Source organism: Sus scrofa, chromosome 18, assembly GCF_054392235.1.
Source record: "Sus scrofa isolate SSC_HxYL_T2T_F1_AM1 chromosome 18, Sscrofa_HxYL_maternal_Yorkshire_Landrace_v2.0, whole genome shotgun sequence".
In the NCBI taxonomy this organism is placed as follows: Eukaryota; Metazoa; Chordata; class Mammalia; order Artiodactyla; family Suidae; genus Sus; species Sus scrofa.
The window spans coordinates 27,843,537-28,086,027 of record NC_139400.1 but is presented as its reverse complement, the minus strand read 5'-3'; the positions used below and the strand labels follow the sequence as shown (position 1 = coordinate 28,086,027).

Sequence of the window (242,491 nt, the reverse complement as noted above, 5' to 3'; positions counted from 1 at the left end):
ATTCTGTGTGTGTGTGTGTCGGTCTGTCTGTCTGTCTGTCTGTCTGTCTTTTTAGCGCCACATCTGCAATACTGGAAGTTCCCAGGCTAGGGGTCAAATCGGAGCCACAGCTGCCAGCCTACACCATAGCCACAGCAATGCCAGATCCAAGTCACATCTGCTCGCAGCAACACTGGATCCTTAACCTACCCGAGTGAGGCCAGGGATCAAACCCGAATCCTCGTGGATACTAGTCAGGTTCTTAACCCACTGAGCCACAATGAGAACTCCTTGAAATTCTTAACTTATTTTAGAATTTATGTTTTGTAGATGAAGCCTGATCAAACAATGGATCTTGTGGGACAGAAGGGCTTGGAGTCTCAAGTCTGATGAATCTCATTTCCTGTCACCCTCACACCACCCAACTCTCACTCTCACCCATTCCGCCCCCACCTCAGAGTCAGACTGGCACCCAGATGTCTCAGGGCACACCTCAGCACATTCAGAGAGAGTGAGCATCTCACCTATCAGGATCCAGGTTACCAAGCACATCCCAGCAAAGGGGCTATATTTCCTTCGAGGTCACCCATGTGAGGTGGCACCTTTGGGAAGGGAAGATACCTGGGAAGTGGAGTGTCCCTATTCCCTGGGGAAACACAATATTCAAAAGCAAACTAAAACAGCAATCACAGAAAAAAAAGGGAAAAGTTTCATAATTTAATACCTTTGGTGGCATTTTCCCCTGTTTCCCCATGTTTTCATTTTGCACTGAGCCATGCAAATTATGTAGCCAGTCCTGCACTGGTGTTACCACCACCACAGCAGGATGCAGAGAACATTTTTATCACTCCCAAATTATTCTCTTAAGCCTTTGCGGAGTCAATCTCATACATACACACACTCCATGTCACCCCCAGGCACAGATCTACTTTTAAGACAGCTAAATTAGGGCCAGGGATCAAAACCACACCACAGCAGCAGCCCAAGCCACAGCAGTGACAATGCTGGATCCTTAACCTGATGAGTCATCAGGGAACTCCAGGACAGCTCAATTTTAAAACACAGCAGTAAGGTTCTGAACCTCCAATTTGAAACTCAGGAAAAGCAGGGCTGGAACAGGTTTGGGAGTGAGCCTAATAGGGGTTAACCTGAGAGAATTGTGAAGATCCAAAGAGGTGTATACAGGGAGTGTGAGCCACCCCCACCCAGGGATTAAGAGAGGGGCCAACAGAGGAGAGAGCACAGGAAGAGGGCAGGGGACTTTGCCGCAAGTGTGGTTCTAATAAATAAAAAAATAAGCCAGCAGCCCTCACATCAATTTAATACATCCAATGTATTACATCCTGTTAACATCTATCATTTTAAATGTACACCATGTCCCCCATTCTACAACCCTCTCCCCCCAAAAAAGAACTTTGCTGAATTTCCAGGGCCTAGAACTAACAGACACAAGATAGATGCCTAATAACTTGAATAAAAAGGGAAGAGCCAGGAGTTCCCGTCGTGGCCCAGTGGTTAACGAATCTGAATAGGAACCATGAGGTTGCAGGTTCAATCCCTGGCCTTGCTCAGTGGGTTAAGGATCTGGCATTGCCATGAGCTGTGGTGTAGGTCACAGACGCGGCTCGGATCTGGCATTGCTGTGGCTCTGGCATAGTCCAGCGGCTACAGCTCCGATTGGACCCCTAGCCTGGGAACCTCTATATGCCGCAGGAGCGACCCTAGAAAAGGCAAAAAGACAAAAAAAAAAAAAAAGTCGTAAAAACGAATGAGAGTCCTTGCTCCCAAACTGTATTCTTCTTCATTCTTGAGTCAGGATGAACTCAGGGTTGGAAGCAGAATTGCATCTACCATGTCCTTTCTTGCCTAATCTCACTCTAGGTTTTGTTTTTCAGGCCCTTTTTACGAATGTTTGTATCATTACAGGCTCATTTATTTATTTATTTGTCTTTTTGCTATTTCTTGGGCCGCTCCTGCGGCATATGGAGATTCCCAGGCTAGGGGTCTATTCAGAGCCGTAGCCACCAGCCTACACCAGAGCCACAGCAACGCGGGATCCGAGCCGCGTCTGCAACCTGCACCACAGCTCACGGCAACGCCGAATCGTTAACCCACTGAGCAAGGGCAGGGACCGAACCCGCAACCTCATGGTTCCTAGTCGGATTCGTTAACCACTGCGCCACGATGGGAACTCCTTTTATTTTTATTTTTATTTATTTATTTATTTTTTTTTTTTACAGGCTCTTTTACAAACATTTCCCCATGTTATTTTCACTTCGACTCTCAGAGGTTTTATCTCCTTTTCCAAAAAGGTCATGGAGTCTTCCGTAACTTTTCCAAGGCCAGCCAGTGAGGGGCCGAGCTCATACTCTGAGCCGAATCCTCCTATTCTAAGGCCAGCCTCATTCACCCGGGGCACCATCCGGACCTCGCCTTCGCCCACTTGTTCGCCCAAAGCCAGCGGGGTTCTGGGCACTAGCAGCCTGGGTCGCCGTCGCGCGAGGTGAAATGACCCAGCCAGCGCGGCGCGACCAGAAGGGAACTGAGCCCGCTCTCAGGAAGGCGGGCGCAGGCTCGCGGGGCAGGCTGGGAGCCAGGCCCCGGTGTCCTGGCAACACGTAAACACCGCGCGGCCCCGCCCCCGCGGCGCGCACCGCCCAGAGCTTGTGAGCCCGCCCTCCCGCGACCGCCCGCCGGGAGCCCCAGGCCCCGAGGCGACGAAGCACTGAGTCGCGCAGCCCGCTGCCTCTCTGTGGCGGGGGTCCCAGCCCCGCGTGGCGGCCGCTGGGTGGCTGGCTGCCCCCTCACCGCGTTGGGCTCCCGCGAGCGCCTAGACCTCCTCGGGCGGAAGGGTGAGAGCGGACTCGAGAAACGTGGCGAAGCCCCGGGCCCACGGCGGTTCGCTGGAGAGCGCGGTGGTGGCAGCCCGGTGAGCGGCAGGAATGGGCGCGGGGGTACAGCCCCCAGGCCTTGCGGAGAACTGGGGTCTCTCTCTCTATTTCAGGATTGGGAACCCATGCCACACTCACCTGCTCAACTGAGAAAGCATTACCATGGTAATTAATACACGTCTTATTTAAGCATCAGAGGTTCTGAGGCTCTTGTTAAATTAGTTTAATACCGTCTGTCTGGTAGAGGCACGCTTTACTAAGACTTGTTGCCCGTGCCACGAGATCAGCGCCTTCATCTCCTTGTGTTGAGTGGTGCCCAACCCGTGAAATGAACACTTTGGATAAAAATGAGGGGGAGAGGGTTTTCCTGGGTGGTCTGCGCCCGCCGCGGAAGAGCTCAGCAACCGCTGAATCAGGCTGAAAGGTTTTTTTGTGAGTTGGTTGGTTGAAGTCCCTCGGTTCTCTTGAGCAACTTTCACACCCAGAAAATGCCGGAACACCAGTTAACGCCAACAGCAGCTGGCCAGGAACTTAGCTTCTGCTGCCGCCAGCCTTCTGTCACTTGTGGGATTCTTCTCTGTGGATTAAGGAAATAGACAATGAGCCCTGGTGCTGCGGGGAGTGCCCGCTCTAGACAATGATTATCCTTTCCAACCCCAGTTTGAGGAAGGGCTTTGGAGGAGAGCTTTTGTGCAGGGAGTTCTTGCACTTTATGTCCAGGAAAGCCTGCAACATTCTTACTTCTGTCTAAGCTCTAAGTCGTTGGCTCACAGACCCCCATCTTAAACCAAACCACACTGAAACGCCAAACCTCCGTTTCCAAATTCCCTCTGGATCTTTTTACCAGAGAGCCTTTTCAAACTGTGTTCAAATCCAGCTCATTCATTCTGCTGGCGGCAAATGCGAAAGCATTCCTGTGCCCCAGTCCTTGCGACCTGCCTCTCTCACTGCCACTGTTGGTCATGGCCTCCTTACTACCACTTGCCTGGATTCTGGCAGTAGCCTGCTATCGCTAGCCAAGGCCTGTCCATCTCTTTCGTCCTCCTTCTCTGCCAATTCTGTTATCCCAGAATGGCTGTGACCTTGTAGCGCGCCCACCTTAGGGCCTTGTGGAACTAGACCCTGCTCTGCTTGAGCATAGTTCTGGGAGCCTCTGGTAAAAGGGCCTCAACCTCTTGGAGCTTTATCTGCCATATTATCATCTCTGTTTAAAAAACAAACAAACGCAACCAAAACCAAAACTACATCCCACATTCTTCTGGAAGCCTTCTGCCCCTGTCTCATCTCGAGGTATCCATCTGCTTAAAGACTGACCCATCTTTGATGCAACTTCTGTTCCCCTGTTGCTCCCTAAGTGCCCATAGCCCTCTGCACCTCACTTATGGTGCTTTGCCTGTTTGGCCATGGAAAGCCTTACTCGTCACCTCCTTAGACCATAATATAGAAATGTAAGCCCATGTTCCTTCCAGTTAATCACCATGTAAGAGCACTAAATATCTCTCGATTAAATTGAGAGTTATTCTCAGTCCCTTCACATGGTTGACACTACCGTTACCTTTCAGAGACCAGAAAACTGAAGCAGAATGATTTAATAAGTAAAGCCAGGAGTTCCCATTGTGGCTCAGTGGTTAACAAATCTGACTAGGAACCATGAGGTTGCAGGTTTGATCCCTGGCCTTGCTCAGTGGGTTAAGGATCCAGTGTTGCCTTGAGCTGTGGTGTAGGTCGCAGAGGCGGCTCGGATCCTGCATTGCTGTGGCTCTGGTATAGGCCAGTGGCTACAGCTCTGATTCGACCCCTAGCCTGGGAACCTTCATATGCTGTGGGAGCGGCCCTAGAAAAGGCAAAAAGACAAATAAATAAATAAATAAGTAAAGCCATTTGAGCCGATGTGTTCTCATGGCTCCTTGGATAAAGGTCATCCACCTTAGATTACTAGGCCTGCAGGCCAGAGCTGCATCCTGCCTACCTTTCCAGCCTCAACTCCTCTCAATGGGCAGCCACGTTGATTTTGTTGTTAACTTGACTGGCTATTTACTTCGCCTATGGAGTTCCTGTTGCGGCTCAGCAGAAACGAATCTGACTAGCATCCGTGAGGACACAGTTTCGATCCCTGGCCTTGCTCATTGGGTTAAGGATCTGGCGTTGCTATGAGCTCTGGTGTAGGTCGGAGGCGTGGCTCGGATCCCTCATTTCTGTGGCTGTGGTGTAGGCCAGCAGCTACAGCTCCAATTGACCCCTAGCCTGGGAACTTCCACACGCCACAGATGCAGCCCTAAAAAGACAAAAAATAAAAATAATTTAAAAATACTCTGTCTAGGAATTCCCTACCCCTCAGCCCACAGGCCATTCTTAAGGAACCCTTCTTCCATTATGTCTCAGACTCGGTCACTCCCCACCCATCCCATGTCATCATAATGCCACCTACCCTGGGCTCTCCTTCACAGCATAGTTGGTGAGTCAGGGTATTTGTGGCTTTCCCCCTCACTGGACTGTAAGTCACTTGAGGACAAGACCCCAGACCTGCTTTGCTCTCCATCTAATGGGGCATCATGCACAGGAAATATTTGTTAAATATTTGTTGAATGAATGAAGGAGGCATCTTAAAATCCAGAAAAGGAGAAATCTACATTTGTTTTCCAAATCCTGTGTCTGCATTGCATCTGAGTCGCATTTTATTCACTCAGCATATTTTATTCATCCCTACAATGTGTCAGACATAGTTCTAGGTCATAGGAATTCAGGGAACACGGAGACGAAACTGATTTGTTTTCTGGTTAGGGAAACATACAAAAAATACTTAAATAACAACCAAAAAAATACTGTTAAATAGTGAAGAATGTTTGGGTGAGGACACAGAAAGTGACACTGCGGGGGAGGGTTGTCGGGAAACCATCTGCGCCTCCTCCCCCTTTCCTGGGACCGTCCCAGTTAATGTCTGTTGAAGTGTCTTGGTTTGGCCATAAATTACATGCTCACCCTAGTTATAGACCATACGCACGGTGTCTGGGAGGTTTTTCTGAAATGGTGTTTGAGCAGAGGCCAGCACAAAGATAAGAACAGATTACGCCCCCCTTGAAGGTCTGTAGGAAGAGAGGGGAGCAGGCTTGGCAAGTTTGGGAGCTAGATGAAGGCCAGTGCGGCTGGAGCCAAATTCGTTTTCATTAAAGAGTTTGGAGAGTTTTTTTGTTTTTTGTTTTCTTTTTCAGCAGCACCCTTGGCATATGGAAGTTCCCAGGCCAGGGCTTGAGTCTAAGCCACAGCTCTGACCTTCACCACCACTACAACAATGCTGGATTCTCAACTCACTGCACTGGGCCTGGCCCAGAATCTAACCGGTGCTGCCACAGAGAGAAACAGGATCATTATTAACCCACTGCACCATGGCAGGAACTCCAGGAGTTTGGAGGGTTTTAAGTCAGGAATTCTGTGTTCTAAGATCAGGAACAAGAGTTCCCATTGTGGCTCAGTGGAAACAAATCCGACTAGGAACCATGAGGTTGCAGGTTTGATCCCTGGCCTCGCTCAGTAGGTTAGGGATTTGGCATTGCCGTGAGCTGTGGTGTACGTTGCAGGTGTGGCTTGGATGCCCAGTTGTTGTGGCTGTGGTCTAGGCTGGCGGCTACAGCTCTAATTAGACCCCTAGCCTGGGAACCTCCGTATGCAGTTAGTGCGGCCCTAAAAAGCAAAAAAAAAAAAAAAAAAAAAAAAGACCAGGAACAGTCAAGAGCTATGGGGCTGTGTTCAAATGACCCAACCAGCTCAGAAACTGAAATTTTTCATTCCCTTGTAATAATTTCTTAACAGATTTATTGAGGTATAATTGATATAACATAGTACATATTTAAAATGTACAGTTTGATAAGTTTGACATATGTATACTCCCATTAAACCATCACATTTAAGACATATGATTTGCAAATATTTTCTCCCAATCTGTGGCTTTACTTTTCATTCTCCTAACAATATCTTTTGAAGAGCAAAAGTTTTGTTTGTTTGAAATCATAATTTTAAAAAGTATATTTAGGCCTTTTTTTTTTCTTTTTTCTTTTTTTTTGCTGTGCCTACAGTATGTGGAAGTTCCTAGGCCAGGGATTGAACTATGCCGCAGCAGTGACAACACTAGATCCTTGATCTGTGTCACAGAGAATTCCCCATAATTTTTTTTTTTTTTTTTTTTGCCTTTTCTTGAGCCACTCTCACGGCATATAGAGGTTCCCAGGCTAGTGGTCTAATCGGAGCTGTAGCCACCGACCTACGCCAGAGCCAAAGCAACACGGGATCCGAGCCACATCTGCGGCCTACACCACAGCTCACGGCAATGCCGGATCCTTAACCCACTGAGCAAGGGCAGGAACCGAACCCGCAACCTCATGGTTCCTAGTCAGATTCATTAACCACTGCGCCATGATGGGAACTCCCCCCATAATTTTTTAAATTGAAGTATAGTTGATTTACAATATCGTTGTACAGCAAAGTGATTCAGTTATACATACACATGTATATACATACACACACTCTCTTTAAAAATATTCTTTTCCATTATGGTTTATCATAGGACATTGAATATGGTTCTCTGTGCTCTACAGTAGGACTTTGTTTATCCATTCTATATATAATAGCTTACATATGCCAACCGCAACCTCCCACTCCGTCCCTCCTCCAAACCTCTCCCTCTTGGCAACCACAAGTCTGTTCTCCTTGCCTGGAAGTCTGTTTCTGTTTTGTGGATAGGTTCATATGTGTCATATTTTAGATTTCACATGTTAGTGATATCATATGGTATTTGTCTTTCTTTCGTTTTTGTTTTTTGTTTTGTCTTTTTGTCTTTTTAGGGCTGCACCTGTGGCATATGGAGGTTCCCAGGCTAGGGGTCCAATCAGAGCTATAGCCACTGGCCTACGCCACAGCCACAGCAACGCCAGATCCGAGCGGCATCTGTGACCTACACCACAGCTCACGGTAATGCTGGATCCTCAATCCACTGAGAGAGGCCAGGGATTGAACCTGCAGCCTCATGGTTCCTAGTCAAATTACTTTCTGCTGCACCACAATGGGAACTCCCGGTATTTGTCTTTCTGAAGAGACCAAGTTTTAATTTTAATGATGAATTTATCAATTTTTTCTTTTATAGACATCAGTTTAGATGTCATATCCAAGTCATCTTTGTCTAACCCAAGGTCACAATGATTTTCTCCTATATTTTCTTCTATAAATTTTATAGTTTGGAGTTTTATATTTAGGCCTGTGAGCCATTTTGAGTTAATTTTTGCATACGGTGCAAGTACAGATTGAAGTTCATATTTTTGCAAATGGATAGTCATTGTTCCAGCACCATTTATTGAAGATTGTCATTGCTTTGGCACTTTTGTTGAAAATCAGTTGAGGAGTTCCTGTTGTGGCTCAGCAGAAACAAACCTGACTATAGTATCCATGAGGATGCAGGTTTGATCCCTGGCTTCGCTCAGTGGGTTAAGGATCCCATGTTGCTGTGAGCTATGGTGTAGATCACAGATTCAGCTTGGAACCTGCATTGCTGTAGCTGTGGTGTAGTCCAGCAGCTGCAGCTCCTATTTGACCTCCAGCCTGAGAACTTTCATATGCTGTGGATGCGGCCATAAAAAGACCAAAAAAAAGAGAAAATCAGTTGAATCAGTTGTTTGTATATGTGTGGATCTATTTCTAGACTCTTCTGTTAATCTGTTTGTCTATCTTAACACCAAAGCTGTACTATCTGGATCCTGTAGCTTTGTAATAGTTCTTGAAATAGGTAGGTTAGTCTTTCAGCCTTTGTTCATCTTTTTTCAAAGTCCTTTGCATTTCCACATAAATTTTAGAAACTTCTATGAGAAGATGAGAACTTTGAAAAAAAGTCAAACTTCTATCTTATATCCTTTGAATTTCCATATGAATTTTAGAACCAGTTTGCCAATTTCTACAAAAAGATGAGAACTTTGAATAAAAATGTCCAAATTTTGTGTGAATCTTAGTTCTCAAACCATTTTGGAGATTAAAACATGTACTTTTAGACTTCCCTTGCGGTGCAGCAGGCTAAGGATCTGGCGTTGTCACTGCAGAGGCTTGGATTGCTACTGTGGCTTGGGTTCAATCCTCAGCCCAGGAACTTCCACATGCCATGGGCATGGCTAAAAAAAATAATTTAAAAAATACAAATAAACACATAACTTTTTTTTTTTGCAATTCTTTCAGGTAAGTCAAGTGTGTTTGACATGCAAAAAAAGTATGAAATCAGAAAGGAAGCCAAGACTCAAAATTATTAAAGAGTTTATGGAAGTATACATCCCACACCCCAAGGGGATGCTTTATCAGGAGATGCAGTTATCATACGGGGCTCCATGTTGTTTCTCTTCATTTGGATTTCCTCACGGAAACCAGGCCACTATGTTGCAAGATACATCTCATCTTCATTCCTGGGTTTTATATCTAGGAACAAGTCCTCCACTTCACTCAAAAATGTATTATAGCATTTTTGTTTTGTTTGCTTTTCTAGGGCTGCAGGTGTGGCATATGGAAGTTCCTAAGCTAGGGGTCAAATTGGAGCTACAAGTGCCATCCTCTGCCACAGCCAGAGCAACACCAGATCCACTGTGTCTGCAACCTACCCCACAGGTCATGGCAACACCAGATCCTTAACCCACCGAGTAAGGCCAGGGATCGAACCCGCATCCTCATGGATGCTAGTTGGGTTCATTACCACTGAGCCACAATGGGAACTCCTTTTTTAGTGTTTTTAACGCATCAACTGTTTCTCTTTGTTTATCTTGGGACATTTTTAAAGTGAGGTGCTATGACAGGACATCTATTTTACACAAACATTTAGCCCTCACAGGCGTCCTTGCTAACTTAACACATTCTTCCTTTCCCTTGCCTAGAGGAGACACTTTCTAAATAATACATTTCCATCTGTTACTTTCTGTATATGTGAGTCATAAGGCACAGAGAATTCCACTCAGCTTTGTGTAGCTTTAGTAAAACTTTAGAGATAGTTTATTCGCAGGTTCGGATAGTATCCATTACTTTGCCCACAGGGGGTTAACCTGGCAGTGTGGTTGTGGCAAGAGCACAGGTGCTGAGCCTGGTGGATGCTGGTTTGCTATGTGACTCAGCCTCTGCTTCTCTTTTTTTTTTTTTTTTTTTTTTTTTTTTTAAGGGCCGCACCTGCGGCATATGGAGGTTCCCAGGCTAGGGGTCAAATTGGAGCCACAGCTGCTGGCCACAGCCAAAGCCATGCGGGATCCTAGCTGTGTTTGCCACCTTACCACAGCTCACGGCAACGCTGGATCCTTAACCCATTGAGGGAGGCCAGGGATGGAACGCGCATCCTCATGGATCCAGGAATCCAACCTGCATCCTCGTGGGTCCTCGTCAGATTCATTAACCACTGAGCTACGAAGGGAACTCCCTGCTTCTCCATTTTTAAGACAAGAATAATACCTCCCTCCCTCGAAACACAGCTCTGAGAATTAGCTGTAATAAAGGTGATGGCAACATCCTTTAATGAATGCTTACTTCATGTCAGACATTGGCTAACTGCCTTATATCCATGTCTCACTTAATCCTGGTGACTGCTTAATGATGTAGAGACAATCACATAACACGTGTCAGAATATATATCTGGGAGTTCCCGTCGTGGCTCAGTGGTTAACAAATCCGACTAGGAACCATGAGGTTGTGGGTTCGATCCCTGGCCTTGCTCAGTGGGTTAGGGATCCGGTGTTGCCCTGAGCTGTGGTGTAGTTTGCAGACACAGCTGGGATCCCACGTTGCTGTGGCTGTGGTATAGGCCGGCGGCTACAGCTCCGATTGGACCCCATCCTGGGAATCTCCATATGCCTCGGGAACGGCCCAAGAAATGGCAAAAAGACAAGGAAAAAAAAAAAGAATATATATCTGATCCTGATTATATAATGTTTTATTCTTATTAGGAAAATTTCCAAACATGCACAAAAATAGAATCATAAGATGAATCCTCATGTAGCCATATCTCAGATTCAGAAATTATTAGCATTTTGCTACCTTTTCTTCATCTAGCCTTTATTTTGGGGGTGGGTTGGGAAGAGGAGTGCAGGGTTTTTTTGTTTTTGTTTTTGTTTTTTGTTTTTTCTTTTGTCTTTTTGCCATTTCTTGGGCCGCTCCCGCAGCATATGGAGGTTCCCAGGCTAGGGGTTGAATCGGAGCTGTAGCTGCCGGCCTATGCCAGAGCCACAGCAACACAGGATCCGAGCCGCGTCTGCGACCTACACCACAGCTCATGGCAACGCCAGATCCTTAACCCACTGAGCAAGGCCAGGGATCGAACCCGCAACCCCATGGTTCCTAGTTGGATTCGTTAACCACTGAGCCATGACGGGAACTCCGGAGTGCAGTATTTTAAAGCAAATCTCAGGCCTTCTTTCATTTCATTCCTACAGATTTTAGTGTGCATCTCAGAAACCTGTGAAAATTTTCTGCCATGACCCAGTACCATTGATTTTCAGACCTAATAGAATTAATAATTCCTTGATATTGTCAAATCTCCTCAATTACCTAAAAAACGCCTTTTTAGGGCCTGTTTGTCTAATCAATGCAAGCAAGATCCACACAGGTGCATTCGGTTGGGTCTCTTAATCTGGGGGGCTTGATAGGCATTAGATTGCATGACCTCCATTCCCACTCCACATAGAAGTTTTTGTTTCCTTTTAGGAATTTTTTTCCCTAAAATTCAGTAGGAAATGTTGAAAATTATATATGTCAAGGTTATAACAACTAATTTTTGTCCCTTACATGTTCTTGTCTTAAAAGCCAGGTAAAGGGAAGAGAAAGGGCCAGGGCCGGTCCCACCGGAAGAAGCCGAAGAAACCGGAAGTGGACATCCTGAGCCCGGCGGCCATGCTGAACCTCCAGTACATCGCGCACAACGCCGCCCACTGCCTGTACCTGCGCGGCTTCCGCTGGCCGGGCGCCACCAAGTCCAAGAAGGGGAAGAACAAGACTTAGGAGAGAACTTGGGGACGAGAGATCAGGGTAGTAACTACGTTGCAAGCAAAAATAGACTTTACTCAAGACAAGTTGAGACGCAAGCTAAGTGTGCTTTTCTGTGGTCACTAATGATAAACACGTTTCACTCCTCAGCTAAACGCGGGTACGGTGAGCCGCTTTGGTTTTTCAGAAGTTAAGAGGGGGAAAAAAGTGAGTAATCCCCACACAGTGTGGTGGAATTGATAGGACTTTAAAAAATTATTAGAATTCTAAAAAATTATTAGAATTCTGGGTCAGAATTAAACTGCACTCTCCAAAGGCAGTTCTAGCTTGCCTGAGTTTTTTTTTTTGGGGGGGGGTTCCCTGCCAAAAAGGGTACATATTTAGAGAATATATGGAAAAGCACAGGATTGGCTTATGAACATCCCTTTTGGGGGCACAGTTCCATTTCCTTGTCTTTTTCAGGAAAAATTAAATTTTTTTTTCTTTAACTTTCTTATCAGTGATCTGACTCTTGTCTAATTTGAATGAGCCACAGACACCAGGGAGACCAGGCTTGTCAATCCTGCTCTGACCTTCTTGCCTGGGCTCAGATGAGCTGATGGAGTCAGTGGTTGGGGAGAAGAGGGCAGGTCAGCCTGCGTTCCTTTTTCCTTCACCCGTCTTTTTCTCTACACTTACGTTTTCTTCCCACCTTCTGCAGCCTTTCTTTTGAACTTGGCTGACTCCAAGTTACAGAGTTGGTGCTAAAAATTTGCCTTGGGACTTTGGCTGATATTCCTGGATCTCCCCAGCCTGCGTGGAGACACTTAAGAGAGAAAACTGCCCACAAGCCCCAAATGAGAAACTTGGAAGGAGGTGCATTTTTTAAGTGTAAGCACCACCTCTGAATAACTTGGCCTTCCATCCCTGCCTCCTGCCACCTTCTTGGCACGTTTGCCACTTCCCCCGGTGCTGACACCTGCACTGTTGTCTCCATTCACAGTTCTCAGCTCAAAGCTGATTCCTCAAGGCAGCACCGGTCCAGAGATGATCCAGTTTGTTTGAATTGCTTATCATGATGTCACCGGCTGCCTTTTGAGGACCTCAGTGGTTCACAAAGCTTGCTAAGGAAGGCTGCAACCCAGGGCTCAGGATTTCATAAATATCAGAGAAAAAGGGCAACCCCATGAATTTCTGTATCAGAGAAGCAAGGTGCTGGGAACGTACTTGAGTTTGCCGGCAATGACACACGTCTGGCTGTACCGTCTGTGTGGATTCAGTGTAGCCATTACCTAGTCACCAGAGGAGCTGTTGCTCAGCTAGCTCAGGTGAAGATGGGTGCTCCTCTTAACCTGAAAGGGGCCATTTTTGTTCTGTCTACAGGCCTGGGAAACAGGGCCACCTTTCCACTCAGCTATGTCTGCTGGGCTGGACCTGAGCAGTTTCTGTTTGTGGACGCACCAACTCTATTCCAGTCTTTCTCCAAACTGCATGCACCACGGTCACCCAAGGACTTGTCAGAGCACAGATTGCTGGGCTCTACCTGGAAGGATGGGTGGAGTTTGAGAATTTGCGTTTCCGCTAAACTCCTAGGTTGTTCTGCTGCTGGACCAGACCTGTGGAAAAGCTCTAGTTCATGCTGCCTCATCAGATGCTAAAAGGCTTGACAAACCTCTGAACTCGTAGGATGTCTAAAGCCCTCTTCTGCCTGGCTTGGGTTCAGGAGCCCATGTCTGAGCAGGTATGTTTATTGGAACGCTGGGGAGATGGCACCTGCAGAGCTGGCTGCTGATCTTGTCCACGGCACAGATAACACCACTGAGGGGACGGCAGGCCTTCTGGTCGTCAGACTTTTACAAGCTTAGGAGATCATCTGGAGGTGGAAATGCCTTCTTTAGAGATGGGTAAGTGATGAGTGGAAAGGGTTGTAAGCATCAGAATAGAGGAAGCACTGATCTGATTGGATGGGGCACTGTGTGCTTGGGTTTCCACCCAGTTTTTAGCAGAATGGCCGAGGGCTGTTTCAGTATTGTTGTCATTGGAAGGCTGGGGCTCTGAGAAGCCATTAGGAATTTTGAATTAAAGAGCTGTGGGGGTGTTATAGTATATGACCTGATCTATCACACACAAGTCATATAAAAGTTGTGACATTTTACTTTGAGAGGAATTCAGTTTTTTGGTGAAACATTCCATTTAAAACTTTCTTCAGGAAGTGTGGTATAGTAAGTTAAGGATCTGGTGCTACTGCAGCTGTGGCACAGGCTGCAGCTGCAGAGCAGGTTCAGTTCCTGGCCAGGGAACTTCCACATGCCATGAGTGGGGCCAAAAAAAAAAACCAAAAAACAAAAAACAAACCCTAAAGGAAAGGAAAAAGCCCACAACTTTCTTCAACAAAAGTATCTCATTTTAACAATGTATTGAGCATCTCCTATGCTGAGCACTGGGAAGATAAGACAGGGTTCCTACCCTTTAAGCGCTTCCAGCCTCATGAAAGAGGCTGATGCCTGGGTTCCATCACAAGGGAGGGAAGATGTGTTTATTATATTGTGTTATACTATATTATATTATATTACTCTTCCACAGCAGTAACCAGATCCACAGCAGTGATAAATCTGAATCCTTAACCCACTGAACAACCAGGGAACTCTCTATTTCAATGTTTTTTTTTTTTTTTCTTTTTATGGCTGCACGTGTAGCATATAGAAGTTCCCAGGCTGGGGGTAGAATCAGAGCTGCAGCTGCCGGCCTACACCACAGCAACGTCTGCTACCTACATTTGCAGCAACGCCAAATCCTTAACCCACTCGGAGTTAAGGATTGAGGCCAGGAATCAAACGTGCATCCTCACAGACTCTATGTCAGGTTTTAAACCTGCTGAGCACAATGGGAACTCCTCTATTTTAGTGGAGATAGCACACATTCATTGTACAGTTTATGAAGGTGACTAAGAGGAAGGTGGGACTGCCTCTGTAGGGTACCAGGGGGGCCTCTGATGATCACATAGATCCTTGATTTCTGCTGGTTTTATTTCCCTAAACCCAAATTGGCCAGGATCCTGATCCTTCCTGTGGGTGAGGATTCAAAGGGGGGTATGTGAAGGGAGTCACAGTGGCCAAGTCCACACGCTGGCCACACGCTGGCCACACGCGGTCCCTGGGAGGCGAGTCTCCTCACTGTGAGAAAGTTCTGTTCAAGGGTGAGGGAGGAGGCAGAGTGCCATGAACAGCGACCACAGGAACAGGCGACGTGTCCATGGCGGGGGAGGAAGATTTGACAGTGCGTGTGGGTAGAGGACATTTTTTAGAATGGAAGTGCCCCTTGCAAAGTTGCTGACATAATTAAAAAGGAAGCCAATAACACATGTTGTCAAAGATGTAGAGAAAATTCAACCCTTGTCTGTTGCTGGCAGAAATGTAAAATGGTGCAGCTGCTATAGAAAGCAGTTTGGCAGTTCCTTAAAATGTTATAAGTAGAGTTTTTTGAGGTTTTTTTGTTTTTTGGGTTTTTTGTTTGTTTGTTTTTGCTTTTTAGGGCCCCAGTTGCGGCGTATGGAGGTACCCAGGCTAGGGGTCCAATTGGAGCTACAGCTGCCGGCCTACACCACAGCCACAGCAGCGCGGGATCTGAGCTGCGTCTGTGACCTACACCATAGCTCACGGCAATGCCAGATCCTTAACCCACTGAACAAGGCCAGGGATCGAACCCGCAACCTCATGGTTCCTAGTTGGATTTGTTTCTGCTGTACCACGACAGGAACTCCAAGGTTTTTGTTTTTTAAAATTGTATTGGTGTGTAGTTGATTTGCAAGTTTGTGATCATTTCTGCTGTACAACAAAGTGATGCAGTCACACACATCTGTTCTCCTTCAGATTATTCTCCCACATGCATCATCACAGGATATTGGGTAGAGGTCTCTGTGCTATATAGCTGGTCTCAATTGTTCCATCCGCCTCAGTGTGTACAAGCTGAGTTACCATAAACCATATATTCTGCAATTCCACTCCTACATATAAGCCCAAGAGAATTGAAAATACATTCACACAAAAACTTGTGTATGAACAGTCATAGCAGCATTATTTATCATAGACCCAAAGTGAAAACAACCCAAATGTCCATGAACAATGGCTAGACAAAATGTGATCCTTCCACACAGTGGAATATTACTTGACCATTAAAGGGAATGATGTTCTGAAACCTGCCTTAACATGGATACACTTTGAAATCATTGTGCTACGTGAGATACACCAGACATAGAAGGCCACATCTTATGTAATGACATCTGTATGAACTGTCTTGAATAGGCAAATCCCTAGAGACAGAGAATGGATAAGTCGTTCTCGGGGGTGAAGGAAATAGGAGGTGACTGCTAATGGGTCACAGTTCCTCTTTGAGGCGAGAAGAGTGTTTTAGAATTGACAGTGGTGATGGTTGCACAACCTTGTGAATATATTAAAAACTGCTGAATTAGTTGAAAATGGTGAATTCTGTGGTATGTGAGTTATATCTCATTTTAACAAGCTGATGACAGCTAGCTAGCAAAGGTCCAGAAAGCCTGGGAGATAAGGGAGGTGAGGGTGACCAGATGTCAGAGCAGGTGCCTTTCCTCCAACCTCTTTTTATTCTTTGTTCCATGCTTCATCAGCGTATTTCCAGCAGCCTCATCTGGCAGGCACTGAGCTTGGGGCTAGAAGAGGCACCCCGGTTCTAGTCTCAGCCTCGTCCCCTTTCACCGGGAATTGGAGGCTCTCAAGACTGAATAGTTCTCTTCCACCTTCTGCATCCGTCCACCCTCACTTGGTCTTTGGGGAAGACTGCACGTTTGGAATTACCTCCTCTTGGCTTCTGTATTCCTTCTCTTCCATTTTTAGGTGTAGAGCTTACTTAATTGATTATCTCTTTTATTAATAACATACACAGGGAACCTCTGCAAAAACAAATGTCACAAAGAAGGTAATTAGATTCACCCCTATTAACCCTTCTGGCGATAAGCTCTGCCAACATGTTGGCATGTTTGGTGTAGTCTTGGGCTTTTTCCTATGTGGTAATATGAATATATTTCCATATGTGGGAGAGTGTATATTTTTATTTTAGGGCAAGTCTTTCTCCTGTACTTTCAAGCTTTCCCTCTCTGCCAGCTCCTTTCCCTCCATCTCAAAAAGGAAGGACTTCCCCCCACCCAATCTTAAGAAGCAAGGGTGGGGACTCCCTGAAGTCTGGGGCAGGGTTTGAAGGAGATACTTGAAGCAGTAAGACAGGCACAGTCATTCAGTCATTTGATGAATGTTTAAAGAGGACCTTTTGGGAGTTCCCGTTGTGGCTCAGTGGAAATGAATCCGACTGGGAACCATGAGGTTTGGGGTTCCATCCCTGGCCTCGATCAGTGGGTTAAGGATCCGGTGTTGCCATGAGCTGTGGTGTAGGTCACAGACATGGCTCGAATCTAGTGTTGCTGTGGCTGTGTTGTAGGCCGGCGGCTACAGATCTGATTAGACCCCTAGGCTGGGAACCTCCCTATGCCGCAGGTGTGGCCCTCAAAAGACAAAAAGACAATAAAATAAAATAAAGAGGACCTTTTGTGTGCCAGGCATGGGGGTGAGGGGTGACTCCGATTGGTCCATCTGACGTGCAGTCTGTGACGGCCCTCAGCCTTGAGCTGGACAAAGTGAGTGATCGCTAGTTGGGGCTCTGACAACGGCACCAGCACTGTCCCACAGAATTTCCTGCAGTGATGGGAATCTTCTGTATTCATGATGTTCAGTACCATCCCCACATCCACATATGCGTGTGGCTCTTGAGTGTGGGAAATGTGGCCAGTGGGTTTTCATTTGATTTATCTGTAATTCATTTAAATTTAAATGGCCTCGTGTAACCAGTGGCCATTGGGTCGGATGGCAGAGAATTACCTATGGAGGGATTTGACCTAGTGGAGCAGGGAGAGAAGGACAAGTAGATGTTACCAAGGAAGTGATGCTGGAGTTGAGATTGGAAAAGGAGGAAGTGTCAGGAAGGGCTGGTGAAGTCCTAGCAATTGTGTCTTCTGGTTGTTGCATTTTTTCGTAAGGCCCTACAAAACCTGGATCTGCCCCAGGAAGGTGTTAACTAGGACTGAATTAGTTAGGGGGGAGCATGGCAGGTCACAGGAGCTGAACAAGGGCACAGAGATGGGGAGGCACAAGGTGAGAACCTACGGGTTGGGCAGGACCCTTGGGGGACCCCAGGGCTCAGGATGGAGCCAGAGAGCTCAGAGGCCGGCGGCAGTCCTTACTCTTGCGCCTCTGTTGTGCCTTCACCAGCTGATGACGCTTGTCCCCGCTGCTCCGCTCAGCTTTTCACTGTGTCCTAAGTTCTGCTTAGACCTGGTATCTGCTTTTCTGCAACCTCAGCTTGTCATGGTCCCCATGACTCCAGCTCTTTCTATGCTTCCTCCTCAGTCAGCTTCCCAAATGCCTCGTTCTCAAGTCGACAGGAGAGAGAATTGAGAGACCCACCTCATCCTGCCACTGACCAGGAACTCCAGCTGGTCTGGCCTCGGTGCCTGAGGATGCTGGTCAGGTGCCATAAGCAGGGACACGCAGGATGACTCTTCATAGCAGGGCTGGCGGTGCAGTGCAGTGGGCAGCACTGCCTTCTTTCTTTCCCTCCAGCTGTAATCCATCCCTTTATAGACAAGATCCTGGAAGGAATCGGCTTACACTTTTTCCTTCTCTTCCTTACCTTTCTGTCATATATTTTTCCTCTCTCACTCTTTTTTTTATATCAACTTTGTATTTTTTTAAATGTCAATCTTACCAAAAGGTTGAAAGTAAGTGCAGTGACACCTAGGCCTTTACCTAGACCAGAGCTCTCAGCCTTGGCACCATTCACATTTTGGCCTGCTGGATGATTTTTGGTTTTGGAAGCCTGTCCTGTGCATTGTGTGGGATTTTAGCAGCATCCGTGGTCTCTACCTACCAGATACTGGTAGCACCCTTTCAAATGAGACAACCAAAAATGTCTCCAGACATCACCAAATCTGGGAGGCAAAGTCATCCCTAGTTGAGAAAAATTGACCTAGATTCAGGAACTAACATTTGCACACAGTATGTGTATATGTGAATGTATGTATAGACATACATGTGCATGTGTAATAAATTGTATATATTACATAATGAATAATACAAATACATGTAAACATACATATATGTATATGTGCATATGTATTTCTTATATACAGATAATCAGAGTGACTAACCAAATGTGGGAAAGTGTTAAGTTGTGGATCTCAGGGTTCCTGTTGTGGCTCAGTGAGTTGCAAACTCAACTAGTATCCATGAGGATGTGGGTTCGATCCCTGGCCTTGTTCAGTGGGTTATGGATCCCACATTGCTGTGGCTGTGGTGTAGGCTGGCAGCTGCAGCTCTGATTTGACCCCTAGCCTGGGAACTACCATATGCCCTGGGTGTGGCCCTAAAAAGACCAAAAAAAAAAAAAGTTGTGGATCTCTATATAATACATATGCATATTATACATATAATGTGTATTTATCTATGTGTTTTACATACATAGAAAGCAAATGTGACAAAATGTTAAAATATGTATGTATACATACAGTAAGTGTGTATATATACACACTTTATATATACATATACATGTGTATATATATGTATATGTATATACTTTATATACATATATATATATATGCACTTTTCTTTCCTGAACCTTTTTTTTGTTTTTTGGGGTTTTTTTTAGGGCCAAACTTGTGGCATATGGAAGTTCCCAGACTAGGGGTTGAATCAGAGCTGCAGCTGCTGGCCTACAACATAGCCTCCAAGCCTTGTGTTTGACCTACACCACAGCTTACCATAATGCTTGATCCTTAACCCATTGAGCGAGGCCAGGGATTGAACCTGAATCCTCATGGATAGTAGTTGGGTTTGTAACCCACTGAGCCACAATAGGGATTCCCTCCTGAAACATCTTAAAGCAAGTCACATATATTATTATTCTTCACTCGTAAATACTTTAGCTGCTGAGAATAAGGACATTCTCATTTATAACCACAATAGGATTATCATGGTCAAGAAATTGACTTCAATTCAGTATAATTTTATAGTTGTTACTCATTTTCTCCTAATGAATTTTTTCCCAGTGAGCTAGATTATTTTTTGACCAGTGATTTAATCAAGGATCACACATTGTGTTTAGCCACTGTGTTTTTGTGGTCTCCATTAATCTGAAACAGTTTCCTCCTGTGCAGGGCAGGGGAATTTTTTTGCATTTTTAGGGCCACATGTGTGGCATATGGAAGTTCCTAGGCTAGGGGTCAAATTGGAGGTGCAGCTGTAGGCCTACTCCACAGCTCATGGAAACACAGGATACTTAACCCACTGAGTGAGGCCAGGGATCAAACCCATGTCCTCATGGATCCTAGTCAGGTTTGTTACCACTGAGCCGCAATGGAAACTCCCATGTTGACATTTTTTTAAGTCTAGCAGCAGTTGTTTTGTTGAATGTCTTCTTTTAATCCATCACATTCAACTTCTGCCTCCACTGCTCCAGTGAAATTGCTTGATAACTGTCATTGTTGCATTAATTCTACAATTCTACAGATTGCAAACTAGGAGTTCCCATTGTGGCTCAGTGGTTAACGAATCTGACCAGGAACCATGAGGTTGCAGGTTCGATCCCTGGCCTTGCTCAGTGGGTTAAGGATCCGGTGTTGCTGTGAGCTATGGTGTAGGTTGCAGACGCGGCTCGGATCCCACATCGCTGTGGCTCTGGCATAGGCGGGTGGCTACAGCTCTGATTAGACCCCTAGCCTGGGAACTCCATATGCCGTGGGTGCGGCCCTAGAGAAGGCAAAAAAGACAAAAAAATAAAAAAGGTTGCAAACCATAACATTATTTTATGTACCACTAAGAATGAGGTGGGAGGGGCTCACCTCAAATTAACAATGAAGTACCATTGGTTATATGATACATTGTGTTCAAATGTGAAAAAAAATATGTCTCTGAATGAATGGAATTTGGTAATTGCCAAAGCCAGTGTCCTGTTTGCCATCCACTCCCTTCTTCTCAAGTCTCTTTTCTCTGGGCTTTCTTGACACCATCCCTCTTGGCTCTCCTAGCTCAGCCTGTGCTTCCACATCTGGTTTTCGTTTTTGTTTTTTGTGTTTTTTTTGTTTGTTTTTCTAGGGCTGCACCCCCAGCATGTGGAGCTTCCCAGGCTAGGGGTCCAATCGGAGGTGTAGCTGCTGGTCTACACCACAGCCACAAACAACGTGGGATCTGAGCCACGTCTGTGACCTACACCACAGCTCATGACAACGCCGGATCCTTAACCCACTGAGCAAGGCCAGGGATTGAACCTGCGTCCTCATGATACTAGTCAGATTCGTTTCCCTTGAGCCACTTCGGGAACTCCCCATATCTGTTTTATTTCTCCTCTTCCTGTGGTCTCTATTTATACGCTGGTTCTCCCCTTGTGCCCCACTTTGGCTATGCTCTCTACCACTTCCGCTTCCTTCCCACCCCTACTCTCCCACCCTCCCTGACTGCACCAAGGTTGGGCACCTGGCTGTAAAACATGAGCGAAGTGAATCACACCTTCTCTCTGGGGGACGTCAGGCGGCCATGGAAAATTCAGGGAGATGCCCTGCAGGCATTCGGGAGTCAGGAGTCAGGGACCAGGGCTCCCTATAGAGCTATTGGTCGGGGTTGTAGGTTTAGAGGTACTCCAACGCAAGCTCATGGTTGGGGCCGAGAGCTCGTCAGGGTAGTGCAAAGAAAGGAGCACCGAGTTAGGAAGCTTGCGAACAGCCTCCTTTGATTTAGGGGTAGAAGGAAGAAAAAGAACTGTCACAGGTGGAGGAGGAGAGCAAGAGCCTGGAAGAAAGGGAGTCTGGGGGGAGCTGCACGCAGCAGCTGTCCGGGAGAATGAGGAAGGGAAGAGGGACCACGATCTGCTGGACAGGGGGCCCTCTTGGTCTCAGGCTCCTTGATAAACAGGAGTTGAGAGTAAACGTAGAAAGGAGGAACAGAGGCCTCCGCGGAGCGCACACCGTAACCGTAACCACGTGCTGTCACAATCCGAGTCTGCGCCCCGCCGCGCTGCGCACCTCCTCTTCGCCCCCTGGTGGTGGGAGGATGCAGCCTGCGTCCCTGAGCTGCGACAGCCGCGGCGATGCCACCTGCTTTGAAGCCTGCAGTGGCCAGAGGCTCCTGGAGGCAGGCTCCACATGCAGGCAAAGCCTCCGCTGCTGGGTTTGGGGGCTGTGTTGTGTTTTGTCTTGCGGATCAGGGCCAACTAAGGATTGATTTTTCTCCATACCTGACATTTCTTATCACACAAAAAAATCTGAGTTGGCTGCTGCTCTTTAAAAATACAGTTAAGGAAGTTCCTGGTGGTCTGGTGGTTAGGACTCAGCGCTTTCACTGCTGCAGCTAGGGTTCAATCCCTGGTCTGGGAACTGATCCTGCGTCAGGCTGCTGCACGTCTCTGCCAAAAAAAAAAGAGAGAGAGAGAGAGAAAAAGAAAAAAAAAATGCAGTTAGGATCACCTTACTCTTTTCCTCCGAACATTCCTCTGGTTTTGGGTTAAGGCCAAACTTCCCACTGTGGCCCAAAGCCAGGCCCCTGCCTGCCTCCCGGCCTCCTGGCATCCCAGCACTTCTCCATTCTGTTCTCAGCATCCCTGCTGCTCAAGTTCCCTTCTGCCTCAGGGATTTTGCTCCTGCTGTTCCCTCTGCCTGGAACACTGTTCTCCCTTTCAGCCGGCTAACTCCTCATCAGCCTTTAGGTGCAAGCTTTATGTCTCCCAGGAGAAGTCTCTCTGCCCTGGGGCCAAATTAGGTCTTTTGTTGTACAGTCTTCAGGGCCCTGTGCTTCTCCATGCTTTGACGATTGAACAGCTAATTGTACAGTTCGTTGTTTAATGGTTGTCTTCCTTGCTAGAAAGTAGCTCTCTGATAGCAGGGCTTGGTGGCTTATTGACCGCTTTCTTGTTCCCAGCTATACCGACAGCACCTAGGCACATAAACATTTGTTGAAGGATTTTTGTAACAAGCTAATTATGCTACAGTAGCAAATAAATTCCTGATCACAGTGGCTTAAAACAAGGTTTCTTATTAAGGCTGCAGTTCATGAAGGGCTGTCCCAAAGGTTTTTCTTTCTCCTTCAGGCTCTGTATCCATTGAGGGTAGCCTGGGGGTCTGCCCATGTCATCCTCATTCAGGGACCCAGACTTATGCAGCAGCCACCAAGTAAAATGTCACAGGTTGCTGGGCAGCAGGAAGGAAAGAAGGAAGTGGAAATTGCACACGGACCCTTAAAGTTTTCCCTGGAAATGATACAAGTCACTTCTCTCACTTTATTGGCCAAAGAAAGTCACATGGCCACACCTACCTTTGAGGGAGTGGGGAAACACAATGCCCAATGCACCCCAGAGGAAGACCAGAAATATTTGCTGGACAGCACTAGTAACTATTGTATTAGTATGTTACTTTGGTAATAAGTCAAAAGGACCCACAAACAGTTAAAAAGGAGACAAGGCTGAGAAACAAGTGGTATAGGAGTTTCCAGCTAAAGAAGAAATGTATCCTCAAATGCTGCATCCGTGCGCTCAGGTTTTGTTTACTGAGCCACCTGTAGAGGTATCCAAAGCCGTGAGGATACCTGAGTAAGCAAAATTCAGTTCAAAACTCTTCCTGTCTCTGATCTCATTTTCTTCTGCACCTCCAGCTTCTAGGGAAATGATTAAAATAAGATGACTTCTTAAATAATTTATTTTGATTAATGTTTAAATTTATCAAAGTGAAATTCATAATCCACAAATTACATTTGCATTGAGACTGTGTGCTTCTTGATTTCCTATGTAAAAAGGAAAGTGAGGTTTTTTCCATTGCAAAAAATCCTCCAACCTTTTTTGTTTTTTATTTTGGCCATGGCATGTTTGATGTGGCATCTCAGTTCCCAGTCTGGGGTCTGAACCCAGGCCGCAATGGTGAAAGTGCTGAGTCCTAACCATCAGGCCACCTGTAGTAGTTTTTTTGTAGTTGTTGTTCAAAGGAAGAACAACAAGAGAAGAAGCCCAGGAAGTGTGAGCTCTGTGCTGTCTTCTTCCCTGGCTTCCCAGGGTCCTGGAGCCGTAGCGATGACCCATCCTAGGAACCCCCTCTGCCACCTGTGGCTACCACCAGGGCAGGTTCTGGCCCTCAAAAGCAGTGTTACCAAAGTTGGTCTCCTGGTAGGTTTTTTCCAGCTTCCCTTCTCCTTCCATGGCTACAGTAACGTCTGTCCACTCTGCCACGTGACAGCCTTTCACACCCTCGGAGACAGCTCCTTGTGAAGAGGAACACCTGGCCAAACACCCAATCCCTCTGACCATTTTAACTTGACCTGTCTTGGTCACCCTCTCCTGGAGGCTCCTCCATTGCCCTGTCATTAAGAGAGGGCATCCACATTTCACAGCCCAGTGGAACTGGGCCCTCCTAAAATCTGGACATAGGCCGTCCTTCCAGGCCAAGCTGACATGAGGCTTTTGGAATAGATTCGTTTTCCATTTAAATAGCTCAAGGCATGGTGCTGTCACTGTGGAAAACAGTTTGGCAGTTTCTCAAAAAGTTAAACATAGAATTACCATATGATCCAGCAATTCTACGTCTAGGTATGTGCCCAAAAGAATTGAAAGCAGAAAGCCAGTCAGATCTTTGACTCCCATGTTCATAGCAGCATTATTCACAGTGACCAAAAGATGGAAACAACCCGGTGTCCGTCAACAGATGAATGGATGGACAACTTGTGGTCCACACATACAATGGACTATTGGCCTGAAAAAGGAATGAAATTCTAACATTTGCAACAATGTGGATGAACCTCGAAGACCTTATGCTAAATGAAATAAGTCAGACGCAAGAGGACAAATACTGCATGTTCACTTACACGAGTTCTCTAGAATAGGTAAATTCTATATAGAATAGAGAGAGAATCAAATATAAAATATAAATATATGTAAATATATAAAATAGAGAATGTGGAATAGTGGTAACCAGGGGCTGAGAGGAACAGGAAGCTACTGTTTAGGAATTTCTCTTTGGGATGATGAAAAAATTCTCAATGGATAGCAGTGGTGGTTGTACAATATTGTGAATGTATTTAATGCCTCTCTTTTTTTTAATGCCTCTAAACCATACACTTAGAAGTGATTAAAATGATAAGTGTTACACGTATTTTACCACAAAAAAAATCATGGAGTTCCCATTGTGGCTCAGCGGTAACAAACCCAACTAGCATCCATGAGGACACGTGTTCGATCCCTGGCCTTGCTCAGTAGGTTATGGATCCAGTGTTGCCGTGAGCTGTGGCATAGGCCAACAGCCCCTCCTGTTCGACCCCTAGCCTGGGAACCTCCATATGCCTCAGGAGCAGCCCTAGAAAAGACAAAAAAAAAAAAAAAAAACTTATTAAGGAAGAAAAATTAAGAAACTGGATTCTCCCATACTGATGTAGCAAGCATTTTTTTCCATGCTTTATAATTCATCCAAAAATATTGATTGACCATTTCATATGTATTAGGCATTGGCTAGGTATTGAGGATACCAAGATGAGTCAGGATCGACCATTATTCTTTTGGCCTTTTTTTTTCTTTTTTTTTGTCTCTTTAGGGCTGAACCTGCAGCATAGGGAAGTTCCTAGGCTAGAGCTTGAATCAGAGCTGTAGTCACTGGCCTATGCCACAGCCGCAGAAACACGGGATCTGAGCCGCATCTTTGGCCTACACCACAGCTCATGGCAACACCATATCCTTAACCCACTGAGTGAGACCAGGGATCGATCGAACCCTCGTCCTCATGGATACTAGTCGAGTTTGTTAACCACTGAACCACAATGGGAACTCCTGCATATTTTTTCCTGTCTTTTCAGGCCCTTTGCAAACAGAGTCAATTCATTTTTTACACATTTATTATTGTAATAGCACAAACATATTTTATATTCTACTTTTCACTTACCATGAACATTTTTTAAAGCATTGCCGTAGTCTTAGATGAAGGGTAATTTTCAGAAGCTGAACTGAATATGTTCGTAGAATTATAAACATTTTAACTGGTCGTTTAATCATCTTCATTGCTGTCTGTTAATGGCTATGTGGTGTTCCATTTAGTTGATGTACTATGATTTACCCAAAAATTCATTATAGTGGGACATTTATATTGCTTCCAGTTTTTGCTAGGGTATCTAATGCTGAATGAAAGCCTTTTTGTATACAGATTTGTTTTGAATAGTTTTCTTAGAATAAATTCCCATGAGTGAGAGTACTGGGTCAAAAATCAAAATCTTTTTATGGAGCCTTTTGGCTTTTTAGAAGCCACCTTGTTTCCCAGAGGATGAGGAATTGATTCACAGAGCACTGATTCTCATAGCTGAGCCTCATTTTCTTCTGCTGGGGCAGGGGTAGCAAGGTGGCAAGGCAGAAAGATGGAACTCAGAGAATGATGCCCACTTACTGCTGCCTCTGCTGCTGAGTTTGCCCAGATGTACAACTGGCCTTGGACCAAGGATGTCTCTATAGAGAGTAGGTTTATACTTGGCTTGGTGATCAAATGCATGGGTTGTGGAGCAAGATGCTTGTAATTCACTGGGTAGGTAGTATGTGACTTGGGTCAAGTTGTCTAATGTCTGTGGCTCTGTTTTCTCATGCATAAAAGATTGAAAACAGAACCTACCTCGTAGGGTATCAGGAAGATTAAATGAGATAATACCTGTCATGTGTTGAGCCATGTGCCTAGCACATGGTAAGCACATGATACATGTTATTTACATCCATAGGACTAATTAAAGAACGTGTTAGGAGTTCCCTTGTGGTGCAGCAGGTTAAAGACCTGGCATTGCCACTGCAGCAGCTCAGGTCTCTGCTGTGGCGTGGGTTCAATCCCTTGCCTGGAACGCCGACATGCCGCAGGCACAGCCAAGGAAAAAAAAAGAATGTGTCATTGACACAGCCTGCTATTCAGACTGTGGGATTGATTTCTTCCTACCTTCAGGTTTTTTTCCCACTCAAAAATCCTCTGAAATTACGGAAAATTCTCAGCTGAAATTTAATTCTGTATATCAGAATGGAAAGCTTAAATCACTTAACAAATAGGACTAGGCAAAGAATTCTGAACATTCCTGGTTTTGTCCTTGATTGAATTCAAAGGGCTTACATTTTCCAAACATTCAGCTATGAAAGGAAGAATAAATGCATAGACCTTGGGTCTGAAATAGCAGGGAGCATCTGGTCAGTTGGCACTGCCTGGTCACTAGTGGGTTGCCAGGTCAGGCTGGGGGAGTAGAGAAAAGCATGGCTGAAAGAATGATTACAGTTGTGTGACAGGAGTGACAAATTTGTCTTCAAGGCTGAGGGTAGGAATATGCATTTAAAACTAATCTGCTCACTTGAGTTACGATTAATAGAGCGTTTGAATCTTTTTTAAAAAAAGTACATGGAGTTCCCGTCGTGGCGCAGTGGTTAACGAATCCGACTAGGAACCATGAGGTTGCGGGTTCAGTCCCTGCCCTTGCTCAGTGGGTTGAGGATCTGGCGTTGCCGTGAGCTGTGGTGTAGGTCGCAGACGCGGCTCAGATCCTGCATTGCTGTGGCTCTGGCATAGGCCAGTGGCTATAGCTCCAATTAGACCCCTGGCCTGGGAACCTCCATATGCCACGGGGAGAGGCCCTAGAAAAGGCAAAAAGACCAAAAAAAAATTTTTTTAAAGTACCCCTCCCAGATACAATTCAGAGAACAAATAAAGTGAACCTCTAGTGGTTTCCAGCTTTTACTAACTGAGACCTGCATCCTTTCATCAGTAAACTACCTGAGCTCTGCTGAGGCTGTCCCTGTGGACGTGGGTTTTGTTTTTCACAAGACAAAGACAAGCACTACAAGATTCGTTGTTTTTTGAAACCACTCCTGTTCTCATGGTAACTGATGGTCCATCAGCATCGAAATATATAAAAGGCACCAGGGCAGCGGGAAGATGTTACTACGACAACTGGAATTCAGAGTATACATTTTTAAAGGAGTGTGGGAGGGTATAATTTCACTTCACTTTCTTCAAGAAAGCCTGGATGAGTCAGGCATTTCAGAAAACAGGGCTGCCCTGGGGTTCAAAGTCTGAGCTCACTCTGTCACAGCTGGGAGACAAGGGACAAAAATTCTGTGAAATCACCTCAGTGAAATGTTTTTTCCTCATCAGAAATTATACAGAGATATCTTCGTGTTGGGACTGGGCAGGATTAAGGAGTGTTAGAGGCGGTGAGCTCTAGATTTTCAGCCTTCATGGAATTTTTTTTTTTTTGTCTTTTTGCTGTTTCTTGGGCCACTCCCGTGGCATATGGAGGTTCCCATGCTAGGGGTCCAATCGGAGCCGTAGCCACTGGCCTACACCAGAGCCACAGCAACGTGGGATCCGAGCCGCGTCTGCAACCTACACCACAGCTCATGGCAATGCCGGATGGTCAACCCACTGAGCAAGGGCAGGGACCGAACCCGCAACCTCATGGTTCCTAGTCGGATTCGTTAACCACTGAGCCACAACGGGAACTCCCTTCATGGAATTTATAGAGAAAAGATGACCAGGAAAAATCAGCTGGCTTTAAAAATATGTCCATTCATAGAATTCCTGTCCTGGCTCAAGGGTAACGAACCAGACAAGTATCCATGAGTTCTCGGGTTCGATCCCTGACCCAACTCAGTGGGGTAAGGATCTGGCACTGCCATGAGCTGTGGTGTGAGTCACAGGTGTGGCTCAGATCCCAAGTTGATGTGGCAACCCCTAGCCTGGGAACTTCCATATGCCTTAAGTGCGGCCCTAAAAAGACAAAGCAAAAAAAAGTCCATTCTTTTTTTGCTTTTTAGGACCCCACCCACAGCATATGGAGGTTCCCAGGCTAGGGCTCAAATTGGAGCTACAGCTGCTGGCCTATGCCACAGCCACAGCAACCCAGAATCTGAGCCACGTCTGCAACCTGCACCACGTCTGCAACCTGCACCACAGCTCACGACAACGCCAGATCCTTAACCCACTGAGCGAGGCCAGGGATCCAACCCGCAACCTCATGGTTCTTAGTCGGGTTTGTTTCCACTGTGCCACAATGGGAACTCCTGCTTATCCATTCTAAATGGATAATAGTTTGCATCTGCTAACCCCAAACTCCCAGTCCATCCCACCCCCTCCTCCATCCCCCTTGGCAACCACAAGTCTGTTCTCTATGTCTGTGAGTCTGTTTCTGTTTTGTAGTTAGGTTCATTTGTGCCATATCTTAACTTTTTTTTTTGTCTTTTTTTTTTTTTTAGGGCCACACCTGTAGCATATGGAAGTTCCTTGGCTAGGGGTCTAATCAGAGCTGTAGCTGCTAGCCTACACCACAGCCCCAGCAATGGGGGAATCCAAGCTGTGTCTTTGGCCTACACCGCAGTTCACGGCAATGCCAGACCCTTAACCCACTGAGGAAGGCTGGGGATCAAACCTGCATCCTCATGGATACTAGTCAGATTAGTTTCCACTGAGCCATGATGGGAACTCCTATGTCATATATTAGATTGCAGATATAAGTGATATCATATGGTATTTGTTTTTCTCTTTCTGATTTACTTCACTTAGTATGAATATCTCTAGTTCCATCCATGTTGCTGCAGATGGCATTATTTTGTTCTTTTTTATGACTGAGTAGTATTCCATTGCGTATATATACCACATCTTCTTAATCCATCCCTCTGTCAATGGACATTTAGGTTGTTTCCATGTCTTGGCTATTGTGAATAGTACTGCAGTGAACATAGGGGTGCCTGTATCTTTTTGAATTATAGTTTTGTCCGGATATATGCCCAGGAGTGGGATTGCTGGATCATATGGTAGTTTTTAGCTTTCTGAGGAAGCTCCATACTGCTTTCCATAGTGGAGGTACCAATTTTTTTTAAATGTCCATTCTTAGATAAATAAATAAATAAACAGATGGTCCATTCTTCATGGTTTGGAATGTGCCAGGGCTACCAGGAACCTGAAAAGGATATTACATTTCCATTTCCCTCTGAAAATGTGGATTTATTTCTCATCCTGGGCCTAACAGAGCTTCAAAGGTGTCTTTTTCCTGTGCTGACTGAAACCTGTGATGTTAGTACTGGGGCTCCAGCAGATCTGTAGGCCCAGGTAGGGTGTACTGGTCCCCTGTGTGTGTCACCAGAGAGCGTCTCAGGTTCCGGGGTTGCCATCTGTGTTCCTTGGAGCCCACTTTTAGCTGGTATTTGATGAGGCCCACCCAACCTGGCCAGGTCCCTGTCTGCCTGAAGGGAGCTCGCATTGCCCCAGCATCTCCCCTCTGCTACCTGAAATGTCTCCTTGACACAGTCACTTTGGGTCTGGCTTTCTCTCCACCATGTCCCAAGTGTTGCCCAGGCACTGGCCACAAGAAGGTCTGAGTGGAGCCAGAAAATCTGTGTTTTGTTGCCAGAGGGGTCTCTGAGACAAGAGTTTTCAAACACACGGAGCAAGAAGTAGAGAATCTTCTGTAAGCAGATTTTCTCTGGCTCAGAGGGGTGAAGTAACTTCCCTGCATTCACACAGCAGTGACTAGGTGAAATTCAAGCCTGGGCTGTCTGATGCCAAAGCTCTAGTCCACCCCTGCTGCATCCTCTAGAAAAGGGGAAGAGGGCACGTTTCCCCAGCTGCAGGCTGATGGAACCTGGGCAATCCTACTTTCATGTCCCTATCTTGGCTCTCATGCCCTACCCCACTGGGTGGGGGACACAGAGAGGTTACAGCCCTTGCAAAGACTCTGTACAATTAATTTATGCCACTTGAATTGCCAGCTGAGTTTTCGGCATTTTATGGTCTTATTTTTCTTATTTATAGTTTGGAATGTTAAGAGTAACAATATCATGACACAGGGTGATGGTGAAGCAGGAGATAGATGGGTCCCGGCTGAGCAACTGTAATCGGTTCCCTGTGGACAGATAACTTCAAGATAAAAGCTGCATCCTGCTTGAATAAAAGACGGAGACCTCCTATTTCTCATTCTTGAGGTTGAGGAGACCTTGGGAGCTCTACACTCGCAGAAGGGTTCCTCAGGAGGAACCCTTTCTCTCTCTTTAGAGAAAGGAGGGGCAGCAGACCATAGTACAACCTGTCAACTTCCAGAGACCCTGGTGCTGGAATCCATCCTGGCTAAAAGACGCTCAAGCACACAGGGGAGGGCCCAGAGTCAGGCCAAAGCCAAACAAAGCAAGGTGATTGGCCAGAGGAAGCTCAGAAGGACTGCCCCCTACGAGTGATTTAAAGGCCCTCCGAGGCTCGTTGCCTTCTTCCTCTCTTGGTTTCTCTCTGTCGTCTACCTCTACTCTCACCCCCCACTCCCACCCTGCCTGTGCTTTTTTGGTACCTATCCTCTCTCTTATCCCCTAATAAACCTTGCCTGTGTTATCTCACACCTATCTCCTCTCTTTAAATAAACACTTGTTTGCCTCACTACCCTCAGTCTCTTTGCTGAATTCTTTTATTGAAGGGACAAAATTCTGGGGGCCTACATCAAGTGCTTAGGGTTCAGCATTCTCACCCAACAGCCACCCGAGAACAGTGGTGACCAAATTGACAGAGCATGTGACTGGGCTGGTTTTTCAGTGGCAGAGTCACCAGGCAGGTGATTTGACTGGAGCAGGAGAGACCAAGGTGGGGAGGGCGAGGTTGGCTGGAAGAGAAGACCAAAGGGCTATGCGCCTCAGAGAGCCTGGCTGAAGGGCTCCCCCTGCATCCCGGCAGGATCCTTCACTACCCTGAAGATGAAATTCAGAGGTAAAATACCCTAGCTAGACACATAATTTTTAAAAATATGCAGGTATAGATATATATTCCTAACTGTATAATAAAGAGGAAATATATTTTATTAAAAATAAATATATTTTCGGAGTTCCCGTTGTCTCTCAGTGGTAACGAACCTGACTAGTATCCATGAGGATGTGGGTTCGATCCCTGGCCTTGCTCAGTGGGTTAAGGATCTGGCGTTGCCGTGAGCTGTGGTGTTGGTTGTAGGCATATCTTGGGATCCCATGTGGCTAAGGCATCGGCTGGCAGCTACAACTCTGATTTGACCCCTAGCCTGAGACTCTCCATATGCTGTGGTTGTGGCCCTAAAAAGACAAAAGACAAAAAAAAAAAGAGAAAAAATGGAGGAAAAAACCATCTTTACTTCTCATCTGTCCCCTTGTGATGAAGCAGTGTTGCTCAGGCGCCTGGGCATCCTGGATCGTCATGCCACACAGTGTGGGTGCAGCTGCTTGTTTTACAAGCTGTGTGCACCTTTGGCACACAGGTTGTAAAATTTTTCTAATTATAAAAATAATAAGACACATTTAGAAAGTATAGAAAAGTAACAGCAAAAAAAGGGGGAAAAAAAACACTCACCTCTAATCCTGCCACCCAGAGGCAGTCCCTATTAACATTTTGATATATTTCCTCCCTGGATTTTAAATGCATTTTTCTGTAGCTGAGATCATACAGTATACATAATTTCATGCTCTGTTTTTTTTTACTTGTTGCATTATTTTCCCATATCATTAAAAATTGGTTGAGAACATTAAATTTTTTTCCATATTAGTTTATTTAATTACAAAGGTAATAACACTGACGTAAAGAATTAATTCAGAAATATAAAAAGTAATTCAGTAAAAGTAAAATCTTCCCTTCAGTCCCCTTTTCCCCCCATTCCTCGGAGGTAAACCATTTTTAACATTAATAAGGTGAGTTTTTTGGCGGAAGTTCCTGGGCCAGGGATTGAACCCAAACCACAGTAGTAACCAGAGCCACAGCAGTGATAGCATTGGATCTTTAACCACAGAGCCACGAGGGAACTCTTAACAGTTTAGCTTTTATCCTTGCAGATTTCCTCTATTCTTATGCAAAACATCTTTTTAAAAATGGTCCTGGAGTTCCCGTCGTGGTTTAGTGGAAATATGGAATATTTCCATAGTTCCTGTCGTGGCATATGGAAGTTCCTGGGGCAGGGATCAGAGTCATGTTATAGTTAATGATGGAGTTGGGCTGAAACTTGCTAGACTTAGTATTGGGGTCAGGAATTGAAGTAGAGGGAATTCCTGTCGTGGCTCAGTGGAAACAAATCTGACTGGCATCCATGAGGACGCAGGTTCGATTCCTGTACTTGCTCAGTGGGTTAAGGATCCGACATTGCCGTGAGCTGTGGTGTGGGTCTCAGACTCGGCTCAAAAATGGTATTGCTGTGACTGTGATGTAGGCCAGTGGCTACAGCTCCGATTCAACCCCTGGCCTGGGAACCTCAGGTTTTTAAAGCCTCAGGGGCAGCCTTAAAAACCAAAAAAAGGGGTCCTACAACTAGCTTTTTCATGGCCCAGTGCTCATGGGAGACATTTCCTTATCAGTACATAGGGATCCACTGCATTTTAAGAAAGCTGCCATCCATAGATGTGCCAAACTTTATTCTGCCATTCCCCTTTAATGAATATTTACACTTACACAACTGTCATTTTGTACGTGCAGTTTCTCTTGGATGGGAGTGGAATTGTGTGACAAATGGTATATGCATCTTAACATTGGGATAGAGGTGGAAAAGTTACCTTCCTTTTAGAAGATTTGAAGGATTATAGCTCCATCAATAGTGTGTATTGCTGTGAAAACTTACCATTGGTGGTTGGGTACCTTAGTGGTTGACAGCTGGTCATAGGACCTAATAGTCCTAGTTTCGACTCCCACCTCTGCCATTAGCTAGATATGTGGTTTTGATGAGTGGCTTAATGTTTCTCTGCCCCAATTTTCTCATCCAGAAAATGAAGAGTCATGACAACGGTCCTCTTCTGTTGGGTTATTTTGACCACTTTAAAAAAAATGAAATAACGCATATGAAACACTTAGACTAGTACTTAATACAGAGTAAAGTGTACAGTGAGTGGTAACTCATTATTACTGTGATTAACGTGGCTATCCCCCTATTATTGGACATTTAAATGGCTGAAATTCTTCTTTTTTTTTTTTATGGATATGGGAGTTCCCAGGCCAGGGATTGAATGTGATCCACAGCTGTGACCACACTGCAGCTGAGGCAACACTGGATCCTTTAATCCACTGGGCCAGGCTGCGGATTGAACCAGAACCTCTAAAGAGACCTGAGCCGCTGTAGCTGGATTCTTAACCCACAGTGGGAACTCATGGCTGAAATTCTTTTAACAGGCTTTCTTCAAAAGATTGTATTAGCAATTCCCATTGTGGAGCAGTGGAAACGAATCCAACTAGGAACCATGAGCTTTCGGGTTCGATCCCTGGCCTTGCTCAGTGGGTTAAGGATCTGACGTTGCTGTGAGCTGTGGTGCAGGTCGTAGACGCAGCTAAGATCCTGCGTGGCTGTGGCTGTGGCTGGCTGCTGTAGCTCCGATTGGACCCCTAGCCTGGGAACTTCCATAGCTGTGAGTGCAGCCCTAAAAAGCAAAAAAAAAAAAAAAAAAAAAAAAGGCTTTATCAATTTTTCCTTTTAACTAGGCAGGTTTTTTTTTAAGTTAAAATGTTTATTTAAAATTTAGCTTGGAGTTCCCGTCGTGGCGCAGTGGTTGGCGAATCCGACTAGGAACCATGAGGTTGCGGGTTCGGTCCCTGCCCTTGCTCAGTGGGTTGGTGATCCGGCGTTGCCGTGAGCTGTGGTGTGGGTTGCAGACACGGCTCGGATCCCGCGTTGCTGTGGCTCTGGCGTAGGCCAGTAGCTACAGCTCCGATTAGACCCCTAGCCTGGGAACCTCCATATGCCGCGGGAGCGGCCCAAGAAATAGCAAAAAAGACAAAAAAAAATAAAATAAAAAATAAAATAAAATTTAGCTTAGTAAATTACACTCATGACATGACCGCTATCATCTTAATACACTTTTTTAAAATTGAAATATGGTTGGTACAGTCTTGTCAATTTCTGCTGTATAGCAAAATGAATCAGTTAAATTCTTTTCCATTATGGTTTATCATAAAATACTGAATATAGTTCTCTGCACTTTAGAAAAGGACCTTGAATACAACACTTCTTATAACTAAGTACCCCCTCCTCCATGTACATCCACACGTGTGTACAGTTTTATGGTAACGTGTACCATCTACGCTTGTATAGCAACTGTTTTAGGCACGAGTATGTAGGTATTTTGGAGCAAAGATGGAGAAGGTGTGACAGTTATATCACAGAGCAACCCTGAGGCCACCCAGAATTTGACAAAGCAATATTTATCTGAGCAGATGCCACGTTGCTTCTCTGCTTTTCTGAGAAGTGTCCCTAAAGTCTGGGATCTAACACTGGTCTCCATCACCTTCAGAGCTCCCTGATGATTCGTGAAATGCACTGTCTCCTGGGCTTCACCTCGGAGGAGCTGAGAAAATGCCAGCATCTAGACTTATACAAGTGAGGGTACACAGGGGGCGTCCTGCACTTTGGAGGCCATTTATAGAGAGTGCAGGATTCTGCCCCAGGGGCCGAGGCTGGAAACAGAAAGTCAGCCCTGGCACTTGGCTGGCCCATAATGAGGACTAAATGGTTTGCTAAAGCCACACATGCAGAAATTAACCAAGTTTACAATCATCCGGGTAGCGGGCCTCTGACTTCTGGGCATGCCTTGCCTCAGGCATGTGGATTATAGGAAACCCGCACACAGATGCTTGGCAGCCGAGCCAGGGCTTCTGGAGTTTACAGGAGGAAAGAGAGAAAGCCTCATGTCCTGGAAACATGCAATATGGAGCCAGGCTAGAGGCTCTACTTAAACATAAAGCTTGAAAATCAAAGGGCCTCGTCTCTTCTTGTCACTCTGTTCAGACTGAGGCCTCCTTGCCCACTGCTATTTGGCTGGTCCAAGCCTTACTAAGATGCCCACGAATTCTGTGGCCAACAGAGGAGGTTACTGGGAGCTCCTTGTCAGGTGTCCTTTCCTTATTAGGACAAAAAAGAGTTCCTTTGAATAATTATCCCTGTGTACACTATACAATACACCTTATGTACAGCCCTGTATAAACCCAGAATCCAGGCATGGCAAGGTGCTCCAGGCATGGCAAGGTGCTCAAAAATGCCTTTCTAGAAGTTCCCATCCTGGTTCAGCTGAAACGATCCTGACTAGCATGCATTTAGGATGCAGGTCCAATCCCTAGCCTCACTCAGTGGGTAAAGATCTGGCGTTGCTGTGAGCTTCGGTGTAGGTCACAGACTCGGATCTGGCATTGTTGTAGCTATGGTGTAGATCAGCGGCTACGGCTCCAACTCGACCCCTAGTCTGGTATCCTCCATGTGCCTCGGGTGTGGCTCTAAAAAGACCAAAAAAAAAAAAAAAGAAAAAGAAAAAAGTTCAAAAATGCCTTTCCAAACCTTAAAGATGCTCAAAAATACCTTCTTGGAAATTTTCACATTCATAGGAAGCATCCACATTTTTGCGGCACATTCAAGTAAACTAGATGCGAATTGGGAACATCTGTATGGGACTTGATGGAAAAAATAATTATGTTTTCTTTATATTAAAGAATTATAAAAATAAAATATAAAACAATTAGAGAACATATTAAATTCTGAATTTGTATAAAATTTTCCAAATAAAATATTTTCAAATTTTAATGAGAAACCTGAGCTTGCGTCCATGAACATAACTTTTAAAAAAAACTATATGGAGTTCCCATCGTGGCGCAGTGGTTAACGAATCCGACTAGGAACCATGAGGTTGCGGGTTCGGTCCCTGCCCTTGCTCAGTGGGTTAACAATCCGGCGTTGCCGTGAGCTGTGGTGTAGGTTGCAGACGCGGCTCGGATCCTGTGTTGCTGTGGCTCTGGCGTAGGCTGGCAGCTACAGCTCCGATTAGACCCCTGGCCTGGGAACCTCCATATGCCGAGGGAGCAGCCCAAAGAAATAGCAAAAAGACAAAATAAATAAATAAAATAAATAAAAAAATAAAAAAACCTATATAACATAGTTTAGCTTAATATATCCACAATACTATGATTTCAACATGTCATCAATATAAAAATTATTAATGAGGCATTTTACATTCTTGTTTTCTTTTTTTTTTTTTTTTTTTTTTTTTTGTCTTTTTGCTATTTCTTTGGGCCGCTTCCGCGGCATATGGAGGTTCCCAGGCTAGGGGTCCAATCGGAGCTGTAGCCACCGGCCTACGCCAGAGCCACAGCAACACAGGATCTGAGCCGCGTCTGCAACCTACACCACAGCTCACGGCAACGCCAGATCGTTAACCCACTGAGCAAGGGCAGGGACCGAACCCGCTACCTCATGGTTCCTAGTCGGATTCGTTAACCACTGTGCCACGACGGGAACTCCCATTCTTGTTTTCTTACTAGGTCTTTGAAATCTGGTGTGTTTTGTCAGTCATAACACATCTCCATTTGGACCGGCCACAGTTCAAGTGCTCAGTGGCCCCGTGTGGCCAGTGGCTGCCTGGGCCATGCTGCTCTGCAGAGGAGATGAGATGGTAAATAGAGCACAAACATAACTCTTTCAAATTATTTTTTTGGGGGGTGGCCACGCCTGAGAAACTTGGAAGTTCTCTGGCCCGGGATCAAACCCAGACCACAGTAGTGACCCAAGCTTCTACAGTGACAAAGCCAGGTCCTTAACCCCCTGCACTACCAGGAACTCCTTTTTTATATGCTTGCAATGGTGATAAATAATTGCCAATGAAGATTTTTGAATAATGATTTATTCAAGTTCCAAGTAATCACTATCAGTGAGAAATTTTGCCTGAGTAAGAAATAAAAAATTTAAAAGTGTTTTTACCACCCTTCAAAGTTTTACAGCAGTTAAAATTATCTTTAAAGTGTTTAACAGCTCTTATGGAAATTTCTTGTGATAAGGCAAAGGATTTCAAAGCCATTAAACTTTCTCATACTATTTCAAGATAATGCTGCCCGTTGTCTGGTTAGCAGCACAAGCACGTGTCCTTAGCACAAGTCCCACACAGCTGGTTCGGAAACAGAGAGGAAAGACATATTCCAGCGCGGGTGGAGACAGCGATTTGAGACCCAGCCTGGGACTGCCCCTCCCACAGAGACCTCCTCCCCGCGCCCCCTACCTCTCTAACACCCTAGCTGGATGCCCAGCTCCCAGGACCCTTGGAACAGAACCCTAGCAGCAACTCTGGCCCCTTCTCCACCTGGTGCGTGGCTGATTTACAGCAGCTACTGATACAGCCATCCACACAGTGGAGCATTTTTGGCAGGGGCTTCCCATGAGAGATGTCACTGGTCTTTCTCACTCCCTCTCCTACCACCCCCTCTCCACCTCCACACTGCTAGGGTCACTCTCTGAAGAACCCAGCAGCTACTGCTCACAGCTGGAATGACTGCCCAGAGGGCTTGCCCACCCTGGAGCCCATGGTCCCCACAGACTCAGGCTGTGTCTGCAGGCTGTCGGGAGGTCTGGTATAGCAGATACTACAAGCATCCATCACCTGCTTCCTTCTTGCTGACAACATCCTGTCACTTTGCAGCTCTGTGATCTTGGGCAAGTTATCCCCCCTATATGGACTTTAGTTCTCTCCCTCTTTTAAAACAGCTTTGAGAAAGTCTTCATGTGCCATAAATGTACAGTTCAGTGGCTTTAGTGTATTAGCAAAGTAGTGCAGACCTCTGTTTCGTATCTGTAAACAGAAAAATTGTGTATAACTTTACAAGCTTTTTGTGAGAAGGGGATGAGATGATGAATGTAAAATGCTTGGTACATCGCCTGCACACAGTAGACTCAATAAGTGGTCATTGTTCTTTTGATGATAATGATGACAAGGCCAGGATTCCTGCCTCAAGGGACACTGAGCAGCAGGGACAGCCAGAGAGTTTGTTGCCTGGCAACAAAACTGTGGAATTTGGGCAACCCCAGCTCTTCCTGTTCCTCCCACACTGGACAGCAAGCCAACAGCCTTCCCATTAGGTGCTCACAGCCACCTCTGTGTTGGAACAGGACGTGACAGCTGCTCAACAGCTGCTTAAGCTGCAGCACAATTTAAGGCAGGAAGTGCAGAGAAATACCATTTCTCACACAAAACTGATGGTGAGAGAAATTCAAGTGGGCAGCAAGAAAAGTCACTTCCTTGGCTTAAATTTGATCAACAGCTACCTGGTTTCATTTGGCTAGGACTTTTTTTTTTTTTTCCTTAAAGGTTTTAGGCTCAACTTATTGTTATAATAAAAATAATGCTTATTGTTTATTTTTTAGTATAATTGCTTCTCCATAGGCAGTCTGTATTAAAAGTTTGGCCTAGATATTTTTAGAATATATATATATTTAAATATATGTTTATTGGAGTTCCCGTCGTGGCTCAGTGGTTAATGAATCCGACTAGGAATCATGAGGTTGCAGGTTCAGTCCCTGGCCTTGCTCAGTGGGTTAAGGATCCGGCATTGCAGTGAGCTGTGGTGTAGGTCAAAGACACGGCTCAGATCCCACATTGCTGTGGCTCTGGTGTAGGCTGGTGGCTACAGCTCCAATTAGACCCCTAGCCTGGGAACCTCCATGTGCCGTGGGTGCAGCCCTAGAAATGGCAAAAAAAAAAAAAAAAAGATTTTTATTAAATGTAAAAATGGAATAATGAGATAATACCATTTTTCAGGTTGTTTTTTTCACCTAAGAATATATCTTGACTACCACACCATGTCAGTAAATAGACTGAGCTTTTAACAACTGCGTAGTATTCATTGGCATGGATGTACCATTACTGATTTATCAGATCCCCTGTAGATAGGCATTTAGGTTGTTTTATACTTTTTTTTCTTTTTAGGGCCGCACCTGCAGCACATGGAAGCTCCCAGGCTAAGGGTCCAATCAGAGGTGCAGCTGCCGGCCTGAGCCACAGCCACGGCAATGCCAGATCTTTAACCCCCCGAGTGGGGCCAGGAATGGAACCCACATCCTCATGGATGCTAGTTGGGCTCATTACTGCTGAGCCACAATGGGAACTCCCAATTATTTTATACTTAAAAAAAATTATTATTAATGCAGTGTTTGCCATCTATGTGCCTCCCCGCCCCGGGAGCCAGGTGCTCCTTCCCACAGCTGCTGGGAGTTTGCCTGCCCTGTCCCCATTTAAACCAGTCCTCTGCTGCCGAAGTCATGCAGTGACTGACCTCTAATATGCATGTGGAGAGGGGAGCACAAAGGCCTGGCCCCCTTGCCTCAATGGCGTAATTCCAAAGGGCCATCCCAGTTCCAGAATTTTCTGCAGGATTAGATAAAGACTTCAACTGCAGCAGAGCTTAACTTCCCCCTCTCGTCAGTCTTGCTGCCCTCATTTCTTTCAGGGTTGTTACCAGGAGCATGTCCCAGTAAACCTGCACACAAATCCCTGTCTTACCCAGTCTGTTTTCTGGGTCTGCTGACCACAGATGATCACAAATGCAGAGGTTTTGTTTTTAACAAGTCTTTTTTGCTAAACAATTGTTATTAGAACTTCTCTTAGGAAAAGAGGTATCTTTTGAGGAAAAGAACCTTGCTGAGTCTCCTGGAGATTTGAGGGGAAGCAGTTCTGCAAGAGGCAAGGGGAGGAATTACTGGCTTTGCCCCTGAGCTGGGAGGAGACTAGGAAAGAGGAGAGAAGAGTGAGAGGAGCAAACAGAAGACACACAGAAGAGCAGAGAGGTGGTGAGAAGCCAGAACTGGCGAGAAAGGCAAAAGACTTTTAAGAAAGGTGAGGATATCATGCGGCTTTGATGTGAACCTCCAGTCTGCCCTCTGAAATCATCGGTAAACACAGCGACACCAACAGAAGCTCTGGGGGCCTGGTCTGTCTTCTGCAAGTCAAGGAAGGAGCCAAGTGTCACCCCCGAGTCACCCTGGGCCACTGATGGCACGTGTGAGGACACAGGTGCCCGTGGCGAGGCGTGTGAATGAAGTCTTGGGCTCCCAGAAGCCTTGGGACTCCACTGGCCTGTGGGCCCCAGAGACACCTGGGCCACAGTCTTCTGCTCCAAGCGGGTGTGACTTCAGCCAAGAGCTGTCAGGACAGGTCTACAGGTCCCAGGGAAACTGGGAAAGGAAAACAACTCTTTTCTGCCACCTCTCTCCCTTTGGAACCCAGGACATGAAGGTCCGGATGTTCAAAGTGGCACAGAGCATGACGACAGCGAAGGGGGTCTGTCCCCTGAAAGCAGGGAAGAGACGGGGCTTCCTTTAACAACTGTATTTAAAGAGAACACCTTCCATTCATTTCACTCAGATCACCCTCTTACTGAATTCACACACTGTAGTTACGGCTGGCGTTTTCCCACGGCCTCGGGTTTTATGGATCGTGATCCTGTGAGTAGCAGTTTTGTGTAATACTTTTTACCTTCCAGGCTTCAAAGCCAGGATACATCATAGATAAGAGCTTAGGTCCTGAAGTAAGAAGGGGCTGGGTTTCAAATCTACTCTAGCTAACGATCTAAGGCTTCTGAGCCTCAGTCTCCATACCTGTAAAATGGGGCCCTATGAGGATCTCCCTGAAAGGGTTGTTTAAAGGTCAAAGGAGGTAATAATGTATGTAAAGCGCAGGTGGTGGTGACAAGCACTGCATAGAAATGGTTATTATTATTATTACTTACCTACCTGCATCTGCTTCAATGCCATGGCTTTAATAGTCCCTGATGTTGGACCTCCAGGTGGTTTCAAGTTTTTGTCTGTTATAAGAAACACTCTTCCACTTTGTTTTGGTGGAAATTGAATATAGGATAAGCCAATGCTTTATAAACTGTGTACTCTTTCGCTAACTATAACACCTGATAACCCCGTAACATGGTTATGAAAATTAAATGAATTAATACATGTGAAGTGCTTGGAACAGTGCTTTATAAAATGGTCGGTGGTGTTATTATTGTAATTATTCATCACACCTTCACCTGTCCTCCTAAGCCTTCCCTCCCCCACCCCCACTCTCCTCACTGGGTTTTAATGCTATGCTGATGGTCTCTTTGCCCTCTGTCAAGTACTTGTCATTTCCTCCAACTCCTCCAGGGAAAGAATTGGATTTGCATCATCTAAAAATTCAGCTAATTCAGAACCCAAAATCAAGTGAAAGGAGCCTCCTGCGGAGTCTCCAAGAAGTCACAGAGCTGCGTGTCCCCCTGCTGCAGACAGCGGAGCCCCCCGTGGACATGGCCTTCATGGGTGAGAAACAGACTGATGGACCCCCTCTCCCAGAGCTGCTGAGCGCGGGGGGATGGTAATTAACGAGCCTCACCTCGGCATTTGCTCACTGCTCACTGCCAAGCTGGCAGCCGGCAAAACTGTGAGACTCTAAAGAAAGACCATGATCCCCCCTCCTAGAGCTGATTCCTTCCGTTTCATTTGGCATCTACCTCCTCCCTGGAGACCTCCCAGCAGGGCTGAAAGCCATTGGCTTTGAAGCCAGGCACACCTGGCTCAGACAGCTACTAGCTGGGTAGTTTGAAGTTGCTTAATTTCTTTTTTCTTTCTTTTTTTTTTTTTTTTTTTTTTTTTTTGGCCATGCCTGCAGCATGTGAACATTTGCAGGCCAGGGATTGAACCCACAGCAGTGACCTGAGCCACAACAGTGACAATGCCAGGTCCTTAACCCACTGCACTACCAGGAACACCTCTTTTCTTAAAAAAATAATTTTTATTGAAGTCTAAAAAGTGCTTAATTTCTGGAGTTCCCGTCGTGGTACAGCGGAAACGAATCCGACTAGGAACCATGAGATTTCGGGTTCGATCCCTGGCCATGTTCAGTGGGTTAAGGATCCAGTGATGCTATGAGCTGTGGTGTAGGTCACAAACAAGGCTCAGATGCTGAGTTGCTGTGGCTGTGGCGTAGGCCGGCAGGAACGTCTCTGATTAGACCCCTAGCCTGGGAACCTCCATATGCCGTGGGTACAGCCCTAAAAAAAAAAAAAGGTGCTTAATTTCTTAAGTCTCTGTTTCCTCTTCTGAGAAATGGGGACAATACCTTCCACATAAGGTTTTTTTTTTTTTAATTGTGATAAAATACACATAAAGTGTACTATCTTAACTATTTTTAAATTTAAATTGTAGTCTTAAAAATTCAAATATTGTTCATACAATTTTAAAAGGTTACTTTTCATTCACAGTTATTATGAAATATTGGCTATATTCCCCATATTGTACAACACATCCATCTTAACCATTTTAGAGTGTACGAGTCAATGATATTAACCACACAGGTTTTTTTTGTTTTTTGTCTTTTTGCCATTTCTAGGGCCGCTTCCTGCGGCATATGGAGGTTCCCAGGCTAGGGGTCGAATTGGAGCTGCAGCCACCGGCCTACGCCAGAGTCACAGCAACGCAGGATCCGAGCCGCATCTGTGACCTACACCACAGCTCACGGCAACGCCAGACCCTTAACCCACTGAGCAAGGGCAGGGATAGAACCACAGCCTCATGGCTCCTAGTCGGATTCCTTAACCACTGAGCCACAACGGGAACTCCCACACAGGGTTGTTTTTGAGGATTGAATGAAATAATGTATATAAAGCCTGTAGCACTAAACCAGAGCATAGTGAACACAGCGAGTGTGAGTTCTCCCTCGTGACCTCTCCCACTAAGCATGGCCCAGAGCATGATGAAGGCTTGGTCCGTTGTGTTTTAAGTTCAAACCCTGTCCCATCCCTTATCTCAGCCCCCAGCCTGCCCATCTGTGCTGCTGCTTATCACGAGTTGAGTTGGTTCTGTGAGGAAACTGTCTGGTGAGAAGAGTCCAGGCCGACGGGCAGCTTCAGAGCGTCTCCTGAGAGATCTGCTTCACACACCTGATTCCCCTCGTGGGGGTGCGGAAGAGCAGCCTTCTTGGGGTCTTTCCAAATAGCTGAATTAGGCCAGTGGGTGACAATTACAGGGAACAGGTTTCAGCATCATAGAAGGAGGTCACCCCTGTCATTGCCTGTGGAACTAGAACATGGGAGGTCATTCGGCTTTTTGGTGGTTTTTGTTTCCTGTGTTGGTTTTTTTTGGCTTTGTCAGAGCAGTATGGCATATGATTTAAAAAACTGCGTTATACTGGGAGTTCCCATTGTGGCTCAGCATTAACGAACCTGACTAGTATCCATGAGGACGCAGATTTGACCCCTGGCCTCGTTTAGTGGGCTAAAGATCCTGAGTTGCCGTGAGCTGTGGTGTAGGTCGCAGATGCGGCTCGGATCCAGCATAGCTGTGGCTGTGGTGTAGGCTGGCAGCTGTAGCTCCAAATCGACCCCTAGCCTGGGAACCTCCATATGCCATGGGTGCGGTCCTAAAAAGACCAAAAAAAAAAAAAAAAGTCTTCAAGTCTTGCCACATCCTGCAACGCCCTGTAGTATCTGGCTCTGGCACCCTTGTCCCCCTGCTGTTTCCATCGCTCCTCCCCAGCATCAGTGGCCTTACTTGTTCCGCAAACACGCAACCATGCTGAGCACATCCTTACCTCAGGGCCTTTGCACTTGCCCTTGCCGCTACCAGAAGACATTCCTCCCTGATGTTTGTCTGACCTACTTCCTTATTTCAGCCATGAATCTGCTCACATATCACCTGATTAGAGAAGTCTTTCCAGACCCTCCTGTTTAGAATAATGCCCTCCCCCTTCATCTCTTTTCCCATTTTCCTTTCCTTCACAAACCTACCACACATACATCCTAGTATTATGTTATGTACTTATTGACTTAAATTCTGACTCTATTTATTGAGGGAAGGCACTTTGTTCACCACTCTGTCCCCAGAGCCTGGGAACATGCCTGGCCTGATGAGGGCTATCAATAAACGTCTGGGATGAAAGAATGCTGAGCCTGCCGATTTACTGTGCTTTAGTTTCATTGTTTGTACAGCTCCCCTGCCCTCCCCACACATCCCCTAAGTTAATATTTACCATGGTTTTTAATTTAATTTGTTTTCTATGGAGCATACCCTCCTACAGCATTTCAGTTGAATTTTTCATACAAACGTATCAGATAATCTGCTGTGTTTAGAATTTCCCTCTGGTCCGTTTAGGCGGCTGTAACAGAATACCATAGACTGAGTGGTTTATAAGCAACAGAAATTTATTTCTTACAGTTCTGGAGGCTGAGAAGGTCAAGATCAAGGTGCCAGCAGGTTTGGTGACTGGTGAGAGCTTACTTCTTCATTCATAGAGGGCCATCATTTTGCTGTGTCTTCACATGGTGGAAGGGGTAAGTGGGTGCTCTGGAATCTGTTTTATAAGGGCTCTAATTATATTCACAAGGATGCCCCCTATTATTATTGTTATGGCCGTATCACCTTCCAAAGGCCTTGTCTCCTAATACCATCATGTTGAGGGGTAATTTTCAACATATGAATTTGGGGGGATACACGTACATGCAGTCTATTGCACACTGAGCATAGAAGCAATGCAGAAATAGAGATAAAATATCAACATTATTAGATAAAAGGAATTGGGGAACAGACTTAGATTGGTAGCCACATACTTCCTGGTGGGTCCCTCCCCCATGGTAGATTTACCATGTAGAACTGCCCTCTGCAGGGCCAGAGCTACTCTGGAGTGGATCACGGGGAGGCCAGGATCATATCATCCAGAGGATAATCTCTCTAAAAGGTCCTTCTCCAGCATCGCTGATCAATGAGTGTCGCCTCCTTCCCAGGGGAGATGGAAGGAGTGGTTCATGGATGGGAATTTCTTAGGCAGTTTGGATTGTTGGAATACCATGGACTAGGTGCCTTAAACAACACTTCATTTCTCAGGTTCTGGAGGGTGGAAATCTGAGCCCAGGTGTCAGCATGGTGAGATCCTTGGTGAGGGCCCCCTTCCAGGTTAGGGCCGCACATTATATATATATATATATATATATATATATATTTTTTTTTTTGTCTTTTTGCTATTTCTTGGGCTGCTCCTGCGGCATATGGAGGTTCCCAGGCTAGGGGTCCAATCGGAGCTGTAGCCACTGTCCTACGCCAGAGCCACAGCAATGCGGGATCCGAGCCGTGTCTGCAACCTACACCACAGCTCACGGCAACGCCGGATCGTTAACCCACTGAGCAAGGGCAGGGATCGAACCTGCAACCTCATGGTTCCTAGTCGGATTCGTTAACCTCTGTGCCACGACAGGAACTCCTGTATTTCTTGATAGAAGAGAGATCTCCTATCTCCCTCTCTCTTGATAAAGAAGTTAATACCATCCTGAGGACCCACCCTCATGATCTCACCCAACCCTAATTACCTACACCACAGTAACTCCACATCCTTAACCCACTGAGCAACGCCAGGGATCAAGCCCATATCCTCATGGAGTTCTCTTGTGTCAAAGTGGGTTGAGGATCTGGCATTGTCACTGTAGTGGCTCCAGTCACTGCTGTGGTGTGAGTTCAGTCCCTGGCCCAGGAACTTCCATATGCCACAGGTATGGCCAACAAGCAAACAAACAAATAAGTAAATAAAATAAAGATTTAAAAAGACATATAACCCATCACAATATACAGACCTTATTCATTTCCAGATTTAAATAAACAATGAGAAAAAAATTTTTTTTTGTTTCTTTGTTTTTTTAGGGCCGCACCCACAGCATATGGAGGTTCCCAGGCTAGGGGTCAAGTTGGAGCTGTAGCTGCCAGCCTACACCACAGCCACAGCAACATGGGACCGAGCCACATCTTTGACCTATACCACAGCTCACAGCAATGCCGATCCTTAACCTGTTGAGCAAGGCCAGGGATCAAACCCATGTCCTCATGGGTGCTAGTTGGGTTTATTAACCACTGAGCCACGACGGGAACTCCAAAACAATTTTTTGAAACGTCAGGGAAAAATGAACATTGATGAGATATTTAATGAAACTAAGAAATTATTGCTACTTTTTTAGGATAGGTTAATTCTAGTGTGGTTCTGGCCATATATATATGTATACATATATATATGTATATGTATATTGACAGCTTGGGTCCATGCTATGGTGCAGGTTTGGTCCCTGGCCTGGGAACTTTTGAATGCCATGAGTGCAGCCAAAACAGAAAAACAAAAGAATATGCTATCATTGTAAAAAAAAAAAAGTGAAAAGTATATTTTCATGGTAGCTTATATTAAAATATTTGGAAGAAAAATAAGAAACCAACAGCAGTAGCTACTTCCTGGGGTGCATAAAAACTAGATAGATGGACAAACAACCCCATCAAAAAATGTGCAGAAGATCTAAACAAACAATTCTCCAAAGAAGACATCCAGATGGCAAAAAAACGCATGAAAAGATGTTTAGCATCACTAATTATTAGAGAAATGCAAATCAAAACTACTATGAGGTACCACCTTGCACCAGCTAGAATGGCCATCATCAAAAAGTCTACAAATAATAAATGCTGGAGAGGGTGTGGAGAAAAGGCAGCCCTATTACACTGTTAGTGGGAATATAAATTGGTGCAACCGCTATGGAAAGCAGTATGGAGGTTCCTCAAAAAACTAAAAATAGAATTATCATTTGATCCAGCAATCCCACTCCTGGACATCTATCCATTGAAAACCATGACTCAAAAAGTACATGTACGCCAGTGTTCATTGCAGCACTATATACAATAGCGGTGGACAAAGGAGTGGATAAAGCAGATGTGGTACATAAACACAGTTAAATATTACTCAGTCATAAAAAGGTAAGAAATAATGGCATTTGCAACAACATGGATGGACCTAGAAATTATCATGCTGAGTGCAGTTGTGCAGTGAGATACCACCGTCATATGGTATCACTTATATGTGGAATCTAAAAAAAGGATACGATGAACTTCTTTGCAGAACAGATACTGACTCACAGACTATGAAAAACTCATGGTTTCCAAAGGAGACCGGTTGGGGGATGGGGGCATGAGCTGGGGGCTTGGGATGGAAATGCTATAAAATTGGGTTGTGATGATCATTGTACAACTATAAATGTAATAAAATTCATTAAGTTAAAAAAAACTAGATAGATGGTACAATTGAGGTGGAAAGAGACTTTTTTTTTTTTTTTTTTTTTTTTGTCTTTTGTTGTTGTTGTTGTTGCTATTTCTTGGGCCGCTCCCGCGGCACATGGAGGTTCCCAGGCTAGGGGTTGAATCGGAGCTGTAGCCACCCGCCTACGCCACAGCCACAGCAACGCGGGATCCGAGCCGCGTCTGCAACCTACACCACAGCTCACGGCAACGCCGGATCGTTAACCCACTGAGCAAGGCCAGGGACCGAACCCGCAACCTCATGGTTCCTAGTCGGATTCGTTAACCACTGCGCCACGACGGGTACTCCGGAAAGAGACTTTTGACTGTATGCGTTTATAAATATTTTAATGTTTGAACCACAAGTAATATATTCAGAAGCTTAAATAAATACTTTTTTTTTTTTTTTTTTTTTTTTTTTGCTTTTTAGCGCCATACTCACGGCATATGGAAGTTCCCAGGCTAGGGAGGGTTCGAATCAGAGCTGCGGCTGCCGGCCTGCACCACAGCCACAGCAATGTGGGATCCAAGCTGCATCTGTGACTTACACCACTTAACCCACTGAGCAAGACCAGGGATCAAACACGTATCCTCATGGATACTAGTCGGATTTGTTTCCACTGTGCCACGACAGGAACTCCAGTGCTGGATCCTTAACCCACTGCACCACAAGAGAACTCCATAAAATGCTTTCTAGATAAATAAATCTCTAATAAAGCATGTAATCTTGGAATAATTTTGAAAGATTATACTCAAAGCTCAGTGCCTCAGAGCACAAAGTGCTCCAGTGGAGAATCATTTTGAGGTTTGCTCCATTTGACCTCTTTACCCCTTCATCTATAATAGTCTATAGAACAAAAAAGAAAAAAGTAAGCGGTTGACAGATTATGTTGCAGTTTTTTTGTTTGTTTGTTTTTTGTCTTTTTGCCATTTCTAGGGCCGCTCCCGCGGCATATGGAGATTCCCAAGCTAGGGGTCAAATCAGAGCTGTAGCCACCGGCCTACGCCAGAGCCACAGCAACGCGGGATCCGAACCGACCGCGTCTGCAACCTACACCACAGCTCACAGCAACGCCAGATCGTTAACCCACTGAGCAAGGCCAGGGACCGAACCCACAACCTCATGGTTCCTAGTCGCATTCGTTAACCACGCGCCATGACGGGAACTCCATGTTGCAGTTTTGAATGTCTGTTTTTAAAAAGTAGATAACTTTGAAATTAAAGCAAATAAAATAATAATAATGATTTAACTATTCATATATGTTTATAATGAATGCCCTTAGCCTTTCCCTTTTTCCTTCCTAAAATTTTTGTGAATTAAAAAAATCTGTGAAGGAACTCCCATCGTGGCACAGTGAAAATCAATGCGACTAGGAACCATGAGGTTGCGGGTTCAATACCTGGCCTTGTTCAGTGGGTTAAGGATCCGGTGTTGCTGCGAGCTGTGGTGTAGGTCACCGACACGCTTGGATCTGATATTGCTCAGACGTAGGCCAGCAGCTACAGCTCTGATTCAACTCCCAGCCTGGGAACTTCCGTATGCCATGGGTGCAGCTGTGAAAAGAAAAAAAAACAAAAACGCAAGCGTTATTAATAGTATTATCAAACTGGAAACTCAAATGTCCACAACAGTAGAACAGATGAATTGTGGCAGTAGAATAGAAAAATTGTGGCATATTTGTAAACTGCAGGAAGGACCTCTAGCTATGTATGATATGGTGAATCTCACAATCTTGAACAAAAGAAGCAGGATGCGAGAGAATGCATACTGTAAATTTCCAGGTATGTAAACTTCAAAACCAGGCAAAACTAATCTACGGTATCAAAGTCAGGCTGATGGTCCCCTTTGAGGGAGAAGGGGGTGGTAATGACTGGAAGGAGACATGAGGGAGAAGTCCGAGGTTCTGGGGATGTTCTAATTCTCCATCAGGGTGCTGGTTCCACAGGTAACACAGGTGAGGTGATGCTGCAGTTTCATGGAATTCCACTCCTCCGATTTGTCCACTTTTATGTGTTATATATCTTTCTTTTAAAATTTTATTAAAACTGTATTTTAAGATGTTGGAGCTCCTGTTATGGCTCAGAGGGCTAAGGACCTGATTTGTCTCTGTGAAGATGTGGGTTCGATCCCTGGCCTTGCTCAGTGGGTTAAGGATCCAGCATTGCCTCTGTAGGTCACAAATGTGGCTTGGATTCAGTGTTGCCATGGTTGTGGCTTAGGCCCCAGTTGCAGCCTGGATTTGACCCCTGGTCCAGGAACTTCCATGTGCCTCAGGTGGAGCCATAAAAAGAAACAACAACAAAACTAAATTTTAAAAGGTCAGTGAGGAGAACCTGTTTAATTACCCAGTGGTTGCCAAAATTATGCATTGTACTTCCCTGAAGTTCTTTTCCTACCATAGAAGTTTCAAATGTAAAAAGAGGCAAGCCTAATATTACAGTAAGCTTTCCTTTAATTAGATCTGGTATTATTTATTTCTACAAATCTTTCATCTGGAAGATTGCATTCAGTATGAAAATAATGTAATCATAAAAATAAAATTTTGAGAAAGAGAAATAAGCAAAACCCCTTAGTATCCCATCAATTTAAACACAACTTATTTTTTATTTTAACACATGGTTTTTTAATCTTTCTTCCTCTACAGACATTCAGATGGTCTTAAATTTAGTGAGATAACTGTATTTCTTTTCGCATTCAGAGTTTTAGTTGCTTTCTCTACAATTTTTTTTCTTTTTTTCTTTTTTGGCTGCACCCACAACATGTGGAAATTCCTTGACCAGGGATCCAACCTGAGACACAGCAGTGACTTGAGCCATTGCACTGATGCCAGATCCTTAACCTGATGCACCACAAGAGAACTCCAGTCTCTGTGTTTCTTAGCCAAACATCCTAAATTCCTAAACTTGGCACAGCGTGGGTCAGATGATTATGCCTGCATCACTCAGCAAAAAGGGGGGAGGGGGAGGAGGTGTTTCAGAAGTATAGGCATGACTTCTGGGGGACCATTTTTGTGAATGGGGGCAGTTTCCAGAGAAGGCGGAACCTATTGAGCTAGTCTCATCCAGAGTCCCACTCATAGGTCACTGTTACAAGGTATTTGTTGAATAAGTAAATGAAATGAGAGAATAATCTCATTAAAAAAAGCAGCTGTCCAAAGCTCCTACATAAGTCTTAGGGAGTTATTGGATAACTCACTCACTTGTCACTCTCAAAATCTAATCAATCTCCAAGCCCTGATTAAGCTTTCTTCCCTGTGTCTTATCAAATCCTTCCCCCCCTTCCATTGCAGCATCTCCACTCACCATTCACTCTGACTGCTCTGCCTCAACCTTCCCTCCTCCATTCCAGGCTGTTGACTGTGCCCAGAATAATCTTCCCACAACACATGACTTCCCTTTTGCCACTGTCACTCAATCTGTCTGAAAGCAAACATCCTCTTTCCATTGAAATAGGCTGTCCCTGGAGTTCCCATCGTGGCTTAGTTGTTAATGAACCCCACTAGTAACCATAAGGTTGCGGGTTTGATCCCTGCCCTTGCTCAGTGGGTTAAGGATCCAGCATTGCTGTGGCTGTGGTGTAGGCCAGCGGCTACAGCTCCAATTGGACCCCTAGCCTGGGAACCTCCATATGCCCCATTGCAGCCCTAAAAAGGCAAATAAGTAAATAAGTAAATAGGCTGTCCCTTTAGATAACTGTCAACAACACCACCACCCTCTTTCCATCACTTAATTCTTAAAACCTTGGAATTACCTCTGACCTTTGCCCTCCTCGTCACTCAGTATCTCATCAGTTACCAAGCAGTACTGAATTTTCCTTGATTTCCCCTAGGGGTCTTTTTCTTTTCTTTTGGCCATCTCCAGCTTAATTTAAGTCTGTGCAGCATGTCTTTCAAGGAGTGACATTAACATAATAAGGAGATGATATTTGGCTGGGGATCTGGGAATGCCTAAACCCTGCCTTGGCCAGCCATCTCCCCTTCCCATGAGGTCCCCGGGGGACATATATGAACAGGCAGCAATGACACAACTAGACAAAAGAGAACTTTATATTAGCTGGCTATTTGACCTCAAACCACAATGCAGAGGTCAGGAAAAACAGTTTGGACTCTAGATGTCTCTGTCCATGTTCCCCCATGGATGCCCAAATGTGAGTCTTAGAATCTTTTTTTTTTTTTTTTTTTTAGTTTATCTTACATTGTCCTCATAGAATCATTTCACGCTTTTTCAAAATTTTTCTGGCTGTTCCCAAGGCATGTGGAAGTTCCTGGGCCAGGGATGGAACCTGTGCCACAGCAACTACCCAAGCTACTGCAGTGACAATGCCAAATCCTTAACCGGCTGAGCCACAAAAGAATTCCACATCTTAGAATCTTACTGCCTAATGAACAAAAGGCCACTCTCAACAGAGAAAATCAAGAGAAAGATGAATCCACAGTCTCTTTGCCCAAAGGCTGGGGCTGTCCCAAGCTTTCCTCAGTGTACGGGGGTAGGGGGAGAGGCTGCTTGCTGGGGTGGCTCCAAGTAGGGCAAGGGCAGCCCTTGTAACCCCTTAGGGTAAGTTGAAGACAGAAGACTGAATCCACTCAGGCTGAACCTTTTACCCTTTAAAGGCTCTACCCTGAGGAAATGTAACTTAATCCATATTCTCCAATCTTAGTAAGCTTTTCTTCCTTCATGGGGTGGGGGCGGGGTGGGGTGAAATTTCTTGCTCATCCTGACTTCACACAGGGTGAAGAAGGGGAAAGTCTTGAGTGCCCCCTAGGGACCAGTGGCTCAACTCATATTTGGATTCCTGGTGAATCTACATTATTCCCATTTTGTTAGTACCTTGCACAAAATTGTCAAAAGCTATCTGTTGCATACTGAGTTATGAAACAGTTCCTAAGGAGGCCACTGGGACCTTCTACAGTCTGGCTCAGCTACCTTTTTTTTTTTTTTTGTCATTAGAATGAACTGGGGGTTATGGCAAACAGGGCAAGAATAGGAAAAGGATACAGTCATCCAATAAAGAGGTCACTTGGACCTAATCAAGGGGGGAGGGAGCCTGGGTGGTTACCAGATTTCTTCAGACCTCATAACCTGATCAGTAGTAGGTAAGGCATCATGGGAATCTAATCTACAGTGTAGGGTCTAGGAGAACCCTGTTGACAAAGCATCACATAGAAGGGACTGGCTGTTCACAAGAAGGCACAAGAATCTCTCTGACACATTCTGGCCAAAAATCAACCTCAGACTGCTGACACAGGAATCCCGATTCTCTTGCAAAGGTAAACCCAATAGGCTTGAGGCAGTAACCTCAATTTGCTTGGTACCGTGAATGTCATTTAACCCTAAGAAGGTTCAGAATTAAGTATGAGAATGATGAAATAAACCAGTTCCATAGTATTCACATTTTTGTGTTCACCTTAATTCTGAATAATTTGGCATTTTCAACGTTTGCAAGATTTAGGTAATGTTTTATATTAGAAAATCTGGGAGTTCCCGTCCTGGCTCAGTGGTTAACGAAACTGACTAGCATCCATGAAGATGAGGGTTCGATTCCTGGCCTCTCTCAGTGGGTTAAGGACCCAGCTTTGCCGTGAGCTGCGGTGTAGGTCGCAGACTCGGCTCGGATCCCGAGTTGCTGTTGCTGTGACGTAAGCAAGCAGCTACAGCTCTGATTTGACTCCTAGCCTGGAACCTCCATATGCCGAAGATGCAGCCCTAAAAAGACCGCAAAAAAAAGAAAAAGAAAAAGAAAATCTGACAAATCAGCCTCGTGATTCCCATCTAAAATAAATAATTGAATAATTGATTTTAGACTTGTATTAGAGATTTTTACAAGTGTGCAAATAATAGAATCTGACATTCACTATAAGTTTAATATATTATATTTATAAGAGTTATTTGATTAATGGCTACTTGCTAGATGTCTGACTGAGAGCAAGTAACTTGAACTTTTTGCCTTGGTTTTCTTACCTGTAAAATCAGTAAGATAATAATGGATAGGGTTTCATAAAAATTAATGAATTCATACAAGAGCTTGCAATAGTGCTTGACTTTTAGTGAATACTCAATAAGTTGGTTATTGTTGTTATGTATACAAGAAGGTTTTGTTTGTTAGATCAGATATTTATTTATTTATTTATTTATTGGCTGCACCTACTGCATATGGAAGACAACTCTAGATCAGGCAATTTAAATGCAATATTTAAAAGGCAAAGTGAATATATTCCATATATAAATGCTGTTTAAAATGTTTAGGGAAGGCGTTCCCGTCATGGTGTAGCCAAAACGAATCCGACTGGAACCATGAGGTTGCAAGTTCGATCCCTGGCCTTGATCAGTGGGTTAAGGACCTGATGAAGTGTGGTGTAGGCCAGCAGCTGTAGCTCCGATTGTACCTGGGAACCTCCATGTGTCATGGGTGCAGCCCTAAACAGCAAAAAAAAAAAAAAAAAAAAAATCGTTTAGGGAAAAAGCATTGAGGGAAATTTATTAATGTTATAAGCGAAATAGTTATTTAAGAGAGTTTAGTGTGGAGTTCCTGTTGGCTCAGCAGGTTAAGGATCTGGGCTGTCACTGCAGTGGTTCAGGTTGCTGCTGTGGCACAGGTTCCATATCTGGCCTGAGTGTGGCCAAAAAAAAAAAAAGAATTTAGTGTATTTCAGTTGAACTGAAAGAGCATTAATCAGCCCATGTTTGATTGATTAATCAGTCTAGAAGGACAAAGCCCATGTTTCCCACTGTAACCCCAGCACCAAGGAAGGCTTTGGTACACTGTAGATACTCAATAAATATGTGTTGAATTGAACTGTGAAGAAATGTAAAAAAAGATTTAAGACATTATAACCCACAGACACTGATTTGAGACAGGGATCACAGGAGGAGGAGCTTTGAGGAAGGTCAGGCTTTAACCTGTTGAACTTGCAGCATCCATATGAAATGAGACCCTGATCACAGTTTCAAGTCTCATGTACAGGGCAGACCCTTGAGAAACAGTTTGGAGGAGATCTATATTACAGGGGATCATCAGCAGAGCTTGGGTTCAGGGAAAGAAGGGCCCTGTGAAAATGGAATTCCTGTTGTGGCTCAGTGGGTTAAGAGCCCAGCATAGTGTCCATGAGGATGAGGGTTTGATCCCAGGCCTCATTTGGTGGATTAAGGATCCAGCATTGCTGCAAGCTATGGCTGTAGGTCAAAGATGTGGCTTGGATCTGGCGTTGCTTTGGCTGCGATGTAGGCCGGCATCTGCAGCTCCAACTGGAGCCCTAGCCTGGGAACTTGCATATACCACAGGTATGGCCCTAAAAAGGGGAAAAGAAAAAACAAAAAAACAGATAAAAAAATAATAAAAGTTGTTACATGGGAGTTCCTGCTGTGGTACAGTGGGTTAAGAATCTGACTGCAGCAGTGTGGATGCTCGGGTTTGATCCCTGGCCAGTGCAGTGGGTTAAGGATTCAGTGTAGTTACAGTGGATTCATTCCCTGGCCCGGGAACTTCCACATGCCCGGGGGTGCAGCCAAAAAAGAAAAAATAAAAAAATAAATTTAAAAAGTTATGTTAACACATCAAATATCTTTTTTAGAAAAGTAACAGTAGTTTCCCTTTCCCTCTTCTCCAAATCACCCTCAGGAATTAAAAAAAAAAAACCCTCACCCCAACATTTCTAACCTTATTACACACTGCTTTCTTACACAAATCCCTTGTTTTGGCATCCCTTGAATATGCTCCCCAGCTTTTTGGGGAAGTCCCCAGAGATATTTACAAGTGCTCAGGAACATTCACTCATCACGTCTCCAGCACAGCAGCCATCATTGCTCACACCTGCATCTTGTTTTGTTTGTTTTTGCTTTTTAGGGCCACATCCTAAAAAGGAGGGTCCCAGGCAAGGGGTCCAATTACAGCTACCGTTGCCAGCCTGAGCCACAGCCACAGCAACGTGGGATCCGAGCTGCACCTGTGACCTACACCACAGCTCACGGCAACACCAGATCCTTAACCCACTGAACGAGGCCAGGGATTGAACCTGCAACCTCTTGGTTCCTAGTCAGATTCGTTTCCGCTGCGACACGATGGGAACTCCACACACCTGTATTTTGTACCAAGCAGTTTACATGATGAATGGTAATGGGGAAGAGCTAATAATACCCAGCACTTACCACGTGCTTCCTGGGTGCCAGGCACCGTTCCAAGTCCTTTAGGAGTATTCCCTCTTGACCTCCATGTCACAGGTAAAGAAGACAAAGCTTATGTGAAGCCACTGCTGAAGTTTCCTGGTAGGAAGTGGTACAGCCAGGCTTTGAACTGGGAATTGGACTCCAGCACCCATGTTTTGATGTCTCATGCCTCCCCAGTAGAGGCCGGTGGCCTCTGAAAGTATGGGCAGTGGCCACTGGGGCCAGTGCTCTCTGGAAATGAAGACCCTGCCTAGGCCAGCCCTTGATGTCCCCAGCATCAACCCTCCCCCGAAGTTGCTCACAGGGCCAGCTTCCCATTCATCCCTATGGGGTGGGGGCTGCACACATTCTTAAGTAGAGATGGGGAGGCTGCTTCTCTTGGGACTCCCCGCAGTTTATCAGTGAGTCCTGAAGAGTCCCCTGTGAGAACAGCTGCCTCAGCTCATCTCTCTGTTTCTCTCTCCCCCTAGGAGTTCCCATGTAACTTCAGTTCTGACTCTCAGAGTGCTTACTATCTGTATCACCCCTCATTTGGTACTTACCACGTGCTGTAATTTTTTTATAGTCAATCAAATGACCATGGCTCACAGAAAGCAAAGCCAAGTTGGGAATCTCCTGCACTGCCCAGGCTGCTGGGCTCCAAGACATTTCTCAAGGGTCTAAGCTTCCTTTTTAACTTGCTCTGGGCCCCAAGGTTATGGCATTTCGAGACATTTTTTTCTTAATGCATTTACTACCTACCCGTATGGAGTTTTCTCCCCATATTATACTGTTTACAGTTTCTGTCTCCCTTGTGCAAAACATAATCACTGTAACTTTGTTGCAATATAGTTTTTCTTTAATTTGTTATGGTAGATTTTTCTGCCTTTTTTCTGAGATTGATTCTAGAATCTCAGGTTATTTTTAGCCTTTTGGACAGATCAACTAAGGTTCCCAGGCTCCCTTGTCTTAGGTAAGTGCAGTGGCCCTCTGAATCCACAGGTTCTACATCTGTGGATTCAACCAATAGTAGATCGAAAACATTTGAAAAAAATTTCAGAAATTTCCAAAAAGCAAAACTTGAATATGCCATGCACAGGGCACCTATTCACACTGCATTTACATTGTACTAACAACTATTTGCAGTGCATTTACGTTGTATTAGGTATTATAAGTAATCCAGAGGTGATTTAAAGTTCACAGGAGAATGGGAGGATGTGGGTGGGTTATATGCAAACCCTACATATGCCATTTTATATAAGGGGCTTGAGCATCTTCAGATTTTGGTTATCCGTGGGGGTCCTGGAACCATTGGGTACTGAGGTCTGAAGGCTGTCTGTAATTCGTATTTCCGAGGAGGGTAGAAACAGAGGTCTCCCGCTATTTAAGGTCTACTGTGAAACTGGCCTTGCATGAGATGCTGGCCAAAATCCCTGCCCTCACAGGATTGTGGAGGATACATGACTGGAGAAGTACTGTGCAGAAAGAGTAATGCAGTGCTTTCAGTCTTTTTGCAACTGTAATCCCAAAATAAAGGCATTTTATAGCATGATCTAGCATAAACATACACATCTACATACATATATTTATATATCTGAAATAAGAATTTCATAGAACAAGAGTGTTACTAAGTTTGATGTTCTCTGATATTTTCTATTTCTTTTATGAAATGTTGGTCATGACTCACTAAGTTAATTCTGTGCTTCATCAGTGGGTTTCAACCTACAGTCTGAAAAAAGCTGGTAATGGTTAAGAGCACAATTCTGAGGTCAGGCTGATGGCTTTCAGGTCTGGCTCCACCTTTTACTATCTGAGTTTGAGCAAGCAATTTCTGCATACCCAGGTTTCTCCATCAGCAAAATGAGAAAATAATAATAGCAGTACCCATTTCATCAACTCCACTTGAGAATTAAATAAAAGAGATAATGTGTGTAAAGGACTTAAAATAGGGCCTGACACATTGTGAGGGCTCAATAAACATAGGTGGTAAGTAGTGGGTGTGATGATGGAAGGGGGAAATGAGGGAATGTTTCCTCGAAGGGACCTTAAGGAGTAGTTAGGATTTATTCATGTGCAGGTTTAAGCAGATGAATGGAAGGAGTAGAGAGAGAAGTTCTGTGCAGAGAGCAGCCCTTACACGAGTTATTAGCTGGGAGAACTTCCTGTCTTATGTGACCCGCCAGCTTCCCAGTTCAACTGTAGCCTGAGGGAGAAGTCTATGACAGTTGAGGGTAGAGATGGCAGCAGGGGGTGAGATTAGGAAGGGCCCTGAAGGCACCTCAAAGTATTTTAGACTAACTTATGCATAACCAAATGTTATTAAGGCTGTTAAGGAGAGAAATGACATGGTTTACTTTTTTTGAAAGATCATTCAAGCTGGAGGGTGAATGGATTGCAGAGGGCAAATCCTGTGACAGGGAGACCATGAAGGGTCTATTGCAGCTTCCTGATGAGAGATGACAGTTACCTGGACCACAGTAAAAATGACAGGGAACACCTATTTTAAAAGATCTAACCAGGAGTTCCTGTCATGGCTCAGTGGTCAACGAATCCGACTAGGAACCATGAGGTTGCCGGTTTGGTCCCTGGCCTTGCTCAGTGGGTTAAGGATCCAGCATTGCTGTGAGCTGTGGTGTAGGTTGCAGACGTGGCTCGGATCCCACATTGCTGTGGCTGTGGTGTAGGCCAGTGGCCACAGCTCCAATTAGACCCCTAGCCTGGGAACCTCCATATGCTGCGGGAGCAGCCCTAGAAAAGGCAAAAAGACAAAAAGACAAAAAAAAAAAAAAAAAAAAAAAAAAAATCTAACCAGATAAGGCACTTGAGAGAGGAAGGAGTGATGGATCATTTGTAGGTTGCTGGCTTGAGCACTTAGGTGGTAAGTGGGGATACTCAGTCACTTTCTTAGAAACACTGCATAAAAAGACGTGTTTTTAGTTATGTTGACTTTTGAGGTAAATGGAATATTGTTGAAAACTAAGGTGTCCTGGTCTTGTTAAACTGTTTTTTGACATCCTTTGAGATATTTCGTAATTCCCTAAAGCACCGGTTCTTAAATTATGGTATGCATGGCAATCACCGGGAGAATACTGTGTATTTGGGGATGGGGTGGGGTGAGAGGGGGAGTGTTAAAAATGTGGGTTCCTGGGCTAAGAAACCAGGATTTTGGAGACACCCTTTGGAGCCCAATATTTAAATCAGCCTGAGTGACTCTGATGCAGGTGATCTCCGCACAATTTAAAAAACAATGTTGTGATGATCATTGTACAACTATAAATGTAATAAAATTCATTGAGTAATTAAAAAAAAAAAACTAACAAAAACTACCTCTCCCGAGTCTCTAACATTAGTTTTTCTACTACTCTACACCCCTCCCTACTTCTCAGGCATGGGGGTTCCTATTGCCTCTGGCTTCCTCCACTTATCATATAAGCTCTGAGTTCGTCTTCCTAAGAGGCGTACCTCCAGCGCGCCCAGAACAATATGCGGCACAGAAAGGGCCCTCTGGAAATATTCACCGGCCGAATGAATGAGCGAAAACAATGTATTGCTTTGCACAAAAACTTTTGCTTTTAAATACCTAGGCAGGGTTTGAAAGAGGGAGGCAAAGGTCATTCCAAAGAGAGGGTGAGGATGCGAATGGCAAGGCAGCGCCGACAAAAAGGCGGGGAAGCCCCCTCTCCGGTTGTCTAGGAACCCTCTGGAGGTCCTAATTCCCGGGGGTGGGGGGGCGAGAAATGTGACTATTTCCAGATTAGCAACCATCTTGGGCCGCCCGCGTTATTTCTCCGGGGCGTCCACAGAAGAATAACGCAGCCCCTTCCGTGATTCCAACCCCATCCAAGCCTCGGAAGGGCAAAGTGAACAGGCGGAGGCCACAGGGGGCGACGGGGGCCGGAGCCCGAACCCCTCCGGGAAGCCCCGCCAAGGCAGCGCCGACCTCCCCATCATGGCGGCTGCCGGGCGGGGAAGCCTAGCCCGTGCGTCGCGTGCGTGCCTCCTCTCCCTCCCCTCCCCCTCCTCGGCGGCGGCGGCGGCTTAGGCGGCAGCGCTCGCCATTGCCGCTGGTGGCAGGAGGCTGCGAGGAGCCGGCGCGGTCGCAGTCTCCACGGCGCAGGCCCACGGTAGCGCAGCCGCTCTGAGGTGAGTGCCCTACCGCGCAATCTCCAGCTATTTCAGCCCCGGCGCAGCCGCAACACGCCGCCCGCCCGCCGGCCGGCCGGCCCGCCCCGCAGCCGGCACCCTGCCGCCCCCGGCTCCAGGCCTGGGCCCCCGCCGGATTCGGCCCGCCTCGGGCGGGGGGCCCCGGCCCGGCCCAGTCAAACCGCCACCCCGAGGATGCGCAGGCCGCACTAGGCCCCAGGCGTCCTGGCGGGCTCGGGAGGGAGGCGCTGCCCTCCCGAGAGCCCCAGGGTTCCGGCCTCCCCCGCCGCCTGAGGCTCTCGGGGCCGCGGCCTCCTGTCCGCCGTGGAACCTGGGGCCCGGGCTCGGCCTTCCCGCGGGTTCGGGAGCGAGAGGCCCGGGAGCGCGCCGGCCTGGGAGCGGGAGGTGGGCGGGCTGCGCGGGACCGGAGCCGCAGCTCCCAGCTCGCCTCTTCTGCCCTTCTCGGGTCTGGTCCGCGGGCGGCGCGGCGGGTTGGGCCGGGGCGCGGGAGTCGCTGTCTCCTGCGGGAGAGGAGGTTGGCTCTTTGGGCGACCTCCGAAGCTTCTCCCTCCGGGGTGGCGTGGGCTCGTTACCCAGGTAGACTGGGGGACGCTGGAATATGGCGCGTTGCCCACCTTCTTGCAAGTTAGGAGGCGGCAGCGGCGGCTGTTCCAGAAGGAGGGCGCAAAATCCTTTTGTACGCAGAAATAAGGAGCGACATTGTGTTTTCTTCTCCAGCTGAGATGCTGCCGGTGGAGGGGCCTCTGTTCTTTTTAGGCTTAGGGTGGTGGTCCCCTGGGTGAGGGACAAGGGGGAGTGGCGCGACCCCGGAAAGGTACCGGACCTTTGCCACTGGAAAGGCAGGGGCTCTAGAAGTCCTTGTGCATGGGTATTATCCCACATCCCCAGTCTTTCAGGGGAACTCAAGGGTTTGCCCTTGCATGTTACCCGCTTAACTGGGCAATGATGTCCACCGCCTCTCTCACCTGTTGTGTCGTTGCTTCTGGTCACAAAGTTTCCACAGTGCATCTGACTGTGCCCATCAAAACTTGAGGTTGTTTAAAAATCTTAATTTTTTTTAGGGCTTCAAATGATATCTGGCCAAGCCATTTGGAGGAGCTGTTGCCTGGTCTCCTTTCTTAAGCATTAGATTAGAATATATTAATTGCTTACTTGAGAGCTGGTGTTGGTCGTGTTTAATTCTTTCAGAGCAAAATTCGCATTTTCCCAAGTGTGTAGAAACAATGTATTGGGAAATTCTTAAGATAAAAGGTGAGCGAGCCTGTCAACTCGGACAGTGCTGCAGGAGAGTGGGCATGCTCATCTTGTACCTTTTGTCCCAGGGAGGGCATCATAGGAGGGGTCACAGCTCACAGTGATCTTTTCCCCATTTTGTCTCCATCCAGCTTTTAAAAAATTCCTTTTCCTTTGGCCTTAAACAGTAAGTTATTGGGTTGTTCCTCACTCCAGGAGGGGGGGTGGGAAGGGAGGCGGCTTAGAAATGCTGGGTTCTTTTTCTTTTTTTTTCTTCCCTTAATTGGGTAGTAGTAGCCTGACTCCCTAAGATTGTATTTGAAAGTTCTTGATGTGTCATCCCATAGGTGGTGAAAATATGGCTAGTTCTGTCTGTGCGTCTGAGTGTAATTTCCTTATTCTATGAGTGCAAAAACAAACATAACAATTACCATATGTAATGTAGAATACTTATTTTTAACTTGGGTCTAAAATTGTGCAGAAATTTTTGCTTAGGAGTCAGTGCTCATATTTTCATTTGAGGGATGGCGGGAAGGGTTTCTTATTCCCAAGCCAGGAGTTTTCATGGAAATAGTTTTCTTGCCAGGTTTTAAGGAAATTAAGTTCTGAATTTAAGGAAGTAACTATAGGAGTAGGATATAATGAGGACCCTTGTCTAGATACAGAGGAAATTAAAAAGAGAAAGGATTTCGGGTTTCCATCCCAATTCATGTATATTCCAACGGAACCCAAAATTGTAGGGTTTTTTGGTTTTATTAAATCACAGTTATATATCTATCTCTGATTTTTTAGGGAGCTAACGACCAACTTCCCATGATTTATTTACATTGCCTGTACATGATAGGTTCAAGCAGTATTCAGGAAGTATTTTATGTGAAATAATAAAAATGGGTGACTTTTAAGGGAAATTCAAGGTCCTTGTGGTCTGGGGTTATTTTTTTTTTTTTTTTTTTTTTTTTTTTTGTCTTTTGTTGTTGTTGTTGCTATTTCTTGGGCCGCTCCTGCGGCATATGGAGGTTCCCAGGCTAGGGGTCGAATCGGAGCTGTAGCCACCGGCCTACACCAGAGCCACAGCAACGCAGGATCCGAGCCGTGTCTGCAACCTACACCACAGCTCACGGCAACGCCGGATCGTTAACCCACTGAGCAAGGGCAGGGACCGAACCCGCAACCTCATGGTTCCTAGTCGGATTCGTTAACCACTGCGCCACGACGGGAACTCCCTGGGGTTAATTTTTAATACCTCTTATATGTAATAAAGCATTCAGTAAATGTTTGTTAAAGGGTAATAATGATAAACAGTAATTATTGAAATTTAAAAAAAATTTTTTACAAGTATTTGAAAAGACATGCTGATTTTTTGGTTTCTAGAAGGGACTATAAACTGTCAGCTTTTGGAAGGACACCCTACAGTCTCTGAAGAACAGGAAGTTATTGCATAGGTTCAACTTTTGTCATATATCTTTAGGCAAGCCCAGTCCTTTATGCTGCAGTGGGATTGTTCATCTACTGTAGTGCCACTCTGAAAAGTTGGAGGATAAGGGGAGAGGCCTCTGTGGGTTGTTGAGTCTCAGAAGTGTCTAACTCAAGAGTTTTGGTGTACTCTCTGGGTCTGTAATTCAGGAAATTTGATATTTAAATTTAGTTTATGTGTGACTGTGATGCTTATTAATACATATTTTAAAAGATTTGTAAAATCAATCTTACAGATAAGTACCAGTCTTTGATTTTGTAAAAAAAAAAATTCAAAAAATGTTTTGTATTGAAGGACATTTTCTGTTCTTTCATGTTTTCCTTGAGAGCTAAAGCTAGTGTTTTCAGCCTGAACTTACCCAGATAGAATTTTCCATCAATGCTTAGTAAAACAGCAATGAAAAAGAAACCCACTTGTTAAATTTATTTTAGAAACATTTTATTTAGATCAAGTCCAGTTATTATTTTTTTAAGGCTCTGATATATGTTAATTTTTGAGCATTATGTATCATATAGTTCCTTATTAACTAAGGTGTGGATTATCCATTTTTTTGGCTTTTCAAGTTAGTGCGTTTATCCATCAGTATATTTACTAAGGAGAACAGGCTGGAAGAGGAATAGTAAAGGAGGTGAAACAAATCAATTTCAGGTGTTTCCAGAAGATTATAACCACATTGAGCTTTTGGAAACTTTTAATCCTGGAGCAACAAGAATGCTTTGCCTGAAGTTATTTTGATGTAATATGGACAAAACTTAGAAAATGAAAAGGCTTTTGGACTGCTTAAGGAAAATAAGTAGATTATATATGCCTTGGAATGTATGTATTTTTCTTTTCTTTTTTTTGAAATAGATGTATTTTTCTGAAGTACGGTTTATAATTAGGCTAATATGTTTTCAGCCCCACTCGGTGCAATTTAGTTACTGAAGTGTCAAAAAGATTTCATCATGTGATCTTTACTTGTAAAATGTGATCATTTATATAACTGAAAAATCAGAAATACAACTTCATATTATATTTTTTACAAACAAACAAAAAACCCCAAAAAACAAAACTAGGCGGCCTTCAAGGCATGCTTGCCACATTTGTGATCTCTTGAGATCGGTCTGTGATGTATCATCAACAACAGTCACTTAGAAAATAAACTGACCATAAGGAATCTTCTCCAGAATTCCAGGTCTGGTAGCCTGCCTTATGAAACTGCTACCAAGCTATCAGATAATTTCTTGAGTAAGCCATGTCTAGTAAGGGAGAGGGGGGTGTGTGTGTGTGTTGGGGGAGAGTTGGTGGAGAGGGGGAAAGAGTACAAGAAAGAATACAGGTAAAAGAATATAGTTTTATAGATGAGGATGATCACTGGAATTTTGGGGGTGTAGTATTTTTAAAAGAAGCTAAAAGCTAACTTTTATGTGGGTCATCAGTTTGGTATGTACACTTTCTACTGTTTATAGTGTATTTAGTATATAAACATAATATTTAGGTTTGTTCATGTATGCCAATTTCTGTGGTTACAAATGTGAAAAGTTTAGCTGATAATTTGGATGTTTTCTTAACTCTTAATTGGTGCCTGTTAGATAAACTATTCCAGGCTTTTTTCAGAATCATGAAGAATGAACTTTGAGTAAATGTTAGATCATTTAAAAAAAAAAAAAAAAAAGAGCTTGTATTTTGCTGTTGGTAATTGTAAAGTCTATGCTTTTTAGAAGTTGGAGGATCTGTTTTACTGCTGCCACTGAATTGTAATGTGGTTAGACTGGCAGCTAAACCTACAAAGAACAAGAGGAAGTGAGGCAATGCCCCATGAGCTGTTGCTTAAAACTGAGCAGTGGACTAGAAATGGGGAGCTAGGGACTAGGGGATTTAATTCTTGTCTTGTGTTCAAAAGAGGATGAGATACACCCTTCACTGAGAAATAATCTGAAATATGTCCTGACTTTGGAGTTTTGTCATTCATTTACCAGACATTGATTAAAGACATACTATATTCCAGGTGTGTGCTAGGTGCAAGAGTAACAAACCATGGACTTGTCTATAGGAAAGAAAGATAAGGGTGCAACTAACTATAATAGAACTTGTTAAGAACTAAAACAGTGTAACGAAAGAAAAAGTCCTGGTGTGTCCTGGACTATAGAAGGAGGGAGGAAATTCTTCTGGGGAAAGGATGAGTGATAGAATACATGAGGTTAGAAAAGACTTTTCATGTAGTGGGTGTTTAAGTAGGACTTTGAAGGGTGAGTAGCTGTTTTATTGATGGGAAAGAAAAGGCTAGAGGAAGGGCAGTGATAGTCTGATTTGAGAAATAGCAAGTAGATTTCGCTGTACTTGGGCAGTAGTGGGAAATGAAGCTGCTGAGATTGTAGTCTGATTGGGAAGAATGTAGAAGAGTTAAAGATTATAGCTGGTTAATGGATGATGACGATGCCTCTAATAAGGTGGGGAATGTAAAGGGAGAACAGAATTGGAGGAGAAAATTAATAGGGTATGATTGTAGGTGTGGGAATCAAGATATGTCGAATAGTTTAGGTACCTGAAGCTTTGTACTGGAGCTCAAGGGGAAGTGGGGACCTTTTAGTAGATTTATGTTTGTTAATATAACATGTAGAAACTTTGGAAAGAGTATAGTATCAATAGGAAACAACTAAAGACAACCTTGGGTAGGTAGAATCTACCTACCTCTGAGGGTCAAGTGGAAGAAGAAAGGCCCGTGAAGGAAGTTGAAAAAGCATAGCTGAAGAGATAAATGGTATAGGGTTGAAGAAGCTGAGGATAGCGATTAAGGGAATTTTAACAGGGAATTTGGCAACTGGATTTGACAATTAAGAAATGAAATAAAATTTCTGCATGCGTTTGTGTGCACTTATGTATTGTTTTGCCATGAGTCATTCATGATAATTAAACATAATAGATTTCTAGAATATTGTTGAATATAAGGGTAGGGCCAATACAACCCAATTTAATAGATGACCCATGCTTAGAAATAGTCCTGTTACTCTCCTATCAAGGGAATTACAGCATTAAAAATTTTGGGAGGTTACTTAAATTTTAGCAATTAGAGTATTTGTATTTGAGCATATATAGTGTAGTTGAGTTTATAGTCTCTTAAAATGTAAGTTCCTTTTGAAGGATTTTGAGGTTTTGTGATCTTTATATGTTAAGTGCAAGATTTTTTAACTTGGGTTTTGTAGTTCTGGGATTCATAGATATATTTTGGCTGTGTGAACCTGACTGTCTGGAAATTGTTTGAAAAATTTTGTGTGTGCCTGTGTGATTTTTCTGGAGAGAGTGACTGTGACTTTTATGAGATTCTCAGTTTTTGACACAGAAAAGTTAAGAGCCTTTTTGGTAGTGTTAATGAGTAAGTGAGATGTTGGTTGTGTTAATTACCTGAAATCAGTTATCCTGACTGGGATGGGTCAAGCAAGGGAAAGAAATTTTGAGTAGGTGTCTTGGGTAAGGGACTTCGAGAAGATATAAGGTACCTTTAGGGAACAGGAGTAGGACCAACTAGGAGGATGGGAGGAATGCCAAAGCAAAGCTTAACCAGTTTCAGAATTTTGCCAAGTCATCTAGATTCCTTGCTTTTTTATACTCTAGGATTCACACTTGTACTATATATGGTTATCTATTCATGCACTATATACAACAAGCTTTGTGGCAGGATCAAATTATTAGTGTATTAAAGAGGAAGTGAGTTTTCTTTTTTTAAAGTTTTATTGAAGTTTAGTTGGTTTACAAGGTTGTGATAATTTCTGCTGTACAACCAAGTAATTCAGTTATACATGTACACACATTCATTCTCTTTCAGAACTTTGCCTAGAGCTCTCTGTGCCACGAGTCCTGTCGGCCAACCATTCCATTTCCCTCATTGTGCATATGCCAATCCCAAACCCCCAGTTCATCCCTCCCCCCAGAAAGTGAGTTCATAGACTGCACGCAAATTCATTTTTAAGTTGGCAGTTGCTTATATACACTTTGGAAAACTTCTAAAATGCACATGTTTCAAACTAGTGATCTGGGGCAAGACATTTATTCTCTCCTTGCTAAATTTTTCTGACCATGAAATGAAAACACCATTGGCTTATCTTATGGGGTCTGTTTGAAATCTGACAGTTTTGAATGTTTTGAGATTTAAGGTGGTATAATGGTAACAAATTGCTAGTGTTCACATTTCTTAAGCCATTGATAAAATCTGGAATTTTTTTTTTTTTTTTTTTTTTTTTTTATCTTTTGTCTTTTTGTCTTTTGTTGTTGTTGTTGTTGTTGCTATTTCTTGGGCCACTCCCGCGGCATATGGAGGTTCCCAGGCTAGGGGTTGAATCGGAGCTGCAGCCACCGGCCTACGCCAGAGCCACAGCAATGCGGGATCCGAGCCGTGTCTGCAACCTACACCACAGCTCACGGCAACGCCGGATCATTAACCCACTGAGCAAGGGCAGGGACCGAACCCGCAACCTCATGGTTCCTAGTCGGATTCGTTAACCACTGCGCCACGACGGGAACTCCAAATCTGGAAATTTAAGCAAATTATTTAATAATATTTCATATGGAACTTACTTAATTCCCAAAATATTTCATTCTGAAGTTTTAGATAATTAGTCATTTTTACTTTTTTCTTCTAATCTTTGGATCTTTTAAATTAGATTAGGAGAGGAAGTTCTGTTGTGGCATAGCTGGCGCACAGGTCACAGATCCTTGCCCTGGGAACTTCCACATGCCATGGTTGTGGCATGTATGCATGCTTAAATAAATAGAGAAAGGGAATGAAAGAGACAGTTTTGTCAGCTATCCTTGGATCTTGGGCAGTGATCTCCAGCTTTTGTTGTTACCCTTAGTAGTAAAATTTTGAGCACACATTCTTTTTTGGGGGCTGGGGTGGGGGTGCTTGCAGCATGTGGAAGTTCCCAGGCCAGGGACTGAACCCATACCACAGCAGTGACAATACCAGATCCTTAACCCATTGAGCCACCAGGGTACTCCTGAGCACACATTCTGAATCACGTTTATTTAAAATGATGTTCCTGTTATTGTACTGGTACATTTATGTGCTTTATAAAATATGTAGAAGATAGAAATTTTGAAGGGATGAGATAAAATGGGTATTTTTAAGTGTCTTGCTAACTGTATTAATGATGGTTCTGTAATTTATGTTTTATTAGCTTGTTTTTATAAATATATTTGCTCTTAACTCATGATTTTTTTCCCCTGTAATTAATGCCAGTTGGTAGTGTTTTATAGGATACCCTGTAAAGGTATTGGTAAATAAAAGAATTATAAGAATAAACATTGGGTAATCTTAGAATATTGTGTTTTGTAACTTGCAATTTGGCTTGTGTTTGTGGATTATCTTTACATTCATTAAGTCTAAAAAGAAGATACCCAGGTAGAAGTGGAGTATTTTCTTTGTTCATCGTTTTTTGGTCTTTTGTCTTTCATTAAACAATTGTGAAATAAAAATTTTAGGAGTAGATCTTTCATATAAAAATAATCACATTAAAGAACCAACCAGGGTTTGCTACATAAGGACACTATCATAGAATTAGTTTGCTGACCCAAAACTGGCCTTAGGAACTGAGTCTAGAGAAGAAATAATTCTGATATCACCAGTTAAGTGAGTGTTAATTTTTTTGTCTTTCTTCTTTACTCTTTGTATTTTTAAAAGTTTTTCTACATTGAAAATGTATTATTTTTGTTGTGAAAATTTTTAGAAAGAAAACAAAAAACCCCCAAATCAATGGTTATCTTTGGTTTATAAGCATAGGTGATTTTCGTTTTCTTGATGGCTTTTCCTGGAGTTCCTGTTGTAGCTGAGCGGGCTAAGAATCCACCTAGTGTCTCTGAGGATGCAGGTTTGATCCCTAGCCTCACTCAGTGGGTTAAAGAATCCAGTGCTGCCATACGCTGCAGTGTAGGTCACAGATGTGGCTCGGATCTGGCATTGCAGTGGCTATGGCATAGGCCAGCAGTTGCAGGTCCAATTCAACCCCTAGCCTGGGAATCTTTGTGTGCTGCAGGTGTGGCCCTGAAGAGACCAAAAAAAAAAAAAACAAAAAAAAAAACCCCACTGTGTGTGTATATATATATATATTTTTTTTGAACGAAAACGCATTGATTTCTGTAATCAGAAAAATAGACATAAATGTGAATATTAGATTTATAGCCCTATGGAGTCACTATCATATATTGGACATGTAACTTATCCTCACTGGGCCTTTTTCTTCATTTGAAAAATGAAGAGGACAAAATTGGTAAAGTTTCTTCTAAATAAAAACGACTTCTGAAATTCTGGGTCTCTGTTAGAACATGTTAAACAAATATATTTTATTAAGGTAAAAAGGCATGTATATGTGTTCATTATAGAAAAGCAAAGAGAAGAGAATTAAAAATAATTGTAAATCTACCATAATAGATAACTTCACAATATTTTAATTATATAGTTTTAGATACTTTCCTAAGTATATGTGTAGGTACTGGCGTGTGCATACACACTGCATATATGTGTACTGTATGTGATAATGTAGAGTAATACTCTGCATGCTGTCTTGAACCAGAAATATCTAAAAATGTTTGATTTGTCTTTCTGCTCTGAAGCATTCCTAATGAGGCAGTTATAAATAAATTTTTTTTTTTTTTTTTTTTTTTTTTTTTTGCGTTTTAGGGCCACACCCACAGCATATGGAAGTTCCCAGGCTAGGGGTCGAATTAGAGCTGTAGCTGCTGGCCTACAGCACAGCTCATGGCAACGCCAGATCCTTAACCCACTGAGCAAGGCCAGGGATCGAACCTGCATCCTCTTGGATGCTAGTCAGGTTCGTTTCCACTGAGCCACAACAGGAACTCCAATAAATCCATTTTAATGAAATATAAAAGGTATTTAAAGTTTCTGTCTAAATACAAATTTGTCTGGGGAAGGCTTACTGTCTGCTTCATGTGCTGTGTGGTTTTGCTGAGTTAAGGGTAACTTGGAGTAAGGGCGGAAGGGCTTGCCTGTGAAAGCTTACTTAGTGAAGAGTGAAAGCTAAATCCTGGGTTAACCTTAATTTCATTCACATATTAACTTGTTTTTTCTCCACTCTGCCCTAACGCTTCCTAAGTCAAGATTTTTATTTGTAGGTGGTTTCTGAAGTGAAGGAGCTTGTCTCAATATGTTACTGATTTTTTTATTTTACCCTGGAATCTTCTGAATTGTTACATTCCCATTGACAGCAAAGTGATATTAGAAGTAGCAGTCATATAATACAAAAGTGTTAAAAGTACTTTTCCCCCTTTGGCTTCCCTGAGGCATATGGAGTTCCTGGGCCAGGGGTCAGCCGCAGTTGTGAACTACACCACAGCTGCAGCAACACTAGATTTTAAACCCTCTGTGCTGGGCTAGGAATCAAACCCTCGTCTTAGTGCTCCAGAAATGCTTTCAATCTTACTGTGCCATGGGGGGAACTCATGCCTTTTTTTTTTTTTTTTTTAAAGCATATATTTCTGTGGGAAGTTCAAAAGATTTTATGTACATAAAATGTAAATATGTTTATAAATACAAATGCTGTGTAGTCTGATTCATGCTCTGTTTCAAGTATGTCATATGTATAATTCTAGTTTTATGTAAAGAATACTAGATCTTTCTCAAAATTAGCAAAGATTTTGTGCAGTGGATTCTCTTTCGAGTTAGTAATGTAAGGCAATTTTCCTACCTACTCATTAGTTCTGTCTTTAATCTTTCTGATAGCTGATTTGTTTTTTGTTTTTTTTTTTTAATATACAAAATGGAAAGCAAATCTTGAGTAAATTCCTTAGTTATCACAATTAACATCTAAACTAGTCTAGTCATTTTTCCTCTAAGTAGAATATCAAGCCTATGGAGGTTTGTGTTGGAAGAAAAGAAGTCTGATTTGTGTATACTCTTCCCTTCTACTTTGAAAATTAGGATCTTTTGCAGGAGCAAAACTTTATTATTTATGTTTGACAATAAGATGTTTTCAAGTCAGGAGTTCCCATTATAGCTCAGCGGGTTAAGAATCTGACTAGTATCCATGAGGATGAGGGTTCCATCCCTGGCCTCACTCAGTGGGTTAAGGATTCCAAGTTGCTGCAAGTTGTGGTAGGTTACAGATATGGTTTGGATTTGGTGTTGCTATGACAGTGGTGTAGGCTGGCAGCTACAGATCCAAATTGACCCCAGCCTGAAACTTCCATATGCCGCAAGTGTGGCCCTAAAAAGAAAAGAAAAAAAGATGCTTCAGTCAGGAGTTCCCCGGTGGCTCAGTAAGTTAAGTATCCAGCATTGTCACCGCTGTGGAGCGGATTCATTTCCTGGTCCTTCTGCATGCCGTGGGTGCAGCAAAAAAATAAAAGAACTGAAGTCTGTATCTTTCAGACATAGGGGGAGGTAGACGTTCTGGGGAATAAAAGGTACAAACTTTTTGCCTCAAACTTTTTTTTCCAGTTTTTGTGTCTGAAGGTTGTGAAAATAGTAGCTAATTCTAACTTGAGAATCCACCATGATGGATACTTCTCATTCTAAAGAAATCATTTTATAACTAAATGATATACAGCTAATGTCCTTTAAATAGGTAATCTTTGATTAGTATTAATAACCAAAGTAAGGTAGTGATTTTATTTAGCGTGATTTTGAAATTATCTTTATTAATTTATTTTTTGCTTTTTTTAAGGCCGCTCCTGTGGCATATAGAAGTTTCCAGGCTAGGAGTCAAATCAGAGCTACAAACCATGAATCCTTAACCCGATGAGCAGGGCCAGGGATCAAACCCACATCCTCATGGATACTAGTCGGGTTCATTATTGCTGAGCCACAGTGGGAACTCCTGAGATTATCTTTTTTAAGAATAATGACTTTATAATAAGAACTGTTTTACCTTAAAGATAAAAGAATATACAGCTGTTTCATGTAAATATGCATACTCAGATTTGGCCTACCAACAGAGGTTAAGAACTTTATATCCAGTAGCCTGACTGATATTTCTTGGATGCCTCAGATGTATTTCATCCCCAAATGAGATTTCCTTTTCAAACTTGACCCTTTTGCATGCTTTACCTCAGTGAAGGGTAAAAAAACCACTGTTTCACCAATTTTCTCAGATCAGAAACCTTGGTTTTTCCATATCATCACATTTTGTCTAGCTTTCTGTTTATTTTCATTTTATTTTTTATGGCCACACCTGCGGCATATGGAAGTACCCAGGTTAGGTGTCCAATTGGAGCTACAGCTGCTGGCCCTTGCCACATTCACAGCAACACTGGGTGCAAGCCCTATCTGCCACCTACACTGCATCCTGTGGCAATGCCAGATCCTTAACCTACTGAGTGAGACCAGGGATCAAACCTGCATCCTCAGAGTTCCTGTCATGGCGCAGCGGAAATGAATCTGAACGTGAGGTTGCGGGTTCGATCCCTGGCCTCACTCAGTGGGTTAAGGATCTGGCTTTGCCGTGAGCTGTGGTGTAGGTCACAGACTCGGTTTCGATCTCACATTGCCGTAGCTCTGACTCAACCCCTAGTCTGGTAACCTCCATATGCCATGGGTATGGCCCTAAAAAGCAACACAAACCAAAACCCCTGCATCCTTACGGAGACTGTCGGTTTCTTAACCCACTGAGTCACGACAGGAACTCACTGTTTAATCTAAATAAGCTCAAATTGTCCTCTTCATTTCCATTATTACCATTTTTTTTTTTTTTTTTGAGTTGCTGTTGTTTCCTGTTCTGTTGCAGTAACCTATAACTGGTCCACCTGTATCCACTGTGACTGAGCACCGGTCCATTCTCCTCATTGCAGGCAGGATTAGTTGATCTTTTCTAAATACGCAATTTGATCATGTCTGCCCATTCAGAATGAAGGCAAAACTTAATGTGGCTACACTTACTTTTTGGACTCTTTCGTATCAAACATGCTTCCCTAACCATTATTAGACCTTTGTTATTGCTGGTCCTTCTGCCTGGAAAGCTTTTTCCTCTCTATCTGGTAAAATCTTATACATTTTATTGAAATCTCTACCCAAGCATCATTTCCTCAGGGAAGTTTTACCAGATCTTCCCACCTACGTTTTCTTTCTCTTTTTTCTTTTTTTGGCTGCACCCATGGCATATGGGAGTTTCCGAGCCACGGACTGAATCTGAGACACAGCTATACCCTGTGCCACAATTGTGGCAATGCCAGATCCTTAACCCATTGCATAGGGCCGGGGATCAACCTGAGCCACAGCACTCTGATCCTTAACCTACTGTGCTACAGTGGGAACTCCAGGTGTACCTTGTTTTTGTACTTTTCTGTCACCATGTATGTCTATACACATCTCTCTCTTTTTTTAATCTTTTTTGGGCCACACTCGTGGCATATGGAAGTTCCCAGGCTAGGAGTCGAATCAGAGCCACAGCCATAGCAACATGGGATCTGAGCCACATCTATGACCTACACCACGGCTCACAGCAACGCTGGATGCTTAACCCAGTGAGTGGGGTCAGGGATGCAGCCTACATCCTCATGGATACTAGTTGGGTTTGTTAACCACTGAGCCACGGTGGGAACTCCTGTCCATGTCATTTTACATTAGTTGGTATGTTACTTGATGTATGTCTCTCTCTCCCACCAGATTATAAGCTTTATGAAAGTAGACATTAGTGTCCATCACCAAGCACAGTACCTGACACATAGCTGGTAGTATTTATTTGAATAAATGATTGTAGAAACCTTGTAAAATTCACTTGTAATACTTTACCTTATTACTAGGCTTTTGTGGTATCGTCTAATACTTTATAATTTTTAGAAACTTGGGATAGAGATTCTGAGTCAGCTTAGCTCTCCAAAGTTACATGGTCTCAGTCTCTTCTTGAACACATCCAGTGATAGGAGATCATTTTGGTTGATACTACCTACTAAAAGTCTGTTTAGTCTTTAGTACTTTAGATGGTTAGAAAGTTTAATTTCAACTGAAATTTCTCTGTAATTTTTACTTGTCTCTCTTCTGCTCTCTAGGACTTCTAAAAATACATAGAGTTCTTTTCTTTTCCTTTTCTTTGTCTTTTTAGGGCCGTACCTATGCGGCATATGGAGGTTCCCAGGCTAGGGGTCTGATCGGAGATAAAGCTGCTGGCCTACACCACAGCCACAGCAATTCAGGATCTGAGCCGCGTCCTCGACCTACACCACAGCTCACGGCAACACCGGATCCTTAACCCACTGAGCGAGGCCAGGGATCGAACCTGCAGCCTCATGATTCCTAGTCGGATTCGTTTCTACTGTGCCATGACAGGAACTCCCTAGAGTTCTTTTCTTTTTTTCTTTTTTTTCTTTCTTTTTTTTGCCTTTTCTAGGGCCGCTCCCACAGCATATGAAGGTTCCCAGGCTAGGGGTCTAATTGGAGCTGTGGCCACTGGCCTATGCCAGAGCCACAGCAATGTGGTATCTGAGCCCCGTCTGCAGCCTACAGCACAGCTCATGGCAACGCCAGATCCTTAACCCACTGAGCAAGGCCAGGGATCGAACCTGCAACCTCATGGTTCCTATTCCGATTCGTTAACCACTGAGCCACTACGGGAACTCCTAGAGTTCTTTTCTTTTAAAAAATAAAAAGATAAAGTCCTTTGAATTGTCTCTATTTTAGTTTAAGTATCCTTAGTTCCTTAAACCTTCTTGGAAAGGTAATGAGGTTTGCTGGAAAGATAATTAGTGTCCTAGGGCTACTATAACAAATTACCATAAACTTGGTGCCTTAAAACAACCGAAATTTATTCTCTCATAATTCTGAGGTCAAAAGTCAGGAATCAGGCTTTGTGGGATTACAGTCCCTCTGGAAACACTAAGGAAGAATCTGTTCTTTGCTTCTTCCAGCTGTGACTCCATGGGAACATTGTCTCCTACTCTTCTGTCTGGAATCTGTGTTGGCCTTACTCTTATAAGGATACTTGGCTTTAGTACCAAACTAGGTAATCCAGGATGACATCCTCTTGTCAAAATCCTTAACTTAGTTACATCTGAAAGAACCTATTTTTCCAAATAAGATAACTTTCATAGTTTCCAGGAGTTGGAATGTGGACATATTTTTGGGGGCCAGCATACAACCCCACTGCAGGGGCTCTGGGTTTAAATCTTGATAGTGCTACCTACTAACTTTTTGCATCCTTGAGCATTTTCCTTAAACTTTCTGAGTTTGAATCCCCTTAATTTTAAGACAAAGATAATACTACTTAATCATTGATATGAGAAGATTTAAGGAAAATTCGGGTGAAGTATTTGATACATGGCAGCTAACTCATTACATGTTGCCTTCCACATAACCAAACTCCTCTGACTCTAATGTACTTTGTCAGGGCCCCTATATAGCATGTGTGGCCTAGAAGCCAGCATAAGCAGAACTGGGCTGGTAAGCACAAACTGCAGTAGCTTCAACTCGTTCCGCTTTCTGGGTAGTGTATAGCCACTGATTAATGTAGCATAAATTTTTTTTTTTTTTTTTGGATTTTTAGAACCGCACCTGCGGCATATAGAGATTCCCAGGCTAGGGGTCTTATCGGAGCTGCAGCTGCTGGCCTAAGCCACAGCCACAGGAACACCAGATCTGAGCTGCATCTGCTACCTACACCACAGATCACGGCAACGCCAGATCCTTTACCCACTGAGCAAGGCCAGGGATTTAACCTGCAACCTCATGGTTCCTAATCGGATTTGTTTACACTGCGCCATAATGGAAATATGGTGCTGAGGATCAGGATACAAAACGACATTCAAAAACACACACAAAAAACACACTTTTTAGAGGACCTTATGCACATAAGCAATCATTTGTGGTTTTTTAAAGGGACATACACACATATTTTTGCTTAGCCTATCTTTAAGGATACATAAAAGTATTTTTTTTTCTCTATTTTTGATAGGCAAGGAACCAAATTCTGTAGCTTTCCATTACTGATTTGATTATGTGGGGTGCATTTCCAAGAGAATTGTATATTTTATAGTCCTTCATGAAAAAATTCTCTTTATAGGTTAATTTTATACCAGCAAAGTAAATAAGACCAGTTTTAGTTCAGGCCACTTATTTAGAAAATGAGTAAAGAAAAACTCATCAGTTCACATTGGTTTAACACATTATCTTGGTATTGCTTGAGGCCTTTTCATGCTTGCTAAATGAATTACTCATTTTGATTGTATTGACAGCAGTGCTAAATAAATTATTTCAAGAACTAGGTAGTATAAGTTTCCTTTAAATAAAGCTAGAATATTCAAGAATAGAAGGGTAGGCATAATATTCTACCTTGGGTTATTATTTGTAGAGTTTTTTCTTTTTTCTTTTTTTCTTCTTTCTTTTGTTACAGTGTAAGCCAGTGGTTCTTAATCTTTGGTCCTAAGGACCCTTTTCTTTTATACTCTTAACAGTTATCAACTTGAGCTTTTGTTTATGTGGGTTATGACTTTTGATACTTACTGTATTAGAAATTAAAACAATTTTTAAAAAATGTTTATTAATTTTAAAATAATAATCTACCCACTACATGTTAAACTAAGTAAAATATTTTAGTAAAAAGTAGCTGTATTTTCCAAAACAAAGAACAATTGAGTGAGAAGAGTGATTCAACAGTTTTTGCAAATCTCTTTAATGTCTGGCTCAACTGGATACTCCTATCTGCTTTTGCACTCAGTCTCCTGCAATATGTTGCTTTGGGTAAGGTAAAAGAAGATGTGGCCTCGCATCAAATATATAGTTGGAAAAGGGAAGAGTATTTTAAGAACCTTGTTAGATTATTGTGGATATTCTTTGATATTACACTAAAATTTAGCAGTGTTAATTTCTTAAAGGTGAATTGCAGTGTGGAGTCTGAAACCATATCTGTGCTTTGTTATGTTGAAATATATTGGTTTATCATGAGCTTTGAATGGCTCTTTTAACCTGTGCATGATTTTATAACCCATTTATCGGTCATTTAGAAAATATTAGTTTACTGAGTTAGCACATTCTCCAAATGTTGACACAAAAATCATATTCATTAACACTACCACTGGCCTCATCAGAAAAGACTTTTAAGTAGTGGAAAGCTGTCAAGCTCATGTGGCAGTTGCAAGTTTTCCAAATTCTAATTATCACCTGAAATACCAAATTTTATTGTCAACCAAATGCTCTCATTTGTTTTCCTTGAAGTGGTAGGCTCACTTTGTAATTTTTTTTTTTTTTTTTTTTTTTTGGTCTTTTTAGGGCTGCACAGTGGCATATGGAGGTTCCCAAGCTGGGGATCGAATTGGAGCTGTAGCTGCTGGCTTGAACCACAGCAATGTGGGATCTGAGCCATGAGCTGCTGGCTGCGACCTACACAGCAACGCTGGATCCTTAACCCACTGAGCAAGGCCAGGGATTCAAACCTGCGTCCTCATGGATGCTAGTCAGATTTGCTTCCAGTGAGCTACGACGGGAACTCCTCACTTTATAATTTTTGAGAACACATCTGTCAGTTACCCAGGTCTGAATAACCATATAGTTTGTCAGCCACTTGTTCAAGTAAAAATGGATTCCTTGAGAAAAAGTGGATAATTCAGTTTGCAGCTCAAAGTATGGTTTATGTGCTTTTCAAAACAGTTGCCACACTTCCAAATGTAGAAATGCCCTATACATACTTTCCAGTGGGTTATGCAGAGTAATAAAAAGACAATTTAAGGCAAAGATTTAATAAAATTAATAATTTTTACGCTTGCATTAACACATTCTTAAGTAAAATTGACTTTTTTTTTTTTTTTACTGTGAGTACATGAAGGTGAAGAATATAATGACTACTAGTACATTTTGGTGCCACTGCTTTATGTTTTGTTTTGTTTTAATGGCCATGTCCATGGCATATAGAAGTTCCCCGGTCCAGGAATTGAATCCAGGTCACAGCTGTAACCTACCAGATCCTTTACCCACTGTGCTTCACAGCAGCCCAAGCCACTGCAGTTGGATTCTCAACCCATTGCACCACAATGGGAACTCTGGTGTCATTGCTTTAAATTGTGCATCATGCCAGTAGTCTTACCCTACCATTTCTTTTGTATCATAAGTACAAATATAAGCACAGTGAGAAAAGGCAAAGAATGTCTTAGTTATTACGGAAGTAGTTTTGACCTCATTGATCTCTTGGAGAAGTCACAGGAATACCTAGGGTAAGTTCACTTGAGAACTGCTGCTATAAGCTATTTGAGGATTAAACTAATCACCTACAGGTCTCCCTTCAGTTTCTGGTCCTGGATTTTACACAGAAAAGTGCTCAAAAGGTACTTGTTTAACGAATGTGATACGATGACATTTAAACAGGATAGAACTCAGTGAATAAAATTGTGTAACTGCCTCCATCCATTATTGTGCATCATCCAGGCATTCTTGATCAGGCAGCTTTTCCACAGACATTGGTGAGAATAGGTGAACAAATGGAATATGGATGATAATGTACTTGGTAAATGCAAATGATGAAATAAAGAATTAAATATAAGTGATGTTGAAATTAGAATTAACTGACTTTAGGAGTACACAGGAAAAGCATACAGATATACAGGTTCCTACAGAGCCAACAATTTCAGCCTTGTTAAGTTTCCATTAATGAGTCCTCTACTTTTGGGTCCTTAACTTTGTAGTGGTTTAAGAGGATTTGAAGTAAGTTGAGTCTCATCTGAAAAGCAAACATCTCATTTACATTTCAATAGGTCACAGCCTATGCTTGATCTAGTAAAGTTTTTTTCAAAAAGGGTTATAGAAGATGAATGTTAAATCACTTTTTATGAAGAATAGTGAATAAAAGTATTGGGTTTATATAAACTGCAGACCAAAGTAGATAGTTTTATCTTTTTTCTCCTTTTTTAATTGAAGTATAGTTAATTTACAGTGTGTGTTAGGTTTTTTTTTTTTTTTTTTTTTTTTTTTGTCTTGTCTTTTTAGGGCCATACCCGTGGCATGTGGAGGTTCCCAGGCTAGGTAGGGGTTTAATCGGAGCTGTTGCTGCCAGCCTACACCAGAGCCACAGCAACGCCAGATCTGAGCCACATCTGTGACCTACATCACCGCTCACGGCAATGTCGGATCCTTTACCCACTGAGCAAGGCCAGGGATCAAACCCGCAACCTCGTTCCTAGTTGGATTCGTTTCCGCTGCGCCACGACAGGAACTCCCAGTGTGGAAGCCTAATCCGTTAGTTTCAAGTGTACACCACATTGATTCAGAAGCACATGTGTAGACACATATGTGTTTTTTCTTTTTCAGGTTCTTTTCCATTATAGGTTATTACAAAATATTGAGTATAGTTCCCTGTGCTATAAAGTAGATGCTTGTTGTTTATATTTTTGAAATATGTAGTAGTGTGTGATGTTAATCCTGAACTCCTAATTTATCTCCCCCTTCTCCCCCCCAAGGTAGTAGTAATTGAGTAATTTTCCTTTTTAAGGAAACCTTTCGTATGAATACCCTAGCATGTATTTTTGGGGGAAGGAATTGGACTGTAAGATGGTGTGATATATACCCTCTTCTTTTAGTGTGGAAGCCTAATCCGTCTTGCTATGTTTTGATAACCTCAGAGTTTGTTAAATAGTACTTCTCCTTTTGTTTTCAAATGATTTATTACAATCTATTTCTAGTTTACATCTAGGATGTAGGAATGGGCAATAAAGTTGGGGCAGAAATGGAAAGGAACGGTATTAGTTTTAAACCATCCCAGGTCTTTCTCCACCCCTCACTCCTAATCCCTATTTTTAAAAAACTTATTCCTGCTATTTCAAGTAAAGATTGTAAGAGATAATCAGGTATTTCTAACAATGAAAACTATGCTTTTTTGATTCATGTTAAAAGTTACTGAGTCTACTTTAAGAAGTTTCTTCAAACAGCTTATGAATTTACCTTATGTCCTTAAAAATCATTAATTCACATTGGCAATGGATACTACCAAAAAGTTGGATAGGATAGACATTACCTAAACTTTGGTGCTTATCAGACCTGTGTAACAACATGAGAGGGTTCAGCTAGTATAGGGTTGTGTTACTCCATTTGCGATTCTTGTCATGGATGCCATGTCCTGGTTAGAAACCATTTTATTTATTTTATTTTATTATTATTATTTTTATTTTTTGGTCTTTTTTTGCCATTTCTTGGGTCGCTCCCTCGGCACATGGAGGTTCCCAGGCCAGGGGTCCAATCGGAGCTGTAGCTGCCGGCCTACGCCAGAGCCACAGCTACGCGGGATCCAAGCCGAGTCTGCGACCTACACCACAGCTCACGGCAACACCGTATCTGTTAACCCACTAAAGCGAGGGCAGGGATCGAACCCGCAACCTCATGGTTCCTAGTTGGATTCGTTAACCACTGCGCCCCAATGGGAACTCCTAGAAACCATTTTAAATCATCAACTGGAAAATATAAGTCTGAAATTAATCTTATTTTTATTATGACATCCTTAAAAGACTAAATACTGTTTTAAAACTGACCAGTAAAAAAATCTGCTTTAAAACAGAGTTGTAAGTAGAAATGTAGAGTAAGGCGAAATTAAAAATAATTTATATATTACAATTCCTGAACAGATTTAATTTTGAGTTCTGTGTGTAAGGCACAGATTGGAATGGTTGCTGCAGATACTTTATGGGATACAGGTTTCAGATTGTTATTTGCTTGTAAATACACACATGAAAACTCACTTTGAGAATAACTGAGTTTTCCAAAGAATTTTCTCATTTATAAGGAGATACGTTTGTATCTATTATTCCTCTACTTATCCCAGTTAAGTAGTTTGAGGAGATTGGAGTTAAGTACTACTACTTTGGTATGACTCCAGTGGCTGTTGCCTTTAAGAATTTTTTAGGGATTCCTGTTGAGGCTCAGTGGAAGTCAGTCTGACTGGTATCCATGAGAGTGCTGGTTTGATCCCAGGCCCCGCTCAGTGGGTTAAGATCTGGTGTTGCTTCGAGCTGTGGTCTAGACTGTAGATGTGGCTCAGATCTGGCATTGCTTTGGCTGTGGTGTAGGCCAGCAGCTGTAGCTCCGACCCCTAGCCAGGGAACTTCTGTATGCCACACCTGTGGCCCTGGGGAAAAAAAAATTTTTTTTAATAATTCAGGCGTAAATAAGGATATAGAACAATATAATGACCATATAATACCATCTGTCTGCTACCCAACTTAAGAAATAAAATATCACAGATGGAGTTCCTGCTGTGGGACACTGAGTTAAGAATCTGACTGCAGTGGCTTAGGTTACTGTGCGTGCAGATTTGATCCCTGGAACAGGATAGTGGGTTAAAGAATACGGTGTTGCTGCAGCTGCGTTGTTGGTTGCAACTGTGACTCAGATTCAGTCCCTGGCCTGAGAACTTCCATATACTACTGGTGCAGCCATAAAATGAAAAAAAAAAAAACCACAGATAATACTAAAGCCTCCTGGGCATTCCTTCCTCATCTTGTCCCTTCCCAACTGTGACCATTATTCTGAATTCTGAATTTGATGTTTAATATTTCCCTGCATTTAGCAACCTTCCCTTTATGTGTTATATTCATGGGAAAGATACAATGACCCATGTGGTTATAGTTTACTCATTTTATGTGCTGTATAATATTTGATTTAATGGAGTGTGAAGGTAATGTATAATCTTTGTAGAGAATTTTGAAAATAAAAAATGAAGATAAATTTGTAGCCTTACCATCCAAAGATACCAGAGTTAATTTTTTCCCTTTTATTCCCCCCTTTGCACTTAAATTTATGTGTTTTGGGGTACTATTTAATATGAATGGGATATAGTTATGAATTACATAAAATTGCCAGATGTATAAGGGCTATAATCTCATTTTCATTGATTCTTAGTTGGCAAATGAAAAAAAAAAAAAAAAAGCTTTCCAAATCAGGTATTCTACATATATCTGGAAAATTTACTATCTGTTGATTGGCAGATATCGATGGCATATTTCTTAGTATGGAAACACCATATAAGTGGTATCTGGGAAGAGCTAGGTGGTATTATTTAACATGTTCTTAAAATTATCTGAGAGTAAACAAAATTATCAGATGCGATGCTTATCTCTTTAATATTAAGTAGTTTTTTGATTTTAACTATGAAAATGTGAAATGTTTAGGTATGCATCTAATATATACAAGATCTCTATGAAGAAACTACAAACCTGATGAAAGAAATCAAAGAGAACTGAAAGAGGTATTTCATATTCATGGATAGAAAGACTCAATATTGTCAAGATGTCAGTTCTTCCCAATTTCATCTACAGATTCAATGCAATCCCAATCAAGATCCCAGCAAGTTATTTTATGGATATTGACAAACTGATTCTCAAGTTTGTAAGGAGAGGCAAAAGAGCCAGAGTAGCTAATACAATATTGAAGGAGAAAAATAAAGTTAGAAGACTGACACTACTTGACTTCAAGATTCACTACAAAGCTACAGTAATCTGGGCAGTGTGGTATTCATGAAAGACTAGACAAACAGATCAGTGAAACACAATAGAGAGCCTAGAAATAGATACCCGTAAATATAGTCAACTGATCTTTGACAATGGAGCAAAGATAATCTCTTTCGCAAATGGTGCAGAAACACGTGGATATCTATCTACCTGCCAAAAAATGAATCTAGGCACAAACTTCATACCCCTTATAAAAATTATCTCAAAATGGATCATAGACCTAAGTGTGAAATGCAAAACTACGAAACACCTAGAAGATAACATAGGAGAAAACCTAGATGATCTTGAGTTTGGTGATGACTTTTTGGATGCAACACCAAAGGCATGATCCATGCGATAAAGAATTGATAACTGGTAAATCCATATAGTGGATTAAGCACTAAAAAGAAATGAGCTATCAAGCTATGAAAAGACATGGAGGAACCTTAAATAAATGTTACTGGGGGAAAGAAGCCAACCTGAAAGGCTACTTATTGTATGAGTCTAGCCGTATGAAGTTCCAGGAGAGGCAAAGTTACAGAAATAGTGAAAGGATCCAGTGGTTGCCACAGTTCGGGAGGAGAGAGGGAGAGAATGTGGGGGCTTGAGGGCAGTGAAACCCTTCTGTATGGTACTGTAATGGAGGGTATGTCATCATACCCCTGTCAAAAACCCCCGACTACAGCATAAAGAGTGAACTCTCATGAAACTATGGCCTTTAGTTAATACTGGTTCTTCAGTTGTTAACAAATTAACCACACCAAAGCAAGGTATTGGAAGTTCCCTTATGGCGCAGCAGGTTAAGGATTTGTTGTTGCCGCAGCTGTGGCACAAGTTACAACTGTGGCACAGATTTGATCCCTGGCCTGGGAACTTCCACATGCCGGTTGTGGCAAAAAAAAAAAAAAAAAAAGGCAAGATGTTAATAGAAGAGGGAGATGGTGGAGGGGGTGTACGGGATCTCACTGTACTTTCTGTTTCATTTTTCTATTAACCTAAAATAATTTAAAAAATACATATGTCAAACACTGGTGTTCCTCTAAGCAATCATAATAAAGATGGGGGACAGAGATTTTTAGGCATAGTCAGAAACTCCTCTAGATCATAGCCTGTAGTTAGATTATGCTGAATAGTATAGTTATTTAATGTTACAGTTTACATATAGTAATTATATAAATATTTGGCAGAGCTACAGCCATGGCATGTGGAAGTTCTGGGCTAGAGGTCAGACTCATGTCATAGCAGTGACAACACCAGATCTTTAACCTACTGAGCCACCAGGGAACTCCTAATATATATATATATATATTTTATAATTTACAGATAAATATAGTAATAGTTTTATAAAATTAAATACACTTGAATATATAGGATGCATGGTGGTGGGGAAGGACTGAAGAAACCAGGGGAGTGGGTCACTTTCACTGCGTGAAGAGAGTGTGTTGGTGGTGGAGCTTTTCTAACACTCACTGGTGAGAGAAATACCTATGACTTTTCCTTCTTTAAATAATAATTTGGGAGTTCCTGTTGTGGCTCAGTGGTAACGAACCTGACTTGTATCCATGAGGATGTAGGTTCAATCCCTGCCCTGCTCAGTGGGTTAAGGATCTGGTGTTGCTGTGAGCTGTGGTGTAGGCTGGCAGCTGCAGATCTGATTCAACCCCTAGCCTGGGGGCTTCCGTATGCTGTGAGTGCAGCTCTAAATAAATAAATAAACAATAATAGTTTGATGGAGCTCATGTTTGCCAGCAATAACCTATGGTGGCACTTGTCTCAAATTTTATAACATATTCTTTCTGCTCCCTTCCTTCAGTGACATGATTTGCTAATAAAGGTCTAACTAAAAAGTATACAGGATGGAGGTTCCCTTGTGGCACAGGGGGTTAATGTCACTGCGGGGCTTGAGTCACTGCTCTGGTACAGGTTCAGTCCGTGGCCCAGGAACTTCCACATGCCAAGGGTGCAGCCAAAAGAAAAAAGTGCACAAGAGTTAAAGGCACTTAGGTCAAAAGAAATATCAGTTCTGTTCAGTAACCATGACGTTTATTTGCCAAGAAAAGATAAAATCATAAATAGTACATAGTTTAAATGGCACGTAAATACTCATTGTAGGCTTCATCTTTTTAAAAAAGATTTTACGAGCAATTTTTATTGAGGACAGTTTTAGATTTACAGCAAAATTGACAGGGAGGTACAGAGATTTCCTCTATATCCCCCCCCCCACATAGTCTCAGCCATTATCGACATCATTGACCAAAATGGTACTTTTTTTTTTTTTGCCAAGGGTAAACCTACATTGACACATCATAATCACCCAAAGCCCATAGATTACTTTAGGGTTTACTCTTGATATTGTCTGTTTCTGTGGATTTGGACAAATGGCACATATCCATCATTATAATATCATGAAGAATATTTGCACTGCCCTAAAAGTCCTCCACTTTATTTCCCCCACCTCCACCCCCAGTCCTGCAACCACTGATTTTTTTCTTGTCTCTGGAAAAGTTTTGCCTTTTCCAGAGAGTCTTATAGTTGGGATCAGATCAGAAGATGTACCCTTTTCTGATTGGCTTCTCAATAATATGCATTTAAGGTTTCTCTCTGTCTCTTCAGACCCCCCCCCCCCCCCAAAAAAAAGGAGTTCCCTTTGTGGCTCAGCGGAAACGAATCCGATTAGGGACCATGAGGTTGTGGGTTCCATCCCTGGCCTTGCTCAGTGGATAAAGGATCTGCCATTGCTGTGGCTCTGGCATAGGCCTGCGGATTAGACCCCTAGCCTGGGAACCTCCGTATGCTGTGGGAGAGGCCCTAAAAATAATAATAATAAAAAAAATAGAAATAAGGACACTGTTTAAAATGTTTTAAGACTGTGATAGCAGAAGAGTGTTTTCCCCTGCATTTCTCTAAGAAAGTCTTTCGGTTTCTTTTGTTACAGTTCTCAAGACCAAACCAAACCTTTCTTTTATACTGTCTGTGTAATTCCGTTTGTGTGTATGTTTGTATATCCCCTAAACTGCAGCAGACTTATGTATCAGTAGGTTTTTTTCTCTCAGTGGATGAAGGGCAAGGGGATGTATTCAGGTCATCTGGGACAGTCTTCCTGATACACACCTGAGAAGTCCATGGTTCAGAATCTCCTCGTATAGGATCTTAGAGTCTTTTTCTTCTCTTTTCTTTTGTTCTGTTACTTTGTGGTTTTTTTTAAATGATTTTTATTTTTTCCATTCTAATTGATTTAGTGTTCTGTCAGTTTTCTACTGTACAGCAAGGTGACCCAGTCACATATCTATATACATTCTTTCTCTCACATTTGCCTCCATCATGCTCCATCATAAGTGACTAGATATAGTTCCCAGTGCTCTACAGCAGAATCTCATTGCTTATGCGTTCCGAAGGCTATAGTTTGCATCTTGCTCCATTTCTTTGTGCGTGCTAGATTGTTAGGATATGTGCAAGGCCCCTTTCTCCAGTGCCCTCTAGTGGTTGTCTTTACTTTGCATGAAGATACCTGTTGAAAGCATTCTTCACTGCTGCTGCTGCTGCTGTTTTTTTTCTCATTTTTTGGCCACCCTGAGGCACATGGATTTCCTAGGCTAGGGGTCAGATCTGAGCCACAGTTGTGACCTAGCTATGGCAACACCGGATCCTTTAACCCACTGGTGCCAGGCTGGGGATTGAACATGCAGTTTGTCTGTTTTGCCACAGGGGAACTCCTGCTTACTGCTTCTTGACAACCTGCTCTGTCCTCACACTCCTGTTAGACGAATAATCTATTAGCTAGAAATCTGCCCTATCTAGACTAACGTCTCGCCTATCTGTTCTTATTAGGGCCATATAATATTTCTAATTCCTCATAATAATTCTTTAATATATTAAAGCCCTTTTCTTTAGGTTTAGACATCTCTATTTTTTTCAGCTCTCCTTAAATAATTGGCCTTTTCACAGTCCCAATGAAATATAGTGGGGTTTTTATACATCTTTAAAAAGTAAATGCCCAGCACTAAATACACTTGTGGTCAGGCATGCAGAAAGCAACTTTTCTTCTATTTTTTTGTCTTTTTGCCTTTTCTAGGGCTGCTCCTGCGGTATATGGAGATTCCCAGGCTAGGGGTCTAGTTGGAGCTGTAGCTGCCAGCCTACACCACAGCCACAGCAACACGGGATCTGAGCCATGTCTGCGACCTACACCACAGCTCATGGCAACGCTGGATCCTTAACCCACTGAGCGAGGCCAGGGATCAAACCCACAACCTCATGGTTCCTAGTTGGATTCGTTAACCACTGAGCCACGACGGGAACTTCAGAAAGCAGCTTTTCATTATCCACTTTTTATATCTAATGCCTGACATGATGCTTATTTCCATACAAAATTTAGTGTGAACCAGCATCTCTTGAGTCTTATTTTTTTCTGTGATGATGGCACATGTCTTCTTCATTCTGTATTTTTCTACCCTGGTTTTTTTTTTTTTTTTTTTTTGGTCTTTTTGCTATTTCTTTGGGCCACTCCCATGGCATATGGAGGTTCCCAGGCTAGGGGTTGAATCGGAGCTGTAGCCGCCAGCCTACACCAGAGCCACAGCAACGCGGGATCCGAGCCGCGTCTGCGACCTACACCACAGCTCACGGCAACGCCGGATCGTTAACCCACTGAGCAAGGGCAGGGACCGAACCCGCAACCTCATGGTTCCTAGTCGGATTCGCTAACCACTGCGCCACGACGGGAACTCCTGGGTTTTTTTTTTTTTTATGCAGAATTTATGCAGAATAAAATAAACAGAATATTATGCATGAACAGAATATTATGGGGTTTTTTGGTTGTTGTTTTTTTGTCTTTTTGCCATTTCTTGGGCCACTCTCGTGGCATATGGAGGTTCTCAGGCTAGGGGTCTAATCGGAACTGTAGCCGCCGGCCTACACCAGAGCCACAGCAGTGCGGGATCCAAGCTGCGTCTGCAACCTACACCACAGCTCATGGCAATGCCAGATCCTTAACCCACTGAGCAAGGCCAGGGATCAAACCCACAACCTCGTGGTTCCTAGTCGGATTCGTTAACCACTGAGCCACGATGGGAACTCCCAGAATATTATGTTGATGCTTACTCAAATTTATTCTATGAGATCCTGCTTATTATTTTAGGCTGTTTGAGTCATTTTTGGTATTTGATTTTACTCTCCAAGGGCGGACTTTAGCATCCCTTCATCTCTATAGTTATCCACCTATTGGATTAACATACCTTTTGTCTCTTTTCAGTTTCCAAAACAATTGTCCTTCCTTTGCTGCCTTTTTTCCACTTGTTTTCCTCAGTGGCAGATGCCAGCTCGAGTTACCCTTGATGGATATGTATAGCTAAACACGAACTTCAGACAATAGAAAAACATACATTTGCAAAGCCACTAGGGAGTTGTAACGTGCTCGAATCATGTTGAACATCAAGAAGCTTTATATCTCTTTTTCTTCTTTTTTTTGACATTTATTAATTTTGATTGTTCATACTTTTGGCCTTTTGGAGTCAGTTCTTTTGTTTTTTTAGTTTTCTCTAAACTTTTCTGTATGTGTTTGAAAAGCTTGCAGGCTCCAAGAACTGTGTCTGTAGTGCTTATGTATAAAATGACCCTGGGACCAGTCTGTAAGGCAGAGATCTTAACAAGAGGCTAATTCTTGGACCTCAGTTTCCCAATTGCACAAAGGAAGACTTGCATTAATCTGGGAGTTTCCACTTGTCCTCTGTGGAGTCCTAAGGAGCCCTCAGAGGGTATTGCAGGTGGTGAGGGGGATGAATGCCTCCTTCATTCCTCAGCTCCTTCACTGAGTTTAGTCTTATATTTTGAGGTTCTACATAGGATTCTGTTTAAAAGAGTTCGCAGAGGATATTGGGCATCTTTAATGACCATATATATCTCTGATTCCATGAGGTTAGTCCTCAGATTTTTCATTTGGTGAAGGGGGAAGGGGCTTGTCATGCTATTTGTCTTTTCTTTCCCAGACCTGAGATTAACCCTCCATCCCCCTATTATAAAAATAGCTACATATTTGTTATTTTAAAGGCAGAAAAAAATCTATAAAACAGAACTCTTCACAATTCCATTCTGCACAAAAGAAAAGCATTCTTAACAGTTTCAGTGTATCTTTCTATATTCTTTTGTTTGCCTATAATGGTGTCTTTACCTTTTTAAAAAAAAATTTAAAAAATGAAACCACAGCCATTCTAGCAGATTTTATAACCTGTGTTGTTTTGTTTTGTTTTGTTTTGTTTTTCAATTTACAGTATATTGTGGACATTTTTCTGTGTCAGTACACATCAGTCTGTTTCATCCTTTAATACTTCTGTAATATTTCTCTAATACTCCATTAACTGTACTAAGTCAGTGAATATTCCCTCTTGCACAACATATGGAATCTGTTCTAAATTATAATCCTACTTTTATTTACATATTGCTACTGGCATACACTTTTTTTTTTTCAGTAGGGTACTCTTTATTCACTCTTTTTGGGGTTTTGATAGTTGTTGATTTTTCTACTTCTCTTTCCTCTGGCTTGATTACGCATCAAGACCTCAGAAGTATTATCCTAATCAAGCTACAGATGCAGATAGCCCTTTTCTTGTAGGCAATAGCTCTTATTTAATGTCCCCTTTAATAGTTACAAGTCTGTTCTTAAGAACAAAATCTTGGCAGCCGGAATTATACTTGACACTTTTATACCAGTATATTACCACTGCTGAGAAAGGCCGTTGACTTGTTTTGACCCAAGTGAGCTTAGTTCTAAACTCCTAGGAAGGTGGGTGACAAGCAGCTTTTGGTGGTTTGACAGCCAGCTGTAGGATGTCTATTGTGGCCAGGACCAAGTGGTTGCCGATAAATGTATGTGGTAAATTACATTCGATGGTCCCTTTTCCTCTTCTGTTTTTTAGAATGTTATCAAAGATCATGTTGAGAAATTGGTAGTGAGAAAAATATTTTTTATTTTATAGGGTGATTATTATCATCCCTCTGTACAGGGCTCTATGATTTTCCAAATAACATCTGAATGGTTGCAACATCTTCATAGTCATGGAAAATTTTTGGTGATTTTTTTAAAACAGGAAATATAGTGGAAATGTTCAGGCAGCTTTCATGTCTTTAGAAACTTAGGTTGGCATTTCTTCCCCCACCCGCCACTGCCCTTTAAGTTTAGGGATAGCTTGTACAGGTTAAGCAAATTCTAAACTGGAAATTTTTCATAGTTTTAAGTGAAGTCATTTTAATTTTATATTTAACTACTTTGTAAATTTTATTCTTAAAACATGTGCTTTTTTACATTTCTCTAACTTCCTAGGATTCTAAGATGATTTTTCCTTCTTACTACTATGTCTGAAACTTTGATTATATGCTATTCTAATTTTAATTTTGTAAGTAATTCAAGATATAATTTATTTTAATGGATCATTCATAAAGTAAATACAGGGACTTTAATTTTTGAATAGGTACTATTTAGATGTTTGAAACTTTTTGACGTGTTTGTGGTAGGGACCATTGTGCTATTTAGAAAGGTTTAATTGTTATTGTTTATATTACAAAATCTTTGAGTACTCTTTATCTTTGTCTTAAAATGCATTTCATATGTCTTGTCCAATTTAGGAAATTCTATTTCTCATTCAGTAAACAAATTTGAGTGATTATTGTGACCATTGAACAGTTCTAGGTGCTGGGAATAAAGCATTGAATAAAGGAGAAAAATCTTTGCCCCTTTGAGCTTACTTTCTAATGAGTTGAGAAAAATGATAAATATTACATCAGGTGGTAATGAGTAGCATGGGGAAAATGATGTCAGTTTGAGATTGTCTCCAAATTTTTCAGAAATACCAAGGGTGCAGGGAATTCCTGTTGTGGCTCAGTGGTAACAAACCCAGACACAGGTTTGATCCCTGGCCTCGCTCAGTGAGTGGGTTGGGGATCCAGCGTTGCTGTGAGCTGTGGTGTAGGCCGCAAACGTGGCTTGGATCTCATGTTGCTGTGGCTGTGATATAGGCTGGAAGCTGCAGCTCTGATTTGAACTCTAACCGGTGAACTTCTGTATGCCGAGGGTGCAGCCCGAAAAAGGAAAGGAAAAAAGAAAAAGGAAAAAATACCGAGGGTGCAAATGGTAATCTGGGCTGGATATATAACAGACTTTTGACTGACTTTTGGTCGTTGACTGATGTGAAATCTGAATGGATTCTCATACTTACTCTCTGTTCCCTGTCATACTCTTCTCATTGGGACAGTTGTGTGAATTCTTAGAGTCTATTTATTGTTGTTCAAAATAATACCTTCCATAGAGTTTTACTGTTAACATTTTCACATTTCACAGTTCCCGTTGTGGCTCAGTGGTTAACGAATCCGACTAGGAATCGTGAGGTTGCGGGTTCGATTCCTGGCTCAGTGGGTTAAGGATCTGGCGTTGCTGTGAGCTGTGGTGTAGGTCGCAGATGGGGCTCAGATCTGACATTGCTGCGGCTGTGGCGTAGGCCGGCGGCTACGCTCCGATTAGACCCCTAGCCTGGGAACCTCCATATGCTGTGGGTACGGCCCTAGAAAAAGACAAAAATACAAAATAATAATAATAATAATACCTTCCATAGAGCTTTCCAGTTAACATTTTCACATTTCATTTTTTTAAGTGGCTATAGCATAATAGTTTGGGTTGAACTATATGAAATTGCTGGTTTTGGTTTTGGACCTGCAAAAAGCAATTTCCCATTGTTCATTCTAATACTGTGCTGAACCTCCCTTTAAAAACAAAATATGAACACGTTTTATAAACTATAGAGCACCATTATGCCCACTGACAAGATTTAGATTTTGTTTCTGTCACTCATTTCCTGTTTGCTTTAAAACAGTTACTTAACCTCATTGTGCCTCATTTCATCATGACAGTGAGGATAATAATACCTCATGGAGTTGTGAGGATTACATCATACACTGTAATGAGATCATATATGTAAAAGTGCTTAGAAAAGCAGCTAGCACATAGTAAAGGCTCAATAAATGATAGCTGTTATTATTGTTACTACCCTATGAGGCAGGCGTCATCCTTATCAATTTTGCACATGACCAAACAGAAGCACGTAGAAATTTTATGATTTTATTGCAAAGTTATGCAGTTAGAAATCAAAACTAGATATTCCTGACTGCAAGTTTTGGCTTCTTTGTCCTTGTATTCATATAATACAGAGGATGTCCTTGAATCTCTCCAACATAGTTTAACTTGCTTATGTAGTTATCTTGTTTTCATAGACTCTTTTGACATTCGTAAAGAAAAATGTTTGACAGAAATCTGAGATATGATAGGTAATTGTGACCTAGTGTTGTTACCTTAGAAAGGGTAATAGTGGCATTTTAATAGTTGATTTATCCAGAAATGAATGAACCTAAATAGTAAATGTTTACCTCAATATTTGTATGAATATAACTGCAAATCTTAATTATATTGTTCCAAAAAGGAGCAAAAATAAGTGATAAAAAGCATTTAAAACATGTAAAAGCAGTTTAAAAAAATAGCACACTTAAGCCTCCAGTTCACGATATTCTATTCAACATTTCCACATGGCTCTATAATAGGCATCTCAGTTGTTCCTCTGACATTTTGTTCCCATCCCAGTAAATGGCCATTATGTTCTTCCAATTGCTCAAACCAAAAAGCCTTGGAGTCATTTTTAGACTCCTCTCTTTCACTCTACCCTGCATCCCAACTGTCAGGAGATCCTGATAGCTCTATCCTCAAAACATGCAAAATGTAACTACTTTTCATCACCTCTGTTGCTGCTATCCTGGTCCAAGCTATGCTCACATGCTTATCTTTCAGTAGCCTTGTAATTGGTCTTCCTGCTTCCACTTTTCTCTCCCTTCTGTCTACTCTCACATAGCAGCCCAAGTGATCTTTTGAACAATGTACAGAAAATCAGTTTACATTTATAACCCCTGCTCAAAACCTTCCGAAGACTTCCCATCTTATTCAGAGTAAAATCCAAAGCTCTTATTTATGTCGCCCTCAAGGTCCCACAAAGCTGACTCTGCTAACCTCTCCAACCTCATCTGCTTCTCCTCCCCTGATTTAGGGTGCTTCAGGTACATGGGCCATTTTGCTGTTCCTTGATCACACCAGGCATGCCCCTGTCTCAGCATCTTTGTGTTTGCTGTTCTTGCTGTTTTGGATACTCTTCCCCCAAGCATTTCATGCTGCCTCCCTCACTTCCTGCAGATCTGAGCTCAGAGCTCTTGTCAGAAAGGCATTTCTTGACCAATACCCTCCCCTGCCCTCATATTCCCCTCCCTAAAATATTATGTGTATATTTGTTTAGTTGACCTTCTTCCAGTAGGATGTAAAGCCTAACAAGGCGAGGACTTGTTTTTGTTCACAGCTCTCTCCTCTGTGCCTTCATCAATGCTTGATACACATGGATAATTTTTATGTATATGTTGCATGAATGAAGAAATTGAATCTCTTGGCCAGTCATTATCTCAGCCTTTCTTCCACTGCATTTGATATTGTTAACTTCTCTTCCTGTGCCTTCTATGACACTACTGTCTCCTGATTCTCATTTTTCCTTCTAACTTCTCATTTGTCTTCACACGTTATTTTTTTTCCCTTCCTTTATATGCCCCTTTGAATATTCCCAAGATTCCTTGCTTCTTTTATCATCCCACTTTACATATAATTCCTGGTCAATTTTATTCATGCTCTGTACTTTCACTACCACCTCCTTGTTCATGAGTCCCAACTTACACCTGCATCACACTTGTCCCTGTATCACAGTTCCAGATCTGAGTATCTATTTGTATAAATATTGTAATGTACTGTCTTCCTCTGCAGACCCGCTTTTTTTTTTTGTTGTTCCTTGTCTTGTTAATGAGCCAGTTCTCAACCCAGGCCTAGAACGTTGTCATCATCCTCAACTTCACTGTTCCCATCCCGTTGTTCACTAAATCCTTTCCATTTTCATCCCCTAGATATTTCACACTTTCTTTCCATCCTCATTGTCTTTAAAAAAAGTTTTCTTATTAAAGTATAGTTTATTTACAGTGTTCTGTCCATTTCTGCTGTACAGCAAAGTGACCCAGCTATCCCCATTGTCTTAATTCAGGCCCCCATTAGTGTTTCCTTATGGACCATTGAATTTGTTCCATCAGTGATTTGACTGCCTCTAGCCTAGTCCTTCCCAAATGATTCTTCACACAGCGGGGAGGAATGTTTGCAGGATGCTGCTTATCCTCTTTAGCAGTGCTGCATCCTGTAGCCTAGAGCTTTAAGAATGGCCTTTAAGGAGTTACTGTAGTGGGCCTTTGTGACCTGCAGTTATTTGTAGACCGTATAGATGATACTATCTCTTTAAAGTATTGCTTACATTTGAGTTTTCAAATAAACTAATCTATAGTATACTCTTTTCATTATCTGTTTTTTCTAAATAAATAAAATTATCATGTAGTAGAGATTCCACCCCCTGCTCTCTCTTCCCTCCCTCCCTCCTCCCTTCCTTCCCTTGTTATAAAGGGATCTTCATAATATTGAGTACCACTGAACTATAAGATGCTGTACAGATTACTTTGCACAACACATAAGGCCCCCATCATGTGGCTCCAGGTAGCTGAACCTCTGGTGTACTGGCATGCTTGGTCATGCTCCATATGCCACATTGTTTCCTCTGCTCCCAGTACTTCTACCCCACTCCCCTTCCTAGCCCCCAGCAACACCTCTCAAATAGCTAGCTACTCCATAAAATCTTTCCTGATCAGAATACAGTCTAGGCGTCTTTCCAGGGAATTCCCATCGTGGCTTGAAACGGATCTGACTAGCATCCATGAGGATGCAGGTTTGATCCCTAGCCTCACTCAGTGGGTTCAGGATCCATCATTGCCATGAGCTGTGGTGTAGGTCGAAGACACAGCTCAGATATGGTGTTGCTGTGGCTGTGGTATAGGCCAGTGGCTACAGCTCCCATTCAGCCCCTAGCCTGGGAACCTTCATGTGCTGTGGGTGCTGCCCTAAAAAGACAGAAAATAAAAATTAAAAACAAACTCCTTTCCAAGGTCTACAAAGGCCTTTCGTGGTTTTTTTTCCATCCTGTCTCCCTCTACCCTTTCCCTTTTCACCAGGCTCTTCCTGTGGCTGCCTTTTTCTCACCCATTCAGGTTGCATATCCAATGTGCCCCATCAGAGACCACTGTTCCCCGCCCCACCGCCATTTTCTTATCATATTGCCTTATTTTATCCCCTGCATAGCACATGCCACTTCTTGAAATTCTTGCCTATTCTTTTTTTTTTTTTGGCTTTTTCAGGGCCGCACCCGCGGCATATGGAGATTCCCAGGCTAGGGGTCCAAATGGAGCTATAGCTGCTGGCCTACACCACAGCCACAGCAATGCCGGATCCTTCACCCACTGAGCGAGGCCAGGGATCAAACCCGCCACCTTATGGTTCCTAGTCAGATTCGTTTCCTCCTTTCTGTCTTTATTGTTATGGCTCCCTTTTCCAGAATGTATGTTCCTTGAGGTTAGGGACTCTGCCTTCTTATCCCTGAGTCTCTTGCCTAGGATCTGGTCCTCAGACAATATTTGATTGATTGGATTAACTACTCTCTCCTTTGAGCCCCGTTCTTCCTTTGATTTTCTTCCTTAGCAGTTATACATTGCATTGCAGTCTTTGTTGCTATTGAGTTTTCAGTCTCTGGTGCGAGACTAAACAGGCATTGGAAATGATCAAGGGAGCCCAGGAATGGGCATCTTGAAGAGAACTTTGATAAGAGCATGTCCTGCTCCCTCTAGCCAGTCACTTGTTGCCAGTCTGAAGTAACAGCATTTATTTGGGGAGGGACACTCTGCTGAGTCCTTTACTTAATTATATCATTTCATTTAATCTTCATATCAACACTACCAGGAAGGTATTAATACATTATTACCAGTTTTATCAGTTTATAAATAAGGAAACATGTGGAGAGCTTTAGAGTCACCAGACTAGTAAATGACAAAACTGACTCACCAGCCCAAGTTTTTAATGCGGTACTGCTTACTGGTGTTACTTCCCTATTTTAAAATGTTGGCGAGTCATTCACATTTAAAAGCCAAACAAAAACCAAGCATACCCAAACAAAATAGGTATGAGGGGCTGCTCTGGTTTATATGGTTTTCCTCTGAGGAGATTTGGATCTGCTTATGGTCCTACCCATGATCCTGGAACTCATATGCCGGATAAGCGCTTGCATGGACGATACAGTAATTATTTCCTCTTCTGCTTTGCTTTCTTGCTTCACCATAAAATAAAATATTGCCATATGTTTCTGTATCATGTTGCAGTTATAAAAGTGCTTTCATATATGATTGACTTTTAAAAAAGCCTCAGTTAACACTGCCACCACCCAACACACATGTATGTGTTCCTTGGCCTTCATTTCACAGTGGATCAGAGGGAGTAAAATGCAGGAAGTAAAGCACAAAGCAATGAGTGCTAAGCTTACTGCTCAACCTGTTTTTCAATATTCATCAGTGTTGCTCTTGCCTCACTTATCTCCTTAGGCACAGCTCCATGTATGAGAAAGCATGCTTTTAAATGTTCAGTATTATATATTTTAAATTTAGTGAGACAATACACAGTCCATAAATTATGCATAGTTTTTGGAAAATATAGTCAGTACTAGGGTTTTGGTTATTAGGTCTTGATTCTTCTGCATATACGTGATTTCCAGTGATTGATCTGGCCCCCATTTTTACATGTTTTTTTAATCATTTCTAAATTTATGTAAGTAATCTATACAAATAATAATTTATATACATAATAGGGACTCTCAATTAAGATATTTTAAACAATTACATAAAATGTGTGCACAGTTCTCCATTTTCCTCAAAGAGTTAGTCCCTTGTCCTCTACTTTTCTTTGGCATATGGAAGTTCCCAGGCTAGGGGTGGAATTGGATCTACCGCTGCTGGCCTATGCCACAGCTACAGCCACACAGGATCCAAGCCACACCTGTGACGTACGCTGCAACTGTGACAACACCGGATCCTTAAGCCACTGAGCGAGGCCAGTGGGCTGCTATAAGACAGTGATGGCAGAGCTTGAAGGGTGGAGGGAATAGAAGGCATGTTAGAGGGACTGGGACAGGTGACTGCGAGCGCATTTTGAAAAAGATCACTTCATTTCAAAATGACGATTTTATAGTACAAATTCACTGAACCCTCAGTAAAACCCAAATCTTGGGTTGAAGATGTACACATGATAGTGTGCGATAAAAGTTAACACGCCCAAGCCGATAATGGTTAGAGACTGTGCTCTGGGACTGATGGAGTGGATGGAGCATTGGATTGGAGATGTGGGGTCGACTTTTGATTTTGCCACCAACTAGAGCTGTGACTTTGGGTAACTCAGCCTTTCTGGGTCTCAACTTAATCTGTAAAATGAGAAAATTAGACTAGTTAGTCCCCAAGGTCTGGGGCATTTTAAGTTTGCCTCTGGTTAAAGAAAAGCTCTGTCAGCAGCTGGGTCTGACTGGTTATCACAATAAGAAGGTATAGTTAGGGGATCCAAAGGGAATAGTTACAGGTTTTTTTAGCCAATTTCATCAGGATATTCTCTGTGTTTCCTAACAAAAACAAAGAGTTTACAATGGAAAAAAAAAATTAGTCTCCAGCCCTACTGTCCAGAGATAGCCTTTAAAAACTATTTCACTATTTCTGTTTTTAGCTTCTCTAGGAATTACTTCCATGAGGCTTAATATGTGCAAACCTCTGTTTCTTGAATTATCAACTTTAGACAATATCTGGACTTTTTTAATATGAAAAAATAAGCATTTAAGTCACTTTTCCTATCCTCTCCATTCTCTCATTTGATATTTATATTATTTTTGAAAGTCTTTTATTAATCATCTTTATAATTTTAAATGATAAACATTTATTTTTTGATCCACCAACTTTCTTTTCTTTCTTTTTTTAATGGCCACACCCACAGCATATGGAAGTTCCCGGGCCAAGGATTGAATCTGAGCTGCAGCTGCGAGTTATGCCACAGCTGCAGGCAGCGCCAGATCCTTTAACCAACCCGCTGGGCTGGGCTGGGCTGGGCTGGGCTGGGACTCCAACCCAGTCCTCTACAGTGACCCAGGCCACGGCGGTTGGATTCTTAGCCCTCTGAGCCACAGTGAGAACTTGCACCAACTTTTTTTTTTTTTTTTTGTCTTTTTGCCATTTTCTTGGGCCGCTCTCGCAGCATATGGAGGTTCCCAGGCTAGGGGTCTAATCGGAGCTGTAGCTGCCAGCCTACGCCAGAGCCACAGCAACGCGGGATCCGAGCCGTGTCTGCAACCTACACCACAGCTCACGGCAACGCCAGATCGTTAACCCCCTGAGCAAGGCCAGGTATCGAACCTGCAACCTCATGGTTCCTAGTCGGATTCGTTAACCACTGCGCCACGACGGGAACTCCTGCACCAACTTTTAATAGAGTCTCAACTTGTCATTTATAGAATGGCTGTAAGTTCTTTGCACTACATACCCTCTTTCTGTATTTTAGCTTTTGGGAGCCGTACTTTACTTTTACACTATTAAGGATGATATTTTAATTTTGTCCACCATTTTCTACAAAGTATTATGTGCTTATCTTTATGTTTAGATTGCTGTTTTTACCATATTACCTTTCTTTTCTTTTTTTTTTCTTTTTTTGGCTTTTTAGGGCTGCACCCGAGGCATATGGAGGTTCCCAGGCTAGGGGAGAAATCGGAGCTGTAGCTGCCAGCCTACGCCAGAGCCACAGCAACGCGGGATCTGAGCTGCGTCCTCGACCTACACCACAGCTCATGGCAATGCCAGGTTCTTAACCCACTGAGCGAGGCCAGGGATCGAACCCGCAACCTCATGGTTCTAGTCGTATTGGTTTCTGCTGAGCCATGTCGGGAACTCCAACCGTACCACCTTTCTATGCCTGCTATAATAGCAGGTCCAGAATCATAACTGAATGATTACTCCAAGTTTTATGTCTCTTAAAAGCTAAGGAAATAATTGGGCGTGTACTTAAAAGACTTAGTTTAGCAAACCAATCATTTATTCATTGATTCAACATTATTTATTGAATATCAGAATTGTTATTGCAGTGCTGTTTATAGTAGTGAATATTGGAATCAACCGACTCAAGAAGGGAGTTCCCGTTGTGGCTCAGTGGGTTAAGAATTTGATGTAGTTTCCATGAGGATGTAGGTTTGATCCCTGGCCTCGCTCAGTGAGTTAAGGATCTGGTGTTGCTGCAAGCTGCGGTGTAGGTTACAGATGTGGCTTGGATCCAGTGTGGCTGTGGCTGTGGCATAGGCCTCAGCTGCAGCTCCAATTCAGCCCCTAGCCTGGGAACTTCCATGTGCTGCAAGTGTGGTCATAAAAATAAATAAAATAAAATAAAATAAAATATTTGGGAAAATGCTAGAAGCATGTACACCAAATTGTTAATTTGGTAATGTGGCTGTCTCAGCTGGTGATGGTTTCTGTTTTGTTTTTTTCCTGACTTGGATTTTCTCAATTACCCTAAAAGAACATATGTCATTTTTATGATAATAAATTTTTTAAAGATAAACAATTAGAATTGCCAGTCATAGTTTTTCTTGGAATACTAATGTTAAAATAATCTAGGAGTACCTGATAAGAATTCACTAAATGTTTGCGGAATTGAATGAATGATTGAACAGCAGAGATTCCTAGATCCATAGTACTAACACTTATACATTCATAGTTTTATCCAGAAACAAGTCGTAGTTCAGTTATCTCAAAAAGGAAAAGAAAAAAGTTATCTCAGAAGAAAAATTGTGCATTGGAGTATCCAACGGAATCTAAGAAACAGTTTTAACTGAATATAGTGGCAGATCCAGCAGTATTGAGGCCCACCGCAGAAGCACCAGGCAACAATGCTATATTTCACAGCAAGCAGGATCTGAATAAAAGTGTCCTTTGTGCTGGTGAGATAGAGGGGTGGGACTTGGGGCAATTTGTTATTTCTCCTTAATGGAAATTGAGGCAGCCCCTAATCCTGCTTTCACATGACAACTACTTATTTGATTTTTGGGAGCAGCTGTGGACAAATGATTTTTCTGCATAAAGAGCCAGCTGCGTTCTGACCTGTTTGCAAATGCCTGGGCCTGCTAAATCCTACCCACCATGTTTCTCATCCAGGGATAGCTAAAGCAACTCACCTGCTTTTTATTGATATTTATAGCTGTTAATAAGCATCTGAATATATATATTTGAGAATGCATTTTCTAATCCTTTTTATCATTGTCATCAACATTCATTAGGTACCTTCTCACTCAGGGCACTGTGACAGACACAGGGTTGTAAGCTGTAATGTGGAGACGACTTTCCTCTTTGACAGGTGGGTCAGCATTCGTGTCCTTAAATCACTTTATTTTTAGTAGATTAAATTACAGTGTAAAGAAGGAATCTGGTGTGAGGGTAGCCAAGGAGCTGTGTGTTCCTTTGGTCCCCAGACTCCTCCTGAGTCTGCTATCTGGATGTTTATTGATGTCCTCTTACTGTGCCACATGCTTTCACAAGCTGTTGTCTGAGCCTCCAGGCCCGTTCTTTCCTTCTGGCACCTGACAAACTCCTGGCTGAAGACTGTCTTCCCCTTCATGAGACTTACTGCATGTCCTTGTGCTCTCTCTTCTCACTGCTCCCTTAGTCCTTGCTGATGATTACCACTAGAATATTATATTTTTTTCTCTTTTCATGGCCGCACCTCTGACATTTGGAAGTTCCTGTGCTAGGGGTTGAATTGGAGCTGCATCTGCAACCTACACCGCAGCCACAGTGACGCCAGAACTTTAACCCACTAAGCGAGGCCAGGGATTGAACTCTGTTGGGTTCTTAACCCATGAGCCGCAATGGGAACCCATTCTCTTTTTTATTTTTATTTTTTTGTTTTTTTGTGTTTTTGCTTTTTTGCTTTTTGGGGCTGCACTCACAGCATGTGGAAATTCCCAGGCTAGGGGTCCAATCGGAGCTACAACTGCCGACCTACACCACAGCCAGAGCAACACCAGATCCGAGCCACATTTGCGACCTACACCACAGCGCATGGCAGTGCCGGATCCTTAACCTACTGAGGGAGGCCAGGGATCAAACCTACAACCTCATGGCTCCTAGTCAGATTGGTTTCCATTGTGTCATGACGGGAACTCCCTCCTTCTCTTTTTTAAAGAAAAGTCCTTTTTAAAGGCAGAAGCCTTCTAACTTTATCAATTTGTACTTATTTTTTTAAGCTCTTTTAACCTAGGGTCTTAATCAGGTAATTGAGCAGGCAGGTTTCTATAATGAGTAAAATAAAGCTTTACTTTTCTCTTTCTTTCTTTCCTTCCTTCCTTCCTTCCTTCCTTCCTTCCTTCCTTCCTTCCTTCTTTCCTTCCACACCCACAACACATAGAAGTTCTGGGCCAGGGATCTAACCCGAGCCGCAGAAGTGATAATGCCAAATCCTCAACCACCAGGCCACCAGGGGACTCTGAAAGCTTTACTTTTGATTGTGAATACCTGTAGAGTGAGAGAGAGAGACATTTTTTTTTAAATAGTGTTGAATTATCACAAAGGACACATTGCTTGAATTGTTGTTTGCACCCACTCTATTAGAAATTTCTTTAACAACAATCAGAAGCAGTTTGTTTTAAAACTTAAAAAAAAAAAGAATGTAGAAGAACTGCACTGTTCAGTGTTGTAGTCATAGCCACATGTGGCTATTTATATTAAAATTATTTAAAACTAAATAAAAATTAAAAATTTAATTCCTTAGTTGCAATTGTTAGATTTCATGTGGTTAGTAGCTACACGTGTTAGTGGCTGCTACTTTGGACATGTGCAAATTTAGGACATTTTCATCATTGCAGAAATTTCTGTAGGACAGTGCTGATCTAGAGCCTGCAGAAGAGTTGATGTATTTTGAAGTAGATTCACTTGTTTTCTGGACAAGGATGGTTTCCAGTCGAATTTTAAGTAGCCTGAAATTCCCTGTGCTTTCTTTACGGTTTTCTTTGGTTGTGGCACCCTCTAGTGTTTACAGGTTTGGTAGAGCTATAGCATCTTGAAATAACCTATTTGTGATTTGACTCCAAAAACACTGAAATATTTTGGAAAATTTTGTGTGTGTGTGTGTATGCAGTTTTTTAGGGAGGAAGCCTGTCGTTTTCACACATCCTCAAAAGGGCCTCTAGTTCAAAAAAGAAGTATGTTCAAGGAGTTCCCACTGTGGCACAGTGGGTTAAGGATCCCAAGCCGCCTCTGTGGGGGCTTGGGTTGCTGATAAGGTGCAGGTTCTACCCCTAGCCCAGCATAATAAGTTAAGGATCCAGCATTGCTACAGCTATGGCATAGGCTACAGCTGTGGCTCAGATGCAATTCCTGGCCTGAGAACTTCCATATCCTGTGGGTATGACACCCCCCCCAAAAAAAAAACAAAAGAAAAAAAACTATGCTCTGACAGAGGCCCTTGTATGGTTTATACTCCTAGTTTGTGATTTATAAGCATTTTTTCCTCCAGTGTAAAAGGTAAATCATGTAACTTTCCCTTTGGCGTTTCTGTGCTTTATCTCTGGCTTTATGTAGAATTGTAATACTAATACTAATAGGTTACACTTACATAGCATGCATTATATACCATGTCCCATTTTATAGAAATTAATTTCTTTGGTGCTTATAATAATTCTATGAAGTAGGTTCTATTAATATCCCAGTTGAGGGACGATAAAACTAAAAATGTAGAAGTCGAGTGAAACTTGTCTAAGGCGGTAGTGCGGGGCAGAGCAAGGATTTAAATCCAATACTTTGGCTCCAGGATCTCCATTCTTAACCACCCTGTTGTTGAAGTGAGGATAAACCTTTAAGCAGGTATGAGGTGGAATGGAGAAGAGACTTTGCATACCTGGCTTGCTCTAGTGCTAGATTCTTTGGGCCTAGTAGTGTAATAAGAAAAAACAAAACAAAAATTAAATCTCTGAAAGTCACACTGGAGATAATAGTACCAACTATTGATTTTCAGTAGGTGTGTGTAGATCTCCATAGTCTGCCAAGAACTTAGAATGGTAGGTAAAGGTCAGAGTTGCCATTATTATCACATCTTCTTTTGTTTGTCCAAATACCTAACTCAGTATATTCGTTGAATAGTATGACGAATCTCCCTTGTGATTGTCACTATTATTTTCATAAAAAGGCTTTTATTACTCTGACGTTGATTTTGGGGTTTGCTGTAATGTTAGACTTATTAAGTATCTTATTTAAAGAGCAGATAGACTCAAACAGCTAAAAGTTTGTGTTTAGCAGTGTTCTGTCTCTGCCCTCTTCTTCTGTGTCAGTTTCTCTCTTCCTGAGGCATTTTATACTCTAATTCAGCCTTTCTTAAAATGATTAAGCAGACTCATGATTTTTGTATTCAGCTTCCATCAGTGTATAGAAACAAACCCTAGTGGTGGCATTATAAAAATGTTCTTAGAATCACTTTATTGATAGTATAAAAGTCAATACATTTTATTGTATTGACTTATACAAATCGATGTAAAGTTTTGCTGCTTACCAGCACTCTATGAGTGATTTCAGCAAAGGTACATAGTTTCTTCAGTTAGGGCCTAATAAATTATGTGAAGTATTTCAGAGAACTTAATTATGGGAATTGGTTACACAGGTGTCGGAAGACTAAAAGAGCAAAAGTAGACACTAAGGTAATCCAGATATTAATAACTATAGGAAACAGCTACCACCCCTTGGGCTGGGGGAACAGAAGAACCTAGGAGTTCAGAGGGGCCCCTGAAGAGCTGGTAGTCTCACCTCTTAGTGGGATGCCATGCAGCTGTGATCAACCAACAGGGGTGAAGGGGCACAGCTGGAGTTGGGAAGTGAGGCTGTGTTCTATTGCTGGAGCAACTTTAATAGGAACGCAAACAGGAGGAAATCTCTTGTCCCTGCCTCTTCCCATTCTTAGCCTGATGCCTCCCCTTGGTAAAACCTAAAAGCTGGCCGACTTAGCCCAGAGCTGGCTAGAGAGCAGCTCAGAACAAGTATAGAAGAGAGGGTTTGGAAGTTGAGAGACGAGATGAATAGCCAGCACAACTTTATAGGAAAATTATAGAAACTAAATTTGCCTGCGGAGTTACTGTCGTGGCTCAGTGGAAACAAATCTGATTAGGTTCAATCCCTGGCCGTGCTCAGTTGGTTAAGGATCCAGCATTGCCATGAACTGTGGTGTAGGTCGCAGACAGGGCTCAGATCTGGCATTGCTGTGGCTGTGGCACAGGCCAGCAGCTACAGCTTCCATTCACCCCCTAGCCTGGGAACCTCCATGTGCTGCGGGTGCAGCCCTAAAAAGACAAAAAGAAAAAAAAAGAAAAATCGTAATTGCCTGGGTTGAGTTTTAGTAATTACAATGTGCAACCAGTTACCCCCAAGCACTTATTTCAGTTATTGTATTTTGCATCTCTGCTTCCTTCAGTTTTAAATCTTGTATTTCTTTGCTCAGTGTTTGCTGTAAATTATCCATCTTTGCCTCCAGTTTATTTCCAGTGTCTTGCATCATCTTCAGCATCATCAGTCTAAAGTCTTTTTCCTGGAGGCTGATAATCTCCAGATCACTTAGCTGTTTTTCTGGTTTTTTTTTTTTTTTTCTTGCTCCCTTATCTGAGTTATGATTCTCTCCCTTTTTTTTTCCTTTGGTCTTTTTGCCTTTTCTAGGGCATATGGATGTTCCCAGGCTAGGGGTCTAATCGGAGCTGTAGCCACTGGCCTACGCCAGAGCCACAGCAGCCACAGCAATGCTGGATCCGAGCTGCGTCTGCGACCTACACCACAGCTCAAGGCAACACCGGATCCTTAACCCACTGAGCAAGGGCAGGGACCGAACCGGCAACCTCATGGTTCCTAGTTGGATTCGTTAACCACTGAGCCATGATGGGAACTCCTTCCTTTTCGCTTTTATAGGCTTTTGGTGTGGTGTCCTTTTCGCAGACAATAGAGTTGCAGCCTCTCTTACTTCTGGTGTTTGCCCCTCTTGGCGCTGAAGTTGGTAGGGGCTTGCTGTAGGCGTCCTGATGGGAGGGACTGATTGCTATCCCTCTGGTGGGTGGGGCTTTGTCTCTGGGTGGGATTAGAGGCAGCTGTGGGGGGGGGGGGGTGTGTGTCTTTAGGCAGCCTGTTTACTGAGGGACGGGGCTGAGATCCCACCCAACTGTTGTTTGCCCTGGGGCTGCTCAGCGCTGACGGTGGGGTCAGAGTTTCCCAAAATGGCCACCTCCCCAGGAATACACAGCTGAGGAATATTTCCAAGACCTTCGCCTCCAACGTCCTTCCCCCACTACGAGCCACAGTCACCCCCTGTTTCCCCAGGAGATCCTCCAAGAACTGCAGTCAGGTCTGACCCACATTCCTGTGGAGCCTCTGCCTTGTCCTGGGACCCAGTGCACGTGAGAGCCTGTGTGTGCCTTTCAAGAATGGGGCCTCCGTTTTCCCCAGTTCTGTGGAGCTCCTGCATCCAAGCCCCCCTGGCCTTCAATGCCAGATCCCTGGGTGTGGGGGCCTGACGTGGGGCTCAGAACTCTCGCTCCTGTAGGTGAGTCTGTGATACAGTTACTTTCTAGTCTGTGGGCTGCCCACCTGGCGGTTATGGGGTTGCTTATATGGCATAGTCACCCCTCCTACCGTCTTGATGTGGCCTCCTCTTTGTCTTCTGGAGTAGGATACTTTTTGTAAGTTTCCAGTCTTTTTGGTTGAAGGATTTGGTTGTAATTTTGTTGTTTTTATGAGAGAAGTTGGCTCTAGTCGTTCTATTCCGCCATCTTAATTCCGTCCCCTCACCACCCCCCAGCATTAATTAAGGAACAAATTCTGATAGCTACTTAATGATTCATGGGACTGAACCCAGACCCTGCCTTCAGTGAATTTATATTTTCATGAAACCATCCAGTCACTCTTAGGTCATTATGTAGTTGTATGTTGTTTTTCTCACATACCATGTGAAAGCATCATTATTAACTGGATTCTTGGGTTGTTATTAATATTAATTAATACTTAAATTTTTTTCTACTTTTTTTTGGCCACACCCTCAGCATGCAGAAGGCCCCAGGCCAGGGGTCAAACCCATCCCACAGCTGGTAGTTAAACCAGAGCAGTGACAATAGGGATCCTTAATTCCATGAGCTACGAGGAAACGCCAATATTTAGAAATTTTATCAACATTGGAATGAAAAAATATGTGAATACAGTTATAAATTAGTTTCAGAAGCTCTAATTTAGGAATTTAGGCTTACTCAAGGTGAGGACTATTTCTAAACTTGAACTATATTCTCTTGGTTCTTAGCACGAGGAAGGCACCTGATTTTTCTAGTGACAGTTTGCTCTTGCATGTCTTTTTTTTTTTTTTTTTTTAAATGGCTGTACCCATGACATATGGAAGTTCCAAAGCCAGGGACTGAATCGGAGCCACAGCTGGGACCTATGCTGCTGCTGCAGCAACACTGGATCCTTTAACCCGCTGTGTTATAGTGGGAACTCCTCTATTATGTCATTTAAAGTTTCGGAAGGATCAGTTTGGAAGCCTGTATTATAGTTAATTGTTTTTAAAGTTTGTTTTATGTAAAGTCAGAGTAAAAACTTTCATATGAAAAAGTTCAAATAAAGGGATTTATAGTAAAAAAATCAATGGCCTCTTGCCACACTGTTCCCCTACACCTTGTTTTCACTTTGCAGAGACAGTTCCTTTTATGTTTGTAGTGTTATCAAACAGCATTACCTCCATAACTTTAAACGATATGTCTATACTACTTTTCTTTGATTTATAAAACTGGTCATATATAAGCATTACCTCCCAGTACTCCCTTCCTTTCCCTCTACTTTTGACAGATTGTAATTAATATCTGCTCTTGGTCTGATTCCCTCGCTTGTGAGAATAGGTGAGAATAGGGCCTTAGTGTTGTGTTCCTAGCCCTTCCTCCACCGGCACTCTCCTAACCTCCTCCTCTCTGAGCCTTATCTTTGCCTTTATGTTGCCATGGTTTATAAATTTACATTTGGCTTTGTATTGTATTTAATTTTCTGTATTTTTATTTATAGTTGGAGTCTGAAAATGGAGAACAATAAACTGCATCTAAGGCTTCCTCATTTTTTCTTTTATAGAGCCTAGTGATGTGGGTTTTTTTTGTTTTGTTTTGTTTTAATATCATCCTTGAGCTATTCAAAAGAGAATATTCCTAGGAAGGTCAGATGGATTCCTTTTGTCCTAAGCTACCTTTATTACTCAGAATTAAACCACATTTTACTTTGCTTTTTTTTTCACTTTGACTTTATTGAACAGTTGTTTTTAAATTTTTCCTGCTGTGGTAAAATTTTGATCTGTTACCCTTTGTCCCCCCAAAATCAAATATTGTCATTGGCTTTAGGCTTTTTTGAGAAAAGCTGTTCTGTTGAGTAAAACTTTTATTCTACTTATGAAATTTATAATTCTGGGCATGTCTAGGAATTAAGTTGAGCCTCTCTCTTTTCTTGTCCCTAGTTTGGCTGTGGATTCAGTTCTGCTCTGGCCTCAGGCGATCTTTCAGCTTTTCTTTTGATATGATAATGCTATTGATGAGACTAATGCTTTCTTTTAGTTTAGTTATACCTTGATTGGATTTCCTGGCCTGCTCTTCCAACTTTGATTTTTAAAATGCTCTACACTTAATCTCATTATTTGTGGATTAGAGTAACTTTAACCCCCCCTTGGACATTTCATCCAAATTCCAGTAGCTCCTTAGATATTGGTTTTTATTTTTATTTTTTTATTTTTTTGTCTTTTGTCTTTTTTGTTGTTGTTGTTGTTGTTGTTGTTGCTATTTCTTGGGCCGCTCCCGCGGCATATGGAGGTTCCCAGACTAGGGGTTGAATCGGAGCTGTAGCCACCGGCCTACGCCAGAGCCACAGCAACGCGGGATCCGAGCCGCGTCTGCAACCTACACCACAGCTCACGGCAACGCCGGATCGTTAACCCACTGAGCAAGGGCAGGGACCGAACCCGCAACCTCATGGTTCCTAGTCGGATTCGTTAACCACTGCGCCACGACGGGAACTCCAGATATTGTTGACTACAACTACCAGGGTGCTCTAGACCAGAAAATGTGTTTTCTTGTGTTTTCTTCCATTATCTTTAGTCCCACACCTACTCCTCTAATACAAAACTGCTCCTCCTCTAATCCCTTATAGATTATATATTAAGGAAGAACCTTTAGATGAAAGTACATGTTGCACCCCAAGTGATGATTCAGGCTGAGAACCAGGTTTTAGTAAAATTGCTACCGTGGTATGTTACTGTTTGGGAGAATGATTTTTTTTTTTTAAATGGAGTGTTGACTAATGTGCCAAATATCAGTGCTGTTCCAGGTAATAGACAGATAGGTTTTTGTATTTGGATGTGATGTTTAGAATCACAGGTCATTACATGTAGCCTGTGCTTTCATCCTGCTTCTCTCTCTCTCTCTCTCTCTCTCTCTCTCTCTTTTTTTTTTTTTTTTTTGCCTCACTCAGGGCATGTGGAAGTTCCCAGGCCAGGGATTGAACCTGTGCCATAGCAGTGACCTGAGGTGCTGCAATGACAGCTTGAGTACACCTCAGGAGAACTCTTCATTCTGCTTTTCCTATCTGTTCAGAGGAATCACTGTCAGGTCCATCTGCTCATTCTCCATTTTGTGTACTCTCATGAAATTATGTTAGGAGCATTGGTTTCCTATATATGGTTGCCTTATTTTAATGTCTTGGACAACAGAGGTTGAGTCATTGGAGTTAATAAAGAAGGGCTTTTTAGATGCCTGACTCAGAATCTTTTTCACACAGTTAAGAAAACCATATCTTCACAGAGATGAGTGTCTACCTAATTTAAATATGAGAAAATTGAGGCCCAGCCCTTGAGAGACTAGTCAGTAATGAGTCAAGAAGAATAGAATGATGAAGTCATGAATTCTGTCATCATTATCATAATTAATGTTGAGCATTTATGTGTTCCACACATTATTTCTATATAATCTCATTTAATCTCCATATACTTTTGAAGAGAGTTTTGGTTTTTGTTTTTTCTTTTTCATTAAGGAAAAAAATGTTGAAATTGAGGCTTAGAGGTTAAATAACTTGTCCAGGAGTTCTGGGTATCTGGTAATAGTCTGTGCAGTTTTTCTTTTTGTTTCAATTCATACTATATAGTATGTTTTCATCTGTTAGCAGTTCCTATCACTTTTGCTGTCCAGAGAATCTGACTTCTTGGAGATAAAAACTAGAATGCCTCTCTAACAATGACTTGGATGGGGTATGATGATCTTCATCAGTATGCATGATTTATTTTATGAAAATATTGAAAGCATCATTTATAAGTAGCCCACTCTGGTTCAGAGAAGTCTGAAATGGTTTTGTTTTTATAGAGTATGAGCACACTGGTTAGTGAGGCTGAAGGAGAGGATGAGGAGAGAGTTAGAAAGAGATGAGGCACTGAGCAGAAGTGACAAGCCTGTGAAGCAGACAGTCTATCGATTTAGGCTGTGAACTGCATTCTGGAGAAAAGAACTGAAATCCATTATGCCAAGTGCAGCATACAAATCCCTTTGAAAAGCAGTTAGATGTCATCTAATCCCAAATCATTTAAAAACAATTTTGGAATAACCTAAAATGCCCTAAGCAATTTGTCTCTTAAGACGGAACAGTGTAATGAATGGACAAATAGTATTTTAATGGTGCCTTCCTCTCATACATTGTGTTTAATGGTGTGAAATAATGTGTTAAATTGTACCTTTGATATTTGCACATCAGGGATATATTCCCTTAAATATTTTAAAACACACCAAACATAGGATATAGAAGAAACCTTATCAGGTACCTCTCTTTAAAAGAATTTTTTTTTTAATTTTGATGTAATTTCAGACTTCTAGAAGAGATGCAAAAATAGTATCTCTATTAAGTATGTATTACTTTGCCAGGTACCTTTTCTTAAGCTCCACTTGAAGAAATAAAGGTCTGAGTTTGTTGATGAAGGTACTGTGTCACACAGAGATACAGGGCGGGGATATGACTTCCAGCAGAAAAGATAGCGTGGAAAAGGAGTTCCGATGATAGCTGAGTGATTCTTAATCTTTTTTGGATTTGTGGCTTCCTGTAGTTGTTTTATTTTGTAATTAAATTTTATTTTGAAATACAGGATACTCCTTGAGATAATTTAGTAGTCCCGAAGTTAAGAACCACTGTGTTACAAGGATGAGTTGTTATATGTATAATGGCATGAGAGTGAAAAGAGATAATTAAAAGCCAAAGAAAAAAAATTTTGAAAGAGCTCAAGAATATAAAACAGAAGCCAGAGCCTCAGAAAAGTAAAAATTCAGTCATCTGCATGGGAACAGTTGACCTGAAGAAGAACAACATATCAGAGTGGGACTTAAGAAAGCACTTAATTGAGAGGAGCAAAGAATTTTAGATGTTCTCAGAGAAGGAGAGTTTTAAGATAGAGTAGAAGAAAAATGAGAAGTTCTGCAGGAATAGATAATTATGTTCTCTTGTAGCCAGAAGAGTCCTATTTCTATATCTCTATGACTACCCTTTTAATTTTATTTTTTGGTAAACTCTAGATAGGCATTGTTGTATACCATTATATAATGGTCAAATTTCAGATGTCTGTGCAAGTAGAGTTTATGTTAGTGTATAAATTAAACATTCAAGTTTTCAGTATGTGTAAAAATTAAAAATACAAATATCCTTGACTCAGAAAATTTACCTTTAAGAATCTATTCTTTAAAAAATCAAATAATATGCAAAGTTTTATAAAAGGTAATAAGGGCGCGTTTTATTATTCTGCTCTAAGATTAGTCATTTATTCTTTGCACAGAAGTTGCTGGTATTTGAGGGAAATGTTTTTAATCATGGTAAAATTCACATAACATAAAATTCACTGTTTTTAACTGAACAGGTCGGTAGTGTTAAGTACACTAACATTTTTGTGTGATCTCCAGAATTCTTTTGATCTTGCCAAAACTGAAACTCTGTCCTTGTGAAACAACTCTTCGGTTTCCCTTCCCCCAGCCCCTTGCAGCCAGCCTTCTACTTTCTATCTCTCTGACTAACCACCCTAGGTACTAGCCTACCCTGGTACCCTAGGTACTGTCTGATCCCATAAGTGGAATCATACAGTATTTGTCTTCTTGTGACTGGCTTTATTTTACTTAGAAAGCCCTCAAGGTTCATCGATATTGTAGCATGCGTCAGAATTTCTTTTATTTTAACTGGATTTTTTTTCACTTTTATTAGGTATAATTGACAAATAAAATGGAGGAAAAGGTCGTTTTACCATGTACCCCTTTACCCTGCACCCTGGCACAGCCTCCCCCACTATCAGCATCCCACATCACCACTGCATTTGTTACAACGTCTACATTAACACATCATTACCACTCCAAGTCCATAATTTACATTATGGTTTCCTCTTTGTACAGTCTATGGATTGAGACAAATGTATAAAGACATTTATCTACCATTATGGTATCATATATGGTAGTTTCACTGCCCCACAAAATTCTCTGTGCTCTACCTGTTCATCCCTCCCTCCACCTGAGCCCCTTGCAACCACTGATCTTTTTATTCTCACCATAGTTTTGCCTTTTCTAGAACTTCATATAGTTGGAATTAAACATTCTATAGCCTCTTCAGGTTGACTTCTTACACTTAGTAATATACACAATTGAGGTTCCTCCATGTCTTTTCATGGCTTGATAACTTCTCTCTCTGTAGTGCCGAAAACATTCCATTGTGTGGCTGTTCCATAGTTTATTCATTCACCTACTGAAGGACATTCTAGTGGCTTCCAACTTTTAGCAACTATGAATAAAGCTGCCGTAAACATCTGTGTGCAGGTTTTTTTGTAGACATTTTTTTAAAGCTCTTTCAGGTAAGTACCAAGGAGCACAATTATTGAATTGTATGGTAAGAGTTTATTTGTTTTGTAATAATCACCGTAGTGTCTTCCAAAGTGGCTGTACCATTTTGCATTCCCAACAGCAATGAATGAGGATTCCTGTTGCTGCACATCTTGACTAGCATTTGCTGGTGCTGGTGTTTTGGATTTTAGTCATTCTTTTTTTTTTTTTTTTTTAATTAAGGTATAGTTGATTTACAATGTTGTGCTAGTTTCTGCTGTACAGCAAAGTGACCCAGTCATACATATATATTATATATATATATACATGTACACACACACACAGACACATTCCTTTTCTTATATTCCATCATGGTCAATTTTAGTCATTTTTAATGGATGTGTAGTGTTGTCTGTTTGATTTTGCAATTTTCTAATGACATATGATACTGAAAATCTTTTTACGTAATTATTTGTCATAGGTATATCTTCTTTGATGAGGTGTTTATTCAGGTGTTTTGCCATTTTTAAATTGGGTTGTTCATTTTCATACTGTTCTGTTTTAAGAGCTGTGTATTTTGGAACACAGCCCTTTATAAGATTTTTTTTAATAAGTGTCTTTTTTTTTTTTCTTTAATTTTATGGTCACACCCAAAGCATATGGAAGTTCCTGGGCCAGGGATTGAATCCAAGCCTGGGACTTACGCTGCAGCTGTGACAACACTGGATCCTTTAGCTCATTGCGCTGGGCTGGGGATTGAACCAGTGCCTTCACAGTGACCCACACTGCTGTAGTTGGATTCCTAACCCACAGCGCCATGGTGGGAACTCCTTTTATGTGTCTTTTGCAAATATTTTCTCCCAGTCTGTGGCTTGTCTTCTCATTCTCTTTACCATGTCTTTTGTAGAGCAGAAGTTTTTTATTTTAATGAAGTCTAGCTTTTCAGTTCTTCTTTTTCATGAATGATTCCTTTGGTATTATATCTAAAAAGTCATCGCCATACCCAAGTCATTTAGGTTTTTACCATATGTTATCTTCTGGGAGTTTTATAGTTTTGCATTTTACTCTTAAGTCTTTGATCCATTTTGAGTTAATTTTTGTGAAGGGTGTAAAAGCTGTGTTTAGATTCATTTTTTTGGCAGGTGGATATCCAGCCAGTATTCTAGCACTGTTTGTTGAAGAGATTATCTTTGCTCCATTGTCAGAGATCCAGTTGACTATATTTATGGGAATCTATTTTCTTCTGTTTCATTGATCTGTTTGTCTAGTCTTTCACCAGTACCACACTAGCTAGATAGTGAATCTTGAGGTCTAGTAGTGTCAGTCTTCCAGCTTTATTCTCCTTCAATATTGTGTTAGCTATCCTGAGTCTTTTGCCTCTCCTTTTAAATTTAGAATCAGTTTGTCAGTATCTGTAAGATAGCTTGCTGGGATTTTGATTGGGATTGCATTATATCTGTAGATTCAGTTAGGAAGAAGTGCCATCTTGACATTATTGCGTCTTCCTATTCATGAAGTGGAATATCTCCATTTTGGTTCTCATTTGATTCCTTTTTTGAGGACCGGGGGTGGGGTGGCACAGGCTTAAGTTCCAAGGCCAGGGATTGAACCTGTTCCACAGCTGTAACCAGAGCCACAGCAGTGACAGCACGGGATACTTAACCTGCTGAGCCATGAAGGAACTCCTCTTCTTTGATTTCTTGCATCAGTATTTTATAATTTTCCTTATGATCTTGTACATGTTATGTTAGATATTTACCTATGTATTTCATTCTTTTGGATTGCTAATGTAAATGATAATGTGTTTTTAATTTTAGCCTATTGTTCATTGCTGGTATATAGGAAGGCATTTGATTTTTGTATGTAAACTCTGTATCCTGCAACAGTGCTATATAATTACTTAATAGTTCCAGGAGGTTTTTTAACTGTTGTTGATTCTTTTGGAGTTCCTATATAAATAATTATGTCATCTGTGAACAAAGACAGTTTTACTTCCTTTTTTTTTTTTTTTTTGGCTGTGCCCATGGCATTTTTATGGTAATAAAAATTTCCAGGCTAGGAATTGAACCCACACCATAGCAGTGACCTGAGCCCCTTTAGTGACAGTTAGGTCCTTAACCCGCTGTGCTACAAGGGAATTCCATCTTTTTCTTATCTTACTACATTAGCTAGGATTTGTAGTACAGTGTTGAAAGGGACTGGTGAGAGGGGACATCCTTGTCTTGTTTCTGATCATCATGAGAAAGCTTCTAGTTTCTCACCATTAAGTATGATATTAACTAGATCTTTTTGTAGATTTTTTAAAAAATCAAATTGAGGAAGTTCCCCTCTAAGTTTGTGTTTCTTCCTTTTTAAGGCTGAGTAACATCCGATTGTATGTGTGTCCACATTTTGTTTATTCTTTCATCTGTTCATGGATTTTTGGGTTGCTTCCACCTCTTGGTTATTGTGAATAATGTTGCTATGACCATTGGTGTACAAATAGCCCTTTGAGACCGTATTTTCAATCTTCTCAGGATGATACCCAAAAGTGGAATTGCTGGATCATATGGTAATTCTTCTTAAAGTTTTATGAGGAACCAATATGCAAAATTTTATATGAAAGGATATTAATAATAGCAAAACTCTAGAAGCTGCCTTGCTATATGCCAGTAGCTGACTGGTTGTATAATTACAGCATAGCAATACAATGAAGTGTTCTTGAGCTATTTAGAAGTCTGGTAGATCTGTTTTTTTTTGTTTTTTTTTTTTTTGTCTTTTTTTGCCTTTTTCTAGGGCCACTCCGGCATATGGAGGTTCCCAGGCTAGGGGTCCAATCGGAGCTATAGCTGCCAGCCTACACCACAGCTACAGCAACATGAGATTTGAGCCATGTCTGCAACCTACACCACAGCTCACGGCAACACCAGATCCTTAACCCACTGAGTAAGGTCAGGGATCGAACCCACAACCTCATGGTTCCTAGTTGGATTCGATAACCACTGAGCCATGACGGGAACTCCCTAGATCTGTATATTTCAACATGTCAAAATGTCCAGATATATTGTCATATGAAAAAGAAATTATAGAATAATACATGTTTTGTGAACCTATTTTTTAAAATCATGTGTGTGTGTATATGTATGTATGCTTCAAAAATTTTTAAAGGGTAATATACTTTTGTAGGTTGGGGCAGAGGCAAGAGGGGACAGATTATAAGTGCAGTAGGAGAGCACACCTTTATCTTATTACTTTATACATTACTGCATTATTTCAGGGTTTACAAGAAATGAAGTTTTATAAACAGAAAGACCATTTTGGGGAAAAAATTGTTTAACTCTCATTTGTGTTTGAAATGGAAAGAAAATGTTAAGTATTTTACTTACTCCTTTTAGGTCCACAGTGTCAAATACTATATTTTTTTATCCTATGTAATATCAAGGATATGTATTGTTTCGTCACCTGAGGTATAAAATTAGCACAGTGAATTTCCATCAGAATAGTTTAATACAAGCAAAATATTCTACCATTTTTTTTTTACTTCTAAATTTCTTTTATTAGCTGTGTTTTTTCTTTTTGTAGTTGCACCTACAGCATATGGACGTTCCTAGGTTAGAGCTCGAATTGGAGCTGCAGCTGCAGGCCTATGCCACAGCCGCAGCAATGTTCTCTTTTACCATTTTTATGTCATGTTGGAATGGTGCTTCCCATTTCCTGTGTCTTGGTGTGGTGAGGTGTATAGTAAAAATCAAAGGCTTATCAAAGTTCCTCTGCTCTTGAGGGAAATACCTTAGTTTAAGTATTGCATTATATCATACACTGAGTCCTGTTCTTTGCCTTTTTTCTGACAGTAGCTCTTCATGGAGGAACACGGAGTGAGCCAGACTGAACACATGGCTACCATAGAAGCGCATGCAGTGGCCCAGCAAGTACAGCAGGTCCATGTGGCCACCTACACTGAACACAGTATGTTGAGTGCTGATGAAGACTCTCCTTCATCTCCTGAAGACACCTCTTATGATGATTCAGACATACTCAACTCTACAGCAGCTGATGAGGTAACAGCCCATCTGGCTGCCGCAGGTAATGTCCAAGCTCTTCATTTTTGGCCTCACTCTGGTACTGTGCTTCTCCGAAAGAGCCTAGGATGCAGGCACTCCCATTTATCTTCGCATCACATCTTCATGATTTGTTTTTAAGCCTCCATTTACAACTGGTACCTGTATTACACTGAGACTTTAGTTCCAGAATTATATAATACTAGTGATATGATTTGTTTTTTCATCCATTCCAACAATTTTTACTTTTAAGTGAGAGAATTAGTCCATTTACATTAAATGTAGTCACTGATATATTCAGCTTTATTTTTATTTTTATTTAAAAAAAATTAAAATTTTCAGGGCCACACCTGTGGCATATGGAAGTCCCAGGCTAGGAGTCAAATTGGGGCTGCAGCTGTTGGCCTAAGCCACAGCAACCGACACCACAGCTTACGGCAATGCCTGATCCTTAACCCAAACCCATTAAGCAAGGCCACGGATTGAATCCGCATCCTCATGGATACTAGTTGGGTTTGTAACCTGCTGAGCCGCAACCAGAACTCCTATTTAGGTTTAAATTGATCATGTTTACTGTATGCTTTCTCTCTGTCCCACTTGTTCTCTTTCCTTTTCCTTCAGTTTTCTTTGGAGTGATTGAAAAGTCTTTCTTTTTTTCTTTTCCTTTTTTTCTTGTTAGTTTGGAAGTTATATATATACTTTTACTATTAGTGGTACACCTAGAAATACATATCTTTCACTTATTTCATAGTCTTATGTAATTGATACTTTTGTCTTCTTTGGGATAATGCAAGTTTCTTAGAACACTTGAATATGATCCCCCTGTTCTTGACCTGTATGCTGTTGTTGTTCTTTGTTTAATTGTATATTTTGAGCCCTGCAAGATCGTAGTGGTGTTTTATACATAGTTGTTTTATACATCCCCCTTACATCCAACTTCTGTTTAGGGTTCTTTTACATCTTGATTATGTGGATCGATGTCTTTCATCAATTCTGGAAAATATTAGCTACTACATTTTGCTTCAGTTTTGCTTCCCCTCCGTTCACGTCTTTTCCTTCTATGACTCCAGTTGAGCATGTTAGTCTTCCTCACTGAGTCCTTCATGTCTCTTTCTTTCTGTTCTGTTTCTGTCTCTGTATTACCACCCTTTTGTCTCTTTGTGCTTCATTCATGTAGTTTCTTTAGACTGTCTTCCAGTTTATTAATTTTTCTCTTCATCTGTGTCTCAGGTGCTTAAAGTCTTTCATTTGAGTTTTTAATTTTGGTAATAGTTTTGTTTTCTAATTTTAGCATTTCTAGTTTTTGTTTTTTTTTTTTTTTTTCCCTCCCTACCTCATTTGCAGTATTAGGTGTTTTCAGTTCTTATGGAAAAAATTTTTTTTCCATTAATATCCATGAATAAAGGAAGCATTATGATTTTTCAGGCCTTTTAGTAATTTTGCTCTCTGAAGTGCCTATGGGACTGTTTCTGTTATGTGTTAATGCTGTTGCTTATTCATGTTGGTTTTTCTCTTCATGTATTGGTTATTTTTCAATGCATGCTGGATATGTGTATCTTTGGAAAACTATTAATATTGTCCTCTAGAGAGGATTTTTTTTTTTTTTTTTTTTTTTCCTTTTACCAGATGCCCAAGGGCACTGGCAATCCTGGATCATCTTAATCCAATTTAAGGTTTGGGGATTTTCTGGACCTCTAAATGACTTAAAGCAGGGTTATATTTTCTGTCATTCTCTTTGTTGTTTACATTGTATGTTTAGCACTATGTGGAAGACTCTAAGTAAATCATGCCTAGATGGGTCTAAATTGTATAAGGAACACTGATCTGAGAAGATATTTAGGAAAAGTGGATAGGAAATCAATGGTTAGGAATAGCCAGTTTTTAAATATAAATAAATACACACGCGCACATACTGTATTTAAGAGGAAAAAGACAGCTGCAATGAAAATAAACTTATTGCTGTCAGTTACTATCCACTGTGTATTTCTGGAATTTAAAAATGAGACTTAGTGAAGTCCCATTGTGACTCAATGGAAACGAATCTGACCAGTGTCTGTGAGACGCAGGTTGGATCCCTGGCCTCCCTCAGTGGGTTAGGGATGTGGCGTTGCTATGAGCTGTGGTTTGAGTCACAGACTCAGTTCGGATCTGGCATTGCTGTGTCTGTCTTGTGGGCCAGTGGCTACATTTCTGTTTTGACCCCTCGCCTGGGAACCTCCATATGCCGTGAGTGTGGCCCTAAAAAAGACAAAAAATAAAAAATAAATAAAAATAAGACGTGGCGACAAAATGCATATAAAATGGTTGTAAAATATATTTTTGAAATTTTTATGCTTCCCAGAAGAGGGCATCCTAATATAATGAATCCAGATCAACTTCTTTCTTCTTCTTTTTTTTTTTGTCTTTTTGCCTTTTCTTGAGGGGTCGAATCGGAGCTGTAGCCGCCAGCCTACACCAGAGCCACAGCAACGCCAGATCCGAGCTGCGTCCGCGACCCACACCACAGCTCACAGCAACGCTGGATTCTTAACCCACTGAGCGAGGCCAGGGATTGAACCTACAACCCCATGGTTCCTAGTCAGATTTATTAACCATTGAGCCATGACGGGAACTCCCAGGTCAACTTCTTTCTTAGAAAGAAAGAGGCTTTTGAAATATAGTTTTGCTCAGTTACTGTACTGCATTGTCATAGTGTTAAGATTAGCAAAGGAGTTTGATCTAACCTTTTCATGTGGCAGATGTGGAAATTGAGGCACAACTGGTAGGAATGATTTGTCATTTAATCATTCAGCATTCATTGAGGAGTTACCATATACTCTATAAAATTTATATAGATGCTGTGAACAAGACAGGCAAGAGCTTGCTCCTAAAGGAGCTTACAGACCAGTGGTAGGAAGAAGGGTACACATAATAAAGTAAAAGAATTTCGGAAAGCACTGAATACTCTGAAGAAAATAATGAAGAGAGGTATAAGGTAAATGGAGAGAGAAGGGTAGCTGGTTATTCCTTTCTATTTTTACTTTTATTTATTATTATTATTTGTCCTTTTAGGGCTGTACCCTATGGAAGTTCCCAGGCTAGGGGTCAAATTGGAGCTGTAGTTGCTGGCCTACACCGCAGCCACAGGAATGCCAGATCCAAGCTGAGTTTGTGACCTGCACCACAGCTCACAGCAACACTGGATCCTTAAGCCACTGAGCAAGGCCAGGGATCAAACCTGTGTCCTGATGGATGCTTGTCAGATTTGTTTCCACTGAGTCACGACGGGAACTCCATGGTTACTCCTTTTTTAAATCTTGTTTCCTCTTCTCCCTTCACTGAAGTAATTACTATTATGAATTTGGTCTTTATCATTCTCTTGCATTTCTTTCATGTTTTTAATATGTGTTTATGTATCAATAAATAATATTTAGCATTGTTTTGTATATTTTAAACTTTATATTAATCGTATCACTCTGATACTGTTTTTCTGTTTATTTCATTCAGTATTATTTTTCTGAGATTCATTTATGTTGAAAATGTAATATATTTTCATTTTGACTATTTGTTTCATATATTGACAGAACACTTAGGTTGTTTATAATTTTTTGCTATTACAATTGCTGCAAATGAAAATTATTTTCTTATGCACATTGTGAGATCTTGGTTTTGGCTTTCAAACCTTTTTTTTTTTTTTTTTTTGTCTTTTTGCCATTTCTTTGGGCCACTCCCGCGGCATATGGAAGTTCCCAGGCTAGGGGTCCAATCGGAGCTGTAGCCACCGGCCTACGCCAGAGCCACAGCAACGCGGGATCCGAGCTGCGTCTGCAACCTACACCACAGCTCACAGCAACACCGGATCGTTAACCCACTGAGCAAGGCCAGGACCAAACCCGCAACCTCATGGTTCCTAGTCGGATTCATTAACCACTGCGCCACGACGGGAACTCCTCAAACTTTTTTTTTAACAATGTGTCACAGTAATACATTCTACGGTACATCTAGAATAAACAGATGCATGTACAACTGAAATAACAATTTCTCATGGAGTCATACTTACCCCTACTGCAAGTGATAAACTCTCTGATATATTGTAATCTTTCTCACTTTATTCCACTTTCTTTAAAAAACAAAAAAACTACTCACGAGCCACCAATGGGTAAAAATCTGTAGTTTGAAAGACATTGTTTGAGGGTATAACCCAGGTGGGGAATTTGACGGCAGAGACAGGGACATTTTCAACGTTACTAGATACCCCAAATGTCTTTCCAAATAGTTTTATTAATTTGCATTCCCGTAAGCAGTGTACTAGAGTGCCTGTTGCTTCTCATCTTCACCACATTTAGTATTGTCAGTTATTTTTCATTTTTGCCAGTCTAGTGTGTATGAAATAGTATTTCAGTGTTGATTTAATTTCCTTGTATGAGCAAGAGGTCCAATCAGTGCAGGAAGACAAGACAGAGCACTACTGATGTTTCTTCTTTTTCATATTTCCTTTGTCCATTTTCCAAATGGGTTGTTTGTTTTTGTAAGAGTTACTGATTTTTTTTTTTTTTTTTGTGCCCTGCCCATGGGAAGGGATCAAACCCTGCCACAGTAGCCAACCCAAGCTGCTGCAGTGACAACACCAGATCCTTAATCTGTTGCACAAGAGAACTCCAGAACTCCAATATTTTTAAAACTAGGAGTTCCCATTGTGGCTTAGCAGAAACAAATCTGACTAGTGTTCATGAAGACACGGGTTCAATCCCTGGCCTCACTCAGTGGGTTTAGGATCTCACGTTGCCATCAGCTGTGGTGCAGGTCGCAGACACGCCTTGGGTCTGGCATTGCTGTGGCTGTGACGTAGGCCGGCATCTACAGCTCCGATTTGACTCCTAGCCTGGGAACTTTCATCTACTGCATATGCGGCCCTAAAAGCAAAAAAACCCAAAAAAACAAAAAACCAAAAACCAAAAAAAACCTAGCCTTTTCTTGGTAACATATATTGCAATGACTGTCTCCTAGTTGTTGCCCACTTCTTCCCTAATTTTTTGTTATTTCTTTTTGTCCATAAGGTTTTGATTTATACTATTGTGACATTATTAGTGTTTTACCTTAAAGTTTATCCTTTTGGATTCTTGTTTAAGCTTTTTTTTTTTTTTCCCTTCCTGCCTGCACCCATGGCATGTGGAAGTTCTGGGCCAGGGATCAAACCCACACCACAGCATCAGCCTGAGCTACTGCAGTGACAATGCTGGATCCTTAACCCGTGCAGCAGAACCTGATCCTTTAACCCACCCTGCCACCAGGTTGGGGGTAGAACCTGCATCCTGACACTGCAAAGACACTGCTGATCCCTTTGCACCGCAGCAGCAACTCCCCCACCAATTTTTATTAACATTTTTTCCCTTAGAGTATGCCAGTTTTTGTCTCTTTCCTGCTAGATGCTTTCATCAATTTGACCTTGTGCTCAGCAACTCCATTTTGAGTATAATTCTCAGATATTCAAGAAAAAATTTTCCAGTTAAGATGATATTCTTTCCAGATATTCCTCTTATATATGATGGTGATGTTGTTTGAGTTTCAAGTATTAGTGATTATTTCTGACTTCTTTAACTTGGCAGTGTCTTAGGGTAATGGAAAAAAGGGCACAGGGATGGAAATGAAATTTGAAATCTATAACTTTTTTAATTTTAGATTCTTCACAATGCTGCAGTTTCATCTAGCACCTCTGAGAGTATTGTCTTAACAGTATGGGCATGCTGGCCAAACAAAACTGTAAAACATTATATAAAATTCAAGCTGGTATGTGGTGGGGAGGTGTAAGTCATTTACTTTTTTGAAAGGTTCATTCTAAGTTTTAATGGTAAAATATGACCCATGTTGACAGTCATGAAATATATTTATGGTATCAGGAATTTTCTATATTTATTGATAACACATTAGGAAGTAAATGCTACTTTTTGTACCTGTAATTGTTTTTTGCCTTGTACAGTTAACTGACTCTGCCTGATCTCAGTGCATATGTTATTATTTCAGGACCTGTGGGAATGGCTGCTGCTGCTGCTGTGGCAACAGGAAAGAAACGGAAACGGCCTCATGTGTTTGAGTCTAATCCATCAATCCGGAAGAGACAGCAAACACGTTTGCTTAGGTGAGGGCTTCCTTTTCCATATTGTTGCTGTTCCTCAAATACTTAGAGTGTGGATGAGAGAGTCAGCTTGTTCATCAAGGGATACCAAGTTAAATTCCTTGATGACAGAATTAGACTTGAAGGTACTTTTACAAAAGTAAATAAATGAAACTGGAAATATGATTAACAGATGTATAATATCATATTCATTAAGAGAAAATTTATATACCTGCTATGTACCAGGCATTGTTCTAGGCCTTGGGAATATAGCAGCTAATGAAATAAATTCCCTTAAAAACGTATATTCTAGTGGAGGGAAAAAGAAAATAAACAAATATGAAATAATATCAGATTATTAAAAAATGCTATGAAAAAAACAAAACCGAGGAAGGAAATAGAAAGTTAAGAGGATTGGGGGATATATTAGTTTCTTTTTTCTTATAGGGATGGTGTGTGAAGTCTTTTTTGATAAAGCAACCTTTGAACAGAGACCTGAAGTAGGTGAAAGGGCAACCTTGTTGATGTCTAAGAGACGAGTGTTTTGGCAGAGGGAATATAAGAGCAAAGGTTCCGAAGTGGGAAGAAATGTGTTCGTCATGTTTGAGGAACAGCTCGGGGCAGAATGAGAGATGCAGTCAGAGTAGGAGTAGATAGCCTCCTCATGGGGTATTTTGGTCCAATATAAGGGCTTTCACTCTTAACTCTGAGTAACGTAGGAAGTCAATGAAGACATTTGATCAAGGCAATGATATGATCTGACTTATGTTTTAAAAGTATCACTCAGGCTGCTGTGTTGAGAACAGACTCTGGGGATATAGGAATGGAAGCAAGAAGACCAATTAGGAGGTCATAATTCAGGCCAGAAATGACAGTGTCTTGAAATCAAGTGATAGTAGCAAAGGTGGTAAGATGTGGTCAGTGTCTGGATATATTTCAGAAGTAATTCCAGCATGATTCCTTGACAGATTGTATGTGATGTATGAGAGAAAAAAGGGAGTGAAGGGTGACCTCTGGGTTTCTGGTCTGATTACTGGAAGGACTGAGATGATAATTACTGGAAGAGGAACAAGTATGAGAGTGAGGATAGAGCAGAACCAGGAATTTGGTTTGGATACACTGAGTTTGTGATACTTCTTAACCATTAAGTGGAGATACAGAATAAACAGTTGGGTATATGAATCTGTAATTCAAAGGCAGTGTCTTGTCTAAATGTATAAGCACATGGATAGTATTTGAAACTATGAGACTGAAAAAGTCACCAAGGGAATGAGTATGGACTAAAGCACTTTACTCCTTAGGGGTTAGAGAAATGAAAGGAATTAGCAAAGGAGTCTAAGAAGCGACCAATGAGTCAGGAAGAAAACCAAGAGAGTGGTATCCTGGAGACCAAGTGTAAAAATTGTTTCTTGCAGGAGAGCATGTGATCAGCACTGTCAGATACTGCTGGCAGGTTGAATAAGATGCAAATTGACCATTAGATTTAGCAATGTGGAGGTCATGATTAAACTGGGCAAGAGTGTTTGCAAAGGAGTGGTAAGGATGCAATGATTGGAGTATTTTCAAGAGAATGAGAAGAGAGGAATTGGAATATACACGTGAGTGTATATTCTATCTTATCCTCATTCCTTCAAGGAATGCTATCAGATTTCTTGTTTGATATGTGGTCCTTTGCTCATTTTCATTTCTTCGGAAGAGTCTCTGGATTGCACAGAAAGATTATTACACAGGTGTGGTACCTGGAAGACTTAATATTTTGACAGATTGCACAACATGCGCTCATATGATAAGAAATTTAATCTCTATAAAAGTTCCAGAAGTTTCTTGTATGTTTTAAATGCTATATACAAATTTTTTAAATGCTTATTGTAGTAGTGGCTCCAAATGAAGTGTCAGCTCATGTAAATGATATGTGACAAACTAGAAAATAAGAGTCTATATTAAGAACATAAGAAAATTATAAGAAACTGAAACGAAAATTCAGAAAAATACTTTTTTTTTTTTTTTTGTCTTTTGAAGCCCTGCACCCATGGCATATGGAGGTTCCCAGGCTACGGTCCAACCAGAGCTATAGCTGCCGGCCTGTGCCACAGCCACAGCAATGCCAGATCTGAGCCTCCTCTGTAACCTACACCACAGCTCACAGCAATGCCGGATCCTTAACCCACTGAGCGAGGCCAGGGATTGAACCTGCTGTCCTCATGGTTACCAGTCAGACTCATTTCCTCTGAGCCATGACAGGAACTCCAATGTTACTTTATTTATTTATTTAATTTGGGGGCTGCACCTGCGGCATATGGAGATTCCCAGGCTAAGAGTCGAGTCAGAGCTACAGCTGCTGGCCTGTGCCACCACCACAGCAACTTGGGATCTGAGCCGCGTCTGCAACCTGCACCGCAGCTCACAGCAATGCCGGATCCCTGCCCCACCGAGCAAGGCCAGGGATCGAACCCACAACCTCATGGTTACTAGTTGGATTCATTTCCACTGCGCCACAACGGAAATTACAAAATTCAGAAAATATGTAATAGTAGCTTTTCAGCAAAGAGGTTATATACCACGAGATGGGCCAAAACAATTTTCTTCCCTTTAATGATATCTTGTTTCTGTCTATAATAGTACAGACAGGAGGAATTAGAACATATGATTTATAGAAACATCTTTGATATAGGGGCATAGGCACAACAGTACATACTTTTGGAGAAAGATGGAAAACTTTATTGTGATATGTTGGCTTTGCTTCATTTGAATTGGCATGACTCACCAGTTACTTGAAAGTGTAGACCAGAAGAATTATAGGATGTGGAACGTTAAAATAATCTCCAATGATTTCAGAGGGAAGGAACAGAGTTTCTTTCATCTAGTGTTGACATATTTGAAAAAGCTCTTTTACTCCATCCTCATTTGTAAAATACTTCAAGACTAAGAATTATTGTTATCAGAGTTCCCTGGTGGCCTAGCAGTTAAAGATCCAGCATTGTCACTGCTATGTTGGGTCACTGCTGTGGTGTGAGTTTGGTCCCTGGCCCAGGAACTTCTGCATGCTATGGGCACAGCTGGAGTGGGGGAAGATTATTATTTATATCACAATGAAAATCTGGAAATGCTTTTTTTTTTTTTTCCTTTTTGCCATTTCTTTGGGCCGCTCCCACGGCATATGGAGGTTCCCAGGCTAGGGGTCGAATCGGAGCTGTTGCCGCCGGCCTACACCACAGCCGCAGCAACTCCAGATCCAAGCTATGTCTGCGAGCTACACCTCAGCTCACGGCAACACCGGATCCCCAATCCCCTGAGCAAGGCCAGGGATGGAACCCCCAACCTCATGGTTCCTAGTTGGATTCGTTAACCACTGCACCATGACAGGAACTCCAGGAAATGCACTTTTGATGTAGTATTTTTCAATAAAATTATGTAAGACATAAACAATGATACTATCAGTCAAAGAAATTAGAAGCAGGTCATAGAAGGCCCCATCATTAAACATGGAGATAATATAATAAAGTGTGTAAGAGGACGTCTCAGAATTAATCTTATTATTATAGTGTATTATAAACAGCAGTAAGAGAAAACCCCTTTGATATTGCTAAGATCAAAAGTATGTTATGGGGAGTTCCCGTTGTGGCTCAGCAGAAATGAATCCGACTAATATCCATGAGGACGAAGGTAGATCTCTGGCCTTGCTCCGTGGGTCAGGTGTCCAGTGTTGCCATGAGCTATGGTGTAGGTCACAGGTGCTGCTCAGATCCTGCATTGCTGTGGCTATGGTGTAGGCGGGCAGCTGTAGCTCCAATTTGACCCCTATCCTAGGAACTTACATATGCCGTGGGTACAGCCATAAAAGCAAAAAAAAAAAAAAAAAAAAAAAAAAAATGCATGTTATGCGCTGTATTCAACATTGTGTCTTGGCTGTGTCCAGTGGTAAACCTGAGGTCGATCCTTCTATCACTGGGCCAGTCATGGGTCTTTAGGACAAAGGTATATACAGATTTTTTCTGAACAGGATATTAAGCTTCACACTCTGTTTTCACAATTCAGGTAAAGGAACACATATCTAATTAGAATAAATTGTCTCAAGCAAAGTAAATCTTGTGTCTATGTCACTGTGATTTCTATCTTTGACTGTTTTTTGTTTTCATTCTCTGATTCAGGAAACTTCGAGCCACGTTAGATGAATATACTACTCGAGTGGGACAACAAGCTATTGTCCTTTGTATCTCACCCTCCAAACCCAACCCTGTCTTTAAGGTGTTTGGTGCAGCACCTTTGGAGAATGTGGTAAGAAAACTGAATTGGCTCTCTGCAGGTTTTTGTTCACATTCTTTTGATCCTTTGCTTCGCACAGTAGTTGTTCTCTCTTTCCTTCATCCAGAGGTGGGAATTGGATCTGGTTTTCAAACTCCTTTATGCACATCAAAAAAAAAGGATCATTTCTGTTTCTGCTTTCCATAACAAGGTATTTTACCTCATCAGATGCGATGGAAAAAAAAAAAAATGATGTTGTGTTTGTTAAGAAACCAATGCAAATGGAGTTCCCGCTGTGGCGCAACAGGATCAGCAGCATCTTGGGAGCGCTGGGACGCAGGTTTAATCCCTGCCCCACCACAGTGGGTTAAGGATCCAGCATTACCACAGCTTCGACTTAGGTCGTAACTGTGGCTCGAATTTGATCCCTGGCCCAGAAACTCCATATGGCATGGGGCAGCCAAAAAAATATATATATATAAAGAAACCAATGCAAGATTTTGTAAGACAATCATTAATTTATGTCTGAAACACAATGACAAATAACTCAAAATGTGAACTTCATAAGGCAAACTTGGGAACATGTTATTAATCACTGATATTTGAGTTGCATGCTTTAAATCTCTTGTTATTTCTTGAAAGAATTGGTTTAACACTGCTCCAGTGTTGAAATATAGTTTAATATTTTGATTATATATCTATCCATTGCTAGCATTATAAAAATAGTTTTAGGAGTTCTCTTTGTGGCTCAGTGGTTAATAAACCCGACTAGAATCCATGAGGATGCAGGTTCGATCCCTGGCCTCGCTCAGTGGGTTAAGGATCTGGCGTTGCTGAGAGCTGTGGTGTAGGTCGCAGATGCGGCTCAGATCCTGGCTTGCTGTGGCTGTGCTGTAGGCTGGCGGCTGTAGCTCCAGTTAGACCCCTAGCCTGGGAACTTCCACATGCCGCGATTGTGGCCCTAAAAAGAAAAAAGTTTTACCCTTGCATACTTAAATGTGAACTATTCTTTCTCTGGATGAAGTAACTTTGAATCATTAGTAGAATAATAATCTATCCAGATTTAAATCACATTTTGTTTTTATCAGAATAAAATGTATTAGCTCCAAATGACATTTATTGGGTTCCTCCCTTGTTGAACATAACCACTTCAGTAGTTCAGAGTTAGCAATCAGTTGAGATTTTATTTTTTTTTCCCACACACACAAATGTTGTGGTTCTTTCTTTTTCTTTTTTCTTTTTTTTTTTTTGGTCTTTTTGCCATTTCTTGGGCCGCTCCCGCGGCATATGGAGGTTCCCAGGCTAGGGGTCGAATCGGAGCTGTAGCCGCCGGCCTATGCCAGAGCCACAGCAACGCAGGATCCGAGCCGCGTCTGCGACCTACACGGTAACGCCGGATCGTTAACCCACTGAGCAAGGGCAGGGATCGAACCCGCAACCGCATGGTTCTTAGTCGGATTCGTTAACCACTGCGCCACGATGGGAACTCCCATTGTGGTTCTTTCTTAACATTTTTTAATTTTGTTTTGAGTTTTCCCTCTGATTCCTAAGGCCCTAGAATAGGGTGCATATTAGGACTTTTTCTTAGAGAAATATGGTAGAAGCCTTCTAGCTCAAAATGGTGCCTGTAGGAGTTCCCGTTGTGGCACAGCAGAAACAAATCCTACTAGGAACCATGAGGTTGCAGGTTCGATCCCTGGCCTCGCTCAGTGGGTTGAGAATCTGGCGTTGCCGTGAGCTGTGGTGTAGGCCGGCAGCTGTAGCTCAGATTCAGCCCCTAGCCTGGGAACCTCCATATGCCATGGCTGTGGCCCTAAAAAGCAAAAAAAAAAAAAACCAAAAAACAAAATGGTGTCTGACAAGCAGCCCTGAGTGTCATGCTGTTGACAAACATCAAATCTGGGCATGTCTTCCTCAGTATTAAAAGTTTTAAATTGTTTTACTGCTAATAAAAATAATGTGATCTGTGAAAAAGCTTCAACTGGAACTCAGAAGAATACCTCTGAAAATTATTTACTGAAAAATTTGAAAGTATTAAAAATTGTTGGAATCCTCTACAGAAAACAAAAGATATTTCCTGAGACAGGAAAAAATGTCATACAATAACCTAGACTGAGAGAAAAAGTAGAAAATAGTTTTCTGTTGACTGATATTTGATAAATACAGGATAAAGAATCAATATCAGTAGAATTAGAAGCAAAATATGTCTTCCAGAGTATAAATATACGGAAAGGTAGAACAGTAAAATAAATGCCTCTACATCTACCACTTAGATTCAGTAATTGTGCATTTTGGCGTAATTACTTTATCTGCCATCTACACACACACATTTTTAGGGCTAACCACTTAAAATACAGACTTTGCAATTCTTCTTAATATTCTGCATGCATCTTAGAAAAATAAGGGCATTCTCATAATTGTAATACAGTTATCTCCATTGAATATTTTGATCTTTTTGAGTGTGATTCTTAGTGAATGAAGGTGTGGCTCCCATAGTAAAACGTAGAGCTATCAGTGTTTTAAGGTTGTTGCACCCTCGAGTTCCCTGGTGGCTCAATAGGTTAAGACCCTGGTGTTGTTACTGTTTGGGTGGCTTGGGTCACTGCTGTGGCACAGGTTCAGTCCCTGGCCTGGGAATTTCCACATGCTGCAGGCACTGCCAAAAAAGAATTTTGGAAAAAGAAACAGAGTAGTTGCGTCCTAAGGGCATTCTCTTGGTGGCTGCCTGCCATGATACATACTTTTAGGTTTGTAGGAATAGGCGTAAAAATATTTTATTGACAGAGAGAATTCCCATTTTTCTTCAGAAGAACCGTGGAGGTTTCTGAGGGTGGAGCTCTTTCTCCAGAGTCAATAATCCATAGCACTTAGATGTGGATACACTGGGTATGACTAATCAGTTCTATGGATGCGGAAATTAGTCATAGTCGTAGAAGCCAGAAATAGCTCTGGGGTTATCACCAGCTTCTTTGAAATCATCCCCCTACCCTTGTTTAATTCCACCTTCCCCGTAGATTAGTGGACTCTGGACTTGGTCATGATTTCTTATTCTAAGTCATTCACTTATTTAGATAAGCTTTTTAAAAATGGCTTCAAGTTACATGAAATGTGGAGGCATATTTTAAAATCAGTGTAGTAAAATCCCTATTATTTATTAACTTATTTAACAAATAACTAGCATTGTTAGCTATAAAGTCCAAGACAAGGATTCCATCCATGTAAGTCCTTTGAGGTTTCAGGATTCAAAACTAGGGATCCAGCCTTTGGAATGGATAAGCAGTGAGATCCTGCTGTACAGCACTGGGAACTATATCTAGTCACTTATGATGGAGCATGATAATGTGAGAAAAAGAATGTATATATGTATGTGTGACTGGGTCACCTTGCTGTATAGTAGGAAATTGACAGAACACTGTAAACCAGGAGTTCCTGTTGTGGCTCAGTGGTTAATGAATCCAACTAGGAACCATGTGGTTTCGGGTTCAATCCCTGGCCTGGCTCAGTGGTTAATGAATCCAACTAGGAACCATGAGGTTTCGGGTTCAATCCCTGGCCTCGCTCAGTGGGTTAAAGATCCGGCGTTGCCGTGACCTATGGTGTAGGTTGCAGACGTGGCTCGGATCCCGAGTTGCTGTGGCTGTGGCGTAGGCTGGCAGCTACAGCTCCGATTAGACCCCTAGCCTGGGAATCTCCATATGCCACGGGAGTGGCTCAAGAAATGGCAAAAAGACAAAAAAAAAAACCAAAAAAAAAACAAACAAACACTGTAAACAAGCTATAATGAAAAAAATTAAAATCATTAAATTTAAAAAACAAAACAAAAACTAGAGATCCAGGGAGCAAGGGGAAAACTAGAGATCTGGACTGAGGCAGTAGAGGAAAGAGGCTGACATTGGGACTGAAGACAGAACAGGATGGAACCAATAGATTTCATGGGCCACAGCTTGTGGCCTGGCTCTGGATCACAGGTCTGAAGGCAGCACTGCTTTTAGGCATCTCGGCTGCATACCTCAGATGACAGTATATTGTTAATCTCACAGGGGCTCATAGGTAAAAAATAATTTTAAAAGTCTTTTATGAGGAGTTCCTGTCGTGACGCAGTGGTTAATGAATCCGACTAGGAACCATGAGGTTGCGGGTTCGGTCCCTCCCCTTGCTCAGTGGGTTAACAATCTGGCGTTGCCGTGAGCTGTGGTGTGGGTTGCAGATGCCGCTCGGATCCTGCGTTGCTGTGGCTGTGGTGTAGGCCGGTGGCTACAGCTCCAATTGGACCCCTGGCCTGGGAATCTCCATATGCCACAGGAGCGGCCCAAGAAATGGCAAAAAGACAAAAAAAAAAAAAAAAAAAAGTCTTTTATGAGACCTTCCTAAGGATTCCTCTTTTATCCAGAAAACCTTTGAGTATACATAAGAATTACGGTATCTTGTCTGGGACCATTGTTGCAAGCTCACTAAAGGCCTGTTGACCTTAATGATTGTAGCAGCCAATTCCTGAATCCCCAACAAGCACATTCTGTGCCCAGAACTCCAGTGGTTCATGTAAACATTCTAAATACTCTTCATATCTGGTAATTATGAGAGTGTTTATTAATGTATTATCTGTACATGTCTGAATATGTAGACTGTTTCATAGTATAAGTGACACATGACTATTGGAGTGTAGGAAATTAAAGGAGTAAGAGAATTGTGGCAAGAACACTTGGGAACTTTTCTCAGAGGAAGTGGAAATTGAATTGGGGCTTGAAAAATGGATAAATGTGGATAAGAAGCAGAATTAAAGACCCAGAGAAAGAAAAGAACTTGCTAGATGCAAAATTTAGTGAGGAGGCCAGCCAGCTAAAGAAGGAGAATGGTGGAGTTCCCTGGTGATACAGTGAGTTAAGGATCCAGCATTGTCATACTATGGTGTAGATTCAACCCCTGCCCCAAGAACTTCTGCACGCCAACTCCCCCACCCAACCCCCACCCCCTAGAAAAGAGGCAGAGTGGTGAGCAAAGTTGCCCAGTAGGACCCTGGGCTATGTGCTGGGAACTCAAGAGGGTGCTGTTCACATGGTCTACAGAGCTAGGCATGCACAGCTGTACCTGGTGGCCCTGGTACAGAGTACTGGGAAAGTAGGGAATGATCAGAATGGTTGAAATGCAAGACTGAGAAGCTTGGGCTTCATCCCATAAGTGGTGGGGAACTGTAGGAATTTTTTTTTTCTCTTTTTTTTTTCCTCTGTAAGTATTTTTAAGAAAAAAGATAAATAATAGTGAAGTGGCTGAACGTAAAGGATTTGGAGCTACTTAAAAATTAGTTGGATTTTCTGCTGTATCCCTTTCTGCTAGCTATATGATTTGGTTGAGTTACTTAAGCCTGAATTTTCTTATCTGCAAAATAAGTATCATGGTAGTTTCTTTATAGAATTATGTGAGAATTAATTGAATAATGTATGTAGTGCTTAACACATAGCAAGTGTTCAATAATTGGTATTTGATTATTATATCAGTGTTTCAGAAATTTTGAATGTCACCAGTATACAAGATGAATTGGAAGAAGAGCGATTGATTGGCAGATCAGCTACCAAAAAAAAAAAAAAAGCAAATCACTTTTGTTTTGAAATTCTTTTTAACTTTAATTGTGAAACCAGTTAGTTGACAGTGACATATTGGTATGAAATGACAGAAGCTTTAGCTGTGGTTTTTGAAATAGAAGGTGGAAGTTGGGAAAAAACCCTGCATTTCATCATATCTATGATACATTAGTTATAAGATGCACCATTATTTATGTGCTACAAAAAAGAGAAAAAACATTGACAAACTCTGTCACAGTGCTTATCAGTTAGAAATTTTATTTTATACTGAATTGAAAGTTTTTTCAGGCTTACTTAGATGTAGATTTTAATCCTACTGCTTTTGTAAATACATAAAGGAAAATGTGAGGCAGATTACCTATTTCTAAAATTTTTTTAGCTGTTCCTAAAACTTTTTCACATTCAGAGTCCAGTTCTTCTGAATTACTTTCTGTTTCAGAGTCGTTTTTGTCTGTGTGGTTTTCATGTAATATTGTTTTGTCTGCCAAGAGAGCATGAGTAGTGCTGCATTTCTTTAAAAAGAGCTCTGCTCTTGTCTCTCAGACTTTTTCCAAGGTGCAGCAAATTTGATGCTAGTGCTTTTTGGTTTTACCAGAAAGATCACTGGGGAAGTTATCAGACAACCAAGACTCACATTCCTTTCTTTCTTTCTTTTTTAACATTCCTTCCTGAAATGGTGCTAAATGGTTTGTTGATTGAAAAATCGAGAGGTTGTAGTCATGCCTCGAGGGATAACAGCCATGCTTACACAATGACTGCAGTGCCCCATAATACCTGGTCTACAGTAATTTTAGGATTCATCCCAATTTCAAATGAATGATAAATGGGGGGGGGGGAATTCATCTCAAAATTGATAGATCTAGTAGAATTGAAGCACTGGCTTTTAATTCTGAGAAAGTTAGTTAATTTTACTAAGCAAATTTAGAAACATGGTCACACTTGAATTTGTTTCATTGTAAATTACTCTGAGGGATGCTGGACCAGCATTTAAAAAAAAAAACAAAAACACAGGATATATTTAAGGAATTGTATAGCACTGATAAGTTTAGTAAAATGCTTAAATATGAATTCCTGGAATTTTACTGAAATTGTTTGAAGATACCTAATAGTGTAATAATAGTAATAACCTAATGTTTTTTGTCTTTGTCAAGTGTTTCTGCACAGTGAATTTATTTTTATACTATAATCATTCACTCTTACTGTGGGCATACATAATAATATAATGATCTAACCTGATACATTGAAGTTCAAAGACCACAACTTAGGTTTACTCAGTTTTTCTGTGGGTCGGTGGTGTAAAAAACTCTACGCAAGATACGGAAGTATAGAAATCAGAAAATATGAATCATTAAAGATACCATAGCAACACAGCTGTTTAATTGCAATAAATACATTGGCAGCAATTTTTGAAACTTTCTTTTTTATTAGAAACAATAAAACTGAGTGTCTAGAGTAATAATGATTCTACATCTTTTGCACTATTTTTCTTTCATCACCTTTATCGTTGCTTTTTTGGAAAATTCTTTAAAAGTTGTACATTATAGGCAACAATTTTTTCCTGTTCCGTATGCTTGAGGTGGAGCATGGGAATCTTTCTCTTTTAACCTTCATAATGAGGTATTTATGAGGAAGTATATCATGATTGATAGCTTAGTCCACTTAGCAGACAAACGTCATATCTTCTAGGCAAACTTGTTTTCTCTTACACTTTTTTTTTTTTTTTTTTAAGATGATGACCTGAGCCCTGAAAGCAAGTTAATTTTCTATCCCATCTTGTCACACTTGTATAATTCCATGGCTTCATTATCCCCAGATATGTCCTCATCCCCCTTGTGTATGCCTGTGAGTGAACCCATTGTTGGTGGTTGTAAGATCCAGTTTATCTACCGTTTCTGCTCATGGTGGAAGAATGTGTACATGTACAATGTGCTGCTAAGTTCTGTTCTCTGAGAGATCTTTCACTGCGCAGTGGAAGGAATGGAGTCAGAGCAACAGTATCTAGCTCCAGAGGCATCACAAGTTTGAAGTTCACCTCTGTCACCAGTGAGTAGCAGAAAGGAGGAGGACTTGACCTGTGGTGCTCTCTCTGACCCTGGGCCTTACTGATAGTGGCACCTGTGACACCCAGCTACAGTGTATACCTCTTGGTTTTTCTTTCTAATGCCTTTCAGTCCAGCCTCTTATACACTTGAATATCCTGTTTGATGATTAGCTTTGCAGGAAAGTAGTGGCGTAGGAAAATTTCCAATAGGTTGCTTAGAATTTTAGAGACATAAGTCCTCAGTGATCTCCGAAATGATTTTGGTAATTAACTGCCACAGCTAGGTTTTTTCTAATGTCCTGGGAAATGCAGAATAATGAATGCCATTCCTGTTAGATCTGTAACAGGTAATGGGGCACCATTCTCTGAGAAAACATGATTTTAACCGAGGAGCAGTATTCTTGTAAAGTTTTTCTACCATTGTTACTCGTAATTTCATCATCTTTTTTATTTAATTCTGTACCATATGATGTCTTTGGGGTCAGCAGGTATTTTTATCTGCTAGTTGTAGAAGTGTTTGTTCTTAGGACTTTGCAGTGGCTAAGGGAGGCCAGCCCCACCCACTCTGGTTGCTTGGCACCAACCCTCCCTGGTTGTTGGGCATCTTGTTTACTTCTGCCCTTAATTCCCTGCAGGTGCGTAAGTACAAGAGCATGATCCTGGAAGACCTGGAGTCGGCCCTGGCAGAACACGCCCCTGCGCCACAGGAGGTTAACTCAGAGCTGCCGCCTCTCACCATAGATGGAATTCCAGTCTCTGTGGACAAAATGACCCAGGTAAGGGGCGGGAAATGAGGAGGAGACACAAAGACAGGCGCCCAGGTGTGGGCGGGCCCCAGATCACTTTTCTTAGTTTTGTCCTCAGTGATATACCACTGGAGTGAGATGTAGCTTGGAGTCTGATGGTGAAACATTAACAGCCTTGGAGAGGAAAATGTAGGGCCAAAAAAATGCTCCCAACCATGGGTGCAGATATGCTCTTCTCCTTCTGTTAGCAGTTTTTTCCTTTCGCTTGGGCCCTTGGGTTAGATGGAGAAACCTTTAGCTGGAGTTGGTTTGGACAGGAGACTGTTAGGACTTTGATGAATCACAACCAGGTGGGGCAAGTAAGCCTTCATGCTTCTTGGGCTGAGCTGTTCCTCTTTCTGTATCAATTCTGAATACCACCATACTATTGCCAAGGCAGGATCCCCTCTCCAGAGAATATGACTGGAAAACTGAGGACACCCTCCTGAATTATTGCTTTTCTCCTCTCCCTTTGAGAGGGGAAGTCAAAATGTACTTAGTCTGATTAATCAGCATACCTCAGTGATTTTGCTGAGACTGTCCCTTTTAAGTTTTTTTTTGTTGTTGTTTTAAAAGTGATACCTTGATTGAGATCAAATGCCTTTATTATAACATATCCTTCTACCATATTTCTTTATTAACACTTCCTAGCTTTAAATACAGTTGTGTGTTTTCTTTCCTTATCTCACTCAGACTCCAGCAGTGTTTAACATCGTTGATTACTCTTTCCTTCTTCAACACTGTCTTTTCTTGGTTTCTGTATGCGACACTCTCCTCCAGGTGATCTCTTCCTGTTCTTGGGCTTTATATCCCATCTATATGCTATCTATACCCCAGCTTATACCACTGTTAGAGCTCCTGTACCTAACATGCCCCAAACAGAACCTTTGATTGCCCCCACTTTCTACTCCAAATCTGTTCCTCCCCTGGTATTCCTCACTTCAGCTAACGGTGCCGCAGTCTGTCTGGTTGCTCAAGTCCCAGTGTAGGTGTAAGCCTTGGTTTTCCTGTTTTGCCCCTACTCTACCACCATTTTTTCCTTTTGTATCTTTTTTTTTTTTTTTTTTTTTTTTTTTGGTCTTTTGTCGTTGTTGTTGTTGTTGCTATTTCTTGGGCCGCTCCTGTGGCATATGGAGGTTCCCAGGCCAGGGGTCCAATCGGAGCTGTAGCACCGGCCTAGGCCAGAGCAACAGCAACGTGGGATCCGAGCCGCATCTGCAACCTACACCACAGCTCACGGCAACGCCGGATTGTTAACCCACTGAGCAAGGGGAGGGACCGAACCCGCAACCTCATGGTTCCTAGTCGGATTCGTTAACCACTGTGCCACGATGGGAACTCCATGTATCATTTTTTATTAGATTCCACATACAAGTAATATCATAGGACATTTGTCTTTCTGTCTGGCTTAATATGATAATCTCTAGGTTATCCACATTGCTGCAAATGGCATTATTTTATTCTTCTTTAATATTCCATTGTATGTATGTACCACGTCTTCTTTATCCAGTCTTCCGTTGATGTCAACGGACGTTTAGGTTATTTCTGTGTCTTGGCTATTGTAAGTAGTACTGCAGTGAACACCGGGGTGTGTGTACATTTTTGAATTATGATTTTCTCCAGATATATCCCCAATAGTGGGATTGCTGGATCATATGGTATTCTATATTTATTTTTTAAGGAACCTCCATACCGTTCTCCATTGTGTTTGTACCAATTTATATTCCCACCAGCAGTGTAGGTGGGTTCCCTTTCCTTCTCACCCTCTCCAGCATTTATTTTGATAACTTTTTAAAGATTGCCATTGTGACTGGTGTGAGGTGATATCTCATTATAGTTTTGATTGAATTTCTCTAATAATTAGTGATATTGAGCATCTTTTCATGTGCTTTTTGGTCATCTCTCTGTCTTTGGAGAAATGTCTATTTGCCAGTTTTTTGATTGAGCCGTTTGTTTTTGTGATGTAAAGCTATGTGAGATGTTTTTATACTTTAGAGATCAGTCCCTTGTCAGTCACTTGGTTTGCAAAGGTTTTCTCCAGTCTGTGAGGTGTCTTTTCATTGTTTTTAATGGTTTCCTTTGCTGTGCAAAAGCTTTTAAATTTAATTAGGTACCATTTTTATTTTTATTTTTTTATTTTCACTACTCTAGGAGGTGGATCAAAAAAGATATTGCTGCGATTTATGTCAGAGTGGTCGGTCTATGTTTTCTTCCAGGAGTTTTATGGTATCCGACCTTATGTTTAAGTCTTTAATCCATTTTGAGTTTATTTTTGTGTATGGTGTTAGAAAATGTTCAGATTTCATTTTTTAATATGTAGCTGCTCAGTTTTCCCAGCAGCACTTACTGAAGAGACTGACTTTTTTCCATTGTATATTCTTGCCTCCTTTGTCATAGATTAGTTGACCATAGGTGCGTGGGTTTCTCTCTGGGCTTTCTATCCTGTTCCAGCGAGCTGTGCCAAAACCATCCTGTTTTGATAATTACAGCTTTGTTGTATAGTCTGAAGTCTGGGAGCCTGATTCCTCCAGATCCATTTTTCCTTTTCAAGATTGCTTTGGCTATTTAAGGTCTTTTGTGTTCCTGTAAAAATTTTTTTATTTTATTTTATTTTTGCTTTTTAGGGCCACACCTGTGGCATATGGAAGTTCCCAGGCTAGGGGTTGAATTGGAGCTGCAGCTGCCAGCCTATGCCACAGCCACTGCAATGCCAGATCCTTAACCCACTGAGCATGACCAGAGATTGAACCCACATCCTCATGGATACTAGCTGGGTTCATTACTGCTGAGCTACAAAGGGAAATCCCAAGCCTCTCTTGAATTGCCCATCTCACTGGCTTTGTCCTTACCACCAAGTCACAGTTTAATGCATTCCCTGTTGTCTTTCTAACACTTATAAGTACCTGAAATTATCTTATTTTTAACATTTATACTTGTGTGTGATCTGTCTCCTCCGCTAGAATTGAGAGCAAGGGCTTGGTTTCCATTCTTCATTGCTGTCCAGTACAGTTGCCCAGCACCAGATAATATCTATATTCTAAATACAGTCGGCCCTTTGTATCCATGAGTTGTATATTTATGCAGATTTTAATTTAATATTTAATATAATAATAATATAAACCAGATAATCCAAAGTTTTTATTGTATTAAATCATCACAGCTGCTCATAATTAGGAAAATTTACTAATGGTCATAGAAGTCAGAGCAAACAGTTTAATTAATATGTTGGAGGTAAAACATTTGAAATGATTATTTTCTGGGAATTCCCATTGTGACTCAGCAGGTTAAGAATCTGAGTAGCCTCCAAGAGGATGCGTGTCCTATCCCTGGCCTCACTCAGTGGGTTAAAGGATCTGTTGCTGCCGTCAGCTGTGGTGTAGGTGGAAGACACAACTCGGGTCTGGCATGGCTGTGGCGCAGGCTGGCAGCTGCAGTTCTGATTGGACCCCTAGCCTGGGAACTTCCACATGCCACACTGGCGACTATAAAAAAGCAAAACAAAGCAACTGTTATTTTCCGTTTTTGTTAACCGTGCACTCAGTAGAAGTTGGTGTAGGGCTGCATCCCCGGGAAGCTAAATGTCATGGGTCGGTCTCGCAGGTACCTTATCAGAAGCGTCCATCTTTTTTATCATCGTCCATTTCCTCCTTACCCTTCTCAGCTCAGATGAGGACTAAAAAATAGCAAACAACAAGTAAAACAAGCAAGTGACAAGGAGGAGCGAGTAGAATAATGAAGAACCCAGCTTCTAGCTGAATGAGAATTTCTGAATATTCGATCCTGGTTTTTTTTGTTTTTTGTTATTTTATTGTATTTTATTTTGTTTTCCTCAGACACTTTTTTTTGAATGTAAGCCAAATACCTTTTCTTTTAAAAACTTATCAAATCTAAAGATTTTCACTATTAGTAAGTAGTAAAAGCAGGGTTTTATTTCAAACCAAACCTAGATATGCAAGGTTTGGGGAATATAAGCACCATCAATAGAATGTACATTTTCCAGGGGGCAGGTTGGCAAAATTTTAAATGTGTGCATCATGCCCTCCAAGTAAGCAAAGATGTTATGTTCATGGCATTGTTTACAATAGGAAAATCTGAGGAAAGTGTGATTCAATAAATTATAGTAGTGGTGTTTAGAATTTACATGGAAAGAAGAGCAGCTTAGCCCAAAAAAGACTAGAAGTGAATATGCAGTGACAAATTAGACACTAAAAATGATTTACTCGCTGTTGCAGTAGCGTAATACTGTGGTATATTAAGTCAAAAACGGATAGTAGCATTTCTTATGTACTCTGATTTGAGGGGTTTAGAACTTTTTTGTTTGTTTCTGTTGAGGGGGCTAGATTCCTCCCCACCCCCTACCCAAAGAACATGAAATTGAGTTAATTGATCTCATTTGTTTAAAATATGCACACAAAACTTGCCTGCACATGTGTGAGTATGTGTGAAGTTTTAGAGGGATGTTCAGTGATACATTAACGTGATTATGTATAGTGACCTTATAGGTTATTTTCATTTTATTTGTCTAATAAGCATGAATTACTTTTATAACCGTGGTAGAAACCCAAAAAGGTATTTTCATATTTTATGTTAAATTTGAATTTTTTAAAGTGCAAGTTTGATGGTGTTTCTGCTTTGCTTTATCCAAATATGATTTTTTTTTTAATGGGTTCCATTGAAGGTGTCGGCAACTCCTTTTTTTTTTTTTTTTTAAACCTAATTTTCTCTTCTGTGGCTCCTGTGCATTGGAAGGCTCAATAGTTCTTTACAGAGGTATTTTATTTAACCTTTGCTCTCCAGAAAGGGAGAGAAAGGGTGTGTGTATGCTTTCTATTTTATAGTCAAAGAAGAAGAGCTCAGATATCGTCTGTAGCGTAAAAGACAAAGTAAGTTTAAGTGGACACCAGTTCTGGAGTTGAGACTATATGGGTAATTCATAACTTCCTTGAAGCGATTAAAATTCCAGAATTCTAAAAGTGCTCTGGAATAGAGATGGACTTGGATTAACAAGACAGCTCTATTAATTATCTGCACTGAAAGCTGTGGAGATAACTAATGTTTATTTTGATGACCCTAATTTACAAATATAATTTCATATACAATCCTAAATGAGTTCTGAATCATCCAAAGAGAGTAAATTATATTCAATATTATTCTAATGTTATATGTTCCATTATTTTAATTTTTTACTAACTAGAAAGTTAGTATAGTTTGTGAGAGAGTTAGAAGATTTAATCTTTAAGACCCAAGTCAACTATGTAGTAGCTTTGGTTCTCAGTTTCATTTCTGAAAGTGCCCTCCTACCTTATGGAGCTGGAGGAAGAAAAAATGAGATATTATATTGGAAAGTACTTTGAAAACTAAGGAATCACACAAAGGTATTATTTCTAATTATTTATACTAATTATATATGCTACCTATATTACCTTTTAAATAACCTAATCATACAATTTCTCACCCATTTTTCACTTAGAGGAAGTTAATAAACCAACAGTTTTTATTTTGCTTAGCATTGAAGTGGAACAGTATAGGTGACAGTGTATTTAAAAATTGAGACAAAAAGAGAAGAAGCCAGGAGTTCCTGCTGTGGCGCAGTGGGATTGGCAGTGTCTCTGGAGCACTGGGACGCAGGTTCGATCCCTGGCCTGTGTGGTTGAGGATCCGGCATTGCCACAGCTGCAGCGTAGGTCACAACTGCGGCTTGAATCAGATCCCTGGAAGCTTCTTAAGTAAGCTAGTGTCAGGAGTTCCTCTCGTGGCTCAGTGGTTGACGAATCTGACTAGGAACCATGGGGTTGTGGGTTCGATCCCTGGCCTTGCTCCGTGGGCTGGGGATCTGGTGTTGCCGTGAGCTGTGGTGTAGGTTGCACACGAGGCTCGGATCCCACATTGCTGTGGCTCTGGCGTAGGCTGGTGGCTGCAGCTCCGATTGGACCCCTAGCCTGGGAAGCTCCATATGCCGAGAGAAGCGGCCCTAGAAATGTCAAAAAGACAAAAAAAAAAAAAAAAAAAAGAAGAAGAAGAAGAAGCAAGCTAGTGACAAACAAATAGGGTTTAGTGAAGTCCCTGTTGCCAGTGCTTTCTCCTCTCTCCCTCTCCCTCTTTTTTTCTGTAGAACTATTATTGTTCTCATCATTCAGATTGAGTATTTCAGGTAATCTACACTGAACAGTCACTGCTTTAAAAGAATTTCTTGACTTGCTCTAACAATCATAAAATTGTCTTCAACAGATTGAAATTACGTATGACAGAGTATCTTAAATCCTCTATGAACTGAATGCCCTGGTTCTTTTAGGAAGCAGCTTTGTAGTTTTGGGTTTTTGTATGTTTTGCTTGTTTGTTTTTGTTTTTGGTAAAAGTATAATTCTCTATGAGTAAATAGAATGTTTACCTGAGAAGCTTCTGTTTTTACTGTTATAACTTGATTCTGATAAAGTCTTTTTTTTTTTTTTTTTGCTATTTCTTGGGCCGCTCCTGCGGCGTATGGAGATTCCCAGGCCAGGGGTCCAATCAGAGCTGTAGCCACCGGCCTACACCACAGCCACAGCAACGCAGGATCCGAGCTGCATCTGTGACCTACACCACAGCTCACGGCAACGCCGGATCCTTAACCCACTGAGCAAGGGCAGGGACCGAACCCGCAACCTCATGGTTCCTAGTCGGATTCGTCAACCACTGCGCCACGACGGGAACTCCTGATAAAGTCTTTTTTATGTGTATACTAGAAACACATAGCTCTGTAGTCTTTTTAATGAAAAAAATGAAAAATTGAATTTCTGGTCATCTTTAGGAATAGTGGCTAGGGAGTTCCCATTGTAGCTTAGCAGGTTAAGGACCCAACTTTGTGAGGATACAGGTTTGACCCCTGGCCTCACTCAGTGGGTTACGGATCTGGTGTTGCCACAAGCTGTGGCATAGGTCGCAGATGCGGCTCAGATCCAATGTGTTATTTACCACTGCTGTGGTGTAGTCTGAAGCTGCAGCTGCGATTCAACCCCTGGCCTGGGAACTTCATATGCCACAAATGCAGCGCGAAAAAGAAAAGAAAAAGAAGAAAAAAATGAATAGTGGCTAGAACTTATCCCATTTATGTCTGTCTCTTTGCATAAGTACTGAAGAAGGTTGAGAAAAGGTTTAGAAGAAGAAACCATTAATTTGATATAGATTCTGCAACCCCCTTTATAATGAAATAATGAAGACATGTTTTTTCAGAGATTCTGAAAGCTGGGCTAGCAAAATTTTCTAGGATACTTCAGACCAAAGACGAGAGGATGGGCTAGATTGTGCTTCTCAAACTTCATTGTGCTTTGGAATCACCTGAGAGTCCACTTTGTTTAAATGCACATTGTGAGTCAGTAGGTCTGGAGTAGGACCTGAGGATCTGCCTTCTAATTTCTAGGTGACGCCAGTGCCGCTGACTCCCACATGACACTTTGAGTTTAAGGAATTACATCTTTTCTTGAAGTCTTTAAGCATTAACTATGATTTTTTTTTTTAAGTAGATAATCAGTATGTTCTTTACTACACTTGAGTCCTATGAAATCTTTTGTTCTTGGGAGTTGTTAATCTTCTTGGAATTTGTGTTAGAAGAGATTCAGACAAAACTTAATAATTAATAATTATAATTATAGAAGAAATATCTCTGGAAAAGACCAGTCTGGTATTATTGGTTAAAATTCATTGCTTTGGAGTTCCCGTCATGGCTCAGCAGTTGTTAACAAACCGACTAGGATCCATGAGGATGCGGGTTTGGTCCCTGGGCTCGCTCAGTGGGTTAAGGATCTGGCATTGCTGTGAGCTGTGGTGTAGGTCGCAGATGTGGCTCAGTTCCCTCATTGCTGTGGCTGTGGCATAGGCTGGGGACTACAGCTCCAATTGGATCTCTAGCCTGGGAACCTCCATATGCCGCCAGCGTGTCCCTAAAAAGACCAAAAAAAAAAGTCCATTCCCTTTCCCCTTCTCCCTTTCCTCCTCTCTTGAACTTATTGTCCTTTTACTCTCACTGGGGAATCTTTTGTTGCTTTAATATTCCCTTGAAATGATGATGCAACAGGATAGCAATTCTTCACCAGTTTTCAGGGAAACCTTAAGAAACATTCAGCACAGTGATAGCTTCTTTGAAAGAAGTTATTCACCGGGATTAACATGTTTTACTTAGAAAACATTCATCAGTTGTCAGTTGAGGTTTTTTGAGTGTTATTTTGTTTTGTTTTTAAAAAGCATAGATCTGGTTTCTTCTAGAAACATTATGCTAAGTGAAATATGCCAAATATAAAGGACAAATATAGTGATTCCACTTGTATGAGCTATCTAGAATGGTCAAATTCATAAAGACAGGAAGGAGAGTGGACGTTATCAGGGACTGGGGAAAATAGAAAAGGAATTTTTGCTTAATGGGTACAGAATTTCTGTTTGACGAAAAAGTTCTGTAAATAGTGGTGATGGTTGTACAGCATTGTGAATATACTTAATGCCACTGAATTGTACATTTTAAAATGGTAAATTTCATGTTACATACATTTTACTACAATTAAAATTTTTAAAGAAGAAGGGGTGGATAAAAGTATTTTAATGAGTTCAGTGGTCCTCAAACTTGGCTGCACAATAGAACCATCTGGGGAACTTGAAATTCTAGTGCCCAGGCCACACTCCAGACCAATTAAATCAAAGTCTTTGGGGATGAGATCTAGGTCACTGCAGTGTTTAAACTCCCCAGGCAATTCCATTGTGCAGCCAACTTTGAGAACCACTGTTATGGGCAAGAGTTCCTAATACTTCTCCTACTGTATGTGGTATCAGAATCTATATGCACAGTAGGCTTTGCTTACTGTGTCTAAAGTGATCAAAGTGTGTTTATGTATAAAGTTGTCTAAAGTGATCAAAGCATGTTTGTGTATATGATACCATTCCACATTTTGTAAGTACTAGATAGGCAAGGTGAGATTAAGAGAGTGTAAAGGGAACAAAAACATTGGCTGTGTTCATGAATATGATACAGCATATTTTGAATAAGAATAAAATAATTTTAAGGGTATATTCAGGAATACTAAGAAGGGAACATGTGTATAAATTCCACATTTAGAACAGAACTAACTAGACTGGGGAGAATAGTTGCATATTATATGACAAAGAATGTCTAAGACATTACCATTTTTTCAAATTAATAAAAAGATAATGAGAAAAGTAAACAAAGTACTACTTACAGTTCGTACAAAGAAAAAATAAGTAAACATATAAAAAGATTCTCAGTTTCACTAGTAGTGAAAATTAAATCATTTCCCCCACATTAGGTGAGCCAAAATAAGAAAGCAGGGCAGGGAGTTCCTGTCATGGTTCAGCGGAAACAAATCCGGCTAGGAACCGTGAGGTTGCAGGTTCAATCCCTGGCCTTGCTCAGTGGGCTCAGGATCTGGCCTTGCCATGAGCTGTGATGTAGGTCACAGACGCGGCTTGGGTCTGGCGTGGCTGTGGCTGTGGCATAGGCCAATGGCTACAACTTTGATTAGACCCCTAGCCTGGGAACCTCCATATGCCGTGGGTATAGCCCTAAAAGGACAAAAGAGAGAGAGAGAGAAAAAAAGCAGGGCAATTAAAAAACGTAAAGGGAGCTTTTGAAATAAAGGATATTGTTCTACACTGTTGGGGGGAATAGTATTGACAAAGTTTTTTAGGAGGGCAGGTAGGTAGTATCTATTAAAATGTTAAATGAATGTGCCCTTTAACCAGCAGTTCCACTTTTCTGCTAGAGAAAAACTCACACATGTGCTCAGAGAAACATGTACAAGCAGGGTAAACTACCTAAATCCTTATCAATAGGAGAATGGTTAAATAAAAAGGAAAAATGTGTATCGTGGATACTAGGCAACTGTTTTTTAAAAAATAAGATTCTTCTAGTTGCACTACCATGAGAAGATCTCTGTGACAGAATGTTGAGCGGAAAAAAAGTTGTACTAAAACATGCACAATATGTTTTCTTCCATCACATAAAACTGTGCCTTTACAACATATATTTATGTAAACACATAGAATTTGGCCTCTAAGAAAGGATGTTCATCAAATTAATGACTCTGGACAGGTGATTAGATTGGGGAGGGTGAGTCAAAAAGAGGACTTTGTTATTTATTTTTATTTTTTATATTTATTTTATTAAAGTATAGTTCATTTTACAATGTTATGCCAACTTCTGATGTACAGCAAAGTGACCCAGACATACATATATATACATTCCTTATATTATCTTTCATCATCGTCTATCCCAAGAGACTGGATATAGTTCCCTGTGCTTATCCATTCTAAATGTAATAATAAATGTCAATTGTGTTATTTTAATTTTTATACAAAAGAGTACAAGTAGGATAAGCTAGCAGAAATTGACCAACCTGAGACTCCTTCAAAGAGAAGGTAGAATTTTAAGAGCACTTTGATTAATGAGAGGGAGACAATTTAATACATTGATGGGATGTGGAGAGAGAGAAGCAGAAGTGTTGGCTTGAGAGAGGAATGTCTTCATTGACTGTCCCTCGAATTCTCTAAACTTACTTTTCCTTCTGAACTGTTCTTCCCATGTTTCTATGGGAGTATGTTTTATGGAAAAATGAGATTAAATGAAGCCAGTGTTTCTGCTGGCCCTACTAGGGAATGTGGGAATATAGGATTGGTACTTCTAGCAAGAAAAGCCGCTTTTCGGAGTTCCTGTTGTGGCACAGACGAAATGAATCCGACTAGGAACCATTAGGTTGCAAGTTCGATCCCTGGCCTCGCTCATCGGGTTAAGGATCTGGCGTTGCCGTGAGCTGTGGTGTAGGTCGCAGACACGGCTCAGATCTGGCGTGGCTGTGGCATAGGCCGGCAGCTGTACTGATTAGACTCCAAGCCTGGGAACCTCCATAGCCCTCAGGTGCGGCCCTAAAAAGCAAAAAAAAAAAAAAAAAAAAAAAGAAAGAAAAAAAAGAAAAGCTACTTAAGTTATCTCTATGAACGGAGGTCAGTGGTGCAGATAATCCCCAATAGTGAGCAAAACATCATTTTGCTTTTGTTTTCTAATGCCCTTTAAATGTCCACTTGAGTATGATTGGGACCGTCAACATGGAAATTCTTAATTTTAAATTAAAATAATGAAATCACAGTCTGAAGATTCTTCAGTTTTCCTTCCCTGCTACATTCCTGTAGAGTATAGAAAACATCACCTTTCAGTGTGATTTGATTTCAACTGCCTTTTCTTTAAATTTGTTATGTATTCTCTGACCTCTTCAGAGGTGGACTTGGCCAACGTTTTGGTTTGAAACGCCTTTTCTTGGTAACTGAACCTAAATGGACATCAGGAGCTTCAAAATCCTTCATCTTGAGTACTTGCAGAGCAGAGAGGGAAAGAATAAGAGGAGAAGGGTATTTAAGAATATAGGATTATGCCTTGTTTGGACAGCAAAGAAGTAACTAAGTTTACAAGTGGGAAGTTTCTAGCATAGGAAGAAATATTGTTTCATTGTGGCTGGATTAAAATTTTTAGAGTTTTAGAAAAAGTCTTTTTAAAAAAAAAAACAAAACCGTCTGTGGTTTCCACATAATCTTTACTTTTGATTGCCACTGGCATAAATTTGATATCTTTTTTTCTTGCTGAATGTGCCCTGGAAAGAGTGGTATCTCCTACTCTCTACTAGGTTGAGGTGGCCTTGCTGACCACGCTGGGCACTGGAAGCCCATCTAGAGCCCTAACTCTGAATGGGAAGCTGGGAAAGCTTGTTGTGGCCCAATTAGAGGCCAGCCGGAGAGGATGGGCTTTACCTTTGCTGATCCTGTTGATTGTCTCCCCTGCGGATTAAAGACAAACCTCCCTTAACAAGCACATTGAGTAGCTTGGGTTTCCAAAACTCTCCGGGACCAGTAATTAGTCCAACTGGTAATGAGAGCACAGTGCTGAATTCTGGAAAGGAATGATTTAACTCTTTCTGTTCTGGACAGCTCGTTCACCTTATTCATCTCCCTTTTGCCGTGGCACTGTTTATTCGGGACAGTATGAAAATAGTCTGGTGGAAAATTGCCTTTCAGTGAAGTCATATTATCACTATGCATTTAAAAGCAAAGATTGTCCTTCATCCCCAATCTGTACAGACTTGAAAAGTTTACTTTTATAATAGAAAGTGCTTTTTGCCTCTTATTTTGATATAGGAGCAAATTTTATTTTTATTTTTTAAATTAATTAATTTTTTTGACTGCACCCATGGCATGCACAAGTTCCCGGGCCAGGACTGAACCAGAACCACAGCAGTGACAACACCAAATCCTTAACCACTAGGCCCCCAGGGAACTCTAAATGGGGCAAATTTTATACAGCTGACAGTTAGTACTTTAAAAAGCTAAGATCTGACTCTGAATTGGAACTTAATTTCTCACTGGGTCTGTTTTTTAGCTGAATGGGGTTTTTGCCTGTGGAAGTAACCTTTTCTTTGTGCTGCTTCTCTTTTTCCTGCTTCTCATGTTAGCCTGTACTGTCTTTTTCCTAGGGTTTTGAAACATTTCCCATCCAGAAATTTCTAGCACATAAAACATCTTTTAGGACTTTAAAAAATTTTAGCTTTTTGTTAATTTAGAGATATTTGGCCTTCTTATTTCATGATCTCCCCACTTTGTTAGGTGTGGATACAAAGACCGTTAATGGGATTGAGAGAAAGGGGAGACTTATAAAAGTCTGTGGTATTGAGTCTATTTTGTTTATCCATCTGAGAAAGCCATTGTTTTTTTTAATATAGGAAAAATGTAAATATTGTGTGCGAGGATTACATAAGCCTTTTCCTTCTCTGTTTATCTGAGGCTAGAAAAAGACGCTCGCAGGAAGCCAGGATAAAGGGGAAAATGACTTTGAGATGCACTTTCTTAAAATAACTGAAGAAGTGACCTCATGAACCAGCTGATAGCCTGGGTTTGCAAATGGATACATTTCTATTAGCCTGCTGCCTGATGCCGCAGAGCCAAATATATAATGGAGTGAGTGCATTATATCATATCCTGCAGGCAGGAGACTGTCTGGGAGATGGGGAACTTAGAAAGAGGTGAAATGGCAGGCTCGGCACAGGAATTAACGATGTAAATACTGTTAACTGAACTTTCTTTATTAGCTGAACAGTACTGTTTTGGGTTAATGATTCTCTATTATGTACTAATTGGCATTATCCTCTGGTAAAATAATATTTAAATGAGAATATTTGATATTTAAATAGTCTCTTCAATACAATGTTGCTGTATTCATTCTCTCATTAATACTTAAGTATTCTCATTTCTCTCTTTTTCTTTCTCTAATTTACAGCTATAGGCCCATGTCCTTGGGTCTGACTCCTGCTAAAATTGTCCTCTCCTTATGGTCCTAGGCTCTAGATGCAATATGAGTGTGTCCTTAGATGGAGGATGCTGCTTATCTCTGAGGAGCTATAGACCACCAGGTTCAAAGTAAAGAAGTAGGTCTAGGGAGGAAGATTGGTAGTTGTCTCTGTGGTTTAGCATCTGTTTGGTCTGGATTTGATTTGTAAAATACATTTGAATGAAGCCAGAGTTGTTTTTAATTCCTCAAAGACTTGGGTTGCAACCCCAAGGACACAGTAAGCTGACCCACCCATCTAACCTACTCTATCTCCAGTCTGTTTCTTTATGTCAGGGAGAAAATCTTCAGCTAGGATAGAAATCAAGAGATTCCTCTGTTAGGAGGGATGGATTAGGAGTTTAGGGGTTATTAGATGCAAACTGGTTGTATATGGGATGGACAAACCACAAGGTCCCATTATATAACACAAGGAACTATATTCAGTATCCTGTGATGAAGCACATGAAAAAGAACCCGTGAAAGAATGTGCGTGTGTGTATAACTGAATCACTTTGCTAAACAGCAGAAATTAATACAATATTGTAAAACCAACTGTGCTTCAATAAAATTTTTATATTAAAAAAATTTGAAGTCCATAATGTGTTTAAAATCAATACATACTTCATTATGTATATCTGTATGTCAGACATTGGACTAGAAACTTTTTAAGATGAGTTTTAGGGTTATTTTCCCTTTTTATTCAGTAAAGTCCATTTATTTCCATATATTTTATAACCACATCATTACTAAATTCTCTTATTGTTTATAGTAGTTTCTCATTTGATTCTCTGGAGATTTCCAGATCCACAGTCATATCACCTACAAATTTTATCTGTTCTCATCTCTTATTTCTCTCATCTAATGATTCGGATTACTTCCTCCAGCACAGTGTTGAAAACATGTCGACTTTGTTTGACACCTTGAATGTATGGACATACTAAAAGGGAAATAAGCAGAGTTTCCATCAGAGTGCAATGGGATCAGTGGTGTCTCTACAGCGTCAGGACGCATATTTGATCCCCAGTCCAACACAGTGGGTTAAAGGACTTGGCGTTGCTGCAGCCACGGCGTAGGTTGCAGCTATAGCTGGGATCTGATCCCTGGCCCGTAAACTCGATTTGCCATGGGGCAGCCAAAAAATAAAAAATAAGATAAAAGAGAAATAAGCATCTTAGGGGGCAGAAGTCAAACATGGAGGCAGATGTTCTTGATCTTACTGGAACAGGTGTATGAAACACAGCTTAAGGTGCACTTTACAAACATTTGTATAATTCTCCATCATTCATGGAGCTACAATAACCTATGGGAAACATTTGGTTCTCAGTGTTGCATTTTGGAACTCTCCAATAGCCTCCAGGGACACTCTCTATTTTATAACCTTAGAATTTGTTGGGAGACACAAATATATCCCAGATGTCTTTCGTGACTACTGATGACCATGCTCTTGTTTTTTAGGCCCAGCTTCGGGCATTTATTCCAGAGATGCTGAAATACTCCACAGGTCGAGGAAAACCAGGCTGGGGTAAAGAAAGCTGCAAGCCCATCTGGTGGCCTGAAGATATCCCATGGGCAAATGTTCGGAGCGATGTCCGCACAGAAGAGCAAAAGCAAAGGGTGAGGCTTCCTCTGGCCTGAGTTGCCTGTTGCTTTTCTGTTCTGAATCAGCCACCTAGTTTTTGTTATCCTATTTCTTGTGCTATAAAAAGTCTAAAAATATTTGTGTCAAATATTGTGTTGAATGTGTCCCCCAAAAGAAGTTTGATATTCTCTAATTTATAGACTTTCCCATTCATTACTCCATCACTATAAAGACTTAGGATGGGTCTGTGAGCTTACACTTATCTCTGCATTGTTGCCCTTTGGGGCAGTTTTAATTTTATAAGGTGCTTGGAAAAACTGAATAAACTTGAAGTAAAGGTATTAATCACTTTGTAGACTTAGAAATGTCGTTATTTCTGGTTAGCAAGAATCACTACGAAAATATGAAAAGAGAGAGCTGTTAAGTTGGTCAAGTCCACTGATGACGAAACTTGTTTTTAGAAAGAAGAAAGACTAGGAGTTCCCGTCATGGCTCAGGGGAAATGAATCTGAGTAGTATCCATGAGGACGCAGGTTCCATCCCTGGCCTCGCTCAGTGGGTTAAGGAGCCAATGTTGCTGTGAGCTGTGGCATAGGTCTCGAATCCTTCGTTGCTGTGGCTGTGATATAGGCTGGCAACTATAGCTCCAGTACGACCCCTAGCCTGGGAACCTCCATAATGCCACCAGTGCATCCCTAAAAAGACAAAAAAAAAAAAAAAGAAGAAGAAAAAGAAAGACTAGGAGTTCCCTGGTGGTTCAGTAAGTTAAGGATACAGTGTTACTCCTGTGGCCTGGGTTCGATCCCTGGCCTGGGAACTTGCACATACTGTGGGCACAGCCAAAAGGAAGAAGGATTACACCAGGTGTCCTCCCTTACTTGTTCTGCATATTTGTTTTCAGTTAGCTCTAAAAATTTACTAAGAATCTTAAGTATAAAATTATTGACAAAAGAGTCACCTTCTTTTGTGAGACGTTTAAAAGTTGGCCTCAGGTTAGAACAGAGTCTAAAACCCAAAAGCGAAACCACATTTTGATCAGAAAGGAAACTGGTGTGAAAGCTTTGGTGCTTAGTCCTGAATTTCCTTGTGTCTGAATCAGTCTATGGGAAATAATCCTGAGAGAGTTACTCCATACAGGTTTGGTTTGCTTTGATAAATAAGCACCTGCTTATTCCATAGTGGGATTGAATAACCAGCATTCTTTGTACTTAATTTGCCTTTTTTCTGGTGACAGGTTTCATGGACCCAGGCACTACGGACCATAGTTAAAAACTGTTATAAACAGCATGGGCGGGAGGACCTTTTGTATGCTTTTGAAGATCAGCAAACACAAACACAAGCCACAACCACACATAGTATAGCCCATCTTGTACCATCACAGACTGTAGTCCAGACCTTTAGTAACCCCGATGGCACTGTCTCTCTTATCCAGGTAAGTAAAGTTAAGAGTTACCAAATTGTGGTTTCTAAGGTGGATTTATGGGCACTTCATCTCAGACTGGAAAAAGTTTTCTTTCTACAAATTCTTGTATGAAGCTCCCCAGGATCTTTCTACCTGAACTTGATTTTTCGAATGGTGTTTTAAGTTGTTTGCATTTTGCTAAACAGAGCTATAGATAGCTTTTCTGAATATTTCCAAATCAAAGCACTGTAAAAATGTTTTTTGTTTTTTTTTTTTTTTTACCATTTCACTCTGTCAGTGGCCAGGAGATATTTCTTTGATATTACGTCTTATGAGATAAAACGCAATTTGTTGATAGATAGGAAGCCTCTAAAGTTAAGATAGAGGAGTTCCCATCATGGCTCAGGGAAATGAATCTGACTAGTATCCAAGAGGACACAGTTTCAATCCCTGGCCTCGCTCAGTGGTTTAAGGATCTGACGTTGCCATGAGCTGTGGTGTAGGTTACAGACACGGCTCGGATCTGGAGTGGCTGTGGCATAGGCTGGCGGCTACAGCTCCGATTCAACCCCTAGCCTGGGAACCTCCATATGCTGAGTGTGCAGCCTTAAAAAGACAAAAAATTTTAAAAAATTAAATTCAGGTTGGGGTGAGAATAGAAAGTTGGTTGACTGACATGGGGCACCAGTGACAGCTTCTAATACTTATTTGAAAAATATTTGATTGAATAATATTGACTTATTTGATTGAAGTAAAACTCTGAAGCTCATGTTAGTATCTAAGATATGATTTCGGTAATTCATTTCACATTACAAGGTGTATTAATTGTTATCCAAGTTGAATATGGCTTTAAATGAGTCTTCTGAGTAAAGGAGAAGCAGAAGGACCAGTCTACTGACATTTATCCCTTTCCTTATGTGTCTTTAGGTTGGTACAGGGGCAACAGTAGCCACATTGGCCGATGCTTCAGAATTGCCAACTACAGTCACTGTTGCCCAGGTGAATTATTCTGCTGTGGCTGATGGAGAGGTAAGAAGGAGGATTCTGTCTGTATCCACTTGAATACTTGAACGTGTAGGTGAGGGAGAAGGGAGGGTCTGGAAGATGAAGAGACTCTAAGCAGCCTACACATCTGTACCATTATTTTACTTAAACCTTTCAAAACATCAGACCATGACAGTTTTACAAAGTAGCTTACTCTGTGTATGTTAATTATACCAGTTGAAATGTATGGATCTTTATGATTTAGACCTGTGAGGAACTTACAGTTTTACATTTGCAACATAGCATTTTGTATAGTACAGAAAAAAATGGATTATCCATTCCGTACTTTTATGCTGTGAATCCTAAAGAATTTAAACTTTGGGCTTTATGGAAAAAATTAGATCATTAAAACTGGAGCGGACTATAACATTCTTTGAAGGGATATGTTTGTATATCAGTAGACATAATTTATTGCATTTTATTCATGCCTTTGAAAAGGCTTCACAAGAAAATCCTTCCCTATCAAAATCGAGGTAATTATGAGATGTTAACTTAAAGGTAGCTAACTTTTATTGAGCACTCACTAAAGGAAGTACTCAGCGCTAGGAAGTATAGGTTCTGTTATCATCTTCACTTTATACATGATAAAACAAAGGTTAGGTGACTGGCCCAAAGGCACAGAGTGAGTGTTGAAGCTAGGTAGTGCATTTAGAAAAATGTTGTCTAGGCTTTGAACCTTCAGTGAAGTTCAGGAAATGGTTTGTTAAGTCACTGTGGACTTTTCCCCTAAAGGTTGTACTCCTGAAGTTTGAAACATAGCCAACAGATGTCAAAGAGCAATATAAAAAATAAAGCTTAAAGTATTGTCTCAGCCTTGTTCAAAACCCTGGAATATTTTCGCTCAGAACATGAGAGAGCCCCTTTCATTTGTGCATCCCAGGAAAGGGAAAGAACTGGCGCGGGTCACGGCCAGTGAGATGAAGAGAAACGCAGCAGGCTCCTGCCAGCCAGCATGTGTTGAGCCCCTGCCGGGTAGCAGTTGAGATGTTAGATGTGTCGGGTTGATTTGCACAGGAACCCTGCACTCAGGGAGAGAGAATTGTCTACACAAGTGAACTTTGGTCCCTGCTGTAGAGATGCTGCAGCATGGTCTGTGCCTTCAGGAAAGAATGTTTCCAGCTGGGGAAACTGGGAGGGTTTGGGGCAGGAGCTGACCTTTGGCTTTCCAGTATAGAAAACTAGAAGTCAGGAGTTCCCGTCGTGGCTCAGTGGTTAGCGAATCCAACTAGGAACCATGAAGTTGCAGTTCGATCCCTGGCCTTGCTCAGTGGGTTAAGGATCCGGTGTTGCCGTGAGCCGTGGTGTAGGTGGCAGACTCAGCTTGGATCCCTCGTTGCCGTGGCTCTGGCGTAGGCTGGTGGCCACAGCTCCGATTCGACCCCTAGCCTGGGACCCTCCATGTGCTGCGGGAGTGGCCCAAGAAATGGCAAAAAAAAAAAAAAAAAAAAGAAAAAGAAAACTAGAAGTCAACAGGATACTTACTTTTAAAAGTAGGAGTTCCCATTGTGACTCAGCAGGTTAAGGATCCGACGTTGTCTCTGTGAGGATGCAGGTTTGATCCCTGGCCTCACTCAGTGGGTAAAGTATCTGGCATTGCCAGAGCTATGGCATAGGCTGCAGATGCAGCTCAGATCCAGTGTTGCTGTGGCTATGGTGTAGGCAGCAGCTGCAGCTCTGAATTAACCCTTAGTCCGGGAATGTCCATATGCCACAGGGGTGGCTGTAAAAAGAAAAAAATAATAATAATATATACACATCATGAAAGAGAATGGATTAGCTGAGTGAAAAATCGGTCAGTCCGAAAACACTCAAACTAAAGGACAGACACCCCTTGAGATGTAAAAGAGGCAGCAAAGACAGGGGTGGGTACATTTATGGGATTTGTTACTTTTTGACTTATTCAAAGTTATTAACCATGTTTCCCAACTGAATGTTGCCTGGACACTATTTAATAAAGTAATTTTGAGTTTCTTAAACACTTCTCTAAAAACAAAGTCCTTGAAACTCATTTTACAAAATAACTCCACATATACAAAGGTAATTCAGTGTATTCAGAAGTTCATGGAAAATATGAAAGATAAAAATATCTCGGTCACATATCTGTTGCTTTTTCAGCACACTAACATTATTTTTTAGTCATCTATGTGTGAGTGGGTAGATGGCATATACAAATAATCTGTTGGCAAATACCCAAATTCAGTGAGATTAAAAAAATTCTGGAGTTTCTTGGTGACCTAGTGGTTGAGAGCTCAGCATTGTCACTGCTGTGGCTCAGGCTGCTGCTGTGGCATGGGTTCAATACACAACAACATTTTTTTAACTCTTCCTACACTTCCAATGAAACAAAAATGATATGAAGAGAAGAAGCATAGGTTCTCTCAGAAAGTGGCAAAAGTATTTTCGATTTTATAGTTTGCTTCTCTTTGCCTTCAGATTTCTCTTAGATATTGACTTGATTGTTAGCATCTTAGCTTTGAGCTATACTTAATCAAAATATCAAAAAAAAATTAAAAAATTAAAAAAAAAAACAAAAAACAAAATATCTCACTGACTTGGGCCATAAGGCATATCTCACTTCAAGCCATAAGGCATTGCATTAGATGACTCAGTAGAAACATCCTGCTGCCTGTATTTAGCCTCATTTCTCCCAAGGAACAGAAAGTGCTTTTACAAAAATAAACAATACATATACTTTGAGAAGTTGTGAGGTCATTTTGTTATCTTAGCCTTGCCAGTGAGAACTCTTACCTTAGACCTTACTACATTCAGCATCCAGTTAGTTGTATTTGGTTACATTTATAAGAAGGACCATTTGTGGGCCTGTCTCTTCTGGTTATAAATAGTCTCCAAAACCTGTTTTAGTATTCTGAGAATATCCAATAATCTAAGTTGTTACAAAGAAACAAACAAAATCGCTAACCTTGGGCAGCTTAAAACTAATTAGGGATACGGAACACATTACATAATTATTTAGAAATGAATAAGAAAAGAGTTTTGGAGTTCCCGTCGTGGCGCAGTGGTTAACGAATCTGACTAGGAACCATGAGGTTGCGGGTTCGGTCCCTGCCCTTGCTCAGTGGGTTAACGATCCGGCGTTGCCGTGAGCTGTGGTATAGGTTGCAGGCGCGGCTCAGATCCCGAGTTACTGTGGCTGTGGCATAGGCCGGTGGCTACAGCTCCGATTAGACCCCTAGCCTGGGAATCTCCATATGCCGTGGGAGCGGCCCAAGAAATGGCAAAAAGGCAAAAAAAAAAAAAAAAGAATTTTAAAATAATATGAAATAAACTATGCTGATTTCAAAATATTTATATATCTTTCTTTCTTTTTTGGGGAGGCGGGGGGTTCTTTTTAGGGCCACACCTGCGTCATATGGAAGTTCCCTGGCCAGCGGCTGAATCAGAGCTGCAGTTGTCGACCTACACCATAGCCACAGAACACCAAATCCTTAACCCACTGAGTGAGGCCAGGGATCAAATCCACGTCCCTCATGGATGCTAGTCGGGTTTGTTACTGCTAAGCCATGACGGAAACTCCTACAATTTCAACTTTGATGGCATATTTACAAATGCAAATGGATTTGAGAATTTATTCTGTTGTGTGATAAGACCATTAATTGGTATTGATGGTATTAATTGCATTATGTGTCATAAGAAATAAAATTTGAAGTAGAATGATATAATAGTGATATGTGTGAGTCTATAAAAAGCAGAAGAAACCAGAACACAAACTTTACAGACTTGAATTTTAAACTGAATCATTGGAGTTCCCATTGTGGCTTATTGGGTTAAGGATCTGGTGTTGCTGTGAGCTGTAGGGTAGGTCACAGATGTGGCTCAGATCCGGTGTTGCTGTGTCTGTACTGTAGACCGAGCTACAGCTCTGATTCTACCCTTGGCCCAGGAACTTCCATGTGCCATGGGTCTGGCCATAAAAAGAAAAAAATGAATCATCAACATATGTAACAGTTTTGAAGTAGCATAATTTATTTTAAATGGATTCTTTTATGAATATTAATTTATTTGAAATAAGAGGTGGCTGAAAAACAAGTAGGAAAATATGAACAAAGGAGTATGGTCTTCACCTATCCTTTCAATAAATGCTGTCTGAGCCCTGTGCCAGGTACCATATATACTACAGGTACAGGAAAATAAAGACTATTCTCTTAAAGAGCACACAGGTAGATGGTAGAGAAAACACGTCCGAGAGAGTGGCAGTGAGGGAAGGATCTAGTAGAAGCAAGCCCAGGGTGCTGTAGAACACGGAGGAGAGGTCCTGAGCCTTGGACTGCAGGGAGTTGTCTTTAAGTGGACCTATCTCAGCTCCAGTCTCACCTGAGCCTCCCGCTGGAGGGGTGAAGAGAAAGCCAAGGCTGAAGGATGGCAGTTGTATTCCTGCCAAGGGAGCAGCACCTGCAGGGCATCACAGTGTGTGAAAGTGTGGAAGAGACTCAGGTGCTTCATGATAGCTGGAGGGACGAGGGTAGCCAGGGTTTGAAGGGCCTCATTGTAGTAGGTCTCTCTCAGAAAAGCACCGAAGCTAACTATACATCCTCTGAATATCTTTCCCTTCTAGAATTTGTGGCCCTTTCTCTGGGACATGGTGACATCCAGGCATATATTACCACACAATGGCTCCCAAAAGATGGAAAGGGAGAGCAACAAGAGCTCAAGCAAACACAGCTAAAGCACTGAGACTCAAGAATAGTAAATTCCAAAGAAACGTTCACACCTAAGCTGATTTATTTATTGCCTGTCATTACTCTGAATAGAAATCTCTTCATCTGCTTCTTCCCATTTTTCCACCCCTTACTACCATCTTAATCTTTTGTGCCTTACCCTGTAATTTAACTTCCTCAAAGTATACTGTATATGGCAACATTCTATATAATTTAATGCTATATGGCCAGTATTACCAATCATGAATGAACGAAGCAGTTTGATACATTCCAAAACAGAATCATTTCAGAGCTGCATGGTTTGTGAAAAAAGCAAGGTGCAAAAAGGTATGTAGGAGTTCCCATGGCTTAGCAGTTAAGGATCCAGCATTGTCCCTGCTGTGGTGCAGTTCAGCCCCTGGCCCAGGAACTTCTGCAGGCCGTGGCTGCAGCACCCTCACAAAAAAAGAAGCTATGTAGAATATGCTGCCATTTTTCTTTTTTAAAAGAAAGGATTAGAAAGTAAGTAGGGGTGTTTGTGTGTGTGTGAAGTGTGAGCGTAAATATGCTTGCTTATTTAGAGAATATTCCTGCAAAGATACGTGAGAAATAGGTAACAGCAGCGGCCTTTGGGCAGAGGGTCTGAAGTACTGGCATTATATTCCCTTTGCTACAGTTTGAACTTTTTTAGAACTGTACTTAGGATCTATTCAAAAACTTTAATTTTAGAATAGGTATTGTATTGATATGACTCAGACATTTAAAAAGTTATTTGAAAGTGTACAGTGGAAAATCCTGCTTTCTGTCTTCTATCCAGCCTGTTCCACAACTGCTCCCCCTGCACACACTGGAGAAAATATTTTCAATGGTTTCTTTCGTGTCCTTGCGGAATTTCTTTATGCAGATATAAGTAAATTCAAATATATATTCTGATACTCCCTTTTTGCACAAAAGATATCATGCTGAAATATGTTGTAAGTCATATTAATTTATAAGTGTGTACATATTTGGCAGAGCACATAGAAATTTTTTAGAAAAAATAACTTTTAAAAAAATCATAATCCTTTTGTGACTTTGATGTTTTAACTATCATGTCCTTCTGCCTTAGGTGGAGCAAAACTGGGCCACATTACAGGGAGGTGAGATGACCATCCAGACAACGCAAGCGTCAGAGGCCACCCAGGCGGTGGCATCATTGGCAGAGGCCGCAGTGGCAGCTTCTCAGGAGATGCAACAGGGAGCTACAGTCACCATGGCACTCAACAGGTGGAGGCAGGGGTGGGCGATAAAAGAGGAGGGCGAATCTCTCCCTACATACAGATTTAAAGAGAAACGCTGTGCCTCAGTTTGTCACAATTGGCATTTGGAACTTAATACTCTTGGCCCATAGAATATTGTAAATTGTCAGCCCTCACCCACCTTGTTCCCATCCCATTCCACCCTCAGCAACCAATCCAGGCTTTCTGACTTCCGGCTCAAGCCTGCTGCTCAAGGGACATGGGTCCCTTTTGCTTTATCCCATTTTGTGCTCATTAACACACCAAAAGCAGCAAGATGTGAGTACTTTGTGTTTTCAAAGGGACCAGAGGATATAATAAAAAATGAAGAAACTTCAGGATTGATTTTCCTTTTACCCTGCAAAAGACACTGCTTTTTGTTATGAATATTCATGTTTTAGCTGGTCAAGAGCTATTTTACTGACTTTTGAGGAAATTTGTTTCCCTTGTTTATCAGTGACTTCAAAATAAAATAAGTTTTGGATTATTGGGAACAATTGAAATTTTTTTTTCTTTAGGTATATTTAGGAAGGATACTGCAGAATGAAATACTCCAGTAATAAGTAGTTTCCAAAATTAAATTGTATTGATGGTGTTCCCATTGTGGTTCAGTGGGTTAAGAGCCTGACTAGTATCCAGGAGGATGTGGGTTCTATCCCTGGCCTTAATTCAATGGGTTAAGGATCTGCCATTGCTGTGAGCTGTGGTGTAGGTCTCGGATGCGGCTCGGCTCTGGCATTGCTGTGGCTGTGGTGTAGGCTGGCAGCTGTAGCTCCCATTCGACCCTGAGCCTGAGAACCTCCATGTGCTGCAGGTGCAGCCCAAACCCCACCCCCCAAAAAAGTATTGTTCCTTATCTGGTGGTTCCTTCTATTGGTTGTTAACAGAAAAAATCATCCCCATGTTCTTCTTACTGTTCATTGCTGACAATTTTATTTTCAGTAGGCCCAGGCATTTTAACTGATCATTAAAAGAGTGTCTGCCTTGAAGTCAGACTATTTAGGTTTGAATCCCAGCTCTGTCAACTTGCTAGCTCTTTGATCTTGGGTGGTTTACTTGAACTCAATGCCCAGGCTTTCCTCTGTGAGGGTAAAAGTTGTGCCTGCCTTGAAGGGGTATTGAGAGAATTGGAAAAGTCGGTGGATGCGAAATCCTTAGATCAGTGCCCAGCATACAGTAAGGCTGCTATTATAATGCACAGCCGCTCTTAGTCTCAGATAGTCATTGAACTCTTGCACTCTGCTAGGTAAGGTTGTAAATCAAGAGTGCTCTAAGAGAGAATAAATATCTGCCTTAAAAGAAACCATACTGTCATTGGGGAGATTTAAGTAAAACACTTAGCAAACAGAGTGTGATTCATTGTTGAATTGTATAGCATATACTATGAACATAGGAATTCAGAGGGAGGGGATCAGTTCCTCCAAAATATGAAGTTCAGCTAAGGTTTAGATTGGCTGTGATAGACCCTAGAAAGCCTTGACTGGCATAAGCACAAAAGATTTTCATGAGGTTGTATAGTATGGTGGCTAAAAAGAGGGTTCTGAGGTCATGTGGATTCAGGAATGCATCCTACTTCAGCTACTTGGTAGCCCTTTGATCTTGAGAAATGTATCCCCGGAGCCTTGGTCTCATCATCATTATAATAAGATAATTTTCATCATGAAGAATCATAAAAATTGAATGAAATAATGTATATAAAACTCAGAGTTCTCATTGTGCGTCATCAGGTTAAGAACCTGACTAGTATCCATGAGGATTCAGGTTCAATCCTTGCCTCCTTCAGTGGATTAGGATCTGGCATTGCTGTGAGAGGCGTTGTAGGTCAAAGATGTGGCTTCGATCTGGCATCGCTGTGGCTGTGGCATAGGCCAGCAGCTGCAGCTCTGATATGACCCCTAGCCTGGGAACTTCCATATGCTGCAGATATGGCCCTAAAAAGCAAAAAAAAAAAATTTTTAATAAAAATTAAGAAAAAATAAAACTCGCATGAGTGTGTGGCCTATAGTTAGTACTTCAGGAATTATACTTATTATCATTTAACTTATATTTTAACATTTGTCTATTTAGAATTGCTTATAGTGAGAAGAGATTAGAAATAGAAGGCCAGTCAGGAAGAGGCAGTACAGGTGTGACTTGTCAAAGGCTTGGAAACTAGTATTAAGAGTGGAGATAAAGTGACTGATTTAGGGAGTTCTCTGGTGCCCTAGTGGTTAAGGATGCGGCATTGTCATGCGGCTGTCACCTGCTGTGCCTCAGGTTACAGCTGTGGCTTTCAATCCCTGACCCAGGCACTTTTATATGCTGTGGGTGTGGTAAAGCAAAAAAAAAAAAAAGAAAAAAAAAAAGTGATTTTTCAAGGAAGTATGTCCAGGAACGGGAGGTTGATTAGGTATAAAAAAACTGAAATGTATACACACTTGCCCAGTTACCAGTGAGTGCCTGAGTGACCTGGGATAGAAACTTCTTTCTCAGCCTATTGAACTATGTCATTTTTCAGTAACATGAATGTCTTATTTGATTCCTTACACTTGGATGCAATTCCGGTCCTGCCTTTGAGAGAGGGCACGCAAACTTCCTGAACACTCTGGCCAGAGTGAGAACTCCTTCCTTTTGGTCCATAACCCCTCACTGTAGCTTGGGGCCTAATAGGCCATCATTAAAGACCAGAAGAACTTAATTTCATTGAGCCAGCACCTTGGATATTCCAGTGAAGCGTGAGTGTCCTGGGACCCGGTACATAGTGGAAAATATGAAGCACATTCTGGCTCCCTTTAGTGTAAGGACCGGGCTTATTTCTAAAGGCAAGGAGGGTAATGGTTTCCCCTGAGGGCTTGTTAACAAACTCAGATGCAGCTGAGGTGGCTACAGTGTTTACTCCAAAGGAAGGAGAATATGGTTCACCGTGGCATGTAGGAGGAGAAAAGAGATGTTGAAATCTGTTTGCAATCAGATAATTCATCGCCCCAATGAATGTTGGGGGATGGTGTGTTACAACCTCTGCTGGGGATGAGGAAGCCAAGCCTGGCATCGAAGACTAGACTATAGTAGGCTATTAGGAGAACATTGTGGGCTTCTAATTCCAATAGAGGTAATCCACTGTCTAATGTCATGAGGATTGGACCCAAGACACAAGCCCTTGGTGTTTGCTTCTCTGTGGGATGAGACCTAGTCCAGTCTCTGCATGGAATTTGTTACTGGAAGTCATCTTGGTGAAAAAAACACTGAGAATCTGGTCTTGGTTCCTATAATAACAAAGCAGTTCCTCAGAGCTGCTTCTTCCAGCCTGTCTTGTTTCAGGTGCAGCTGGAACAAGCATGGTTCTCTAATAGTCACCTGCACCTCTGCTACACTGTAAACAGCAGATGTGGTGCAAGTGAAGAGAGAGAGGCAGGCTACATGGAATGGCAGGTGGGGAACAAGAAGGCAGAGGGGCTCCTTCAACTGTTGAGAGGAAAGACAGGTGCAGGACAGATGGACAGATCTGTCTTTCACCCATGCAGTTTAAAGAGTTTTGGGTAGCAAGTTACAATGAGGGCCTGGGCTCAGACAACCTGGACCTCACCCTGGCATTACAATAACCCAAAGGGGGTATGGAGAAATTGTCATTTAAAAATCTGAAAAGTAGTTAATTATTTTCAAGATACACAATAAATCCATCCTTTTAGGAAAGAGATGGGGAGAGAAAGTGAACAAATGAAAAGCAGAAATCACAGCTCAAAAAATTAATTAAAAAAAAAAAAAAGAGCTATTCACCCTGAACAACCAGATAGGAGAGGAAGTGAAAACATTTGCTTGCCACAATACAGTGATTAATTTGAAGTTTCAGTTTGTTGGTTAAGCTGCCCTAGGCTTATATTCCCTCTTAAACAAGTCCTGCAAAGTCAGTCAGTAGAGTCCTTGCATAGAAATACATGATCAGTATTGGGAGACTGAATCTGCATTTGCCCTGGTAGAAATTTACATCATGTAGTTGCCAGTGAGACCGTTTTTACTGAGTGTCTACTGTGCATAGTGCTACGACTGACTCAGTGCTGTGGGGAAATAAATGCTTAAATTGATTCTCTTCCCAAGAAAGAGTGGCTGTTCTTGTGCTGTGAAAAGACTTTGCTTAAAAAAAGACATGAATAATATTTTTAAGGAAAAATTTACTGTTTTTTAAAGATGAAAATATTGACTTAAAATTGGAGATACTGTTAAAAGATAGTTTTAATCTATAGACTTATATTTATTTGTTCAGTAACATGGAATGGACAGCCTAGATCAGAAATCCTCTCTGGAAATGGAGGGCAGGGACTGTGCAACTGCCTCTTTTTCCTTGTAGATAAAGAGTGGACACTTGCAGATAAAAAGTTGATGGAAACTACTGATTTGTAACTCTGGTTTGAAAATGGCTTTTGTCAAAAAGTTGTGAAGTGGTATCTTCGAGACATTTTGATCCCTATTCACCTCTGAAGTAAAGGTAACCTTCTAGCAGTACAGTTTGATCATTTCCCATGAAATCTAGTGTAAGTGGTTAGAATAGATTTGGAAATGATGGTCTGCTGACCACAGGTATCACCGTGGTCTTTATGCGTCACATGAAAGATCCATGCGTCACTGTGTTGCCCTGGCCCCTGATTGGACATGCAATATCTAACCGTATCAACCTGTGGATGACTTCAAATATTTAGAACTTCAGAGATCATAAATATGATATCATAAAATGGCTTTGACTAGATACAGGTACACTTCGGGGTCAGGGCTCAGGTAGCTGCTCTCCCCCTTACAGCTTATGAAATTGCACACTGCAAGCATATATCTAAGAGTGCCAGGGCATCACCTTTGATGGTCATAGGTAAATCATAGGAGTTCCCATCTTGGCTCAGTGGTTACAAACCCGACTAGTGTCCATGAGATTGTGGGTTTGACCCCTGGCCTCACTCAGTGGGTTAAGGATCTGGCGTTGCTGTGAGCTGTGGTGTAGGTCCCAGATGTAGCTTGGATCCCATGTTGCTGTGATAGTGGTGTAGGCCGGCAGCTGCACCTCTGATTCGACCCCTAGCCTGAGAACTTCTATATGCCACAGGTGCAGCCCTAAAAAGACCAAAACAAAAAAAAATTATTATTGTAAATTGTGATTAAAAACTATGGGAGTTCCCATTGTGTCTCAGCAGGATGAAAACCCAACTAGTGTCCATGAGGATGTGGGTTCAATCCCTGGCCTCGCTCAGTGGATGAAGGATCCGGCATTGCTGCAAGCTGCAGCTTAGGTCACACATGTGGCTCAGATCTGGCATTGCTGTGGCTGTGGTGTAAGCCAACAGCTACAGCTCTGATTCGACCCCTAGCCTTGGAACTTGCATGTGCCGCAGCTACTGCCCTAAAAACAAAAACTGTGGGGAATGAACAGTTGCCGAGGTAATCTGTGAGCAGAGCTCCTATTTCCATATAAACAATTCCCATATACCAGTTTTCTTCTTTAAAAGGAGTTCCCTTGGTGGCCTAGTGGGTTAAGAATCTGGCATTGTCACTGCTGTGGTTTAGGTCACTGCTGTGGCATAGGTTTGATCCATAATAATGATAAATAAAAAAATAAAATACTACATAGCTGAAGCATTTTCCAATTAATGTGCTTTTTGGCTTTCTATGAAGTCTCAGGTCACAGTGTTAAATATTTTTATCATTAATCAGTGGTAGCTGAACATTGTAGAATTGGCTAGTAGTATTATTTGACACAAGTTTCTCCGAAAAAATACTGAAAGTTAAAGGTCTAGGCACTAAATCATTCATTTTACTATCCTTAATAAATACTTAGAAAGCACTCTGAAATGAAAATCTACCGTGCAAAATGTAAAGTAGTAGTTCTGGGTCAAGGGTCCGCTTTGGCTTGACCCTCCATGTTACATATACTACGCAGCAACTGGCGGGGTTGTCAGATCTAAAGTATCTTTTAGCATAGAAAAGGATCTTAGCTTTTAAATGGGCTGGTTGGCAACTCTAATTCTGATCAGCTTTTTATTCAACCTCAATTCCATCCTAAACTTTTTTATGAAGAAAGTAATAAATTTGAAATATGTAATCATGATCTTGAACTAAGTCAAAGGAAGTCTGGAAATTAAAAGCTAAACAACTAAACCACAGCTAAACAACTAGAAAAGGAGGAGACAGCCAACTTTTTTTTTTTTCTTTTTGGGGCTGCACCTGCGACACATAGAAGTTCCCAGGTTAGGGGTTGAATTGGAGCTGCAGCTGCCAGCCTATGCCACAGCCACAGCAACATGGGATCCAAGCTGCATTTGTGACCTACACCACAGCTCATGGCAACACCAGATCCTTAACCCACTGAGTGAGGCCAGGGGTCAAACCCGAATCTTCATGGATACTAGCTGGGTTCTTAACCTGCTGAGCCACAACGGGAACTCCCAAGACAGCAACAATTTTGTGCTTTAACTTATTTTGAATAAATGTCCAAGAATATTTACGTGAAGAAATACAAAGTCGGATAGGAAAAGCAGGGTATAAAACTATGTATGATATAATCCTGATTATTGGTTTATAGTTGTGTTTAAGATTAAATGGAAAGAGAGTTCCCGTTGTGGCTCAGCAGGTTAAGGACCCAACATTGTCTCTATGAGGATGAGGTTTCAATCTCTGGGCTCACTCAGTGGGTTAAGGATCCAGCATTGCCATAAATTGCTGGGTAGGTCGCAGATGCACCTCGGCAGTGGCTGCGGTATAGACTGTAGCTGCAGCTCTGATTCAACCCCTAGCCCAGAAGCTTCCATATGCTGAAGGTGTGGCCCTAAAAAAAAAAAAAAAGATTAGAAGGAAAATCCCTTTTAAATCTGCATGATATTTAAAATTTATTTTATACTTAATAAAATTTATACAAGTTTCTACATAAATTTTGTTAGTATCAGAGGAAAAAAATAGCTTTTTAAACACACACATAACAATTTTAAAAGCAAGGCAAGTTAGCCAAAAGGGGAGAATTTTCTATTTTCTGTCCATTGGGTGTCTTAAACTGCTTCCTGACATCCTGTTGGTGACCAAGAAGTCTTCCCCAGAGGAATGACCATGTTAGTTGCTTTACTTGTCTGCTGACTTTCTTAGATGAAAGTGACCCTGTTAAGTTGAGTACACATTGCTTTGCCCACCGTCGCTACGTGTTTACCCTAACCAGTCCATAGCCCCTTGCCCATCTTAACCTGTAGCCTGTGATTGCAAGATGACCGCCAGAGTTGTAACGAAGTCTGCAGCTTTAGAACAGAGCTGAATCAACTGGCTTTTTGGTGTCAAACCCAGAACTTGGTCCACCTCTGATAATAAATTAAATGACACCACCCTTTCCTCCCTGCCCGCTTTTGCTATGCCCTCAGTAACTGTAAAATGGCACCTGATACTTTCCCCAAAGAGGTGATGAATTTATCTGTTTTTTCTTTCACATTTTAAATTACAATTGTCAGGAACTTTTTCTTTTTTATGGGCACATAAGACAGTAATACATTTTATAGTTTGTATCATCATAGAATCAATAAAAATGGGTATATTAGGAGTTCCTGCTGTGGCACAACAGGTTAAAGATCTGGCATTGTCTCTGCAGTGGCTTGGGTTGCTGCTGAGGTGTAGATTTGACCCCTGGCTTGACACATTGGGTTAAGGATCCAGCTTTACCGCAGCTGCGGCTCAGATTCGATCCTTGGCCTGGGAACTTCCGTATACTGCGGGTGTGACCCAAAAAGGCGGGGGGTGTTATTTAAGTATATAGTAAGGAAAAGAAAAATGGGAGACAAACTGCTAGAATGATGTTCACTATAAACAGGTAGTTAACAACTCTCTATTCTGCAGGGAATTTGCAGTGAAGGGAGATTTATTATTTCATTCTGTTTTTAGAGGAGCTTGGACTTAAAGTGATAATTTAAACTTTTAAGTCTTAATTTAGCACTGCCTACATGCACAGTAAGGCAAAGGGAAGGGGTGAACTTTGCAGGATATTAGTCAACCATTACTTCGTATTTGGAACCAAATAGTTATTACTCAGTATTAATTGAATAGCAAGTCCAGGTAGCTGACTCCTCATATAATCATCCATCTTTGGTTATAAAAGAGCAGTTTCAGGTCATCTGCCTTGTGTTACCGTAAAGAGAAAGGAAGAAAAAAAAAAAAAAAAAAAAACTCTTGTGATTGACAGCCAAAATGGCTTTTGCATTGTGAATATGGATCAGATCTTCCACTGTGGCTTGCAAGCACTTGATTGATTGATATTGATAAAGAACTTAGGTCTGAGTGCCTCTGTCCTCAAACATTCATCTCCTAGGTTTAAAGAAAATCTCACGTTATTCATTCATATAAATATGAAAGACTTGGGATTTCTCTAGCTGTAATTATTATCATTTAAAAATTGCTCTGGTTCTATCAGTAGCACTGGAATCCCTTGTTTGCTGGTAGGCTCACAAATGCAGTCAGTAGAGAGATCCTAGGTAGGCAGGGTTGAAAGGTTGGTTTGTCTCATTGCAGTGCTGTACCTTTGTTCAGCTCACATCCCCTTCTTCTGCTCCTGTACCCACAGCGAAGCTGCCGCCCATGCTGTTGCCACCCTGGCTGAGGCCACCTTGCAAGGCGGGGGACAGATCGTCCTGTCTGGGGAAACCGCAGCAGCCGTCGGAGCACTTACTGGAGTCCAAGATGCTAATGGTAAGAAAGCATAAATATTTTATTGAATTTGTTCCTCGTTTCCACTTAAACCTTCACAGCATGACTGACAGCAAACCCTTCAGCATGAGGTTGAACTTCGATGTGAGTTTTTTTTTTACCTTGGTAGGCAGCTGGTACCTAGGAAAATTCTAGGAGCCTCTGAGTCCTTTCACTAATAGGAAACTTAGGGTCTCCTGAGGGGGTGGGGGGAAGCCATAATAATGGCTGTCTAACTGAATTGCTTATTTGAAAAGTGACTATTTGCTGAAAGGGATTTAAAATTTTTCTGTGGGTTGTGTTTGGTCCTTTTTCTCCCATGGGATAGATCAGTGTTCTTTACTATAGCAGATACTGTCTTGTGGGCAAGTGCCTTGTGGTGGGAGGAATGTTCTGACTGTCCCAAAAAAGGCACCACCATCCCACCACAAGGTCAGCCAGCATACTGTGATGAAGGTACTTTTGGAGTTGATGCTGTGGGTTCTGCTTCCGGTTAAATGTGGCCTCACCAAGAACCTCTGGATTTAGCCAATAACATGCCACCACCCTGCCCTTCTTTCCCAGCTCTTTGACTTCCTAGATATTGGTGATACCCTAAATAAACAAAAGGGATAAAGTTCATAGAAATGTGGTGATAAGAGTTTACAACTGCAGCTCAGCTCTTTGGATCCACTTTGGCAGGCTCTGGGAGGAGGTTACCAAGACTCGGGCTGCGGGGGGAAGTGCCTCTGAAGTCTGGGTCACAGGGAAGGACCAGCCCTGTTCTGTGAGACTCTGTGATTGTTTCGTAAGCTTTTAAAATATACATATAATTAGGTTAAGTAAGACAAATCAAGTACTCTATGGTTTCTGGAGATTTGTAGATTAAAGTCCTGGAAAGAGGATAAGGTAGATAATAACATACTTTTATTTAGGCAGACAGTTCCTTAATCACATTAGTGGCTGAAAGAGAAGTCCCTGCACTTTTTTTTAGGGTAGATCCCTAGGAACTGGATAACATGTCAGATGGAAAAATCTTTGAAGAAAGACACAATGCTGCATCCTCCTTCAAAAGTGGGGAGAAGATAGCACTTCTACCCCAAGAGAAGAATAGCATAGGAAGTGTAAAGAGCCATGTGGCTGCTGAGAATCATTTCCTTCAAACCAACAAAACACCCAAAGCAGCTACAGCCTGCTTTTTCTATAGGGCTACGGGCTTCCGTGAACTAACCCAAAGAGAGATAGAGTTGATCTTAGAACAACACTGCAAGTCAAAGGGCACCTTCTAGCCATGAATGTTCAGGATGAAATGGACCAGAGGTAGAATTAAGGAAAACCTCCCTTTTTAGCTAGAATTCTACTCCTATTTCCTTACCTTTCTCTATTCCTCATCTGAGTCCTAATCTACCTTGAAGGGGAGGTAGGATATCCGACTATGTCATGCTCTTCTGAACTCTTCTGAAGTGCTGTTGCTGTCATTCACTATGGAACTGCTAAAAGTACTTCACTGTGTGGGTTTGATAGGAGAATTCGTTATCCCTTCTAATGGTCTTGACCTGTCTGAGTGGGGAGAACAGACTGCTCTGTAGTTCCAGCTCCTCCGCAGCCTCACCTTTTCAGATAGATGAGTTTATAGGTAAGTGTAAGGACTTTCTGGGTCTCCCGCCCGAGTAGACCTGAATACAGGCATGAAATAAAAGTGGGTCACACTTAGTACTGATCCCCAGAATCTGCTTCTTTTCAGTAGCTGGGGTTGGGTAAATCTGTTGAATTGACATTTCATGTTGTTGGCTGCATTTGTACTAAGAGAAAGCTATGATCTGCATCCTAAAGCCAGTGCTTCCCCATAGCAGACCATTTCCCTGTTTGCGACCTGCCAACACGTGTGAACTCAGACTGGAGAGTTGGATTTAACACTTTCTTGTGCTGTATCAAATCAGACCGTTGAGCTATGCCTTATCTCAGTAATTTTAGGCAAAAGCCAGTCATGTCATCTGTCCCTTGGGAATCCAGAGGATGAATCTAATAATGGATATGATCCAAATAATTCTGATGCTCCTTCTGTCTTCTAACATTTTTACCCAGAGCGCTGTAGGATTTACTCTGGCACTCGGAACCACATCTTTCCCATTTAACCAACTGATTTGTTATCTCTGTGGACTTTTAAGAATTCTTTTTTCATACTTTTAGATTGTGTCCTATTGGCAGTGTAGCAGAGGTTTCTTCTAAAAGCAATGTGGATATTGGCTTGTTCAGGCCTGAAGCAGGGGTTTCAGTGTCTTCCGGGATAGAACTAGAGGTCCTCCTTCTGGGAGGACCATTGTGAGTGAAGCTTGATAGAGTACAGGAACCAGTGAGGGACGCCGGGGCAGTGTAGGACGGTGGTTTTCAAGTTAAGGATAATGTCACCTGCATGGCAGAAGTTTAAATTCCAACTCACCAAGGCAGATCTGACAGATGTTATACCCTAAAGACTTCTTTTTTCTGGACCCTGTCTCACCCCAACAGTAAAGGGACTACTCCCTTTGCTAATGGACTCCGGGACTCAGCCGGGTTGAGGAGCTCCTTGAGGGACATTCACTTCTCCCCCAACCTTGCCACCCACTGTGAGCAGTCTTCAGAGAACCAGATCTACACATCTTTCATCTTCCTCCCTATTTCAGCAAAAATAATGAAGAAAGTTAGGTGGAGGAGGAAACAAAACAAACCTTTGGAGTCCATAGTTCATCAGTAAAGGGAATGGGAATCATCTGCTTCAGCTTGTCCACCAAGCTTCGTATCAGAACCACTAAGAAAGGATCAACACTTTCTAAAACAGCAGATACTTTTTCTAATGAAGCCACAAGAAAAGGGGGCGCATCACATTTGCTGGGGGAGGGGTATTTTTCATTTGGGTTTTTTGGTCCTGATTATAAAAATCTATGATTCTGGAGTTTCCATCTTGACTCAGTGGTTTACGAGCCTGACTGGTATCCATGAGGACACAGGTTCGATCCCTGGCCTCTCTCAGTTAAGGTTAAGGATCCAGCATTGCCATGAGCTGTGGTGTAGGTGGCAGACACGGCTCGGATCTGGCGTGGCTGTGACTGTGGCTGTGGGGTAGGCTGGCAGCCGTAGTTCCAATTAGACCCCTAGCCTGGGAACCTCCATATGCCTCGGGTGCAGCCCTTAAAAAAAAAGAAAAAAAAAAAAAAAGCTCCCTATGCATAAATTTTTTTAACCTAATTAGGATCATGTCTCTACTATTTTATAACTTGTCTTGAAATATCCTAACCATTCTCATGAGGTTAAGTATTTCTTGGAAAGATCGCTTTAATACTTGCTGATGTTTCGTCATATTATCCATCATAATAACCAATCCCCTATTGTTGATAATTTATTAATAGTTATTTATGGAGTTCCCATTGTGGCACAGCAGAAACGAATCCAACTAGTAACCATGAGGTTGAGGGTTCCATCCCTGGCCTTGCTCAGTGGGTTAAGGCACTGGCGTTATCGTGAGCTGTGGTGTGGGTCGCAGACTCAGCTCTAATCCTGCATTCCTGTGGCTCTGGCAGCTGTAGCTCCGATTTGACTCCTAGCCTGGGAACCTCCATATGCCACAGATGTGGTCCTAAAGAGCAAAAAAAAAAAATTAACAACAAAAATAACTGTTCATCTTGGTACAAAATCTCACCCACATCTTTGATTCTTTTCCTCTCCACATAGCTCACGCTTGCTAATACTTGCAACAGTACTGTTTAGAACCTGCTTCACTAACCCCTTGCCAACACTGGATTATATTTCACTTCAGTTAACTTTCTCTTTCCTTAATTGTTTCTCTTTTGCCTTTATGTTTACATAGGCCCCAAATCAAATAAATCTCTAATAACTATATGCCAGTTCTTCTATGAATTCAATTTTTATTTTTAAATACTAAAAAATATCAGGAATATACTTTGGTATATGGCATTAGGTAGGAATTTGAATTGATTTTTTTTTCCCCTGCATAATTACTCCAATACCATTTATTCTATAAAAAGGTTGAAATCCATCCTTTCTAAACATAAAGATGGAAATGTCATCTTTATTAGGCAGAATTCTAAATAGACTGTAGGGTCTTGTGTAGGGCATTTCTGTTTCTATTCATCCATTTATTCTGTTCTTTATACTGTTATATTTTATTATTGTAATATTATTTTTAGTAGTTTAGTGAAAAGCCTGTCTCTAAATTTAAAAAAATTCAATCAAAGATCCAAAGGGTTTCTGGGGGGAGTCAGCTTTATAATAATTTTAAAATTCATCTGGAAAAATTAAGCTTTATTTTAGCCTTTAAAAAATCCTACCAAGTCTTTTAGCAGAACTGCTAAGAAGTTTTAAAACTAATGAATTTAGGAGTTCCTGTGGTGGCGCAGTGGTTAACGAATCCGACTAGGAACCATGAGGTTGCGGGTTCGATCCCTGCCCTTGCTCAGTGGGTTAAGGATCCGGCGTTGCCGTGAGCTGTGGTGTAGGTTGCAAACGCGGCTCGAATCCCGCGTTGCTGTGGCTCTGGCGTAGGCCGGCAGCTACAGCTCCGATTAGACCCCTAGCCTGGGAACCTCCATATGCCGTGGGAGCAGCCCAAGAAATAGCAAAAAGACAAAAAACAAAAAATAAAACAAAACAAACAAACAAAAAAACTAATGAATTTAAGTTTTCCCCTCACCAGGGCAAGGGGACAGGGGAGTATTCATCATTACAGAGATGGACCAGGAGTGAGAAGCAAGTGCACTGAATACTGCTCCAGTGAACTGAGTAATGGGACACTTAATTGTTGCTGGAGGAGACAGTTGTCCCTGCTGCAGTGGTGCTCATTTTCTTAAGGCCAAACCAAATGTCTCTGTCTAGGCTAAGAAATTGTGGCCATGGAGTTCCCCTCGTGGCTCAGCGGTTAACGAATCTGACTAGGAACCACGAGGTTGCGGGTTCGATCCCTGCCCTTGCTCAGTGGGTTAAGGATCCAGTGTTGCTGTGAGCTGTGGTGTAGGTGGCAGACTCAGCTTGGATCCCGCATTGCTATGGCTCTGGCGTAGGCCGGCAGCTACAGCTCTGATTCGACCCCTAGCCTGGAAATCTCCATGTGCCGCGGGAGCGGCCCTAGAAAAAGACCAAAAAGAAAAAAAAAAGAAACTGTGGCCATCCATTCTGTTTATGCAGAAGTCTGTGGATGTGCAGTTCTTGCACTTTGAAATTTTAATTTCTCTTTTTTTTCCACCAACTTTGGTTTCATTTTTTATACTAAATATAATGGTCAGGAGACTCCCCACTTACAGTATACTCCAAGATAGACATTCTTTTCCACATTGATCTTACATTCTGTCTCTCAGTCTCATTGTCCCATTAATGTTATTTAAATGCTTGCTTATGCAAGCATGCTGCTAAGTGTTTTATATGCATTAACTTATTTAAGACTCAGGAGTTCCCATTGTGACTCAGCAGGTTAAGAACCCAACTAGCCTGGAGTTCCCATCATGGCTCAGTGGTTAACTAATCCGACTAGGAACCATGAGGTTGTGGGTTTGATCCCTGGCCTCGCTCAGTGGGTTAAGGATCCAGCGTTGCTGTGAGCTGCAGTGAGGGTCGCAGATTTGGCTTGAATCTGGCATTGCTGTAGCTGTGATGCAGGCCTGCAGCTGCAGCTTTGATTTGACCCCTAGCCTGGGAATCCATATGCTGCAAATGTGGCCCTAAGAAGAAAAAGTAAAATTAAATTAAAAAAAGAAAAACTGAGAATAAACCTATGCAGTAAACACTGTTGTCCCCATTTAACACATGGAGAAACTGAGACACAGAAAGTTTCAGTAATTTGGCCAGGTTCACACAGAGAGTGGCAGAAGTGGGATTTGAATCCAGGCGGTTTGTTTCCAAACTACTCTGCTGTGCTGCCTCCCTTTTCTGTGAGCCGATTTCTGCCTGGACTCCACAAATATAGTGATGATCGTCTCCTAATGTTAAGAAAGAAGTTTGGGAATGTCAGGCCTTTCTCCCCATCTCTTTTGAAGGCCACTTGCCTTGGTCTCGTTTAGCCGTAGTGCCCATCTACCCCAGCTGATGGCTGTAGGGATGCTCTGGTGGCTTCTGATGCCAGGTGCTCCCCTGTCCAGCAGCCCTCCCTGTACGCCCGTGCACGCACACACACATGCAGACATGCATGCAGGGAGGACTGCCAGCCTGGAGAAGCCCATAGGTCTCTGTGTCTCTCTGGTTGCATAATTCACAGAACCAGTCAGCAGCCGGCTGTCAGACCTAAGTATTTTCAGTGAGCTGATCACCTTACAGTCAGTGGACATGAGGGGGATAGGTGGCTGCTGTTTGGAGAGAAGTAGATGATGGTCAGAAGGAAGTAAACACATCTAAAGAGTTGTTTCCTCACCTTCCAGAAGCCTCTGCCCAAGCCCTCCTGCAGCCCTTCAGTTTATACCCAAGCTCTTTCAGGCTCCCCAGCTGACTCGAGGAAAAGAGCGTCCGAGGTGGTGGGGTTGGGGAGTGTGGGGAAGGGCTCAGGGGGTGTACGTTTCTGCCTGGAGCAAGTCGGCTGCCGATGTGCCTCCCCTGCTGCTCACTGCAGCCTTCCCCTTGGCTCTGCCTCCAGCCCCTGATGTCGTTTCCCCAGAGTGTTCTTCACTGTTGTCCACCCAGAGACCACCCGCTGTGTGTGCTATCCTGGTTGACTCCAGGGACCAGCTACCTTCCTCGTGCCCTAAACGGAAAGAAGCGGACTGGAGGGCTGGGTCTGTTTAAAAATTAAAGCCGGTGATAAGGCATTAACATTATACTTAGAGAAAGAGCAGCTCTTCTCATTTCTCTGCAGTGCCATACGTCCCTCTTTGTTCTGGCCTGGCCCTGGCAACAGTCCTGCTGCTGAGGTTCCCCTTAAGATTCATCAACATAAAATTTTCCTGCAGCCCAGAGACCGCACTCAGTCTCTGCACTAGAAAGCACAGGTACATTTTCTTACCCATTCCAACTAACTGCAAAATCAAACTAAATCTGTCTTCTAATTCTTTTAGAAAAAACAGTCTTCTTTTCATGTCACTGAACATGGCATCATCTTTTCCCCTCCCTGTTTTTCTTTGACATTTTTAAAAACTTAAAAAATATGTGTATGTTTCCCCAGTTGAATTTAATCTCAACTATGCCCATGGGAATACCTTTTAAAAAAATTAACCTTTTTAGCAAGGGGGATAAAAGGGTAGATGGGTGAGAACAGAACCATGAAGTTCATAAAAGGGAGCAGGACTTTTGGGTGGGGTCCTTGCATGAGAGATTGGAACACACATTCCTATCCTTGCAAGGTTTCCCAAGTGAGACAGGATGGCCGAAAGCCTGTCCCTGTACTGATAATAAAGAAGTAAGCCCAGCTGGACCCAAGTGGGCACCACATATGTGTTTTAATCTTCTGTGGAAACCTACTTTTTGTGTATTAGACAAACATTAGGGCATCCTTAACCTGAGTCTCTGGACCCTGAGAAATTCTGTACAAAAGTTTTGTATTTTTCTGGGATTCATAGCTTTGATCAGATGTGCAGAGAGATCTCCCATTCCCCCACCCCCCTCACCAAAACATTAAGAACCTCTGCCGTAGAAAGTGTGGCTGGGGTCATTTAACTTCGTGGGTGTCTGGTATGGCACTTAGAGTAGAAGGAGGGGTGAGGGAGGTGGGAGGGCCTGCAGGCCTAGATGGATGCTCTAAAAGCTGCACCACTCCCAAGGTCTGTGATCTTGGGCAAGCACATAAGCTCTCTAAGCTTCGGCTGTAAGAATTAGTGTAGCAGTACTTCCATGCTCAGAAGGTAGTTGTGAGCATGACATAAAGTGATTCCTGGAAAGTGCTTAGCACAGTGCTTGACACATAGAGACATCATAAACATGAAATTATTATTAGCTGTCAGCATCAATGTCTCCTCCAGCATTCCCCCAAATAGGCTGTTAGAGCACACAGTACTGTCACAGACCCTGCTTTCCAGTCTTTAGGATGCATCCAACTGCTTACCTTATGCAGGTAAAGGACTTATGCTCCAGAGATGAGTACTGTAAAATCAAGAATAGATCAGAGCTTTTTCTGTAACCTTGAGTAAAGGAAATCGAAGGAACCTTGATTGAAGGTGACATTGTTTAATGGCTCCTGCATTTGGTTATATCACTCCCCATGGCCAGGGCTGCTGTTCTTCCAGTGCAGTGTTTGCCGTAGTTAGTGTGGCCTTAGTTACTTCTGATGGCATAATGTTTCTTCGCATCTGAGCAACTGCCTTGTATTTCAACTTCCATCATGAAAGACGACTTTTTCACTTTTTCCTCCTTACCACCACCGCCATCATCCATCATTACTTACAACATGGACTGTTCCAGCTCTTCTTTAAAATGCCACGTCTTCATTTTGATAAGCTATAAAAGCCATCTCTCATTCTTCCTTTTTCTGTGCTCCTCATTCTCTGGACACATTAGTATGTGGACCTGTTCCCAAAAGAGTCAGTGGGGATGTAAATATTAAATTAATTTAGGAAATACGTCAGTGTCGCTCCTTCCAAAAGACACTGATATGCTATTCTAGTGTGCCCTAAATCACTGTTTGCTTCAGTATTGTAATTAAATTTTAAGTAAATAAATGTATTAAGTAAAGTTTTATTTAAAGGTTCATATTCATTCACTGTAAAACGTGATAATAGCTTTAAAAAGAACTGTTGTGTTCTTTGATTCTTTGATAGTATTTGTACCTTTAAATGCGAAGATGGTGCGTTCAGTTCCTCTGGGACTGGAAGCAGGCAGCCCCTGAGCACCAGCGTTGTATGTGAGCTGAGAGTCCTGGGCTGCAAGCCCCCCCATCCTGACAGTCCCTGGAGAGCAGCGCCTATGGAACTGTGGGTTTTCAGGCCACCCTCCTGTAAAGTAAATGGCCCTCCTTTCCACAAAGAGGGAGACCTGAAGGGAAGCTAAGATACTAGGATGGTATCAGGCAAACCAAACTGAGGCATTGCCCGTTCTGTAAGATCGATCGGTCCTACAGCTGCTTCCCCTTCAGAACCATAAGTCTTTTTTAAATGGGGGCGGAATAGGACATACTTAGAGACCTGGAAAGGTTATATCTTGGAACAGATAAGATAAGGAGAGATCTGAGCTATGGTTCAGAAAGAAGCAGGGTAAGAGCTGAGTACATGAATGGGGCCTGCAACTGGGGTGACTGGGGAGCTTCGGCAGCGGCACAGAGCAGGCTCGAACAGGATGCTGCTCAGGGAAACTCTGTGTTTGCAGACAGGGTTTTCCCTATTTAAGTCAGCTAACTTTTAAGATGAATAGTTTTCATTCTGGGAAACGTGTTCATAGATGTCATACGGAAAATAACTGTTTCTGTTTTGCTCTATATCTGCCGTTTGTATGCCTTGAGCATAATTATTTAGCGCTTTCATCTTTTTCCTTTCTTTCGTCATTCTTTCCTTTTCATTTTTTTACCACTAGTCTTACTACTACTACCACCGCCAGCGTGACCCCCTTGCCACTGACTAAGTGAGCACTCTGTGTTCTTCCGCCTTCCCCCAGTAAGGTGGGTAGAGCAGCGCTTAGAGCCCTGTTTTGCAGAGGCAGCTAAAGCTAGGACTTGCCCGGGATCGCTCAGCTACTAAATGATGAAACTGGAAACCAAACCCAGACCTCCAAGACTCTTTCTCCTGCCTATATGGGCTTGCTTTTGCCCCCTTCACTCCATCTTGCCACTCCACCCAACCAAGAAGGTATAAAACCAGCGAAAATCATCACTTTCCTGTTTTTGTGGTTAAACTGTTATTTGGTGAGGCTCACTATTTTGCAGGCTTATTTTAAGGAATGATCATAGCTGTATTTTGCTCACTTTAGAAGACAGCATCATGATGAATCTTAACAGAAGCAAATAAGTAAATGGCATCAAAACTCAAGATCTAAAGGTGTGTCCAATTCAGTAGCTACTAGCTATGTGTGGCTCTTTGAATTTAAATGCAACTTAATTAAAATTAAACAAAAATTCAGTTATTCACACTTAGCCACAGTTCGAGTGCTCAGTAGTCATTTGTGGCCTGAGGTACTGAATTTTTTACGTAGTTTTAATTTATTCACATTTAAGTTGAAATAGCCACGTGTAGCTAGTGGCTTCTAATGGACCAAACCCATCCAGAACATCTCCATCCTTGCAGAGCGCTCTGTTGGATAGCACTGACCTAGAGGCCGTAGCAAACATACTGTGGTCTTCTGGCAAGTTGTGCCCCTTCTGCCCAGGGGAGGGCAACAGAAATACTTCATGAGCCTTCCTTCCCAGTGACCTTCTCAGCTCGTAGACAGCATGGCTTTGCTAAAAAAAAAACTACCACATGACTACAGTAATCCGCAGCCAGCAAACAGCTGGGCAGGAGGGTTACAAGAAGAACTGGCCTATTTTTGTGCACTGCAGAGTCCTGAGCAGGAAAACCTGAGACAGGAGGCAGTGGTGACACCTAGACCCACTTCCTAGTCCCTTTATTCATGACCTAGGCCACTTGCCCATTTCCACTTGGTGGCCTCACAAGTGCAAATTTCTCTTAGCTGTAGTGATCTTGAGGTCAGGTGCTATAAGAGATTTATGGTGACCCCCCCCCAAAGGATTAAATATCCAGAGCTTTGTAGGTTACAGGCTGAAAGAAGCTATTACCATTGGATGAATTTGAGATTTCATGTGGCTGCTTCTGAGAGATGGGAACCTGGAGATGTGTAACGGGGCTCTCGATGCAGGAACCCCAAGGGGGTTACAGTTCTCCTCCCCGTGTATGTTGCTCACTCAGCCCTTTCATAGCATAGAAGCTTGTCCACTTTTCCTGCTCCCTTCATTATGACCTCCTCAAGTCTAAAAATGCCTTCCAGAATAGCTCTCAGAGGGAAGTGGCAGTTTTTCTGACTCCCCAGTCTCCCCCACCCAGGGGGATATATTGAGAGCATGAATTTTAGGGGCAGCGGAGAATACTTAGTCCGCTTCTCTGTAGTGCCTGCAGCATCATGAGCACATAATAGCTATTAACTCCTACTACTGCTGCCTCGACTACCAGTGTTTATCAAACACTCACACTGAGAATCGTTCAGAAAGCCTCTGTAACGATAGACACATATTGTGTCCCTCAGGCATGCTGGGGCAGACAAAACTGAGATTCAGTTCTCCAAAGTTAGCAGGCCTTTTCTGTCACTCACCAGACGTTGCTCCCATAGCTGGAGGAGTTTCTAGTTATTGGGGTTCTTTGGTGCCTTTGTCTCCTGCACAGATACTGACCTGTGGATACCTTCAGAAGGAGCAGGACTGCCTCTCAAAAGTGGCATTGTAATGTTTAGATTCATGTTTGTCCTTGCGGAGTCTCAGGCATTCCTCATTGTTTACCAGGACTTGTTAATCTAGGCCCTGTGGAGAAAAAGAGGTCCTTTACAATGAAAATGACCACTATGCATTGGTCTCTATTCTTAGCATTCATCTGAGCCATGGCCATGGCCTTCAGATGCTTTTAAGATGCTTCCCATGTTGAAAGCTGAATGCCTGCAGAGTTGACTCCTCAGGGCCCCAGAGGAAGTTAGCACGCAAGCAAACCCAGGTTGGTCTGACTGTCGGGGTCTCAGCTTGGGTAAACTTGATGAGCCAGGGATGTTCTGGGCATTAGGACTCAGGTCAGGGCTTCAGGTCAGAGATTTATAAGAAGGTGCCTGCCATCAGGCAGATAGACACCACTGACCATGGTCTGTCCATCCCCAGTGTCCTCAAGGCCAAGTTACATGTTTCGTTATCTCATTCTCCTTCCCTTTAGGTCCCCAGATCTTTCTGAGTCTTTGTATTCGAAAGACAGATTCTGGTCTTAGATGATTCCAGCTCCCTGTAACCAAGACAGAATCTTGGTGCCTGTCATTGCAGGTAATATTCTGTAAAGGGATTTTTTTTTTTTTTTTTTGCATACTAAATCCAGAATCATAATTGGACAAGTTTAATTGGAGTCATTTCTTTTCAATATGTGGATGAAAAAGTAGTTTTAATTGAACATGTAAAAAAGGGATTAATCACTGTTCACGCAAGAACCAGAATATCATAACTGGAAAAATTCTTACAGAATAAAGTTTTTAAGGTTCTTGGGTAAGGGGGACTTTGCTTTTTTTATTTATGCTTCCATTAGGATTTTGAAGGAATGTCAGCACGCTGTTATTAACTCTAATAGCTTGCACATCGCCGCCAGTATAGTTTGGGGCCCTCTGGCTCTCAGATTACCTGTGTAAATACAGGGATTCACTTCCCAGCTCTACCATTTGCTTAATAAAGAGCAAATGTGCAGAACCCAGCAGCAGCAGCAGCCCAGCAGAGCAGTAATCTGAACAGGATAAACATGCTTCCTTTTTGTGTGATGCTCTTTCCCCATCCTCCTGCCAAGAGCAGGATATCAAATGAAAGGGAGGTTGTGGTTGGAGGCAGTAAAGTGAATGTTGAAGGGGCACCTGCTTCATTCAACAGATCTGCTTTCCTGGGGCCTCCCACTGCACATCTGCTCCTGACAAAGCCTCTTTTCTCCTCCCGTTGGTCAGACTGAGAGCAAAGGCCCAGCAAGGAGACATATTGGTTTTGCTTTGTCAGCACAATTGCCTGTGACATTATAATTATACCAAATCTTCATTATTAGAAAGGCCCCAATTTAGAGATTTTCAGAGCCTAAATGGGGTTTTCGAAAGTAGAATTGATTAGAAAAAAAAAAATCTTTTCCGTTGTAAAGCCAGCAAATGGATCTGAGAATTGTTGAAGGGGTCTAAATGTGGAAACTGAGACACTGCTCTGAGCTAGACTACAAAGACCCTGCTATCAGATTGGCTCACTACAGAGGCGTCCAGCAGTTTTCTGACTCTGCCCAGACCAGCCTCTCCCTACTGCTTGTAGCACTCTAATGTATAGCTATACTCTAGTGTTCCCAAACGGTGATAAAGCTTCTCACCTAGGGGCCTAGGAGGTAAGGCTTGTTAAAATAAGTTGATGGTGTAGGGCAGCAAAGGAGAAACCTGTGACATAAGTAAGGAAAGTGCCAGGAAAATATATTTTAGGTGAATGCAGAGCATCCAATTTCAGATTGAATTTCCATCTAAACAAAGGCAACTCTTATCATGGTCTCCAGTGTGTGTGTGGCTGAAACATGCTTATGATGTGGAGTCGGCTCACTGGAAGCTCTGGGAAGGTTTCAGAGCTGTGCTCTGGCTGTTTAAACTGAAATTAATTAAAATCAAATAAAATTTGAGACTCGGGTACACTAGCCACATTTTCCAAATACTCTCTAGCCACCTTACAGCGTGTGCATCTCTGCAGTGTGTTCTCATGGACAGGACTATTTTAGAAACGGGTCTGAAACTCCTGAAATGTCTTGCCTATTGAAGTGAGCCCTGGACTTTGAATTTTACCCTGGTTGGAGGAGGGGGGAAAGGAAATTTGCCTGAATGATTTTGGAACAGCTTTTTCCAGCCATGTTACTTGACTGTGATTTGTCTTTTCACCTTTAAAATTCTTCTTCCTCCAAGAATTTCATGTCCTTTGCCCACCCCTCACGAAACAGTAGTAATAATGATGATAATGATGCTGCTGATGCTGGTGATGAGTTGTAACCCTGAGCAAGGTTAATTTGGGGAGTGTTTCCTTACAGCTGACCTGCTCTCCGGCCTTCCCTGCCTAAAGCTTTCACAGCCCTACTGTTGGGACGAGGGAATTGCTTTCTCAGGGAACAGAGCTTCTCATTGACAAGAGGGCATGTGAACACACGGGGGCCAAGAGCACATGTACAACATTCGTGCACAACATGGGGTGTGGACAACACTCCTGGGGCTGGAGCTCTGAGCCAGCATCTTCCATTTTCAGCGACTCTGGGGGGAGCAGGGGCAGGGTCTGTAAGCTTGCTTCCTCCATTTGTCTAGCTCTGGTAGCTGCCACATGGTTGCTTGACTCCTGGGAGAAAACCTCGATGCGAGGCCAGTGCTACCTCCAATTTAGACAGTCTGTCTTTTCTCAAGAACTTGAATCATGTGGTGTTCCTTATCCTCATAGTAACCCTATAAGACAGAAATGGCCCATTGGTTTTATAAATGTAAATATAGTCAACTCTTAGCTGCTGCACACAGATTATCTGCCATGCAGATTACTCATGACACGATTTAAATCCTTGGCCAGTTTCTCTAAGCAAGCCAGGGTAAGCCTGGGCCACCTCCTCCACCCCCCATCCGGCTTCTGGGTACTTAAAGAATACAAATTAGTTTTCATATTAGCTTACAGAAGACATAATTAGAAAATAAGTCTGCTTCAAGTAAAGCACATCATAAATTCCCGTTTGGAGGGGCAGAGTGGGGCAAGGCCCTGTCCTCCCTTTAGCTCAGCTGAGAACTGACTAAGATCGGCTTTCACCCGCGGCCGCACCGTTAGCACTCAGTGTGCTGGCGCACTTACCAAAGGTTTTGTAACTCCCAGGCAGATGTCAGAGGTGGTCTTCCTGCAGCTGCCCACCCACCCACACACACTTTCTGGTGGCCCTTCTTTCCCAGTGCCTCAGGCCCATTGTGAGTGGCTGCTGACAGAATGCCACAGGGGGTTCATCTTTGCAGAAAGATGATGACAGCGGGAGGTTACCCTTCTGGGAACTGCATCCTGCACGGGTAGTGGGATTCCTCTATTCTGCAGTCCTCATTACCTGGTCACCTAACAGTTTTAGTAACCATTGATGAATTTATGGAGATCCATTATTTCACTAAGAGTTTCAAAATAGTGATTTTTCTAGTATTATCATTCCTTCGGCCTTTATTAGCTGGAATTCTTTTGTAAGGAATTTGTCCCGTTAACAATTTGGTTATACAAATATAGTCTGCATAGGACAGGCAGGATAAATAGTTGATCAAAATGAAGTTTATTAAGATAGATTTCTTTCTTTGTGACCATCAAACCCCATAATTATTTATTTCTACTTTCCAATCTGCTGTCTTCAGGTGTCTCACTACCTAAAACAAGTGAAATTCTGCCCTTTATGTATTCTTAGAAAGTTTTAGTGTTTGTTTTCTAAGTGGTGCTCTGCAGATTGGGTCCAATAAGGGGTTGAAAAATCATGAGAACATCTTTGAAAGCTTTTTTGCCTCAGTCTATCACTGTTCAGATAGAAGAAGCAAGGGCTGATTGTGGACATATGCAGGTGGGGGAAGGGGGGGGTCCTTAGACTAGTCTCTCCTTTTGTGTCTATTTGAAATTTTCCATAGCAAAAAAATTGAAAATAATAACAGAAAAGTAAATAAATCACCCTTCCTAACTTTGGGTAACTCCTGACTAGCCTTCATTGCAAACTCCTAAGCAGCTCCATAATTTTCTTCTGAGGTTTCTATCATGTCAGATCTAGTTGCTACACTATTGCTCATACCTTGTCCACTCCATAGGCTTTGGAGACTTTGGGAGTTCTCCCCACCCTCCTTCCCAGTGATCTCTGGAAATTTACTAGACACCTCCTCCCCTTCTCCATACATCTCTGATCGGGTGTTCTCCTGGGCATGTACATGCCCATTTACTAAAGTAAAAATGAATTCACTTTTAGCGTTTGGCTTATGGGATGCAGGCAAGAAGATTTTCTTAGTGGTCTCCAAAATCAAGGCTAGGGACACAGTGACACTGTCCTCCCTAGTCAGAGTCACGGCTATGAAAGTTATTCCAGTAAGCGATTTTCCCAAGAGAGGCTCGAGATTGTCCAGCAAGAGGGGAGAAAACCTTGGCTGCTGAGACGTGTCTGTTACACCAAGGTACTTGTGAGACAGCTATTGGCTTCATGAGAATATTCAGTACTTGCCAGATGTAATACATATTTTAATCCATAAATCCCTCAAATGCACCCAAAAGCCACAGACTTAAAAAACACGGAAAAGGAAGATTAAATGTCCCAGAAGCAGCTAATATAACAGAAACAGAACCACTGGGAGAGAAAGGCTTTTTCTGTTTCTCCCATGACTTACTGTGATGGCGGTTACCTGGATCTCCTTTTGATTTGATAGTGACATTCTTTCCATGACCTTCCTTTTCTTGTCCCTGTCTGTCCTCGTTCCCTCTGCCTTGTTTGTTATTCTCAGCCTCTTTATCTTCTGCCTACCTAGATGCCCTCGCTTCTTTACGTGATCTGCTCTCATGCTCTCCCATTTCTATACCAGAACACAGTGTGCCTGTTTTCCTTCCTATAGTTGTAGCTTTGCTTAGACAGCAGTCACTGATGTAAACTTCTTTCCAGGCCTGAAGATAAGATTTTTTAAAGGATTTCCTCCTCCCTGTCATCCCTAAAAACACCTGTCTATGCCCTTGATGGCTCTTTAAAAACTGCGGAAGTGGCGTTCCCTGGTGGCCTAGTGGTTAAGCATCCAACGTTGTCATTTGCCATGGCATGGGTTTGATCCCTGGCCCGTGAACTTCCACATGCTGTGGACATGGCCAAAAAAAACCTGAAGTGACTTGGGTAATAAGAAGTGAAGAGTCCCGTCATGCTCAGCGGTTAGAGAACCCGACTAGCATCCATGAGGACTCGGGTTCGATTCCTGGTCTCACTCAGTGGGTTAAGGATCCGGCATTGCCACGAGCTGTGGTGTAGATTGCAGATGCGGCTCGGATCCCGTGTTGCTATGTCTGTGGTGTAGGCCGGCGGCTGCAGCTTCAGTTCAACCCCTAGCCTGGGAACCTCCATATGCCATGTGTGTGTCCCTAAAAGGCAAAAAGATAAAGACAAAAAAAACAAGAAGTGACTTGGGTGATAACAATACATAGTTTCATTTCTTATTTATTCCTATCCTTTCTGGTCACAGTCTTCTGGTCCCCTCTTTAAGCCAGCATTTGCCTAACAGTTAGCTTTCATGTCCATAAAACACAGGTGGCATTATATTGTGAATTTTTCCTTTAGGTTTTAAGAATTACTGCTCTTCTCCCAACTGTTGTCTTTATTTGATAATTTATTCGTTTAGCTATTTTTCTCTCACAACCATCAATATTTTTCTCCCAGCTAAAGATATTTTCATGACCAACTTGAAAGACCTTTGGGCTGAAAGATTCGGTTACAGCAAACAACAATTCCCAAAGGTTTCCCAGATTGTGAGGGCAAATGAAAGGCCCATTCTTTCTCAGGCTGTCTGTCCTGCTCTATCTTGTCATGGGGTGGGGTGGCGGAGGGCAGTCTGTGGTCTGGGTGACCCTGACCAGGCCCGCAGTGCTGTACTTTACTGGGTTCTAGCCTGTGTTACTAGTTTTGGGGTTTAGAAGCTTATCAGTGTGCTGACATCATATCATACTACCCCTGATCATCTGTTTAACATTCTTCGTATTGATTAGTGGCTTAGCCTAGGTTATTTATTTACTGATACAGTGAATCGGCAGCTATTTCATACATGTCATGATACAGTTCCAGTGCCAGTTCTGACCATTTCAGAAAAGCTACCTGCCACTCCATCTGCCCTGATTTCATGGCTTTTATCTCTAATCTTTACATCTTTGAAGGCCTTTGGCAAAACGATGTGCTTCCTGGCAGGAGCAAATCACTGCTGAAAGGAGATGTGTGCTGTCTCTGCTTTCCTTTCTGCTTCCGGCGAGCTTTTGTCTAACATCTGTGACCCAGCCGGACTTCACCCAGACCTCTTATTCGAAGTCATCTTTGAAAGCAGCTGACATTTACTGTACACCTACTGTGTGCCGGGTTTTGTGCCAGATTTTATCTGCATTAGCACATCTAGTTCCCAACGGCCTTGTGAAATTAGTAGTTCCCATTTTACATATGAGGAAAGTGAGGCTCACAGGCTAGTAAGTAGCAGAGCCAGGATACACACGTAGGTCTTTCTGACTGAAAAGCCTTTAATGGAAATAAACAGCCTATTTTACCCTCACATAAAATGCACCTGAACTGCCGTACCGCATTCAGCTGTCCTGCCTTAAGAATGTTGTGGTGAAAATCCCACTCATTCAGGAACAGAGTACAAGGTTTTAAGGCTCTTCTGGCTGCAGAAGCACAGGCTAATGGGACATGTGATCAGGTTCCTGAAAATCATGAAGAACATGATCATCAATTGTCACATTCAATTGTTAAGCATCTACTGTGTTCAAGTTGCTCGGTATTCAAAGACACAGTGCTGCCAACAATCTACGCAAGCAGGTTTTTGTAGAGAAAAACAATAACCACTTGGAAACAAGTTAGCACAGATCTGGTGCCAAATGAATGGGGAGGCAAAATCCCATGAAGAAGAGGGCCCAGTGAGCTGTTAGGTCTGGGGTAACTCTACAAAAAACATGGAAATTGTTGAAAGAAAAGGATTTAGCTGGAGTTTCCTTTGTGGCTCAGTGGATTAAGAACCCAACACAGTGTCCGTGAGGGAGTGATCCCTGGCCTCGCTCAGTAGGTTAGGGATCCGGAATTGCTGTGAGCTGTGGTGTAGGTCACAGATGCACCCCAGATCCTGTGTGGCTGTGGCTGTGATGTAGGCTGGCAGCTGGAACTCCAATTTTCCCCCTAGCCTGGGAACTTCCATATACCACAAGTGTGGCCATAAAAAGAAGAAGGAAAGATAAATAAATAAAATTAAATTTTAAAAATTTTTTAAAAAGGAAAGCATAGGACTTAGGTCGACCTGGCTAATTCTAAGCAGAGGGATCTGCCTGAGTAAGCATGCGTGGTAGCTGGGAGTACTGCGGGGACAGATACGGTTGCGGTGAAGGGAAGGTGTAGAGTATTTGTGGGAAAGGCTGGTGTAATCCTTCATCTGTTGGCTATTGATTTCATTTTTCCCTTAGTAGAGAGCCACCGAAAGTGTGGGAGAATGATGGGGGGTGGGGGATGTGGAAAGATTTAGCTAATTGGGATGTATAGATTTTTTTTATCAGATCTCAGAATACTAAAAGCTGTTGGTCTTGGGATAAATAAATGATTTCTCCTAAGTAAATAAATTCCATTTACACACACGTGTGTGTGTATGTGTGAGAGAGAGAGGAAGAGAGAGATCCGTTACACAGTAGGTAAGTGATGAAAATCATTACCTCAGGAGAGGTCAGGAATAGAGCAGATCGGCTCGTGAGTGATAAATCCAGAGTGTGCAAGGCTGTGACCCTAAGCTTTAAAGTTACTCTCATTGGCGCCCCTGGTCGGCCACAGAGCCTCCCCTGGTGACAGCATCAGAGACAGACCACTGCAGAACCGCGCGACCTGTTTTGCAGAAAACAAGACTAAGTGAATGTCTGAATTTTCAAAACACGTCCCCACGTCTGTCACATCGTGTGAAAGTCTTAGACGGTCCCTCTGGCTTCTGTGTGGGAGAGAAGAGAGTGCAGTGGAGCCGAGGGTTGAGGCAGGGTGACCATGAGGGAAGCTAAAATCTCACTGAGGCAAGAGAGGATACGAGTTTTGTCAGGTTGGCAGCAGTCGACGTGGTGGAAGGGAGAGCTGACAGGATTTGCTAATGAATTGCGCCGGGAGTCAGAAAGGGCTTGATTTGAACGTTTTGGCCTGAGCAACTGAGAGGGTGTAATTGTTGAGGCAGGAAAAGAGTGGAGGAGTGCGTTTGACCCTTTGGGCTCAAGAATGATACCCAACTGATAAAAATAGGTCAGGGTCAGGTCTCATTGTCTTTTATAGGAAATGTGGTCCTGAAGCCAGCAGTTCCTCCAGGGTTTTGGTCTGACTGCTGCTTAAGAAGGAGTCCTTATGCTGGGACCTGAAGTTCCTGAGTCCCTTTTGGCCTCTTTTTCCATTGCGGCCAGTTCTGTGAACCTTACCAGGAAGCTGAGCAGAAAGGCAGCAGCGAGCCCACAGTGACCCTTCTAGGTCCCTGCTGGCCGCGATGTGGGAGGCAGGGCATTCGGGGGTGTGAGAGACTCCCAGGTCAAGGGCCCAGATGCCCAGTCATCTCGAGGGAAAAGAAGTCACTCAGTCTCTCTCAGTCCACGTTTTGTTTTGTTTAAATAAACCTTTTATCTGTTTGCTTTTGAATGTAAAAGGGGGATTGGATTTGCTAAACTGAAATAACTGTAAGGTTTCTTATAGCTTTGAAAGATGGGGGTACTAGAAATTGGAGTACTAAAATCTTGAGGATTTTATAAGTATGTGCCTTTATGATAAGTCCGTGGTCTGCCAAAGGAACTTGCCTGTCATTTATGACAGGGAAGAATAGCTGCCCTGCCTCCTGTTCCTGAGCCTCAGCAGAAATCTGTGAGAGGAAGGGCTTTGAAAAGAAATTCTTATTAGGGTTGTGCACGTTCTCTCTGAAAGACAAAAAGGAGAACTTCAAGTCCTCAAAGTAGAAGGGGCAGGGCTTCCTGTTGCCTAATCAATTGAAATGACCCAGAATACAAGCTTAGATTAACATACGCCTTCTAGATTAGGGCTAATCAGGGGCCGGCTGAGCAGATGCAGGGACAATCCTGGCCTGATTACTGGACCTCAGCATTTAATCATCTCTCCTCCAAGGGCAGCCAGCCCGACTTAGCGCGCACTGGGTTTCCAAGCCTCTGGCCCCCTCCCCCTTTCCCTGACCATGGACATAAAGGCTGCTGGGTCAGAGACACTGAGACGATTTAATCTAATCCCATGTCAAAATAGCTGTGAGAGAGAGAGAGAGATTCTAAAATCCCCACAACAGGACGGTAATGCGTTCACTTGAGGTAGAGGTAGACTGAAACTGCATGTAGAAAAGAACAGACTCGGGATTTCAAGGCATTTAAGGTTATAAAAATGACCCTGTATATGGAATTCCTTCCTCCCAGAAGCTTTTTAGGTATGTCGTTGCTGTCACCAACCACTCACTCTCAAGACAACTTTGGGAGTCATTTCGTCACCTAGTTGTAGGGGCCAGATTTGCTCCTTCCCTGACTGAGGTGAAGCACAGAAGATGAAGTCTTTTAAAATGGTTTTATTTGGCGGAGTTCTGGAGGTAGTCGTTTCTATATTGCTGTTTTCTGGACTGAGCTCCCGTTCTGAAACAGCCTAATCACCCCAAGGCTCACCCACTTCAACCATTCAGTCCCTAGGAGGACACGTGTGAACTCTCAGAAGGCAGGTGTCATTCACGAGCGTAGAAACATTTATTGATCACGTGCTGACTGCTAGGGGACTCAAATCTGAGACTGCATCTCTCCCTTAAGGAATTAGGGATTAAGGAACGTCTCCTTGGAGATAAGACATGCAAACAGCAATAATGAATACGACCATTGCCTGCATGAAGGCCAGTGCCAAGTACTGTGGGCCCCTGGGAGAAGAGGAGCTAAGACAGAGGAGAGCCTGGAGCTGACTATAGAAGGATGAGTAGGAGCCCATTCAAGGAACAAGCCACGCAGTCATTCCGGGCAGAAGTAACACTGTGGGCGCACCATGGAGGGTGTGTGTAGAGAACCTCAATCAAATAGCTCACCTGGCGGAGTGTGTAGCGGGGAGATTCAGGGATCACCAGGCTGAACTGAACAGCAGAGGCTGACATGAAGGGTTTAAATACCTGCAAAGAGATTTGGACTTCGTATTCCCATGGGCCATTGGAAACCACTGAAGAGCTGTAAAAGAGGGCAGCAAATGTTACTTTGGGGCAAATCTCCCATGGTACTCAAGTGTTTGAATAACATTGTTGGGTGTGGAGCCACATCATGGGAAACCCAGAGACATCCTAAACTGGGGTAAAAGAGATTTAACTCTGACAAGTCTTTGAGTTTCACTGCATCCCAGTCCTAACCCAGGGTGGCTGCTCGCAGTCAGCAGGAATCTCCCCACTCCGAGTAGTCACTGTATATGTAAAGCGTGTAACTTGTTCCCCAACCTTGGAGCTTTTGGTACTGAGTCAAGCCCCGAAGCAAGAAGAGTGAAATAAGACTGATCTTTGCTTCTGGTTTTGGTTGCTGTTTGCTAATATGTGTGTTCTTTGGAGGTGTCCTGGTTTGGCCACAGGGCAGTTTGGGTGACTTCATTAACTTCACCTGTTTTGACCAGAAGAGAGAGTTTGGAGATATTTTGGGGTGATGGAAGGGGCCGCATGATATTCACATACACTCAGGCCGGTGCCTGGAGTCTAGAAGCTAGGGAGTAGAACCCAGCTGCACACTCTCGAGGCCAGCAATAGAGTCCTTGGCCTGCTGCCCTTGAGGTTACGTTGATGCCAATGTATAGCGCACCTAATCCCCCATACTGTGGGGAATAGAGCATGAACCAGAGCCAGGCCTGGCCTTGAAGGAGCCCTCAGTCTAGTGGGAAGGCCTGTTTACTGCAGTCACTGAGCCAAACCAGATTATACTCTACTGTCCAGCATTTACTGAGAATCCCAGGGAGGCTATTGTCATTATTGACTAGGGCTGGGATAGGCTTCCAAAAGAAGGGTTTTAAAGGGGAAGGAGTGGGCAGTAAGGGAATTCCAGGTGGTGAACAACTTGAGCAAAGGCCCAGAGAAAGGAATGTGACCACTGTGTTGGGCAAACTGAGAGTAGTCTAGGGCGATGCCCAGAACACAAGGAGTGAGAGAAATGAGACTGAACAAATCATGAGAGGTCCCGAATGCCAAGCCCAACATTTGAACTTCATCATCAGCTTTGGGAACCTTTTTAACGTCAGGAGATTTGAAAAGTTGAGGTTGGGGAATGACGTGTTGCAGAAGGGTAATTTAGGTGTGAGGAAGGAGTGGACAGAAAGAGGAATTGATTAGAGACATGTAAGAGCCATTTACAAAGATCTAGATGAAAGAAATTGAACCCAACAGCCTTCTGAAGCCAGTGCGTGGCCCCTCAACCTGCTTCCTCCCGGCATTGTGTGTGAGTATGGACTGGCCTCCCCCTTCCTCCTTTTAGGCCCCAGCATCTCAAGTGTGAGGGATGCCAACATTCCCACTAACACACACCAGGGTGAATCTGGTTTCCCCCAAATGTCAACAAAATAGAACATCAAATCGCATTTCATGTTGCATCATCAAATACTTATTCCTAAACTGGCAACACTTACCACCAGAAAACAATTAGATACGATTTAACACTGTAAAATAAGATTTTATCTTTGATTTTTCTTGCATTAGGAAATATTTGGTAAAGTAAAGTATCCCTTTTTATTGTTTGTTTGTCTGTTTTGTCTTTTTAGGGCTGCACCCAGGGCATGTGTAGGTTCCCAGGCTAGGGGTCGAATCGGAGCTGTAGCTGCTGGCCTACACCACAGCCACAGCAATGCCAGATCCAAGCTGCATCTGCAACCTACACCACAGCTCATGGCAACACCAGATACTTTAACCCACTGAGCAAGGCCAGGGATCGAACCTGCATCCTCATGGATCCTAATCAGATTCATTTCCTCTGAGCCATGACGGGAACTCCACATCCCTTTTTAAAATTAATCTTTATTTTCCTCAAACTGATACATGGTTTTAAGTGACAAAAAGACTATGAGGCCTTTTTAAAGAAATAATTTGTACCACAGGGGCAATACTTCATGCTCTTTTTTGTGATGTGTATCTTCATTTATTTGAAGTCTTATATCCTTATTTCTTGAGACATAACAGCTTTTGACAACTCAGTTTCTATGTTTATATTATTATAAACAAAATTTTATAAGCTTAAAAGTTGTTCACTGCGTGGGCATGGCTAATCCTTGCTTTTTTCTTCTCCTTTTTAAGGAGTAATCATGGTTCTGCCCACTTCTGGAAGGCCCTCTGGTACTCTTCCCCATGAGCTCATGCTCTCTTCCCCTCCGTCCTCCCAGACTTGCTGCCCCACCGCCGGCCTGGGCCCCTCCTCCTGCCCCAAAGCTCCCTAGAGTGGGTTCTCCTGGATCCCCCAGCCACTTCTTTCTTAAGCTTTCCCTCTCATTTCTGTGGGGCACATCCTTCAGAGCTTCCAAAAAAAGTCGGCATGGGGCCAATTTTTTAAGCCCGTACAAGTCTGAATATGTGTTTATTCTGCCTCCACTTAACTGGCCTGGGTGTTACTTCACGAGCTGGATAGAGAGTTCTAGACCGAAAGCATTTTTTGCTCAGACATTTGAAGGCATTGCCCCATCCAGCTCCCAGCTTGCTTTTGAGACGTCTCACGTGATTATGACTTCCAGTTCTTTGTATATGACTTTTTTTTCCTTTCTCAAATCCTTTGGGATCTTTGCTTTGTCCCTGGTGTTGTGAAATTTTGCAAAGCTGTATCTTCAGATCTGAATCTTTTTTCATCTGTTCTACTGGGCCTTTCAATCTGAAACTCAATTCTTTCAGTTCTAGAAATTTACTTACAGTGTGTCTGATCATTTCCCACCTTCTGTGTTTTCTAATCTCTGGAATTCTCTTTCATCAACTATCGGACCTCTTGAAATCTCCTACTTTCCGTCTTTTAATCTTTTCTGTCCTCTGGAAGATTTCCTTGACTTTACCTTCTGATCTTTCTCTGGAATGTATTTCATCTCTTTGATTTAAAAATTTTTTTTCTCATACCCCTTTTTAATAAAAGCACCCATTTTTATGATACAAATCTTTTCTCTCTCTAAAGGTATTAGAGTTTGGGGGCATTTGGGGGTTTTTTTTGTTGTTTTTTTGTTTTTTTTTTCTTCTGCTGCTCCCCATGTTGTCTCTGCTCCCTCTGTGTTCCTTCCTGAAGAGTGAGACACTGAAACACGTTGTCGGGTGTTCAGGGCAGAGCTGGGTGATGTGGGGGTCTCGGGATGGTGAGTATTAGAACCACAGGCCAGATTTTGTATTGTCTCTGCATCCCCCTCACCTCCCCGGCCACCAGATATCACTGTAGGTCTTTTTGGGGGGCCTCTCCAGGTTACTTTCTCAATACAGTGGGTGAACTTCAGATGTCCTATCCACGAAGCTCTTTGTGTTGGTATCAGATGTCCTATCCACGAAGCTCTTTGTGTTGGTATTGGTACTTTCTCAATACAGTGGGTGAACTTCAGATGTCCTATCCACGAAGCTCTTTGTGTTGGTATTGGTGGGACCTCCTGGTCCAGTCAGTTGAGTATAAGCTTTCAGCTCACTCCTATTTTTGGCCTCTTCCCCTTGCTCTGCGATAGCCGAGCCTCCATGTCCTGAGCCCTCCATGGACACAGGAGTTGCAGCTTCCCCTTTTCTGATAAGTCAGAACCTCTGTACATTTGCGTCTTCCCTCATTTATATCTTTTTTCTCCTTCTCTGTAATTTTAATTTTAGGAGGAAAAGGAGGTCTGTATGTGCATTTATTCTGTCTTATTTAATTGGAAACCTTTTTTTAAGCTTTCCCTTAAGTCAAATAAAATTATTAAGTTTTTCTCAGGAAGGACTGCCCTTCTCTGAAATCCCTTGCTTGTGTAAAATAAGCAGACTCTGAGGAGAGGGACAGTGACCAGAAGACAGGATAGGATTGAGGGAGAAGTTTCTTCAGCTGAGAGAAACTTAAGCATAGGCAGGGGAGGGCTGAAGAAGTCAGTGTAGCAGAATATCAAAGAAAATTACTGGTGGCCTTTCCTAGAGAAGGCAGTCAGAGGGCTGGCTTATGGGAGCTTTCATACCCAATGAGCCTTTGCTTCCTAAAGCTGGAGGCAGGCAGGCAGGCAGGCAGTTTGGGGAGGCCCTGTTTTCAGGCATGTTTCCACAATTTCTCCAAGATTTTCTTTCCTGATAGGCTCTTTTTAAAGAATTAAAATGGGGTGAGAGGAGTTCCCGTTGTGGCTCAGTGGGTTATGAACCTGACTATATCCATGAGGATGCAGGTTCGATCCCTGGCCTCGCTCATTGGGTTAAGGATCTGACGTTGCCATGAGCTGTGGTGTAGGTCAAAGACGCAGCTCGGATCTGGTGTTGCTGTGGCTGTGGTGTAGGCTACCGCTCCCTATCCTGGGAGCCTCCATGTGCCATGGATGTGGCCCTAAAAAAAGCATAAAAAGGTTGCGGGGGGGAGATGAGAAAAGGGCTGTATTTGTATCTGGACAATGGGGATGCACCCATTTTTATGATACAAATCTGAGTTAGCTGAGGCCGCAGGCAGTGACACCCTGAAAGGCTGGAGCTGAATGGCCTGTCCAGCCAGAGTCTGGAAGGTGCACCCAATCCCCACCAACCATCTCCCCTTGTCTCCCCAGGACTGGTCCAGATCCCTGTGAGCATGTACCAGACTGTGGTAACCAGCCTCGCCCAGGGCAATGGGCCAGTGCAGGTGGCCATGGCCCCTGTGACCACCAGGATATCGGACAGCGCAGTCACCATGGACGGCCAGGCTGTGGAGGTGGTGACGTTGGAACAGTGACATGCAGCCATATCATGGCATCGTTTTCTAGTCTACTTCAAAATTTTTTACAATTTTGCAGAGGTGCAATCAAATGGAATTAAGTCTCTCGACTTTGGAAGAAAAGTTTTGTTAACCTTTTTTTTAAAAAGGAAGAAAGGCAGCAGATTTTGGAATTGCATTTTTTAAAGCACCACTCTTGATTTTCTGGGATTGGTGGAGTAAGATACTACGTTATCGATTTCACTGTCCCGAAAAAGCCAAATTGTGGCAGGACTTCTTTCTGCGGAAACATGTGTGTATACTTATGTGTGTGTACGTGTGAGTGTGAATATATGTATATGTGTACATATGGATATACACATTTACATATATATATAAAGTATATATATATATGTGTGTAAATATATATATATATATATATGAAACCCGCATGGAATTATCTGTATGAAATCAAGGTGAGCTGTGGAAAAATAATTCACCCAGTTTAGTGGGTGTAGGGTACGTGGCCAGACACAGCCACCCGGTTCTTGTTCATACCAGGGTCATGCGTTGAGCTACTGACAAACTCAGGCGGAGGTGACTATGCCCTTCACCAAAGCTGCCTCCCAGTGGCCACCCAGAGCTCTCCTGCTGGACTCCCCTGAGGAAGGAGGTTCCAGAACGGGGTGAGGTCCAGAAATTGTGCTTGCAAGGTCCAGGGGCCCCGCGGTCTGGCAGCTGAGACGCTCCTCGGGCTGGCCCAGGTGCTGACCTTGCCCCAGCAAGTGAATGTCCTTAAAGCTCCCGGGCAGGGACGAGAGGGTTTTCCTCAGCCTCCCAGCCCTTCCCCTTCCCAGGAAACCTTCTTGATCTCATGGCTGTTCACACATGGCTTTGGTTTTAAGGTCAGTCCTGAATGGGTCACGTATATGAGCTGAAGGTAACAGAAGTATTAAGGGTTTGAGGAGTGCGTGTGCGTTCGATGTGCTTGTGGGTGTGCGCGTGGTGGGGAGAGAGTGGGAGGGGGCGCGGGAGGGGTTGGAAGGGGAAAGGAAGGAGGGAGAGAAAAGTCTTCAAAGACCAGGGTACACCCATGGGAGCAGTTTCCTCCTTTCCTGTAACTTTCTGTTGTAGCGTAACAGAGGAGACCGGGAGTGGGGGCGTTGGAAGAGAAGAGGGCTGAGGGTGCCTTCTGTGCTCCTGGGTTACGCCCTGTTCCACAAGGGACCCTGCAGTTTTCCCGGGTGCATCCGGCTGGGCCCAGCCCCACGCAGCTTCCTTCTCACAGGTATTGATTGGTCTGGGTGTTCTTGTAACTAAATTCTGTGACTTCGTAGCTGCAAGCCCTGGGTCTCCAGTGGCTAAATTCACCTGACTTTTTGACAGGCCAAATCTCTGCTCCTTGAGTACAGGGACAACTCTTCCTCCCTCCTCCCGGGCCCCCCAGGTGTGATAGTGTATTTAATGTGTTTTTTTTTTTTAATGCGACATTAAAAGATTCTTCATGTCTTGCTCAGCCTTTGAGAAAAGTTTCAGATTCTTGTATTTGCTTGTTTTATATAAAACTATCCAATGTTCTTTGTATGGTTTTTTTTTTTTTTCTGTACGTAATGGGGGGGCGGGAAGGGAAATTTACATAAAACAGTCCTAGTTCTACAATTTGTTATTTTTTTAATTATTTTTTTTATCGTCATTGTGAAGCTGTCCAGGGGCTTTAAAGTCCACGTTGCTTTGTGTTGAAATAACCTCCTAATAGTTTGAGAAATTGCCAAGAAGAAGAAGAAAAGCAAAACCCCAGTAGCAGAGCATGGATTCTGTGTCGTTCTCCATTCTGTCTTTACTGCCTCATTCAATAAATAGTTAACAATGTGGCAACAGGAAGTGGCACTGTTCATCTCTCTAGGAGCACTTGGCCTCTCAGAAACTCTCTTGGGGGTGGTTTGTTCTGCTTATAAAAGGAAAAGGTGCTTGGACTCAAGCTCAGTGCTCTTTGAACGGCTCCTTGGGGCTGTGGAGCCCTGTAAGGGGCGTGCTGCGGTGAGGTCTCCTGCCTGTCCCGCATCACCAGAGCAGCTCCATTGAACCGGTTTTATAAAATGCTATGGTTATGGTGGGGGCTAGTTTAGAAAACCCCAAAGATGTTTTGAAAACCACTACTCTGGGCTTCTTTCTTTAGGGGTTAATTGCATTCCACATTAAAAATCGGGGTGAGTGGTGGTCCACCTGCGTCCTTCCCACATGAGCGCTGTTCACTATTGCACTGGATTATCTTTCTTGAAGCGGAGGCCCCAAGCCATTCATTTTTTCCTTAAGCCCTCACTCCGTGGGTTCTCACAGCTCAGTGCTTTAATGTGGCAGCTGCCAGCTCTCCATGCGTACCTCCTGCCATATCCCCAGCCTCAAGCCCCTGTGGTCTTGCACCTCTGTGCCTGTGCCTATGGCGTGCCGCAGCCGGGAGCCATGCGCTCCTTGCCACCTCCACCACCTGGTTCTTTCTTTTTGCTGTTTGATGGTTGGGTCAGTTTCCTGGTGGTAATGATGAGAATAACTGAATGTGGAAGGCCAGGGGTGTTTTCCTTGGTGACTGACAGGGGCTCATAAAGCCGGTGCCAGCTCTCCTCCCTTCTTCTGGCACAAACAACACATAGTTGCTGATTGTCGCCAGAGATGGTGGAGCAGAGAAAGGATTGATGGCAGCCAGATCAACCAAACATCATTGCCATTGGCCATGGAACGGCTGGGTTATCTAGAGTGCTTCTGTGGGGATGGACTCTCTCCAGAGGCACAGTACATTCTGTTTGCCTGGCTAGACCCAGATGCTGCCTTTTCAGCAACTATGGATTGAAACTTTCTCTGGTGGGGCTGATGGAGATCTCTGCTTCCATTACCGCCCAAATCACCAACAGGGGCTGCTAACTCAGCTGCCTGGAGGGCCCAGTAGGTAGAGTCAATGAGTGAAGTGGCAGCCATTCAGTTGTGAGAGGGGAGGGAGTGATGGAGATGGCAGAGCGGAGCACATCTGTCTAAAGGGAGCAGCCTCTCCTGAGTGCTAACAGATTGTCACCAAGCAGGAGGAACATGAGTCCTGGAGCCCCATCTTCAGAATTTTCCAGAGAAACTGGGGAGTCCAGATCTGTGCATGAATCTCCTGCTTTCAACAGATCGAAAATCCTTTACATACTCTGCAAGCAAAATAAAAACCACCTGTTGACCAGCTCTGGCCCAGGGGTCCGTTTTGCTGAGCTTTGTGAACACCTACCACGTGCCAGGTGAAAAAAGCGCGGCAGTTGCCCGAGAAACAGGAGGAGATGAGGAGACGCTGGTAACGAACCGATCGAGACAGCCCAGCGTGATGAGTTGCCATCTGGACGGAGCACCGCAGCAGAATGGTTCTATCATCTCATTTTATCTCCTTGCGGGTTCTCTGCCTTAAGTCGTTTATCATCCAGGCTGCAGACCAGGATCTGGTTGGTGCTTACCGAAACCGAGACACTGAGCTGGGAATTCTTGGCTTTAAGTCCTACCTCCGAGAAGATCTGTTGGCGGTGCTGGGGACAACGGGCGTCATCCAGACTCAGATGAGTAACCGAGGAGAACCCAGAGGGACAAGAAAACGAAGGGATTGTCCACCCCGTAAGAGCTCAGGCGGCCACTGCGCCCTGGGCCTCGCTCAGACTCAAGCAGGGCTCATTTCCAGCCACCTCCCATGGAAGAGGGCCTGCTCCTGCCTTCCTCTTCCTCGCTCCCTGCCTCCATTCCGCTTCCCTCCTCTGTCATGCTCCCGGAAGCCTTGGCTGTGGACGGAGTCGTACTGGGCCCGTACTGATCCCAAAACCCATCCGGGGGAATCATGGAAGCTTACTGGGAACAGAAGCTACACGGGGTGAGGAAGAAAAGCCTATGCTTCCCCTCTCACCTCCATCTCTGGGGGGCCATGGCCTGGGCACAGATGCCAGAATCAAGAGCACCCCTCAGGGCATTCCCACTTGGCCTCTGCTCTTTGCTCCAGGTTGGCAATCCTGAAAAGATCTGCCCAGGACAGTGGAGGTAGCACAGAGGAAGAAGGTGCCCAGGGCAGGGAGGTGCCGTGTAAGGACGGGACTCTGAAATGCTGGAGAATATAGGTTTCTCCACTTGCCACTCACTCCCGATGCTGCTGGGCCCCTCAAGGGGTCCCCACCCGCTCTGAATTTGAGTTCCTCCCTTGTGAAAACCACTGCCCGGGATGCCAGCAAATATTTGTTGAGTCCTAGAATGTGTTTCCCAAGAGTTAGGGGGCAAGGGCGAAGGAGCAGGGATCACGTTCATTGGCAGAGGGGGGACCTGGGATCCCCTGCGAACCTGGGTCTTACCCAGAGCCACCTTGTAAGGCAGGGACAGGCTGTGCCCCCAGCCCTCTTCAGAGGCATTCCTAGTGCTTGTTTATAGGAACTGTGGCTCATCTGCAGTCAAGAGTGTCGGTATGGTAGCAATAATGTTAACTTTTCTTTAGTGATTTTTATTTTTTCCATTATAGCTGGTTTACAGTGTTCTGTTGGTTTTCTACTGTACAGCAAGGTGACCCAGTCACACACATACATACATTCCTTTTTCTCATGTTATCATGCTCCATCGTTAAGTGACTAGATACAGTTCCCAGTGCTATACAGAAGGATCACATTGCTTATCCATTCCAAAGGCAACAGTTTGCATCTGTTAACCCCACATTCTCCCCCTCCCCCTTGGCAACCACAAGTCTATTCTCCATGTCCGTGATTTTCTTTTCTGTGGAAAGGTTCATTAGATTCCAGTTATAAGTGATATTATATGGTATTTGTCTTTCTCTGACTTACTTCGTATGAGAGCCTCTAGTTCCAACCATGTTGCTGCAAATGGCATTATTTTGTTCTTTTTATGGGTGAGTAGTATTCCACTGTGTATATATACCACACCTTCTTAATCCAGTCATCTGTCGATGGACATTTCAGTTGTTTCCATGTCTTGGCTGTTGTGAATAGCGCTACAATGAACATGTGGGCGCATGTGTCTTTTTCAAGGAAAGTTTTGTCCAGATATATGCCCAAGAGTGGGATTGCTGGGTCATGTAGTAGTTCTATATATAGTTTTCTAAGGTACCTCCATACTGTTTTCCATAGTGGTTGTACCAGTTTACATTCCCACCAACAGTGCAGGAGGGTTCCCTTTTCTCCACACCCTCTCCAGCATTTGTTATCTGTGGACTTATTAATGAAGGCAATTCTGACGGGTGTGAGGTGGTACCTCATAGTAGTTTTGATTTGCATTTCTCTAATAATCAGGATATTGAGCATTTTTTAATGTGCTTGTTGGCCATCTGTATATTTTTTTGGAGAAATGTCTATTCAGGTCTTTTGCCCATTTTTCCATTGGCTTTCTTTTGCTGTTGAATTATATAAAGTGGTGTATATAGTTTAGAGATTAAGCCCTTGTCAGTTGCATTGTTTGAAATTATTTTCTCCCATTCCGTAAGTTGTCTTTTTGGTTTTTTTTATGCTTTCCTTTGCTATGCAAAAGCTTGTCTGTTTGATTAGGTCCCATTGGTTTATTTACAGTTAACTTTTCTATAGCCCTTACAACATGCCTTGTTCTGTTCTAAGAGCTTTACCTATGTATTAATTTACTTATTAGTCTTTACAAAGTACTGTTATTATCCCCACTTTGCACATAAGCAAACTGAGCCAACAAAGTGATTAAGAAGTAGCTTATTTAATATATTTGAGGGGTAGAAAGCTAGAAACTGTCCAAACTTAGTGCACTTATAAATAAAATTGTTGGTGTAACTTAACTGGGTCTCAACTCAAATGGCTTCTGAATTTACCCTTTAAGAAACAGTTACAATTACCAGTTACTAAATGGCTGTTCTACACAACACATGATGCGAAATGCTGTACACGTTTATTCCTAAACCTCTCCATAACCTCAGAGGTTAGATTCCATTCCCAAGAACTAGTAAATGGAAGGCTGGAGTGTGACTCTTTGTCTGTGTCTAGAAGCTCTGCTCTTTGTGCCAACCACTCAAGGGGCAGGTGAAAGAAAATGGGCTGCACATCTAGATTTTTTTGTGTTCTTTTTATTTAATGTTGTATTATTAGTTTGAGGTGTACAGCAAAGCTAATCATTCATATATACCTTTCTTTTTCCCATATAGGTTATTACAAACTAGTGAGTAGATTTTCCTGTGCTATACGGTAGGTTCTCATTAATCATGTTTTATATAGTAGCATGTATATATATGTTATTTCCACCCTCCCAGTTCTTCCCTCTCCCCAGTAGTTCACATGCAGTTACCACAAGATTGGTTTGGAAATCTGTGAGTTTCTGTTTTTTAAATAAGTTCTTTTGTACCATTTTTATTAGATTCTACATATAAGTAACTTGTATTTGTCTTTCTCTGACTTAACTTCACCTAGTATGATAATCTCTAGGTTCAGCCATCTTGCTACAAATGGCATTATTTCATGTATTCTCATTTTTATTTTTTAGGGCCGCACTCGCAGCGTATGCAAGTTCCCAGCCTAGGGTTTGAATCCGGAACTACAGCTGCTGGCCTACATCACAGCCACACAGTGAAGGATCCAAGCTGAGTCCACAGCTCATGGCAACGCCAGTTCCTTAACCCACTTATCGAGGCCAGGGATCAAACCCACATCCTTATGGATACTCCTCAGGTTTGTTCCCGCTGAACCACAATGGGAACTCCCTGGATTCTCATTTTTTTTGTTATTTAATGATTTTTATTTTTTTTCCATTATAGCTGGTTTACAGTGTTCTGTCAGTTTTCTACTGCACAGCACGGTGACCCAGTCACACACACATATGTACATTCTTTTTTCTCACATTACCACGCTCCATCATAAGTGACTAGACATAGTTCCTAGTGCTATGCAGCGGGATCTCACTGCTTATCCCTTCCAAAGGCAATAGTTTGCATCTGTTAACCCCAAATTCCAGTCCATCCCACTCCCTCCCCCTCAGCCACCACAAGTCTGTTCTCTATGTCCATGGTTTTCTTTTCTGTGGAAAGGTTCGTTTGTGCCATATACTAAGTGATATCATGTGGTATTTGTCTTTCTCTGACTTCACTTAGTATAAAAACCTCTAGTTTGTATATTTTAGAGATTAAACCCTTGTCAGTTGCATCGTTTGAAACTACTTTCTCCCATTCCGTAGGTTGTCTTTTTTTTTTTTAATGGTTTCCTTTGCTGTGCAAAAGCCTGTTAGTTTGACTAGGTTCCATTGGTTTATTTTTGCTTTTATTTCTTTTGTTTTGGGAGACTGGCCTGGGAAAAACATTTGTAAGGTTGATGTCAGAGAATGTTTTGCTTATGTTCTCTTCTAGGAGTTTGATGGTGTCTTATATTTAAGTCTTTAATCCATTTTGAGTTTATTTTTGTGCATGGTGTTAAGGGTGTGTTCCAGTTTCATTGACTGAGATGCAGCTGTCCAGTTTTCCCAGCACTTGCTGAAAAGACTGTCTTTTTCCCATTTTATATTCTTGCCTCCTCCTTTATCAAAGATTAATTGACCATAGGTATCTGGGTTTATTTCTGGGTTCTCTATTCTGTTTCATTGATTGGTATGTCTGTTTTGATACCAGTACCACATTGTCGTGATTACTGTGGCTTTGTAACATTGCCTGAAGTCTGAGAGAGTTATGCGTCCTACTTGGTACTTGTTCCTCAGGATTGCTTTTGCAATTCTGGGTCTTTTGTGGTTCCATATAAATTTTTGGATTGTTTGTTCTAATTCTTTGAAAAATGTCATGGGTAATTTGATAGGGATTACATTGAATCTGTAGATTGCTTTGGGTAGAATGGCCATTTTTACAATATTAATTTTTCTAACCTAGGAGCATGGAATATCTTTCCATTTCTTTGAATCCTCTTTAATTTCTTGGATTAATGTTTTCTAGTTCTCAGCATAGGTCTTTCACCTCCTTGGTGAGGTTTATCCCCAAGTATTTGATTTTGAGGGTGTAATTTTAAAAGGTATTATATATTTTTGTATTCATTTTCTAACATTGCATTGTTAGTATACAGAAACATGACTGATTTCTGAATGTTAATCTTATATCCTGCTACTTTGTTGAATTTGTTGATCAGTTTCAGTAGTTCTGGGGTTGAGTCCTTAGGGTTTTCTATAGATAGTATCATGCATCTGCGCACAGTGACAGTTTTGCCTGTTCTCTTCCAATTTGGATACCTTTTATTTCTTTTGTCTGATTGCTGTGGCTACGACTTCAGTACTATGTTGGATAAAAGTGGTGAGAGTGGGCATCCTTGTCTTGTTCCAGATTTTAGGGGGAAGGCTTGGATTCTCAATTTAAAAATAACCTCCAGCTGAGTCCTGTGGTCAGTGTTTTCTGAGAAGGTCGTAAGAATAATGCCATGGTCCTTGCCCAGGGTTTGCCATTCCTGGAGCAGCTGGCAGGGCCTTTTCATCACACACACACACACCACACACACACACACCACACGAAGGCGCCAGGGCCTTTTCATCACACACACACACCACACACACACACACACACCCCACACGAAGATGCCCAGGCGCCCAGTACATGAGAGACCTTTTCATCACACACACACACACACACACACACACACACACACACACACACCCACCCACCCCACATGAAGGCGCCCAGGCGCCCAGTACATCTGAGAGACCTTAGTTTTCCAGGTTCCTTAATCATAAAATCCAGGGAATCTGAAACATCCATTCCCACACATTCTCATTACTCAAAATATTTCTGCAGAAATCCAGTATTAACACTATTAAATAGTTTGATGTGGAAAAAATATTGATTTCACTCCCAAGAAAAACTGGCTCTGGGAGATTGTACCAGGGGCGAAGGTACAGTCTTGGGTATGAGCAGTCACATTATGCTTTCTTTAAAAGCCCCAGGGCCGAAGTTCCCATTGTGGCTCAGCGGAAAGAAGCCAACTAGGATCCATGAGGACACAGGTTAGATCCCTGGCCTCACTCAGAGGGTTAAAGAGCCAGCATTACCATGAGCTGTGGTGTAGGTCGCTGAGGCAGCTCGGATCCCGTGTTGCTTCAGCTGTGGTGTAGGCCGGCAGCTGTGGCTCTGATTCGACCCCTAGCCTGGGACCTTCCATGTGCTGCATGTGTGGCCCTAAAAAGTAAAATAAATAAATAGTCCCAGGGCCCAAATGCAGAGGGAGATCAAGTGATATTAAAACCCAAGAAGCTCTGGGCCAGGGAGGCCAGGTCAAATCTTGGCAAAGTAGTTGGATTGTGACATGTTCCCTTGAGCCTTTGGGCTCTCTGGTGACCTTGGGTGCAAGAGAATTTTAAAACTGGGAGGGACTTAGCTACCACTTATCATTTAGGCTCTGAAGGTTAAAGCTGAGAGGCAGAGAGAGGCCCCGACTGGTGGCATTGCACCCAAACTTCTGACTCTTGGCAGAGGTCATCTGCCCCACCCACTGTACTCTGCTCTCTCAGCACCTCCTGCTCTGGCTTTATTATTCAGAGTCTCAAAACCTGACATTTCTTAGGAATTCCTGTCATGGCTCAGCAGTAAGGAGCCCAACTAGTATCCATGAAAAGGTAGGTTTGATCCCAGGCCTTGCTTAGGGGGTTAAGGATCCACTGTTGCTCTGAGCTGTGTTGTAGTTTGAAGATATGGCTCAGATCTGGTGGTGTTGTGGCTGTGGCACAGGGTGGCAGCCACAGATCCGACTGGACCCCTAGCCTGGGAACTTCTCTATGCCGAGGGTGCAGCCCTAAAAAACAAAAAACAAAAAACCCTAACATTTCCCATTTGTGCCTTATGTATTTTCCTTACTAGAATTTTTCTGCTCTTTTTCAGCTGCACCTGTTTGGCATATGGACGTTCCAGGGCCAGGGATCGAATTCGAGCCACAGCTGTGACCTATGCTACAGCTGTGGCAAGGCCAGGATCCTTTTAACCCACAGGCCAAGGGATCAAACGGTGTCTGCACAGAGATAAGCTGGATCATTAACCCACTCACCACAGCAGGAACTCCCCAGAACTATTTTTATAGGGAGCAATTTTTTTTTTAATGCACAAGAGAAAAGGGAGACTAATCACATAATAGGATTCTTATCCTGGCCCACGGTTCTCATCTGTACAAAACATTGGTTAAATTCCGTGGACAGTGAATATTCCTGGGGAGCCTATCACCAGCAAAGTGCCAAGGAGTTCCCTTTGTGGCTCAGCAGGTTACGAACCTGACTAGTATCTATGAGGATGTGGGTTCAATCCCTGGCTCAGCTCAGTGGGTTAAGGATCTGGCATTACCTTGAGCTGCAGCACAGGCTGTTAGCTGTAACTCCGATTTGACCCCTAGCCTGGGAATATCCATATGCCACAGGTATGGCCCTAAAAAAAAAATAAAGTGCCGAGCCCCTTGCTTCTCCCAGTGAAGTAGCTGAGTCAAGTGTCATTCTTGTTCCAAAGATGAGCCCCGTGAACTAGGTTGGTCCAGGCTGATTTTCCTGGCTGCGAGTCCTGGCCTTAGTGTCCTCCTGTCCATGCCCGCCTGCCCAGACTGACTGTGAGATGATGGCCAGTAAGCTCCCGGTGCCACTTAGGCATTGAAACGTTTCTGGTTGAGAACAGCAGAAACCCTGAGGTGCCTGAGCAAAGATGGGCAGGGTGCAAAGCCAAGGTCTTGTGTCCAAGTTCACATCCCCTACTGGGAGCTGTGGTCTCTGAAGCACACAGCTCATTGGCCAGTTGAGGTCACATGTCTGCCTTCTGGGCTAATCAGCAATGGAGAGGAACCAAACCCGGCTGGTGGGGGAGGGGCTATCCCACCAGTACATAAGTCCTCACAGGAGATGGGATATAGGTCTAGCAAATGGTAGTTGCCATCATTTTCACCTAAGCTGGCATCGTAACAGCTTCCCCACTGCTCTTCACTGCCTCTACCAAAGATCCCCTCATGACTCTGTGAATGTCTCAGATAATTAGGAGTCACTAGGTAACCAGTAGTGTGTTCCATCTACCCACTCCCACCATCCCCAGTAACCTCAAGGTTTTTGAAAACAGGCTTAGTGACCTATAATTTATATACTATTAAGTTCATCTGCTTTAAAGAACCCAAGTCTGGAGTTCCCGTTGTGGCCCAGTGGTTAAGGAATCTGATCAGGTTGCATGCAGGTCGATCCCTGGCCTCACTCAGTGGATTAAGGATCCGGCATTGCCGTGAGCTGTGGTGTAGGTCACAGACATGGCTCAGATCCCCCATTGCTGTGGCTCTGGTGTAGGCCGGCAGCTACAGCTCCCATTAGACCCCTAGCTTGGGAGCCTCCATATGCCACAGGTGTGGCACTAAAAAAAAAAAAAAAAAAGGGAAGTAGAGATTAAGATGGTGGAATAGAAGGACTAGAGCTCAACTTCTCTCATAAAAACAACAAAAATTACAACCAAATGCTTGAATCAAATAGACTGGAAACTTTCAAAAAGATACCTACTCCAGAAGAAAAAGAGGAGGCTACATTAAGATGGTAGGAGAGGTAATTACACAATATAAGCAACCCCATACCCACCAGGTGGGAAGCCCCACAGACTGGAAAGTAACTGTATCACAGAGACTCACCTATGGAGTGAGAGTTCTGAACCCCACTTTAGGTCCCCACTCCTGGCATTGGCTCTGGCATTGGGAGAAGGAGCCCCCAGAGCATCTGGCATTGAAGGCCAGTGGAGCTTATAAACAGGACCTCCACGGGACCAGGGGAAATGGAGACCCCATTCTTGAAAGGCACACATAGGCTTTCACGTGCACTGGGTCCCAGGGCAAAGCAGAGCCTCCACAAGAATCTGGGTCGGACCTGACTGCAGTTCTTGGAGGATCTCCTGGGAAAACACGGTTACTATGACTCGGGGAAGGGCACTGGAGGCAAAGGTCTCAGGGATATTCATCAGCATGTGTTCCTCTAAAGGTGGCTATTTTGGGAATATCTGGCCCCACCCATCAGAAAACAGGCTGCCTAAAGACCCCCTAGGGACACAGCTGCCTCTAATGTCACCCAGAGACAAAGCCCCCCTCACCAGAGGAATAGGAATCAGGCCCAGTCCCTCCCATCAGAAAGCCTACAGCAAGCCCTCATACCAACAAGAGGGGTAAACATCAGAAGAGGCTACAACGCTACTGTCTACAAAAAGGACACCACACCAAAAACCTATAAAAATGAAAAAGCATAATTATTAACTCAGATAAAGGAGTAAGGAAAAACCCCAGAAAAACAACTAAGTGATCTGGAGAATATCAGCCTCCAGAAAAAACACTTTAGACTGATGGTGCTGAAGATGATGCAAGACATTGGAGATAAACTAGAAGATTGATAATTTACAGCAAACATTAAGCAAAGAAATACAAGATTCAAAACTTAAGCAAGCAGAGATGCAAAATACAATAGCAAATTCTTTAGAAAAAACAAACACCAGAATACAGGAGGCAGAAGAACAAATAAGCCAGGTGGAGGACAGACTAGTGGAAATCACTGATGTGGAACAGAAAAAAAGATTGAAAAGAAATGAAGACAGTGGGGGAAAAAATGTAATTGTAATGTATACATGTAAAGATAACCTGACCCCCTTGCTGTACAGTGGGAAAATAAAATTATTAAAAAAAAAAAAAAAGAAAAGAAATGAAGACAGCCTCAGAGAACTCTGGGACAACATTAAATATACCAACATCCATATTATAGGGGTGCCAGAAGGAGAAGAGAGAGAAAGGGACAGAGATAATAGCCAAAAACTTCCCTAACATGGGAAAGGAACCACTCACTCAAATCCAGGAAGCATGAGTGCCATAAATAATAAACCCAAGGAGGAACACACTGAGACACATATTAAATCAAACTGACCAAAATTAAAGACAAAGAGAAAATACTGAAAGTAGCTAGGGAAAAGAAACAAATGCCATACAAGAGAACCCTGATAAGGTTATGGGCAGATTTTTCAGTGGAAACTGCAGGCCAGAAGGGAGTGGCACAATATACCTAAAGTGATGAAAGGAAAAAAACTCCAACCAAGATTACTTTACCCAGAAAGGCTTTCATTCAGATTTGAAGGAGAAATCAAAAGCTGTACAGACAAACAAAAGCTAAGAGAATTCAGCAACACTAAACCAATTTTACAACAAATACTAAAGGAACTTCTCCAGGTGGAAAAGAAAAGGCTACAACTAGATACAAAAATACTACAAATGACAAGGATCACCAGTAAAGGCATATATTCAGTAAAGATAGGAAATCATCTGCACACAAATATGCTACCAAAATCAAGAAATTGTGAGATGAGGAGAGTACAAATTCAGGACACTAGAGATGCACTTGCAATTAAGAGACCAACCACTTAAAACTATACACACACACATATATATACACACACTCCAGTGTCAAAACTTCAGGGTAACTATAAACCAAAAATCTACAATAGATACACACACAAATAAGAAAAATCAACCCAGGAGTTCTCGTGGCACAGTAGTTAACGAATCTGACCAGGAACCATGAAGTTGCAGGTTCGATCCCTGGCCTTGGTCAGTGGGTTAAGGGTCTGGCGTTGCCATGAGCTGTGGTGTAGGTCACAGATGTGGCTCGGACCCTGAGTTGCTCTGGCATAGGCCAGGGCTACAGCTCCAATTAGACCCTTAGCCTGGGAACCTCCATATGCCACGGGAGCGGCCCTAGAAAAGGCAAAAAGACAAAAGAAAAAAGGAAAATCGACTCAAATACAACACTAAGATAGTTGTTAAACCACAAGAGGAGAGAATAAGAGCAGAAGGGGAGAAAGCAACAAAAACAAATCCAAAACAGTTAATAAAATGGCAATAAGCACATATATATCAATAATTACCTTAAATGTAAATGGACTAAATACCCCAACCAAAAGACACAGACTGGCTGAATGGATACAAAAACAAGACCCATATATATACTGTCTTCAAGAGACCCACTTCACTTCTAGGGACACATTCAAACAGGAATCAAAAGAATGCTGGAGTAGCAATACTCATATAAGACAATATAGACTTTAAAATAAATATTATAAGAGACAAAGAAGGACATTACATAACGATCAAAAGATCAAGAAGATATAACAATCGTAAATATATATGCATCCAACACAGGATCACGTCAACATATAAGGCTTCTGCTAACAATCTTAAAAGGAGAAATTGGCAGTAACACAATAACGGGAAATTTATCACCCCACTTAAAGCAATGGAGAGATCATCCAGACAAAAATCAACAAGGAAATACAAGCCCTGAATGAAGCATTAGACCAGGTGGACTTAATAGATACTTATAGGACATTCCATCCAAAAGCAACAGAATACACATTCCTCTCAAGTGCACATGGAACATTCTCTAGGATTGATCATATTCTGGGCCACAAATCAAGCCTTGGTAACTTTAAGAAAATTGAAATCATCAAGCATCTTTTCTGACCACAATGCTATATGACTGGAAATAAGCAACAAGGAAAAAAACTGCAAAAAATGCAAACACATGGAGACTAACATGCTACTAAACAACCAATGGATCACTGAAGAAATCAAAGAGGAAATTAAAAAATACCTAGAAGCAAATGACAACAAAGAGACAACACTCCAAAACCTATGGGATGCAGCAAAAGTAGTTCTAAGAAGGAAGTTTATAGCAATACAAGCCCACCTCAGGAAACAAGAAAAAGCTCAAATAAACAACCTAAGTTTACATCTAAAGCAGCTAGAGAGAGGAATGACAAGACCTAAAGTTAGCAGAAGGAAAGAAATCATAAAGATCAGAGCAGAAATAAATGAAATAGCAATGAAGAAAACCATAGAAAAGATCAATGAATCTAAAAGCTGGTTCTTTGAAAAGATCAACAAAATTGATAAACCCTTAAAAAAAGGGGGGGGGGGACTCAAGTCAATGAAATTAGAAATGAAAAAGGAGAAGTTACAACGGACATCACCAAAATACAAAGAATTGTAAGAGACTACTACATGCAACTATATGCCAATGAAACAGAAAACCTAGAAGAAATGGACAAATTCCTAGAAAAGTACAATCTTCCAAGACTAAACCAAGACAAAATAGAAAGATGAACTGACCAATCACAAGTACTGAAATTGAAACTGTGATTTTAAAATTTCCAACAAACAAAAGTCCAGGACCAGTTGGCTTCACAGGTGAATTCTGTCAAACATTTAGAGAAGAGCCAACACCTATCCTGAAACTATTCCAAAAAATTGCAGAGGAAGAAACACTCCCAAGCTTATTCTATGCGGCCACTATCACCCTGATACCAAAACCGGACAAAGATACCACAAAAAGAGAAAATTACAGGCCAATTTCACTGATGAACATAGATGCAAAAAATCCTCAACAAAACACTAGCAGACAGAATCCAACAATACATTAAAAGGATTATACATCATGATCAAGTGGGATTTATCCCACTGATGCAAGAATTCTTCAACATCCACAAATCAATGTGATACACCACATTAACAAACCGAAGAATAATAACCATATGATCTCAATAGATGCAGAAAAAGCCTTTGACAAAATCCAACACCCATTTCTGATAAAAATCCTTCAGAAAGCAGGCATAGAGTGAACCTATCTCAACATAATTAAGGCTATATATGACAAACCCAGAGCTAACATCATTCTCAACAGTGAAAAGCTGAGAGAATTCCCACAGAGGTCAGGAACAAGACAAGGATGTCCATTCTTCCCACTACTATTCAACATAGTTTTGGAAGCTCTAGCCATGGCAATCAGAAGAAAAAGAAATAAAAAGAATCCAAATTGGAAAGGAAGGAGTAAAACTATCACTGTTTGCAGATGACATGATACTATACCTAGCAAGTCCCTGACTTCAGACTCTACTACAAAACTAGTCATCAAAACCGTATGGTACTGGCACAAAGACAGAAACATAGATCAGTGGAACAGGATAGAAAGCCCAGAATTAACCCACACAGTCAACTAATCAATGACAAAGGAGGCAAGAATATACAATGGAGAAAAGACAGCCCCTTCATTAACAGGTGCTGGGAAAACTGGACAGCTGCTTGTAAAAGAATGAAATTAGAACACTTCCTAATACCATACACAAAAATAAACTCAAAATGGATTAAAGACCTAAATATAAGTCCAGATACTGTAAAACTCTTAGAGGAAAACATAGGCCAAACACTCTCCAACATAAACCACAGCAGTATCTTCTCAGGTCCACCTCCTAGAGTAATGAATAAAAACAAAAATAAACACAGCAAAGGAAACCCTAAACAAAATGAAAAGACAGCCCACAGAATGGGAGAAAATATTTGCAAATGAACCAACTGACAAGGGATTAATCTCCAAAATTTATCTACACCTTCTGTAGCTCAATACCAAACAAACAACCCTATCAAAAAATGGGCACAAGATCTAAACAGACAATTCTCCAAAGAAGACATACAGATGGCCAAGAAACACATGAAAAGATGTTCAACATCACTCATTATTAGAGAAATGCAAATCAAAACCACCATGAGGTACCACCTTACACCAGCCAGAATGGCCATCATCAAAAAATCTATAAATAATAAATGCTAGACAGGGTGTGGAGAAAAGAGAACCCTATTAACACTGTTGGTGGGACTGTAAATTGGTGCAACCACTGTGGAAAACAGTATGGAGATTCCTCAGAAAACTAAAAACAGAATTACCATTTGGTCCAGCAATCCCACTCCTGGACATCTATCCAGAGGAAAAAACCACAACTCAAAAGATACATGTACTCCAGTGTTTATTGCAGCACTATATACAATAACGAAGACATGGGAACCACCTAAATGTCCATCGACAGAGGAGTGGATCAAGAAGATGTGGTACATATACACAATGGAATATTACTCAGCCATTAAAAGGAAAAAAGTAACAGCATTTGCAGCAACATGGATGGACCTAGAAATTATCATGCCAAGGGAAGTTAGCCAGACAGTGAGACACCAACATCATATGCTATCACATACATGTGGAATCTAAAAAAAGATCACAATGAACTTCTTTGTAGAACAGATACTGACTCACAGACTTTGAAAAACTTATGGTTTCCAAGGGAGACAGGGAGGGAGGTGGGGGGATGTGCTGGGGGTTCGAGATGGAAATGCTATAAAATTTGGTTGTGATGATTGTTGTACAACTATAAATGCAATAAATTGAGTAAAAAAAAGAAGTTACTCAAAAGAAAACAAGCACTCAGAGTTCCTGTCATGGCTCAGTGGAAATCAATCTGACTAGCCTCCAGGAGGACACAGGTTCAGAAATCCCTGGCTTCACTGTGGGTTAAGGAGCCAGCATTGTTTTAAGCTGTGGTGCAGGTTGCAGACACAGCTCAGATCCTGCGTGGCTGTGGCTCTGGTGTAGGCTGACGACTACAGCTCCGATTCGCCCCCTAGTCTGGGAACCTTCACATGCCATGGGTGCAGCCCTAAAAAAAAAAAAAAAAAAAGGCAGGAAAAAAGACGAAAGAACGCACTACCTTTTTTATTTTTTGTCCTTTTTTTCCTAGGGCCGCATCCACGGCATATGGAGCGTCCCAGGCTAGGGGTCCAAAAGGAGCTGTAGCTGCCAGCCTACACCAGAGCCTCAGCAACGTGGGATCCAAGCCAAGTCTGCAACCTACACCACAGCTCACAGCAACACTGGATCCTTAACCCACTGAGCAAGGCCAGGGATCGAACCCACAACCTCATGGTTCCTAATCGGACTCATTAGCCACTGAGCCACAACGGGAACTCCAGCACTACTTTTTTTAAAGTTTAAGATAACTACATTTAACATCTTCCATTCTTATAGCCAAAGCAATGGGCATTTAAAGCCTTGATTACATAATGGCATTCCCATCGTGGCACAGTGGAAACGATTCCCACCAGTAATCATGAGGTTTGGGCTTCGATCCCTGGGCTCGCTTAGTGGATTAAGAATCCGGCATTGCCATGAGCTGTGGTGTAGGTCGCAGACTTGGCTTGGATCCTGTGTTGCTGTGGCATAGGCTGGCGGCTGTAGCTCCAATTGGACCTCTGGCCTGGGAACCTCCATATGCTGCAGGATGGCCCTAAAAAGACAAAAGCCAAGAAAAAAATAAAGCCTTGATTACTTAAAACACTTCAATTTTGAAAGTGTTCTGGGAGGGGCTAAACTATCATGGCCTGTAGGTATTTATTCGCAGATCACTAAGGAAAGGGCGAGACAAGCCTGGTGAGCCATCTGAAATGACTGCAGGAGGAGGCTGTAGACGGGGCTCGTTCTCTGGAATTGGCGGTCAGGAAACGCAGCTGAGGGCATTCAAACCTCTGTGTTCTCTAGAGAACTGCCAATCATAGAAACCTAGGATGCCAAACCAGCCCTGTGCCTCCAGCCAGCACCCCAGCTGCCCCCACCCCACCCCCCAGTCTGCATAAGACCTGCAGGGAACTGGCGAGGAGCTGTTAGAGGCCCTGGGTCTTAGGGACAGTGCTTATAGGCAACAGGATTTCTGCCTTCCCTTCCCCACCCTCCAATCCTGAAGGATCTGTTCCACACTCCCACCCAAACACTGCGGCTCTGCCTTCCCTCTCAGCATGGAAGGTTAAGCTGAACTCAGGTGTTGAGACTGAAGCTTCAAACGATCCGGACTTAATGATGGCCCATGTCTGTCTACAAGGTTGTGGAATTCACTCAAGACCTCATTAAAGAACTAGATCCACAGGACATGGTAAAGGCAGCGACTGCAGTAGATAAAACCATTTTACGTGCAAACCCGCCAGGGCAAGATGCCTTTGGTTTCATAAAGAGAAGACATCTCATGGAATCCTGCTCATGGCTCAGCAGCTTAAGGATCTGGCCTTGTCACTGCTATGGTGAGGGTTCATTCTCTGGCCCGGAACTTCTGCCTGCCGAGGGGGCAGCCAAAAAAATCAAACAAAACCATATAGGGAAGACACCTCGGACTTGTGGGTTTGTCAGTGGCAATAAAGTTTCTATTTCCACACAAGGGGCACCTGTGCCTGCATCTTACCTCCCCTGATAACCCTGCTCTCCTGGTCCTAAGGCTTGCAGCCCCCACCCTGCCCCCGTGCTTCCTTCCCAGGAGAGCTGAGGCAGAAGGCAGAGACCCCCAGGTCAGAGCAGGGAAGCATACACCTAAGACCCTCCAGAAGCCTCTCTGTTGATGGAGCCCGGCAGGGGGCCCAGGCTGAGAAGAGGGAGCCCACATTGCCGCTTGCACCCCACTCCCCCAAAGGCAGCTGCCTCCTTTTCCTGCCAGCCTCTCACCATGAGAAACCCCACTGGAGCCCAGGCAGGGGAGACCACCTTTCCTGGAAGCTTGAGTCAGGCTTCGGCCAACATTTCTGGCAGAGCTTTGAGAACCCTTCTAGGGGACTGATCCCCCAATTAAACCCCACAGCCCACCAGCCCTACCACTGTAGCAACTGGCTTTCCAGGACTTGGTGTTTGAGAAAAGGCACATTCACCATGAATGCAAAAACCCTTCAATTAATTTGCAGTTTGTTCATCACAGCAGCACTTACATTTAAAACACAGCAACAGCTTTGTCCTCGCGGAGTCCTCTGGCACCGACTTTCACCATGTGAGCCTCTCCTCTAAGGCCCAATTTAGGTGCTACCTTTCCTCAAATCTCACAGGACCAGCCTTTCCTCTGGGCCTAGTGCCTCTACTGTCTCCACCGCCTGGACCTGCCCTCCATCCACACCGCTGTTACTGTACCTGTCTTGCTGCCCCAGTTGAACTGCATGTGCCAGGACAGGCACGGTCCACACTGGCCGCCACACCTCCCGCAGCGAGCCTAGCCCTTTGCTATTAGCAGCCAACAGAAAGACTGGTCAGCTCAAGGGAGCACCTCCCTTTGACCTAAGGGGGCCAGTGGGCTTCCTGTACCATGAGTCCCTTCCAGTCCTGGGGAACTGGGACTCTCGCGGGGACCAGGATCCTGGAGCTGCCCAAGGTCATGCGGAGTGTGGAAGCTGGAACTCAACACCCTGCCTGATTCCAGGACCTCCCTATTACATACCTTGCCGGCCTGGGCAAGAAAGTATAAGACCCAGCTGGGCCCCTAAACAGCTTTCAGCTGATGGGGAAGCCGGCCTTCTGGCAGGTGCTTTCAGTGAGGCAGCCCGGACTGGGAGAGTTGTACCCCAGGCCATTTGAGTTGCTGCCCCACTGCAGATTCAAGGGTACAAAGGTGAGGGGCAAGCCCCCCAGGTGAACTTGCTCCTAGCAGAGCATGGAGGGAAGCCAGTAGCAGTGGCAAGGGGGCAGCCTGTGTGGCAGGCCAGGTCACACGGGGCCTCGTAAACCAGGTAAGGCGCTTGGGTTTATCTGGGGGGGCGGGGGGGGGCAGGGGGGGCAGGGTGGGGGGATGGTCAGATTAGCCCTGAGGTGGTTCTGCGCAGGCAGGGAGGCGGCAGTGGTGAAGGTGCCCAGGCCCTCCCATCAGCCCTGGGTCTGGTTCCACCAGCCCAGCAATCAGAGCCCCCAGGGGAGGGCAGGGCCCCTGCAGCGGGTAAAGGGGCCCCAGCCCCAGACCAGCTCCTTCCTGGTATGCAAACCAGTGCTCGCAGCCTAGGGAGGCAGATGGCCTGGGCTCCGCTTTCCTGCTCCTCACCAAGGTCAAGGTGCTTCGTCATCCATCCTGATCCCTGCTGGCCCTGGGTGTGAGGATTAATTGAAATCACAAAAATACACATCAGTTGCTCAAAGATCCGTAGCTGTCACCATGACTAAACCTGTCCAAAACTCCCCACCCCCACCCCCAATTTCCTCAACTCCCCTTCTGGGCCACAGAATAATCTCATTCCTGTCTGCACCTCCAAGCCCCTAAATGGCCATCCTAGGACTTCCCTTGAGGTTGCGGGTTCAATTCCCTGGCCCGGCTCAGTGGGTTACAGATCTGGTGCTGCCGAAAGCTGCGGCGTAGGTCACAGATGCAGCTTGAATCTGGCGTTGCCGTGGCTGTGGCGTAGGCCAGCAGCTGCAGCTCTGATTTGACCCTTAGCCTGGGAACGTCCATATGCTGCAGGTGCAGCCCTAAAAAGAAGAAAAAAATGGCCTTCCTGGAACAGGGAAGAGGCCTAGCGCACTGGAGGGGGGCAACCTCTGACCTCCTGCTCTGCTCACCTCCCAGGCTTCAACTGTAATTTCTTCTCATCACACCCGTTACTCCAGTGCTTACTGGAAGCACCACATGGGGCCCACGCCTTGAGGACCACGGGCTGCCCTCTGATGGTGCCTGCAGAGCCTCTTCTCACTGCTCATAGGCTGAGAACAGAGCCCTTTAAGGCAGGAGACCCGCGTTCCCTCACTCACCTTCCCAAGGAGTATTTCCAGTTACTTTCCTGGGCCAGCCAGCCAGCCCCACAGCCTCCATCCATCCAGACCACCGTCTCCCGCTCAAAGCAACACTCAGGGGAGTTCCCACTGTGGCTCAGCAGGTTACAAACCTGACTAGTATCCATGAGGATGAGGGTTCAATTCCTGGCCTCAGTAGGTTAAGGATCCAGCGCTGCTGTGAGTTATGGTGTAGGTTACAGACAAGGCTCAGATTCTGCAGCTGCAGCTGCAGCTCCAGTTCAACCCCTATCCTGGGAACTTCACGTGTTGCAGGCGTGACCCTTTAAAAAAAAAAAAAGACAACACTAGCCCAACACCCTCACCAGGCTTTCTTCCTCCACGAGTGGTCTTGCCACATCACACACCCGATCACATCCACTTTCCACCTACCAGGGCTTCCACTGTCCTCAGCTTCAAGGACGAATAGCCTGCAATGGCCTGCCTTCCAGCCTAGCGTGGCCCCAAGGAAATCTGCACTTTTTCCAACAGGTTCCTGTCCTCCTCTTCTTTCTCATCCAAGTCTTATGTCACTCATCCTCCAGGGCTCCTCCCATGTCCCAGCAGGTGCCCCTTGCACTCTTCACGCTGCCGGTTCTGACTACACAGTGCAGTATGTAGCGAGTGCTTAATAAATATTTGGCACGAGGAACAACGCCCCACCTCCTCAGGCCTGGCCATATGCATCAGGGTTTAAAACAACTACTACAGCCTGTGGGGGGCAGGCACTCTTTGTTACAGGTGCCCTCTTCTAGGGGACACTCCTTCACCAGCCTACTCCCCCCACTCCCACCCCCACCCCACTTGCTCACTCGGCCCATCTCTCCTGAAAGGCTGCGGCTGCCAGGACGTAGCCAAGCCTGGAGTCGGCTGCCCAGCCCTGCCCACCATCAGCCCCAGTGTCTGGAAGCACTGACCACCTTCTGAGGGCAGAGGAGCAGGGAAAAGGGCTTTGCATTTATATTTGTACTGTTCACTCCGGGTCAGGACAGGCGCGCGTGCACACACACAGCTCTAGTCCTGTTGCCCCCAAGCCTTCCGTAGGCACAGAAAGTTCCCCAACTGGAGTTCCCATTGTGGCTAAGCAGGTTACAGACTGACCGTGAGGATGAGGATTCGATCCCTGGCCTTTTTCAGTGGGTTAAGGATCAGGCGTTGCCGTGAGCTGTGATGTAGGTCGCAGATGCAGCTGGGATCTTGTGTTGCTGTGGCTGTGGCGTAGGACGGTGGCTACAGCTCCGATTCGACCCCTAGCCTGGGAACCTCCATATGCCACAGGTGCAGCCCTAAAAAACAAAAGAAGAAAAAGAAAATTCTCCAACAGGCCTGCCCCCTACTCTCCCCCTTATCCTTGACCCTGTGCTCTGTCTCAGGGAGAACCCTCTGCAACCTTGGGCTCTGGAAAGGTGGGTGCAGACTTTGTCACGGTGCCCTGAGGCATCAGCAGCCCATCTGCACAGCAGAGAACTGTAGCTGGAAGAAAGGGTCCAGCCCACGGGCCACCAACTTCCCAAGGGAGCCAGTCCTGCATTCATGCAAAGTGGCTTAAAAGGCACATCTCTGGGGCCTTTGTCCCATCTGTCCCTCACCGCCTCAGGAAGATGACTGGATGCCTGTGGATGGATGGCCAGCCCTCTCTGCCTCATCCTCCCAGCCAAGAGCCCGAAGGAGAGACCTGCGCTCAGTGTGGAAGGGAAGGAGCCCCAGAGCCCACCCTGAAAAGGGCCTTCCCGCACCCAGGGCTGGACCTCAAGCCTTAGTAGCACCAACGGCCGGAGCCGGAGGACAGTTTTCAAGCCGACGCGGAGACCTGTGACCCCAGGGGGATGCAGGGAAACACTGAGTGTCACTTCCAGCTGCACCCACCCTCTGCCACTGCCCGGGGCCCCTCCTCCCTCCCAGCAGGGCAGCAGGTCCTGGGACAGCACGGACCCTCCCTCGGCGGCTGGCTGCGGAGTTGCTTGCTGAGCCCTCGCACCATAGTTGGCAAGTCTAGAACCACCGGATCCCATTATCTCACCAGTGTGAGTTCTACCATTGCCAAAAACGGTGCGAGGCAAGTGGCGGCAGAGCTGGGACCCCGGGAGCTGGGGAGGCCGAGGCCTGTGCTGAGAGAAGAGGCAGCGACAGTTAGCATGGTCCGGGAAGGGCCGGATGGGAGGCAGTCTCCCCGTGGCTAAGACAAGGTCACTTCCGCGTCCTTCCTGTTGGCTGCCCTGGAGCCCGAGCCCAGCCCCTCCTCGGTCCCTCCCTCCCCGCGGTTCCTGCGCAGTCCCCGTGCCGGATGGAGGGGCCACTCAGGGGAGGGAGGGGCAGCTATCAGGTCCAGCCCAGGCCTGAAGGCCGGGCCCACCCACTCTTGGGGGGACCCTACAGACAGGGCCACTCCATCTCCACTCCAGGCCACCAGCAGGGGGCTCAGGGACTAGGGCACCTTCTAAACCAGGCAGCCCTCTGCCCTGGCTCTAGAAGAGAGACAGCTAAAGTGGCAGTGCAGAGCCATCATGTCACTGTCCCCTTTGATCCAGGAAGACCTCTCCTGTAAGTGCCCAGAGCCTAAGACTCACCAGCCACCTCCCCCCACAGGGAGGAAGGCAAGCGTCTGTCTGTAAGTAATACCCTTCCTTCCCTATCAAGCCCCTAAGAGGCAAACCGCTCCGCCCGCGGGCTTTCTTCCCTGAGGACGGTGGGTGAACACCCAGGCTAGACCCCCACACACACACTGGGCACAGGGAGCCTCTGGGCCCACCGACGTCACTCATCTTGGCCAGTCAATGGCAGGTGTGGGCCAAGCCGGAACCAGCTTATCCTGTCCACACAGCATCCTCTGACCAAGGACCCACCATGTACACCCACACCAGCACCCCACCCCCCCACTCCGAACACCCTTGGAGGGTTGGCTGCAATCTGGTTCCCCAAAGCGGCACCTCTCCCCAGACCTCCAGGTAACTTACCCAAAGGACACCGCACCTCTGGGTCCCACATCCCCCAGATGTGGTCAGGTCCTTTCCTAAGGTGGGGGTCACCTCAAGTCTTCAATCGGCATGGCGGCTCAGCTTCCCAAGGCCTGGGAGGATCTGTTTGCTCCTCCTTCCCCCCTGGGCAGTAAGAGCAAATCAGCAGTGAGCCCATTTCCAAACCAGAAGCCCAGGCTGGAGAAGCAGCTGCCTGGGAGGCTGATCCCATGGCACAGGGCTGTGGAGACAGCGGCCAACGAGCAAGGAGCAAGGAGGACAGGGCCCTGGCCCCCAGTGGGGCTGGGAGACAGTGGCCACGGCCCAGGGCTCCTTGCTCGTTGGGGCAGAGCGAGAGTGCCAGGAAGAGGGATGGAGAAGAACAGAGATGCAGACAGACCCAGGCCATCCTCAGGCTCTGACTCGCCCAGAGCAGATCCCTCAAAGGGGTGGGGAGGCCGCGGGTGGCTCCCAGCAGGGCCTGGGCCAGGAGCAGGGGGAGGCTCCTCGGCTTGGTGGTGAAGCTTACAGAACGGAGTGGGGGCCAGGCTTGTAGGGTGGGCCTCTGGGGACACCAGCACAAACTGGCTCTTGTTCCCAGCGCATTGGGGCAAGGGGAGGGCAGCAACTTGGCCAGGAAGCTCCCCAAGCCCCTTCTCCCCACCCACTGGGGCCGCGCCCCGCACGGCAGCCTGGACCAGCGGGCACTGTTGGGAGGGGGGCCTTGGCGCACCAGCCTGGACCAGCGGGCACTGTTGGGAGGGGGGCCTTGGCGCACCAGCCCGGCCTCAGAGGCAGCACCACAGCCCCCACCGGCAATCAATGGAGTCGGATCGCATTTCGCAGAGGCAGGGCCGGGGCTGGGATAATGGCCAGGATTGAATAAGCAAATGGAGTGTGGGGGAGGGGAGGCTGGAAAACCTACTTCATGCAGCCCCTCCAGGGAGCTGCCATCTCCAGCGGCCCCGAGCCCCCAGCCCCCAGCCCCCCAGATGAGGGGCCCTGCGCTGGGAGACATGCACTGGGAGTGGCTGCTCTTGAAAGACACCGAAACCAGCGATCTTCCCACTCTGACAAGAACATGCTTTTCAGCTGCAGCGGGAGAGACTGAAGTCAGCCTGTGGGGCACAGGGCCTTGGATGGATCAAACACCCCCAAAACTGCGAGGCGCCTGTCGAATGGGTTAAAACCTTTTGCCCATTTCCCTGGCAAACACCCCCAAAACTGCGAGGCGCCTGTCGAATGGGTTAAAACCTTTTGCCCATTTCCCTGGGAAACACGCAAAGGACTCAGGTCCCCTTGCACTGGGTGGTAAGGAACAAAGGCGGGAGGGCGGGGAGGCGAAGGCAGGCCTTTCTCCCCCCACTCCCACTCCAACGCCAGGAAATTGAGAAGAGCCAGCAGCCAGGGTCCCATCCTGGGGTCGTCACTACTGTGGGTGAACTCATCTCTCAAGCCAGGAGCTGGGCCCCCAGAGGCTGCGGGCCATAGACAGAGGCTGGCTAGAGGCACAGACCTGCCCCTCTACACCCCAAGCAGCACCTGGCGTGTGGGGCTCAGCAAAGGCGCCCACCTGGGCAGGTGTGAGGAGCAGAAGCAAAGGTACAGGAAGAAGCGGAGCCCAGCTGCAGGCCACCCAGGCTCTGAAGGGCAGCTGCTCCGTCCTGTCCTCGGGCTGCAGAGGCCAACCTGTAGAAGTTCCAGGGATGCTCTCTCACACCGTGTGGCTTTCCAAACAAACCCCCTGCTGGCCAGGGGTCACTCCCTTCTTCTCTGCCCCTCAGACCTGGAGCCCTGAGGCAGGTCATTTTAGGCCTGGAACAGACAGGCGAGCAGGAGGCCAGCCAGGCCGCCCTGTGCAGGCAGAGCCGAGAGGGCAGATCCTGCTGCAGGGCAGCTGACCAGGGCAGAAGCCCCCTTCCCCTCCTATCCTGAAACAAGCAAACAGCTCCTTTTTCTGCAGGACCTGGAAGAGCTTAGGCGTAGGGACACCATCGCCTCACCCAGGAGAGACTAGAAGGGGGCTCCTGGCTGTCGGAGAGCCAGCAGAGAAATGGCCCATCCAAGGTGTCCCCTAGAGCCCTGGGCTGGAGGGGCTGAGAGCAAGCAGCCCGATGGATCAGCTTAGACCATGCACCCCCACCCTCACCCCACTCCCAGATCAGAAACCAAAAATGGCTCTCACTGATGCAGGCGAAGTCTCTAGCCCTGCCTGAGGCTCGCCCCCCAGGGAGAAGCAGCTCCATGGGGACAGGGCCAGTGACTTCAGGCCTGACGATTTCCAGCGGGTCCGTATCCAAGTCCCCAAGTCGGCGAGCGGGCCTCTTGCGGACTGCTGTCACCAGGGCTCCACACAGGGACAGGCTGGCTGGCCCGTGTCTTCCTGGCAGGGTTCGGGCCTCTCTCAGCCTGAATCTCTGCTGTTGGGGGCAGCCTTGGGAGCCCAGACTTATCGGTTCGGAGCTGAGGTGCCTCCAAGGCCTGGGGACGGAGGTCGGCTTACAGCACAAAACCCATCAGTGAGGCTGACCCCACATTAGTTGTGGCTGGCGGCTGAAGAGACACTGGGGCCCAGCTCTGCCACTCACTGACTGGCCTCTGCAGCCAGGCCGTTCCTTCTCAGAGTCTGTAACAGGATTTTAAAAACTCCACCCGCCACAGGGCTGCGGTGGTGACCAACAGATAGAAGACCTAGATAATGTCGCCTGATACACCAACGGAGAGCAAAGCTTCAATAATCGTAGCCCAAATCCAGGGAGCCAGGAGCCGCATTCCTGTGTGGCGTGTGAAGGGGACCCCTGGCCTCTGTCCCAGAACCTTCCAGGGGCAGAGCCTGAACCATACCCCAACTCCAAGCGCACCGAGTGTCCTGCTCTTCGTGCTACCCAGACGAGCACTCCACGGGAGGCTCTGCCCTCCCAGGGGGACTGTGACAGGCCCCAGCAAACACCCAGCCTGACCTCAAGGACACCCCAGTGCCAGGAGCTGCCTCCCTCAGTTCCTGCAGCAGAAGGCCCGGCTCTGTGCTGCCAGCCGAGGTCTCACCCCAAGGGTGTGCTGGGAGCCAAGCTGGGCCTTTCTGACCCATGGCACCACCCAGGCTGGCCCTACAGATGGTGACACCGCCCCCCCTCCACTGCTGCCGCGGGCCGCCCCATCTGCTGGCCCAGCTCAGATTGCTGGGCTTCCAGCTCTGCTGTGGCCCCAGGCAGTGTAAGGCGATCTGGCTGCCCACGGGCCGCGGCCCTCTGAGCAGCTGAGCCAGATGGGCCAGGAAGACAGTGAGGAGACGCTGGAGCCTGGACACAAGACGCGTGGGCGGGGAACAGGGCTGCAGCATCCTGCTTTCCCATATTGGCACTGCACATAATTGCTCAGAGCGGAGAGACACAAGCAAAAATGTGCTAGTGCCAAAATCGGCCCAGCAGGTGGTCGTGGTGTGCACCCTCTGGGGACAGGCTGGAGGGGCGGGGGTGGGGGGGGGTCTTAAGCGTCCCTGGAAGCAGCCGTTTCCGAAGTCCAGGCCCGCTGTGATGGGGGCGCAGCGCGGGGGCCGAGGTGCTCCTGAGACACTCGCGGATCTGTCTCTGCTCTGTTTATGGCCCTTCGGTAATTCACTGACCGAGACTGTTCACAGTGAATTCTACCAGTGCCATACACAGAACAGGAGTCGCGCTCTCCGGCCTGCTGACCCTGCGGAGAGACTCCCGCTCCCCAGGCCCAGCCTCCCACCCACGGCTTAGTGGCCCCCCTCAGCCCACACCCTTCACAAGCTATACGGGTCTGGTCTCTGTCCAAGATGAACTTGGAGGGAACAGCGACAGTGAGGGGCTAGGGCTGAACTCCTGGCTTTGAAGAGGGCGGAGATGACCCTGTCAGGGTGTTTTCCTGTCTCAACCTGAAGGCCCACCGACATCCCTCCCTGCTCCCCCAGGTCGAGCTTGCTCAAGCTGGGGATGGAGTAAATCCAGCTCAGAGGAGCAAGCAGCTGGCCAGAGCCTTTTCTCTGCCCATCGGGCCAGGCCCCAAAGGGACAGTGACCAGCAGCAGGACATCCAAGGGCACCTCTCCTGGCCTCTGAGCACAGACACCAGCAGTCTTGTTCTAAGAGGCCTTGGTCCCCACCAGCCTCCATCCCCTGGCCTGCCCTGCGGCAGAAACAACCCCAGAAGACAGACCAAACCTGCTTGCTCCCCAGACTCCCATCCCAGACCAGACCAGCCCATGACCTGCCCAGCCTGGGCATCTCTGCTGCTGGCCTGTGGCCAGGACCAAGGCAGGAGAAGACCGGCCCAGAGGGCAGGTGGGCCGGAGGACCCAGGGCCCAGGAGGCAGCACAGAAGGAGCTGGAGGCACCGCTGCCCTCCAGCAAGGGGAGCGGCTTCTGGCTGGCTGGAGGGAAGCAGGGCGGAAAGCGGACACAAGGGAGGGGCCGGGAAAGGTTGCATCAGTGGTTGCCAGAGCAGTTGCCTCGAGAGAAGTCAGTGTCACTGTGGCGGCAGCTCCTGCCTCTGGTGCCAGGCGCCCTGGGGAGGGAGTGGGAGGTTGGGAGAGAGGGCTGGTCCCAGGGGAGCTGGTACCCAGGGCAGAGGGCTGGGGACTCTGCACAACAGCAATCCCAGCCTATTCCAGGCCAGCCGGGAGCCCAGGGGGCTAGAAAAGCCCCCTGGAAGGGTCAGTGTCTTCTCTGGTCCAGAAACCGTGAAAAACCCTCCGCGCTGCTTCTCCCAGTGTCCTCGGGGCTGCTCGCACCCCGATCCTCACCTAGCTCTGCCCTGGTCACCTGTACTCAGGAGGGCCCATGGCTCTGCTCTGTGCTCCACTCTCCCCAACCCCAGGGACACCTCATCCTGCCTTGACACATCCCACCGCTGGGCCCTGGCCTTCCAGAAGCCAGCCCATCGTCGGGGGAGGGTGAAGGTCTTCGGAAGACACTCCCGGGCATTCTGCCTCAGTTCCCCCCACTCTCACTCTGATCTCTGCTAAAGAAAAAGGCAACGAGATAGGGTATCTCCCAGCCTGGGGGGCAGGGAGGTTGTAGAGCCACCTTAGCAAAGACAGAGGGTCTGGAGGAGGTAGTTTTCCAAAGGGCTCAGGGTACAGACTCACCCGAGGGGCTATTGAAATGCAGATTAGCAGGCCCACCCGCAAATCTGCATGTTAATAGGTAGCCAGGCAATTCCGGGGTGGGGGGAACCCCTGAGAAAATGCTCTTCCCCAAGGCCTCCAGTCTAGGCAAAGAGAAACCTTACCCGAGGCACATAAATAGAACCCCAAATTCCTTTTTCTTTCTATTCTTTGGGAGGGGGCAACACTGTGCCCTGGCCTGGCACCAGGCAACCGAGGTGCCAGCAGAGGTCTGAGGGGAGAGGCCTGTAGTCAGGGATTCGGCTCCCCCAGCCCTGGAAATGAAGGGAATTATTATCGAGTCACCAGGATCTTGGGTGCTCTTCTGACTAATTGTGGCACCTCGGTGGAGACCCTCGGTCTCTGCTTCCTCGTCTCCGCACCAGGCTTTGGGACAGAGTGCAGAGAAGAGCTTGCAAAGCCACATCCCCTTCCAGCCTCCATTTCTGAGCCCAGAGCTGGGCGAGGAGGCCCCTCCCCGTCGCCGGCCTCACCCCTGCTAACGCGAATGCGGCAGGACCTGGTGCCGCAGTGGCTGGGTGGCGCCACGACTGCCACCCCAGCTGGGGTCGAGCGGGCCCCGACAGTACGTCTCCAGTTTCAGCAGAGGTGGGCTCGAGCCCGGGACCCACAAAAGCAGGGTCTTCCCCTCCCTCCGACAAGAGGCAAGGGGAGAAATGGTGGTGAGCAAGAAAAATCTCATTTGAAAGGTCAAGAGGGAAAACTGAGGCCCACGGTTCAAGCCAAGTCCTCAGAGCAACCTCCTCTGCCCTACGTGGGGGCGGGGGCGGTGCAGGGGGGGGCGGGGACACACACAGCCATGACTTTGAAATCCAAAGGCACAGAAATCCACCTCTGGGAGGGGAAAGATGGAGATAAGGTCCCCAAGTAGGCTGGTCCCTGTGAGTGAGCTCCTGGCAAAGAGCATCTGGAGCTGGCACAGGTCTGAAGGACACCAGACCAGGCGGGCTGACACCAGAGCCAACAAACGCCCCAAATACTTGAGGGTCTCATGTCTCCTACCCACCCTCTGCTGACAATCCCCTCCAACTCCGGCGGCTTCAGCTCCACCATCCTCCGCTGTGCCAGGATGCCTCACTTCCCCTGGAGGGTTTCCCTCCCTCAGAGCAGGTGTCCTGGAGCACAGAGCAGGTCCCAAGTTCCCTTCTGGTGTTAGGGGCTCCCGAGGGGTTGAGCCATCCCAAAGCCCCGAGGTTTTCCTCTTGTCTTCTACACAATGATTCTGGAATCCTGGATCCCAGCTGTACCTCCCGTGCAGGGCACGGACCGGACAGGGTCTCCATAAAATGTCCCCAAGATCTAAGGGGCTGGAGGTTGGGGCCCTTGGACATGCCCAGGGGCAGTACCTGCTGCTGGGCCTCCCCCATGAGGCCCCAGGAGAGGGCCCCAAACCTGCTTTCCTCCCTGCCCTGGATGCCAGCGCACCCACAAGTAACGAGGTGGCAGGAGCTGTGTGGGCTTAAGTCAGGAGCCGCTGGGGTCCCTTAACCCGCCTCAGAGGGAAAAAGACATAAACGAAATTCTCACAAACGAGATTGGTACCCCGAAATCTCTTCTTCTTTGCGTAAGGTGGTCTCCAGAGCCTTCCCTCTTCCCTCCCAGCAGCAGGGCCAGGGGCTCAAGTGCAGGAAGCTGGTCTTGAGCCGGAAGGAGACAAACAACAGAGTCTGTGGCTTGGTGGCCAGGATTTGAACCTAGAACCTCGCGGCGCCAAGACTGTGCTGGCCGGCCGTGGCTGAGAGCTGGGCTCGGGGCCACGTTCCTTTGGGTGTGCTCGGTTGGTAGTCGGGATGGATGTCTTTCATGGCTCAGAGACTTGCCGACTCCCTGCCCACTGGGCTCACTACGGGCGGGCAAAGGGTGGTGCGCACCCGGTAGAGCCCAGTGACCCAGCTGGAGAACCAGAGGCATAAGGCAGACATCTGCCACCTGGCCCCCAGGAGGAAAATCGGGCTTTTAATCCTCAAGAGCTTTGTGAATCCGGGCGGAATGCAGGAACGATCGGTCCTCACCTAACTGATGGGGGTGACGGCGGGGGTGGGCAGGTTGATTAGGGCACCGCCAGCTCCTGGCGCCTAATCGCTCTGAGCCAGCATTAGCACCCCCAGCCCCTGGCGGGCACGTCTATACACAGTAGAGGGATGCCAGATCTGGGGGGAAGGTTAAGAGAATGGCTCAGCCTGGAGGGATCGGTGGAAAGGGGAGATCCCCGACTCCCGGGCGGCGCCCTCCCAGCCCAATTCCTAAGATGCGCTCAGCGGCGGTGGTCCAACATGCGCCATCCAGCCGCCCACAACAGAGCAGAGCTCAGGGGCCTCAGGTGCTCGCAAGCGCTAACGGGGATTGAAGTAGGCGCAAGGGGGCCCGGTGTCTCAGCCGCGTGCTCAAAGGATCCCAGGACAGGTGGCCATGAAGAAGGGAGCTGGAGGTCCAAGAACTTCTCGCCCCCAGAGACTGGGCGGGGCGGCCCCGGGGCCACAGAAACGGTAACGACTTGCCGTGATGCCCCGAGAAAGGGCTGAAAGAACGAGGTCTGGGAGCAGGAACTCTCTCCCGGCCCCCTGTTACAGCCCTCCTTCCAGCCTGGCGGTTCCACCCAAGCCTATGAAGGCGGCAAAGGCTGACGCGACCCCCGTTCGATTCCCTAGAGAAGTGCTTGGGCCCGCGCCCATACGCACCTCGCGAAACGCAGCGGCTCTCAAGCCCTGCTGCCGCCTCTAGTCCGGGACACGGCCCTCGGGGCACCGCAGGCTCCATCGGGGGACGTGGGACCACGGGGCCGCGTGGGCGACTCCGCCGGAAGGCGCGGGAGAGCCAGGAGGCCGCACTGCAGCGTCATCCCCGAGGGCCGGCCGCGCCGAGCAGCCCCCGCCGGTCCAGCCACCCGCCCGCAACTCTGGTTCTAGCACTGCTCGCCCCGGGGCGCCCGCCTCCACCTTCTCTTCCTCACCCGGCGCTGGCTCCGCCTGGCCCCGCCCCGGACACTCACCTGCGCCGGCTCCGGGCTGGGCGCACCGCCGCCTCCCAGCTCTGCGCCGAGTCCACAGCAGAGAGAGAACGCAAAAAGAATCCTGGTTCGCTGCGGGCCGATGGACGGAACCCAAGGCGCGCCCGGGCCGCACCGAAGGCGGCGCCCCGCACCTCCACAGCTCGACGCGGGAAGAGGCGGCGCCCGAGCGCGAAGCCCGGCGGGGGAACAAAGAGGAGCCGGGATGGGGCCGCGCGCTTCCTGGGTGTCGGGTGACAGGTCTGCGGGGGGAGGCCCCAGCCCGGCCACCTGAGGAGGAGCCGCCTCCGAGCAGCAGTTGGGGTAGGGCAGGAGAGGCTAGGGGACCCCGGAGCCGGAGGAAAAGGGTGCGCAGGGTGCCCTGGACGGCGCGGCCAGAGAGAGGCCCACCGGCTCCAGCGCCGAGGTGCGGAGGCCAGACCGAGCGCAGGGATAATGACTCAGGGAGGGCTTACCGCCCCCTGCGCCCCGCCCGCCCCCTGCGCCGCGCCATTGGCTCAGGTGCCGTGAGGCGGGGGAGGGGCGGGGGGCGGGCCGGGGATGATTCACCTTGAATGTGGCTCGGGTTGGTGCTCAGCGCCGGGCACGCCCGACCCGGACTGCGGAGACGCGGAGAGGCCCCGCCTGCTCGACCAACTCGGCCGGGTCTGGACCCAAGGGGTCTCGCCGCCCGCCCTGGGTCCCTGCCTTCTGCTTTCAGGCCAGGGTGCAGCTGGCTGAGGTCCGCCCCGACGCCCTGCCACCCCACCGCACTCTGAGCCCGGAGCTAGCAGAGGTGTGTGTAGCGTAGTGAGCTTGGAAATCCGATCCTGGGCTGGGGGAGGGGAAGTGCTCTTGGAGCTGGGACGCACTGTGGGGCCACTGGACGAATCTCCGCAGTCTTCCCCGCAGAAAGGTGCGCAAGGCTGAGGTGTCTCAGTGGACCCGCCGGGGGTGCAGGGCTGGAGTGGGTCCTGGGGGCTTCCGCCACGTCCTCACCCACTTATGCTCGCGCTGCTCTGCGGCCCCACAGGTGTCTGGCCACTGCCGCCGCGGTGAACAAAGGCGGCCTGTCCCAGAAGGGGGAGGGGGAGAGGAGCTGCCCCCAGACCCGTTCCCTTCCCCCTTCCTTCCCCCAACTGCGGGACTGACTCTCCCAGGAGGAGGCGGGGTTGGGCAAAGGTGGGTCGCGGACGCAGATTAGATCTTTTCCAGCCACCCTGCGCTCCGATACCACCCGGGGGCTAGGAGACTCCCAGGCTGTCAGAGTTAGGGTGGCCTCTTCCTCCTTCCCCAGCATCCTGAGCCCCAGCGCGTTCCCCCTCCCTGCCGCTTTGGGCGCCCTTCCCTGTCTCAGCCCCGCCTGGCTGCCCCAGACGGCAACCACAGTTCAAAACCAGATTAAAATAAAACGTTAATCCGTCCTCCTCCCTTTTAGCTCCTAGTTCTCCCGATCAACCCCCATAAGTCTGGAGGTTGCGAAGCCCCTAAAAAGGGAGGCGCTTAGCCTATCCCCTCATCAAATCTAAAGGTTTCTTGTATTAAGATTGAAGACCGTTAGTACCGTGCCCGGATCTCGGAGGAAGGGAGTAGGCTGCGGTGGGGGACGGGCGTAGGGTCCATAGTCTCCACCCCCACCCCCTGTCCTACCGAGCCGGAAGGGGCCGAGACCGCCGGTGCGGATACGAACCCTTCAAAAGGTCCAGCTCCTGGGCGGGGCCTGCTCCCTCCCCGGAGGTCTCTGCCACAGGCGCAGGCAGAACCCCACCCCCACCCCAGGCCAGAAGGCCGGGCGAGTCGCGGGGTCTCGGTGTCCCTTTCGGCACGGCCATGGATGGGGCGCTGTGCGCCAGGCCTCGGCCTGGGGAGATCAGGAGCAAGGCACAGGACGCAACAGGCCAAAAGGCGAAAGGGCTTTGGGGTCCACATTAACCCCTCCCCAGCCCGCACGCATTCCCTCACCCACCTAGGTCGCCATAAACTTCCCTACGTGGTTCCCGAGGATTGTAGGATGCTGGGTGGTAGGGGCGCCGTATGCCCCGGACCGCAACACGCGAGCGCAGGCCACACAAGCATCCATGGGCCCCGCGGCCTGCCGCGCCCCCTTTATAGCGCGCGCCCCGCCCCCCCTACCCCCGGTGCCCCGCGCGCCCCGCCCGGGCCCATTCACCTGCTGTTGAGAACCAGACACCGCACAGCGCCAAGCAAACCACCGGGCGATGCGGTCGGGCCGTCGGGGCTGGCGGGGCGGGGGCGCCGCCGAGACAGATCCAGTTTCCACCTTTTCTTAAATGCGCGGCTGAAAGTCGAGACGGCCCTGGCCTCAGGAGCCAGCGTTGCTTTCTCCTCCCGAGACTCCCCTAGCAGCCCGACGCCCCCAGCCCCATTCCGGGAGGGGCAGCGAAACAGCACCCGAAAGGGTTCATACATATTTTAGGGAGAAGGCCCGGCCGGTAACCGGAGCTGGACCCCGACGGCGAGGGGGCGGCCCCCGGGTACCTGATAGCCCGGATCCCCTTCGGCTCGGGGCGCAGGCGTGGGCGGGGGCGGAGGAGGTGGCTCCGGCCGACCTCTGGTCCTCACTTTGCTGCCCTGTCCCGTGCACCCTACGCTCGCCTGCATCCTGCCTTCCTTCCCTCAGCAGGTCCGAGGTTTGGCCCGCGGGGCATCCTTCCCCTGAAGGGACCCTTTTCTCTCCACCACCAAAATCCGACTCCGCTCTAAGCCGTGCGTCCGCGCCGCTTGTCCTCTATGCTCAAGTCAGGCTTAGGAAGGACCCTTTTAGGAGGGGCTGCCCCGCCCAGTCTAACTTGGAGAACTCGGTGCCCTTCGCTCCGACCCTGGACACTACCCTTCTTTCTCTTGGTGTCTCGACTTGCCCCTCTGGCCATCTTAGTTCTTTCCTGGCCCCTGCACCACACTCTGCGTCCCTAATCCGTAACCTCGCCCTCTCCCTCGCAGAACCCATCGTGCTGAAGATGTTGGGCGACCATCTTCGTGCATCGCCCCTCGGTCTCCTGCTCCCTTCCCACTGTACAAGGCGGAGCTGGGGAGAGGGGTCTGGGAGGCAGGCCACCCACTCCCACCTCCAGCCGGAAGCAGCTCTATCACCCGCCTTGCTCCGACCCGTCGGGTACCGGTGCTGACCCTGGCTCTGGGCCCCATGAGATGCATAACTAGCACTACCAGTGAGACCGAGCCCCGGCTTCGGGTCCTCCTGCCTCTAGTTACCAGCTGGGCGTTCTTCAGCGCTTTTACTTCCCTTCTCAGAGCCTCGGTTTCCCCGTTTGCAAAATGGTAGAGTGACTCCCAACTCTCAGAAGGATAAAGACAATGCACATGTGGGCACGTGCCTATTTCGTAACCCACAGATCTCCTCAAACTACAGACCCCGAATTATCACTGTCACGGACCCTGCACCCCGGCCTGCGGGACACTCTCTCCATCAGCATCCTGGTCTCAAGGTGCTCCTCCTTCGGATCTCACCACCACCATCCGGCCTCCCTCCAGGCCACGTGTTGGGGGCTCCGGACCTCTGGGGAAGCCGCAGCGCTGTCTTTCGATCTTGGCCCAGGTCCAGCCATCGGGGCTTTGTTCTATTACCACGGGTGTGATGCGCTTTGGTCGACGCTGGCAGGGATGTTCGAAACCCAACTAATCCCCCAACGTTTTTCCAAAAATGGTGCATTTGTGAATTTATGCGTGTTTTCTTTGAGCAGTGCACGGTCTCTGTACGTTCTCAAAGGCTGGGGAACCCAGAAGTAATAAACAAATGAAAGTCGATCCTGTCATAGGAATCTATCTAGCTTTTAAAAAGAGTGAGGAAAAAAAATAGTCGTTATACTGGAAAATATCATGGATGTTAAGTAAAAAAGGCAAAGGACACTTGGGCTTCTGTTTGTGTAAAAATACAAACGAGGGGGTGTCTAGGTGTCAGTTATTTTATGCGGGCAGAAAGTCTCCGCCTGGAAACGCAAGTCGTAACAAATAGAAGTGGCTTAGGTGTAGAACGAGGGGCCAGGAGGCCGAGGACTTCTGCTCTACTTCTTTCTGGACTGACTGAAGGGTACATGTTTACCACTTGCCTGTATTAAATTTTCAGTTGAAAAAGAAACTGTAGAAATCGGTTTAAAAAAAAAATCCTCTGATTCAGGATGCTGAAGCCTGGAGGAGTCAACTAGAGAGGGAGAGCTGAGCGGGAGAGACTGCGAGCAGGGGCGCAGAGGGCAGGGAGGGGCGGGGAGCGCTTCTCGGTTCTCGGCTTCCTCGCCGATGCAGGTCCAGAGCAAGGGCGACCGTGGGAGGGAAGCTAGCGCCACGGCCGTGCAGCATTGCATCTCCTACCTTCCCACCAGCTGATACCCTGCAGGGTTTGGCCCCGGCAGTAGCCAAAGCTTGAGCACCCAGCCTGGAGGTGCCCTTGACAGGAGTCTGCCGAGGAGTCTGGCGGGGATAGGGGACTGAGCCCTGGGTGGGGGCTCAACGCGTGGAATCGCATACAGCATCGGTTTCCTCTTCTGCGGGATGAGCTGAGAACACCCGCGGCACCTCTTTCTGAAGGATAAGAGGAAGAAGAGGAGCGCACAGCTCCTGGAGAGGAGCCCCGTGGACCAGAGCTTGGCCAGAGCTAGAAACCTAGCTTCCCACTCCCATCCAAGGCTCGGCAATGGTTTCAGGGCCTCGGAGCCCGGTAGGTTCCTCCAGAGATTGTGTCTGCCATTGGTGGGGGAGGGGTCCAGAAGCCTTCAGCAGATTATCCAAAGGTCGGTGACCCAGATACGGTTTTGGCCACCGGCCATGTTTCACTTCCTCGGTCCAAGGCAGAATTTAGCCGAATACTTTAGCCCCCAAACCAGGCAAACGATTTTATTTCTATTTGGGGATGCTTCAGTGAGAGTAAGGATTTCATTGCCTCAAATTAAAATAACCTGCATTTTTAACCACTTAACACATACATTTGTTAGGCACCTTTCCAGGCCTTTCTGAGTCTTAGTTTCTGCATCTGTAAATTGGGAGCTTCCCAAGTCAGAGAATTCTTGGGGGAATCGAATATCCAAATGTTTTTGCCAGTGCTTTGAAAGCTGCAAACTGTTTGTTCAGGGGACAGTTCTTTTTAGTCCTTCCAAATTCTATTTGCAGTCACCACCCAAATTTGAGAGCTGTTGTCCTCTTAGTTGTCCACCTTTCTTGGTTGAGAATCGCAGCTTTTGCAGTGCAAGGAACTGTCTTTTCCCAGCTCCCAGGCAGCTGTGGAGAGGGCGATGCATTCGTTCGAGTCCCTTCCTGCTTCGCTCCCAGCAGGAAGCGGTTTCCAGCGCGCACCCCCCACCCCCACGCCTTGTGCCTGCGGTGAGTGCTATTCTGGTGCGTGCGCTTCCCTCCAGACTTTTCCTGGATGAGCTGCACCCCGCCAGCCACTCCCGCTCAGGTTCCTCTCAGCCTCTGAATCTTCACAAGTGTCCCCTCGCTGGCTGTCTGTGTTGGGGCCCATTTGGTTTGCTGCGCATCCCCTCTGACTATAGAGGTTGTCTGATCTCTTGTTTTGTTTGTTTTCACAGGAGGGGCCAGAGACCCAGCTGGACCTGGAATTGGGGCCAGAGCCAGTTCTCTGGATGCCTGCTTAGGGCTTTTCCCCCTGGGCTGAGTTGGACAGATCCAGCGAGAACTCCCGGAAAAGTGATTAAGAAATACCAGGGACCCACCAGGGTTCCCTGCCCAGGAGCTCCCCCTCCCCCTGGAAACACCCATGTTCCCTAGGTGGGCTTGGGAATCTAGCGGGGTAGGGGGAGCCTGAAAGGACCTACAGAACCGCACAGATTTTCCTGGGGACAAACCTGACCAGTAGGTTCAAAGCAGGTGCTGGGATGCCTGAAAGAGGGTTAGCATCTCAGGGCCCCTGACTGCAAGGGCCCAGGCTGTCAGCCCAGATCCCCTCCTGCCTGAGATGATGTGGGGGGGTGGGGGTGGAGAGTGGGCTGGTCAGTAATTCCTAAATCTCTTCGATTCTCCTAGTGTCTGCTTTTCACAAAGCTCTACCTAGAACCAGAGTCCAGCACTGGTTCCTGCCCTGTGGGCACCAGTTCAGACCAGCCCTCTTGAGACTGAGCACAGCCGAGGGAGGGGCTGGTCTGGGTGGTGGGATGCAGTTTATACAGCGACTGGGAGCCCTGCCCTGAAAGCTGTGGGGTCCTACTCTGTCAAGGATGTGGAGCTGCTATGAGCACCCTCATAGAGCTGGAGCAGGGCTGGGCCCAGCCTCCTTAGGTGGGTTGGACTGGGGGGATTACCTGCCCCTGCCTTTAGCAGGTAACATAAAATGCAAGCTCCAAGAAGGCAACAACCACGTCTGTCTTGTTCACTGCCGTATCCCCGTACCCAACTCTTGGAAGGCGCTCCATAAACATATGTTTGAGTGAATAAATGAGCAATGGTACGGAGGGCAGCCACAACCAGGGTCCCACAGGAATCCCCACAGGAATCCCCCTGCAACACAGTGAGACCCATCTTGCAGAGGAACTCAGCAGCTGAACGGGGCCAGATCCTGACCCAGTCTCTCTCTCCATCACAGCTACCTGCTCCATATCCTCCCTTCTGCAAGCAATGACCAAGGTCATCTCAAGGGAGGCGGAAACTCCTCAGTGTGACTTCTGGGGCCCTTTTTCTGTTCCCATTTTCCCATCTCGTGGGCTTTAGACAAGTCAGTTCCTCCTCTAGGCTTCAGTTTCCTCATCTGTAAAGAAAACCCTAGAACTACGTCTGCTTTTCCAAGGCTGATCTAAATTTGCTATTCCTTTTTGTTTATTTTGTTTTGTCTTTTTAGGGCCAAACCTGTGGCATGGAGAAGTTCCCAGGCTAGGGGTCGAACCAGAGCTGCAGCTGCTGACTTAACACTATCGCTCACGGCCAACGCATTTAACCAAAGAGTGAGGCCAGGGATCAAACCTGCATCCTCATGGTTACTAGTTGGATTTTTTTTTTTTTTTTTGGTCTTTTTGCCTTTTCTAGGGCCACTCCCGCAGCATATGGAGGTTCCCAGGCTAGGGGTCCAATCGGAGCTGTAGCCACCGGCCTACGCCAGAGCCACAGCAATGCGGGATCCAAGCCGCGTCTGCAACCTACACCACAGCTCATGGCAATGCTGGATCCTTAACCCACTGAGCAGGGCCAGGGATCAAACCGGCAACCTCATGGTTCCTAGTTGGATTCGTTACCACTGAGCCACAACAGGAACTCCCGCTAGTTGGATTCTTAACCCACTGAGCCACCATGGGAATGCCTAAAAATTCTATCCTTTTCTCCTTCATCCCTTCATTTTTCTTGTTCAAGACACATGAAGGCAATGTGCTATAACCACAGAAATGGAGGCAGATGAGCTGGGCTGGACTTGGATCAGAAGAGCCCTACTGTGCTAGATATGAAGCTCCCAGTGTGTCTTGTATAGTAAGGGGCAGCAGGAGTCCCAGGCTTCTTCCAAACATCACGTAAACTAACATACGTTACCCCACGATGACTTAGGAGCTGAATCTTCAAGTCCTGGAATTCTTGGTCATAAAACAGATTGGCATTCAAGGAGCTCACATTCTCTTTGAGACAAGAAGATGAATGCTGGGTAATGCTCCAACTTCCACTTCAGAGAAACCAAAATTGGCCTAAAACTCCCCTTCCAGCAGGGACTGGGCGGGATGCGGTGGTTCCAGATCCAAGAGCCTCAGCAAACGCATCCCAACAGTGTTCCTCTTTCTGCCTTACTGACCTGTAGCGCCCCTCTGGGTATGGGCACGAAGCCCCATAGGGGGAGACAGGAGGAGTACACGAGCCAGAGCTGGAGATCTGGGAGCCCCCTCCCACAACACCCCCCGGGAGCGCTGGGAATCTGCCTTCACTTCAGATCTACCCTGGGCCCCAAGCCTTGGGCCCCCTTCCAGCCTCTGTTTTGAAACTGGGAAGCTGCACCCCGCCCCCCTAGTGTCCATTTCATTGGGTCCCCATCACATGCCCAAGCCTCAGCCTTAGGCCACTTGCTAGCTGATGGGGTCTCTTTAAAGAATTGATTTCTACAAGTCCCTGAAGTGTTTCCACGGCAGTAAATCTCTTGCCACCCAGGCTCTCTGCCCATGAATGATTTAGCACCTCGGAGGGGTTAGAGCAGTCTTCCTGTGCGCTCGCTCGGAGGCTTGTAGCTGTGACATCACCATCCCCGCTGGTGATGGATGGTCTTTTCTGCGCTAATGGGGAAGAGAGTGCACAGGGCCGTCTGGGAGGGGGTTGGACCATGGAAGTAAGTACCCATCTGGCTCCACAGATTTCTGGTTTGGGGGTCTTACTGATGGGCCAGCCAGCTAATTGCCCTCCAAGGTACCTAGAGAAAGGGCTTGAGTCCATAGCTACGTCCCCAGCCCAGAGGGACCCAGGCTCGTTTCAGAATGGAGTGTGTCTTCCAATTCCGAAAGTGTTCCAGAGAAAGGGATAATGTGTACCCAGTGCCCTCCTCCCCAGCTCTGGTTTTACAGCACACACATGCACCCACTCTCACACACACATGCACCTACTAAGTGAGCACACGCGTGTCCAGTTTCTCAAGAGCTCTCTCGGGAAGTTCATCACTATGTCCCACCTAACTCTTTCATGCTACCACCAAAGGCCATTTTTCTCTAAATCCATCTGGACCAACAGGGAACAGCTGGTCATTATCTGCCATATGCTAACCCTCCAAGCACACATGGTGACTAATGACACGGTCCTGGTCCCGCCCTGCCCTCACCCCCCTCCCAGCATCTCTCTTCTAAGCTTTAATGACCCCACTTCTCTCAGTTCCACCAGGCTTAGGGGGTGGGGGTAGGGGGACAAGTGTTTCCGGCCAGCTCTGCAGGTTAGTGGCTTCCTCAGGTGGAAGGCAAAAGGTGGGCTGAATGGCCACTGAATGGAAGCGTGGCCTCCGCCCAGTCCTGCCATCCCCGACTCCAGCAGGCCTACCTTGGAGGAGGTGAAACTTGCAGTATATCTGCTACATCGCTTCCCCACTGGCCTATCCAACAGACAGTCAGCAGGTGAGGCATTTGCCCTAAGACTGGTCCTGGGGCGGGCAGCCCTGAACCCACCAGTATGTCAGCAGAAGGAAGGACCTAAAGCAATGGGACATAGAATGGATACGTTGGGGGTTTGGGGTTTTTTGGACAATTTTGTTGAGGTACGATTTTCATACAACAAAATCCATTTTTTAAACCTTTTTTTTTTTCTCTTTTTAGGGCTGCACCTGCAGCATATGGAAGCTCCCAGACTAGGCTTCGAATCGGAGCTTCAGCTGCCTGTGTCACAGCCAGAGTGACCTACACCACAGCTCACGATAACATTAACCCACTGAGTGGGGCCAGGGATTGAACCTGCATCCTCATGGGTACTCATTGAGTTCATTACCACTGAGCCATAATAGGAACTCCATTTTAAATCATTTTTAAGTATACAATTTAGATGAGCTCTGACAAGTACACGCACCCATCGAACCATCACCACAATCAGGATACAGAGTATTTCTCTCATGCCTAAAATTTCCCACATGCTCCTTCCAACCTTCCTCCCCTGCCTCCTCATCCCTGACCCCGTCTCTAGCCCCTAGCACTACTTGGTATCACTGAAGTTTTACCTTTCCTAGAATTTTATAATGCAATTGTATGGTATGTAATCTTTCCAATCAGTTGCTTTCATTTAGCATAATGCCTTTGAGATTCATCTACCTTGTCATGTGTATTCATAGTTCACTCCTTTCTGGGAGTTCCCACTGTGGTGCAATGGGTTAAGAATCTGACTGCAGCAGCTTGGGTTGCTGCAAAGGTGTGGGCTGGGTCCCTGGCCCAGTGCAGTGGGTTAGAGGGTCCTGAATGGCTGCAGTGTTCGGCTCAGATTCAATCCCTGGCCTGAGAACTTCCATATCCTGCCATGGTGTGGCCATGACATTTTTAAAATTTTAAAATTAAAAAAAAATAGTTCACCCTTTTTACTGCTGAGTCAGATTCCATTGTTTGGATAATTCACAGTTTATTCACCCATTTACCAGCAGGTCAACATCTGAGTTATTTCTAATTGGCGGCTATCATGAATCCTATGTTACGATGTTAAACATTCAGGCTCTTTGTGGGCATGTTTCCATCAGAGGTTGTACTGGTGAATGTCTGACAACCAGCGCTCTGGGGTCAGGGGACACCCTGAGCTGTAGCCTTCGCTTGCTTCTGAGGTACCAGTACTGTACTCCCATCGTGGCAACTTAAAGTTATCATTGTGCTAACACCCATTTTCATTTCTCTTGACTAATGAGAGGTGTGAGAGTTCAAGTTGCTCCACATTTTTGCCAACACAAATCAGTCAGTCAGGTTTTGTTTTGTTTTGTTTTAGGGCTGCAATGCAGCATATGGAGGTTCCCAGGCTAGAGGTCGAATCGGAGATGTAGCCATCGACCTACGCCAGAGCCACAGCAATGCGGGACCCAAGCTGCGTCTGCCACCTACACCACAGCTCACAGCAACACCAGATCCTTAACCCACTGAGTGCAACCAGGGATCGAACCTGCAACCTCAGGGTTACTAGCTGGATTCATTTTCCACTGCGCCCCAACAGGAACTCCATCAGTCCTTTTAATTTTAGCATTCTAGAGGGTGTGAGGCTACATCTTGTGGTTTCACTTTGCATTTATTTGATACCTAATGATGCCAAGCATCTTTGCGGGTGCGAGTGGGCCTAGATGGGTAAGTTCTGAGGGTGCTGGGGACGAGAGCTTGGATCTGTGTTCTGAGGAAATGTTCTGAGGGAAGCGCCACAGTGAGGGCACCAGCACCCTGGAGCCATGAAGGCAGCCTGGGGCGCCTGGGCCAGGGACAGGCCAAGGGAGCAAGCAGCCTTGACTGAGAGCTGGTAGAGCAACGCTTACAAAATTCTGCCCCTCAGCTCTCGGGGGCGTGGGAAGATCTGAGGTTTGATAAGCACGGGTATTTTCCACCTTCGCTCTGAGGGCACTCGGCACCTGAGGGCTCAGACCTGGGTTTTCTGACTCCCAGCCCTTACAATGCCACCTGGCTCTTGACAAAGAGCTTTCACACGCTTCATCTCATTGGAGTCTCAGGACAGCCCCGTTCCACCGATGAGGAAACGGAGGCTCCAGGGGACTGAGTGACTTGTTCGAGTCCCACAGCTAGTGAGTGGCAGGGCTCAGACTTGAACCCTAGATTTTTGGCTGTTGAGATCCAAGGAGTCCACAATGCCCTGCTTGAGTCTACTGGGGGCACGGTAGGAGCTTACCCAGGCCACCTGCCCTAGGCCCCAGATGGTTCTAGCTGAGCCACATTTATAGAACTGTTCTCTTAACACGGCGGCTTTGACCTTGCCTCGAAGACACCTGGATACCTTGCTTCAGGTTGCCCTCCACCTAGAGGTTAGAACACCATGAGGGAGTCCCCTAGTGGCACAGCGGGTTAAGGATCTGCTATTGTCACTGCTATGGAGCAGGTTCAGTTCCTGGCCCTGCCAAAGTCGCAGCCAAAAAAGAACAAAGCCAAAAAGCACAAAATTCCTTCCAAAGACTCTTGTCGCATTTGCTGTACTTTCTGTTTTCCTCAGGAAAATGCAGATGCAAGATGCCTCCTTACCACGCAGCCTGTGTGTCTCTGTGTGTGCTTTCTACCTGCAAGCTCAGACCCTCAATTCTGATTGTCTGAGAGCTAAGGTGTTAACAGTACTTGCCTAGCACATAGTAGGTACTTGTTAAATGTCTGTTAAGTAAATAAATGCCATTTGCTAATGACCACGGTTTCTTCTTTTCTGGTAATTTATTTAAAAACTCAGGAGGAAGCAGGAGTTCCCATCGTGGCCCAGCAGAAACAAATCCGACTAGGAACCATGAGGCTGCGGGTTCGATCCCTGGCCTCACTCAGTGGGTTAAGGATCTGGTATTGCCTCGAACTGTGATGTAGGTCACAGACGCAGCTTGGATCCCATGTTGCTGTGGCTGTGGTGTAGGCTGGCAGCTACAGCTCTGATTGGACCCCTAGCCTGGGAACCTCCATATGCTGTGGGTGTGGCCCTAAAAGGACAAAAGACAAAAAAAAAAAAAAAAAAAAAAAAAAAAAAAACCCAGGAGGAGGGAAATTACTTTTATCAGGTGGATGCTGGACACTCCTCCCCACAGCTGTGTGACTTTTACCGTTATTATGTCCACTTTCTAGATGAGAAAACTGTGGCTTAAGAGGTTCAATAATTTGGTCACTCAGCCAAGATGGGGTGGGGCCAGGACACGAACCACATCTGTCTCCTTTGTCCCTGGATGTGAGGAGAGGGAGTAGAGACCCCGGGAGGAGCCCTCTGGCTTCCAGAGGGCAGGGAAGCAGCCCCACACCCTGAGCTGTGAGGCCTTGGCCGCATCTGGCCAACGCTGCCAGTGAAGGTAGATGCTGGTCACAAAACTGCCAACTGCCAACTTCCTTCTAGAGCTGTGTTTCCAAATCCAGCATCAGTCATAACCAAGAAGAAGGTCACTCTGCTCCAGGAGACTTTCTACCCATTTGAAATCAAACAGGCCAGCCCAGCCATTCCAGCCCATGCAGGCCTCAGGCCACACACAGCAGCCATGTAGAGGCTGTGGCTTTGACTGGCCGGGGCCGCCAGAGGCCTGGACATCAGCATCGTGGGAGGGGAGACAGCGGTCTTTGTGGGGATGAGGATGCTGCTCCATTAATGTCCAGCTTCCTGAAAACCACCAAGACACATGACATTTACCCACTGGTTTAGCTGAGGCCTGCTTCCAAAAGGAGCATGAAAGGAGTTCCCATCGTGGCTCAGGGGTTAACGAACTAGGAACTAGGAACCATGAGGTTGCGGATTCCATTCCTGGCCTCGCTCAGTGGGTTAAGGATCTGGCATTGCCGGGAGCTGTGGTGTAGGTCGCAGACAAGGCTCGGATCCCACGTTGCTGTGGCTCTGGCGTAGGCCAGCAGCTAGAGCTCCGATTGGACCCCGAGCCTGGGAACTTCCATATGCCGAAGGAGCAGCCCTAGAAAAAAGGCAAAAAGACTAAATAAATAAATAAATAAATAAATAAGGAGCATGAAAGGCCATCATGCTCGGAATGAGGGGGACAGAAACACCCCGAACCACCAGTTAGTGTAGCAGTGGTGACTGACAGCTTACCCACGTGCCAAGCTCAAGGGTCCCCGTGAATTCTTCCTACTTGCACTGAGGGTTGGACTAAGGTAGGCCTTGCAACGGGGTGGTAGCTTCCCCTGGGGCAGCTCACATTCTGCCTCTACCTGGATGTCCAGGGGACAGGAGCCGACCAGGTCTTGGCCAGAGGCCAGACCTGACCTTGGGCCCCGGAGCACCTCCATGTGCTCTGCAGGAACCCTGGCCCTCTGGTCTGAGCCCACCATCTGGCCATGATGGCTCCCTTTTTTCAGAGCTGCACCCGTGGCATATGGAAGTTCCAGGCTAAGGGTCAAATTTGAGCTACAGCAACGCCAGATCTGAGCTGGATCCTTATCCCACTGAACAGGGCCAGGGATCAAACTCACATCTTCATGGATACTAGTTGGGCTCATTACTGCTGAGCCACAATGAGAATCCCCGTTATGGCCCTTTTTGGGAGACCAGCTCCCAGCCTGGAAGAAAGCAGGCACGCATGGGGGCCTGCCTGGCAGAGGCTTCCAGCCCCGCTGGGGCTTCCTGGGAGCCCTCTGCAAGAAAGAGCCCCGACAGCGATACCTCAGGGTGCCAAGGGAGCCTATCACCTTTCTCTCTTTCCTTCACGGCCCATTCCATGGGGGCTTGAGGGGAGGGGCAGGGAGGCTGGTGAAAGGCCACCTGAGGCTGCTTTTCAACGAAACTATCCATGTTCAGGATAGAATTACTTGTATCAAGTACACAAGACTTTTAATCCACATTGTAATCAAACAGGGCACCATTCTGGGTCACTACAAGCCTGAGATGACAGGGTGACAGATGACCCACTACACTGGCGGGGAAACTGAGGTGCAGGGGAGGATCTGAAGTAATGCATTCAGGCCCAGTAGGCAGTGAGGAATTCAAAGCCCTGAGCTCTAAGGCCAGTTCACACCTTTGCAGAGGGCTGGGTGGGGGCTCAGCTTGTCAGAGAGGGGAAGGTGGCAGGTGGGTGTGGGGGGCTGCTGGAGTCACTACTGTTATCCTTCTCAACTTTAGAGGGTCCTTCTAGCATGAATTGGAATCTACCAAGACCCTGGGGGAATTCGTAGGCCAAGTACACAAAAATATTTCATCATCCAATCATGCCCATGAACTTGAGTTTCTGTCTGCAAAAGCTAGGTAACTTCTCTGGGTCCCTACCCAGACTGGCTAAAGAATTACCAACAAGTTGCCCTGGGGTTCTGCATTTTGCCACCAGCCAAGACCTTTCTGGAAGACACTGGGCTAGTTTGTTGGTTTATTTCTTTTTGCCACACTCATGGCATGTGGAAGTTCCTGGGCCAAGGATCAAACTCAAGCCACAGATGCATCCTGAGCCACAGCTGCAGTAATGCCAGGTCCTTAACTTGCTGCACCACACAGGAACCTCCTGGGCTAGTTTCTTATATATGCCTGTGTCTGCATCTGTAAAAACGAGGCCTATGCTAGTGGCTCCATCTGCATCGGGGGTGGCTGTGCACCTCAGATGAGACAAAGGAGGAGAAAGAATTTTGTTTTGCTAAACAGAAAATGCTAGATCCCCATGAGAGGCAGTAATAGGTCAGGGCCACGGCGGTGCGGTGGCCCTGCACACCTCAGTGGAGAGCCCTGCCCTGGGGGCCAAAGGGCCTGGGCTCTGCCCTCAGAACCACCTTTCTGGGCCTTCGGACGCTTATCCACGAAGCAGAGTTGGAACTCCCTACCTGCCAACGTGTCCTATGCTTTTCCGAGATTGCCTGGCATCGGCTGGGCTGTTCCCCTGGTCTCACTCCCACCCCAGGCCAGGCCCCTGGATACTCTTAGCGGAGGTTGTGCAGCCTCCAGGCATGCCTACCACACCATCTGTCGCCACTCACCCCTCATAGAGCCCACCCCAGCCCACCTGAGCTCCTGGCTGGGGTTCCTGTGGGCACAGGATGGTACATCACTGTTCAGGGTAGAGTGGCTTTTAAGATGAGCTGCCATTTGAGAGAAGGGCTCTGGTTTTTGGTTTTTGTCTTTTGAGGGCCACACCCATGGCATATGGAGGTTCCCAGGCTAGGGGTCCAATCGGAGCTACGGCTGCCGATCTATGCCACAGCCACATGGAATCCTAGCCACATCTATGACCCACACCACAGCTCACAGCAATGCCAGATCCCTAACCCACTAAGCAAGGCCAGGAATCGAACCTGCGTCCTCATGGATACTAGTCGGGTTCATTAACCACTGAGCCACGACAGGAACTCCCAGAAGGGCTCCCCCCATGAGCTAGCTACATTGCTGTGGCTGTGACATAGGCAGCTATAGCTCCAATTCGACCCCTAGCCTGGGAACCTCCACATGCCGTGGGTGAAGCCCCAAAAAGAAAAAGAAAAAAAAAAAGGTACTTTCACCTCTGTGAGCCTCAGTTTCCTCACCAGCAAAATGGGGCAAAAAACATATCTACATCATGGGGACTTTAGACTTAACTTCAATAATCTGTGTAGAGCTTTGCCCACAGGGCACAGAAATGGGAGCTGGTTGTATGTCTCTCTCATTTGTCTCAGCAGGGCCAGGGCCCCTCCAGTGTCTTACTCTAGGCTAACTAACCAAAGGCAGAGGGGACCATCCACCCCTCTCAGAAGGTCCCCCAGACACACTTTAACTCCTGGATGTACTGAGTGTTGGAACAGAGAACCTTCCCCCCAGCCACCTCCTGGGCTTGCTGTACGGCCAGAGGCAGCGTCTCCCTCTTCCGGCCTGAGCCCTGAGCCCAGGAAATGCAGCTTAGCCTTAAAAAGGGGTGCCCGGGGCTGGAGAGCCCCCTCATCAGAAAGGTCAGGATACCTGAGTGACAAAGCCAAGGAAAAACGGGGAGTGAAGGCAGGCTTGGAGGGGCTCTGGCCGTGTCTGTGCCATCCGTACAATCTACTTGGGTGCTTTAGATTTTTGCATTTCCTTTTTCTCCAATTTTCTTTTAAAACTAATATTTGATGCCCCTCCCTCATAGAAGTAACCCCTGGACTGCAGACAGAGAAGACCACGCAGACAAACCCCCCCAAAACTGCCAACTACCACTGATGGACCACTACCTGCTGTCGGCTTGCCTGGTCTTTTTGACATGCATTTTATTTTAATTTTTAAAAATTAGACATCTTGGATATTCTGTTTTGTATTTTGTCTCACCAACCAACCTTTCCCTCTTGGTAAAATTACATTCTATGACAATTAAGTGCTGCAATTATTTCATCCTATGGTTATTCTTTAGTTTATCAAGCTCATCTCAAAGGACATTTGAGCAGCTTCCAATTTCCGATATTACACAAATTTGTATTTCTTTTTGAAAGATATATTTTGATAAGTGGTATCTATAGGTCAAAGTGTGTGCAAATGTAAAACACTGGTTCCGATCAGAGAAGCCACACACAGGCACACGCGCACACCCTGTCCTAAATGGGCCATGCGCAGAGTCGGCCGCGGCGGGTGGGGAGGTGGGGGCGGAGCCAAGAGCGGCTCCCGGGAGGGGCGGGGCCTGCCCGCTAGTCCCCCCCTCCCTCGTGGGCGGTACCCGCCTCGCCCCGCGAGACGAGACGCAGGCGTTCTGGGAGCACACAAACGTGTGGATAATTCAGTACTGATGCCTAAGGACCTGGGGCCGGCCGGCTCCTCTTTGCTTTCCAGGACGGGGACTTAGGGCGTTTGTTCCGCTTCTTCGGAGACCAGACTAGCGAGAGCCCGGGAGGGGCCAGTGCAAAGGCGGGGTCACTTGTTGCGCTGGGGATGGGTGGTCCCTGGGGGCTGGGGTGAAGAGCACTGGATCGCTGTCCAGACAGATACCAAGCCCAGAGGCTGTCAAACAGCCTCTCAAGGCAGACACGAAGGGGAAGCTGATCAGCCTTTAGGCTTCTCACTCCCCCATCAGTTTGCTCCTTTTTTTGGTCTTTTTTAGAGCCACACCCGCACATATGGAGGTTCTAGGGGTGGAACTGGAGTGCAGCCGCCAGCCTGCGCCACAGCCACAGCCACGCCAGATCCCAGCCACATCTGCAACCTACACCATAGCTCATGGCAGCTCCCCATCCTTTACCCACTGAGCGAGGCCAGGGATCCAACCTGCGTCCTCATGGATGCTAGTCAGATTCGTTTTCACTGAGCCCTGACGGGAACCCCACAGCTCCATGTTTATCCACTGTTCTTAAGATTCCCAAGAAAGACGTCCTTTAAGGAAAACTTTCCAGGCTCTAATGCTAAAACATATTTGGGAAAATGACTGCTAGTTTAATTTAGTCCCCCATTTTACAGATGAGAACACTGAGACTAAGTGACAGGAATGATGTGGCCAAGGTAACAGCAGTTAGTAACACTCAGGGATGGAACTAGACACCCGCCCTCAGTCACCCTTCAGGTGTTTGGAAACCTCCATCTGAGGGAAGTGGTCCGTACTGCAGCCCCTTGGTACCCCCCACCTTCCCTCTGCCATCCCAGGGCTTCCAGCCCCTCCTGAGGGTTTTAAGGAGGACACTGCCTGCTCCAGTGCTCTGAGGGCCTGCTCTGACTGACTCCCCTTGGAGCTTTGCCCCCACCAACTCTTCTGCTTCAGTGCTTCTGACCCACCCAGAGCCCACCTCTTCTTCAGGACCCACCTTAAAAGCTGCTCCCTCCAGGAAGCCCTCCCTGACTCCTAGCCCGAAGTGCTTTCTCCTTCCTGCAGCACCTGGACAGGACCTGCTCTCCAGAGGCTGGGGGAGGCCCCTCCTTCCTGGGATCTGGGCCCAGGGCCTAAGCCCTGGTTTGGTGGAAGCCCTGCTTTTCTGATCAGAAGGCCTTGGGAAATCAAGCTGTGGTGGGGTCTGGAGGCTGAGGACTTTCCGTGTGACTCCATCTGTCCTGGGGGCCTTGATGGAAAGAGAGCACTGCCGAGGCGCAGGGTGGAGAGTGGCCTGGGGCGGAGAGAGCAGGAGGAG

The 242,491-nt window shown here is 44.3% G+C and overlaps 3 protein-coding genes, 1 long non-coding RNA gene and 3 other non-coding genes across 35 annotated transcripts; 3 read left to right on the top strand and 4 right to left on the bottom strand.

Annotated features, from left to right (window-relative positions):
- The first annotated feature begins 2,660 nt into the window (after positions 1 to 2,660).
- On the top strand, positions 2,661 to 13,992 carry SMKR1 (small lysine rich protein 1). Of its 4 annotated transcripts, none has more exons than XM_085004809.1 (3): positions 2,675 to 2,831; positions 2,984 to 3,035; positions 11,673 to 12,340. In XM_085004809.1, the coding sequence occupies exons 2-3, from the start codon at positions 3,033 to 3,035 to the stop codon at positions 11,865 to 11,867; spliced, it is 198 nt and encodes a 65-aa protein (XP_084860935.1). In that variant the 5' UTR covers positions 2,675 to 2,831; positions 2,984 to 3,032; the 3' UTR covers positions 11,868 to 12,340.
- Positions 13,993 to 38,959: 24,967 nt separating this feature from the next.
- NRF1 (nuclear respiratory factor 1) lies at positions 38,960 to 234,377 on the top strand. 26 transcript variants are annotated; one of them, XR_014833912.1, is made up of 13 exons: positions 59,928 to 60,013; positions 99,404 to 99,480; positions 114,826 to 115,057; positions 121,033 to 121,147; positions 125,272 to 125,398; positions 133,618 to 133,758; positions 148,571 to 148,729; positions 149,929 to 150,126; positions 151,024 to 151,125; positions 155,714 to 155,844; positions 156,904 to 157,061; positions 165,621 to 165,745; positions 191,785 to 192,222. XR_014833912.1 is itself a non-coding variant. In XM_085005489.1 (13 exons), the coding sequence occupies exons 3-13, from the start codon at positions 114,835 to 114,837 to the stop codon at positions 198,451 to 198,453; spliced, it is 1,431 nt and encodes a 476-aa protein (XP_084861615.1). In that variant the 5' UTR covers positions 59,928 to 60,013; positions 99,404 to 99,480; positions 114,826 to 114,834; the 3' UTR covers positions 198,454 to 202,344. The 26 variants fall into 26 exon arrangements, 24 of the variants coding, with proteins under 24 accessions (XP_084861619.1, XP_084861615.1, XP_084861617.1 ...); XM_085005489.1 differs by lacking the exons at positions 155,714 to 155,844; positions 191,785 to 192,222 and adding exons at positions 198,076 to 198,115; positions 198,411 to 202,344; XM_085005491.1 differs by lacking the exon at positions 155,714 to 155,844 and adding an exon at positions 177,526 to 177,629 and having other exon boundaries at positions 114,829 to 115,057; positions 191,785 to 193,784.
- LOC146394953 (uncharacterized) lies at positions 59,973 to 68,794 on the bottom strand. Its single transcript, XM_085005501.1, has 2 exons — positions 62,488 to 68,794; positions 59,973 to 62,192 (listed from the first exon to the last, which is right to left on the bottom strand). The coding sequence occupies exon 2, from the start codon at positions 61,040 to 61,042 to the stop codon at positions 60,041 to 60,043; it is 1,002 nt and encodes a 333-aa protein (XP_084861627.1). The 5' UTR covers positions 61,043 to 62,192; positions 62,488 to 68,794; the 3' UTR covers positions 59,973 to 60,040.
- On the bottom strand, positions 215,271 to 215,354 carry MIR182 (microRNA mir-182). The gene has a single exon (NR_128422.1). It is a non-coding gene; the product is annotated as a microRNA mir-182 (primary transcript).
- Positions 219,594 to 219,678, bottom strand: MIR96 (microRNA mir-96). The gene has a single exon (NR_128562.1). It is a non-coding gene; the product is annotated as a microRNA mir-96 (primary transcript).
- Positions 219,846 to 219,915, bottom strand: MIR183 (microRNA mir-183). The gene has a single exon (NR_038495.1). It is a non-coding gene; the product is annotated as a microRNA mir-183 (primary transcript).
- Positions 225,023 to 228,170, top strand: LOC146394952 (uncharacterized). Its single transcript, XR_014833916.1, has 2 exons — positions 225,023 to 225,183; positions 227,349 to 228,170. It is a non-coding gene; the product is annotated as an uncharacterized LOC146394952 (long non-coding RNA).
- Positions 234,378 to 242,491: the final 8,114 nt, after the last annotated feature.

What these genes read in the sequence shown, in the direction of transcription:
- NRF1 (XM_085005484.1), top strand. Translation starts at nt 114,835, where the DNA reads ATGGAGGAACACGGAGTGAGCCAGACTGAACACATGGCTACCATAGAA. An exon ending in CAGAAGAGCAAAAGCAAAGG is followed by an intron (nt 148,730 to 149,928) that starts GTGAGGCTTCCT and finishes TTCTGGTGACAG; the next exon opens with GTTTCATGGACCCAGGCACT. An exon ending in TGGAGTCCAAGATGCTAATG is followed by an intron (nt 165,746 to 198,075) that starts GTAAGAAAGCAT and finishes TTTCCCATATAG; the next exon opens with GTTATTACAAACTAGTGAGT.
- LOC146394953 (XM_085005501.1), bottom strand. Translation starts at nt 61,042, where the DNA reads ATGCACTGTGGAAACTTTGTGACCAGAAGCAACGACACAACAGGTGAG.